The sequence below is a fragment of the Psittacula echo genome, assembly GCF_963264785.1.
Source record: "Psittacula echo genome assembly, chromosome: Z".
Classification (NCBI taxonomy): domain Eukaryota; kingdom Metazoa; phylum Chordata; class Aves; order Psittaciformes; family Psittacidae; genus Psittacula; species Psittacula echo.
In genome coordinates, this window is record NC_137742.1 from 105,648,957 (window position 1) to 105,928,410 (window position 279,454).

Genomic DNA, 279,454 nt, shown 5'->3' on the forward strand with positions numbered 1-279,454 from the left:
CCCTCAGCCTCTTCGGCTGTTGGCCTGTGCTGCTTGTGCAGCTTGTCTGCTCAAGCAGGTGGCTGGGTCTTCAGCCAAGTGCTGTTGGCAGCACAGGTTCCTGGGACAGCTCTGCAGGGATGAGTCCTTGCATGGATTTTAAATATGCTGCTGCTCCTTGCCCTCTCAGAGACAAGAACAAGCAATCCCCAGATGCTTCATCTCTGCATGGCAGGCAGCTCATCTGTGCTCCAGACTCCAGCCACACACAACAGCTTTGCCGTTTTCCTGGCTGCCAGGAGTTTCCCTCGCTATTCCTCCAGGGCAGAGGTGGTCAAGGACTGCTGTGGAAACGCTGTGCCTGAGGCTGTGAAAGGGATGTCGTACCTTGGTGCAGGAGCTGAGGCTCCGGGCTTACGGGCAGTGGTACAGAGTTTGTCAGAGCCACAGCCTGACAGCTTTACACAGCACAGAGGGAGCGGGAAGAAAGTGCTTTGTCTGTGCCAGGCTGAATGAGGTGGCACATGAAAAGTCCTCTATGCCCCAGTGCTCGTTCGGTTCTCTGTCACAGACAGGAAGAAACCACCACACAGGAGTCTTGGGTTCTTCCCAGCTTGGGAAGACTCAGATACTTTGGTACAAGACAAAGCAAAGGCTTTGCAGAATGTCTCTGGTGCTCAGCTCAGCCTGTGCTCACACTGCAGTGGCAGTAGACTGTCACTGCTGGCAAAGGAGTGACCCAAGAGCCGGACTGTCCCTTCTGCCCAACACTGGAGTGTGTCCTTTGCTCCTCAGAGGACACTGTTCACTGCTGTATCCGGCACTCAGCACAGAGAGGGTCCCTGCTATTGCAGGGCAGGTGAGCACATGTGCACACACTCACGTCCACTCAGAATTTAAACATGTTCTGTTTTCAGTCTCAGTGTGCATTTCGCTGGACAACTATAACCTTTCTCACTGTGGGTTTGGATGGGTTACATGCATACAGAATATGGCTTGGAGGAATCCAGGATACTGTGCTAATAACAATGTCTCCAATACGTCTTTAATGTAGACATTAACGTCATTTTATGTTAATAACATGCAAATTGATTATTAATGTATTTATTGAATGTTGACAGCTGGGTGACAGTCTTCACTAAGTATGTTTTACTAATCAGTTAGCATTTAATTAATATTGAAATTCTCTCTAGGTTTAGTAAGACAGTGAACGTTAATGAGTCCCCTCGGTTGCTGTGCTGTAGGACAGCCGCGGTGCTGCTGGCACGGCCCAGCCGTGCTCGCAGCTCTGCAGGGTGCGAGCAGGGGGCCCCAAGCAGCACCAGGACACACAGACGTGTGCCCAGGAGGCAGACAGACGTCTCTGGGAGGTGTTGCTCTTGGAAGCCCCACATACAGTGTGGGGACAGCACAGGGGCAGTGGGACCAACATCCTGGGCAGCCCCTGTTTCCAGGCAGACATACATAGAAAGCTGCTCTCTGTACGTTCTGCTTTGTTCCCACAGCTCTGCACAGCAACACAGGGACTGCTCACATCCAGTGCCAGCAAGATGTTTGCAGTGTCTGCCCCCTGCATGTTACCTTGGTGTGTTACCTGGAAGCTCTGTAGAGCCCTGTTCCCCATCAAACAGCTGCTTCCAGACACTCTGGAGCAGTAACAGCAGCATGCTGTTCTCACCTGCAGTGAACATAACTGAGAGTCCTACTGCAGTTACAGCAAGGCATTGCACAACCCCCTGGCCAGCAGTGCAGAGGATTTCTTAATGCTCAATTTAAAACACCAAGCAGCCCAATTCTTGAGCTCTGTGGCCAGTGTTTTCTCTTGCCCCCCAGTCATGAGCAGAGCAAGAGCCAGGCAGAGCCTTTGCCCCTGCCCCTGCCCAACACACTTGCACCGACTGGCTGCGGCTCCTCTCACCCATCAGAAGGCAGCCAGCAGCATCCCTGAGATGTCCATTGATTGCAAAGGCATTGGGGTCAGTGGCTGGGCAGCTCCACCACGGAACTGCTGCAGAACGGTTAGCTCAAGGATCAATACTTAAGTCTTGTCTTGCTAATTGCTTGTTGGTTGACATTCATGATTCTCTTCTGCTCCCTCCCTGTGTAAACTCTTTCCAGCTGGGAGCCAGGAAGTGAAAACGCTGAGCCTTTGTCCAGGAAGGTTAGACAGAGTCTTGGTGACATGGTTTAGTTTGAGGTATCCCTGCCTATGGCAAGGGGGTTGGAACTGGATGGTCTTAAGGTCCCTCCCAGCCCAAACTATTCTATGATTCTATGGCTCTGTGACCAAGCCGGGGGCACTCAAGCTCCTTCCCTTTTGCTCTGTGGACAGCAGGTGCAGGGAAGATGCCTGAAGGGGTCCTTAGGCAGGGTGAGGAGCACAGAGCCCCAGCATGCAGCTAGATCAGGAGCTGGTTATTTAGTTATTTGTTAGAATAACTTTGGTTTTGCTCAGTTGCTGTTTGCTTCCCTCACCCAGGTTGCCTGATTCCCCTCCAGAGCAGAGGCAGGTACCCGCTGCAGCAGCCTCTGCCTTCCCTGAGTTGAATACGCTGCTACTGCCGCAGGCGTGCATGTCAGATCACACCTACCATATTGGCTTCCTGTCCCCAGAACATCAGGTTTTTGCAGCTAATGTGTGCGGGGGGTGTCTCCTCCTGACAATCCCCACCCCCCGCAGCATCAGGCCTGTGCTGTTCGGGGTTTTGTTAAGCCGTTTAGTATTAATTGATTTTTTTTCCATTTTTTCTTTCTTTCCCTGGGCGGGTCAATAGCTGGATGCTCAAGAGCAGAGGATCTATCAACTACAGACCAAGCAGAGGGAGACGAAGGCAGAGCTGGAGCAGAAATGCAGCCGGATCCAGCAGCTCAGCCAGGACCTGAGGCCAGCCATCAGCTGCAGGAGGAAGCTCAGGAGCAGGTAGGAGAAGATGCCAGTCCACTCTAGCTTGGCAGCCCTGGCTGGGAAGGGAACTTCATTTAATGCATTCACAGCAATAATGATAATCTACTGTTCTGTTTACATGGCAGCATAAGGAAAGACTAAAGATGTGGAAGCAGAGTGTCAACTCCCGGTGAGGAGGGGAAAGCCCAGGGAACAGGGAGACACTTACAGCTCTGCTGACTATAAATGGGTGCTGGCATTGCCCTCGATCTGAGGGTGTGACTGCTGTAGTGCACAGATATCCTGGATGTTGCTCCCACTGCTGACCACCTCGGAGAGAAGGGAACAGGGTGGCCGGCAGAGACAGTGCCGTGCAGGACAGCACTGTCCTCACTCGTGGTAGCAGCGACGTGCAGTGTGCTGGGAGACAAGCCTTGTTCAGCTCTCCTGCTGTGGATGAACTCCTCTGCTCACTGCAGGACCTCCTGACAGTGAGGGTGGGAGCACCCTCATGGCCCCATGGCCCTGGCCAGAGGCCTGTGGGGCAGCACATGTGCCAGCCCTCCCCATGCCAGTCCCTGCCCCTGCCCTGCTACAGCTCCTTTCTTCCCACCCCTGTATTTCAAGCTGCCAGGAGTCAGAGGGGTTGCTCAGTGTGTTCCTTCTGCATGTGAATATCTGGCTTGGGAGAGCGTGCTGCTCCCCCATCTCCTCAGCCACAGGTTTGTCTACCTGATGTCCAGTCGGGCACCTGTAGTCATGAGCATATTTCAACCACAAGCTGTCATTCAGATCCATGTGGCGGAGATGAAGACAGCTGATCCTGGAAATCTGTGCAGCTACTGCTGCTGCACACTGTGGGATTACTTGCTTAACCTGCGTCTCTCCATGGTACCAACTTCGAATCTCTTTCAGCACCCCATAAGCCAGAAACATTATATCTGTTTCAACAACTTGATAGTTAAATATTCTCAGTGTTCTGGGAGACTAAACCAAGTACTCTTCATATTGGAGTATTGAGTACCAGCATGCTGGATAGCAAGAATGAGCTCAGAACAGCTGGTTTGTCTGAGCAGCATTTTAAAACCGGGGACGGATGCCCTTATTATTCTGAGTGGAAGCATTTTATTTCACTTAATTCAGTGATGGTGAATAGGTACATATGAATTCGAACATATATGAACAATATATGACTATGATGCAATGATTATGTTCATTGCATTTGAAGAAACATAATGAGATATTGTTCCATTTACTACCCAGTCCTCCATTGTTCTCTGCGTGTGTGTGTGGCTGAGCTGCTCTCTGCGAGCCTGCTCTGCGGCTGCCACTGGTGAAGCTGGATGTGGGAAGTTTGTGTCCCTTTGTCTGTGTTCATAGATGCCGGAGCACAAATGGATCTGCCAGTGTGTCAGCGGGTGCCTGTGCTTTGTTCTACCTAGGTATATGGGTGACCATGTATTGATTTGTGTAAGGACACCATGGCAGGGCTGGAATCACACTTCTGTTTCATCTTATAGGTAGTCTTTCTCCCTTCGCATCCTTCCATCCATTGATACTGAGCTCAGCTGAGCCTAGCTGCTTGGTATTGGTGTGAAAGTGGCAGACAACCTAGCCCAGGTCTAAACTTCCTTTTACAAAACTCCCAATTAAAGTACTGAACATCAAGCCCTGTTACATCAAAATAAAACACTATTCTGGGTCAGAACGGTGTTCCACCTAGCTTTGTGTCTGGCAGCAGCTATGCCCGTGCCTGGGAAAGACCTCTTTTCCCCTGGGAAAACAGGGGAAGCTTGTGATACTGCCCCAAGGTGCTCACTCACCTTCTGTGGTGAAAGGGCTTCCTGAGCCCAAGCAGGATTCTTTGTGTTTAACAGCCCTGGAATAATTTTCATCCACAACTTGTCAAACTATTCTGTAACTCAGGTATTACCCATTTTCAGCAGTGTCTTGTAGCAGCAAGTTCCACTGCTTAACATGCATGGGATGCAGAGCCACCTCCTCTTGTTTATTTTGAACCTGTTCCCTGACAATTTATGTTGCTTTATTGGAAGAGATCATGAACAGTCATTCCTTGGTTACCTTCCCTGTGACACTCCTGGTTTTACAGACCTCTGTTGTGTTTCCTTTCCAAAGTCCTTCTTTCAGACAGCAAGAAACCTTTTTTCCTTTGTTTTCCTGAGCCAGACACAGTTGCTGATAAATCTCTGGATCTGGGGGCTTCAGACTCCCATGACTGGCAGTCCCAGGATGCCTATAGCAGGCTGCGCACACCAGAAGCCCTCTGCAAGGAGCGTCAGGTGTAATTTAGCACTGGGAGCATGAGTTATGGTCCTGCCCTTTAAGGAAAGGCTAGCAGCACAGCCCTGCCTGTCAGCTGAGTCCCCAACCTGATCATGAGCTCTCCTGGTGAATGAATCAGGATTTGGCATATCGTTGTTTAATACAGCCCCCATGCTAATGTCTTTTTCAAATGAAACTGAGAAAGCTGTTAACCTCAGTTAGCCAGATGTCCTCACCGTGACCTGGATAAATCATCGTAGCAGGAGCTCCCAAGAACACCACTCTCCCTGCTTTGGAACACGGAGCTGGAAGGGAAGTGCTATGCTTCCAGCTTATGCCAGGAAGGCTTCTCTGCACCAGGGCTGTCCAGCAAAGGGACTGCTTTGTCCTCATCCCAGTGACCCTGCTGGTGCTCCAGGCTGGGGTCCAGTCCTGGACACTCACAGAGGCTGGAGAGCCCACTGCAGCCTCCCTACCCAGAGTACATCATGGCATTACACTGACTGTGGGGAAAGGCGACAGTGTGTCTGGGAGAGGAGAGGGTGGATTTCCCCAGTGACCACAGGGACTGGCTCCTTCCACCACTCAGACACCATCCAGCCCGGCTCATGAGCACGTATGTGGTTTTCCACGTTCATTCCCTTCACCTGGAGGCTGGACTTTCTCCAGGGCTGTCTCCTCCTTTTCCCACCATATCTCAAGGTAGCTAGCCTTGAGCTGCCTGCCTCTGTGGTAGGAAAGTGTGTAAAGAGGACAATTTGGTGGCTACCACAAGGAGATCTAGATCTACTGGAGCACAGCTTTCTCTTCACAAAGCTTTTTTAACTCTGGTAGGTGTTATCTTTATCACTTTATCTGTTCTCACAGGGCAGTCTTCACGGCATTCCATCAGACAGGTTTTCTTTTGTTGTTTCTGATCTGGCCATTTTGTTGGGTTTTTTTTCTCCTGCGTGACTAAGGAAAATCACACCGCCAACTGCATGTAAGAAACTCCTAGAAAGGCAAACAAAGCCATCTGTTCTCCATGTCCATGAACTCGCACACAAGAACTAATGGGCATCAAAAAGATTCAGGCCAGGAACATTTTTCTAATGGGGAAGAGAACAAAACACATGAACAGACTGCCACAGGCCTGAGGATTCTGCATCACAACAGATCTTTTAAGGAGAGAGAAACAAAAGACAGAGCACTTGTAGGTTCCCCTGTCTTAGAACTGCAATACTGGCTATCGACTTCTTGAGGTTCATGCCAGCCTTGCTCATTTCCTAAATCTATCCTTATTCATATTTTGAAACTCAGCTCTGCCTTCTTCAGAGCCCCACCACCATCTCCTTTAGTGTTCATGTGATACCAACGTATCATTTCCTAGGCTGATTCCCTATCCTAGCAAAGCGACTGGACTAGAGTCTTGGAAGTCTGCTCGCATCCTGTGGTGGTTCACCTGGTCCCAACTTTGTGCTTCAGCTGATGTCACATCTCCAGCTGTGCTGGCTGTGTTCCCATGCTGGGTAGCAACACTGATTTGTAGAGCATTCTTCCACCTCACTGTTACGCTCCTGCAGGCTTGCTCACAGGAGAGACTGGCTGGGGCGTTCACACTAGCACTTTCCCATGTAAATTCATCCTTAAGTGCCTTCCTTCAGCTCTCTTCTCAAGGAACAGGGCTCTCTGTTGTGAGTGCTGTGGGCTGGAAATCTCTGTATGTGGAGAGACCCTCCCCTTCCAGCTCTCCACAAGTAAGTGGAGCTGCCTAATCCCTCACATTGAAGCCTTAGTGCTCACCTGAACATACTGGGCTGCTGACTTGGTGCTCCTCTGCATGCTCCAGAGGAACCTGCTTTCTAGGATGCTTCTGGGTGAAGACATGCTCCATAGGGTGAGCAGAGGGCACAGTGCAGCTGGTTGAGAACCCGGCCCAGGGCAAACAGGGATCAGCAACAGTGCAGCAGCGAGGGACACAAGTGCAGAGCTGACAGCCCCTGAATTGCTCCCTTCAGCAACTCACCCAGCAGCTTGCTTCCTAAGCTGCACCCAGGAACTGGCATGTGCAAAGAAAGATGGATTTTGCCCCTTTTACCACCTACTTCTCTAGTCAAAAGTTACCCAAAAGCCACAACACATGCTTTGACATATGCTGAAAAGAGCAAGCAGAGCCTGGAGGATGCCAGTGGGTGATGAAGGCTCTGATACTACCATCTGTATGACATGTGCTGCTGTGCCTTAGGCTTTGGCCTGAGCACTGCAGTTCCACTGCTGGTGGTAAACAAAAGATGAGGAAAAGATGGGAGTGTAGATTTGCTATCAGAACTTTTGGATTCAATTTCCATTCTCAGTAGAATAGCTGTGTGCAGTTTCTTACATGTGCTGCTTTGCAAATGAGTTGTGCAGGAATGTCAATCAGGCTGCCTGGAGAGTAAGGTCAGCTTGGTGCCATGTAGTCTTGCTGTGCAGGGGCTGGCCCAGGCCACGTGGAAGTCAGGGTATGACTGATGAAAATGTCTCACCTCTGCTCCTTGATGGCTATAGGAGTCTACTGCCCTTTGTCTACCTCCTACTGCTTGAGTGCAGCCATGGAACTTCAGTAGCTGGTGAGGTAGAACTGCCTGGACATCAGTGGTGGGTTATCTGCTTTCTTTTCAGTAACCAACAGAGGGGCAGATGTGTGCTGCCACCCACAGAGCCTCACAGCTGTCTGACACATAGCAGCCATGTTAATATGAAGCAGCACCCACTTGGGTTATGGGTCCTCAGGGGGAGAGTGGAACATGCACAGACATATACTACATACCACATAGCAGGATGCAGACCAGCTCATACAGACATCCGAGCACCATCAGCAGGTAGACAGGGCCAGAAACACACAGCCATGACAGCCAGAGGGAACTGCAAGCGAAGGTGAACAGTGTTGCTTGTGTGGGAACCCCACCAGGGGCCTGAGTCTGAGAGCCAGGTCTACAACACTGGCGTTACAGAGGGAATAAAGAAAATAATAAAGCGTTGACTAAAATGGTCTGCAAGGCTGATTTCTCTCCATGCAGCCTCTGAAGGAGCAGCCTTTGGGGCCATGGAGAAATAGGCAGCCTCCAGGCTGTGAGGCTAATGCAGAGCCACGGCTGTTTGTATAGCTGCAGAGCCTTTAAGAGAGACTTGGGAAAACTAGCTCGGATTCCAATGAATATTTACAATTACACTGCTCCAAAGCCGAATCCAATCAAAGCACTGTGGTATGCAGGCTTTGTGCATCAAAAGAAAATGATAGGAAAGCAGGAAAGATGGAGTTGCCTTTGGAGAGACTTATAAACACAGATCTCTCTGCTTGTGGCAGAACCAAAATGCTTTATTTCTGATAGGAGCAATTTATTCTTCAGGCATTTTGCCTGATATTAGAAAGTGCCTGGCTGCTTTTGAAGTGAGAGTCTTCAGTAGATGGTCTTTAATTTAGAATAAAAGAAAGGAATGGAAAGTGTTGTAGTCTATAATTCTGATATTGTACTAACAAACTCCAGAAATAGGGGAGCATTTCCAACTAGAGCAGGGTGCCCCTTCACTAACTGCATTGTCGGATACCATGTGGAAACAGGCTAGGCAGAGCTACCCTTCTTAAAACCATGCTTCTAGTATGATATTTGGCTGTTTACCATGCTCTGCCACTAAACAGGATGATGTAACAGAGAAAGAAAAGGGAAATGCTGGATATTCATTGCAGCTCAATATTGGCCTCTCCTTTTTTGCAGAGGAGGGTATACAAAAATGATGGTGATGGAGAATCACTGCATGATGAAAAGATGGCGGATTTGTGACTACTAAACCACTGCAGAGAGCTGTGTGAAGCAGAATAGCACGTGTTGACAAAGCAGAGAAACTGCTTGCAGTGACAACAGGAACAGCGCCAAGCAAGACCTGCTGTCATGGCCTGCCCATGCTTCCCACTGAGCACCTCTTCTACACAGTGCCACTGGAAATTATCTTGGATTCTCTCACTCATATTCCCTGTGTCAGTATTTGGGAGAGCTGTAGGAATGGGCTTGGCTAAAGGCGTGCCCTTCTGGATGCTTTAAAAAGACCTACAATGTGTCCCATTGGTTCCATCTCTTGGGAGCTTTTGTGGAAATCTTGGGAACTTTTTGTGGACTCACTGCTGCAGTAGTGGAAGAAGTCAGGTATGAGAAGGGGCAAAAGCACAGGGCAGGCTGGGGACAACATGGATCACATAACCAACAGTTACTTCTTCCTCCAACACAGCATGCATAGGACATCAGTCAGCAGAGCTGCCAACGCATGGCTGCAGCACCAAATGCTGCCTGCTCCTCCAACATACAGGGGCTGTGAATAATGTGTAGCCTTGGTGTGGTCCTAAAGCACCAAATTCACTGCTCTGAATTAACTACAAATATATAAGGTATATCCTTGCATTACACCATGCAGACATTCCCTAGCACCATGGCAGGATGCGTGCGAATACTTTGAGAGAAGCCAGGTTAGGATTTACACTGCAGGAGCATGCAATAACTTGGACACGGTGTGCACTTACAAGCATACCTGACCTGGGAAAGCAACATCTGAAAGGCCAGCCTCTGCCATCCCCAAGAACACAGCAGGCAACATGTCTCCACCCAGAACAGAGGGCAGCATGTTGCTGTTCTCAGATTGTGCTAATCCCTTTGTGTGTTTTGAAGATGCTGTTTCCTGGTGCATTTCACCTTGTGGCTGCACAGATCCCTTCTCCTGGATGGCAATCTTAAGGGATGCTGATGGGAAATCCCAGGAAGCTGATCTCTGATCTGAGTCGCACCGCTGGTGCAGGGAAGCGCTCTGTCACATGCAGGCATGGCACAGGTTGTTCCCTGCAGCTTCGCACGTACGAAAGTCGATAGCCCTCAGCAGGAACTTGCATTCAGTATTATACTAAGAGGCTTAAAACGGACTATGAAATTTCAGTAGAGCTGCAAAAAACCTGTTTTCAGTTTGTCCACTGGTAGGTTGCTCCAGATGGAGACAGTGCAATCTGGTGATTGATTCTTGGAATCTGACCAGTGCATCTGTGCTGGTGTATTTGGAATCATGTTGTATAATATCAAAAGCAGTTGTTCATTTCATGCATCTGAAGTTGTCTTGCAGGAATGGCAGCTGCCCAGACAAATACCACATGAAGATGAAAACGTGACGAAGAGCCCAGGACTCTACAGCAGAGATAATAGTGCAGTTTTTCACCCACCAGGATGCCACTGTGATCCATCTCCCTCTCCGTAGCTTGTTGCAGACTCTTATACTAGCTCCTGATAGACACCAGTTGCTGTAGCCAAAACCAGCGTTCCAGTTGACCAAAGGAGGAGTAGCATGCTTGCACAAACCTGCTGGAAAACTACGCCAATAGTTGCTAGTGTTAGAAGCAGGTTAAAGCTTAAAGCCACAAATGCTGTTGGAGCAGGCCTTGGCATAACAGTCTACAAAAGCCACCAGCCCAGGAGCTCCAGTGGCTGTGAGGGTCTCCTCTGGCCAGTACTGTGTATCTCTTCTTTGATTTGGCTGGAGCATAATTGAGTTTCCTGAGCTCGGTGGGGCTGAAGGGCAAGCTTGGAGGAACAAGCATGATGATAAAGTCAACTGGAGTCATGGCTGAGTCCAATAGCAGGCAAAGCTCACAGTTACCTCAGAAGTCCCAACTGAGCCACTCAGGAGCATGCAGGGGGCCCACATCAGTGTGTGCCTGTACAGCTCTGCCCATGCTTTCAGCACTCCATCTCCTTCACCACCAGCCTCCCATGCTGTGCATGAGATGGCTGAGTGCTCTTCAAACAGGTCCTGTGTCTTCTCTTTCTAAGCCCAACACAGGGTTCTCCTATTTCCACAGCAGAGCTGTGCAGTGAGACTCACACTGGCTGGGAGAGTTGATCAGGCTGTGCCCACATGGCCCTGAGAAGGCAAGAACCCTTGCTGGTGTGGTGAGGTACAGGAGAGCGGGGAAAGGGCTGAAAGTGGTATCTCAGCTGTAGAGCCCAGAGAGCAAGCAATGCTACTCCAGATGGATAAAGAGCTGCTCCAACAGCCAGAGCCATCTCTATGGGACTGGGGGATCCTGGGCTGTGAACAGTGCAATGTAGAAGGCAGTGCTTGGTGGGTGCCTGTCCTACCCATACCACAGCAAGCACTTGAAGTCTGTGAAAGCAAAAGTTGGGTATGATTAGAGGTGGCTGTAAACTGGTTTATGTACTCCACAAAAACAAAACAAAAGAAATCTCACCAAATATAAATGGTCAAATACTTCCTAGAAAACTGCCCAAATGTTCCCCAAATTAACTGTGCAGGCGTAGGCAGAGCTGTTGTGGCAAACAGCCCTGGGAGCTCCTGCAGTTCTTCTGCTGTCTCTTTACACTCTGTCCCTCCTCACTAATGCTTAAGCATCATACCTTGCCTAGTGACTAGCTCCAGAGGACAGGACTCAGAAGCGTGCTGGCTGAGATAGCCCTTGCTCAGTACAGGCGGGTGCACAGATCCAGCTCCATTGCCTGTGGCAAACCAGGCAACTGCAGGTTTCCCACAGGCAATGCGGGCCTGTGACTTGGGACTTCCCCATTCCCTCTGGAGAGCAGGAGCAGAGCAGCATTGTCTCTCCTGCTCAGTGTCTTCTGGAGACCTATAGCACTTGCCTCAGACAGGACCCCGTGTTCCAGACTCACTGGGCTGAGCAGAAGCCCGTGTATGGCTGATGTGGCAGCAGCTGACTTTAAGCTGGGGCCGTAGTGCCTCGCATCCCTTAGACTCCCCTGGCACATCTGAGTCCCCTCAGGAGCTACCTGGGCAGCCCTGAAGGCCCCAGGGACCTTTGCACTCTACAAGCCACAGCCAGACACCAGTGCCCTGAGCTGGCACCACCACACGGGCGCTCCCTGACTCGCAGGGGTACAAGTGCCCTTGACCCAGTGAGAACAAAGCGCAGGCTGTTGCACTGATGTCAGCTGCTGACACAGCAGCAAACTGTGCTGGACACCCTGGAACCTCATCAGGGGTTCAAGAGGGGACTGGGACACAAGCTTCTGCTGCTGTCACTGCCAGCTAAGAGAGAGTGTTGTTCAGGAGGGGGTGGTCTATGGAGGCTCACCTGCATCCCAGCACTGTGTGCAGAGGGACAGTTGCTGACTCACCACTGCGAATTTTTAAGCAAGGCTTTTTGGACACAGCTCTTTAAAAAAGGAGAAGAGACTTGCACAGACAGGGCAGGATCAGCCCCTGCAAAGGAGCCCTGAGCAGTGAAGGGAAGAAAACTCTGCAATCAGCTGAAGACTTGCCTAGTGCACTGTCTCATCTCTGCCACTTTCATCTCTGCCAGCTGCCAAGAACGGCTCTCTCAGTCAGTGTAAAAAGGAGACATAGATACCACAGGGCTGCCCAAACTCCTCTGCCAGCCTCCAGGGATCCACAGCTCAGGCTTCAGAAGCAAGTGGGGTCTTGGATTTAGTCAAGGTAAGTGGATTTTTTTTCCCCCATTAAAGTGCTTAATTTCTTTCTGAATGTATACAAACTTTGGGAACCCACCATATCCTATGTGAAGCAGCCTGATACAACATACAGCACTAAAAAAAAAGAACTAGGTTTTGGTTTGTAGTTGTTACCTGCTAATTTATGGGCTGCTGCTGCTTCTTATATTGAAGGGACAGTGAGAAATTATACTGCAGACAACCTCTGTATGCCCAACTTGATTTTATAATCCTCTTCAGTCATTTCTTCTGCAGGCTGAAGAGACTATCTACTTTTTGCTCACATGGAAAATATTCTTTGTATTTAATCATCCTTGTTGCTCTTCTCTGAAATGCTTCCAACTCTTTTTCTTGGGAGGCAGAACAGGGCTGCATATGGTAATCACAGGGCAACTTCCACTGTGGATCTGTTCCGTGGCACAACTGTGATATGCTCCCCATTATTTTCCTAATGATTCTTAACAGTCAGTTTGCCTTTTGTGCTGCTTCTGGGCACTGAGCAAATGTTTCCATAGAACCATCTCTGTCTGGTTTTATCTAGTCTAGCCCCAAGCCCTCACTCCTGAGGAGGGAACAGAGCTACAGCAGCTGGGACTGCAAGGGAAATCTTGTAAGAAAGTGCAAACATCCCAGAATTCCAGCAGGATAAAGACCATCTGGCTATGCACTGCACCTTCACCACAGGGACAGCTGCTAAACATCTGAAACCAAGGAACACTGAGTTCAGATGATCCTAACAACACTGCAGCCCTGACCTCTTCCAGGCATGTCTGCCGTCAAGCACTAGCCCTGCCTGAAGCTGCCAACACTGTTGGAATTGCTCAAAAACCTGCGCCTTGCTGAAGCCACACTCAGGGTATGGCACAGCAGAACCACTAGGAACAGCCCATGTCTGCCCTGCACCTGCAGCATCCCTAAGCAAAACACCCATGCCTGTGGAACACAGGCACCCTTTCAACCTTGTGCAAGGATTCCTTCCAAGATCCTCCTTCCCTTCTCACAGCAAGCACAAAGGCTGATGCCATGCATGCTACAGGACTGGCACACAGATAAGGCTATGTTCTCTTAGTCCTTCTTCGCATTTTCTTCCTGTAGATTCAGAGTTAGCAGGCAGGGACCACGCAAGGACCATGCAGGGACCACACAGTCTGACCTTCTGCACCTGCAGTCAACAAAATTTCACCATGTCATTAGCTAACTCAGTAACTTGTTTGACAAAAGCAGCTTCGGCAGGTGCTCAGTGGGGCTTGAAGACATCAAGAGATGGCAAATGCTCTGCTTCCTCCTTTGGCAGTCAGTCCCTTTGCATCACGCCCAGGTTTTTTCCCTCTGGTTACTGCTGTGCCAGTGGAGCTAATGAAGCTTTCTATGCTTTATCTTTTCTGTATCTTAAAATATTGCTTCCTTTTTGGTCAAAGACTGAAGAGTAACCGTAAGGAAAGGAAGGGCATGAGCATGCCCTCTTTCTGCCTCTATTTCTGCATTCCTGTGCCCACCCCCTCTAACGGGTTCTTCCTGTGGTCCCCACTGCAAGAGTCTTTTTCCACTTATCCAGCCCTCTCTGGTTTCTGTCTCCCCGTGTTTTATGCCTCCATGTTTTCCCCTTTTCCCACCTGCTGCTGCATGGCACTGGTTTGGGAGGAGGGCCGCTGAGCTGATGCTGGTGTACCTGTCTGGGTGGACCATCCATCTCCTAGTAGCTTAGTGGCTGTAACTGAAGGAACAGTGCCCAGACCTGAGCAGTGCTGCTTTTCCTTCGCTCGCTCCCTCCTTCTTCCAGCAGGATTTACGCTTCCTGATTTGTGGCTCAAGGTTCCTTACAGAAATGTGGCAGCTCCTGCACAGCTTATGTGTGGTCTTAACCCTCAGACATGAAACCACGAGGCAGCTTGCGGTAGCAGTGATGGTGATGGTTGCCACGATGGAGTAAATACAAGACAGCACTGAGCAAGGCACTGCCAGCACATGGCACTGGGGTGGAGGCAGCTCCAGCAGGCTGGTGCCCTTCATGGTTGCCCCGGTGCCTACCCATGCGTTCCCCTTACCCCAGCCAGAGGTGCTGAACAGCCAGGGCTGGAGGGCAGGGGAGACACAGACTCCATGCTCCCACTGACCACAGCTCCTCTCCCACAAGCAGCATCAGGCACAGATGAGCTAAGGGCTCTGGTACTTCAGCAATGGGGCTGTCAAGAGCTGGCTTCTGCATGACTGGGCTGGGTGGCCCCCACACACCACCAATCAATTCAGCACCCGCTGTGTACAAGGGAAAGTGTGGAGTGCTAGAGGGACGAGAGAGGCACAGAGCACTTCTGCCTGTGCCAGGAATTGGCTGGGGCTCTCAGCCTGGGCTAGAAATGCAGCAGGGCAGGTTCCAACCGAGCTTTGCCACTGTAGCTGTTTTCCCCTCCTCTGTTTTTACACAACCATTTCTTCCTTTCTCCCTTCTCTAGAGGGGACCCTCTCCAAGAGCTGCAATGTTTTTTTAATAGGTATTTTTCAGGTGGCTGGCTGGGACCCTGGAAAAGATAATGAGACCATTTTCACTGCAGAATGCAAAGCTATGTGAGACTTTCCTGTTTGTTATTTCTCCTCTGTAGACTGGACCATGCTTCTGGTTATTTATGCCTGTTGATGTGCCTCCCCAGCCAAACACAGAGTGCCCCACACGGTGCCCGGTGGGATGAGACCAAAGCCACCAGCGTCCTGCCAACACCCGGAACTGGGAATCACCGCTGAGACTGCACAGAAATAACCTTTAAGGCCATTAAAATTCCACGAACGCAAACACTGTTCCCGTCCTCCCTTTCTCGAATCCAGCGGCTCCGGCTCCGCGGGGGGGCACGGACCCAATGTCCCCTCGCCCCCGCCCGGGGCTCGGGGACCCGCACCGAGCACTCCGCACCTTTCAGAGCCGGCCCGGGCCTCCGGTGCCCGGGCCGGCACCGCCGGGGAAACGGCGCGGCCGGGAGAAACCCAGGAAGGGCCCCGGTGCAACGGGCGGGTGGGGCAGTGCCCGCGGCACGCGGAGGCCTCGGGTCCGGCTCGGAGCGCCCCGCACGGCCACGGAGCGGAGCGCGGAACACGCAGCGGCGCGGTCCCGGGCAGCGCGGCAGGACCGCGGCCCCGGCAGAACAAAGATCCGGGACCGGCGCCAGCAGCCGCCGCAGCGCGGAGCGAGAGCGACCCCTGCCGAGCGGCCACGGCACCGCGCGCGGCGGGGCGGGACCCGCGAGCCTCCGCCGCACGGGCCGCGCCTGCGGAACGCAGCGAGCTCGGGGCGCGGGGCGCGGGCTCGTGCGGAACCCGCAGCGCGGGGCCGGTAGAACAGAGAGGCCGAAAGGGGCTGAGGTGCCGAGAAAGAATGAGGGTCCGAACAGGGCTGGGAGGCCAACAAGAACGTGGGGGCTGAGAATGGCTGAGACAGTGGAATGCCAAAAAGGGGTGTGAGGCCAAGAAGGACATAGAGGCTGAAAATGCATAGGAGGCTGAAAGTGGGTGGGAAGCCAACAGGAAAGTAGAGCCTGAAAATGGGTAGGAAGGTTAGAAAGGGATGGGAGGCCAGCAACAAAGAGGCTGAACATGGGTGGGATGCCAAGTACAGTGGAAGGACAAGAAGAATGTGAAGACTGAAAAAGTGTGCGAGGCCCACATGGGCTAGGTGGCCAACAAGAAAAGAAGAGGCTGAATAGGGTTGAGAGGCCAAAAAGTGGTGGGAGGACAACAAGCATGTAGATGCTGGAAAGGAGTGGGAGGCCAACAAGAAAGCAAAGGCTAGAAACAGGTTGGAGGGCTAACACGTAGGAGGCCAAAAGAAAGCATTAAAGGGTGAAATTGGGTGGGAGTCCAACAGAAAAGTAGAGACTGAAAATTTGGGAGGCCGAATAGGTGTGGGAGGCCAACAACTAAGTAGAGGCTGAAAATGGGTACAAGACCAAAGAAGAGTGAGAGACCAACAAGAAAGAGGTTGAAAAGGGTGAAAGACCTGACAAAAGTATGGAAAACCACCCAGAAAGCAGAGACCAAAAAGCAATGGGAGGTCAGCAAGAAAGTAGGGGCTGAAAATGAGTGCAAGTCCAAAAAGGAGGCCAAAAAGAAAGTATTAGCTGAAAACCAGTTCAAACAAAAGTGGGAGGCCAAAAAAAGGTGGGAGACAGAAAAGGTGTGGGAATCTGAATAGAGGTCAGAGGCTCAACAGGGGTATGACGCCAAAATGGGGTTGAAGGCCAAGAAGAAATATCTGCTGGAAACAGGTGTAAGGCTGGAGAAAAGTGGAACGCCGAAAACTGTTGAGAGACCAACAAGAATGGAGAGGATGAAAAGGGGTGGGAGGCAGAAAAATTGTGAGAGGCCAACAAAATGAAGTAGAAGCCGAAAGCATTGGCAGGCTGTAAAGGGGTTCAAGGCCAAAAAGAAGGAAGGTCAACAAGAAGGTAAAGGCTAAAAAGTAATGGAATTCCAGAAATGGTTGGAGGATTAAATGGGATGGAAGGCTGGCAAGAAATCAAAGGCTTTGAAGGGGCGGAAGACTGAACAAGAAACCAAAATGAGATAGGAGGCTGAACCAGGATGGGATGCCAAAAGGTGGTTGGAGGCTGACATGATACTTGAGGTCAAATAGGGGTGGAGCCAGAACCATGGCTGGATGCTAAAAGTGTGTTTGAGACCAGAAATATGTGCAAGGGTGAAAAATAGACCACAAAAAGGGTGAGAGGCTGAGAAGGGATGGGTAGTCAAAAAGAAACTAGAGGCTGAAAAGGAGTGGGAGGCTGAGCAAAGGTGGAAGACTGAAGAGGGGTCCAAGACCAACAAGAAAAAGAGTATAGAAAGGGTGGGATGCCAAAAAGGGGTGGAAGTACAAAAAGAGCCTCTACTTTCTTGTCCTTTTTGTTGTCTTTTCTATGCTCTGCTTTCTTGGCAGCCTCCCACATCATTTTGACCTTAAATCCCTTTTCAGCCTCACAGATTCTTTTCAGCCTCCATCCATTTTTGGCCTCTACTTTCTTTGTTATCCTCTCACCCTTTTTTGGCCTATTCTTTCTTGCTGATTTCCCCACTATTCCACCTCCTACCCTTATTTGGTCTCCCATCCCTTTGCATCCTCTACTTTCTTGTTTACCTTCCATCCCTTTTTGGTCTCTACTTTCTTGGTGGCTTCCAATACTTTCGTAGGGTCTTCCACTCTTTCTCAACCTCTATTTTTTTCCATCTCTACGCCTTTTTGGCCTCTAATTTGTCACCCTCCTTGCCTTTCTCAGCCTCCTTTTGGTTCTCCCACTCTTCCTTAGCCTCTTCTTTCATTTTAATCTCTTACCAACTTTTAGTCTTCCTGCTTTTGGTCATCCCTACCCCAGCTTAGAATAGCCCATCTGAGCATGCGCAAAAGCATTTCTGTTGTATTTGCAAGTGTTTGTTTCTGGGGAAGGAGTAAGGCCGCATGAGGATGAATCGGCCTTAAGTTAAAAAAACCCAAATATAGCTATTTTTTAGGTGGTTGGGATTATTTTTAGCACTACTAATTTTTTACATACAAGTGTTTTTCCACTCATTCTGTAACTTACAAATAGTTGAAAGGAGGTTAACCAAACAGTTAAGTGCATCTTCATGCAGAGGCACAGCATAGAAAATCTTGTATACAAATGAGAAGTTTTTCAGGAGTTCAGCCCGAATATGACATGAACATGTCCATGATCCCCTCAGCACACATAACCACAGCTCAGCTGTGACGCAGGAGCAGGCTCTCTGAGAAGGACCAAAACCTCAATAAAGCTTCCAGCCCAGGCTCTTTCAGCTCGCCCAGAGCCTGGGTCACCCCTAGAGCACAAGCACAGGGATGGGGGGTCTGGCTCAGTGCACCAGTGGACACCCAGCACGTGTCTCCCACCCCACCAGAATTAATGTCTGCTTTGGCATTGGAGACTGGTGAGCAGAGGTGGAAACACATTGTCCAGACTTTTCTTTCAGTGGCCACTGATGGCACATCTGCAGCACTCCCATTTAATCTACCAAGTGGTAACTACTACTTCATGGTTTTTTCCCATTTTGTTTAGCTTGTTTCCTCTTGCAGTCATCAGAGATGCACTTTCCTCCACTAGATCCAAGAGGGTTCTGTTATCAGCTCTGTCCTCCACAAAACCACTCACATGCCCACATGTGATCAAATTATCCATTCCTCTCGCCCACCAAACCCTGCGTTCGGCATCCCTGGAGTCCTGCAGGCTGAGGCAGTGCCTGTGACTGCTCCTATAGCCCTTCCCAGAGCTCCAACAGCCCTGCACCCTGAGCATCCTGCCACCCCAAGAGCCCACAGCTCCTCATTGAGCCAACTCAGCCACACTGTTGCCTCATCAGCCTCAGCTGCCTCTGAGCACCCACAAGCTGTGATCAATCTCCAAGAGCACAGCAGCTTCCACCCTGCCTGTGATCCTGAGCAAGTCTCTGTGCCGCTGGGAGCAGGATTTTACATTTTGCACTGACCTGATGTCATCTGCCTGTTCCTGGCACACTACAGCACTCAGAACTCTGAAGTGGTGGGACACCTCCTTTGTTGTCCCCTCATCCCTGCATGCAGGAATATGTCATTAATTATTTGCTCAGTCTTGTCTTTGTTTTCTTCTATTTGTTAGGTAAAAACACTACCATCTGCTTTGATACAGGTGCCTTGCATTTGCAGGAGTTCACCATTCCCTGTGCTTCCAAGAGGTTGCTTGGTTTAAAGTGATCCCATCTGGGCTTTACTCCAAACTGATTCTTCCTTTCCATTTGCTCAGCTTCAGTATATTGGGCACGGGTACAGGGACCCTGCCGTCCAGAAACCCATGTGGAGACAGTAAGGCAGTGTTTGCGGTGGGGGGAAGCAGGCACGAATGTACAGGGTCTGTCCCACATTTGGTGGGAAGGCAGAAGTTCCTTATGTTAAAAGGTGCTTCCACCTTTTAGCATTGCCCAAAAAATCACCAAAAACAATTCCAGCAGTGGGGTTGACCCACTCTGGTGCCAGTAAATACATCTGATCAAAACCATACAGGATTCCGGGGGTGTGATTGTTTGCATACACATTAAATACTGAAATATAACTGAACTGACTCTCAGTGGCTACACAAAGGTGGCATTCCCTCTGTTCTGCAGAGGGGACAGTGAAGAATGGGCTGTTCGAGAAAGACAGGTTAAAGTGCAGTTTAAAAAGAGAAGGCTCCTAAGCTGTATAGTGGTTTACATACATGGAGAGTTCTCCTTTTAAAATACCACCCAAAACTCTCAGGTGTATTAAGAAGTTGGACATCAGGATATGAGCATTGCACATAATCTAGACAGCATGATACAAGAAAGCAAACAAAGAAAGGATGTAAGGTCTGTCCTGTCCAGGGGATTTTTCTGTTTTCTGTGTGCAAAAGCATGGCCATTGCCTTCTTAAAACTGACCATTTAGGCTGGCTTCTATGAAATAATGTGCAGCCACAGATATGGCCAGCATCAATTGATGGGAGCAGCAGAACTCAGAAGCAGAATGAGGAGCAGCATTCAGAGCCCCTCCGCCAGCAGTGAGCTGCTGTTGGGTCCATGCAGGGGGACAAGGTGATGTTTGCTGCAGGGCCACATTCTTGGGTCACTGCAGGTGGTTTCTGCTGGCACCTATCGCAGCAGGACACTCTGACCTGCACTTTGTTGGCTGTCGGTGAACGCTGGCAAACTGCCCCTTGTGTGCATCGTGGCTGGAGCTGCACCATGGCTGTGCTGTAGCCAGGCTGGACATTCGGCTGCACAACTGCCCCTTCCTGTGTCCAACACACTGCTGGTACGTGCAAATGTGATGGCTGCCGCTGCACAAGCTGCTTATGCATTCACATGGTTACAAGCGAGACCTTAACTTATCTGTGCTTCGGCTTCCCTGCACAAAATGGGGATGATAATAACACTTGCTCATTTTGCAGAAGGGCTCTGCAGTTCAGTTCATGAATATCAAGTAGTTTGAGATCTTCTGATGGAAGGTGCTAGAGATGGACAAAGGGCCACTAATGGCACAAAGCTGACTAAGTCCCGAGCAGTAGTCTCACCCAGTGGCACTGTGTTTGCTAATCCAAGTGTGTAATCAGCGTATAGAGGCGACATGTTGGTTCAGGCTGTGTAATACACAACTTCAAAGCACGCACCCAACATGAGCTCCTGCTTCCCAAGAGGGGCAGTCATTGGCTCTGCACAGTGTCTGTGCACAGTGTCTGCAGCCACAAAGGGCTGCCAGTGCGCGCATGAACATGGAGAGCTGCCTGGCAGCAGGAGCACAGGATGGGTGTTTGTCTAAATACAGACACGATGCTGCTCCCTGGAACAGAAAACATCTACATGTCCCTCCTCCCTCCCCACCTCTGGCTGTCAGCTCTTCCAAATGAAGTCCCAGCTTTGTTTTCCTGATTTCCATTTTGTATCCTAAAATATTCACTCCAAGTTCCGCTTGACAGACATCCCTAATCTAATCTCCATGTCTGCTTTCTAATTTTCGCAGTCAGGATAAAACAAATTGGCTGCCGTTAATTGCCTGTGCAGCGGCCTGGAGCTTTGAGCCGTGATTTACGAGCTCGGAGCAGGCGCTCTGCAACACATTTTTCTTAATTTATTTTTAATGAGTCTCTCAATTAATTTTCTTGGAAACATCTTAATGATGTTAGAGGCGGGTGTTAATGAGGTTTGTACCAGTGCTTCATTTTGCATATTTTCAAGTACTGAATGGCATCCCAAGCAAGCACCTAGTCCTAAACCAGAGAAAAGGCTGGAGAAAGGTCCCGTGCTCAGCTAACACTGCTCTCTCAGGTTAGGCTTTCAGGGTGCATTGGGTGGTTGGTGATTTAGAACATTGGGATGAAGCCGACCGAGCCCACAGGGACAGGGTGACCTCAGGAAGGGCAAAGGGTCGTGCTGGGGCATGGCTCGTGGCCGGATGCTTCCTAACAGATGGGATCAGGGCCTGGGCTCTGTGCCTGTCCTCATCTCCTGGGCTCAGCTCCGTGCCGGCATGCCCCACAACTGGGCACCCTGTTGTGTCTCCCCAGCCAGATCTGGTGAGAGGCAGCACCCTGGGGCATGGGGCCTGATGGGGCATGGGGCCGGGCTGCCTGGGGCTGTGGGTGCTCGGGGTGTCTCTGCGGCTCGCAGGGTCCCCAGTCATTGCTGGTGCATGTGCGGGTGAGAGGTAGCAGCTGATTGCCTTTGTTTTCTCGCAGCGTGTCAGTCTTCATTAAACCGGAGGGCAATGAAAAAGGATTCACTTTTGTCCCAGCCAGAATGTGGCAGCTGTTTAATTTCAATTAACGTGGTACTGAAAAGAATAACATTACTGCAGTAATTAAAGTGAGACAACTCCCACCCCAGCCCTGTGCAATGCTGCTCGGCAGAGTCCGGTTTGATTTCCCATCCTCCCAGCACTAAGCAAACACTGGCAGGCAACTCTGGGTCAGGGCTGTGGGGCTGCCCCACAGGCTCACAAGGAGCTGGAGCAGGGCTGAGTGCTCCCAGCCAGCCCCAGGGCAGCAGGATCGGCATCACATCAGCTGCAGCAAGTGAGAAAGCCACATAAGCAGTGGCTGCAAGTGGACCAAGGTGCTGCTGGCTGCATGTGGGTGTGCTCTGCTGCAGGACGGCAGCGCAATGCCGAGCTGTGCCGAGCTGTGCTGAGCTGTAAGCCACGTGCTGGGCAGAGCTGTGCCAGGCGAGTGGTTGGGGCTGCTCAGAGCTCAGTCCCAGCATGGGTGCGACATGCAGGGTGCTGCCAGGGGAGGGCAACCAGCTTTAATTAAAGCAGCAATAGGGCTGTGACCAAGGCAGAGGGCGGCACAATGGGGGCTCCGTGTCATGGCTGCCCCTGCCTGAACAACACTGAAACCCACAAAGAACACCCTGTTCCCCTGCGCTGGCAGAAATTAGGGCTAAACTCAGGAGCATTGTGCATGGCAGGGTTTAAGTGGCTCTGCTTGCAGGGCTGTTGGTGCTGCATCTGCCCCACTGCTTGTGACTGCAACCCGCTAGTGCAGTGGGTCGTCATGGCAACTGATGGTTCCTATGGCTGTACATCTGTGTTCACCTCCTGGGCCCAGCTTGGCCTTGGAGATTCCCGTTAGGAAGCTTACCTGTGAAACTGGGAGGGAGGGGAGCACCAGGGAGGGGAACAGCGCCGGGAGCTCCGGGGCGCAGACAGAGCCAGCAGCTGGTGTGTGCCCCAGGCACCCCTGTGCAGCCGCACTCAAGGTGGTGCTGGCAGCCCGTGACACCAGTGCTGCCACCCGGGTGTTGTGTGGCCCTCACAGTGCGGGCAGAGCAGCCACTCTGTGCCCAGAGCTGATGAGCCATGAGCGCTGGCCAGGGTGCAAGGCTCCCCCAAACTCAGCACCACATACCCCATTGCACCAGCCAGCAAAACCATCCATTGTGCCTCTATGGACTGGACTTCACACATCTGCACTGCTGTACACATCTACACTGAACTAGCACTGCCTCTCCCTGTCTGGCCACCATCACACACGGTCCTTTGGCAGGTCAGTGAATTGCTCCCCAGCTCCCACTTGCTACAAGGTGCCCCTCAGATAGAGCAGGTCTCCTGTGCCTCAGGAACTGGCTGGAGGTTACTGCCTGCCAAGACAGGCACTGGTACCTCCTGCTAGCATCAGCCCATCCACTGTGCACCGTTCTCCTAGAAGCCCTGGGTGCAGTTTCCTGCAGGGTTGCTTGGCAGGATTTCCCTTTGGTAAAGCCCTCACCCTCCCCCCAGCAGGTCAGTGTCACACGTGTACCTGCAGGTTTGGGTTTCTGTGGACCCCCCAGCCGCAGCCAGGCTGGCAGCCACGCTCACCCCCATCCTCAGAGCTCCTCCTCACCCGTGGGTGCTGTGCTGGCCCCAGGAAGCTTCTGGGGCACACTCGGCCTCCACACAGAAACTGAGAGCAGAGGCCGCACTGCGCAGCAACAGCACCCAGACTGTTGCCAGCACTGGGCCAAATTCGTTCATGTTTACCATAACACACACAGGCAGAGTTTGTTTTGGGTTTGGTTTTTTTCTACTGCTTTAAGAGGGGAAAAAACATCTCTCCCTCTCTGTCTAAACACTATTGATCTCTGCTGGGAAGCCACATGGACAGGGGAGGGAGTGGAGAAAATGAAATTTCATTTCTGACAACTTGTGTCTGTTATTTTTACCTTTTTGGACAGGGAGAAGCACAGCGCAGCAGCCTGGGTTGATGTGGTCAGTAGCTCCCCTGAGAGCCAGGCACATCGTGCCTCGGGGCCGGCCCTGAGCCAGAACACGTACAGGACAGCACAGAGGCACATGGCACAGAGAAGGGTGTGTGAGGGCAGCGTGAGCCTTGTGAGGCCCAGCCATGGCCAAGGATGCTCACCACGCACACCAGCGCGCCACGGGGACACCGTCACCAGGAGGGATTCCCTGGTGCGTGACGTCACCAGGTTCTGGTTCTGGGCATTGTCCCCAGACCACAGCCAGGCTCCAGCTGCAGGCAGGGTGGTGCCTGGGCCGGCAGGGACGGAGCGCGGCAGCATGCCATGGGAGGGCTGCGGTGAGGATGCGGGCAGCGGCGGGGCCGTGCTGCCGTGAAGGGGGGCACTGGGCGCCTGCGCAGCTCTGCTCTGCCACTGCAGGAGCCCCAGGCTTGGTGTCTCCCGCCAACACCGGGTGCTGTGGCAATGGGAAGTTGAAGCCAATGACACAGGGTGGTGGGGCTGCCCCAGGCCAGGCTGGGCAACACATCATAGAATGGGACCAAGGGTTGTCGGGGCAGCAGGAAGGGCCTGAACCATGTTGTGTCCTTCCCGCAGTGAAAGAGTGGACAAAATGTGGCACGTCCAAGGAGGTTCCTGCACCTCTGGGCCAGCCTGAGAGTCCCTGTGGAACACTGCCAACACCAGAGAGGGCAGCAACAGACCTGAGCAGCTCCATCCACCAGCTTCAGCTGGAGGCAGAGACCTGGCATCCCCAGGTGAGCGGCAGTGACCCCACTCCCACCCCAGGCGCTGGTGGTGGATCCCCAGGCTGGTGGCCGGTGGTACAGGAGGCCCTGGCCAGCCCTCACACATACCAGCAGACAGCTCCTCCCCAGGGCTCGGGCATGTCCACTCCTGCTGCAACTGCACTGGTCCCACTGCCACAGTTTCCCACAGCAGCCCCAGCTGCCGCTGCCATCACTGCAGTGCCAGCAGGGTCAGGGGTTGGCTTCATGAGCCCAGGAGGACTTTAGAGCACACACATGGTGGTACTGCCTGGGGGGGGTCTGCACCCACCAGTTACCAACATACCCCACTGCTGCTCTCTGGGCTGCCAGCAGCCTCATCCAGCCCCGGTGCGTGGCAGGAGCTGGAGGAGGGTCTGGCTGCAGCAGTGAGCAAGAGCAGTGCTGCTTGTGCTGTGTCCTAGGGCCAAAGGCAAGCGTTGGTGCCAGAGCCACGGCAAGGGCAGCCCCAGGCATGCCGGGACACACCGGAGATGGAGCCAGTGCAGATGCTCACCTCCATACAGGCACTGCAGCTGGACCTGGACTTCTGCAGGGGCATGAATCACGAGCGGCTGGTGCAGCTGCAGCACCAGGAGAGCACAGTGGAGCAGAAGCACCAGGAGTTGGTCTTTCTGATGCAGCAGTACCAGGCGGTGATGGGCAAGGTACCGCTGACGGGTGCCACAGGGCAGGCTGCAGGAGTCCCCCACCCTTGGCCATGTGCTTACATCTTGGGCAAGGCACCATGCCTGCCTAGCAGCCTGCCTGTGGGAACTGCTGGTGATCAGTGCCCAGGGACGGGCAGGATATGTCCTGCCAGCTGCATGTGGGAGAAGGAGTTAGAACCTCACCCTGTATGGAGCACCCTAGACATGGGGCAGGCACGGCTGGCATAGCCCAGTAAACCCAGCTGAGCAGAGCTGGAAGACTGCAGCTCCTAAGGGCCCCACTGACACTCTGGGCACCATCCCAGGGCTGGGCACCCACAGGTCAGTGATGCACCTCTCCCCAGGAACAAAAGGATGAGGCGGTGCAGACAGAGGTCACCTTTGACGTGGCTGCCCATGGCCCTGCGGACACCAGCTACAACATCCAGGAGAAGCACACACTGCTGCTCGAGCAGGTCAGTGCTGGCATGTGAGGCCAGACAGGGGCCAGCACCCAGCATATAGCAGTGCTGCTCACACAGGTGATGGTAGATGCAGAGATGAGGCACTGCAGGTAGAAGAGAGCAGCTAAGAAGTGCTGGTACCGACACAGAACACAGCTGGGGAGGGCGGCTGAGCCAGGCAGTGCTGAGGAAGGTGGGGTGAGTGAGCAGGGGGCAATCCAAGGCCTCTGGGCTGGAACATGTGAAGGCTGGAGCCTGCAGCCAGCACCCTGGGCTGCCACACTCTCGGTGGCTCCAGCCAGAACTGCAGCCCAGTGCATGCCCCAGTGGCAGAGAGCTGCAGCAAGGAGATATCTGGTGCCCACAAAGGCCGATGTACATGTGGCTGGAGGATGAGGCACAAAAGGACCCCAGGAGGCAGCAGGCAGTGCCTGCCATCAGTTACTGCATGTCCACGCACTGCAACACTCTGTCCATCCTGGTGTAACAATGGGGAATGGCAAGACCCTGCGGTCACCAGAGGCTCCCTGTGCTTTTGGGTCATCACCAGTTGCAGAGTTAAGGGGCAGACAGGATTTGCCTGTGCAGTCCTGGGAAGGAGGATGGGCAGCCCCTGAGCCTGGGGGTAAGCAGCCAGGGGGGCACAGGAGCCACGAGTGCCCCAGAACCATAGTGGCAGCTCGTCCCTGGGGCAGGGGGAGGCAGTGCCAGCCACGCTGTCTGAAGCAGCCGGATTAGGCACTGCCAGCCTGGACTCCCCGCAGCACACAGCGGAGCAGCCGTGCCAGCGACTGGGGGAGGACATACAGCAGGATGAGGGCTGCGAGGTGGCAGCCGTGCTGCGAGCACTGCGGGAGGAAGCGGCCTGCAGCAGAGCAGAACGGGCACAGAGCAGGTGAGCCCCACACAGCCAGAGCCCAGCAGGGCTCTCCCTGTGCCTGCTCCATCATGGGCGGGCAGCCGGGTGCTGCTGCAGCTCAGGCTGTGCCCGTGCCCACAGGGAGCTGGCAGAGCAGCTCAAGGCAGAGCTGAGCCAGTGGCAGTGGAAGCATCAGGTGACCCTCGAGCAGGCGCTGCAACACATGCACGCTGCAGCCCATGCTGCAGAGGAGCTGCAGAGGAGCCAGAAGCAGCTCCAAACCCTGAGGGAGCAGGTAGGTAGCAGACAGGACCTGCTGTGGGGTCCCTCCATCAGCCTGGCTCCAGTCTCCTCTCCCTCTGTGGGTAACCTAGGCCCTGCCCAGTGGCAGCAGCAGGCTGCCACGCCATGAGAGCTGCAAGGGGAGCTGCGCTGTCAGTAGGACAGGAAAGAAAAGCTCTAGCAAGAGCTGCTGCAGGCAAAGGAGTGGACAAGCACCCTCAAGAGAGTGAATAAAGCCCTGCACCAAAGCCTATGCTGCAGGAGTGGACAGTGAGCTGGGATCGGCAGCAGGAGAGAGGGCACAGACCTCACTGGAGCACAGCAATGCTGCGCTCCCTGATGCGTTGCCTTCTCTCAGCTGGGGACACAGGAGGAGCAGAGCCAGGGTCTGCAGCACCACCTGGCTCAGCTGCAGGAAGAGCTGGGAGCCACCCAGGCCCGGGAGCAGCAAAACCTGCAGCAGCTGAGTGAAGCCAAGGAGACCATCCAAGTCCTGCACCAAGAAGTGGCCTCCAACAGAAAGCACATGGCAGAGCTGCTGCAGCAGGTGAGGGCAGGGACAGGGCAGCTCTTGGTGCAGGGCCCACTCTGCCTCTGGGCATCACTGGCCCTGGGTAGCTCACCCTGCCATGGTCTGGCCAGCACCTTCTCTGCCCTGTGACTGCACACAGGTGAGGGACACAACCACCCTACAGGCAGAGCTGGCCCAGGCCCAGCAAGAGAAAGCCAAGCAGGAGGAGAAGATTGCAGCCTATGTGAAGCAAAAGCAGCAGCTCCACTGGGAGCTGAGGAAGCTCCAGGGGTCTCAGGAGCAGTGTAAGCAAGAGGTAAACATGTCCCAGGCCTTCCCACAGGGCACCAGTAATCTATGCTCAGCCTGTGTCCCTCTCACTGCTTCTCTGTGCCACCGACAGGCCCATTCCCTCCAGGAGAGGCTACGTGAGCTGAGGAGCCGAGCCCAATACTGGCAAGAGCTATACAAGGACAGCGCCCAAGCTCTGGCTATGCGGGAAGAGGAACTAGTTGTTTGCAAGGTGGAGCTGGCTTTCCTCAAGGAAGAGCTCAGCAAGGCCATGGAGCAGGTGCAGGTTAGAAAGAGGCAGCACCACAGCCCAAGAGCAGGAGCACAGGATGGGCCCCCTAGTACCAGAGAATGACAAACAGATCCTGGTCCACAGGCACAGGAGAGGTGGAAAGGAAAGGACAGGGACAGCATGCTGCAGCTCCCAGGCTGCCGAGGGAGGAAGCTGAGGGTCTGACAGCAGCAAAGCACACCACCTTCTCCTTAAAGTACGCCTCCTCAGCTGCTAGAAGGAAGCATCTCAGCATGGAGCTACCTTGTTAGAACAGCAGTTCAGGGCAGCAGTGCTGAGGTTAACAGTGGTGCTCCAGAGCAGGTCTCCTAAGGCACCACCCTCTCAACCCTCTGCTCAGCCCAGGCTGCTGGTCCAGCACAGCCTGGGTTCTCCAGCTGCCTTCAGCCCTTAGCTCATGGAGGCTGGGAAGAGCAGTCGCAGGCACTGCGACTACACATGGCACTGCGGTCACTCTTTCCAGGTGAAAACCCTGCGCTCTGCCCGAGCTCTGGCATGCTCAAACAGTGGCAGACTGCACAAGGAAACGGAGCTGCTGCTGGTCAACATCAGCCAGTGCGTGAAGGAGCCAACGTGAGTGAGAAGCCTTACTAGAACACAGGAGCAGGTGGCTGCCGCCTTCTCACACCAAGTCGCTCAGCTCACACCTTGTTTTCAGGCATTCAAATGAGAAACTAGGGCACAAGATCCAGTGGGAAATCAAGCAGACTGCAGAGCTGCTAGGTGAAAAGGAGTAAGTTATGAACACAGGAGTGGAGCTGAGCTATCCCAAACAGCAGTTACTGCTGCTGGCAGGAGTATATGAGACAGATGGAAAACTGCTGGACTAGCCAAGTTCCTAAAACACCAGCAGATCAGGGTTGTCTCTGCCTCACTGCATCCCCTCATTTCCTCTCCCTTTCCTCCAGGCATGTTCAAGACACACTGCTGGAAGAAGACACATACCTCATGGTTGGAACAGATGAGCAGCACCACACGTGTGAGCAGCTGAAGGTGAGAATCCCTGGCACAGCCTGGCTTGAAACAGGGTTGGCCCTTTGGGCTTCTGTGGGCAAGGGCAGCTGAGCACAGACTGTGGGAAATCTGCCTTTGCACTAGTATGGGCCAGGGCGCCTTTGCCCTCTCGTCAGTGTAATGCTGTGCCTTGTCCTGTGTTCTACAGGTCAACTTCGCATTACCAGCCCCACACAATTCTGCAGGGCTGTCTCCACCCCACTCTTGCCCAAGGGACAGGAAACAGTGCAAAACAAAGCAAGGATCAGACAACTTTTAAACAAATAAAAGTCTTTTATGTTCTGTAGCAAAATCAGTGCCAAGCACCATATCCTTCCTGGGCCACAAGCTGTAGAGTGCCTCAGAGAGTACAGTGATCAGAGGGGCTGTGCACACTCCTAAGACTCAGCTTCTCCTGAAAGTCTTTAAGGCTCAAAGCAACGGGCACTGCTGCCTTAGAGGCCAAAGCGTGCTGGGGTGCGTCGTGGTGTCATGGGCTCGCCCTGCTCCTTCCGCCCAGGGGTGTAGATTTTAGTAGATCTGCCAGGAGAGAACAAGGGTGATGAGGTGATTAGCGGAATACGTAACCTTTCCCTGCACCACAGCACCCATGAGAAAGTTGGCATGCTCCATGCAGCTCACTACTCCTGCTCTTCAGCAGGCACCCTACAGCCAGGCAGGGCCAGCACCTACCTGGCACTGCCCAGAGGATTGCGGCGCTCCTGCTCCTCCCGGCGGGCACGAAGCTGCTCCTCGGCCAGTGCCATCTCCTCCTCCATGGCAGACACTTCCTCCTTGGCACGGCGGCGGTTCTCCTGGAGCAGGGCAGGGGAGGTCAGGGAGAGGCACAGCTGGTCAGCAGCAGACTCTCTGCAGGCCCACAGGCCTGCACCCTCCATGTCAAAGCACACACATCCTGCTGTAGAGCAGGTATGCAGTGGGCCTGCTGTCTGCCAGCTCATCCTGCACAGGAAACTCACCTGACGTGACTTGCCAGCATGCTTGATACTGTAGAACATGGGGCCCAGCTCTGCCAGCCACTCTCCATCCACAGCAGTGACACACTGCATGTATTCCTGCAGGGACAGAGGAAAGGCCAGAGTAGCAGGATGGCACTCTTGCAGCCTGGGCACCATTTCCAGAGCCATGGCAGCTCCCCCCCTCCCCCAGTTGCTGATGGCACTTCTTATGCTGGGGATACACCCCTTCCAGATCGTTCCTGCCAGCCTCAGAAGCTGCTATGGGCTGGATTTGGTGAAACTGCAAAGAAGTTCAAACTTTTCCCACATAGGTCAGGAAAAGTACTGGGAAAGGAACAAATAGGACTCTGCAGATGACACAGACATGCATAGTTGGTATAGATGAGAAATGCTGATAACTGCCCCTTCGACAACTCCTAGTATCACAGCAAAGCCCTCCCACCTCCCTCATCATGAGAGCACTCATCAGCCTTCTAGCTAGCCCTCAGCTCAAGCTTACCTTGGTGGTCATGACCAATTCATGATACACGATGTAGTCTGGTGTGTAGCCCATGCCAAACAGAGAGCTTGTGGGGTGCAGATGGCAGGGCATGCCCGTACGGATGTTCACATACTCCCCAATGCCCTGCAAAGAGGAGTATCGTCAGCCTCCCAGCTCCCAGACAGGGCTTTTCAGCCTCAGACCAGCAGAGACACCTCTCACCTTAAGCTTTGCAGCTTGATGGAAATACGCAGCACAGATGCACTTCCTGACAACATCCCAGTCGGTACCACAGGATGCCAGGCTCATCCGCTGCTGCACCATGATGTCCTTGAGCTGGGCACGGACCTCCCGCACCTGCAGGGGCGTGTGGCAGTCAGATCCCTCTCCTGTGTAATGCTCCCACCCACAGCCTCGTTGCCACAGCCTTACCTTCCGCATGGCCTTGGCATGGATGAAGTGCTGGTTGCACCACAATGTGGAATAGCTATTGTTCTTCCACTGCAGGTAAACATTCAGGTAAGTCAAGTGATCACTCTCGGGAACAGCAAATTTCTCCCGCACTTGGTCACTCTCCTCCTCTCGGCCCTGAAGGGTGAGAAAAGAACACAGGTTAGTCAAACATCAGGGGAAAGCCCCAGACTGCTGAAAGAACAAACAGGTACCTTAGGCCGATAGAAGATGGCAGGTACAGACAACATGGAGACAATAAGCAAGATCTCAGAGCTGCAACCCATGTCACAGGAGACAATGAGCATTTTGGAGAGTGCAGGATCCAGTGGGAACTCCACCATGAGACGTCCTGTTGAGGTCAGACCACCTACAGGAACAGCACAGGGATCAGCAGCTGGGCAAGGTCCCAGTCCCACGGGCTGACAGGTTGCCCCAGCAGCCAAAATACCTGTGTTATCCAGGGCTCCCAGGATCCACAGCTGGTACATGGAGTTAAGCATGTTGTCTTCAGGGGGCGGATCCATGAAGTGGAACTGCAGCAGGTCCTGCACACCCAGGGACTTGAGCAAAAGCACCACATTGGCAAGGTTGGTGCGCTGGATCTCAGGCACTGTGGTTGTCAGCAGCTCATTCTTGTAGGCACTCTGGGTGTAGAGCCTGGAGAACAGATGCCAAGAGCATGCTCCTCACATTCAGGCCATGGTGTCCATTACTGACTCACCCACCGCTGCCCACCCCAGCCAGCAGGACATCAGAGAGGAACCTCTACCCTGGCCAACATGTGGCCTCCCCAGCACCTAAGGGTACCTAGGCTGCAGCACAGTGCACACTCCTCACAAGCACAGTAATTCCCTGGGCACAGACCAACCTCAAACCAAAGCATTGAGAAAGCTGCTTGGCTTGGCTGTTATCCTCACAGGATCAAGGGCAGAACACCCACAAGTGAAGACAGGCAAGGGAAGAAACTGAAGGATGGCCTTTCATGTGCAGAGGCACTGAGTCCAAAAGAGAAGGGCTCAAGGCCTGCCTACTGCTCTCATATCCCCGGAAGTTCAAGACAACAAACAGCCCCAGTGAGAAAAAAGTATGTATAACCTGATGCCAAGCTGCAGATAGGACAGGAACACCATTATGTGCCTACCTGAAGCAGTGGCCTGGGCCCGTTCGGCCAGCTCGGCCTGCCCTCTGGTTGGCATTAGCTTGACTGATGGGGTAGATCTGCAGTGCATCCATGCCTATACGGGGGTTGAAAACCTGCAGGACATAAGCAGAACAGACTGAAGAAAGAGGAAGGCTGGGTCACTACCCAGTCACAGAACCCCCTCAAACCAAACCCAGAGATGACTGACATACATAGTACAGGAAATCATGGCTTACCTTCAACTTGCAGTAGCCAGAGTCAATCACAAACATGATGCCGTCCACTGTCAGTGAGGTCTCTGCAATGTTAGTGGCAACAATGCACTTCCTGACCCCATCTGGAGCCTGCAAGCATATTGCACGTCAGTCCCATCCCGAGGCAAGGGCCTCTGCCTTGCAGGGAGCATGCAGGGCAGTAATACAGAGCCCAGAAGGACAGGGGTGATTCTTGGAAAGTTGAGGGGGGTACATCCTTTCTCTCACTCTCCACATGCAATAAAAAAGGCATGCCTGCACCTCTCACTACCTCCATAGTCTTCCCTGTATTAGTTTCCCCTGTCTCCACCCCTACCACAGAGCACCCATCAGCACCTTCTGGAAAATCTTGGCCTGCAAGTCCGACGGTAGCTGCGAATAGATAGGCAGAACAGCAAGCGCAGGCGCCTTCTCCAGCTCTTCAAGGTGCTCTATGATTTGCTCTGAGGTCACCTAGGCATAAGAGGGGTGTAACCATAAGATGGGGTGTAACCATAAGATAGGGTGTAACACAACAGGGGTGTAACCATAAACAATAAGGGGGTAGGATAGTGCCTACCCTTCCAGCTCACCTCTATGTCCTCCTGGCCAGGCATGAAGATGAGGATGTCTCCAGGAGCACCAGACAAATGGACCTGCAGGGCTTGTTTCACTGCAGCCTCCACATAATCCTCTTGTGGGGTCTGAAAGGCACACCCAGATTTCAGACATCAATATCTGACCTGCCCCACCCTTTGTGCAAGACTGTATCATAGCACAGCTTCTCTTCTCTATCCTTTGACCACCACAGAGTGCTGTACACCCAAGAATCAACCCCCTTCTGTAACAACAGAACTTTCCTCCGCAACATTGACCATACCTTGCTGAAAAGAATATCAACAGGGAAGGTGCGTCCAGGAATGTGGAAAATGGGAACATTTCCAAAGAAGGAGGCGAACTTATCTGCATCCATGGTGGCTGAGGTGACAACAAGCTTCAAATCTGAACGTCGGGCCACCACCTAGAAAGCAGATGAAACGAACAGTAAGAAAAGGGCCCTTGGGCATGGCTGCAGGATGCTTCCATTGTTACTGAGACAACAGCATAGGACAGAGCTTCTGCTGTACTCTGGAGTCACTGGCTGTTAATGCCAGGGAACACAGATGCAGTTAAGCTTACTTAACTGCACAGAGCAGTTGAGTAAGACCAACCTTGGACCAGGAAGCCTTAAGCCAGCAAAGATCTCTGTACCTAGTGACAGCTAGCCAGCAAGCTTCTGGCAGCACTTCTGGCACTAAGGGAGATTTAACAGCTAATTAAAACTAGGGGTTAGAACCACAGACTAGGATGGTGGAGCAGCAAATGCAGAGATGTGGCAGAGCTGCTTCCTTCTCCCACACCTGGTAGAGAAGGCCTGTCCCTGTCAATACTTTGCATTAAGACCAGCTCATGTCCTCTGTGCTGCTGTTGTCCTGTCCAGGCTCACACATACCTCCCGAAGCAAGCCAAAGAGCACATCAGTATTGAGAGAGCGCTCATGTGCCTCATCCATGATGATAGCACTGTAGTTGTCCAGGTCAGCCTCTCGCAGGGACTCACGAAGAAGGATCCCATCTGTCATGTATTTGATCAATGTGTTCTCAGATGTGCAGTCCTCAAAGCGGATGGCGTAGCCCACCTGGGAGGGTAGAAATACAAGCAGGTCTCCAAACAGTCCCGTGCACTCACTGTCCTCAGCCCACAGCCCCGCACCCACTGCCAGGCTCACCTCCTCCCCAAGCCGCACGCCCATCTCCTCACTGACCCGCTTGGCAACGGACATGGCCGCCACCCTGCGGGGCTGTGTGCAGCCAATCATGCCATAGTCGGTGTACCCATCCTCATGCAGGTACTGCGTCAGCTGTGTCGTCTTCCCGCTCCCCGTCTCCCCCACCACAATCACAATGCTGTTGTCTCTGAAGAAAGGGAAAAAGTATTTCTTCATACACCATAAAGGGCTTTTGCACTCACAGCCCTGGTTGGTCACCCAAGCATCACCCCACCCAGACTGAAGAACTGCCACCAACCACACAAGGCAGCAGGGTTTGTTTCCTGAGGGTGCAGCTTCCAAACAGGCCACATAGCTGGGAGAATTTTTCACTTGGGTTTCTGAGATACAGGTCAATGCCCTGGGAATGCTCTCTGACCAGCTCCCTAGCAGCCATACCTGAGGATGGAGAGCAGCTCCTGCTGCACAGCAAAGATGGGCAGATATTGTCTCTGCTCCAGGATTGATTTCTTCTTGGCAAACTCGCTGCTGGCTTCATTTTTTTCTTTCATGTGTTCAGCAAACTTCTGCTCAGTCCTGAGGAAACAACAGAAGTCCTGAAACTGTTTCTCCACGCACTTTGCTAAGCAAATGGGCCCCATATAGGCCCCATTACTGGCTGAGCAGGAGTAATTCAAAGCAAGCTCATACTTGTAATCCACTTTGCCATCTTCTGTCACCATCTCATCCTTCTCGTCTTCTTTCTTGATCCCCATAATGTCTCCCAGTTTCGTGCCTGCCAGCTCCCAGTGCTTATGCTGAGCCTGTAAGGACAGAGAGCACCATGACTGCCACAGCAAGCACTAACAAATCATTCTTCTCCAATCCTATTCATAAGACTAGGACAGCACGTTAGCCCCACAGTTCTCCAGTGCTGGAACACAGAACACACCCCCCTGATTCCTATACCAAGTCTCCCTCTTCCAAGTGAGCCAAAGCAGGGCTCTTTAGACACTGGTCTGGATACAGAGAGTATCCAGACAGATATGCTGGATACACAATATCCCAGGTCACAAAAATATAAACTCCTTATTATCACTTGCTGCCAAAGCCTATACTCTGCAAAGTCCAAACAAAGGCTGTAAGGCACTATATAACATGTACAGCACGGTAGTAAGCCAAAAGGTCACAGCATACCCTCTTACGCTCCTTTTGCTCTCTGTGCTTGCGCACCAACTGGCTGCCTTTCCGAGCTATGATGGCCAAATCTGAGGTGGCATCCTTGACAGGGATGACTGGCTCTGGCTAGAGGAAAGAGGTATTGCTTCAGCATGAAGAGCTTACACTTCTGGGGCTCCCTGCCACCAGTCTGCAGCCACAGTTTCTACCTGCTTCGTGAAGACAATCCTTCCGTCTAGGAAAGGGGGCACCAGGTTGTGCACTAACAAATGCACTTTAGCTGAGTTATCCTCCTCAAAATCGTCATCTATTTCAATCCGATGAACCACACCACTGGTCAGCATCCGATTTGTCTCCCAGCGCTCGTTATCCTAAGGGAAACAGCATGTTAGAAAGAATATAAAAGCCCCACAGAAAGCCCAAAAGATCACACCAGAGCTTAGGGGTCTGGGACTCACACTGACAATAGGATGAAACTGATGCTTCCAGCCTAGGAAGCCTGAAACCAAGCACCATCTGACAGCAGAGGCTCAGCTTTGCAGCCAGCAACCAGATCTATGGAGGGACAGCAAACCCCACACATTCAGAACAGCCCTTACCTCATTGATCTGCCGCCGCTGCGCTGAGATGCGCGTCTGCCTCTGCTTGTGCAAGTGCTGCTCCCGCTTCTTCACGTACTCCTCGGAGGAGCAGGCCAAGGGATTGTGAAACTCGTCGTAGCCCTCATCCATCATGTACCAGTCCCGGTCAGCTTGCTGGGAGGAGAGAGGCGCGGCTCTGAGCAACTCCGGCCCCCGCAACCGCCCGGGCCAGGCCGGGCGCTGCCGCTGCTCCCGATGTGACCGCCGGGGGGAGCCCGCCCGCAGCTCCCACTGCCAGCCCGCTCGCTCGTCCGCGGCACTCACCCGCTGGTCGTCCTCCCACTGCTGCCGCTCCTCCTCCGTCTCGAAGGCGATGCCCTCCTCCCCGTCTGTGCGCCGCCCTGGAGGGGAGAGCGGGTCAGTACGGCGCCAGTCCGGGCGCGCAGGGGGAAACCCTACCGCACCCAACCTGGTGCTGCGCAGAAGGGAATTTCCAGGGTGTTCCCAGGCAGCTCAGCCCAGGCTCCTCACCTCTCCCTCTGGACAGTCGTGGTGTGGACCCGAGGTGTCGCCGGTCATCAGCCCACTCGTTATATTTGTACGATGGGGTGGGCAATGGTGTCTTATCCGAGTACCTGCTCCTCACAGACCTGGAAAACACCACAATGGAGGAATTGTCGTCCACAGCCAGGCACAACCCTCACATACACCCTCCCCTTTCTGCAACTGACAGCTGAGCCTCAGGCACTGATACCTGTCCCGGTCTCTCCGGTCCGTGTCCCGCTGTGATGATGGCCGGTGGCTGCGCTCCGAGTCTCGAGAGGAAGGCATGGGCGAGGGAGATTCCCACTGTGAGCGGCGAGCACTGCTGGAGCCACTGTCATCCTCCTCCCAGCCAGAGCGAGACGGTGTGGCTGCGTCTAGCAGAGAAGACGGGGCTTGGCACCTGATGTTCAAACAGTGACCACCCCAATGACCAGGAGCCACTGTACACCTTCTAGCAAGGAGCACGCAGAGAGGGTACTCATCTGCCCCTATCTAAAAGAAGGGGCTGGGCCAGCATTCCAAGGAAAATTGCCAAGTGACCACATTTCTATCACACAGACCCAGAACAGACCCCACTGCACAGAGACCAGCCAGATGTTCATAAACATGGCTGGCAGATTGCTTCTGGGCCCAGGTCAGGCTAGGAATTTTAGTTTTGCCCTAACCACAAATGTTAAAAGATACAAGCTTTTTGACCCACACTTGTCCTGACAAAAACAGCAGAAAACATTAACAACAAAAAGAACAAACCCCTTCCTGTTTGGTCTCACATAAGAACTCTGCTGGGTCCCACTCCTACCTTTGGGCCGGTGCCTGGGACTCTCTGGTTCACTCCTCCTGCTGCTACGCTCCGATGAGCTGTCCCTCTCTGACCTGCTGCTGTGACGACTTCTGTCCCGTTCCTCTGCAAAAGGAAAGTGAGATCAGTGGCCAAGTGCACAAAAAGCTTCCCAGATCTGCTGCAGAAACCACCATGAACATTAGCTAAGGACTACAAACAGGCTGAGGGATGAGCCCAAGCCCTAAGCAAGAAGAGGCACGAAGGTCTCAAAGCAGTTACCATGGTGCCGTTTGTGATCATGGTCCCGGTCCCTACTGCGTTCCTTCTTCTGCTGCTTCTCCTCCTTGGAGGAGGCAAAGACGCCATGTACCCGACGGTCCCTTTCACGCTGCCGGCTGCGTTCCCAAAACTCCTCACTGACACCCCCTGTGTAGGAAGGTGATTCCACACAGGTAGAACGGTAATGCCTGGAAAGGCAGAGCAGAGAGAAGAAAAGCTCAAGAGTGCTGAGGAATAGCTGGCCTTCAACTTGACTCACACAACTCTACATCTAATCTCTGCTATAGCAGAAGCTTATAGCTGAAAGTGCTCTCTCCATCCTTTGCTAACAGCACACCACGTCTCTGATGCTCTCACGTGCACTTCTGAACAGGCCGCTGCCTTCAGGCATCAGGAAGCAGGGAATCTCAAAACTAGGATGGCTGGTGATTGCAGGCCTGACAGCACCTACCCGTAACACCCCAGGCAGGGCAGCAGCGAAGAACTTTGCCCAGAGCTCCTCAAACCTACAGAGGTGCCCCCGGTTCTACCCGAGGAAACTCCCCGCCCCGCCGGTCACCGGCGCAGCCCCGCACACGCTGACGGTGCTCACGCTCATTCCCCCAAGGGGATCCGGCAGCCGCGGAGGACCCGGTGCCACCGAGCACCCGCCCCGCAGACCCACCTGTGAACGCCGTGGCTGCTTCGGGTGCTCTCGTCGCCGTCCTCCTCGGCGCTGCCCGCCTCGCCGCGGCTCTCTTCGCGGTCTCTGTGCGAAGCGACCCGGGACCGCTTCCTGCCCGCGTCCTCCTCCCCGCGCTCCCGCCGCTTCTGGGCCGCCAGCACATCCAGGCCCAGCAAGGAGGCCCGTGGTGCCGGCGCCTTGAAGACGTGCTGCTCGGCGGCGGCGCTGCGCTGCCGCAGCACCAGCCCGCCGGCCTCGCCGTCCGGGCTTGTCCCCGCCAGGCGGTGCAGAGACCCCTCGGCCATCGCCATCGCCGCCGATGGACGGGCGGGGGGGATAAGCACCGGAGCTCTGCCCTGCCCTGCTCTTGCCCCTGCTCTTGCCTCTGCCCCTGCCCCTGCCCCTGCCCCTGGCCCCGGCTCTGCCCCTGGCCCCGGCTCTGCCCCTGGCCCCGGCTCTGCCCCTGGCCCCGGCTCTGCCCCTGCCCCCGCCCCCGCCCCTGCCCCTGCCCCCGCCCCTGCCCCTGCCCCCGCCCCTGCCCCCGCCCCTGCCCCTGCCCCGCTTGCGGTTGCCTCAGCGACGGTAAACCAGCTCCCCGAGCGCCGCAATAGGCCGCCCCAGAGTGCTCCGCGAGAAGAGCCGCTCTAGCCACGTGCACCACAGACACAAGGGCTGGAGCCTATAGGAGCGGTACCCACCATAGAGTGCAGCGCCGCTAGACAAGACGTGCTACCTGTCCCTTGGCGGACTTCCGGTGTGAGGAAATTGTTTGGGGTCATGTGGCCGCCGGGGAACTTCCGGGTGTGGCGGGCGCGGCCGGAAGCGAGCCGCGCAGGGGTTCCGGAGCCGCCGCGCGGGCACCGCTGAGCCGGTGTGAGCGCGCGCTGCACGTGCGTTCTCCGCCGCTGTGCGCGTCCCGAGCCCGTGGTGCCGGTGGTGGCCGAGCCCAGAGCTGAGCGCAGGGTTCGAGGTGCGGCCTGAGACAAGGAATCACAAAAGCACAATGTTATCAGTTCTAAGTAATGTTAACTTTGATGGCTTTGTAATGGAAAATAACTGCGGTGCTTGAAGGTAGTTGACATAGTTTTAGGACCTTAGCCCAAAAAGTGTAAGAAAAGCAGAATAGAAAAACAGGACCTGGGGATGGGGAGTATCTGGGACTAGCAGATGCACAGGGTGGGCACAGTTAAACTAACTGATAAGTAGAAGGACAGGATGATTGCTATGTTTGTGGTGTTAATGAACCCATTAAGCTGCTGTAAACACCTACTGGGGAGCATCCGGGACTAGCAGATGTCCAGGGTGGGAGCAGTTAAACTAACTGATAAGTAGGATAATTGCTATGTCTGTAATGTTAATTAAGCTGGTGCTTCAAAGACTGCCAGAAGTTATGAAGATTGTTGAGAGAAGTAAACGACCCTTAAAGACCACCACCACATTTTTGTATGCATGCGGGAAACTTTCTGGAAAATGATGTAATTCATACATAGCCTCATGAATATGTATGTATGCTCAGGGACTATATAAGGATGGCTTGTGTAGCAATACGGTGATACACGTTAGGAGGAGCTGTCCCTCGTGTCTCCTGGTGCCGCAATAAAGAATACCTGCTTGTCAACTGGAAACTCTGTTGGTGAGTTCGTTCCTGGAGTTTTCTCAGAATCAGGCCTCACCAGTGCCCAGTGCAGGGGCACAATCCCTGCCCTGGCCCTGCTGCCACACTGGTGCTGGTACAGGCCAGGATGCTGGTGGCTTCCTGACTGCCTGGGCACAAGCTGCTCATGTTCAGCTCCATCAGTCAGCACCCCCAGCTCCTTTCCCATGAGCAGTTTCCAGCTGCTCTTCCCCAACCACCCACAGACCCCCACCAGTCTCGTTTGGGGTTCTCACGGACACCCACACAGGATGGGGGGAGAAGGACACCCCACACCCAGGGGGAAGAAGAGAACCCCACAGAGCCCGAGGCAGCCCCTGCAGACAAGGCCCCCCAGGCACCCCCACAGAGGAGCCCTGCACAGACCCCACCGGCATCGCCCCACGAAGGGCATGCACACACTGTGCACAGAGAGAGACACAGACAGAGCCTGCTTGTGGTGGGTGCGGGGCAGCTTTATTTGTGCACGGCCCTTCCTCAGCCGATTGCCACCGTGTCCTTGATCCAGGCCAGGACGCGCTGCACGTCCACATATACACCATACTTGGAGGCGCTACAGGTCTTGTCATAGCTGAGGATGCCAGCTGCATACCACGTGTTGTCGTCAGGGTCCTGCACGGCAAAGGCACCGCCGGCATCCCCATAGCATGTGTCTTCCTGCAGCTCACTCATGCCCACACAGAAGGTGTCATCGGTGAGCAGGGGCTGCACCCAGGAGGACGCGTTCCGTGCCCCGTAGTACTGCCGGCACTTCTCACCCTCTGCCACTGGCAGCATCACATACTTCAGCATGCTGGGAAAGGCAAAGGTGGCACCACGGCCCCAGCCTGAGACGTAACCCACACGCCCTGGCTGCACATAGTCCTTCTGGGGCAGGCAGATGGGCATTATCTCCTCTCCAAGGAACACCTTTTCCTTGAGCTTCAACAGGGCCAGATCCACAGCCTTTGGGTAGCCAGGGTGCAGCACCACGTGCTCAATGGCCAGGGCAGGCTGCTCCCGGCCACCCAGGAAGAGCTGCAGTGTAGGGGCAATCTCCTCCGGCTTGGTGCTGTCGCTGTGGTTTAGGTACACGTTCCTGCCCGTGGTCAGCAGCCACTGGTCACTGATGAGCGTGGCCCCCACAGTGAGGTTGTGGCGTGTCACCAGCCGGCCCTGCCAGGGGAAGCTGCCCTTCCCAGCCAGCAGGCCCCCGATGATGCGCTGCATCTGCCTTGGGGGGTTCTTCGGCTTCCCACACACTGCATGGGGCAGAGCAGGGCCCTGGTGAGCCCCTGAGGCTTGCAGGTGCCAGCAGCAGCCCCAGGGAGCAGCACTGAACGTGTGAGCAGCCCCTGCAGCCCCTTGGCTGCACAGGCAGACACTGCCAGCCTCCCGCCACCCTGCTTGCTGCAGCCCCTGCAGCTCTGCTCTCACCTGGCTCACAGACAGGTGCCTCCTTGCCAGCTCCAAGGCTCACCCATGTGTTATTCTTGTCACACTTGTATGTCCCTTTGGAGGGAAACCAGAGTCAGCACCTCTACTCTGCTCAGGGGAAAGCCCCACAGCCAGGGAGGCATGAAGGTACTTGTACCTCCCCAAGCTTGGGGAGCTACTTGTACCCCCAAGGAAGCCGGGGGGGATGGGACAGGACAGGATTGCATTATCCAGCACTGGAGCAAGGGCAGCTCTGTGCAGCACCTGTAGCAGGGGACAAGCCCCATCCTTGGATGCTGTGCCCAGGCCCTGTGCCTCACCGTCACCAGCGCCACGCAGTTGGTAGTACGGGTCACAGTGGTACTTGACAAGGTGCTCCACGTACCCATGCTCAATCTCCGCAGGCTTTACACAGCTCCACTCTGCAGGAAGTAGAGGCTCAGCTGGCTGGGAGGAACAGTCCAAGACAGAGCCCCCACCTCCAGCGGGTCCCCCTCAGTCCCATCTCCCTCCCCCACACCTGCCCCACTGCCCCTGATGCTGTCCGTGCCCCTGAGCTCCCACCCATGCCCTGTAAGGTACCGGAGGCAGCCGCAGTCTCCAACACAGTCCAGGCCAGGCCAGCAACCAGCAGCACTGCAGGTCTGCAGGGAAGAAGGGACACGTTCAGTAGAGGACTCCTACCCCTGCAGGAGCCTGGGCTCCACCACAACCAGCGCTCTGGCCAGGCTCATGCTCTGTTCCAGGGGCTCTGGGCACCAGACACAGGCTGGAGAAGTTGCCTGAGTCAGACCCAGACCCTGCTGCTGTGGAGGATGAGGCTGCAGTGCTGAGACCTGGAGCATCTCCAACCCTACTCCGGTTCTGCCACAGCCCCCAGCAGGGCTGGGTCCTCAGGACAAGCCAGGCAGACACAGCGCATTGCTCACCCCATGCTCATGGCTCCCTCCGCTCACAGCAGCCTCTTCCTGCAGGTTGGTGCTGTTCCGGGCTCCCTCTTAACGCCTTTTATTGTCACCTCCCTTGCCCAGGGGCAGCCCCTGCTCCAGACCTCTTGACCCCGCTGCCTGCAGCCAGCACCCTTCCCAGCACAAAGCGCACAAACAACCCTGGCTGGCTGGTGGCCAGCCTGGAGCAGGTCCTGGAGCTGGCCAAGCCCCCGGGCAGCCCATGCCAAGATGTTCCGGGATCCTGCAGCTACAAACATGCAGGAAGGGATCTGACTGCAGCCCTGGGTGCCCTGACACCATGACATCGACTGAGGCCTTCAGGAAGCAGAGCCAGCCCTGCAGAACTGCCCTGTGCCATTGCCTTGAGCAGGCCCTGCAGGGCACGTGCTAGCCCCGCAGAGCACTGGCACCCATCCGCGGCTGGCAGGTGATGGGCACAGGGCCCGAGCCCCGTCCACCCTGTGCCTGGTTCTGCCCAAACACCCTGCACCCTCCCTGCCACCCTCACAAAGGGGGCACCCTTCATCCTGCCACCCGTCACACCGGGGTACACCCTGCACCCTCCCTGCCAGCCCTCACACCGGGGTACACCCTGCACCCTGCCGCCCCACAGTGCCCTGTGCAGCCACAGCCCAGCCGGCCGAGGGTGCAGCGTGTCCGTTCCGCTGAAGGGTCCAAGGCACCGCGACCGGGCCAACCTCTTCCCGCAAGCACCCGCCCCTTCCCGCGCACCCGCGGCCAAAGCCCCTCGGGGCACTGGTTTGTCCGTAGGGCCGGGGCCGGCCCAGCCTGACGGGAACTGGTGCAGCGGCCGCTGGACAGAGCCCAGCTGGAAGCGGCTGCAGTGGCGCGGAGCAGCACAGGGCAGCGCGGCGCTGGGCAGCGGGGTCTGCTTCCAGCAGCACAGCCAAGGGCAGCGTGCGGGGGACACGCACCCCCCTGTCACTACTGAAGCTGGGCCTGCAGGCATCTCACCAGCACCCTCCTGTCCTCCAGCCCTCCGGGCTCAGAAGGGGCCTGGCTGCTCCCACAGTTCAGCAAGGGCCTTCCCACCCTGTGCAAGCTTCCTCCCCTCTCATGGGGTGCCTGTGCCACAAACCACGCAGGGCTGGACAGCTCTGGCCCAGCACCAGTCACCCTCATGCAGCCACATTTGAAACACAGAAAGCTGGAGTCCAGCACAATGCATCAGGGCTCTGCTCCATGAACTGCACCAGCGCTCAGAAAGGTGCTGTCACATTTGGTAGCAGGCTTAGAGCAGCAATAAGCAGAACACCTCGGAGATGAAGAAGCAGAGGGCTGCAGAAGCAGGGTGCAGGAGGGAGGCAGCCCCGATGTGAGCCTGCAGCCACAGACAGCAGGGTCAGCACTTCTGCTCCTCCTGTAAACAAGGCTGGTGAAGTGGTGTGTTGCAATCCTGCTCTGCAGGGTCGTCTGTGGGGCTGAAGGAGGAACACTGTGTCCAGGTCAAGCTGTGTTGCTCAAGAAAAGCTGGAGATGACCACAGGGAGTCCAGGGTAAAGCCATAGTCAACACAGGAGGCTCCAAAGGCAAAGCTGACTCCAGAAGCATGAACAAACAGGGCCTTTTCATAACAACCGACAGGGCATAACCATAGCTCTCTCCAAACACCTATGTACTGTCAGCAAAGGGAAGACAGCGCTTGGCACCTGCCGGGGCCCAGCTTCAGGCAGAGCTCTCTGCAAACGAACCCCTGGTGAGTTTTGTGCAGATCCATCCCAGAGCCGGGCTACCCACAGGGCTTCTGCCAAGGGGAAAACATGCTCTGACAAGGAACAGCAGAGAGAGCTAAGCCCTCTGGACTGCTTCCCTCTGACCCTGGGGGGTCCCCAAAGCACACACAGGACCAGGGGAGACAAATATTTATTGATGCTCGGGCAGGACCAAGGTCTGCATCAGTACCGCATGTGGAGAAGGGAGGAGGGTGGATCCTGCTGTGGTGCTGTGCTGCAGGACCAGGCACAGCAGGGGCTGTGGGGCCCAGGCAGGAGGGACACCCCATACACTGGCCCATGGCTCTGGCAGTAACACAAGGGAAGGCAAGCCCTCCATGGGAAGTGCAGCAGCAGGAGCTAGGACAGAGGACACCCCACAGCGCACAGGGCTGACCCTCAGGGGCCTTCCTCACCAGCCAGCAGTCTTACCCAATGCTGCTTTCTGCTGGGGAGCCCAAACACAGGAGAGCCAAAATACAGCCCTGGACAGCAGCACCAGCAGCAGGCCCCTTCTCCTGCTCCCCATCAGCACTGACCCTTCCCAAGGGCTGGGACCAGGGCCTCAGCTTAGTCCCAGCCTGCCCAGCACTGGAAACATCAGACACATCCCTGCTTGTCCAGAGCTCCTCCAGCGTGACCTTGGTTCCGCAGCATGTCAGGACTGGTGATCAGCTCCAACTGCCTCCATGACGTTCCTGAAGCCCTGCTCCCTACGAGGGACAGTGTGTGCCCACGGGCCGGCCTGGCACCGTGCCTCAGCCCAGCAGTACTGTGCCTGAGCACTGGAATACGGCTGCCTGGAGCTGCCCTGGGGACGTGCCTGGCCCTCACTCACCTCAGCAGCTCCTCCAGCTCCTGCTTCACTGCCCGCACCACCAGTGGCCCGTGGTACACCAGCGCTGTGTACATCTGCACAAGCGAGGCTCCAGCACGGATCTTCTCCAGGGCATCCTGCCCACTGCTCACACCACCCACCCCGATGATGGGCACCTGGCCTGTGGCAGATACAGGGTCAGGACAGCACGGGCGACACCGGCCGTGCCCCCAGGCCCCTGCCCCTACCTCGGGTGAGGGTGTACATGTCCCTGATGGTCTGCGTGGAGAGCTCCCGCAGGGGCTTCCCACTGAGGCCACCAGGCTGCGAGCGCTGCCTGCTCTGGAGGCTGCTGGGGCGGCTCACTGTGGTGTTGCTCACAATCAGCCCATCCACACCGAGCTGGGGGGGGGGGGGGGGGCAGCAGCATGAGGTCCATGAGCAACCTCCACTTTCACACACCCCCCCGGCCACCAGGCCAGCACCTCCTAGGGACACGCACAAGCAACGTGCCCTGGGACAAAGCAGCCACCTCTCATCACTGCCTCTGGGTGACACAGAGAGGCCCTCATAGACTCAGAGCTACACAGGGCACTGTCCCTACAGCAGCCAGAGTGCTGCAGGTCCACCTGTCCCTTCGGAGGTGACTCGCCAGGAGCACAGTGGTCCTGCGATCGCGCTGCAGGAGGTGAGGCAGGACACAGCACCCAGCTCCCCGCTCCCCCCTCCTCACCTCACAGACAACGCTGGCAATGTCCTGCTTGTCCTGTGTGCTGAGGTCAGGGGCGATCTTCACCAGCACAGCTGGCTTGTGTGCGCAGGGCAATGCGTCCCGTGCCGCCAGTACCTGCAGGGCAGTGCATGGGGCGCAGAGCAACGTGTGCGGGGGACACGCGTGCACCCACCGCCAGCAGCAGCACGGGATGGGCCCCGCTTTCCTCACGTGCTGCCAGGGCACGCAACCCACACAGGCCCACAGTGAGTCCCAGTGCCATGGGGCAGGGAAGCAAAGCGGAGGGCAGTGCCCCACTGCTTATGTGCCTCTTGATGGAGCACAGTGCCCCAGTGAGCCCTGTGCCAGCAGCTGACCAGGGGACATCTTGGCGGCTCTGCCCAACTCTCCAGGGTGCCACCATGCTCCTCCCTGTGCTGGCAAACCCGGCTGGAGCAAAGCAGGCACTACCAGGGCACAGGATGCACACACTGGTGCAGCTGTGGTCTGGGCTGGCTGGGAGGGTCACCCACCTTGGTCAGCAGGTCCTGCAGCTCAGCCTTGCCCTGCAGGTGCCGCAGCCCTGGTGTGTTTGGGCTGGACACGTTCACAACCAAGTAGTCAGCCAAAGGGCCCAGTGTCCCCACCCCAGCCACGTAGTCAGCTGCAGCATCAGTAGAGCTCCTGTTCTTGCCCAGGTTGATTCCAAGGGGCATCCCCACTGGAACACAGACATGGCTGAAGCATAGCAGCAGGACCACCCACTGCCCAGAGCATCTGACACGGGAGCCCCAGCACCAGCTAAAATCAAGATGGGGATATGCAGACCATGTGTTTCATGGGGGTTTGCCTGGGAACGTCCTGCAAGCACAGAAGCATCACCACAGCTGCCCCAGTTAGCACCTCCAGCACCGCAGCCTCCAGCCTGGCCACACAGCAGACTGCTCTTGGAAACTGCCCAGCTCTGGCTGCTGTCAGCAGACACATCCTGCCCAAAGCAGCAAACGTAGCCTCTGTTGCAGAGCAAATGCCTGGAGAAAGGTGCTGGTCACAGTCCCAAAGAGAAGAGCTACAGCCCCAAGAGGGTTCCTGCTGTTTGAGTGTGCCTTGTTCTGGCCAGGGCCCTCCCATGCTTGGACACTGGTTTTACACACTCTTCCTGGCCTACATGGAACCCTTGGAGACAAAAAACTACATGGGAGACCCCAAACCCACCCTGCAGACTCCAAGAGCAAAGGCTGATAAGCTGCCTCACCACCAGTGAGCCGGAGCTGTGTGTCTTGGCGGGCCCGCAGCCTACGCTCCACTGCAGCATGGCCATGGCTGTTGAACCCATACCTGCACCACAACAGGCAAGGTTCAGGGCTGTGCTGGTTCCACAAGACCCAAGCAGGACACAAGAGAAACAGGAAGAGACAGCTCAGCTCTGCTCAGCTCATCCCACAGAGGAGCCACCACAGCAGAGCCACTACCACCCAAACACCCAGCCCCGCGTGGGCAGCCCATGGGACGCTGCAGAGCTGCACCCTCGGGTCCCACCTGTTAATGACTGCCTCGTCCTCCACCAGCCGGAACACCCTGGGCCTGGGGTTCCCCTCCTGGGGCTGGGGCGTTACAGTCCCGACTTCCACAAAGCCGAAGCCCATCTTGTAGAGCCCATCCACGGCCTCGCCGTGCTTGTCGAAGCCAGCCGCCAGGCCCACCGGGTTGCAGAACCGGTGCCCGAGCACTCGCACCTCCTGCGGGGCAGGAGCAGGGTCACACACGGTCAGCCGGGAACCAGAGCCCCGCCCCAGACCCTGTTCTCCGTTTCTTCTGCCCGGGAGCCTATGCTCCCGCCAGGGCCATCTTCTGAGCCCGGGACCACTCCAGGAGCCCCGGTGGGCACCTCCGCGGGCTGGCAGAGCTCATGGCCCCCCGCGGAGCGGCCCGCCGAGGACCTGCCCGCTCTCCCAGCCATGCCCGCTGCCCCCCGCCCGTCTCCCGCCCCTGAGCCCGCCCACCGCAAAGTCGCACCAGCGCTGGGCCGTCGGGACGGGCGGGAGGCAGCAGCCCCAGGGCAGCGAAGCGCAGAGCCAGCCTGTGCGCGGTCTCGGGGGGTAGAGCGCGGAGCGCAGGCATTGCCGCCGCGTAGAGCCGCTCATCGCCCGCCGCCAGCGTCGAGCCCAGCAGCAGGCCGCAGCCGCCCAGCGCCGCCGCCAGCGCCCGCAGCCGCCCCTACGGGAGATGGTCGGCAGCGACAACGCCAGGAAGGTGCCCGCACCACAGCCCTCCCGTACCGGCCCCGCCTCATCCCCCCCACCCCGCTCCATCCCTATTCCCCTACGTCCCCCTCCCCGCCCGTGGCCCGCCGGCCGCTCACGCGCAGCGGCGCCGCCATCTGCTCAGCCCGACACGTGGAAGGTCACTTCCGCGACCCCGCCCCGGTGATTGGCTGAGGCCGGACCGTGCAGCCAATAGCGGAACGACAGTCCTTGGGGTGAGAGCCGAGGGGGCGGAGCCCGGAGCGAGCCCGCCTTCACCCCACTGCAGCCCGGGGGTCCCCTCCTCTCGTGCCCGGTCCCCGCAGCACTGGACACGGCGGCTCCAGCCCCGGCTTTATTAGGAACCAACTCGCACCGTACAAATCACCCGAGCGCCAAGGTACGGTCCGCTGAAGCGTTATGTACAGACACCAGAGTGTGCCACAGGGGGCACGGGTACAACCAGCACCCTCCACCGTGCCCCGTGTGAGCAGAGCTGCTGCCACGCATCCTGTCAGGGCTCCTCAGCCTTGATCAACCTGCACGCTCAGTTCCCAGCCAGCACCTGCAAGTTCCTCTCCCTGGCCCGCTTGCAGTTCCCGTGGGGTCAGGACAAGGAACAGGGCTGAGGACATGGCCAACACCATGGAGAGGATTCAAGCATCCAGCGGGAGTGAAAGAGAACATCAGGCAAACTGTGACCAGATACTGCTGGAGCCAGGGAGCTGGCAGATGGGCACAGCCTGAAGCGCAATGTCACATCTCCTCACACACAACCATGTTCCCCACGTCAGCCCCAGTTAGGTGGAAATCCTAACAGAGAGACTTAATCACCCTCACCACAGATGCCATAGAGCAGAGAGGGGGAGCCTGTGGGCAATGCTGCCCTTGAGACTGAAGGCCAAGCACAGCTTCTCTGTACAGCTTCCCAGACAGACAGAAGCTGTTTCCTGCTCCAGTCTCACCAGGCTTCCTGCAGCTCACCTCCTGGACCAACAAAGGTCAGGACAGTGGCAGCAGTTGGTTTAAGTACAGTGAGAAAAGAGCTCAAAAAGAAGAGTGCATTCATTTGAGGTTAAGAGACAAAACAAATTTCAAGGGGAGTCAGTTTCAGTGAGAAGAGCCATCACAGCTCCTACCCCGCACCTTGGGGTTACAGCCCAGTCAGTTTTATGTTTTCTTCTTCAGCTCCTCAAATCTCCTAGAAAGATCATCAAAGTCAATGTCTTCAGAGACAGAAGAGTTGGCACCAGCCGATGCTGTTGGCAGCGTGTCTGGTACAGATGGCAGTTCAGGCAGCACAAAGTTATCAATGGTATTAGGAGCTCCAGCCTTTGGTTTAGGAGAAGCCTCTGACTTGGGCCCGGGCCCTATTTAGAGTAAGAAAAATACCATTTTACCTCAGTACCACAGACACAAGAGGCCACACAAAAGAAAGGCTGTTCTACTAAAACCAGCAGTACCAACATGGTTTTCAGAACAGGACCAGTGGTCAGGTAGCTCACATCACACAGACTCACTGGGGAAAACCACATCTCAGCTTTAGGTGGCTGGAAGGAGGACCAGCCAAGGCAGATCCAGACCTGCAGCCCTGTGCTGAGGCTGCAGCAGAAGCCTCTCCGCAGCCTACAGCCCCCTGCGGCCGGGCTGGAGCTCCCCTCGCTGCAGTGGAGGGACTGTACCATCAGTATCCAAAGCCCCGGGTTCCTCACTCCAGCACCTCCTAGAGACACACGCCGGTATCACACTGTCACACAGCTGAGACTGAAGCATACAGCCAGATCCAGTGCACCCAGAGGCCTATCTTCTTCAGCACACATGAACACTCCCCAGAGAAAACCTTGCTGGAGCTGGCAAGGGTGTACTTACTCTAAAAAGCCTCTCAGCCTTTATCAAGTGCTAGAGTTAACAACTGCTTTCAAAACACACAGAACAAAATCACACTGCACAAGACAGGAAAAATTTGTTATGATCTAATTACATTGCAAGAAGCACCTCATAAGACTTTAGGCAGATAGACCAAGGGATAACAGCTTATCACCACTAGCCCTGCTCTGCTGTATGCAACCTCAACACTGACATTAATACAAAACCTATCTACCTTCTTCATACATACTTCTTTCATTCTCTTGCTGCAGAGCAGTATTATTTACACTGTGTAAAAATACATTATCACTTAGAGCTGTTGTTTTCTCATTTTATCCTGCAACACCCCATTTCTGGTCTGATGAGACAGCTTAAACTGGACACCTAGTACTGACTCCTATGTCAGACTCTAGTTCTTGAGTTTCCCAGTGGAAGTCTGGATCTGCCCTGTTTTGAGAGGATACTTTGCACTTCTGTCAGAATCCTCTCCAGACTCAAATCATGCTCTTAAAATGCATCAGGTTGTACAAATTGCTCCCTATGAGGAAAGCTTCCATCCAGGGACATCAGGATTCTGAGCTAAGTATAACCCCTGACCACCCCAGGTTTCCCAAACCTCTGGATGTACTCACCAGGCACCGGCGCAGGAGTGTCATTGTCAGAGTTAGGCTCGGCAATCTGAAAAAGACTCTGTTACTTACTACAGTTCTTTGCTACATGTCAGAGGATCTTGCTGATGTGTAGGCACTGCTCATGGGCAGCAGCAGCCTCACCAGTGCAGAGTGGGCAGGACACCCTGGCTCCCAGCATACTCACAGGAACCTGCCTTTCTACCCCAGAAAAGGAGGCAGTGCTTTGAGTTTCCCTCTCTGTCAATTAAAGCATCTCCACTGGCCATATTCCAGAACTGGATTAACAGAGCATGTCCACTAGCAGGTCTGAAATATTTATTACAGACATAAGTGTGATAAGACTGCTCTCTTCATTCATGGCTGTAATCACAGCCACCACTTCCTTTCTTTCATAAAGGACAGACACGTCCTTGTAATCAGTAGCAAGGTATGAAATGACCCCATCTCAGCTCTTCATCCAGTTGGGACAAAGGCCCATGGTCAGCTGTGCTGGCATAACTCCTCATTCCCTGCAGGCTGCAGCCAGTGACATCTGTCCCCCCCCAGCTAACAACTCTGGTGTTTGTGCCTACACCTCTTGCACCCAAAGGCTGCTGTACAGCTGGTACAAGGTGTCAGCACTCAGGGGTGTTTGGTGATGCTCATCCCTATACCCAGGATACTACAAAAACAAGTAGCATGTCACTGAAAGCAAGATGGGAGGTGTGGTCATGAACTGCAGCAACAAAACCATAGACAAGCAGAGAAAGAAAAGAGTCCATCCTCTCCTTTGCTGTCCCCAAGGACTGAGAAAAGTCTGGGAGAGGAAGTGTTTAAACACACATCATTTAAGTCAGCTAAAACTGTCATCCAGGCTAACTATGTGTTAGTTCAAAAGCCATAATTAAGGAGACCAAAGGCAATATGCCCTCACGTTAAAAAAAATCAGAATTTGTGGACTCTACTTGTTAACTGTTTATCACCATTTTAACAAAGAGTAAAATAAATCCTGGTTTTCTTTTGCAGGCAAACCACACAGCTGAATGAGGTCACAAGTCATCCTCCCATCACATGCACTCAGTGATTCACCACACTGTAAGCAACACCAAGCACCACCCCCAGAGCTACACAGGTCGGCAGCAATGTGCTTCATCAACATTTGCCTTTTCTGTGGCTACCACAGCCCTCTTCTTGCAGTTCCCTGTGCTGCCTACAATGGTGATCCAGCTCAGGCACTTACAGACTCGTATGTTGGTGGGGTTGCTGGAACTGGTGGTGGATGAATGTTGGTGAAAGGCTGGTAGGTCCCCACTGGAACACCACCGAAGTTCTCCTGTACAGAGAGATTACAGTCATGCACCAAACTACTCACCTGGGAGAGTAACCATGACACCTACAGCTGCTGTGGGAGTCAGAGAAAGTAATCTGAGGTAAATGCAGGGAAGTATCCAACCCAGTATAGTTTATACTTGTACGGAAAAAATTCACAAGTATTAAGCCAGATGTAGTCACCTGGAACAACCAAACCCAGGTAACAGGACTGTGGCTTATTTTAAAGAGCCATCATGACTAAACACTTCAGCTTTCAAGGCGTTAGATGTACCAGGACAAAGAGGGCAATAACCTGCATTAAGCACACAAGAGCCATTTTCCAGAGTGCAACATCACAAAGGAGAAAGGAGATCTCTGGCTCACTCAAGGCTTTGTATTACCCTTACTTCTAACAAAGAAGTGCCTCAAAAGACACTTGGCACAAGTCCTCACTGTATTTATGCCTGGGACAACAGCCATCTGATGATGCTTGGCCCAGATTCTCTAGAAAAACCACTGCAGCACTGCTGGAATCATATAAAGACTCCAACCCATCCCACTGTTCTGCCACTTTGCAGTCTATACAGATACCCTGTAAATGGCTGCATTCGGAGAGCAGTGCTCTTTCCAGTTCCCACCTTCCAGCCTCACAATAAGACATCTCCAAGAGCCACTGGCCTGGTCTCCTTCCCTTGCAGGTCTGAAGGCAGAGCACTTCTGCATTCTTATGTGCTGTTCCCACCCTACAAAACTCACCTCATTTCCTTAACTGAATCTTGGCACACTACCAGCCTACCAACGTCAAAATGCAGCTCCAACCCATGGTCAAAAGTCTGGCAGTCAGAAGACTGACTCAGGAGTTAAGTCTGGACTCCCCTGTTCCCTGAAGGCAAAGAGGGCTGGCTGGAGAACAGGGCTAGGAACCTCCACAGTCAAGAAGCAACATGAAGCTTCAGCCGCACCGCCAACAGTTTCCATCCCAAGCAGTCCCACACCAACATGATACCCTTCTGACACATCAAGCTATCAGGTACAGACACTTCCAAGGTAGCAGGCATAAGCTAAGCACCACAACTGGAGTCTTCCACAGAAAAAGGGAACATCAAAGCAAAGGCACTTACCGATCCCTTTGGAGGTGGATAGGAGAAGGGTGGAGCTGGCGTTGGCATGGGCATAGGCATCATCACTGGCATGGGTACTAATCCATCATGACCAATCATTGGGGCTGTAAATCCACCACCTCCTCCCCCTCCTTGGCCACCCTTCTTCACATCATCAGTAAATCCCACATCAATAAGATCTGCCTCTCCGCCTGCAGGGGCTTCAGCCTGGAGAGGGTGGAAGAATTCTGCTCACCAACATATCCCTATTCTGATCCCATCCCTCTGAAGAGCATTAGATGCCACTAGTACAAGATGGGACAACACCATGAGGACAGAATAGACAGCAGCTACCCAGTGATATTAATGGGAATCAGAAAGGTAACCAGACTACAGCATGGCTAACTATGGCCACATGCTATAGGGCTGTGGGAAGGACCAGAGATTGTGTACGCAAAGGCCATCTACAAAATACCAAAGCACAATTATCACTGAGCTTGTTGCAATGTCACAGCCCTGTGCTCTGAAAGCCCACATATTTCAGCCACTGGAACACTAAAAGGAGGTCCAGATTTGCAGATGCCTCACTCACCATCACCACAGAGTCAGGTTCATAGGGCACATTGTAATTCTTAGCAATCTCGATGAGGTATCTCTCCACCAGAATCTTGGGTGGTGCCTCCACACTCAGCTTGTGCATCAGCTAGAACACAAGGTTGAGAGACACTCATGGGACTGGGCAGTGCAGCAAAGCTCCATCCCAGCTGCTACAGGGAGGGATGCCCTTCCTCCCAGAACAGCACTGCTGCAAGGGAGGCTGCTGGCAGCCACAGGCCAGGGCTCCATGTGTGCTGCTCCTTTCCATCTGCAGCCAACACAGCATGGCCCCACCACCAGGGACCTCAGCACTGTGCTCCAGCACAGGCAGGACCCTACCCTGCATGAGACACAGGCATCAGCCACTGGTGACCCAAAAAGGGGGCAGAAAGCCACAGCAGGCAAGTCTGTTCTGCCAGCTCCAGCTGGCTGCTGCTGTTCCACCAGTTCATTACCCTGTCATTGACTGTCCCAATCTGGTTTGTCCGGCACAGCTTCCCATACTCCTTGCTGTACTTGGCACAGAGCTGATCAGCAACCTGCAACAGGAGAAACCACACGCTACGTATCTGCTGGATTGCTCTCATTTCTGCTACCGAGTGCCCCAGCTGAGCAGTCTTAGCCATCCCTGATGCTTCAGGGACACCTATACTGGGGTCTCAATCTGCAGAGCCCATAAAAACATGTTCTCTGCCTTAATAATAGAGGCCCAAAGACATCCACCAGCTTCTTGCAGCGTCACCCCCACCCTGCACACGTAACATCTCTCAAATAACCCTACTCACAATCTTCAACTCAGCCACTTCTGACTGGAGTCGTGGTGCAGCCCAAATCAGTGTAGATACTGCTTCTGCCAGGCCAGAGTCCAGCTCCCTATGGATAATAGAAGACAATCCTATCTCCATACCAAGCACTTAAGTCTTTGCTGCCCTCAATCTGCTTAGCCTGAAGGTCCCATCAACCTTGCTGGGCTCCATTCTTCCCTGCCTGAGAAAAAAAGCTCTCTGAAGTGCCTAGAACACCCAAACACAGGTCCCCTTCTGTACCCCAGGCCTGCCCCTAACAGCATTCCTCCTTGAGCCCAGGGGCCTGGACCCTGTCCCACAGCACACCCTCTAGGCCAGACTTACTTCATGGACTGAATCAAGCCGAAGCGGGCTAGCAGCAGGTCGCAGTACAGCTCCAGGATCTCCATGGCCTCCACAAGGTAATCTTCACGGATGATGTGCTCCACACGAATCCTGGCACGCTCATCTTTTCCGGCTGCCAGATAATCTGCAATCTCCTTCCTTGCCTTCTGGGCCAGCTCAGCTACAGCACATATCCCCAAGACCCGTCACTGTGCTGGCAGAGCTGCTGCCTCCATACCCATCCACAGTCCCCACCACACAGTCACCACAAGCTTCTCTCTCTCCTTCATCGAGCTTCTGCAATGCAAGACACTCAGCCATGGCTTGGTTGAGCCCTTGTGTCTCAGTGCTAGCACACTAACTCACAGAAGAACAGAGAGTGGGCTTTTAGGTGCCAAAAATAACTCCTACCCCTTCAATTTCCCTGCAGAGCCAGTGAGAGCCATGGATCTTACCTGCGTCCAAGCAGGGTAGGTGGGCAGAGCCTCCTCACCATGCTGTGAGTACAGAAGGCCCAGGAAAGCCCCTCCTGGTGCAAACTGGCATGTCCCTCCACACACAGCCCACTGCTACCACCCCATGTGCCCCACAGACTGCACACGAAGGAAGGTGGCCAGCCTGCTCCTCTGAGTACACCAGGGCAGACTGCAAGGCCTAGGTCCAGCAAGGCAAAGCAAAAGACTGCTCCATACTTGGCCCATGAAAGTACCCCGGCTCCAGAATAGTCTCAAGGCTCCTGAGCCCCAAGAGCATCCTGGGTTGCACTTGTCCCCTCAAATACTCACTCTTCTTTTTCTCCAGCAGTTTGAGGCGATTGATGACAAGGCGCAGGTTAACTCGCAAGCGCTCAGCCTTGAACCCAGCGCCCAACATGGTAGATGCTTTCTGTGGGAGAAGAGGGAAAGTCAGTGGAACCAAGAGCTGCCAGTCAGAAGGAGCAGTCACTGCTTTACTCAAGGACAAAAAAACCCCCAAAAAAACGCAAACCAAAAAAACCCTGCCACTGAATTGTCCAAACAAACAGGCCCAGGCTTGCTATTCCTGAATATGACTGGACCTACAGCACACATCATTCCCTTTTCCATTTTATAACCCTGCACCTATCCGTGACAACAGGGAATAGAAACTTCCTGGATAGTCCCACTCTGATAAGACTGAATTTGGACCCCAGAAACAGATTTATGATGATCAAAACCTGGGATTACCCCATAAATATGAACAGGGTTAGAAAACACATCCTAAAACAAGAAGATAAGGGCCTGGGTCTCTTTAACCTAGGTAAATGACACCAGCCACTGATGTCAATAGCACAGCACAGTAAAGCTTTAAGAACGTTAGAGAAACATCTACCAGCAGTGGTCTAGGAAAGTGTGGCTGTGCTCAGTTCTGTACACTGAGCTTACTGAGATGTGTTTTGAGGTTCAGCTCTAGAAATCTAAGAAGCCTGAGTAGAAAAAACTCACAGATTTCACAATAAACAGCATAGCTGCTAGAAGACATGCTTTCGTTCCCATGCTTTGAAAGGTGAGGGAAGTAAACTACTGCCTCAAGATGCCATCTGTGACAACTATCACAGCCAAATCCTCTCTGTTACTTCATTGACAAAACCACATTTTTAAAGTAAATGAAATCAACTGCAAGAACCAAGCCTATTAATATGTAAGCTGTAAACTAGCTGTATAATTAACCCACGGACTGTACAAACTAAGGTTGTTACAATCCTGTCACCAGGAGGAAGAAGTTGCCATTTCATATCCCCCACACTTCCTACTTCCTGCTTCCTACACGCATGCTCTGACATGTCTTCAGTCTCTCATGAGTCCAATTCTTCAGCCCTACAGAAAATTAACTCAGAAGACATTTTGTTACAGCATTTTGTTATGCCAAGAACCATTTATCAAAAATGCTTAAGAACTATCACATTGAAAGACTTTAACTTGTACCCGAACACCACAATGGATCAGACTTTTGGATAGCGATACCATTTTGTGTGTAACAAGTGCTTTGCACTGTAACAAATCTTATCTACAGTATATCCAGTTTATTTAGCTGATCTATTCACACATCAATAGTTTTTTCAGTGATGCACAGAACCAACCAAGCTCAAAAACCGCTGCCACAGAAATATATATGCATGATCAAAGTCTGATGCCATAAAAAAGGTTCTGCCCTTCTGTAACTCGAACTTACTCCTACAACATTAAAAGAACTTTATAGTGCAGCATGAAACAGTCTCAACACGAGATGCAACGTCTCTGTGAAAGTACCTACTAAACATCTATTCTGATTAACAACCTGTTTTAACAGATTAATTTAAACGTAGCCACTAAGCAGCCAGCTCACTGCTTCTTTTCCAACCAGCCTGCTCCTCTAAAGAGTTCTGTCGCCCCCACTGCCCCGCATGAGGCTCCAGCCACGCTGCTGCAGAAAGGCTGACCCAATCCTTTCCTCCCTGTCTTGTCTCCTCGTCCCTTCCTAGAGACGCGCAGCTTCTGTGACCAGATTTAAATCAACCTCTTCTCGCAACGCAACGAGGCTCTCGCCAGGGCGGCTTCCAGCGCAGCGCCACCAGGCCCGACTCGCCGCGCAGCTCCAAGGGGCAAGCGCTAGTTCCCAGCAGCGCGCCGGCAGCGCACAGGCCAGGGTTGGCTTTATCGGCGCGGCTGCACCGTGACGGGTTGAGGGCAGAGACCCCGATCCCTTCCCGCTCCGTCCCCAGCGAGGCGGCGCCGAGAGAAGGTCTCACAGTGCAGGCGGGGCAGGTTCCGGACCTACCTTCGGTCCCGCCAGCGGGCACTCGGGGAAAGGCACCCCTCCCGCTACCGGCACCCCCCGGCCCCCGATCGAGCCCCGTCACCCCGGCCGCCGCAACCCCGGCCCCACTCACCGACCGTCCGCCCCGCAGCTTCCAGTACCCAAAATGGCGCCGGCCACACCACCTCACCCCGCGCGGAAGGATCCGCGGGGCCGTCGCTCCCCACACCGCAACCGGGACACGACCGATCTGGCGCAACAGCTGCACTGCAACACGGTACGTGATGCCGCCGCACCAGAGCTGGTGTCCTGGGGAAGGAGAGACAGCACCACGGCGCCGGAGAGCGGTGAGGAGGCATTAAATGGTCCAGCGGAGCGATCCACCTCTAGCGAGTGCGTGAGTACGACACCCAATAGGTGTCCGCCGTTACCCACCCCTGGTGAGGAGGTTCCGTCGGCAGTTCCCGTAGCCACGGGCCCGGCCTCCACGGAATGGGAGCCGCTCGGCTGAAGGTTCTGTGCAGGTCGCAGGCGGGCGGAGGGTTCTGCGGTTCCCTGAGGGCCAGGCGGCGGTTGTGGCTCCGTGAAGGGGGGTCGGGCCGAGGCTGAGCTGGGTCCTGGTGCCTGCAGTCTCGGTGCGGCGCAGCCCCGAGGGTAAGCTGGCCCGAGGCGGGCTGCTGCGGAGGGAGAAGTCTCGTGCAGAGAGGCGCGACGGCGCGGGGCGGTTCGGTTCCAGGCAGGTGCTTAAGCTCACACTGCGGCGGCTTTTGAATGAATCGTAATCCGCAGCTCTTGCTCTTGCAGGGCACGAGACTCCGCAGCTCTGGCGGAGCAGGGCAGCCACTTCCCGCCCCGGGCGTGAGGAGAGGCAGCGCTCAACTACGGGGCCGGGGCTTGCGAGACCCGTAACCGGCGCGAATGACCCCTCGTGGGCGGCCGGGGACTGCGGGCTGGGACGGATGCATGAACAACAGGTGAGATGCTTCGGGGAATGAAGCACGGCCCCGGGGTGCGGCGTGGCCCCTGCCCGCCCGCACAGAGCTGCCTGCACCGGGCCGGGCTGCCCGTGCCCGCGCCGCGCGCTCTGGCGGCGCCGCCATTTTGCCCGTCTGTCTGTCCGGCGGCCCTTTGTCTGTCTGCGGCTGCCGGCGCCTGCAGCGGGACCCGGTAAGGCGGGCCGGGCCGGGGACGGGGCGGCCCCGCCGTGACCCCCAGGGTCGGTCTCTCTGCCTGCGGGGCCGGGCCTTCCGTCTTGTCATGGGTGGGGGAGTGGTACCTCGGTCGTATGTGGGAACCCTGGGTAGGGTTCCCCTAGCCGTCCCTCTGCCAGGGGAGCGGCGTCTGTGTGTCCGCCTGCGGGCTGGATCCCTCCTGCCGCCTCCTGGGTGCTGTTTTGACAGCTGGTTCCTTCTGTCGGGGAGACTGGTGGGGTCTCTGTGTCCGTCTGTCGGAGGAGGCTTACAGAATCCCTGTGTCGGAGAAGGCTGACGGGAGTCCTGAGTCTGTCTGGTGGCAAATGGGTTCAGCTCCTCCTTTTGTCAGTTTGTCTGAGGGGACTGTTGGGATTTATCCCTTCCTCTGCCCCTCTGAGGGGGGCCACGTTTCCCCCTTAGTATGGCTTGAGGGGGTCGGTGTGTCTCCGCCTGTGAGGAACGGGGGCAGCGCATCCCCGATGTGAGCTGCGGTGTCGGTGGTCCCTCTTCAGGTGAGGACGCCACGGGGTGTGTGCCCAAGTGCCTGCCCTCAGGCCTGCCTACCCAGGGAGGGCGCAGCAGCCCCTGTTCCTGCCTCTGCCCGCGGGACGGTGAGGTCAGTCCGTCTGAGACGGGTCTTGTGCCCAGGCTGGCTGCTGCCGCCGTGCCTGGAGCTGTGACCGCAGAGCTGCCGGCTCCCTTGTCTGCCTTCTGCGAACGGTGAGGCCTTGTGTGCTCTCTGTCTCTATCTGGATGTGAAGTCAGAAGTGGGGCAGGGTCTGCAGGTTTGATAAAGCTCCTGCCCTGTCGGCTGTGGGAATGGACAGGAGGGAGAAGAGTGTTCAGAATGAGATTGCAGTCACTCTTAAGTGGGGCACTCTTAGGTTTTTGTATGCTGGGGACAGGATTGCTTATAACTTTGCTTGAGAACTGAGTGGGACTGCCCATACACAGTGGTTTGTGAAATGCCTGTGAATCATGCTGTATGCTGACACTGAAAATGGTTGTGGTGATGTAGAAGGAGCCCTGTAGGCAGAAGGGTGGGGAATGACCCGAGAAGCCAGCTGTGTTTGGCCAGAGGCTCAGAAGGTTCCAGTGGTGTGCGTGACAGGCTCTTCTCTTCTCAGGTGAGCCCTCTGCTGAGGGAAGGAACAGTCTGTGCTCCCAGGTCAGGGAAACATGTCCCGTCGGAAACAGACCACTCCTAACAAAGTTCACTGTGAGTATTATGTGAAACAGTGTCCTGGGATCCTTGCCCTAGCTGGATTGTTTTGGAGTGAGATGGGGAGGAGGGGAATGATGGTTACGCACTTTCCATCTCGGGGACTGTAAGAAACTGAGCTTTATGCCGCAGGGGAGCTGGCTGTGTCCTGACGTGGCAGGGATAGACTTGAACAAATAGGTAATGCTGTAAAAGTAGGTTGTGTATGTGCAGGGCCTGTTGCTGTGCTTTGCATTCACACTGTCACAAGTGCAAATTAGTATACTAAGAAATGTGACTTGAGGGCTCTGGCCCATCTTGGGTAGCAAAGGAAGTTCTAGGCCAAAATGTGTGGCAGAAAGCCAGGAATTCCTGGGTTCTGATCTTTGCCCTACCACAGACTCAACTGACTGACCTTGGACACGTTCCTTGAGCTCACTCTACCTCAGCTTCCCACCAGATAATGTAAGTAAAGCCATTTGCCCTTTCCTTGCAGGGAATGGGCAGTGGCTAAGTAATTTACTGGACAGATAAATGCTATCTGTTAGCTTATTTTTGAGCTGAGCTGATAGGACAGATCTCTGTTTCTCCAGCACTGCCAGCCCCCTCGCAGTTGAAGAGCCCAAGATGCTGTACATCAGCACTTCTTGTGGACAGGCTACAGAGAGGTGTTAGTGGACCTGGAGACGCATATGGATGTTTGGCTCAAAGGGAAAACTGCACATATATGGCTTTTGTTTGACTGATTGTAGAGGAATGCTGGGGGACTAAAGCTATGCCCTTGTTCATATCCAGCTGTGTTGCTAGAGACATGGTTAGAATTTGGTCTGGAATGAGGAAAACAAATTCCTGCTTCTGTAGATCTGTGAAAGCAAGCAAGGCTGATGAGAGGGCCCTAGGGATTGCTAAGCTTAGTAGCTGCCAGGGGTATGGGACAGAGAGTTGAATGCTGCAGCCCTAACACTGCCTCACTTTGCTGATGCTGCTGGCTTGCATGTCTCTGCCTGTTTCTTTGTGTTGCCTTTCCATATGGGTATGGCAACAGGAATCTCTGCTTGCTATTCTCTGTACTAGGGGAAAATACACTGGGATATAGCCTAACACTTTGTACACTCAGTGAGTGTACTGGGGAAATTTATCTGCTGGGACTTCGAAGTTCCATTGGCTGCTAGAGCCAGGTGTGGGAGAGCTGACAAAGCTTTCCTTGGTGGCCATCTAAGAGTCTGAGGCATAGCTTTTGGCATCTGCACTGACTTGTGCTTTCCTATTCCTACTTCTGGTGCTGGGTTCCATATGGGCAGAGTGTAGCTTTGATTTGCCTGATAGCATTTTAATGACTTTGAAATTGTCTTCCTTAGAGAAATCTGATTTGTCCTGTGCTTTGTCCTGTGGTGCCAGTATCACGTCTTTTGTCCACACACTTTTGCTTCTGAAAGTGCCCAGAGATTACTCCTGGTGTTTAGATCAGACTTAAGTAAGGCATGCATTTACACTGTCTCCCCTGGTGTAGAGTTGTGATCTCTCATGTGTGGAAACCAAAGGCATTAAGCTCTACTGATGCAGGTGGAGTTTCCATGAGTGTTTAGGTGGGCAGTTTTCTGCACTTCACATGAGAAAACTTATGCAGTTTCCTGCATAAGGGTGATGTTCTTCAGAAGCTTGAACTATTATATACAAAGCTATACATATGATGGAGTTCAGTTGTACGCTATTTTCAGAGTGAACAGTAGCTTTTTTTATCTGCAGTACAAGTGGTTGTATCTCCAGTGTTGGTCTTGGGGGAAGCTATCTGACAAACATGCTACCAGCAGGCATGATGTTGAGGTTGGCATCTGGTATGCCATAGAGAGGAGTTCTGGGACCTGTTCACCTCCTTTGCATGGAGTACATTGCTACAGAGCAACTATTCAACAGGAGCCATCAGAAGCAGTAAGTAGGACCACAAGAAAATAAAGGGACTGAAAGATACAAGAAACATGTCAATGGTGATGTCTCCAACTTGGGATGGGAAATCTTGCCTGTCTTACGATGAACGCCACCACATCGTTGGGACTTCTCTGTCTACCTAGCCTGCTGTGTATCTGGAGGGCCCAGAAATGCCATGCAGTGCACTCACGAAGAAAATCGAAAAGAGCATCAGCTCCGAGAACTGAGTGAGCCAGCAGAATGAGGAGTCAGGCTGAGACATAGCAGACTCGTTACTGAGACTTCTTCACAGGGACTGAAGTGGTTGGGAGGAAAGGAGTAAAAGGGACAGCAGGTATGCAGCTTTTTGTGCAGTTGTCTGCAGCTGGGGTCTGATTTGGCAGGCTATGGGGCTGGGGAGGTGCTTTTGGATTTGTGTCAGTACCATTGTGAGTATCTAACTGGACAAATCTGTGGGAGGACGGTGTCTACTTCTTTCTTGCATGGCTACTCCATGTTAGCTTCTTTCTTGGATTCACAAGGGCAAGCGGCAGCTGCAGATTTCCCCTCTTGGCTTGCTTGGTGCCACCTCTTTCCAGGGTTACTTTCCAGGTTTGGCATGGCCCCCATTTAACCTTGTTCTCACAACAGCATGGTTTGCTGTCCTCGCTTAGCACAAAATCATTCTGTTTAGCATGCAGATTGACCAGCTGGGAAGTTGTGTGGTTACAAAACAGTTTTAAATGGAAGTTAAAAATGTGTGAGGAAATTCAAAATAATACAGAAACAATGATGAAAATTATCACAAAAGTCTCCTGGTGCATGATGGCCAGTCCTTCTACAGTGTTAATTGTAGTCATTTCCCCTTTGGCACGGCTGCAGCACACAATTGGTTCTTAATAATTTAATTTTGTTTTGCCACATGGTGCATGAAAAGCACACCTGGCAAATAGTAATACTGGAATAGATGCAGCGCATTGCCCATTCCATATTGAACTGAAAACTACAATTAAGTGAATTGTTCCTGTGAAGATATCTTAATTGATTCATTTTGATCTTTATTTTCTCCCAGACTCTGAAGTATAAAAGTACAGAATCTCTCTAAGCAATTAACCTAATCTTGCGCTCAAGCTCACCCACTGCTGTGCTTTCATCCCATCAATTATGCTGCTCTTCTGCTTGCCAAAAAGTTGCTGCAGGTGTTAGCGTGCACTTTTATTTCTCTCCCTGCTGTCCCATGGGCTGTTCTTCTTTCTATTGCTTGTACCCCTTGCAATTGATGCTTATTTTAGAACTCTTGAGAATAGTTTTTGTTAGTCAAATTAACTCCAACTTTCTAACCCTATTTATCCTGGTACAAATATCCTATTAATCCTCTATTTCATTTCGTCTCCCTCTGACACACACACATTCTGGGCTCTTCAGTGTTCCTTGAATTCTGCTATCTATAATATTCCCAGTTTGAAGAGAAAGTGTCTTACAAGAAATAGCACCCACCATTCAAACACGAGCAGAAGTGTTACTTGCATCAAAATCCTTTGTTCTTAAAGGGCTCTGTGGGCTGCTGTTGTTAACTCTTTCAATTGTGTTGTTTTTCATTTCAGTAACCCCTACAGCAGTGTGGACAACCCAAAATAGCGATGGGGCAGGTGGACTAGATCCACAGTGGTGAAAACACTTGCAAATTTCAGGTCCGGGAAAGGAACACAGAAGACCTACATGAACAGGGACTTTAAATTGATGTATGAGGAGGGAATAAGAGGCTCATCTGAGAGACCTTTCTGTTTAGGAAGGAAGACAGGGGAATGATGCAGTTTCTTTTGATTTTGTTTTATGGATTTTGGGGTGGGGGTTGTTTGTTTGTGTGTTTGTTTTCCAGAACACCTGAGAGTTATCCTGCATTCACACAGTTCAAGAAGGGAAGGGCTCAGGAAACATATCATTTCTGGCTACAAAGTTGATACAGCACCAGATCCTAGCAGTCATAACGCCCGTGTTGCACAGTTCCACAGGGTTGCCCCATACCTGCACAGCTGCTCACCTGGCATCCCACTCATTTACAAGAGTATGGAGAGAACTGGAGTGCAAAGCAGAGGCATTTTTATGATCTTGTATTGTCCTACATTTCTAGCTGTCTGTAAAACAAATACAGTAACTTGTTTTGGTGTTATGGTCAGCCTGCAGCCATTTTTGTATTTAATAAAGAAACTTCTGCAGAAGAGTGTGAGTTCACTATTGAGCATAACATCCTTTAGTGATAGTAGTGATTGTAAAGCTGTTGCCTGTCTTACTCCCTTTCTAAATGAATGGAAGTGGATTCAAAGTGGGGTGGAGGTGGGGATGTAAATGTCTATGTGTGAGCATGTGTGTGCAGAAACAAGTGTAACTCTATACTACCAAATATTAGTCCATCAGTAGATGAACAGAACAGTGTTCCCTAAGGTCTTTTGGAGACTATTAATATAGTACATAAGAAATTCTGTATAAGCTAAAGATAGCATTTTTAAAAGTTTGTCGTTCCCAATCCCATGCTGCCTTTTTAGGTACAGGCTAGTGGAGAATGCAGAATATGTCATCTGCTAACAGCACTGGTTTGGTTAACAATTTGCATTTCTGGCTGTGAGCTGACAGTTCTCTGCACTGCGCTGAATCAATGCTAACTTGATTCTGGGTATGTTGTACAGAAAGGCCACTGGCAGACACGATCACTCTCAGTTGTTGTGGTTGATGCTAGTGTTACTGACAGGAGGAGTTTCCTTCTCTGCTACCTTATATAAAGATCACACCTTTTCAAATCCTGAGGCTGTCTGCATAATCCATGTATCTGAGCAAGAACCTGCTGCCGTAGTACTCCAGGCTGCTGCTCGGTGGAAGTGGAAGCCATCTGGGAGGGGAGAGGGGAAAGAAAACAAACACCTACCTACTTCCACTGAGACTTACAGTGATGGTTTGGAATCCTGTTCTGTAACTCTGCCACAGGTAGCATGTCTCCCACCATTGTTTTACATCTTTCCTGTGCTGGGCAGGTTTCCTGATTCACCATACTTTCCTTTGTCTTGCAATGCTTTTTTAGTCTCTGCTCTTTAGCTTTTGTCCTGGTGGTTGGTGCGTATCTGCTTCTTGAGAGGCACTGTAATTCTGTAGTGTCTGCTGTTCATACAGTCTGTACCTCGGTCCCACCAGTGTGCAGTTGTGGTCCAGAACTAAAAGCAGTGGTCCAGAACTAAAAGCAGCACTCCAGGCTATGAAAACCATTCAGTGTTGGAGTGGCTTCTGATGGGGGTACATGTGTCACAGCAGTCACGACAGGACCTGCTACTTTTGGTGACAGATACACTCTGGGTACTCCTCAGCACCTTTCATCAGCCCACATGAATTGTGTTCTGGAGTCTTCTCCACAGAAATGTCTCTCACATAGAATCATAGAATAGTTAGGGTTGGAAAGAACCTTAAGATCATCTAGTTCCAATCCCCCTGCCATGGGCAGGGACACCCCACACTAAACCGTGTCACCCAAGGCTCTGTCCAACCTGGCCTTGAACACTGCCATTTCTGAAACAGAATTATCAATGCCTTCAAATGCCTTTGGGGGGATGTTAGGAATTAAAACTCCTCTCCCATAGTCTCCGTGAAACTTCTTAAGGTCTTTGAAATCTTCCTTAAATTACTGCTTTTTAAAGCACTGTCAGAAATTGGGAGGTAAGCACCAGAAAGGCAGTGTATGAGCATGGGGCAAAGCTGGCTGAAACAGCTTAGCATGTAGGAATGTATCTGTCCTTGTAACAGGACTGGTGCTGTCTTCATGGCTCAAGAATGCAATGCCCTGGTTATGCTGTTGCCAGTTGTGGCCCTATACTGAAAGGTACAATTTTCTTCTGAAAGCTATGTTTTGGCTTTGGTTTTATGTGAAAAATGCACTGCGTCTTCCTTGGTATTTTTGCATTTATGCTTTGAGTGATTCTTAGACATCAGTTGATAGATTTAACCCCAAGCTGGCCCGCATAACTTCAGCATCTTGCCCCAAGCGCTCCCACCTCATCCACTGAGGGGTAAATCAGGACCAGATTTGGAACAAAGACATTTGATTAAATATGAAAATCAATTGTTGCCTTTTATTGTTATTCTTCAGAAGCTGAAGTTCTCCTTAGAAGAGAACGCTATAGGAAGTTTTCTTTCAGAGAGGGACAAATAATCACTTTCAATTTGTTTGCCATCTCTTACTGAGCTGAAGTAGTAGTGATCAGTGTCTTTAAACAAACAGACTGCAAGCTCTCCTAACCCAGCATCTCATCTCCCTGGGTTCATGCCCTTAGTTTTCTGTTTTGAGCATTGAAGTGCCACTGAGGTTTGTTTTAGCCAGAGCCATTCCTGGGCAACACATGGTGTTGAAGCAAGTTACCCATCACATAAGCAGGACAATACCAGCTCTGGGCACAAACACCTTCCTGAAGGGCAGTGTGTCCTCAGTCCTGACACAGAGGGTGGTGACAGAACATGACAAGGACACGCCTTGATTTTGATAGCACTGTGGAGGGCTGGTGAGGTGTCACAAACACAGGGAGGTACTGGTTTTGTGCAAGTTGCATGGTATAGCAAGGAATAGGACTTCATGATTCCCAAAGCCATATAGCACTGTGCCTGATCTGGTATACTGTCATAATCCCCCAGCGGCTTCCCTTCCACCCAGAGCTGTGCTGTAGGTCTCCTGGCGGAGAGCTTGGTAGCAGAGAAAGCTGCCTGGTTATGTACAGCAGATAGATGGGATCTCACAGGGGTTTTGTGGCTGGAGTGGTATATAAAGAGTATGCAGAGAGCAGCCCAATGCTGGACATTCCTGCTAGCGAGATTGTTCTACACACAGGGGCTGGACGCACCTCAGCGGGTACGAGAGGCTGGTGTTGCAGGGTAGGCAAGCAGAGTTACTTAAATGCTTTCTGAGAGGTGACTTCAGAGGTGCTGCACAGTGCAGGTGAGCAGCCCCATACTTGTTCTGGTTTTGGCAAGCCTTGGTTCTGAAAGCAAGGCAGTGGTATCAGTTTGACTCTCTGTCCTTGTGGCTGCCAGGGGAGCAAGTGTTTGCAGGGCTGGAGGAGCAAGCCCGCCAAGCCATGATGAAAACCAACTTTCCTGGAGCTCTTGGTGACCAAAGGCCAGCCATTTGTCAACTGCGAGACCCCGACTCCAGCAGCAGTGAGTTCTGCCCCTTCCAGTAATGGCAAGGTAGTGGCCTGGGGACATCGTGACAAGGGGCTGGGTGCTGCACAGCTTGTGGGGGTTTTCTGAGGGCCATCTTACCCATCTCCTCTGGGTTAGCCCTTGGCTTCTGTGCAGGATTGTCTGCATACAGCCAAAGCAGGGCTGCTCCCTACAGGAATGTAAGCCCAGAGCCAAGGACCACTGCCCCCCAGGGTGGGCAATGACCTCACCACCAGGATGCGGTCCCAGTTCAGCAGAGCAGGGTGGTAACAGGAGGAGGTTCAGCGGCAGCCCAAGTGGTTGTCAAGCAAGGCAGGTTAACAGGACATGTCATCTGAGCACCTCAGTCCTTGAAGTGCACTAGCCTGAGTTTAAACAGAGCCCCTGGTCTGAGGGGTGGGTAGAGGCCCCACATAATGCTAGTCAGGACAGTTAAGGCTTATGAGTGCTCTCAGGGTCCTGACACTTGGAATTACTGTTCTGCATGTTCTAGGTAGCAGTGATGATGAGGAAACCACGCAGGATGAAGTTTCTTCACATACCTCTGAGGAGGATGGCTCAGTGGTGAAAGTAAAGAAAGAGTTAGAGAATGCCGAACAACCTGTGGCTGAAGCCCCACTGATGAGAGAAAATGAGGCAAGTGTGTACTGATGCTGCACTCACCTGGGCCTCCCAGGGGTGAGACAGGTACCATCTAAACACTTCTCCCCATCATTGTTTGTTATCTTTTTCTCCCTCCCACCTCCTCCAAACAACACCTCCTGACAGGAGGAAAGGGCATGAAGAGTTCTTGGGCTGCCAGGAGCAGCAGATAGCCTGCACAAACTATGGCTCTCCTGGCTGGCCAAGATGATTGTGCAGTGTGCCCTCTTCTTTAAGTCCTCATGCCTTTCTCTGACTGACTTCCCCTCCCTTCTGCTATGGAGCAGGCCTTGCCTACCAGAGCCACTGTGCTGGAAGAGCCTGGGTGCACGTGGTGGCCTCAAGGCCTCTGCCTGCTCTCCTGCAGACACCAGAGTTTTGCTCAGAGGCTGCATAAAGGAATTTTCAGAGTGCAGCAACATGAACCAGCCCCAGTGGGACTGGGCACGCAACCCTTGGTCTGGCCAAAGCCTGCCTGGCGGTACTGACTAGATACTAAGGGAAGGTGGTGTGTCTGCCTTACACCAGGGTGGCTTTTCCTCTCTGTAGGTGCCTGGGAGTTTGAATGCTGACCCTATGCTGGGACTGTCACAATGCCCCCTCTGCCAGCTGGAGTGCGGAGGCAGAGAGCAGCTCATCACTCACGTATACCAGGTAAGGGATATCTCTGGCCTTAAGCCCCAAATTCAGCAACAACCCAAAGCACAGGGTGGCTTTGTTCTGGTCTTCACAGTCTCAGAACTGAGCTTATAGCTAGGATGTGACTGAGGTTTACAGCAGTAGACTGTCCAGAGGGTCTCCTGGGGAAAGAATCATCAGGGCACCAGTCTGTAGATCTGAAAACACAACTCTAGCCCAAGGCAGTCTCTCAAGTAGTTGCAGGCTCGGGCCAGGCAGTCCTTCAGATTAAACATGGAGGCAATTTTTACATTATTCAGTGAGATAAGGAACCTTCCTCCTAATCACTCAGTTCTTTATTTTGTATCTTTATCACAGTTCTTACCCATGAAAACAGCTGTTCTTCCTCTAAAATTATTCCAGTATTGCGGGAAAACCGTGCTGGAATCTCACAGGTTTTGTTGTCAGTGCGCTCTTCACAGCACATCAAAGTCTGTAAAAGGAGTAATGAAGCAGAACTGGCCACTTACCTGCACAAGGTGACTGCCTCCATCTAAGTGCTTCCTCACCAGTGTCGTTCCTATTGTCAGTCCAGTCATGCTTTGTGTAGCAAAGGCAGCTTCTCAGATGCATTTCTGAAAACAAGGGTCTTACAATCCAAATGTTTTGGCCTTAATTGTTTCTCTTGTATCAGAGTGGAGCTGTAGAAAGGTCTCCTGCTTGCTGTTTGACCTGTGACACCCTAGGTGTCTTGAGCTTAGTCTAGGAGCTGTCTGACAGAGGTTTAGTGGTAAAGTGTTCCCATTCCAAGAGGCTGAGCTGAATGGTTTGCTGTATCTGCTGAGCCTGTCTCAGGCTGGGCAGTTGGTAACTAGCTGCCTTGTTGTTGTTTCACAGCACAGTGCGGCAGTGGTGAGCGCCAAAAGCTACATGTGCCCTGTATGCGGCAGAGCCCTCAGCTCACCAGGATCCCTTGGGCGACATCTTCTGATCCACTCAGAGGACCAGCTGTCCAACTGTGCAGTGTGCGGGGCATGCTTCACCAGCCACGCCACGTTCAACAGGTCAGGGTCACCCTGGGTGGGGAGTGGGCTAGAGTACCCACAGTAGAGATTAGGTGCCTTAAATGACACAGAAGTCATGGCTCTGGACCTACTGAACACCCCCAGTGAGTGAGATTCCCTTGATCCATTCCTGCCTGCTGCTCTGCATCACCTGCTAAGACCTCCCTGGGCTGTGCTGCTGAAAGGGTGTTACTTTGCTCTGTGAAGAACTAGAACTGTGCAAAAAGCACTGGGGTCTCCGGTCACTGGAGAACAACCAACTGCTTCCTTTGCCACTTCCATCAGAGTGGGTCTGTACTGCCCAGGTGGGTTGATCATTTCCAGAGCAGGACTACAGGCAGAAACCAAAATGTGCTTTGTGTCCTACGTGGTGGAAGATTAAACCACTGACCAATGGAATAGGACTGGTCAGTCCTATAGAATAGAGAAATCTAGAGATGATGGGGAGGAGGAGCAACTTGCTGCCTAATACCTACTCTTACACTCTGACAATCCAGATAACCTGCTTCTGATCCCTAAGTATGACATTGCTTCATTTTAGATGCTCAGACGTGTCTGTGGGCAGGCATGGTTTAGCAGAGGCCTCTGTCGTGGGCTGTAGGAAGCCGCCCGGGCAGTCTGAGGTGGGGATGCTCCTGTCAGCACCGAGTTTCTGACTCTGCTCTTTCTGCTTTCCAGTGCGAAGCTGCCAGAGATGCTCAGCGCCGACCGGCTGCAGGCTCCACAGAGCCAGGGCCCCTCCAGTGCTGAAGGGAAGGACGCTGCCTTTCACCCCTCCGTGTACCCTGCAGCCATCCTGCTGGTGTGCAACAACTGTGCAGCGTACCGCAGGCTGCTGGAGGCGCAGGCGTCCGGCGTGCGCAAGTGGGCTCTGCGGCGGCAGAATGAGCCCCAGGAGGTTCGGCTGCAGCGGCTGGAGCGTGAGCGCACGGCCAAGAAGAGCCGGCGGGACAACGAGACGCCTGAAGAGCGGGAAGTAAGGCGCATGCGGGATCGGGAAGCCAAGCGCCTGCAGCGCATGCAGGAGACGGATGAGCAGCGGGCGCGGCGGCTGCAGAGGGACCGGGAAGCCATGAGACTGAAACGCGCCAATGAGACCCCAGAGAAACGCCAGGCCCGGCTCATCCGGGAGCGCGAGGCCAAGAGGCTCAAGCGGCGCCTGGAGAAAATGGACATGATGCTCCGGGCACAGTTTGGCCAAGACCCCTCTGCCATGGCCGCTTTGGCAGCTGAAATGAACTTCTTCCAGCTACCAGTGAGCAGTGTGGAGCTGGAGAGCCAGCTGCTGGGCAAAATGACCTTTGAGGAGCAGAGCAACAGTGCGCTGCATTAAGCTACAGCCAAGGACCGTGCCACCTCTGCTGTACGGGTACACATGCATTGGTAGCTTCTCCTCTCAGGAGGCTGCTGTGTGTCCCTGGCTAACGCCCTGACTGACGGTTCTGGCTTTCTGCTGAACACAGGAGAGGAACAGTTGAGGGGTGCCTGCCAAAGTATCCCTGGTGGGAGCAGATTCCTAGGATACACTCTGCTCTGGGGACCGAGTCACTGCCTGTGAACAGAGGGAAAATAAATTAATGCTCATGTTTATTTAGTTCCCTTCTTTACCTTTTGTGCTTTGTTCTGTTCTTGCACCCTTGCCCCACTAAATGGGTTTGGGCTGCTGCAGTTCTTGCAGTTCTGCTGTAGATGAAAGCCTACAGTGTGAACTACGGAGCTGACGACATTGGTAGTCCACAACTCCTCCAGCAGTAAATTCCTTGCAGTTTGTGCCCATAAAGACAAAGCAAAGGAGGATATTGTCTCCCTGGAAATGGCTGTGCACACCCTTTCTCTTAACACTATCATTATGTGCCTTTTTTGCAGTAGCATTCATGGAAAAACTAAGAGGAAACTGAGTTCCTGTTCTAAGATACTCCATGTAAATGCTAAGAGAAAGGTTGACCAAGGTAAGCAGACAAGTTTGCTGGTTTACTCCCAAGTTCATTTTCACTTAAACAGCATTGCAGGTTTGCAAGTGAAAGAGTTGATTGAATGGTAAACAGTAAGGGTAAGTCAGTACTCTAGTACTGTATGGATTTGTTTTCCCCTTTATTCAGCAGTGGTGAGGCCACACCTGAGTGCTGTGTCGAGTACTGGGCTGTACAGTGCAAGAGAGGGACAGATGTACCAGAAAGTCCAGCAAAGGGCCACTAAGAGAGTGAACTGGAACATCTCCTGTGAGGAAAGGCTGAGAGCTGGGCCTGTTCAGCCCAGAGAAGATTAGGCTTGATTTTGTCGATGTGCATAAATACCCAAGGGGAACATGCGAAAAAAATGGAGCCAGGCTGCTTATGGTGATGCCCAGTGACAGGACAAGGGGTGATGGGCACAAACTGAAGCACGGGAAGTTCCCTCTGAACATCAGGAAACACTTCTCACTGCCCAGGGAAGTTGTGGAGTCTCCCAGCTTGGAGATGCTCCAGAGACACTGTCCTGGGCAGCTGGATGTAGGTGGCCCTGCTGGAGCAGGGGTTTGGACTGGATGAACCTCCAGAGGTCCATTCCCACCACAAACCTTCTGTGACTTCATAGTAAGCTGAGCTTGTTCAACCAATTCAGTACAGTCAGGTGTATCGATACACAGCCCATGTAGGACCACGGATCACTCAGGTTATTAATTCTCATAGTGACCAATAGTGACTTTCAGTGGTCACTGCAGGTAACACTGTGGGGTGAGTGAGACCACTGGCAAAAAGAAACACACGAGTTGAAAGTTGCTTTTGCTCCCACACTCAGCAGCAAAACTAGTGTGAGGAATGTGGAAAAGGGGTGAGCTAGGGAGGAGCCATAGAAAGCTCAGTAACCAGGTCTGGAAAAACCTGCCGGATGGTAGGGAATGTAAGCCATTTACATCATGCATCACATACAACTGTCATCTGTGAGCTCTGGGAAAACATCAGATCTGGAAAGGATCTGTTCAGATCGTTTGTTCTCTGAACTGATCTCTCGCTTCTGTTCTGAGGTCTGTCTGTTTTCATGCTCAAACAGACAGAGGTTGCTTCTCACAGTGTTTGTTGGTGCTGTGTCTGCGTTGCTTGGCCAGCACAAATGCAGCTTCATTGCCACCTGCAGCTGGGACCCCCCCTCTGCAGAGTCACTGGCACCTGATCATTATTCCAAGGGGTTCAAGAAAGACCACATAAACCCAGAAGTATCTGAGCACAGAATTAATGGCTGTAATCCGTCTGTCATGCAGCCTGCACCTTGCCCTCATCACAATCTCCAAATCGCTGTGTAAGACCAGAGAAGCCACATCCTCATGATCACAGATGCTACAGATGAGCAAGAAGTCTCAAACACCAAAGGAAAAGCTATTGGTTTATATATATATATATAGATATAGATATATACTGTGTTTACAGAATCAACAAGTTAAATGCAATATTCATAAGAGCATTAACAATAAAAATACAATCTGTGTGTAGCCAAGTACAGACTTAAAATGGTAAAACAGGAAAAAGGATCTCACCAAAAGTACAAATATACAGTACAAATTGATTTATTTAAAACAGTTACAAAAAAAGCACAACAAAATAGAGATTATCCTTATAATTATTAATGCTTTGTTAAAGATCAGGTAGAGGAGAGGGGCAGGAGCAAGGTTGGAGTGGAGCACCTGACTAGTTCTAAGGCTTTAGATACAATGCAGTCGGTTACATGTTAATACAGCCATTACATAACTGGGATTATAGTTGAGGGATCAGCACTTATCTACAAAGACCTCCCTGCCTTGGCAGCCCAGCCCCTTCCCCAGGGCCACATCTCTGCTCTGCTTTGCTGGGGCAGACCCTCCCTGGTGCCTTGGAACAACCAGAGCGCACATGGTGTGCTTGCAAGGGGGCCGCAGCAGCCTAGAAGGATGTTAGGGACAAGTCCTGTCCTCCATGGACAGATGTGAAGATCATGGAAGGGCCTTGACTATCAGCATTTTAAGTCATACATGGAACACACCCTGGGCCAAACTCTGTACAGTGTGCACTCAGAGCCATCTTAGCAGTTCTGCAAGGTTTCAGGCCCTACGACAGCCTGAAAGACAAAGAGCAGTTGTGAGTGGCACTGGGGAAAGGCACGTGTGCTGCTGTGGGCAGGAACTAGCACGTGGGCTACTCAAGCTGCTGTCATTTCTGTTACAGTATTTTCTGAGTAACAAGGGATGTTAGTTCTCTACTGGGCAAAGTGACTTCAAGTGTGGGGTGGGGACTGGGGGACGGGGACACTTAATGTGAAAAGTGCATTATACTTGTGCTCCTGCTGGAAAGGGGAGGCAGAGGGGCCCCTGCAGCTTTCCTTCTTTCCAGGCAGAGCTTCCTCTGCATAGTCTGCTCGTGATAAGCGCTTGTCGCAAGCCTTGTGTTCCTGGAGCCGCAGTGATGCAGAGCCTAGAACCAGGCCCAGCCTCTGCTGGGCAGCGGGCCCCAGGAGTGGCTTGTGAGATGGGACAGATGGATACAGACACCCATTATTGCATCCTACAGACTCTTGCCATGGAATGTGAGCTGGGTAAGGCCAGGAGGCCTCTTCCACAGCTCCTTCCCCTCCACAATAGCAGCAGGAAAACAGTATATTTCTCCGAGAAGCCTATCGCATCTCTGCCAGCAGAAAGGCCCAGATAACCATCTCATTCCACAATGTTTTCCTGGCTTTACCTCCTCCATTCCCTGTAAACCTAAAAAATAAAAAGCCTCCTCCATGGGCTCATTTATAGCATTTCTGCCTGCAGCAGCGCCTGCCTCACAATCCCCTATCTCAGGAGAGCCTTAATGCTCCGCACAACCACCACAGGCTGAGCAGCACAGGCCAGATTCCAGCAATCACGGGCACTGCTAACCTGGGTCGGACGGCAGCCAGGAGCCCCTCCCGCCTACCCCCTCTGGGGCAAGCAGTGATGCCCAGATCCCTCATGTCACTGCCCTGCCACGAGATGTGCCCCAGACCACTGCCTCCACAGGAGAGCTGGCAGCAGTGCACAGCAGTGGGACTGACAGGGAGTCTGGGTAGAAGCACCGAGGTCAAATTCACCCTGGCCCGTTTCACAGAGCTCAGAACCATGCTTAAGAGATGAGCAGTAAGCCGAAGTCCAAGCCAGTGGCCAGGTAAACACCGGGGCAAGCACCTTCACAGCCCTTCAGCTGCCTACAGTACAAAGCTATTTTAGCCACACAGCGTCTTGCCTCATGCACCAGTGTCTGCCCTTTCAGACCACTGTTCAGTGCTGCTGAGATCTAGCAGCAGTTACAGTAGTTACATGAGTAACTCATCTAGGAGTAATCACATGAGATAGCGCAGGCTTTCCAACCCTCCCTCTGAAAGACAGAGACTCCTGTGTTCAAGGAGGCACACAAAGGGCCCTGCACCCCTCAGCTGCTCAGACATCCCCTCCATGCAACCAGCCCGGCTACATTCACACACTGTGCGTGTGCAAGATCCTTTCTTAGCTGCCTGCCACAGCTCTGAACTCCTCTGCACACACCACACAAAGCACAGGCAAGAGAACTCGGGCTCTTCTGCCTTTGGCCACAGACACCCTGGATATCCTGAGCATTAAGTACTAACCAACATTAATCGAGGTCTTTGCGTAGGAGAGTCCAATGAACAGCAACTGTGAAACACACACGAGGATGAGGCTGGGCTGCTGGGCCCAGACAGTACATTTCACTGACACATGAAAACAGCATCTGTTCCTGCAGCTGCTGCATCCAGGGAGGCAGTATCTTCACATGACAGCATCACCATGACAGCATACATTGCACATGCAGCTGATGAGATCGGAAGCAGTGTGTCATTTGGGGGAAGCTACATATGATACAGGCAGCATCCTCATCCTGGAGAAATCCCCATGAGGCACAAACACTGAAGGCATGAGTAGCAAATATCTCACCTAAGGCCTGAAAAGAAACTGTCCTGGTGCAGGCATTTCAAAGGCAACAGAAATGGCTAGCAATGTGCTAGGAAAACAACTGGTGGCCTGGATGGAAGGGACATTCTGAAGACTCTAATTTGCCTATACCCAGGCAGAGCACGCCCTTGTCACACAGTCAGCTGAAGCCAACCAGTTACAGGACACATTCCTGCGGAGCAGCCCCGAGACACCAGCATTGCAACTGTGCCAAGGAGAGGGATTGACACAGAAGCTGCTCAGCGAAAGAAAGGAGCACCCAGGCAGGCCTCACGGAACATGTCAGGAGAGAAGGGGGACAGAAAACAGAATGCTGAACATCAGGAGCAGCACCAGGATGCAGCAGGGACCTGCACACTGAAAGAAACCCTCTCAAAAGCCTGGTCCTAGCACAGAAATGGGCATCGTAATACAAGAACACTTAATCCAAGTCAGTGAAGACTCTTTTCATCAACATGATAGTCACTACTTCCTATTCTAGATAAGTAGTTAGAGCTGGCGTCATAACACACCATCAGAGAGGGCAAATTAGTGTAACTACAGGAGCTTTCATTTGAAAAGAGTGTTATTACCATAACGAGGTATTAATATACATTTGTATTAAATCTCACCATGAAAAAGACTACTCTTGATTTTGCCGTGTTGTTCTACAGAACAACAGAGGAACTCTGAAGTGAAGTATCAGAAAAACTAACACAAAACCACCCCAAAATGCCCCATGGTGCTGTGGTATTTTTAGAGTCCCTACATTAATCAGAGAACTGTACTTAGCAGAAACTTTGTACCTTGCCCGCACATGCACTAACACTCCTCTTTTGTCTAGAGCTTATCCAGGAAACTGCCTGCAGGGAAGAATTAGCCATCTGGAAAGTGTTCTTCTGATTTAATTACAAAATAGTCTTGGTCTCCTCAAAGGATGTTTCCATCCCTCTCTAGAGAATGCTTAATGTATTTTATCCAGCTTTAAAAAAAACCCAACCAAAACACCAAACTCCAAACAAACTCCCATCCATCCACAGGCTAAGTCTCTGCAAAAGCTGTAAGCCCAAGAGATTTTTTTTTTGTGTGTGTGTGTGTGTTATTAAGATGGGAAGATTTCATTTGATGACAAATGATTAAATGTATTTTATAGCAGAAAACTGACATCTCCCATCCTAACTCGTGTCCTATTCCAAGTGCTCAATTTTCCTATTTACCTACACCCAAACCCATCCTTTTGGTCCTTCCCCTTGAATTTCTGTGATTCATTGACATCTGTACATTCCTTGCAAGAAGAAAACAGTTGGATTCAGTGGAAGAGACATTGAACAGAACCACCACAGAAGCATCTCTGTCCTGCCCTCAAGAGCTCCATTGGTGAACGGTCCTTTTAAAGTGCATGTGTGAAAAAAAGGGATACTGGGAGTAGATCCCCCGAAACTCCAGTGGGGACATATCTCTCCCCATCATGAGAAAGGAGGAATAAAATCTTCAGTAATTTTATCTGCTACCTTAAGCCGTGTCTGCCCTCCTCATCTCTCCACCTACCCTGAATGCTTGGACCCTGCTCTGCAGAGAACCAGTTATTCAGGGAGGCGTGAGAAAGCCCCAGCCTCCAGAATGCTCTCGTCTCAAGCTCATGAGCACATCCCTGGTCTCTACCCCATCTAGCCTGCTGCTGCTTCCTGAGGCACTGGAGCCCTCTTGATTCCCCAAGAGGAACTGGTCAGCCACTCAACTGGAATAAATCCAGTCCTGCAGGGCAGAAAGCAGCCTTGCTGGTGAACCTGCCACAAAGTCTGTGCAATTTCTCCATCCGACGGTGAGGCTCACCTACAAAGGATGCCCTAGCTCACAGCCTCCAAGGGATCACTTCCCCGCATTAGAACGCCCTTCAATAGACAGCTTGACCTCCTGGGGAATGAAAGAGGGACGGAGCAGAGAGGGCCGCAGCTCCTCTGACTGCACACTGTATCTTTGGAAGCCTGGGGCTGTCCAGCTGTGCTGACTGCTGGTCTCAGGCTGAGAGGGTTCCGCATGAGAGCTCTGGGCTGCGCTGTTCCTATCTGTGTGGCTCTTCCTTTCAGCAGCTCTGTCAGACGGTTCTCTGGACCCCTGAGCTGTTCTTTCAGCTGTCTCTCTAGTAGATAGCAACTGATCTGTGGGAGTGTAGGTAGCCTGAGAAGTGGAGTTGCCATTCATGCTCTGTAAACTGATTGATATACAGACATCGCCCACTTGCAGCCTGTGACAGGGCAAAGCAAAGAGCTGAGCAGTTCGCCCTGGGCTACAGGAGGACCAGCCCTGGCCATACACAAAGAAGGGATGCTCTGGGGGCACATCAATGCTCACTTTACTTTGCTGCTCCCCAACCACAAAATGCAGTGCAACTAACCCAGGCCACTGGCTTTCCTGAATATCCACCACGGTGCTGGAGTCAATCTTCAGGCCCCCGCTCACCTCTGCACTGCGAACGAAGTCTTGAGTCTGCAGGTCCTCTACCCGCTTCAGCTCTCCTGTAGCCAGCTGGATGATGGCTCCTTTCATGAAATGAGAGGGCAAGCGTGAGGAGCTGGGTGGCTGCAGCTGGGCAGGATCCTTTTCCAGCACGATTCCTCGAGCCTGTGCATCTGAGCTCCGCCCCACCAGGGCTTCTGAAATGGAAGACCTGAGGGGCTCGGATCCAGCGGAAACCAGGACTGGCTTGCCGTTGGCTATCACCATTCCTTTGGTTAACTGTCTTTGTCTAACCGGCTCTTCAGAGAACATTACATACGCACTCCTGGACTGGCTTTTCTCAGCAGCAGTCCTTTCCACTGTGTTCCTCAGCACATCTTTTGACTCCCCCTGCTGATCAGGGATATTATGGCAAAGGTTTAAAGGGCTCGGGTCATCTTTCCTCTGGGCTGCCAGAATATGATAATCCTGAGATGCCAACACCCCCACCACCCTCTGAACCTCCAGATCAGCATCTGGGGTGCTTCTGTGAGCTGGCACAGAGTCCTCTGTTCCCACCATCTGGTAACCTGAAAGTAATTGTCCATCAACCACACATCCTGCTGCAGCCCCTGGCAGGCAGTCTTCAGCTTTACTGCTGGCAGAGTCCACAGCCTCACTGGTCCTCCTCGAAACATTATGCTCCAGATGTCTCTGTCCACCATTGGCAGCAGCTACCTCTGAATTCAGCTGACTGTCCTGCTGAGGAGACTCTGGGCTTCTACCTGCTGCAAGTGTCTCATATGCTGAATACCCTGGTGGGAGGCGGGACATCTGATAATAAACAGGAATTCTACCTGGTGCAGTATCTAATGGCTGGGTCCCAGCATGGTGCTGCATCTGGCCAGAAGGAGAGACTGCAGAAGTGGATTTGCTGAAGGTGTGGGTAGGAGAGGTAGTCTGGGGGGAAGGAGTGGCTTCTTCCGTGAAGAGAGAGGCATATGGCACAAAGTGGGGGACATGAGAGGCGGTGAGGTTGGTGGAAGGAGACAGGAGTGGACTAGGCAGGAAGCCAGAAGGGACAGCATAGGGCACTGTGTAATGCGAGCCGATGAACTGCAGGGACGTTGGGGTGATCTGTGCGTAGTGAACAGGAGGGTAGGGCACCCCCGGGTGCTGGATGATGGGTGAGCTCACATTGAAGGCAGGGGGCAGGGGGCTCACGTTCACCACGGAGTGCAGACCCGGAGGGGAGAAGGTGGCGGGCGGCGCTGCCACTTTATAGAGCATCCCGTACTGGTCCACCGTCAGCCCCGCCACCGCTTCCGCGGCCTCGCCGGGGCCATAGCGCAGGGCTGCCGGCACCGGCCCAGCTGTCCGAGCCCACTCGGTGCCCTCGCCCGAGGCCTGGACATCACCTGCCCGTCCTGCCTCGGTGCCAGCGCTGGCGGCGGGAAGGTCCCGCTTCTTTGGCGGGAGGCACTCCTGGCTCCGCTCGTGGCCCGCTCTCATGGTGCCCCACGCTGTCCCGGCAGCCCCGGCCGCGACGCTCGTTCATGGGGGCACCCGCAGGGGCTGCCACACGCCGGCTCCCGGATCCCCGCCGCCGGCCGCCGCCTCACCTGTGCCAGGAACAGAGGGAACTGTGAGTCCCGGCCCTGCCACCGAAAGCCCCGAGAACGGCGGGAGCCCCGAGCGTCGGCCCTGCTCACAAGCAGGGCGATAGCCCCTAGCCCTAGTTCGGGACCCCGGGGACGGAGGGCGCCCGAGCCCGGTCAGCGGCCTCACAGTCCCGGCAGTGCCCCGCCCCGCCGAGCTCGCAGCGTCGCAGAGGCACCGCGGCCGCTCCCCGCCCGGCCCCGGGGCTCACCCGCCATCACCCGGCTCCTCCTCCGCGGCGCGCATCAGCCCCGGCGCCGCCCGCGGGCGCCTCCGGAGCGACCCCTCCCAGCGCCGCGGCGCACGGCGATGACGCACCACCCCGCGCAAGGGAAGCGTCTCACCCATCGCTCGGGGGCGACATGCCCACAGCGGCCAGGGCTGACGTCACGGGGCGGCCGCCGCTCCGGTTGTCATGGCAACTGTCTGCCGTCCCCACCTTTCCGGGCGAGACCGGCAGCGAAGGCCGCGCGGTGCACGACCCGCCTCCCGCCGGCCGGCCCAGGTCGGGCGCGGGGCTCGCGGCGGCCTCGCCCCAAGTGCGTGTGGGGGCTGCGGGGGCGCGCCGGGCACTCGCTGGTGTTCGAAGTGACGAGGTCCGAGGAGCGCAGGGAGAAAAGCCGCGGGGGGCGGGAGCCTACCCCTTCTTGTCCACCCCCCCCCCGGCTTGGGCACTGCCGCCGGGCCCGCCTCACGGCCGCTTCCCACACCAGCCGCTCTGCTTCGCGCCGGCCGGCCGCGGGGAAGGCGCCGGGCTAAGCCCTCGGTGCCAGCGGAGCGCGGCGCTGTGCCGCATCCGCAGTGCCTGCTCGGCAGCAGCGGTCCCCGTCAGAGGAACGCGGAACCCTGGATGCGGGAGGCGCGTCCCGCCCGGCCCCACCACGGGCACGCGCTTGGGGGAGGGCCGCCCCGCGCGTGACGTCATCACTGACTGCCACGGTGCAGACCTATCACCTATTGCAAGACCGGCACCGTAGGTGCTTCCGCCAAGAAAAGTAGTGCGAGCGGCCACACCCGCCCCGCCGGCGTCTGCTGCGCGCCGTGCCCGCGCTGTCCCCGCTGAGTCCGCCGCCGCGCTCCGGTGCTGCAGCCTCCAGGGGCCGGGAGGCAGAAGCGAGAGCGCCGGAGCGCAGATCCCTCCGCCTGCAGTGGCGGTGCTGCGGCCGCGCCGCCGCCATTTTGAATGCCTGGTTACGGCCGCCGCCGCTTCCTCCTCTGCTGGGACCGGCCCGGTGAGTGGGGTCGCGGCCTCGCCGCCGCAGTTCGCCCCTCGCCAGGAGCTCGCCGCTTCCGTGCTCCTTTCTTCCCCTCCCCCCGCTACCGGCCAGGCCGGGTCTCTGCTGCCACGGCCTGCGAGGTCCCGACCGCCTCGGGCCCCCGTGTGCCGTTGGCTGCCTCTACCCACCACCGGGCCCTGCGACCGCGCCACGGGCTTCGCTGCGGCGGAGCCTGCCCTGTGCCCTACTGCCGCCTCTGCTGGCGAGGCCTGCCGTGGGCCGCCCGCCCGCCCGCGTTCAGTCCCCGGCCGCGGCCTGTGTCCCTCACCCGGTGTCCAGGCCCGCCCGGACTCTGCCCTGGGGTCTGGGCCGGGCGGTGGCCTCCCGGGGCGCGGCGGAGCCTCGGCTGGCAGCCGCTGGAGCGGCGCTGCCGGCGGCTTCTCTCGCCTCTGGTGGGACTCGGGCGGCCTCCCGCAGCTCTTTTGGCAGCGGCAGGTGCGGATCCCGGAGGCCAGCGGTGCGGGGCGCGGCGTGCTGCGTGACTTTGCCCGCGATGCAGGGGGCCCCGGGCAGGAGCTTGGGGTTGTGCGTCCCCCTCTCATTTGCTGTGCGAGGACTTGTGCCGCCGCCACTCGCAGCGGGACAGCCCGTGTCTCTAACGCAGTTGTTTGCGCGTTGTTTTACGGTTGCGTGCATTTTGATGGAAGCAAAAAACCTGTGATCTCTGGTCACAGGCATTTGCAGTAAGCTGCAAATATGAGTTTGTGTTAGTGGCAGGCTGCTGCTTGGGAATCCGTCTGTAAAGACAGGTTCAAGACCGTTTTTCAGGGTTGGTAGAGTTCTCTGTCCTTTTACTAGCTATAGAGAAATAGTAATTTTTTTCGTAGTAAGCATTGTTTTTAAAGTTTGCACGTGTATTTATGGCAGATAGAACAGTTGTGTGGTTTATGACGTTGTAAGTGAGGCTTAACAATGTTAGTGATACACTTTAGGTTTTGATGCTTAAAATGTTGAAGGAACAGTATAGAATACCAGTGGGACATGCCTTTGAAAGGGTGGCATTTCACATGTGACCAGAAAGTGGGTTTGGCCCATACTGGCTTAAATAAAGTAAAATATATGTGGTATTCACGCTGGATAGTACCCCTGGCATCTTAGATTTAACCTGGCAGAGATTTTTATGTTGTCTTCTTTTTCTCCTGTTCTGCTTCTATGTGACAGTGCATAGAGGGGTTTTGTGTGCCTGTTCCATCTGCCCCCTTCTCTAAATTACACCTGTTATTTTTTACTCTATTTGTTTGCATGTCACATACTGTTGCCAAGTTCTTTCTTTTGCCTATTCATGTGCACTCTGGTATTTGGCACAGGATTTGAGACCTTTGCTGGGGACCTGAGAGCCCAGTGGAGCTGAGACATTTTGTGGGTTGTTTTTTTCAAAGGGGTTCAGTGGGAACCCCTTAATTCTTCCACGATGCAAAAAGGAGAGGAAGACTTCTGAATTCCTGAGAGTTGAGAAGTGGAAACTAAGTCTGTGGTAATGTTGGTGACATGGACAGTGGGACTGAGCACACTCTCAGCAAGTTTGCCGATGGCACCAAGCTGTGTGGTTCGGTTGATACGCCGGAGGGAAGGGATGCCATCCAGAGGGACCTCGACATGCTTGTGAGGTGGGCTGATGCCAACCTTATGAAGTTTAACCATGCCCAGTGAAAGGTCCTACACCTGGGTCAGAGCAATCCCAGGCACAGCTGCAGGTTGGGCAGAGAAGAGATTCAGAGCAGCCCTGCCGAGAAGGACTTGGGGGTGTTGGTCGATGAGAAAATGAACATGAGCCGGCTGCAGTGTGCGCTCGCAGCCCAGAAAGCAACCGTATCCTGGGCTGCATCAAGAGGAGCATGACCAGCAGGTTGAAGGAGGTGATCCTGTCCCTCTACTCTGCTCTTGTGAGACCTCACTTGGAGCATTGTGTGCAGTTCTGGTGTCCTCAACATGAGAAGGACATGGAACTGTTGGAACAAGTCCAGAGGAGGCCACGAGGATGATAAGGGGACTGGAGCACCTCCTGTATAGAGACAGGCTGAGAAAGTTGGGGCTGTTCAGCCTGGAGAAGAGAAGGCTGCTTGGAGACCTCAGAGCAGCCTTCCAGTATCTGAAGGGGGCCTACAAGGATGCTGGGGATGGACTCTTCATCAGGGACTGTAGTGATAGGACAAGGGGTAACGGGTTCAAACTTAAACAGGGGAAGTTTAGATTGGATCTAAGGAAGAAATTCTTTACTGAGAGGGTGGTGAGGCACTGGAATGGGTTGTCCAGGGAGGTTGTGAATGCTCCATCCTTGGCGGTGTTCAAGGCCAGGTTGGACAAAGCCTTGGGTGACATGGTTTAGTGTGAGGTGTCCCTGCCCATGGCAGGGGGGTTGGAACTAGATGATCCTAAGGTCCTTTCCAACCCTAACTATTCTGTGATTCTATGAATTGTGAAGGGATCCAGCTTTTCTGTCTCTAGTGCGTAAGATAACTTTCAGATTTCCTTTGTTTTTGACAAAAAAGCTTTTTCTTCCTCAGCATCTTTCCTTTGACTGCTGATCTGATGTTTCCCCTAAAGGTGGTATGATAGGAACAGAGGGGTCCTGCAGTACCTTTATTGCAGTGTCCCAGTGAGAGAGTAAGGGATACAAAAAGGTTCTGATTCTTGATAACTCCTTAATATGCAGAGTTTTGCAGTGGCATCATTGTAGGCTGCGGCAAGATCAGTGAATTTGTCACGCGATAGTGTGAGAAGGTTATGAACAGTAGCAAAGGAACTGAAGTTGCTGTTCTTAGGCATGCAAACAGACTGCACTGGTTAGTATAGTTCAAGTTTGGCTTCTGAAGGTGATGGCACTCTTTCAGTAAAGCTTCTTGTGCCTCTTTGGTGTGTATATTTGTTTTTATTTTTGAGTTGGCAGTGTATATAACTTCAGAAGATGTATTGTTTAGTTTAACTTACTTTTTAATCCCAGACTGGTTTGGGTTAAAGGTACCTTAAAGCTTATGCAGTTCCAACTCCCTGCCATGGGCAGGGACACCTTCCACTAGAGTAGCTTGCTCCAAGCCGTGTCCCACCTGGCCTTGAACACTGCCAGGGATGGAGCAGCCACAGCTTCTCTGGGCACCCTGTGCCAGCGCCTCAGCACCCCCACAGTAAAAGCAAACTTTTCTGACCAAAAGTGCTATTATTTTGTTTCAAATGATACTCCTCTGTTCTCTGAGGAAGAGGGTCTGCTCTGCCTTTGCAGCAATAGTACTTCATTGAGTGAGAGTTTTGGACTTAATAAGGGAATACGTGATGAGACTGTAACACAAGAAACAGTTACAGTAATGTGAGTACAAGTGACTGCTAATATCACGAGTAGTAGTAGCAGCCTTTATTGGGTTTGGCAGAGATGTTATAGATGAAGTCTACAATTGGAACTTTCTAGGGCATAGCTGAAGTTACCTGGTGTATTGTCAAGGTTCTATTAGCGAATGTAAAAATGTGGCATCTAGTCTAGCAACCAGCATTAATCAAGGTAAAGGAAAGTGGGGGGTTTTGGTCACAAAGCAATAGCCCTTTTTTTAACCACAAACTAGTAGCTTGGTTTTATTTATTCGTTTGTTTGGTTTTTTTTATTTTAAGTCTGCAGGAAAGTGAACAGGAAGTAAAATACCCAAATTCCTTTACAGATCAAAACAGTTAGGAAGGTGGAAGCAGGTGAGAAATACAAGGGTAATGTAGGTCAGCAGTGATGGAAGTATAGAAACAAAAGCCAGGAAATCTGTAATTCTGATCATAACTGTCACGCTGATCAGCTGTGTGCATCTTCTTACAGTGCTTCATTCACTAGCTTCTAAAGAAAGGGAAATAACTGTTTTTTTTCTCTGGCAGCTGTTGAGGTTAATATTTGTAATGGTTGCAAGCTCAGTGAAGCACCTTTTGAAGGCATTTCAGGAGGAGTTTGGTTTGGTGTATGCGTACTGCTGGGCAGGAATAGGAACCTCATCATAAGTGCCTACCTTGTCTCACTGACTGCTTTTATGGGGTTGCAGCCTCAGGAAGCCAAAGAGGAGAGATCAGGCTGTGATCACTTTGTCAGGCTTGTAGGATCTGTTCGACCCAAAGATCTTCAAGAACAGCAGCATAATATCCTCTGTCACTGTCCTGGTTCTTGGCCCCCTCTCAGCCTCTGAGCAGCACAGTGGCTTGCCTCTTGAATACTTTTGTGCTGCGTTTCTTGGGGTTTGACTGAAACCAGAAACTGGACCATCACTACTTCTGAGACTGTTTATTAGCTCCTTTTTTGTGGCATTTTTTTTGTCTTGCTTGACATGTCTTTTTTTGTTTCCCATGCTGTCTTTGTATAATGCAAAATGTGACACCGGTGCCTTTTGTTACCATACTGTAATGTGAAGCTCCCTGCTGCCTTAATTTCTCTTTGATTTTCTGATGTTACTTGCTTTCTACTTTCTAGCTGTCTGTTGTATTTAAATAGCTTTTTCTAAGAAAACTATTCGTACGGCTTGAATGTTACGTGCTTCAGTGCTTTTTTTCTCAGCTCTTTTGTGTTGCCTTTGCCCTTCTTTGCCCTTCTTGATGATTGTGGTGCTCCTTGCTTAGATGTTTACTGTTTTCTGTGTAAATATTGATGACACTAGACCATACACCACTACCTCTGCTTTTGTTCACAGCTTTGTCTCTATCTCCAGTGTGCCCTTCTGGGTTTACTGACAATATATCTTTATTTTTATGTATTTATTTTTAATATCTGATGGAAGTGTGAAGCCCACTGATAGTCTAGAGTTGATTCCCTTGGTGTTTTGTGGTTAATCATGTCAGTTATTCCTTTCATGTAGTCTAGACATCATCTGCTGTTTTGTAAAGGAGGCTTGATTCAGATATGCTGAAGAGAGTAGGGGCATTCTGCTACTGATTTCAGTTGGGAGTTGAGTCAGGCTTTAATTGCGTAACTTCCCAAATGCTGTTTTGCCTGAGGAGTGTGATTACCTGTGCATGCACTGGGGTGGAGCAACTGAAGCTGTATAGTTTGGATGTATTTAAATGAACACTTCCTCAGTGTTGGGTTGCTCTCCAGGGTGAACCAGATTCAGAAATACTATTTACAGGAAGAGCTATAACTGAGTGTCTTACTGAACTGAAAATTCAGACAGTTCCGCAAACAGTGAAGCTCTTTTGTGAATAATTCTGTGTGCTTTGAATGGGGTTAATGGTTTAGGCTAAATAATGGAGTTTTAAAACATCTGCTGATTTGATAGCTTGTTCTAAATGAGTTAACTTTTTATTTCATTAAGACAGTGGAAGACTGTTGGAATTTTTAGGTATTTGGTTTGTTGTTGCTTGATAGGGTTTTTCTTAGACATAAGCCAACATTCCTGAATAGTTTCCAGAGGAAAGATCTCAGCTCAGTTACATGTTTAAGGATAGTAAGTCACAGTGCAGTTCCTGGTAGAGGAGTATGTTGAGGCTCATGTGTTTGACTGAAACACATGAGCATTTTACGTGTGGATTTTGATAGTATTAGGTGCTTCTTGTAGATACAAAAAGTTATTTGGTGAACAGTCATATTTGAATATGATTGTGTCCAAAGACTATTAGTAAGGTTCTATACTTAAATGACTTTGGCATGTAATTTTGAATAAAGTATTTTAACTTTAAAACAGAACAAGCTTAACAAGTAAAAGTCTGTAAAAGGGGAGAAAATAGCAGTTTAGGAGCATAATTTAGATGAAAATTAAATGGTTTTAATACATTATGATTTTTGTTCCCTTGCTTACTTTCCTTCCACCACCATCACCACCCCCCCCCCCCCTTTGACAGTTTACTAGGAATGAGCTGCATGAAAAAAGAATGCCTTTTTTTATTGGTTCAGGGGAAGAATTCAGGAATAGGAGAGGGAAGAGAATCACTGAGCCTTTCATGCAATCCAGAGGCTAGTTAAAAAGCTGGAATTTTTTTTTTTTAAGGAACTCTGACAGTAACCGCTTATACTGAATCTGGTAACTAACTCTTTCACAAGCTTTGATCTTGCTAGTAGGTTACTCTAACGAGCAAGACCTTCAAAAAGAAAAGGGGGAAACAGACTTGATGAGACAGAAGAATTCAGTCATACGTGATACTGTAGATAGTAACTGGCATTCAGGGGTCATCCCTGATGTCTAGAGCTTGCAATTAGCAAAGAAATGGCAGAGTGAAACTGCTGCTGGAAACAAAATGACGAAAGAGGCAACTACTTTGAAAAAGTGCCTTGTAATTTATGTTAATTTACAAAGAATGAAAACATTTGCCTGTGCTGGGGAAAAATGTTCACTAGTGCTGAAGAACAAGACCTGCTACTTTGAAGGAAGTTCTAAGCAGCGTTTAGCCAGCTAAAGTTAAACTTCACGTCTGCTATTACTGGATGATATGGTTGTCATTTCTCTGCTCATCATCTTGTGCAGTAAAATGCTGCCTGGGATTCCCCCAGGCCTCTGGTTATTTACTCAGTAGCCCTGTGTCAGTACCATCTTGATGCTTGTCACCTGATATAGTCAGGGAGCTAAGAGCTGCAATTAAAGTTTTTGTGGCTAATCTGTGTGTCTTCAGGTGTATGTGCAGATACCTCTAGTAGGAGTAGTAGAAAGCCATTCTGTGAGGTGACTTGACTTTGTTTCACCAGGCTGCTGCTTGAGATAGCACTGCAGTAACACGAGCGTTTAAGCTGTTATGCCTGCAGAATCCCAGGGAAGTTGGTATTACCTGTGCTATATAGATGGGAACTGAGACCATGAGGCACTCGTAAGAAAACTGATTTCTTGGTGGTTATGTGGAAGCCATGTCTGACTGTCTTTCAAATGTGACAAAGTTCCTGACAGATCCTGTAGAAAGGAAGAATTACTTAATATTTGTTTGGAGTTCTTGGGGAGGGGAGGTTGTGTTATGTTGCTAAGCAAATTTCTTGATCTGTTTTCCTCTCCTTATTCTTCTTTTCAGCTGGTGTTCATAATTCATTTGTCAGTACCTTAGCATGGATGAGATGCATTTTTTTTTGTATTTTTTAATGTTCTGGCGACACCTAAAGACCATGTGCCTGGGTATGACTGTGTTTTGTTGCCTGGTATAGGAATACGATACATAGAGACGTGCTACAAGTCTGACTGATAACCAGTGTGTGAAGAAAACAAATTTATAGGGAAAAAAAAATCCATATTATTTAAATCAGTGCTTTATATGGAAAAGCTCATGTTGAAATCTGATGAGTACTCTCAAACTGAAATGTCATAAGAACAGTTCTTGGAACAAATAGGTAAAATTAGTAATAAATTGCCAATAGGAAGTGAAGTTCACAATATCTGAAGGAACACAGAACTGTTCAACTTTTAAATCTGGTATGTCACTATCATAATGAGTGCTTTATTTACAACAGGAGTAGATGATAGTTTGTGTGATGCAGTGTTTTTAAAAGGACTCCAGGAGGGGCCCAGCAACTGCATGGTTCTTGAAAAGTCCTGAGAACATGGGTGAAGGTTGTCAAGATTATAAACACTTGGGTTTTGAGGGTTTTTTTGTTTCAGAAATCTTGACAGAGCCTCTAACCAAAGGTTTTTATAGCATGGTTTTTTCACGAGAGTTCTTATTGTCGATTAATAAATAGCTAGGGAAGAAAAAAAAGTGTCCAGCCAATGGCATAAAATGTCTGCTTTCATAATAGGAGGTGGTTGTTGAGAGGTACACTGTGAACCTGTACCAGTCAGCGTATTCCTAAAGCACTCTGAAGGAGTGAGTAGTGAGGTGATAGTTTCATTCTAAAGCTGTGGAAGGATTTTGTGATACTAAGGAAATACGCAATAAGATGGCAAAATGCATTTATTGTCAATAAATGCAAAGCAATGCCTATACTGAAAAGACATTACTGTTAAGATAAATGCATGGTGAAATGCTCTCAGTTGTCACTCAAGCCCAAGGTCTTAAAGCTGTCTGTAAGATCTTTATTAGAAATGTCAGTTCCCCAGCAGCCAAATAGGCAGAGTGAGTTTAAACACTTCTAACTTTCTAAGTGCAGAGAAAAGAAAAATCTTTGTGAACTCTTAGTGTCCGCATTACTTGAATATTTTTTTATAGGTCTACTCTTTTTCAGTGGAATTCTGAGAGGTACAAAGCAATCTGAAGGAATTGTGCAATGGCTCCATACAGGAAGAGATTAGAGTAGGACTCTACTGCCTAGAAAGGGAGGTGGCTGAGGGGTAGATAACAATTGAAGGCTGTAAAATCACAGATGACTTAAAATAAATTAATAGGTGATGAATATTTTGTATAGATCGGTGTGAAGCCGTTTATATGGGAAGAATTCAAATGTGTATTTTTTAAAAAGCAGAATGATTAATTAAAAACTAACTAAAAAAGAAGAGAGTGTGGAGTTGCGGCAAAAGGATGTGAGTTCTGAATGCTGGAAAATAAATCATAGCTTTGTCTTTTGCCCTTTGTGTTGTCTCAGAGCAGTTCTGATTTGTTGTATCAGGCAGGAAGTGTGTGTGAGATAGGACTGGTCTTGGGAAGTAGTTCAGATTGGACTATATATGTAGCAACTGCATGTTGGTGTGTTACACAGGTGAAACCAGGAGGTAGCCTCATAACTTGGCTGCCATGCTTATGAGTCTTACTCTTTAATTCTTTGGTTTCCAAAATGCTGGTTTCTGCTTGCTTTCCTGTGGTTGTGGTTACAAGCTGGCTTGCTGATTGTTTATTTATGCAAGGGCATTTGTAAATACAGACTCTTCCTTTTGTTCAGTGGCTGGATGATGTTTGAGTGAAGTCATACTGGATTTTTGGCGTTTGTTTTTATTTTATCTGCACTCTCAGTGTGGTGGGAACTCCTGCCTGAGAACTGTTGAAAGATGCAAAATAAGTGTTCATAAAAAGCTGCATGGTAACTTCATTCAATGTAGTTTTCCCATTGACTAAAACTATTTACTCAGTCTGTCCTTTCCGTTATCCAGTGGCAAACTTAACCTCCTGAAGCCCCCTATGGGCATACATACAATGTGTTTTGATCCCATGGCAAGGAAAACTGTGTGATTGTACAAGTCCTAGGCTGAAGGTATCAGTGTTCAGCAGTTTACAAGCTCTTCAAATACAGAGTGGGAGCAGGACTTGTGATATCAGGGCAAGTTGCTGCCAAACTTCAGTTTGTTTGCAGACTATGTATTGGTGTTTTAGAAAGTTTCCGAAGAATTCTTTCTTTAAAATAAGAAAGTCAGTTATGATTTTAACTTGTAATAACCACTGCCTATCTTCTCAGGAACATTAAAGTTCTAGATCAGTTAAGCTGGGTGCAGAACTATTGCATAAGTGTGGTTTACTGCTGGAGGGAACACTTCCCGTCATTCTCACTCCCCTTTGAGTCTCCCAAAGCTGTGTCCTTGCTGCCGCCTTCGTGTATGCATGAACCAAACTGATGAGTCTCAAGACTACTCTGGGAGGAAAGCCAAAAGCTGATGTTCAGGTGTCCGGGTTGCCTCATGTGGTGCACTGTCCGAGGAGTTCCAGTGTTAGGGCAAGAGGAGGGCTTGAACCACCTCTTTCAGCATGAGCCTGTGTATGGGTGATCTTAGTGATTGTGGAAATATTGCCCATAGACTGCAGAGAAGTATTCCTGCAGTAGTGCTTTTATTTTTTTAACTTCTTCACAATTTTCCACAAGAGTGTGGCTTATTGAAATCAGTTTAGAGGTGTGTGATTTGTGTGTGTACTAGGTGAGTCTAGGGTAAAAGTTAAGGGCTTTAAGCACACTGTTGACAACCAGGAAAGAGATTTTTGGGTTCATGATACTGTTTTGTGAAGAACACAAGCTGAGCACTTTGTAGCAATTTGAACCACAAACTGAGTGTTACCAATTATAAGGAAAATAATAGTGGCCAAAATAGTAGACATTTTATACAAATAAATCAATGGCACATCTACCTCTTAACTGCTGCGTGCAGCATTTTGCTTCTCTTCCCCTTCAGAAAGGACATGGCAAAAGTGTAGAGCACGCAGGCAAGGCTACAAAGGAAATCAGTTATGGAAGGGTTTAGGTGTGAGGCTTTGTTTTTCGGACTGGGAGGATGAGGAGGGAAGGATGACAAATGGAAGTGTGTAGAGTAATCAGTGGAAACAAGCACTTGGCAATGCAGAGCAGAAGTAGCTGCATCTCCATATGTCATGCAGCAGAGCTGTGTGGAACTCAGGTTGTGTCCTGCAGAATATTTTTGATTCCAGCAGTTTACTGGGCTCCAAATAAAACCAGAGTGTTTTTTATTTCTGGCTTTGGAGGGTTTTGGGCCACAAATGGTTGAAGACTGTGGTAAGAGAACTGTGAGGAATTGCTGCTGCATGCTTGCTCTGTTCGTACTCTCTTCCTTGGGCATGTGCTGTTGTCAGGAAGGGGGTACTGCACAGGGTATGCCATTTCTGATCTTCTTTCTGCTGCCTTTGGTTGCCCAATTAGAGCAATGAAGGGTTGGCAGGTCATGCTACAGGTTGGGAATGGGTTCCCCAAAGAAGTCTTAAGTGCTCCATTCCTGGCAGTGTTCAAGGCCAGGTTGGACAAAGCCTTGGGTGTCATGGTTTAGTGTGAGGTGTCCCTGCCCATGGCAGGGGGGCTAAAGGTCCTTTCCAACCCTAACTATTCTATGATTCTGTGTTCTTCATATAGTGAGTTGTCAACTTGAGTTAGTTGAGGATTTCTTTTATAAGAGATGGAGACGGCTGCCAATATGACTATTCAGAACAGAAACATGAATTTAAGCAAATGTTACATGGATTCATAGAATTTGAGAGGGGGTTGTATCCTGCCTTATTGCAGCTTAAAGAGTAAAGACTCCATGTAAGTAAAGGCTTCTCCATGTGTGTGTAGATACGATTCTGTGTAAAGATCTTGTCAGTGTAGGAACATTACAAGCTGCTTGACACGACTGACACAAAGAAAGACCTTATTTATGGCATGTTCAGATTCTTTTCTAGAGATGGATTTCATACTTCTTCGTGGCCATTTCTGTGATGCTTGTTAGTGCAACATCTGAATGCATAATAAGTATTAATTTATTCGTATCACAGTAGTGTGAGGAAGAATTGCAAGTTCATATGGGGAGTGAGGCAAGGCGAAGGATTAATGTGTCCACTAATGTTGATCCTACATGTCAGCATTTTGGGGCAGAGTTTCCTTATGCAGAAAGAGCATCTCTTCTGTTTTCAAAATTGAATGCTTTGTGTTTCTGTAAATTCAAACTTTCTAGGTATGAAGATAGGGACCTGCAATATGAACATGGAAACATGGTTTGACTGAAGAAACTTAGTGTTATGTATGAATTCTGTAGGAGGCCATATTTATAATCCAGACCTACAGAGCTGCATTCAGCTGTCTTACAGCAAGGCTGCCTTTAGTCACTGGATGTGCATCTCTGCTTTTCTGCTGCAGACAAGTCCCCTGCTACCTCTGTATGCTTCCCAGCCTGTCTGTTCTGTGGTGTCATGCAAGCCAGTTAGTGCAGCATCTGAATGTACTTCTTTCTCTGATATGGCAGTGCTTGAAATGTATGACACACTGTCACTGGGAAGATGGTGACCTAGACAAAACCTGTAGCAACTGCCATGGCAACATTTTACAAGTTAATGTGACATTACCTGTTACCAGAATGGCTTAGTTATATTCGCAATGTAGTGTGGGTGGAAGAAGACTGTAGACAGGCTTGCACAGCCTGATCTCCCTGAGAGCAGAAAGTCAGCTTTAGTGAGATTAAACTAAAAGTTCAGCTTTTGAACATGATTCTGAAGTTTGGCTTTTGTTTGAGAAAAATTCTCCTCAGGAGGGACACTCAGAAGGATGAATTGTTCTCTAGGTCAAATGATTCCATCAATATTCTGTCTGGCGAAGTGAAACTGCTTCGAGTTCATTTAGAAGACCCTTTTCTTGCACTCTTTCGTACTAGTGCCACCAGATGGTAATGCAACAGGCTTGTTTTTTTTCAGAAAGGATTGTCCTGTTTGGTGTGTAGTACGGATGGTGTGAACTTGATTGATTGATTTTCAAAAGAAGATTCTCTGAAATACCCACACAGTTAGGACTGTTCTTCCATCTGCTTTTTCTGATTATTTCCTTTAAGAAGGAAATATATGGCACAAGTATGCAGGTTACTTGAAGCACTTCTATGAAATGTTATGCAAGTTCTTAAATGCATTGCTTTTTGTAAAGAATTTCTGCTGTAAGTTGTCATGATTTTAGTATCAACTCTCTTTGAAGCCTGACTTTCTGAAAGGAGGCAGATGATGGGAATATGAGAGCATACCTTGCAGAGTGTTATTTCTGCCAGTTTCAGTCATGTAATGTTCAACCTGACAGCACAAAGCATAGCAATTCCTGTTTCTAATATTCTGGAAAAGCAAATGCGAGGTACAGTGAATTCCTCTGGGTTTCAAGTTTACTTTTAACTGTGTTACTGAAGCAGTCTGCATTTTCTTAAATCTCCTATGTATGTAATTTTAGGGTAAGAAAGAAGAAAAAATATGCCAAAATATGAGACCATTACGAAGCCTTTAGGTGCAGTACAAAGTTTACAGATCTCTTTCTTCTCCTAGAGGATGCCAGCCCCCATCAGACTGCGGGAGTTGATCCGGACCATCCGGACAGCAAGAACCCAGGCCGAAGAGCGTGAGATGATCCAAAAAGAATGTGCTGCTATCCGGTCATCCTTCCGAGAGGAAGATAACACATACCGATGCAGAAATGTGGCAAAGCTGCTGTACATGCACATGCTGGGATATCCTGCACATTTTGGACAGGTAGGTCAGAATTCCATGCTTGCTGTGCTATATGCGTATGCCAGTCTGTTTTGTGTGTTTTGGGCACGTTGACTTGTTTAGAGCATTCCCAGCTGCAGTTTTGCTGTCTGCTCTTTGGGGTGTTCTGAGGTCTATCTTCATATATATATATTCTGATCCTTACATTGATTAATTTTGACTTTTAGCGAGCTCTGATGTTTGGAGATTTACATATTTTGTTATGAAACTTAGGGTTAGTCAGCTTTTGCCATAGTATCTGCTCCTCACCACCCACATTTCTGTGCAGCGATAGTTCTTGAACCACAGTCCAGTACACATGGATGTTTTAAGATGGGTTCAAAACAGCACTTTGTGTGAGAACATCTGTCTCTGATGGAAAATACCAGATGCTTCAAAGAAGGTTCTATACCCTTTTCTTCCTATAGCAGTCTATTCTAGGCAGGTAAGACCTGGTCTGTTCCCAGCGATAGGGAATTGGTGTTCCTTAGCCTATCTCAGTGAGGTAACTTGGAGAATGCTCGTATGAGTTTTCCATCTCTTGGCTTATTTTTGGCACACTTATTTTGACACAGGTAGAATGTGAAAAAGGAAGACCTGAAGATGAGAGTTCTTGATCCGCAAGATGTTCTTCAGGTTGAGCTTTTCTTAGTCTTTGGTGTATAGTCTGTTTTGCTTAGAAGTCAGTAAGTGGCCTGTTAGCAATAATCTAACCTAGGCTTTCCATAAAGCTAAAGTCAGATTGTTGTATTCCTTAAAGTAGCTTCATGTCTTGGGAGTCTTTCCATTCAGGATTGGATTTATCAATCCTGGCATTTTACTAAGACAGTAAACGCAATCCACCGATACCAAATTCCAAATAGTCTTGGTGTTAGGGAGTGAGTCTGGGATGTGCTGTTGCATATAAAGTGCATAATCTTCTACCTCATTGGATTATTCGCTCAGGATAATGACTTACTGAGTAAGAGCAAGTGAATTTGTGTATTATCCTGTTGTTAACACCTCATGTAGCCAGGCTTCCTGGTGGAAGAGAGAAACTTCCTGTCACAGAAATGAAGGCTGAGTATGTAACAGTTGCAAGAAGAATGAACAGTATTTACAGATAAGTGTCATCTAGAATTTCTACATTTAACCTATGTTAGGAACAGTTTAAATTTTATTGGGATTATTTTGGTTGAGTATTTAATCCTGTGTATGGAAGATTAGACCAGTTTCTGCTTTGATCAGTAATGGTAAATTACCTCTTCACTCTCAGTGGAAGAGAATAAACCGGTCTATTCACTATCTGTTATTGCCAGTGTGGCTATATCTCAAACAGAAGCATCAGTGCTAACTATTGTGGGAACAGACTACTTCATTTGATGGCCTTGTTCTCATGTAGTTTATCAGGTGCAATTTCAGGATGGTGTTGGGCCCAAGGCTGAGATGGGATTTTAACAAGTATTCTTAAAGTAAGTTGAACACTTCTGTATGTCCTCAATGCTTATATCTGGAAGGATTCTTTCAAAGTGCTAATTTGTGTAGGTGGAGTGTAATTTGCATGAGTTGAGGATTTGCTGAAGATGCTTGCAGTTGCAGCAGTGGAGTGTTGTAGATAGACAGTTCAACACTGTAGACAGGAGGTTTCTGAGAGGGACAGGATAAATATGCAGCAAATTTGTGTTGGTAAAAAACAGGAGAGGGCCACAGGCTGTGTTAGACAGCCTCTCTTAAAGGTGTAAGCAGAGCTGACTTCAGCTAAGAGTGTGGATGATGCAACCAGTAATAAGAGAGAATTTAGAGAAGATGTTAGCGTTAGTGAATGGTTGATCTACTTCTTTCCATGTCAGGGATCCTCAGCTTTGACCCAGGATATGTTGTACAAAAATATGAGCATGAGCACTGCATTTAACTGGTGCATGCCGAAGTGCACTGGATGGCAGGCTCTCTTGAGCATGTGCAAAGGCCATTTGTGCAAGCTTAGAATTATCAGGCAGTCTGGGCAAATCGTGAAATAACTTTATTAGTGTTGTCATTATTTCTACTTGCAAAAAAAATCCATTTGGAAGAGTCAGTAAAAGTGTCAGTAAAAACTTGGGTAAGCTGTAGTCTGGCTATATCCAGCTCTACTAGTGTATCTGTTGCAGTACTGATGTAGCAGATTTTAATTGTTCCCTTGAATGAAACGGATATAATGGTATCAAGATTTCTTCCACTAATTAGACATACTAAGAACTTCAGCTGATAATGTTTCTCATGTTTCATGCACAGTATCACTGTGCATGAAGGTAGTTTGCATGTATCTGTATACAAATGAAATAAGAACTCACCAGCCTTTCATGTGGTAAATGTCAATTTTATCTTTCAAATTCAAAAGTACTAGAAATACATCTTACAGTATCTGTTGCAGTCATTAGTTTCCTTCTGCTTTTTCCTAGACTTTTGTTTTCTGCCTTTGGCTCTTGCATGGTAGCTTAGGTGTCATCAATTCTACACTGTATTTTTGCAGAGGATTGTATAAGAAAGTGTCTTGTAAATGTGGGTAAGAAAGTTGGTTTAGAGGTGCGTTATTCTCTCACAAAAAGGTAACTTTAAGATAATTTTTCATTGGAAGGATAAAAGGTTGATATCTAGGGTTCTCTACCTTTTCCCTGGTTGATCTTGCCCATTGTTGAAACTCAGTCATGCATGTGCATGACTGATATTATTGTTCACAAATGTTTCTTTATTCTGTTTTTCCAGATACCTCAAACCTAGCAAACTAAACTCTCTTTCAAGTTTTTTTTGTGGTTTTTATTTTTTTATTTTTTAACCTGTTTGTCTCCTTGCACTAGCTGACATACTGACATAGTGAGTAGCTGACATAGTGACAACTTCTTGGATAGTTGAGTTGTATGTTCTGATGCCACGTAGCTGTGAGCTGTCAGTGGGTAGGCCATAGCATTTATGTTCTCTGGCACTTCAGTTTCTTTACCAGTATCATGTATAACTTTACCTTCCCGATCTGTGTGTGCTTCTTGCATCTTCCCTGTGTCTGTTGCCCTATTCAAGCTTCCCTATAGGTAGGGACCATGAAAAGCTTCTCATGACACTCTGTATTTCTGCCTGTGCATGCCCCTGTACTTCCTTTACAATGATGTGCTGCAAGCTTTGTGTGACCCCTCCTTCAGCCCACTGTGTACACTGCCTTGCAGCCCCAGCTAATTTGTAAAACAGACTTGCAGGATATGTTTGTGAGGCATAGGCCTCTTACCAGCTTTGAGAAGCCATTTCTGCTGCTTCCTGTCTAGAAAGTAGATATTGATTATACTCAATTTTCTGTTAGAGAAAAACATTTTAGTGTGTAATAATGTGGTTAATTTCTTTTTGCGTTAAGAAATTGCTAAGTTTAAAAATGGTTACCAATTAAATTTTCAATCAGCTGAGTGCAAGTGGCAACTATGCATGTTATCTCAGGGATCTCCTTCATGCTGTTGAACATAGTTGACATTTCTGCATTGTTAAAGGGAAGGTTGTGGTGGCTACAGTGCATATAGTTTTAGTCAGACTTCAGGGGTTCAAGTAGAGATTATAGAGCAATACAAAAACTTAGCTATCTCTGACTGTATTCTGGTTTACCTGGCTAGCAAGTTAGTTACAGATTATAACAAGCAAAATCTGATTTTAGAATCATATAATCCCAGCCTGGGTTGTGTTGGAAGGGACCTTAAAGCTAATCTAGTTCCAATCCCCTGCCACAGGCAGGGACACCTTCCACTAGAGCAGCTTGGTCCAAGCCCTGTCCAACCTGGCCTTGGACACTGCCAGGGATGGAGCAGCTACAGCTTCTCTGGGTACCCCGTGCCAGCGCCTCACAACCCTCACAGGGAAGAACTTCCTAATATCTACTCTAAATCTACCCTCTTTTTACCTCTTAAAGCCATTAACCCTTGTCTTATCACAACATGCCCGTGTCAGGACAACTTAGAGAGCACTGGTCCTCTCCCTGATAGGTAGATGAACCCATTTAAGCCCAGTTCAGAAATTTCCAGTGCAAGTCAAACGTGATGCATAATAGAGATTTCCAGATCTTTACTTTTTTAATGATGGATTTCTTGTTTCTATAAATATTTTATCTTTTACTTTTGTGATCAGACATAAACCCACATATCTGGTACATCTGAGGTCAGTCATGGAAGGCCAACAGTGTTTGGCTACTTCAGGATGCAGGAGCTGCGCATTACTTTTCCTGCTGGCTTGCTGGGAGCTTTGGGTCATTTAACTTTTCTTTGTTTTCCACGTTACCAAAATGGGAATAAAATATACTTCAAAAAATGCATTCTGACACCTAAATGAGTACACATCAAAATTCAAACTGTTTCTCCTCTACCTAAGTAGTAGTTTAAGCTAATTCTGTCTTTTTGTTTTTTCTTTTTTTTTTCCTTTTGTTTTTTTCCAGTTGGAGTGCCTCAAGCTCATTGCCTCTCAGAAATTCACAGACAAGCGCATTGGGTACTTAGGTGCCATGTTGCTGCTGGATGAGAGACAGGATGTCCATCTTCTTATGACCAATTGCATCAAGAAGTAAGGGTACCACCTCTCTCTCCATCAACACATGCTTTGAGGTTTCAGGATCTGAAAGCACACTTCTAACAATGATATTTTGACTACTTTAGGTATTTTCCCCTGTGTTAAAAAACTGATATCTTCAGTTTGGTATATGCTGTTGACCATACAAGACTGTTCCAGTGTTGTGTTGTATTGGATGATCCTGTCTAGCTTCCTTAGAGGGAAGAGAGTATAAAATTGCATTGGTCCTCAGGAGATGTATGTGGCAAGCAGCACTTAATGGAACTACTGTTGCAGAATGGTGGTGTGTGTTTCTGGAGGTTATGTTAAGATAAATAAAATCAGGAAAAGTAAATGACCACAGTAAGCTGCTGGGCCAGTGCAGAAGACCTCTAAGTGTTGCAAAGAACTCTCTTCCATTTCTGTAGATTAGTTAGTCTCCCAGCGTGCAGTGGGAAGGAGCCGGGGAGCGTAATGCGGCATCAGTAAAGGTCCGTGCACCTTCTAAATACAGTTGCATCAGGATGTTCTTAAAACTTTGTGGTCTGGACTCATCATCGTATGTCACAAAGTCGTATATATTGCTGCAGCCATGTTGGCCTGGTTTGTTTACTTCTGCTGATGAGCTCTGAAGAGTTGTCTGACTTTAAGGATCAAGGCACTGTGTCCTGCTTTCTCTTCAAGGTTGGCCTAATGGTTCTGATGAATAGTTTTCCTTGGAAGCAAGCATGGCAACTTGGAATTTGGTGTCTGCTTGGCATCATGCTAAAATCAGACAAGAGAGGATGGGACATAACTTCTTTTTTTACTCTTTTTTTTCTCTCAGCAGAATGTTGTTTAACTGAGACTGTTTTATATTATAGCTTAGTGGATGATTAGTGCATTTCCCATAACACTCCTTTTCAAGATGGATGGGAGGAAGAGTGGAATAACTGGGTTCTGGTTGATTTATCCAGAGGCTTGGTTGGTTAGTGTGGTGTCTGTTTTTATTATTACTTACTTTTAGAACATTAGCCTCCCAGATATTAGCAAGTGAAGTACTGATCTTCAGTTAGGCTGCAGCCTTAAACTGCTTGGAAAGAAACTTGAGAAAACTGCAGGCCTGAGGATCTGCTAACTTTGGACTTGTTGTCCAGGAGAGAAGAGATATTTGGATTTTTCATTGAAATGAAAAAGATTCAAGGATTTTTCATTGAAATGTCATACCTGTAAGGCTTTTCCATTACAACCAGGCTGTTAGGTTAAGACTTCTCTTGATTATTTATTTTAAAATGAATTTGTGTGGTAAGTGTTTAAACTGGAAATGGGTCAAACTGAAGCTGAGCAAAATGAGTGGGCAGCTTCCCACCACCTTAGTGGGTTGTTTATTGCTTTCTTCTTTGGCTTCTACATCTACCACTCTGTCTTGCTTTTATCTAGACATTAAAGCATTTGATTCATGGCATTATCTTTCATTATTTACAACAAGACCTAGAATTTTGGTAGAAGAAAGTAAGCAAATACTTGATATACACACAGCTTTATGTAGCTGCCAAAAATCTGTTAAAGGAAAGAAACAACCAACCCATTAGTGACATGTGCTGTCTGTACTTTCGTCTGCATGTTGCCATAACTGCTTGGTGTTACAACCAGAATACTGTCTCTGGCTTTTCTGCATGCTGTGAGCATTTGGTTATATAGCACTCACTTCCCCAGCTCTCCCATCATGTAGTCTGCAGCTCCCCTTGCTCCCAAACCAGGAATCATACTTCTTACTTTCTTCAACACTGATCCTGGATACTGTGGCAACAAAGATACCAAACAGTCAGATGGAAAAGTAGCATAGAAATCGGTTTGAAAGGCTGTTGGAATTGCCATGTGAAAGCTGTATTGTCTTGTACTTGGTCTGACATTGGTAGTCGGCCTTAAGAATGGCACCTACTGTTAGGTGGTTTAACTTCCCATTGACTGCTTTGTAACTTTCTTAGGCATAGGAATGTTTAGGATTGCTAAACAGGATTCCTGCATGGATTATTTTCAAGGTGTGCGAGTGGTGGGATTTGTAATTATCCTCAGGACAGAGGATATTTTTACATACATAGATTTTTCTACACTGGTTGGTTGTAAATGCAGAAGCTAAAGCCTGTCCTAGAACATACTTAAACTGAACAACCCACAGAGTCACTGCAGGACTGTACCTCATTGTTAGGTTCTTTTCTGTGTGCAAATTCCAAAATACAGCATTTTCTCTTCAGAAGTTTTAACGGAATTGTGGGGTCTTTCTTCTTCTTGGCTCAATCCCTAGATACCCACCTGGTGGTTTCAACTAAGTATTTTATCTTTGTAACTGGGGTTTCTAAGTAGAAGTAGTAGCAAACCCTGTGGCACATGCACTCAAAGTTGCTATTGCTCCTAAGTCATCCCCTGTATCCCTGCCCATGACAGGGGGTTGGAACTAGATGATCTTAAGGTCCTTTCCAGCCCTAACTGTTCTATGATTCTATGCTCCCAAATGAGAACCTGAAGAGTTCTCCTGCACCAGGTATGCAGCTGGTTAGATGACTGCAGATACAGATGCCTTTTCCTGTGTGTTCAGGTTCTCTGCGCATGCTTATTGGCTTTTTTTATTTCTTTTTCTTTCCCTTTACAGTGACCTTAATCACAGCACGCAGTATGTGCAGGGGCTGGCACTCTGCACTCTTGGCTGCATGGGCTCCTCAGAGATGTGCAGAGACCTTGCAGGAGAGGTGGAAAAACTCCTCAAAACGTCCAACTCCTATCTTAGGAAGAAGGTACTTCAAGGAACTTTTGAATACTTTGTTATGGATTAAAACTCAAGGTTGATCAGATGCTAATATCTGGAATACTAGAAGGCTTGGATCACACTGGCTGAGTATTTTCCCAGTGTGCAAGACAGACGGAGGTCACAACTCTTTGTCTGTCTGTAGCCAGAAGGTGTATAAGTCTCTAAAAGACAAGCCTCCAACAGGTGAGGCAGTTGTTTCTATTTTGACAGTCTCCAGCAGTAGTATATGAGAGAGGTTAAGGGTCTGAAACAGGCAAGCAACTTTGTCTTGTTTCCATAGCAAGTGTACCATAGCATCTGCAAAGTGTAATCACCTTTGTTCTCTTACATTTATTTAATTGTTCAGTTTTAGGGAGGGTGCGGGTCAGTAGGATTTAGGAAGAAATGCGTTGTTACTTCCTTGTCTAGAGCTGGACCTAGAGAGAGATTGAAGAAAAAGCAGGTCTAGGAGATATTGCTGTATTCTGGGAAGAGGCCCTCAGTGCACTTGATTCTCAAGCAGCAGCAAAGAACAGCGTCTCCTGTTTCTTCTGTACCCTAGAAGAAACAGGCAAATTTTTTGCAACATTCTTTGTTTTTCCCAGGACACATCACCTGCGGGAGGAATTATAGTTATTTTGTGGGGAAGGAGGTGATATTCACAGGAAAAAAGAGCCATCATTTGACATAAATTTAATTGTTTGCTTCCAATACATTATGTCCTCCCTAGCAACAGGAAGACATACTGAAATAGTCTTAAAAAGGCAGAACTGCTTTGCAGTTGTTACCACTTCTGAAGTGAATAATGTGAAAATGAGCTACTGCTAGTGGGAGTATTACTTTGTAGCTCAGTGCCTTTTTCTTCTTTTTTTTTTTATTTTTTCTCCCCACCTCCTCGCTCATAGTAGTTTTACTGAACTCTGTGATGCTGTTTCGTATCTCATGTGGTAGAGAGATGGGAAAATGTACCATAAACTTTCCAGGCCTTTGTATATTATGAAATTTGTGATAGTTCCCACTGTGCTGGATGTTCTCAAAGCATGTATCATTGTCATTACGGTATGTACTAACAGAGATTTTTTCCTATACAGGCAGCATTGTGTGCTGTTCATGTCATTAGAAAGGTGCCTGAACTCATGGAGATGTTCCTGCCAGCCACCAAAAACTTGCTGAATGAGAAGAACCATGGTAATACCCGAGACTCTACTTAGCCAGGCTATGCCATTCTTTACAGGATGGTGCACAACTTGTATGTTTTGTTGGGAAGGAACTTTTGAGGTGTATTTGTGTGATTTGTTTCTTCCCATTTCTGTGCAGTGAAAGCGACTGTCATTCAGAAGAAAGGGGTGTGTATGACTCTACTAGTCAGCAGGTGTTTTACATGGCAAAGGTGACAAAAGGAACTCTTTCACTCAAATGTTTTTAGATAAACTTTAGAGTAGGCAGAATGGGAAAGATTGTTATTTGTTTGCTTATTTTTTTTTAATTCAGTACTCTGCCTGAACGGACTCTAAAGCGCATTGTTTAGAGTTGGGTTTTTTTATGTGTGTCCTGTTACCATAGGACCATGGGATTCTTTGACATCATTTTAGTAGGCATTCCCAGGACTGAGATACCTTTATGACTGTCAGGAAAGAGTCTTTCTTCAGTGCTGTTTTCCATCAGAACTACCTCAGAAAACAGGTTCTCACTTCAGTGTTCCTCTGTAAGATTATTCTGTTTTAATGGATTTTCTTGCATAAGTGCTTCTAGAAGATCATTTAAGAGAAATTCTGATACTAACACCTTGACTAATTTGCATCAAGCCTAGTGCTCACTTCCCAAAGTTTTACTCCTGTGGCACATCTGCAATGAGCATGTGCCTTAGAAAAATAGGTGGGTGTACAGTAGATGTTTGCAGTGCTGAAAACCCATTACTGGGAGAAGTTCTGTCTCAAGACAAGGTAGTTGTAAATGCCAGTAGTACTAACGGGCAATGCATGTAGAATATGGTGTGTGTGGTGCAGCTAGTTTACCTTAATTTAAAACGTGATGATCAGAACATTTAGAGTAGGCACTGCTTCATATAGGCAGTGGTCTGTAAGACTCTGTCAGTAAGTAATGCCTATATGATCCATCTTGATAGCATGAGATCGTCTGTCTTTGTCTTAATGCAACTCTGAAAAGCTTAGAGCTGTTCTGTTCCTCCTGTTCCCTCTTTAAAGATGGGAATGCTCTTCTTCAAGCCTTGGGTAAGCAGAAAGTTGAGTCTAGGTTCCTCTGCTTTCAAGAACCAGATCATCCTTTCTGCTTTCCTCATCCTTAAAAATCAGCATCTCCTTTCCATTAGTCTTACCAATGGCTTTGTGTTGAGCTTTCTGTAAAACAGAGCATCTATGAAACCCTTTTAGAAACCTTTTGGGAGATCTTGGTGGTAAGCAAGCAACATCAGTGTTAAGAAAGCTGGATGTAAGTTTTATAGATAGGTGCGTATTTCAAAACAGATTTTGGATAGAACCTGTAGGAGGTCAGAAAGCTGCATAGCTTGTGGAATATAAATGTTGTAATCTCTGTAGAAAATGTTGCTTGTTAAGGAAGCTTCTGCTCTCTTTCTGAGTCAGGAGCTCTCCAGTACAGACTTAACAGCTCCAGAAAATGAGTAACTGAAAAAGGTAGCATCTGGGGGAGATTGCTGTGTTACAGCTCAATGTAGATGTACAATGATGCTCCTTGTTAAGTTTCTTATGCGCTATCCAGCACTGACATCTAGTTAAGAGGGTTCTAAATGCTGTGCCTTTTCTAGCTGTTTTCAGAGCCCCTTAGCCAGGGTTTTGCTATGGCAGGGCACACAGCAGCTGGCTGCCAGTGCCATGCAGCTACGCAGTGCATGTGAGCACGCAGCTACTGGAGTCTTTCTCTAGAGTGAGTTCTGAGACCTTCTGAGGTCACATCAGGTCAGTGCCCAAGTCAGAAGAGAAAAATCAGGAAGTGTGAGGAACTCAACACCTACAATGCAATTAACATGTCCATTGTCCTTGTAGAGTTCTGTGTGTGATAGAATCATAGAAAGGTTTGGGTTGGAAGAACTGTAAAAATCATGTAGTCAAACTGTGTCTGTTACCATCTGACTGTATATTTATGCAAGTTTCTGCAGACAAAGTTCCATTCCTCTCCTCCTTTGACTTTTAATTGCATCTTTAAGACATGAGCACATTGCTGTCTGCTTTCCCTTGGCCACAGCAGCAAGCACAAATATATTGGAGTAGATGCGTTGAATTCAAGAATATTTTTTTCGTGATTTCCTGTTGTTTCCTTATGATCTTTGTAGTATGTCTGGAGCCAATAAAATTATGTCAAATGGAGATACTTTTTTCTTTTTTTCCCTTTACCTTTAGGTGTTCTTCACACATCAGTTGTCCTCCTCACAGAGATGTGTGAGAGAAGCCCAGACATGCTTGCACACTTTAGAAAGGTAAGTGTGAACTGATAATACTGCAAAGTTAATATGAATGGATTTGTTTGTGAATGCCTGAGGATTTTTGGGGGGTTTTAGCTTAGTTTGTTGGGTTTTTGTTTTGTGGGGTTGTGGGTTTTTTCTGGGCTTTTTGGTGTTTTGTTGTGTGTTTTTTTTTACGATGTGTCCTCTTAGTTTCCCTAGCGAAAGCAATGTGCATGTCTTTTAATGAAATATTTGTGGGGAAAAGTCTGCTTGTTATCAGAATTAAAAAGATCATTGCATCTGAGAATTTTATAAGTATCTAGCCCTAATCCCCTTCAATAAGTTGGGTAAGTTACAGAACATCAGTCTTTAAGATTGTGCAGTATGAAACTCATCCTAAAGATAGGTATAAAATGTCCTCTTTGTTCCCTTAGGGTTTTTTCCACTCTTTGTAGCTAATTGCACAGTGACATTGGCATCACAAATGTATTAAACGTAAAGAGGCAAAGATGAAAAACTGAGGCTTGTACTGGCACCTCAGTACCTTAACCACAGCCACATATTTTTATAAACTTGAGTCAAAAATACTACTGGAAGTTCTAGCTGTATAGATAACTCACCTCTGGTGCATGTTTTGTTGCATTATTTATCATTTTAACTTAAGGGTTTGAGAGTCAGTGTCACTTCCTCTGGTTAGGATTGTTTGCTTCTCCTCCCCACCCCTGAGCTTCCTCATGCTTTTTGTTATAGTTTGCTGTGCAGTATTATTGCTGTATGAAACCCTACCAGTAGAAGGACATCTGAAAATTGCATTGATTAGAATTCTGACTTCTTGGTCAAAGAAGGAGAAATTGAGCAAAGCTGGTAGAACAGAACTGGCTGTTTGCTCCTCTAAACCCTAAAGGTGTTTAGGTACTCTTCTTCCTTGGCTTGTCTGTACCATTAGGGATCTCAAACAGTGCATCCTTTGATGCATCTTAGGATTTTGGCATGCATCCTCCCTTGCTCTGGTTGCATACGTCAAAGCAGAAATGGAAGTGGGACTAGGGTCATCTTGAAGGTAGCCATTCCTGCTACTAATTGCTTAGTTGAGATGATAGTGATGGGAAAAGAGAAGAGAGCTGAGTCCACAAAATTTAGGTACGAGATACATTCTTTTCTAGCTGTCCTGTGTAGTTGTTTATGCTGTGAATGGTATAACATGGATTTCTCCCTAATGCCTGCTTCATCTGTTTTGTCCCTTTTGTCTATTTGGAATCCTGCTGTGTGTTAGAATGAAAAGGTAAGAGTTAATTCTTCTAGATGGTGCATGCTTGTGTTAAATCTGTAGATGCTTGTCACTTGTGAAGCAGTACCTCTTAATGCCACATCTGTGATTGGTGCCACATGCTTAGATTGATTCTACTTGTGTAATGCTTTTTTGTGCTGGTCTTGTCTTGTCACTAAACCTCTATGCCCATGGCAGCCCTGAATCTCAGTTGTGGCCTTCTCCAAACATGATTCTGCTTTCCTCGAGCTCACTCTCATTTCAGGAGTACTTTTGGAAATTTTTTTCTGCCTAAGCCAACTGTAGCCCTGTTTTTTTTTCCTTACCAAAACCAGAGCTTTGTGTTCTGCCTGAACTTTGGGTGCTTCCCAAAAGGGAGCAGGAGAGACTTGGCTACCTGTAAGTGGGCTTCCTGTGCTGCAAGGAGCTACTGAGTACAGCTGCATTGCTGATGTCTTTCATGGGTGGAATTTGACAACAGAAGATTGGGGGGGGTGACCCTCAATCGATATCCATGGCTCTAATGATTCTCTTTGTTCTGTCCTCAGTCCTGATAACTCTTGCATATTAGAAGGCAAAGAAAATGTTAATCAGGGTTCCAGGAATGCTCCTGCAGGTCACTCCATTTGTCTTGAGAAAAGATGTTGCTGCACCTTTTGGTTTCCTCTTTAAGGCAGATGATAAGAAATTCATGGTTCCTTTTTGTTTGTTTTGTGAAATGGCTGTTTTTAGAGGGGTATGTATTTCCTGAACAGTGAAGGTAGGAATAAAAAGAGATGATGGGGGAACTCTGCTGGTTTTCTTATTGCACTGTACATCAAATGTACAGGAATTCAGCCCAGAAAACATTGCTTGTTTAGTATGTCCACATGCAGCTGTTGTGCTCTTTAAGTCACACTGTGCTTTTGGCACCTTCTGCTACCATCTTTCCTGAATCTGAGGCACTTTCGTGATTTGATGTTGTCAGAAGTGACACTTTACTACAAGCAATCTTTAATCTGGTAACAATTAGAGTGAGTGCAATTCCTGACTTGTAGGCAAACATGAATGCAGAAGCAGCCCATCTCAAGGGTGGGAAAGTTTGTGAAATCTTAAAGATAAGTCATTGAGAAGGGTTTTGTAGGGGACACTTTGCTAAACTCTAATTGTCATGCATGAGTTGAGAGAATGATGATGTCCTGGTGCTAGCCATGATTTAGGAAGGAAAAATCGACTTTATGCAACCACCATAACACTCTGTCTAGTTTGTCACATCATCTCCAAGACAGTGTCTAGATTATTTTAATGATACTAGCACAGAGAGGGATAGAAGAAACTTCTTATAAAAGGAATAAAGCTTATAAAGATCTACATCTCTACGTCATCCACCAGGAGTGGTTTTTCTCTTACAGCTTAATGAAAATGAGTCCAGTTTGTGACTTTCAGCCTTAAGATTTTCCATTGGATATGTTGAAGATCAGCTTCCCCTTCATGCCTGAAACTGTTTCATTACTCATAGCTGCTATGATGGCTTTTGGAGATAAATAGTAAATTTGTTACAGCTTGTCTGCTTTAATGATTGGCTTATTTGCTGTGTTCTGCCCTAAACTGATTACTTGCTTGGCATGTGTGAGATGCTACGGAGAAATGCTAGATGCATCTAAGATGAAGGGAATTGAACCAAACATTCGGAAATAGGTAGCATTTCTTCAAACCTATGTACAAGTCTTGAAAGATAACGTATTCCCATGGGTAGATGTCTACTGGGAGACCATAGATATCAACATCTGAGTAACCTGAACTGCTTTTGGAAGTATTTTTTAGCCTGCACAGTTGGAAAGAAACCTTTAAATATGAACAGTGTAAGTTGATACGATTTTGTGCTACCAAATCTGGCATAGTAGCAGTGCTGCCATGACTTTCTCTGTTGCTATGCAGAACCCTTCTAACAGCAGTGAAGCAAAGAGCTTCGTCATTTTAGTGTTGCTGCTCTTGCCAAGAAGTTGGTGATGAAGAGAACAGACCCTGGAACAACTTGCATGGTCTGACAGCAGAGCCCTCGGTGAAGGCTGAAGGGAAATCCATTCTCTCTCCTGTTTGGAAGCTCTTAGAGAGGAAGCACATTACAAAGCTTTTCTTTCTAGAAGCTAAGTTGAATGGAGTGTCAAACTTGAAGGAGTTGTTAATAATGTAATCATAGCAGTACAGTATTTGAAAAGATCAAAACACTTGGCTGTGCCTGATGCTTCCATGGAGATGCATGCAAAGAATTAGTCAGGAGCTAATGTAAAGCCCTGAGGCAAAGTCCTGAAATTATACCATTTTTATAGTCCCAGCACATCCCCTTTTTATGCAGAGAGGAATTCAAGTTGGTATTTCCTCTCATGTCTCAACTGCCAAGCTCTGGTAGGTTTAGCTCTTTAAAGATGCAACATGGCGCTCAGGACCCAGCTTAACTGTTTCTCATTGTGCCCTAGCTGAGCTGTAGATATTCGTGTAACATCAGCTTTAGGTGTGCAGTTTGAACTTTGTGGAGAAATCCATAGACTGACTTGATTTCAAATACAAGATTTGTTCTTGGACCAGTGCTTAAAAGCTGGGGTGTGGGAAGGAACTACACCCTAACAGGACAACTCTCTTCTTCACAGCTTGTTCCCCAATTAGTTCGTATTTTGAAGAACCTTATCATGTCTGGATATTCACCAGAGCATGATGTGTCTGGGATCAGTGACCCCTTTTTGCAGGTAAGAACTGATACAAGCTGATTTAATTCTAGCACTGTGTTTTGAGTCTTAGGTGTGATGACGTGAATACCTCAGGGCAGATGTGTTGATTTTAAGATTTTGTGTCTTTGTTAGAGCTGATTGTGCAGATGCTCTTCATTTACCTTAGTGAAAGGCACCTGCTTTAGTTTGAACAGCAGTTGTACTGCCTTATCATATTATGTGAAGTTGTGATAAGGGGGAAGCAGCAACATGTGTTGGTCATGCAAGTGTGTGCCCTAGTGGGTAGCAGGGGTACTCTTAACAGTTCTGGCTACTGGGAAGAAAATGAGCACAGCATAAGCCTGTTCTTGTTGGTAAAGGTCTTGTTAAGCATAAGCGTTTTCCTTAGGAATGGAAATCGGCAGCTTATTTTGCTTCTTTCCCACTCCTCAAGAAACTTGCTGGGCATTTTGTGGCCCTGAGGTAAAACCCTACCATCCAGTGAGCTTTGCTTTGCTTTATTTTGTCAAACAGGTTCGAATCCTGCGGTTACTAAGAATTTTGGGACGAAATGATGATGATTCTAGTGAAGCAATGAACGATATACTTGCACAGGTGAGGTCTGCAAGGTTGATGAGCAGCTTAAACTTTCTCTTTTGGTTTCTTAGTACTTTGGATTCAGCAGCACTGGTGAGGATACAGCAGCTTGCTGTGCTGGGTTGAATTTTGCTGTAAGAGACATATGTCACTAGGTGTGGTGCTTGTCTGCTAGCGATCGGTTAGTTTTACCGCATGCTTTGCCTAACAGCACACAGGGGATCTGCTTTGGATGCATTGGAGTTGCTGATTTTGTTTCTTTTCTCCAGGTTGCCACTAATACAGAAACAAGTAAAAATGTGGGAAATGCCATTCTCTATGAAACTGTGCTGACGATTATGGACATAAAATCTGAGAGTGGGCTGCGGGTAAGTTGCCTTTGCTATGCCCCTGTCCCTCCCCAAATTGTATTAGAGTAATTTGTGTAGAGGACATGAAGCTAAGTTGTTTCACCCAGACATAGCTGTGCAGTTGGCTCTAAATAAGACTGTAGCTGCTTCAGAAAGTGGTATTTGTTTTTTGTTGTTTTTTTTTTAATTTTTTTAATAACAAAAGATAGCAAAACTTCCTGTAGACTCTGCTCCCTTGAGAGCAAGAGAGAGCCTGTGCTGTGTTTGTCTTAGTTTTTCTTCTGCTGAGACAGCCTCTAGAGTTCTTTGTTATGATTTTGGCCAGGAACTGCACTAGTAACTTGGACACATTGCCTTTAAGATCATCTTGAAAGTGGAGATGACCAGAAGCCTTTTTCGATCACTGACTTTCCCTCACTCTCTCTGTAGGTGTTAGCCATTAACATCCTGGGCCGTTTCTTATTAAACAACGACAAAAACATTAGGTAAGTTGCATGAGGTGTGTTTTGGCAACATCCAGTTTAAAATGTATGAGAAGCAATTATGTAAAGATTATGCTGCAGTAGAGCTTTGCAGTACACCTCTTTGGGAAGTACTGTTGTTGGAGTTAGTATGACTGTCTAGCTTTCTTCTCTCTTGGTGCATTATATTACCTGTGCAAATCTTCCCTGTGGACCTGCCTTTAAGTTGATTAGTCTGGGTGTTATGATATGCCATCATCTCTAGGTATTTTGATTGCAAATGCTGTTATAGGTAGAAGACTCCAGCCGTGGGAGTTGCAACTCATGCTAGTTTGAGTGTATGATCTGCAGAGGTCTAATCTTTAATTGCCTTGATTTTTCAAAATCTTAGTGAGGACAGAACAACTGATATAAGCCCAGCAGTTGGGATGGGTGCTTGTCCAGCAGCAGGGTGGTGTTGTGCTCCTCACAGTTTAAGTGGTTACTCACCTTTGTGGGTAGACCGGGCAGTCCCCTGAAAGGTTTTGTTACCGAGTACAAGAACCCTGTTCTGTTGCAAAACAGGACTAAGTTCTGGGGGTGTGAGTGTCTGTGCATAGAAATTCTTCCTGTCAAACTATTCTTTCCTCTATGTCCTTATCTCAGATATGTAGCTTTGACATCATTGTTGAAAACTGTGCAGACAGACCATAATGCAGTACAGCGGCATAGAAGCACGATTGTTGACTGCCTAAAGGATCTGGATGTCTCAATTAAAAGGTAATTGAAATATCAGTGACATCGACTCTCAAGTTGACAGTGTATGGAAAGTGAACAGGACATAGAGGAGAGAAAATTACAATAATCTTGGGGAACTGTGGGCGAGACTGGTATTAATGCACTTGATGGCTCATACTTCAAAGAAGTTAATGAGGATGCACAGGCACCTTCTTTGGGAGGCTGCTTTTACATTTTGGGCATCTAAGATTGGACAAAAAAACCTCCCTTTCTGGAGTCTCAGTGGAGATGAGATTGTGTGCTCAGAAGATGGAAAGCCTCCACGGAATATGACCCTAAGCAAATCTACTCTGACATGCTCCATATTGCTGCTCTTCCCAGGCAAACAGATAGTGCCATGTTGTCTTGAAGCAGTGCTAAGGCGTCCAAATAATGTATTCTAGATGAAATTTTATTAGACAGTGGTAGAATTCAGACTTGATACTTCAAATAATTTGCTTACCAGCCACGTTCTGTTATAGAATCATAGAATCATAGAATAGTCAGGGTTGGAAAGGACCTTGAGATCATCTAGTTCCAACCCACCTGCTATGGGCAGGGACACCCCACACTAAACCATGGCACCCAAGGCTCTGTCCAACCTGGCCTTGAACACCGCCAAGGATGGAGCATTCACAACCTCCCTGGGCAACCCATTCCAGTGCCTCACCACCCTCTCAGTAAAGAATTTCTTCCTTAGATCCAATCTAAACTTCCCCTGTTTAAGTTTGAACCCGTTACCCCTTGTCCTATCACTACAGTCCCTGATGAAGAGTCCATCCCCAGCATCCTTGTAGGCCCCCTTCAGATACTGGAAGGCTGCTCTGAGGTCTCCAAGCAGCCTTCTCTTCTCCAGGCTGAACAGCCCCAACTTTCTCAGCCTGTCTCTATACAGGAGGTGTTCCAGTCCCCTTATCATCCTCGTGGCCTCCTCTGGACTTGTTCCAACAGTTCCATGTCCTTCTCATGTTGAGGACACCAGAACTGCACACAATGCTCCAAGTGAGGTCTCACAAGAGCAGAGTAGAGGGGCAGGATCACCTCCTTGGACCTGCTGGTCATGCTCCTCTTGATGCAGCCCAGGATACGGTTGCTTTCTGGGCTGCGAGCGCACACTGCAGCCGGCTCATGTTCATTTTGTCATCGACCAACACCCCCAAGTCCTTCTCTGCAGGGCTGCTCTGAATCTCTTCTCTGCCCAACCTGTAGCTGTGCCTGGGATTGCTCTGACCCAGGTGTAGGACCTTGCACTTGGCATGGTTAAACTTCATAAGGTTGGCATCAGCCCACCTCACAAGCATGTCGAGGTCCCTCTGGATGGCATCCCTTCCCTCCAGCGTTATCAACCGAACCACACACCTTGGTGTCACTGCCAAACTTGCTGAGGGCGCACTCAATCCCACTGTCCATGTCACCAACAAAGATGTTGATCAAGAGCAGTCCCAACACTGATCCCTGAGGGATGTCACTTGTTACTGGTCTCCAGCCGGCCGTCGAGCCATTGACCACAACTCTTTGCATGCAGCCATCCAGCCAGTTCTTTATCCACCGAGTGGTCCACTCATCAAATTGATGTCTCTCCAATTTAGAGACAAGGATGTCATGTGGGACAGTGTTGAACGCTTTGCACAAGTCCAGGTAGATGGCGTCATCTTCTCTACCGCTGTCCATCAGTTCTGTATCCCCATCATAGAAGGCTATCATCACATCATTAATATACTTTCAAAATTGCTCAACCTGTTTTTTTTTCCATCTTGTGAAACTGATGGGTCATAGATAGTCATTCTGATAGGTATTTCTTAAATACATGCCTATTTTTATTCAGATCTAGATTGTTAACAGCACTGCTTAGTCTGATATGTTCAGAATAGAAAAGAAACTGGATCTGTCTCACTTCTGAAAACTTGGGTTTAACTGCTGTGTAATGGGTATCATGTAATCTATTTTTACGGTTGCAATCAAAACACAAACTTGTATCTTACATGCTGAGCAAGTCAGGATGCTGTTTCTGTTCAGTGCCAGAGCCAGCATGAGGCAAGGCTGTGGAAAGCAAAGCCCCGTCTAGGTTTTTGGTAGAAGGCAACAAAAGCATTTTGTTGGTGCCTGCTAGGAAAGCATCAATGTGCTACAAATGACGGAGCTTCATGTCTAAGTGCTGTTGAAGGATGAAGCCTTTGAGTGATCCATCAGCAGAGCATGATGTTGCCATCCTGACACTCATGCTGCTGACAATGCAGTATCTTCATTTAAGCAATATATTGACTGCATGTCAGAGTCCCCAGATACCAGGTTTCAACTGCTGTGACTTGAGGAAAAGAGGTAATACCTGGTTTGGTTTATCTGAAGCATCGTCTGTTCCTACCATCTTTTAAACCACTGCAGTGCATCTTTGGTCCATGTGGTATAAATCAGAATAGCTTTGCCATTTAGTTCAAGTCTTCTTGTCTGTCTGCTTACTATGGTTGAACTACATTATTAGGAACTTTGTGACAGGAATGAGCCATGTAATATGACTGAAGGTAAGCTACATGTATTGAGATAAATGTGTGGTATTAAGATTGCAGTGTACCTCTGTGCATCTGCAGTATTGATATATCTGCTGTAATGTGACTGAAAAGTTAAGCCATGGAAAAATTGTAACCCAGTAGGGCTAGGTGTAAGGAGTTGGGAACGAATCAGAGGGATGAAAACAATTCTAATAGTGGTATAGGTCTTCAAGCAGGCACAGATCTAGATGATAAAAGGTAGTAATTTAGTTAGTATTTCCACCCTAATTCTGAACACTTCTGTGTTTTCTGGGTCCCTGGATATCAGTTAGGTAAAAAGCAAAATAACGCATTGACAGTGGGGCTTTGAGCAGCCTGGTCTAGTGGCAGTTGACCTTGCCTGTGGGAGGTGGATGGTGGAACTATGAGCTTTAAGGTGCCTTCCAACCCAAACCACTCTATGATTGCAGTAATAACAAGGGAGATATTGAGAAGCAGTGCTGTCCAGTGTTTCTAGGCTTTTGAGAACAAATAGCTTGTGCCCAATACTATTAGATTGGGAAACGTGCCTTGTTTAAGTTGTTGATGTTTCATGAACTTTGGGAAAATACTAAGCCATCAGAAAAGATAACTGTTGATGTGTGGGAAGTTGGCAAGCTTGGCACTGGAGCAAGAAGGAATCAGTGGGACTGATCCTGGGGTTGCTGCCTGTAGATATGTGAAAGGATGACAGCAGAACTCACACATTTTAACATTATGACTTTAATGAGAATTGCTGGAGTCAAACACACATTGATGTCTGAGCTATTTGGAGAAAGTATGTATTACAAAAGAGAATTTAGGCCTTTTGGCATAATTTTGGATGTAACTTGTTGAAAACAAGTAGTACAAACAAAATAGTTCAGCAACTATCCAGGTGATTTCAAAAGATAACTGAAATGGGGGAGGAAGTTTTTGATGTGCTGGGACGATCTTTCTACCCTTCTGGTAGGCTTTCTCAGTGGCAAGCAGAGAATAAAGTTCTTGGTAGTGTGGAGAGGACACACCTTGGAGGTTCGGGTTCTGGGTTATCCCAAATGCCCAATTTTTAAAGAACAATCAGGGGTTTTTAGTGAAGCTATTTTCATGCAATTTAACATAACTCATTGCCAACATTGTACAGAAACCAAATCAGATTTGAAGATAGTAGCCTTAATTCAAAAAAGTCAGAAGAATGGAAGAGTTGTGCTACAATCAGCTGCAGAAGCTTCAAATAGAAGGGCTAAGGACTAGTCTCTGGAGTTGTGATGAGTACAAGGAGTAGCAAAGAGCCAGTACTCTGTCTAGTTGTGGTGTCAAGTTGGGGGTGGGTTCTCAGAAGAGCACCAGGGTAATTTTGGGTTCTAGAAGTCTTATGTAGTCTACCTGACAGAATATAGCAAAGCCTATTCGTTAATAGTCTCTACTGTATTTGAATCTCTACTATATGGAGATTGACTCTTCTGGATCCCTGAAGTTGGAGGAAGTGTGTTGTAACATGGATTGCTTACTGAAGTTGTGTGTCAGAAGTGATCATCATTCGATTACAGATACTTGGGAAGTTAAACCTTAAAGCTGATGGATTCTGGTGGCTGAAAGATATTTCTAGCCCTTAGTATGTATAGCTAGGTATTTCTAGAGCACCACACAACGCCACTTTCTCTTAGTATTTTTTGGGGGGTAGTATTTATTGTCTTCCCATGAACAGGAAGACACTGGTACATTTAATGTGGAAGGCTGTTCTCACAGGATTAATACATAATCTCTCCTAATGAAAAGGTAAGTGCATTTGAGTAGCTGGGCCTGTGGTGTGGTGTTTTTGGTGGTGGTGGTTTTGTTTACTTCACTAGGTGAAGATACTTTATCTGTTTTCTGTATCTTGCCCTAGGCGTGCGATGGAACTCAGTTTTGCTCTTGTTAATGGGAACAATGTCCGTGGAATGATGAAGGAGTTGCTGTATTTCCTAGATTCCTGTGAACCAGAGTTCAAGGCAGATTGTGCATCTGGAATATTTCTTGCAGCTGAAAAGTATGAGATCAATTTGCTTGCTATTATTTTTTTGTACATTCTCAGTATTCTGAGCTTTTTGTGTTGCTCCTTCCCTTCATTATCCTCCAGGAGAGAATATGTTGATCACATCTCCGTTTGCTCATCTGTGTGTGGTGATGCGGTCTGTCAGTTTTAACTCACTCAGAGGAACAGGACCCACTAGTGTGGTGCATATGGATAGCTCTTATATTACTAAACCAGTCTAGTGTATTGACTGCTGCTACACATTGGAATACATGTTGTGCTGTCATCCTGTCCTTGCCCCTATCAACACACACAGCTTCTCTGGTTAGTTGTACAACTGAGATGAGTTGAGCCATTACTGTTGAGCCATTGTAACCAGCAGCCTGACTTTGAAGTACTACGTGTGCAAGGTATGGCTGTGCTATATTATACAGCCTTGTATATTCATGAATCTTTCCAATGTTGGCATTAACACAAAAAAGTAAAAGAATGTGAAATGTGTTTTGTTTTGTGAGAGCTTTTTTTTTGTGTGTGTGTATGTTTTGGATGTTTCCCCCCTCAGGAAAAAATAAGCCAGGAAATAACTGCATGGGGGAGGTTCTGATGATGATGGGTTTCTTGCTGGTGTCGAAAGCTAGCAGTTACTGCTCTAACTTGCTTTCTTAATCTTGTCAGATATGCTCCTTCCAAACGCTGGCACATAGACACAATTATGAGAGTCTTAACAACGGTAAGTGAAGCTGCCTCTCCTGTGTGTGACTATGTACCAAATTTTATTTCTGTAGGAAGTTACTCACCATGAAGTTGGAGATGGCTATAAAGGCTGGCAGATAACAGATGCTGCCACACAGAGGAAGTATGCTTAGATGGTAGTGACTCAGGGCAGCAAGTCAGAAACATGTAAACTTGGTAAATATGACTTTTTATAAAAGAAATGCATGATTTCAAAACCACACAAGAATACAGGGTGTAGCAGTTTTTCTACTGCAGTAGCTTCCAAGTCAGGATAGCTCTTGTGCTGTCTGTCGTTCCAATATACAGTGCTTTCAGGGGAAAGTGAACACAGCTTTAAGTAACTTGCAGAGAGAAAGGGGTGAAGCAATATCTCAGAATTATTCCTGGCCTCTAACCAAACAGTGAGATGCAGGCAAGATTAAAGATCCTGTGCTTGTTTGGCAGAGTCTTGCTTTGAGCAAGTGTTTGAATAAGCTGCATTCTGCCCCCAGGGTGTCTTAGACTTATAGCCTTCCATTTAACAAAGGAGTTTTCTGTGTTGCTTTTTGTTTCTTCTGTAGCACAGGATTTTGATGTCCCTACTCTGCCCTCCTGACAATTTCAGGGTATCTATTGTATGGATTTCTCTGGTTATAGTTGAGTTCACTGGGAAGATGTATTGTTCTGTACATCTATCCATCTGAGCTGAGCCTACTCAAAATTAACCATGAAGTGCTTGGGGATGAGTAGGTTGATTTTTATTTCCATGCACCAGGTGACTTTGTGAAGGTTATCAGGAGATGCTGGGGGTTACTGAGAAGTTGGATAGTGAAACCTAACAGCAGCTGTTCTTGCAGGCGGGAAGTTATGTTCGTGATGATGCTGTTCCCAATCTGATTCAGCTAATAACTAATAGTGTGGAGATGCATGCCTACACCGTGCAGAGACTCTACAAAGCCATCCTTGGTGATTACTCCCAGGTAATACCCAAACTTGAACAGCTTCAGTTTCCTTGTACTGCAATAAGCATGTTTACTAAGCATCGCAAGGTAAGTCAACATCACACTGTGTAGCTCCAAGGGACACACTGCAGGGCAGGCATGTCTTTTCTCTAAGTTCATCCTTGAACATGCTTGGCTGGAAGGTGGGCTAAGCTTGCTCTGGGAAATGCGGATAGCTTAATTTGTCATACAGGGATCCATTTATCTCAGTATCTGTTTTTCTCTTCAAACAGCAACCGCTGGTGCAAGTGGCCTCTTGGTGCATAGGAGAGTATGGAGATCTTCTGGTGTCTGGTCAGTGTGAAGAGGAGGAACCAATACAGGTATGGCTTGTACCTGACTGAAGCTGGAGCTGCTTGCTGCTGGCTATGTGAGGGGAGTGCTTGCAGCAGTTACTTAGCACTGGTGTCCATGATGGTGATGGACCATGGGAGGAATCTCCTTCCCATGCCACAGGAGTGGGCTGCCTAAACACACACAGCATGGAGTGCAGCTACAACTGGCAGAGTGGTGTGCTCTCAGTGCTAGCCTAGCTTGCAGGGGAGCTGTAGGGTCTTATTTTGGTGATAAACCTGCTGTTCAGTGCATGTAACAGGAACTGTATTTTAAAACTTATCTCTTAAGATCTCCATATAGATGCATGTGTCTTGTACACTCTGAACACAATGCTGCAGGCTCACCAAGTTGCAGAGGAGGTACAACATGGCCATTAAGCAAGAGACAGATTTTTACAGTATGCCCTGCAAGGCTTGCTGCAAGGCTTCTCTCTCCCTCAGCCTAACCTTTCTGTACCTTTTCAGGTAACAGAGGATGAAGTTCTTGACATTTTAGAAAGTGTCCTGATATCTAATATGTCTGCATCTGTTACACGAGGCTATGCTCTCACTGCCATCATGAAGCTTTCCACAAGGTTCACCTGCACTGTCAAGTGAGTTCTCATAGACGTACTGCACAGGGCTGTGTTGCAAATATGCTGGCATCAGTTGTCTTCAGTGGAAGTATTCCTTAAACCTGCTTTGCTTCCATGGTTTACAAGAATCATATTATTATTTGTTGGGCCTTATAAGCCTCTTTGCTTGCAGGGTGGAAGACTTCCGCTGATATATACTGTTTTCTCTGTGGATGTCCTCTACTGTGTAGGGACTTAATAATCCCCCTTGCTGTTGCTTGAAAACATGTTCATGGAGAAGAAAAGTCGTTATTTTCAGTGGACTGTCCTTTCGAATTCGTTTTTTGGGTGATGGAGAGGAAAATGGCCTTACTTCCTACTGATGGTTGTTGGTGTGGGTAGTTGAACTTTCTGATGCCATACCTTGTGATGTTATATTAATCACCTGCTGATGCTGTTGTGAAGGGACAGTTCAAAAATGGGTGTTGCATAGATACCCCAGGAAAACAGCAGACACTACTGTTTTAAAGTACTTAGGCAGTACACCTGTTAAGCAGAGGATGTCTTGTGAATGACGCATGTTAATTCCTCGCTTATTTCTGCTAACTCGATGGTGTGGTGTGTTCTTTTGTTTCCCCCTTGCCTCACACAGTCGGATTAAGAAGGTAGTTTCCATTTACGGCAGCAGCATCGATGTGGAGCTACAGCAGAGGGCAGTGGAATATAATGCACTTTTCAAGAAATATGATCACATGAGGTAAGTGCTGATGAGTTTGAAAAGGATCATTATAATCTACGTTGATCTCCTGTGTACCACACTTTGTGGTTTGAGAGCTTTGGCGATTTTAGTAGGTTTATAGAGGAACTAGAATCCCTCTATAGATTGATTAGTGAACAGAGTTAGTGAATGTTTTAAGAACTTAACATATCTTGGGAGATTATAACTTATGACTTCTGGCAGACACCTTCTCTGCTGAAACATTACTCTGCTTTTGAGCTTGAACTTGAGTAATTTTTACTTCCAAGTGTTGAATCTTAAATTTGCTAGCTGAATAAGTGTCTGCAAGTAGCTTTTACCGAGCTAGCATTACCACAGTTGTTAGGTTGTAAAATGTCTTTTGAATAAACATGCAGAGATCCATTGACCTGTCTTCCTAAACTATGCTCTGAACTTGAGGTAATTCTTCCAACTGTTAATACATTTCAGTTTTTGAGAAATCTTTTCAAATCTTAAATTTGTGGTAACTTCTTGTAATATCTACTTAAAATCTCAGATTCTGCATGGAAAGGCATACTATTTCACCACACCACTCGGCATCTCTGGTTTAAAATTTGTGAGCGATTTAATCTCCTTACACCTTATCATTGAGAGGTGCCCCATTCATCACTGCTTTTCTCAAGTGATTCTTTCTTAATAAGAAAGTTAAAACCCTGTTTTATTTCAATAACTAAAGCCATAATTCTCTGCAGAATAGTCATTAATTTGCTATGTGCAGTACTTAATTGTTAGTATGTAGGAGCACCACAGATTCTTCTGTTCAGTAAGGATCATAAGATTGGAGGAGATCTTCTGGGAATTAAGTACATCCAATGTAAAAAACTTTCCATAAGATTCCATTGGATAGAGGAGCATTCATTTTAGAGTCTAGATGAAAGGACAGAGAGAAAATGGGATGCCACTTGACTAAATTACTGCCTGTGTTTGTCAGTGGCTCAAGTCTTGTTTCAAAGACTCTTCACAGTCCCTTTATTTCATAGGTCTAGTCATTGTGTGTAGAACACAGAATTCTTGTAATTTCCACTTTTCTCTCCTCCCATGGAATCCATGCTGCAACTCAAAATTGTTCTTGGAAATGTGATGTTTAAGAGCATGGGTGGGTGAGCTCATGCTTACGGCTTCATATAAAGCCATATGAATCAGCTGAGAAAAATCTAGCATGAACGCTTTTGATCTGAGTTGGCCATTGTAGACAGTAGTGTCTAGTGATCAGTTGGCTTTTGATCACATGCAGTGTATCCTATTCATAGTTTTGGGATATGGTGCACTTCAAAAAACTGTGTAACTTGATTTAATTTAAAAGTGAGCAGCTATATTTTCCCCCAGTGTATTCTGGTGTTCATTACAGTGTAAAGGTCAATGTTTAATTGTTTCTGCTTATTAAGACTTTGTCTATGGTCAAAAATGTGGCCCACTGTTTGGTTTATTGGCACTGGCATTCTTCTTTTCAGCCCACAAGACTGTGGCTTACCCCTATTATATGTAGCGCTTTGCAGCTTGATCTGCAAGGGTAATGGCCTTTCTTGTATTATATAGACTAGTTCTATCAATACAGGTTTCCTTAGTTTTTTATTTGATGTCAGGATTCTGGATCCCATGCCTCCTCTTCAGTCTCTGTATCATTTCAGGAAGGTACTCTCTAGAGCTGAACTTAATCTTGCTGGGAACTTAATTTGGCTAAATGAGAGCATGGTGATTTCCTTGTCCAACTTTGTCACCTGTTCTAAGTGGTTAACCCTTCTACAAAGAGAAGTCAAATAAGCTGACTCTGACTCAGCTGCATACGGAACAGAGCAGTTGTATCTCATGCCTGCAGTTAGTCCACCATTGCTCAATTATTTAATCTTTCTCTTGGGTTTGTTATCCTAACACCACAGTGGAAAGTGTGTCAAGTACAAGGGGAAAACAGGACGCAGGAGATTTGGTTTGTTTTTCAGCTGTCGTCTAATGTATTTGCACTGGCACAGAATGCCATGATTGCTTCTGACCACCTCAAGCTGTCACAGAGTTCTACAGCCCCCCTGCTAGAAGGCAGGTTGCCCTGTGGTTATAATTTCCTGAATGGCTGAGTATTTGGATTGGGATCCAGGAAGATGGCACAGTGTAACTATGTCAGCTTCTTTCAGGCCAGCCCTGCTTGAGAGAATGCCAGTAATGGAGAAAGTCACCACAAATGGCCCTACTGAGATTGTTCAGACCAATGGAGAGACAGAGCCAGCAGTACTGGAAACCAAACCTCCACCCTCTGGATTGCAGCCTGCTAGCCAGGTAATGGAAACTCATCTCAGATAAGTTTCCACTGCCTGTCAGACCACACTATACTAGCCACTGCCAACAGTAAGCTGAGACAGTCTCCCTCCCCCTCTCTGCCACTTTGCTGTGCTGGCCTGGTGATGGCTGCATCATCTCAACTGTGATGGCTCTAGTGTCAAGAACAGGTGTATGAAGAAGATTGCTGTGGGGAGGGCAAGAGCAGGGCGAGGTAAAGACATTAATCTCCCAACCTGTCTCTGTGTGTGCAGACTCAGACCTTCACTATATCCATGGTCCCAAGAGCATGGGAGCTAGATCTCTTATGGGGCATGGGGCTATAGACAAACTAGAACCTCTCTGACTGGCCAGCAGCTCTGTTGGTCTTCAATCTGAGAGCAAGTAGAATCCATCACATTTGCAAGGGAAAGCAACAGGAAGTTGAATATGTAACAATTACATCCACTTTTTCATTAGGCAAATGATTTATTGGACTTGTTGGGGGGAAGCGATATAACACCTGTAATCCCCACTGCACCTACAAGCAAGCCAGCTTCTGCTGGTGGGGAGCTCCTTGACCTCCTGGGAGACCTCAACCTGACAGGTGAGCAGCCTGTGCCTCTTAAAAATCTCTGTTCTCAATCCTGGGGTGGGATGAGCTGGCTTCACACTTACTTTTACCAAGGTCCATAGTAGCATACAGCTGGGAGTCAGGGAATGAAGTCACAGCATGATTAGCTGGTGAGACTTGAGCATTTTCATGCTCTAGCTTGGGAATGCTGTGAGCCTTTCCAGGAAGGATTTGGGAGATGTGAGGAGTGAATTCCATCTGAATGCCTTTTAGCTCAAGAGGAGCCAGTCCTTGTTAGTGAAAGCAGAGAAGGTGAGGATGTCAGCACAGATGATTTGTAGAGCTTCATGTAAAGGAATATGATATGCAGTAGTCAGTCTTCAGAGAAGGAGTAATTACTCTTCATTTCATAACAGCTAAGTAATAATCCTTCAATGTTTCTTGTAGGTTCTCCAGTGTCTGCCCCTGCACCCCAGATAGCACAGCCTCCATTCCTGCTTGATGGGCTTCCATCACAGCCTCTCTTCAATGATATTTCTGCAGGTTAGAGACATGTAAATCCTTAGCCTAAGGTGCCACAGCAGCCAACTAGAAAAATAAACAAGGGGTGGTAAAAAAAGGGGGAGATTTGGAAGTAAAGTGTGGCAGAGACACTGGAGTGGGAGAAGGGGGTTCATTTAATCTTCAGAAGAGTTCATGTCTGGGGTAAAGTAAGTACATTCTATGGTGTTGGGAATTACCTCCAGATTCAGGATATTGATGGATTCCATGCTGTTTTGTTTTCCACAGGAATCCCCTCAATTACTGCATACAACAAGAATGGGCTGAAGATTGACTTCACCTTTGAGAGGTCAAACACCAACCCTAGTGTCACTGTAATCACGATACAGGCCTCCAACAGCACAGAACTGGATATGACAGATTTTGTTTTCCAAGCTGCAGTACCAAAGGTAGAGCCACTTAGAGTGACTACAGGGATAGGTTGAGGCCCAGCTGCAAATACTTCCGGGTCGGTGCTTTCATGTAGAGAGAAATTTGCAAGGTAACAAGAATAGAAGCTGTTAATAGGTTCTTTTAGTGCTCAATTTGGTCATGCCTTTGTAGTCTGAAAGTAAATGTTATATATGCAGTGAAACACAGATTCCTACCAGATTGGACTACTTTTGCTTGGACAAAATCTTGTTTTAAAATCACCTCTTTCCAGGAAAGTTGCTAAACCACATTTAGAGAAATGTTAGGTCAACATAAAAGTGACGGCGCTAATCTCTTTCCCTTTATTCTTAGTTTCTAAGAAATATACCATGATCTTTGAAGCTCAGAATACTTGAAAAAAAATCCTTTGAAGCCCTTAAATGCTTATGAAAGTTTAAATGAGTCTCTGCATGGTTGATCAGTGATGGTCCTTTTAAGCAGCGAATCATTTCCCCTTGCACTTAGCTGCAGCACAATACATGGGACACAGATATTGACTGGTTCATAGTAGAGCAAACCATTTAAGCAGGGTGTGATTAGAATGTTCTTCAAGTTTGGGAAAAGGCATTCACTTCTGGGGGATTCACTTCTAAGAGTTAGTAATGCTCTGATTTGGGTTGGTTTCATACCTAAATGAAACCGGGGCCAAATCAATGGAGGCCATTAAAATACCGATAGAAGGAATTAAGGAAAGAATGGGCCTCCTGGAGTTGCAGGTGTGCTGAGCAGTCTTGACTGTTCCAGTGTGTGAACACTGGAAACAATGCATCATTGCTGATTTTGATATGCTGCAGTGAGCCCTCACCCCCTATTATTTTTGCCACGTGGATCTTAGTTATGTAGAAGGCAGGTGGGCCAATGAAGGTTTTGTTGTTTACAGATAGGGAATTAGAAGAACTGATTATTCAGAGCTGGGAACTGAGCTCTCAATTTTCCTTGCTTTCAGTCTGCAAACAAATCACTTTATGTTCTTGATTAAGCATGAAATTGTTTTCTCTTTACCCTTTCTTCAGACATTCCAGCTGCAGCTCCTGTCTCCCAGCAGCAGTGTCATCCCTGCGTTTAACTCGGGGACCATCACACAGGTCATTAAAGTCCTGAATCCACAAAAGGTGAGTGATACCGAGAACAGTAATTAAAGATACTGTCTTGGAATTGTGCATTTAGTGGCAGTCAGTCAGCAACGCATCTCGGAGAGGTGAAGAGTGGTGATAGTGAATGATATGTTTTAATGGCAGTCATTTTGGCTAGGATTAGGAAAATGTTAATGAAAAAGACAAGAGGTGCTGGGCACAGGTTTTGCCTTCTATTGGGTTATACTGCTAAAACAGATTCACGGCTTTCCTAGCTTCTTGAATTCATGAATGTCTTTTGCATTGGAATGGTTGTTAAACAAGTTTTTAGATGGCCTTTCTAGAGGAGCTCAACCTGGTGTTTTTATGAGTTGTAAAAGTGATGTCTGAAAGGCAAGTATCTTGCATTGAAATAACATTCTTGCGTTGAAATTCATTCTTGCTGTCTGCAGTGGCATAACTTGAAATGTTCGTTCTACAAAAATAGCTTGATACATAATTTTAACAAAATATTCTTTGTCTCCAGTGGTGTTACTTATTTTTAATTTGATTAGTGTATTTTTAAACAGCAGAAGGAAATAATATTTAGGTGTGCTTTAATCATAATTCTGTTTGGTTTACAGACTTCATAGACAAGCTTCAAGACTGGGATATAACAGACTTGAGGGGAGGGGGGGTGTGGACCACATGTCCTCCTTAAGAGGCTTTGCAAGTACTCACATAGCAGCAGAAAGAAAAATAAAATTGGGATCACTTCTTTCTTGGGTTGTGGGAGACCCTAAAGATTTTCCGTATCTTTAAGAAATTAAAACATAAGTTTTTCACAGGTTAACGGTAAGATACTGTTGTAGATGCTAAGTGTTGCTGCTAGGCTGATGTGCAAATCAGAAAAATTCTCAAATCTCAGCCTAAGATTTTACTTAAATGGCTGTTTTCTAGTGCATAGTTTTTGTGGTTTCCATGCATCTCCCCTTATCTCTGTGTAGGGTGCTCCCCTTTGTCTGAAGGCACAAGACTATTCTCTTTGACTTTTATACATCTGTTAGAATTTCTCTGTGGTGCTGTAGAGCGCCTTTCAAAGATCACTTTCAAAGTTATTTTGTGGACTTGGGAGGGTTTAGGAGTTTTCCTGTAGGGTGGCAGAAGTCACAGTATATCCAGTTTGGGTGGGACCCACAAGGTGAAACACCCACAGATATCCAGATATGGGGTACTCTCTTGTTGGAACACCAGAACTGTTAACGCACACTTCAGAATACAGAGGTGCAAAATAGTATTTTTCTATCCTCTTCTCTTCCCCACTCTTCGCTAACTCTTCCACTTCAGGCACACATGATTCTCTTATTGCCCTTTCAATTGCTACTGCCTGAAAGTACAACTTTGCAGGAGCCCTCTCCATGAGATGGTGTATTTACCTGGAATACTCTGAGGCAACTTTGGAATGTTGCCTTGCTGCTTTGGAGGTAGCTGTCAGTATTGTAAAACAAATAAGTCTGTTCACCTGGACATGGACTGTCATTATGCTGGATCAAAACTGGCCTGTTTGACAAAACAATATTAAACATAGCAAAAACTGCCACTGATCATATTGATCTGTCAGTGATAAGGCATAGCTTCTTTATCCTGAGGCTGCTTGGAGCAGTCATTGTCGTCCTTTCCTCCCTCTGCTGTCCCTTTTTCATATTTCCCTGTAGGTATGGGGAAAAAGGCCAGAAATAGTCAAGTTTGTTGCTTAAAGCAGAACCTGGGAAACAGGTTTTTTGAGAGTGAGGAGAATAGGAAGCTTGGCTGGAGTATGCTGTGCTTTAGCTATTATTAAGGGCCACCTAGTATCTGAATGACAGCCAAATGACAATATAAAACAAATTCTGAGCTATTCCATCAGAGGAAGTATTCCTAGAGACTGTTTCCAGTCTTTCTTAGGCTATTTCCTTTACGGTGCTACAGAGCAATTACTTGAAGTTCCCAGACAACTGTTTTGAATGAACAGCTAGTATGAGAATTGACACCTCTCCCTGCATGCCTCAGTGCAGAGCTGTGGCATTTCATGACATGGACTCAAGTTGATGCAGAAGCTCAAATCCTTATTTATTATCACCAAGCCGTTTTCATCCCCCTGTTCCGGACTTTCCCAACCTGCACATACATCAATTTCATTGGCCACTGTGAAACTCTCCAGGTAAATAGACCAATCACAATGCTGCTGACCCTCTCACAACCCCCACATCCTCTGGCCTCCAACGGAGATTCCCGCCACAACTACATCCTAGCCCATCCTCCCAGGCTTGCTTGTTTACCTTCCCTGTCCTTAAACATTCCAACTCATCACCCCAGGGCTTGTCAAGCACCAAGGCCTCAAAGCTCATTCCCAAACTCTTCTTCATGCAAATCTTACCACCTTCACTCCCCACACAGAGCAGCAGAGTTTGGATATGCCCCCTGATTTCTTCCATTGTTAACTGGGATTTTAAGGCATCTATGTTTGTATTTAAGGACTTCAGTGCTTGAGAGAACAGGGCCGGTGCATAAAGAGATGTGGATAAGAGCTGTGCTGTAGCTTTTATGAGAGTTTTTACCTGATCTGACAGCTATAGGGACCAATCAGTGTCGTGTCAGATTAAACTCCTGTCATAGTTTACCCTGCACATTTTTCCAGCAAGCTCTTGTGGTGAAGGAAGAGTCTGTGTTTTGTGTTTATGGGGTGAGGGAGGGGAGCTGGATGTAGGGGATTCACTGACCTCTAGTGAAGATATGATTTTTTTTTGTGTTTGTTTTGGGTTTTTCTTTTTTCTCTTGTAGCAACAACTACGTATGCGGATCAAGTTGACGTATAATCACAAGGGCTCAGCGATGCAGGATCTAGCAGAAGTCAACAACTTCCCCCCTCAGTCTTGGCAGTGAGGCTCTGGCACCATTCTTATTCTCACCCCACCCAATCAAAAGAACTCTGGGAAGAAGGTTGTGATCCTTGGCAATCCCCCCAACTGCACCATGGGCATGGGGAACAGATGAGACCTGCTGATGAGGAGGAATTTTCCTGAAGTGATTGCTGACTTTGAAGCATATCTGTTAAGACTACTCTCTCCTCCGCTGATGAGGCTGGCGGCTTGTGGAGGCTACTGTGCACTCCCTCACACATGCATTCACAGCCAGAAGCAACATTCCCTTCTCTCCTTCCCCATCTCTGCCCCCTGCAAAGAAACACAGCCTGGTTGGAAGAGAAGTCTGGAATTTCTAGCAGGGAAACTTTCTTCTCTCTGCAGCAAGTGAACAGCTGCCCTTTCTTTCTGCTGTCTCTTTCCTCTGGGGTGGGCAAGGCGTACTGTCCTTCATTACTAGCTGGATTCCTTCAGGCACTTTCATCTGGGGCTCAGATTTTGGGCGCTTGGGGAATGGCAGGCTGCCCTGACTCTTTCTTTTTGTATTCCCTATGTCTGAAGGGGCTGGAGACTGCTTATGGCTTATTCAGTGCATTACTGTATACACCCACCTCTTAGTTACATGATACATACCAAGAGCAAGTAGGCCTTGGGAATTCATCCGCAGACCCGGAACAGTGCAGGAAAATAGGTGCTGGTGACAGTTGATAAAATTGCTTTGGTGCTGTACTTGGAAATGAAGACCTTACACCTGAATTTTCTTCTTTACATCAATGGCTACTGCCATGCAGATTCACAGATAAGTGTCCCCAAAAACCGTGATGATGTCTGAGATGTAGAGATCCAAGGAGCAGCTGGTTTTCTACCACAGATGGTTTCAAAGCCTTTTTAACCCATTAGTTGTGGTTTGTGGGTAGAAGAGACATACTCGGTTTTGTAGATCAGTCTACAGCAAGGGCTCTGTTCCTGCTGGGAGACTCATCAAAGACTATGCTGCAAAGTTGCTCTTCCCAGTTATTCCAGACCTTCTCCCCAGTTTAATTTCCAGAGCCTGTTGTAGACCCCTTGGATTCCATTTGAGTTACTTCTGACTGGGATATTTGTGTTGTATCTGTAATATTGGCACTGAAATAAAGACCATGCAGTTTAAAGAGACCTTTTCCCATTTTGTTACTGAATTGATCCCTGTAGTTTGCTCCTTTCTCCTCTTTCAGAGAAATGTGCTAGTTCAGGTTCAGACTGAAAGTCACTAAACTGTTTTTTTGAATGGAATCCAGTTTGAGTATTTGGATCAAAAGATGTGAGGTCCACTGCTTTTCTAAGCTTACAGAAAGCTGAGCTCAGTTATGCTTCCTAGGGTGAACTGTTGTTGAGGTAGTAAAGCTCTGCAAGTTCCCATGGAGGTAATGTATAGGACATAAAAGCACACTGTGACAAAACCATTCAGATGTTGAGCCCTCTTCAGGGAGGAAGAGGGGAGGATGTATCTTACATCTTCATCTGTGAGTGTGCTGGCCAGCTGAAGGAACTTCACCATCCAACCCAGTGCTTTCTGAAAATAAATGGATGGTGCATCTGCTTTATTTCTGTTTCAGGGCTTTTCAGATAGGGATCATTCAGTGCTCTGATGGCATGCTTAGATACAGCTTTTTGTGTCTGCAAAAGTGCTAACGCTAAGCTCCAGACCTTGCCAAAACCACTGCAGGAGTGGTGCACAGTGTACTTGGAAAATTGAAGACCTGTTCTGCCTTTGAATTGGGAGCAGAAGGCCACTAAAGGTTGCTTAATCTGGTTTTAGCTGCATTAAGTAATATCGGTAGGACTGATTGTCACTGACATAAGTGCTGGTCTATGTAGTGGAGTAAGTTTACCTTTTCTTGGAGCACGATTTTTTGCTGCCTTAGTGATTAAACAGGTTTGGGCGTTTGGATTAGCAAAGAGCTTTATTGTTCTACTGGAACTGGCCTCAGCACGGGGTTATAAAATCTAGAAGAATGATGTATGATTTCTGTAAAAGTAATTGTGGGCTGTGGTAGGGTGATGCCTTGTCTATCAGTGGTGAGATAGATACTGTGCTTCAGCTAGAAGTATCATGGAGCAGTCAGTCTTGCAGAAAATTGCTGAAGTGAAGTCTGTTTGTAGGTGCTTAGCATTTTCGGTTGTTGCTTTCACTGCAGTTGTTTATTTTCACCCCACCAGCTCAAACTCCATAGCGTTGGAAGCTGAGCATGTTAAATCTTGACTCCAGTGAGATCTGAGAGTATCCCAGGTACAAAGCTAATGGAAAGTCTTTACCTCAGTGCCTGAACTCCCCATAAGCTCTCCCATTCTCCTCACAGAATTGTACATGGTCCCTTGTACTGAAAGCTTGCACACCACCATCTCCATTGGTTTTGCTGAGGAAGAGTACTGGTGCAGATTGGATGGGGAGAAGGAAGTAAATGTCTCTCACCATTTTTCTGTCAACAAATGGCCTGTTTGTCACAGCATGGTTGGGAACAGGTTACCTTGTCCCTCTTGTTCTTGTTTTCCATGCCCTAGAGCAGCTGGGGCTCGTTGTTGGTCTCTGTCTGGAGCGTAGGATAAATTCCTGCTATGTTCTTGGCTCCTTCGGCCCCCACACACAGTGTTCCTGTTCAGGGAAGTGGGTGCTGTCCCCTGTATTTCTGAGTGGAGCTGGAGGAGGCAGTTCATGAACCTGAAATGCATTTTGCTTGAAGCCATCCCTTGGCTATGAAGTACTCCTTTGTAGCAGCCGAACATTCCTCCAAGCTCTTTCCTTTCCCAGCTCAGGACAGGTGCTAATGTTACACGGGCAAGTGGGTTTCACATGTCCTGTCTGCAGTACCAGATACATTGCTTGCTCCTTGACCCCTAAGTGCAGCTCAAGCTCTGGGCTGCTGCTTTGTTTTCTCACTGGGGAGTACTTGTATGTCCATGTCTGGGGCACTCTGAGGATAGATAGGGTGAGTGTATTTTCCACTAGTTCAGTGCAGCAGTTCTTACAGGTCTGGTGAACATTTTGCTTGCTTCAGCATAAGGTGAACGTAAAGGGAACAAGATAACAGACTTAATGGCTAATCTTATTCATACCTGCTTGGAGATTCTGGAGCTGGGAGAGACTGAATGTCTGGGTAGGGTTTTTTCCAAATGAATGTATTCTGAGTGAAAAAATGAGAGAGAGAACAGTGGCCATAATGGGCTTGAAGGGGGAGGAGAGATGGGAAGGTCCTAAGGTTCAACTTTGTACAGGTTTTGATGGAGCAAAATATGGTCTTGAACAGCCTTTTGAAGCAATAGCAGTGAGGGGACTGCCACCTATTACAGTACCTTGGGTTTGTAATGCAGAAGATGCTGAAGCAGCTGGGAAAGGTGACTTTGTGCCTTCCCTGAGGCTGGGACTAGCTGCAAGACAGAGCAGCAAAGATGGCTTTTTTTTTTATTTAGATCTGCTGGTGCGCTTTCTATGTTCATTTTCTGTTTGGGACTGTGAGGGAAGGGGCTGCTGGGCTGCTTCCCTTGGAACTTTCACTCTTCTGTGTATTCCCTTTTCTTTCCTGATGTTGTAATTTATATCTTACATCGAGCCCCATCCCACCTCTTGGATACTGTAGTGGAAAAAAAAGAAGAGAAAGGCAAACAAAAAACCAACCCCCAGGAAACCCAACCAGATTCCAAGTGAAGCTATGCCCTTTGAGCAGGGAGCCCGGCGGCATTCCAACTTCCACAGACCTATTTTTGAGATGTGAAAAAACTAAATAAATGCTGAGTCTTAGGTGAGTGAGGAGCATAACAGATGTAAACATTTCTATGGGATGCATTAGACTTCTGCTGTGTGTATTGTCTTTTGGTTGAACAAATTATGAAGTGACTAATAAAATGAGTCAATATTCAATGATTTAAAATTGTGCCTTGTTGCTTTTTGCAAGTACAGTGGGATAGGAGTTACTGATTCTTAATGCTTGGCCATGACAGATGATGTGAAATAATAAGGACAGAATCTGAAAAACTTTCCAGGAGGTTTTGGAGAGCAAAATGAGTAAACAACTGCAGAATACTTGAGCAGCTCATGTGAACTACCCCCCAGAAGAAGAGCTGGTCCATCATTAGCAGCAATACTTGTCAGGTGCTAGGAGAGCGTGATGAGATACAAGCGTGAGGAATGGTTTCCCTGGTGTTTGCAGCCTGCCCTTGGATTCCTGTGCTCATTAAAAAGCCCTGTTCTACACTCCACATGGCCCTGGGACAGGCTTGTTGTAACCTCACTGTCAGAGGGGCACATGTGCCTGCTGAACAGTTCTCCTTGTGTGTTCTAGTCACAGTCACATTGTCTTAGGTAACTTTTCATCTGTTTTGTAACACATAACTGCACTTCTCTCTGCCAGCTACTGTCTCCTCTGTATTGCCTACTGAATTTCCTTTATGGAAATGCTCTTGAGTCAAGGTGGTTACAGAACTGCAAAGCTGCAGCCAGACATGCACTGTAGTCAGGCCTTTCCCTAGGGAAAACCCAGTGGAAACTTCATTTATGTTTAAAGCTGTCTCAACTTGTGTGTATCATATGGAAGTGTTAAAACTAGGTGGCCTTTCCTGTGACTGACTTGTTTTAATGGCATGCATGAACAGAGATTGCCAGGGAGCACTTTTAACCTTGCTGCTAAGACAGCTTGTCTGTCACTTCCTTGTTTCTAAACAGAAAACCCCTCCAGATACTGGAGAATTCAGAAATGGCATCAGGAACTGACAGTTGGCTGGCAGTGAAGTCAGTCGTTGTCAGACATGGTTCCGGAGCGGGACAGGCTGTGGGAGCTGCTCCTTGTCCCTCATGTGCAGTGCTGGCAGGAGTGGATCACAACGCTGTGCAGCAGAACGTTCAGACAGACCCGGAGAAAGGCTGGAGACATTTCAAGGAAACATAATAGAACTGAAAGCATTTTGTGCAGTAGTAATTGGAAAGCATGTTTGGACTCTGATGCTGAGGGGAGACCAGGAGTTGGTGCAGCAAGAATGGAATGTATGCCAGGCTGCAACATGTTAGAGCTTGGAACCATTGATGATTATGGGGAAAGCAAGAGGCTTTTGTTACATTGTTTTCGATGTGCTTGATCCTGTTCCGGCTGTCCGGAAGCACTGATTAAGGCCTGCTAAGCTGCACATCGTTACTGACAGCAGCTGGGCAGCCTGAGCCGACGGGAGGGCCCTGCGCAGCGCTGGGAGGACGCCGTGTGACGGTGACTAGCGCTCGGAGGTAAGCGCGGGCGATCACCGGTATGTACGGGTCTGCTGCTTCCCGCTCAGTTCCCGTTCGCGGCGGTGCTGCCTGCGCCCGCTCCCCTCCCGCTGTCCCGCGGGGCTGCGTGCGGACGGCGGGGGCGGGCGGAAGCGCGGGCGCTTCCGGGGCGGGGCCCACGCGGGGCGGGGCGGAGGCGCCGCCGCCGCTGCCCGGGCTCTCGGCGTCCGGCCGGCGATGGGGGAGACTGGGTCGGGACCGGGGGTTGCGCCGGGGCCCAGGGAGGCGCCGGAGCCCGAGGAGGACGAGGCGGCGGCGCAGGGGGGCGCGCGGGGGAGCAGGGCCGGGCCCCGCGGTGGCATCCGGGTGCTGAAGGTGAGGGGAGGGGGGACCGCGGCCTGCGCAGCGCGGGGCCGCCCGCCCGCTCCCGCACCTCGGCCGAGCGGGGACGAGTGGCGCGGTGGGGCTGCTCCGGGGGCTCTGCGCCGCGGTTGAGCACTGCCCGCCTCGACCTTGGCGGAGCGGGCGGGCCGGCCGGGGTCTCCCCTGCCTGAGGCCCGGCCCAGTGCTTCGCCTTGTGCCTGTGGCGCTGCCGCCGGCTCACGGTCCCGCCAGTGCTCCAGACGGCGCGGAGCGACGGGGCTCTGCGGGCTCCCTGCTCTTGCGGAGAGGCCGGGCCCCGTCACTGCGGCCGCCGGGTGCCGGCTCAGAGGCAGCCGCTGACGCTCTGGTTCCGCTGCCTTGCAGAGAAACGTGAAGCGCAACGGGAGCAAGAGCTGCCTGAACAGGAGCCGGTTTGGCTCCCGTGAGAGGGACTGGCTGAAGAAGGATGTCGGACGAGGCTGCGTTTATGTTTATGGAGGAGATTCTGCAGCTGCGGCTTCTTCAGACTTGCGCCTGGTCCTCTGCACGGTGGAGACCCCAGCGTCTGAGATATGCGATGGGGAAGAGGGTAAAAACCTCTTTCTGCAACTTCATGGAGACCTTGTCAGGTGAGGACTGATACGGGATAAACCTGCTGGAGAAACGTCAGGTTTACTCTGACAGGCTCTGTTCACCATGTGCCTCCATAAGGAACAGCTGGATGCAGCGTTGAGTAACGCTGTTCATAACACAGAAGCGGTGGTGTGCCTTCTGCACATGTGGTTGGGCCACAGGTGTGTTAGCTGGGAGGGTCTGGTTGTGCTACTGCTATTGTCCTTCTGCAGGTAGAGGCTTCTGTTCATATACTCCTTTGCTATATTCTGTGTTACGGACATTTTAGTGTCCAGAAAAATTAAGCTATTGAAGAGGCTGTAAACAGTTATTCTGAGTAAGTGAAACATGTAAGGTGCTTTCACAGTTACATAATATTTATGTGTTAGTAATTTTCTTGCTAAGAAGAGTTGCCAGGTAAATAATTAAAGGTATACAGAAAGATAGTGTCATAAGGGTTGTATAAAGAAGGCTTAAGCATGAGGTTATATGTTTTATGCCTGCAGTTGATGTAGGCTGAAAATAACTCAGGGTTTAAGAACTTTATGGTGTGTGGGTGTATTATGGACTCCTGTGGGTTTACAACTTCCCATTAGGTTTGTTAAGATTTAGACTTTGCATTCTTTCTTCTGGACTTAAGACCCAGTTATAAAGTTGCCACTCCTGTCCTCAGGGAAGAAAAATTTGCTGTAGCCTCCATTCTTGGAGGCTGAGCAGCCGCGCCAGCACACGCTGAAGAGGACTGGTAGCTGGTTTTTGAAACAATAGTCCTAAATTGCACATGTCCAGATTTTAAAAATGTGGAATGTGTTGGATGAGGCAGGGAACAGGAGAGCTCATGGTGAGGAGTGTGGAGAATAGGATGGGTCTAAAACTGGCTGCTGGCAAAGCATATTGAGACCCGCCTGCCCTGCCCAGTCTGGTTAGTGTAACCAGGGATAGTTCAGTTAGAAATGCTGCTTCTAGCTCTATCTATAGATACATAAAGTCAATCTAGATGTATAGGTATTTATAGGGATAGATAGACACCTGAACGCAGGCACTGAGGCAGCTGAAAATCTCTGTTTGTTGCCTGAAGAATTTATAAGGGAATTGGCTTGTTTTGGGGCCTAACAGAGAGCAGATTTGTCCAGCATTCAGAAAGAAGAGCAGACCCTTTACTGGAGCTCATGGGAGTAGTCAAAGCTTGTAGGTGCATTCAGAGGGGCATGTTTTGACTTTGTTTAGCTTTTGAAATGGCTTTTGTGTTTGAGTTGTTTTCAGTATCTGTGCTAGGTAGCCATGCCTGTCTGATTTCTGCAGGCTTTGCACTGGATTCGCAAATCAGTCCTACTACCAGTGTTTTGGAAGCAGATACTGAGTTGTAAATGTTGGCTTCCCACTCTTGTTGCCTCTTGGTGTGTCTAGCACTTTGTCAAGCTTTGGCTTTAATTTAATAAAGAGTTCTTGATTGCAAAGTGTCTATTGCGTATAGATCTCAGAATGTATTTGCCACAGAAGAGATCCCTGAATTACTTCCCTCTCAGTAGAGGCATGGGAGTTACCAGTATTGCTTCAGTAGCATCTGTGTTAGTAACAGGAAGCAGGCCTGGATGGGACCTACTTGCATGTCCACAGGAAGATGACAGAACACTCAAGATATTCCCATGCCTTGTTGAGATAATTACTTCCTTGTATAAAGTTTGCTGATTACTGTAATAACCTGTTCACAGATACAAATTACTCCATTAAGCATCTGATTGCGTTTTACTCTAGGTACCTTTATCTCCCAAACAACTTCTGAATTCTTCACACTTCTGATATCAGTAGGTGACTTTCAGAAACTGAGTGTGGCAGAGATTGATTTGGCATCTGGCTTAGAAGACTGAAAACTGGATGATGAATGGAAGAATAACAGAATTCATTCTAAGTATTCAGTGGTGTCTTCATGGTCATTTTGTGTTTCCTTTTAAAGTCTATGCACAGGGGAGTCAGTTTCTGTCAGAACTGTCTTTTCTTCTCCACAGTGCACCTCAAGGATCTTTACAGATCTTCTAGCTAGTATCTTTCCGTGTGTCAGCAACCTTTCATGTTCAGAAATTACACCTTCCAGCAAGGGGAGGATTAAACAAAATAGCATGGATACCTTCTTTGGTATCTGGACACCCTTCACAACAAAAATCTAAACTACAAAGGTTTGAACATTTGACTGTTGGTTATGTTGCAGTTGCAGCAGGAGTTTTGGAACTATTGCTACTTTTTATTGGCTTTTCTGTCTCCTTACCCTGTGCACCTTTGGTTGACAGAACGGCTTATCTGATGAGTGGAAGTGTCCAGTATCTGATATGTGATACTGATGTGGATATAATGGGCTGTCTGTGTCAAATAGCGGGTGCTGTGACAGGCAGGGTGTTCTCTATGTGTGCTAGCATCCAGTGCATATTACACTGGGTACAAGATGAAGCCTTACATCTTGTAAGAAAATTAGGGGGTTTTCAAATCAGCATTCGAATTAATGTCCTGCAGCATTAATTCATAGAATCCCAGACTGGTTTGTGTTGGAAGAGAAGTTAAGGCTCATCCAGTTCCAACCGCCTGCCAGAAGCTAGGACACCTTCCACTAGAGCAGGTTGCTACAAGCCTTGTCCAGCCTGGCCTTGAACACTGCCAGGGATGGGGCAGCCACAGCTTCTCTGGGCACCCTGTGCCAGTGCCTCAGCACCCTCACAGGGAAGAACTTCTTAATATTTGATCTAAATCTACCCTCCTTCAGTTTATAACCATTCCTCTTGTCCTGTCCCTACAGGCCCTTGTCCAAAGCCCCTCTCTAGGTTTCTTGTAGCCTTTTTAGACACTGGGAGTTGCTCTAAGGTCTCCCCGGAGCCTTCTCTTCTCCAGGCTGAACCAGCCCAGCTCTTGCTGAAATGAAAGATGAGAGGAATAAAAATAATGAAACATCAGATCTCATCTCCAGAAGGGCGAAGTATGGTGGGATACAGTATCTAGCTTTTTCAGGAGGGTAACCACAGTACTGTACCTCAGAGAGTGCGGGGCAACCTGTAGAACTGTGATTTAGTTTGTGTGCTATGAATAGTGCTTATCCGTTTACTGTATAAAGGTTCTTCCTGAATTCTGGTGTACAAGCATATCATTCAGCATGTACCCACAAAAGCCTCTGTCCATTCGGCAGCCAAATTGGAGTGTCTGGTTTTTCCTCAGGAGATCTAGATACAAGCTACTTGAAGTGTTCTTTCTGTGAGTGATGTTCAAGCACTTATGGTTCCTGAGCCATGAGTCACATGCTGGAAAAGCTGTTTCCTGTCAAACATAAGGCTTTCATAGCAAAGAAACTGGAATCTAAGTGTAGCCAAGGGAAACTCAGACAGGGCACTTGGAGATCCAGTCAAATATCTCATATTCTTCTTGAATTCTGTGCTGAGGAGTGGAGAACACATCAGAATTTACTGTATTGGAAGTCAATATTGTTCAGTGCAATCTATTATTTATTAGAGTTTCTAGTAGCTTGCCTGTTCCAGGACACAGGTTTGTTGTTTCCAGGATTACCTCTATCTGTTTCTGTGGCAGAAAAAATTAAGTGATAACTTAAATCTCAGTTACGTATTTGTTGAAGTGCTTAGCTCTAAACTGCTAGATCTCGACAGAAGATCTTAAAAAAGATCAAGAGCCTGCATTTTTGCTGAAGAAATCCCTGCAGAGAAAGAACCATTGAGGGCATTGCACTCCTTTGCTCCAATCCCTTGTCTCGTGTCCATCTCACAAAACAGGGAAAGAAAAAGCATTTCAGAAATCAGCTTCTCATGCTTATTGTATAAAGAGCTCTATTGTAGTTGAATTAGGCTCTTTTTCCAAGAGTTCCAAGAAACTGAGCAGTGTCAGAGTGATTGGTGGTGCTGCAGGTGGTGATCAGCACTGTTTGAATTTCCATTCTCAACTGCTGTTTACTTTTTGGAGGAGTTTTATTTGGCTTGGAAACTATTTTCCATTTTATTTTGGAACACACGGCATCTGGTCCTTGCTTATGTGCTTTCCAAATTATATCTACAATGAGATAAGAAGTTTTCTGAAATGAAGTGGATGACATCAAGTGAGGTCATCCCAGTTGCAAGAGGAAGGTTACACTTGTGATACTGAGTCAAACTTGGATTCTGCTTCTAAGACATGTTAAATGGTACCAGCAACTTTCATGTGGTCTTGAGATTTGAAATTTGATGGAATTAGTACTGAATAACTAAACCTGAACAGGTGCTGCCTTAAACCTGCCATGGAGATTAAACTCATTTCCAGTCAGTATAACAGGGATTAGAAATAGCTGTACTGAATTGTTGGCAGGTTAAACAGCAGCAGTGTCTCAGGTCAGTAGAGTCTCAGGTCAATTTGACGTTACAGGCCTTGAACTCCTGTGGATTCTGACCATTTGTTCCATTTGTTCTGGAAAGTTTTGGTGTGTTTGCATTTCACAGGATTTTTCTTCAAAGGCGTCACAGATAATTGGGAACATGGCAGAAAACTGTGTCATTGTCATACATGTGTGCCAGCATCTGAGTGGGTACCAGGAGAGAATAGTTAGGCCTGGTTAAGGAAACGGATGGATTGTGCTTTCTGCTGAAATTTATCTGAATTTATATAACTACACTGGCTCGCTCTTTACTTCCTTTTCTTTACTGGTTTAAAGAAGGGGCAGAAGGAAAAGGCAGTTTCCAAAAACTTTTTCTCTTTGAAAAAAAGCACCACCACAAACCCACACAACAAACCAGCAGTAGCAGCAGCAATGCCATCCATTGCTGACAGTCGCGTGGTTGCATCTTGAACTTAAAATTAATGTGTTAAAATTCATGTATGGGTTTTGGAGTGTACTTACAGTACATAGCAAGTTGTTATCTCTGACATTGCTTTTGGTCACATTGGAAGCTTCATGAAATTAGGATAAACTCTAAAAATTGACCAAAAATTATGACTGGGGATAGACACTGTATGAATAAATGTTTTCTGTGGGTAGGGCAGCTGATGTTTCAGAAACTAAAATTTAAGTCCTAATAATCCATTCAAGGAAGGAGTAAGAAAGATTTCCAAGCTAACCAGCATTACCAGGGAGTGATCCGTTTGTGTGGATTTGAAGATGCAGAAGAAGGTTTTCCTCCTTTGTTAAATTCTATTTATGGGTTGAAATTTGCCAATAACTTTTCCGTTTATATTTAGGCTGACTAAAGACTAGAGCCTGCAATGCCTTGTATCAGTTTATTAGTCAGGAGAAGCTCCAAGAGACAAGTTCGAAGTGAGAGGAAGGGGGTTATCTCATATACAGCCTTCTGGCTAACAAGTTGATATATTTCCATGTAGAACAAAAAAGGGGGGAGCCAAGTTGCCCTAATCAGGCTTAACAAACATCGAACAGTTAGAACTAGTTTTCTGGATCAGCTGCATATGAACTACATTGTCTTTTCAGGATAAAAACGTTGTTTTGGACCATAACTTTGAGAGTAATCCTGTTTCTGATCCAGAGGTCCTGTGTGTGCAGTAAAGAGTTTCAGTGTATGTCTTTGAAATACCTGAGGTCATTTTAGTTTTTGAGGTGTGTCTTGTTGACTACAAAGGAAGTCTGGATGACTAGATAGTTGTAAATGGTGCACATTTTATGAAATCACTTCCGCTTCAGTTATGAGATGCCATTTGTGAAGCTCTCCGTTGTAGTGGAATTACTACAATATAATCATTAAAAAGAATCAGAAATACTTTTGTTCTTCTGTTAAGAAGCAACAGCAAGGTTCAGTGCATACAATAATAAAATACTTTGCGTTAAGACATGCAGTGTAAACGATGTATGCTAGTCAACAAAGTTTAGTATGAAACAGATCTTACTGAACAAACTTGATCTTGAGGCTTTGAAATTTCAAGCTTGGTCGCCAAAGGCATTAGTCATTTGTTGTATGTAATGTTGGATAGGACTGAGCAACTTCATCTAGCTGGAGATGTCCCTGCTCATTTCGGTATTCCTTACACTTTAGCTGCAATGAGACTTTTTTAATTTTCTTTGTGTTCTCAAGCTACTTTCTTATACGTTTTGACAGGCGGCTGGAGCCCACAGAAAAACCACTTCAGATTGTGTATGACTACTTGGCTGGATTGGGTTTTGATGATCCTGTCAGAATGCAGGAAGAGGCAGCAAACTCTGATCTCAGCTGTATGATTCGCTTTTACAGTGGTAAGAAATTGCGGGTGTGCGCATTGTTGCTATTTCTGTAGCTCTAACAGTGAGGTGGAACTCAGCTGAAGCCCACGTCATAGACCTTTTGGGTTTTTAAATGGCTACATCAAACACCCGAAAGTACTAGTAAGCGTTTCTTAAAAATAATGAGTTTTCAAGATTAATAGAAAAAAAAATCCCACAGTTCTGTAGTTCTCTTGAGCCTATCTGTGACTTAAGAAAAGACAGCTCCAGTGGAAGACACAGGATTGCTCTGTTTTTAGTTTCCAGTGTTTACAGCTAATACCTTAGAGATCCTAATGAGACAAGAAACATTGCAGTTTGGTCTAGATATGCCTGAAGATTGCACTTCCAAAAGGTGTATGGATATGGGCAAGGTAGGTCTGTAATAGAAAGTGAAAGTGCCAGCCATTTAAGAATAATGTAGGGTGCCATTAGAAACCCAGTGCATTTAACCACAGAAGCAAGACTTCTGACTGGCCTGTTGAGTCAGTTTGAGCAGGATCCCATATGCTTAAGGAGCAACAGAATGATAGTCATAGGCCCCTTACAGCATTGGTGTATGCTGGTAGCAGTCAGAAAAGGAATTAATTTAAGTGAAGAGGAAATATAAAAGGTTCTATAAGGGGGAGAAAGGCTGATAATGAGATTATTTCATTACTTTTAAATACTTCACCTGCGTATTTCTTTTTTGCATTTCAGAAAAAAATCAAAGTGCTTTTAATAGAAAATTGTTCTTGCATAGTGGAAGTGGGTAGCCCAACTGAGCTGCTAGCCATCCTTTGTTTATTCAGTATCAGAAAAATGTATCATAAGGATTCAGCTTCTCCACCTGAGAAAAACCCCTTCTGTTTGGGAGCTGTGTGTAGAACAGGCAAAACAGCGTAGAAGTATAATGGAGATGGAAAGAAGTGTAAGGTGCTGGATTTATACAGTCTAGGTTTATAGCACAAGAAGCAGGGAGTCAGAAGTTACTTCACCTGGAAGGAGGAGGGGCATCAAGTATAGGGGTGTAGAGAACTTCTGAGTTAAAAATGAGCAATTCAATTTGTGTATGTCAAGCAGGAACTGAACTTCATGGAAACAAGTAGGCAAAAAATGGGATTGAGTAATTTCAGTCAGCATGGGAAGGTAGTCCTGCTTAGAAAGAGGCTGTGGAGGAAGGAGTATAAGTGTTGAAGAGTGTTCAGGAGACCTGTTCTAAGAAAGTAAAAGGAATGGTGACAAAGTCGTTCTTAAAGGTAGCGGTGGAATTAGAGGAAATGCTATGGAGGATTATGCAAAGCCTGCAGCTCAGAACATAAGGGATGCTAGAGAAACATTGATTAGAATTGTAGAGTCACAGAATGGTTTGGATTGGAAGGGACCTTTGAAGACCACCTTGTTCCAGCCCCTGCAGCATTAATTCATAGAATCCCAGGTTGGTTTATGTTGGAAGGGACCTTAAAGCTCATCCAGTTCTTGCCATGGGATGAGGTGGATGATCATCATGTGGCGTGATCATCCCTCTGCCACGAACAGGAATGCCTTCCACTAGAGCAGGTTGCTCCAAGCCATGTCCAGCCTGGCCTTGAACACTGCCAGGGATGGGGCAGCCACAGCTTCTCTGGGCACTCTCTGCCAGGGCCTTGACACCCTTCCAGTGAAAAACTTAATACTGCACCTAAAGCTACTTCCTTCAGTTTATAACTGTTGCCCCTTGTCCTGTCGCTACAGGCCTTGTTAAAAAGTCTCTGTCTCTCTTATAAGCACCTTTTAGATACTGAGAGGGTAAAGAAAGGTCTTCCCGAAGCCTTCTCTTCTCCAGGCTGAACAACCCAACTCTCTCAGCCTTTCTTCATAGGAGACGTGTTCCAGCCATCTAACCATTTCCGTGGTCTCCTCTGGGCCTGCTTGACTATTGAGAGCAACCTTCATGTTTCTCTCACTCCTTAGGGATGTCTCTCGAATTTCTCTGCTCTCTAAACCATGACAGGGTTTTGTTCGTTTTTTACTTTTTTCTTTAAAGTGCAACCTGTTTTGTCTTTACTTGGTCTGTACAATAACTGATTGTTACGGCTGTGCTGCTGTTTGAACTCACAGCTGAGAGTGAAGAACAACGGGAAAAGAAATGCCGATGTCCCATTTTTCTTTAGAAAAGCCATGTCAAGTGGAACAGTTAGATCGTATCTTGCTCACTGGCGTATATAATGTACGCAAAGGAAAAACCCAGTTGCACAAATGGGCAGAGCGCTTGGTAATCCTCTGTGGTACGTGCCTCATTGTGTCCTCTGTGAAAGACAGCCACGCTGGGAAGATGCACATCTTGCCTCTGGTTGGAGGGAAGGTAAGGCTTTTTTGTTTCGTTTCCTGTGGCTTAGAAAGGAAGATATTGTAATGATGGGTATTACCCACAAGAATTTAATCTAGGCTTTTGTTACAAATTACTCCATGAACATGTACAGAGAGTTGTACAACCCCTTTCTACATGCTTTGCTTAGGTGGTAGTCTTAAGGCTAATCAAAGGAATAGACATTAGTTCTGCTTTCATGTTAGTAGCCAGTGTTGTGAATGGGCATTCTAGAAATGGTTACTTCTTGGATCTACTTCAGCAGAAAGATACTAAGATGGATTTACCTCTGTGTTTCTATCCAGTAATTACAGCAGTGTTTTCAGCAAAGTGCAGTCTTACCGGTAGTTGGTAGTACATCCCCCTGCACCTCAGATCCCCTGTAACTGCTGGAGTTCAGGCAGACTGTTGTGGTCTCGATTCTCCCTTTGCAGGTTGAAGAGATGAAGCGCCGGCAGTACACACTGGCTTTCACATCTGCTGGAGCACAGGCTCAAACATACCACGTTTCCTTTGAGACACTGGCAGAGTACCAGCGGTGGCACCGGCAGGCGTCCACGGTGAGGCCCTGCTGAGATCCGGTTGGTGGGTGCAGGGGCAGGAGCTGTTTGAGATGCAGTCAGAGGTGAAGCTGGGATGCCAGTAAGCGTTCCTGACACTTTCCAGATTTCTTCATTTCTTATGTGCTCAGGACTGCAGAGATTTTCCTTTAGTCTTCTCTCTCTGCCTATGCAACAGTGTTGAGTGGTAGTTCTGCATTGTTTTCCCCCCTGCTGCACCTATTGAGAACTGGTAATCACAAGTCACTAGAGCAAACCCCAGGGACTGGTTGCCTTTACCGCCATAGAAAGTTGTAAATTGCACCTGTTGCTGTGCTTGCATCTGCCTGAACTGTGGCCTGACTGGCATGGTGCTACCCTGATATGCTTAAGTTAACAGAGATCGTAGGTTAGCAGGAAAGTGTACTTTGTTCAGAGCTCCGTCCTCACTCCATATTAAAGTATGATTAGATGGTGATAGCTTAATGCTGAGCCACACTTTGACCTCATATACAGATAGATAGATAGATAGATAGATAAAAAACCACATTATGAAATACAGCATGAGTGCAAGATAAAGCAGGTTGTAAAATCTGGAATGAAGCACTGCAGACCTTGAAACAAAGCATACTTAATGAAAGGAGATCTGCTATTTGCAAAGACTTTACGATGTGTTGCAAAATCATCATTTATGAAAGCCTTTTCGTCATAACAGATTATGGTTCCAATATTATAGCCTGAATAAGGTAATGAAAGTAGGAAGAAATCGTTGGGCCAGGCAGAGATTCTGTAAACCTTAAAGGACTGAACTGAAAGTTGACTGCTTCTTGTTGCTATTTGGATCTTTGGAATGCACTTGGAGGTTATGCTTTCTCAGCAGAGTTTCCTCAGACAAAGGTTTTCTCCATCTGTTTGGCTCTCTTGTGGTCTAGCTTTTAGGCAGCTCCTGTTGCATGTGCAGAGCAGGGCTTTCTGTGTGTATGTGTCGTAGTTGGTATCCAGGTAAGTGTCTTTTTCAGAGGGCTTTCAGAAACAAAAGTAGCAAATGGCATAAACTCGTACTCTGTGGACTCAGTGTCCTGCATGGACTCTACCTTGCAGGCACAAGGGGTTCTTTCAGGTTCTTGCAGATTGTTTACTCCCAGCAGTTCTTGGCCTTACATTAGACTTACAGTGAAAACTGTTGCCCAGTTGCAGCTTTTCCTCTTCCTTTTCAGGTTGTGTCTATGCGACTTAGTATGGTTGATCTTTCATGCTACAGCCTTGAGGAAGTACCTGAGCACCTCTTCTACAGTCAAGACATCATCTACCTCAACCTTCGACACAATTTTATGAGATCAAGTGGAGCAGGAAGTCTTGACTCTCTTTGCAGGTCTGCAAAGAATTCTTTTTCTTCTACATTTGAATCATAGAATCATAGAACAGTTAGGGTTAGAAAGGACCTTAAGATCATCTAGTTCCAACACCCCTGCCATGGGCAGGGACACCTCACACTAAACCATGAAGTTCTTGACGTGTGCATCCAGGGATGGAGAAGAGGGGGAGCGTATTGCCCATTTTCATGGGGATGGAAAAAAATTGATCTTCAGGAAGCTGTAACAAATGAGGGGCCCAGGAAGCAGAACTGAGTAGTGCAGGCAGCCGTAAGGTTCCAGCAATTGACAGTATTCACATTCATAGGCTCCCTTCCAGAAACCTTTTGTGCTAAGTTTGATCTGCGATGAGCCTTGTGGAGTGATGTGCCATTTGTATGAACAAGATGCAATAGTAATATAAGGCTGTTGGCTAAACAGAGAACATTTTGGGGTGTAAAATAAAAGGTGAGGGAAAGCATTATGCTGCTGTTGTGGGTGTTTGTAAGAAGTGCAGATCTGGAAAAACCTATTTTGGTAAGTTTTTCATGTACGTTTAGGTTTAGCAGAGGGCCTGTGAGACTTCAGCTTTGTTTTGGGAAATAGTAATGATCTGCTTTTAAGAGAGTAGCAGTTGTGTGATGGCACAGAATCATAATACGGTCGTCTTAGGTAAGTGAAGGAGTCTTACAGAAATATTTTTAAATCAATTCATGAAAACCATAAAAACCTAGAGGAAGATTAGTCTTGATATCTACAGTAGCCATGCCAAAAAGAATGCAAGGAACCACTCTCTGACTTTTGAAAGCTGTTAAGAAACCTGTAGTAATATTGTCAAATGCCTCTGTGTTTGGAACACGTTATGCCTTAAGAAAAATGTATTTTGAGAAACTTTGGAAAACTGCATTTTTTGCTTGTTTTGCTCTGGTTTTATTTATCTCTAGAGATGTATTACCAGGTTATTTAACTTTTCTTCCTAGAGAGTAATGAGATGCCTAAGTATCCATGAGGATATACGGGGGGAAAAAATTGCTTACCTGTGTGAATTCTTTCATTGAGAGTCATTAGTTTTGTTTCAATTCCAAACTTGTTCACATGTTATCTAACTGCTGAATTGTAATGGATTCTGTTATTGGAAAAGCTGCTTAAAATAATTCAAGATTTTGCTTTCTGCTTCACACACATTATATGATTTTGAAAACTGTATCAGAGCTTCATTTTCTAAAATGCGGTGTCCTTGGTTCACAGGATCAGCAAAGGGGCTTGAATTTTCTTTTGACCTTGCATGTAGTCAACAAGAGATCTGACATGTCAGAAACTCGACTCTTTTCCTGGCAGTGACTATGTCTGATGAAGCCGAAATCCTCAAACAAACAAAAGCCATAAAAGAAGCCCTCACTTCACACAATCTTGAATAAACAGGTAGCATTAGGTAGCCCACCTAAGGCTGCTCATTGCCTTTTTGCTTTCTGAAGTTTTTAGGATGTTTATCAAGTCACAGCCCCAAATGAAGAAACTTGCTTCTTTCCAGTAGGTCTTACCAGTGACCAGATAAGTGTCAGAGACTGACAATTCCAAACAGCAGATATCTTTGCAGTGGTCAGGTCTCTTCCCCTGAGGAAATGTTTGACATTCTAGGAGTCTAATTAGCTATAACTGTAATAATGGAACAAAATAATTAACTAAAAGGAAGTTGTTAAGCAAAGAAAATTAAATAACCCCATCCGTTTTGTTACATCTTCTAGCTTATTTTCTATGTAAGGTACTGCCTTTCAGCTATCTCCCTTTACTGGAAAGCATTGTCCAGCTTGATCTTCAGTGATAAATGTGTGTGTGTGCACATATGTATACATAGTGTGTGCCTGTTATCACCATTCTGGCTAATTGATACAGGGTTGCACTGGGATGCTTTGGCAGCAGAGCAGGATGTTGTATTAAACTGGGAATGTTTCAGGCCAGCACCAGTTCAGGCTGATGAACAGAGGGTGAGCATCCCACTGAGGATTTGTGGCTGTGTTTCCACACCTCTTTGCTTAATCTCAGTATGCCCTGTGAGAGTGCAGGCCAAAACTTGAGCCATAACTATTTCAGGATACTTATTCCCTCTTAATATATGGTTCATGTATAGAGCTTGAATGAGAGCTGGGTTTGCATTCCATTTCTACACCCGTACTGCTTGAGAGTGTCAGGGCAAAGGAGAAGGAACAGAACGGGAGCTCAGAAGGCTTTTGAGTATTGTCCTCCCCATTGAATATGACAGTCTGCTCAAGGAGTCTCAGAAGAAGCTGTATCAATGTACCATCTTCCTTCCAGCTTTTGGAAATGTTAATGCTCCGTCTGTATTTGCTTTCATATTGTTCCAGAGGGATGAATTTTAAATATTAGATATGTTTTATTTAATGCCATGCCTCCTGGGGCAGCTTCTCACCACACTCTGCTAATCACGGGGAAAGAGTTGCTTGGTGTTAAGGACATATGCTGTACAAAATACCATTGTAGAGCTCCAGAAAAAGCAGTTTCGTTAACATGCTTTCTGATTTTAAAACCTGAGAACTGTGATCTGTCCTGTCTCTTAAAGTTGAATCAGTTAATGAGAAAGCTCAAATCTGGAGGTGTGTCCTCATTGTTTCCTCCTTTTCCATTACTGAAAGTGAAGTTCTGTGTGCAGGCTTCTGATTTTTTTTGTATCATTGTTAAATCTTTGTTAGATTTTTCTACAATGTGTTCCTTTTAGGAAGGCTGTTACCAACACAGCATCTTTCACTTGTGTTGCAAGAGAGTCTGTCTGTGGCCACAGCAAATATAAAATGCCTGGCCCTTATTTAAATGATTTCTCAAACAACCTGTGTTGAAGTTTCAGATATGCTTGTTCTTTTTAAAAATGCCACCACTGCCAACACCCTCAAACATTATAAAGCAAACCAGAGAAATATAATGCATCGTTCCCACACAAATTGTTCCAAGTATTTTTGAATCCGAAAAAGGAGTCACTATAAAGAATTTCTTCTTTCAAATTTCAGAGATTTCAAAACTTTTCAGTCTTGTGCTTTAAGACATCTCCAGCTCTGGGTAATATTCTCCCTCAAGCTAATTAACCTTATACTTACCACTGCCTAACAGAAAGTGTGGCAGTTAGAACAGATCGCTGAATTACATGTTTCCGAGAAGTACTTCTCTGGTAGATTCACAGTTGTGTCATAAAAGTATTACAATAATTTTCCCACTAATTAATTTCTGATGGTTACTGTTCGGGATGGTGTTCTTACTTGGGGAAGAACACTTTTGTTTCCTGTAGGAAGAGAACTCTATGAGAAGAAACTTTTGCATATTACCCCAGCCCATGCTCAGTTTCTTCTCTGTTTGGACCTAGCACAGTGATAGAAGGAGCTGGAACAGGCAACCATCTGTTAAAGACAAGTGGGACTGTAGTGACTTGAGAGGATTGTGACAGTACTTGTGTGGCACTCATGCAAGTAAATGGCACTTTAGATGTGGAATCTCATCCAAAGACCTATGGGTGCAGGTCTTGGGGCTTCACAGTGTGAAGTCAGCACTTTCCTAGTTTTCTCTTGTAGAACTCCACTAGGCTTTTTGTTGTGCATAGTTTGAAAAAGATATTCCCCTCTTCCGTTCTATTCTCTGAACAGTTCCAGTTAATGTTTTCAGCTGCTGTTTTCCCAAGCTGCACAACTGTAGTTTGTTAAATAATTCTTTGAAGGTACGTTTTCTGAACTGAATGTTTTCAGTCTCCTTAATCTTAGTAACAGTCACTAGGAGGAAGCCTGCCAGGAGTCAGGGTTCAGAAGGTTCTTTGCCTCCCTTACCCTACCCCCACCCCATTATTTTTTTCCCTCACAGTAAGACCATGGTAGCATTATCCCTGAGGTACAAATACCATGACTTAAAATCAGATTTGTGCAGAAACTCCCATAGTGAGTTAGCTGACTGTATCACCAGTGTATGACTTAAAAATTCTTCATTACTTATTTTGTATGGTTTGCTTTCAGACCATGGAGGTTGTGAATTAACTAGTATTCTTGCCAATAGGTTTTCTCAGTTGAAGAGCCTGAACCTGTCTCATAATAGATTGGGAGAGTTTCCTGTGTCACTGTGTGAGATCTCTACTCTGACAGAGCTTAATATTTCCTGTAATGGACTTCATTCCTTGCCAAGCCAGATTGGCAAACTGTTGAAGTAAGTATATTCTGTTTATCTGTGGTCATAAACATCCTTCGTTCTTTGGCTGAGCACAGCTGAGCTGAGGGTACTACTTAGGAAAGTATGAGTGCTGGGGCAGCTTGTTTTGTCCATGAAGACTGAGCGATGGTTTTGACTCCAGCAGAAGGCAAGAACCCAGATGTCCAGTAAGGTTTGGTTTTCCTTGAAAATGAAGATACCGCAGTATTTTTATACAGTTGCCACTTAAAGTCACTGCTATGTAGCAAGTTAGCATTCATCATTTGTGGGTTCCTGCCTATTCTACTACCTACGTAAAATATATTAGTGTAAATCACTTTTCTAACAGATTAATGGATTTTGCGTATTTTGAAGTGGCTAAGGAAGACACTTAACAGTCAGTTACAATGCCTTGAATCACAGGTGCCACCTTGCTGAAGTGGAGTAAATGTAAAGGCTGGGTTGTTTTTTGTGGGGTTTTGTTTGTGTTTGTTTTTTTACTTTGGGGTGACTTGTATGATTTCTTGTGGGTTTACGTCCAATTTTTATGTAAATTTGAAAGCATCTTTTTCTGTTTGCATTTGCTGCTATCTTGCGTTCGCTTGCCTGTTGTCTTCTCATTTTCTTCCTATATTCTCTTGTAATTTTTTTAACTACTATTATGATGGTACCTTATCAGTTAAACATAAATATTACGTTTCCATAAAAACAGTTAGGAGTTTCTAAAGACCATGCTGTCAGGGCATTTCCACAACTACAGATGTGTACAGTGGAACATCTATGGAGACCAGTGGAGCTTGGCAGAGCTAGGGAAGAATACACATAGCTCTCAATTTCAGAGGCCTAGCCTGTGGACCTTATTTATATGAGCAAGAGCATGCTGGTTAAATTGTTGCAGTATTCAAAAGTGTCACCCAAAAACAATTGCAGATTTCCTAACTGTATGCAAGTTTCAAGTATAAGGGTACCTCATAAGACCAAAGACACTCAGGTGCAATTCCTTAATCACTACTATGAAAACATTACAGCTGCTTATGTGGAAAAAATGAAGAAACATGATCCAGGTGAAAAATTGTCTGAAGACAGTTGTATTGCTTCTCAAATAACTTAATGTGCCTTTTTCTGCAGCTGCAGAGGTGTGTAACTTTCTGAATTTCTGTTTCTTATTTGCATCTAAGGTTTTCAGTGCTGATGCAGTTTCTATTAGAGTTTTAATGTATTATGTAAATTTTTTCTGTGGTAACTTCTTGCAGAGGTCTAGTGACTTTTGTCAGCACTAGTACGTTTTGATGGCTTTCTACAGAATTGGTTCAGGTTTGTGTTAGAAAGAAGGTTTTAACATGGAAATACTTGAGCAATTCCCGCTGAAAATTTTGTCTTAAAGTGTTTACTGGAATAAAAACATTCTCCATTTTCCCCAGTAGCTACCCAGAATGCATAAAAGCTTAAGCTTAGGTGAATTTAAATGCAAGACTATTACTGCATTTGTTTAGATAAATACTGATATAGATGAGGCCTTTAGTGACATGGTTTACTGGTGACCTTGGTAGGGCTGGGGGACAGTTTGACTTGATGATCTTAAAGGTCTTTTCCAACCTAGCTAATCCTATGATATTGAGCTATTCAGTCCTTGTGGCCTGCTCTGCCCCAGCTGTATCTTTACAAAAGGAGTGTCTGCAGCTACGCTGGATGTGAAGAAGTATTTTCCAGAGCAATCTTTTAGCCATCTGCAAGCTGTAAGGGAAGAGCTGTGTGCTGGCTGTATGGTTTTCAGAGGTTTACAACTTAGTTATGTGTTCAGTCATCTTTTATGACCTCATGAGCCTTTATTTGTAAGAACTTTTTATGGCCCCAGATTGCATTTCTGCCATCACTAAGTAGTGTTCAGAAAGTTCTTTGTTGGAACATAATCACAATGAGGGAGTTGTATTTTGTGGGTTTGAGTCTCAAAAGCCATGTAAACTCTAAAACAATTCATCTTGCAACAGAGGGCTACACTGTTCATTTCTGGGGGTCCGAAAGGACAACTAGAGCATAAAAGCCTGTTACCAGTGTGTTCATGGGACAGTAATTGTGATTAAGCTGTGCCATTTGTAGAAAATCAAGTGATTAAGTAAATTAGCTTTCATTTACAGTGTAAATACTGATCTGTGTTTTAGTTAGGTGAACTTGGAAGTTTACCTCCAAAATAATTTAGGAACTATTTGGCATTGCATACATGCAGTTCCAGCCTATTACATGCATGATAAAAGTACTCCAGTAAGTTCTTGTGTATAAGAATAAAATTAGCTGTTAGGTACTTCTAAAAATAGCTACACTAACACCAGCAATACAGAAAAAATCACTGAAAATGCTAAATATGATGTTTGCCTCTCTTTGCTGAATTATTTTCTTTCTGTTTTTCACTGCTGCAGTCTCCAGACGTTATGGCTTGATGGGAATTTCCTCACATCCTTACCAGAAGAAATGGGAAGTCTGCAACAGCTCAGCTGTCTTGGGCTTTCCTTCAATAACTTCTGTGAACTTCCAGCAATTTGTGAGAAGCTCAGCCTCGTAGACAAACTGGCCCTGGCAGGGAACGTGTTAGAGACCCTCGACCTGGCAGTGCTGAACCGTATGAGTCACATTAAAAGTGTGGACTTGAGGTAAGGGGTTGAAACCTGTATATGGTTATAAAACAGATTGCTACTTTCTATTTATAGCAGAGGAGCTGTGTAACTTCTAGTACATTTTGTAATAAACTAGGTGTAGGGTTTTCTCTCTTACTGATTCTTTAGCTTTTAGGGAGTTCTGTTTCTAAGGGTGTGCAGAGTTCACTTAGAGGAGCCAGGTTAACCAACACCAACCAATGCCTGGAGCCACTGAATGCGGTTCCTAAGTGCTGGAATTAATTTTGTTTCCTCTTTTGATAATGCTGTTACTATGAGCTGCTGCAGTTCTTTGATCTCTCTGACCCTTTTTTGCCTTCCCCCGGCCCTGAGATGAGATCCAGATTATTTGGGCTGCTAACTGCAGAGCTCTCAGAAAGGGACAAAGAACTTTGTGGTGAGGCAGTCTATTACCTAGTCTCTGCGTTAGCTCCCTGTGTCAGTGCAAAGGAGCTGTCTCTTGGCTTGGCTTCTCATTTCTAGACTGGTCTTCAGAATCTCTTAAGCACTGGGGAATAAGTAAAATGGTTTCACATAGCAGTTCAGACAAAGAAAGTGTTTTTCTTTGTATTCACTGCCTGAAATCTGTCATTGCTCCTCACGCATTTGTCTGTGCTTAACTTTGGCATTAGCCTTCACCATAACTCCTCCTTTCCTCTCCTGTCTTCTCTCTTCTTACTGACATCCAGTGTCCTGTTTTCTGACTTTATAACTCTTATCTCTGAGTGTTTAGGCTGAACAACCTGAAGAGAGCAGCAGCTGACACTCTGGAGGCGAACAAATCTGTGACTTACATGGATTTACGAGACAATCAAATGACAGATCTGGACCTGAGCTCATTGGGCAGCCTGGAGCAGCTGCACTGCGAGCGGAATAAGCTGAAAGAGTTGACACTGAGTGGCTTCTCCCTTCGGGCCCTCTATGCCAACAGCAACTGTATGTCTTTCTGCCTTCTTCACTTACTTTCTTCCTTGCAAGCCCTGAGAACAAAAGAAAACAGCCCTTTGCCCTTGTTGTGGTTTAAGCCCAGCCAATAACTCAAAACTACGCAGCTGCTCGCTCACTCCCTCCGTTCTTCCCCCCTGCTCCTGGAGGGATGGGGAGGAGAATGGAAAGAATGCAACTCCCACAGGTTGAGATAAGAGCAGTCCAGTAACTGAGGTATAACACAAAACCACTGCTGCTACCACCAATAATAATAATGATAAGGGGCATAACAGGGGAAGAGAATAGAAAACATAAAGGGGAGAAGGAAAACAAACACAAGTGATGCACAATACAATTGCACACCACCTGCCGACTGATACCCAGCCCGACCCAAGCAGCAATTTGAGCCCTCAGTTTCTATACTGGGCATGACGTGCTATGGTATGAAATACCCCTTTGGTTAGTCTGAGTCAGGTGTCCTGTCTCTGATTCTTCCCATCTTCTTGTGCCCCTCCTCCCTGGCAGATCATGAGACTGAAAAGTCCTTGACTGAAGTAAACATTACTTGGCAACAACTAAAACATCGGTGTTATCAGCGTTGATCCCAGACTAAAGTCGAAAACACAGCACTAAGCTACTAAGAAGGATTAAAATCTACTAAATCATGCTACTGCTGAACCCAGGACAGCCCTCTACCCACAAACAGAATACTTACACTGATGTTACAGTCGTGAAATCATGTGTGATGGATCTTGTGAGGTCAGCTCCTAGAAATCACATATGTCTGTATGTGTGCAGACTGTGTAACGGAGGAGGTTGTGGTGTTGAGTTACTGTCCAGGGAACTCCTTTTCCCTGTGAAATGTGTTTGTGAATCCACAAATAAAATAAAAAAATACAGTTCTCCCTTGTTCTGGTGCCCCATGTGGCAGATGGAAAAATGGAATGGGGAGCAGCTCTTGTGCCGTATGGCAGATGTATTAAGTGTGAACTCTGTCTTGGGAGGGATGAGTAGAGACCTTGAGTATCCATTAAGTAAGACTGAGTCTCACTTGCTAACTAGTCTGCTGCTTCTCTGTGCTGCTTTCCCTCTGAAGCTCTGCAGTCATAATTATTTGCTTTATTTCATCAGGTCTGACAGCTGTCAATATTTACCGAGTTCCTGGTCAACTGACTTGTCTAGAACTCTCTCAGTAAGTGACTGTACACCACAGAATATAAAGCAAGTATCTGGACACCTTTGCTGTTTTCTGCAGAAACTTTCTGGAGCTTTTAATCTTTTGAAAGAGTTGAGAGCAATTAAGGGAAGGCAGTCCATCTTCACTGGAAAGCCCAGCACTACAGAATGATGACCCAGACCAGAAGCCCTTCTGAACCTAGTCTAGGTGACTGGCTGTCCTTCAGCTGTAGGTTGTAATCAGCACAAAAAGCCAAACAGGGACCACTGAACAGCTTACCGGGCTGAATGGTGGGAGTCTGTGGAGCAGACATTTAGAGTAGCTGCCAATGATCTCTGCTTTTGGCTTCACTGCTGATGGCTGCCCTTGGAGCAGCATTGTAAGACCTGATCACCTTTTGCTTTGGTTTTAAGTTGAAGCAGAGTAGAAGGATGACAGGGTGGCCTGTCCTGCTGATGTCAGTGCTGTAAACCAACAGCCTGATCATCAGGGCCTTGCGTGAGGACTTTCTAGCAATCATGCGCCAGCTCAGTTGGTGTTAACACAACTAGCCATGAGATAAATTCGACATGACTAGCTCAGATACTGTTGTTCATTTTCTGCCTATTGTTTTTGGTTTGGCTGTCACTTATGTCATGCAGTATTCAAACAGGGTATGTTCCATATGGAGTGCTGGTGTCTAGCTTTTCCCCCTTGCTTTTCTCAGCAATCAACTGCAGTGTGTCCCAGACTGGGCCTGTGAAGCAAAGAAACTGGAAGTTTTGGATGTGAGCCACAACCTCCTTGTGGAGCTTCCAATGAGGTCAGCAAACCTTCTTATACAGAGCTGGGCTTTCTTCTGTGGTGAGCTGACTGGGGAGAGAGAACTAGTGCACTTCCATTTGCTCTGTTCCTTGTTGTGCAGAGATATCATTCAGTTACTTTCTCTGTGCAGCATCAAAATAGTCTCTATTCAAATGTTGGAAAGAACTGACTTCCAAATCAGCTTCATGAATAATAGGGGCCAGGTGACTTCATCCTGTGCTTCTGGCTTCTACTGCAGCTGTTTGCACCTGAAGTAGAGCATGCTGCTGTGATTTTTTTTTTTTTTTGTTACCGTAGTGTCTATGAACATAGGTCATAGGTGAGGCCCTAATAAGCCTTGCATTGCCCCACAGAGATTCCATCTGTTAACCTGTCACAGAGAGATAGCAGAGATACGATACATCTGATCTCATATATAAAACACATATAAAACACATCATCAGACAACTCCTTTCTCCTTGTTTCCCTTTCAGTTTCTGCAGAAATGCAGAAATTTTCTGCAGAAATGCAGAAATGCGGCAAAGGGGAGCCAAGAACTGAGGTAGTTTTGCAGATGTTTTGCATGGCTTCTCCAGGGTGCCAGGGATACCACAGGAAGGAGCAAAACACAAATGTTCTAACAAGTATGTTTGGTGGGGTATGATTGTAATAAATGAGGCACAGTTTCTAGGGTAAGCTATCTTGAAATAGAGTGGAAGGATGGATTACAGTGAAGAAATGCAGAGAGCAGGTTGAAGCAGTTAAAGCATGAGGTGTAGAAAATTATCTCAGCAGTAACATTCTAATGGTTGTCAGAGACAAGACTATATACATTAAAAGCAAGAAACGGACGTAACAAGGGTGCAGTAATGACAATTTAGAAAATAATTTTAGCCATGCCAGTGGATGAAGAGGACGAAACTTTAAGTATGTTATGTTAAACCTGCAGAATTCAGAGGCAGAAATACATATTCTGAAAAGATATTTATGCCTCTTTAAAGATTCCTAGAGTGCTGGAATTAACTGCATCCAGTGTGGATCTCTTGCAGTATGTGTTTGTCATTAACACTGTATGTCTTGTGTACAGTTAGAACTTAGCCAGCGTTGACTTTAAGCCAGTTATCTGGTTAATCCATCGGACTAAAGCTTTAAGGAGCCTCACAGAGGGGGATATCGTTCACTGTGAAGTTGTCTGATACAGCTATTTTTTGAGACAACTAAGTGTAAAAAAGCGGTGACAGTTTTGGGTGGAGATGCCCATCCAGCTCTGTGTGAATCAGCTTGAATGAGGAAATTGGTGTGTCTGCATTTGAATGGTTTTTGGTTTGGTTCTTTTTTCCTCGCTAGTGTAATGAGCTTTGAGAAGTTGCAGCGTACAGAAAGAAATAATTGATCTGCATGGAGCAGTGCACTCATGAAGCTTTAACATTCAATGCTGCGAAGCTGTTCTGTTCAGGGCACTCAGAATATAATCCCAAATTACCACTTTATGCAAATGGGCAGGTTCTGGGCAATGGGTGTGTTCAGATATCCTTTCTCAGAATTCCGGCAAGCAAATCTCTGAAGTTCATGGGGACAGAGGCATTTTCCTTTAATAAGAACTGCAGTTCCAGAGAATGTGACAACAGTCCCAGAAGTAACACAGGAATGCTAAGCAGCTGCTTAAAGCTCTGAATTTAAATTGGCACAGGGGAAGCGCTTCTTTCTGCCTACAAGCGAAAATAGGCCTTTAAATCCATGCTTTGACTTCTATTCTTCTGTTTGCCTGAGAGAATGCTCACAGTCTTATCACAAGTTAGTAATCTACAGTAGCATAGAGGAAAATGTACATACACTTTCAGGCATTCAGAGTGAGTTGAGGCACCTTCTGCCATGTGTGTTCTTATGCTTTGTCATTGTTTACATTTTATGAATCAGTCTGTTCTAATTTTTCTCTGCTGTACAGTCAAATTATAACAGATTAAATACTACCTTTTCCCACTCCAGATGTTTAAAATGAGTGAACCGGGCTGACAGAAAAACCCTGTGTCTTTCTAGGATCCTCAGCAGCTTGAGCCTTCGGAAGTTGATGGTGGGACACAACCGTCTGCAGAGCCTTCCACCTCTTGCAGAACACATTCCACTGGAGGTGCTAGACATTCAGCACAACCTGTTGACTAAACTCCCAGAGATGCTCTTTGTCAAGGCTCTCAAGTGAGTGGCTGTAGCAAGTATCTTTTGTCTGCATTGACCTTTGGTACTATAAAGGCTGATAGTGGCATCTGTATGTCTGTCCTTGCAAGGTGCCATTTACGTAGGAGATAATGAGGCATGCACTTTAAGAGGTTGTAATTCAGGTGCCATAAGGGAAGTCATCAAGCTGATTCGAGGGAATCAGTCCATGTTATAGTTTAATTACAGGTTTAATTAGGCTTGCGGAACCCAACGGTCAACTGAAAAATTAACTTCAGTTGCAGCTGTTTCTAAGATACTGGCTGAAGAGCTCTGTCTTTAAAAGTAGTGTGTAAATTCGGGTGCAAAGGAAAAAAGCCATATGGATTTTCAGATGTTTCAGCAGAAAATACATCAGGTCATTGGAGAACAGCAAGAGACACCCTTACAAATGAACAACTTTTCATAACTGTCTGCTCAGTCATGAGTCAACCCTTGTTTTAAAGAGTTCATGTAGTCTGCTTTCACCAGTATTACCCACCCCCTCCACAGATTCTTCAGGATGCACTTTTACTGTAAAATGCTGTATGCATCTACAGTGCTATATAGCTAGTAAGTCGTTAGTAGACTCATAGATCTTAAGTTGAGTAGGGATGTTACACTGTTTTGTCTGGCCTCCTGTCTAATGTTGTTGCTCCATCCACGCAGGCGTTTGTATAACTCCTTTTCCTGCTATTAATGGAGCGGTTTATATGATGTGAAGTCTGAATTTTGTCCTTGCTATGGTTAGCCTCAGGTACCTGAATGCATCTGCAAACAGCCTGGAGTCCTTGCCTTCTGCATGTACAGGGGAGGAGAGTCTGAGCATGCTGCAGCTGCTTTATTTGACCAATAATAACCTCACAGATCAGTGCATCCCTGTCTTGGTGGGACACCCAAGCCTACGAATCCTACATCTGGCAAACAACCACCTACAGACTTTCCCTGCAAGGTAGATGAGGCTGGTGGGTGAGATAGTCCTCACGAGGAGGATGTTGCCTGTGTTCCTGCAATTGTGTGTGAATTGGGGTCAAAGCACGATGCTCTTCCTGTGGCTTGGTGACAGAGGCTGCCATTCCTACACACACCTAAACTGAGGAATAGCATGTTAAGGGGAATTAGCACAGGATTCTGTTGGCTGCAGTGGCTTCTGTCCTGGGAGAGTTGGGGTTGTTCATTCTGGAGAAGCAGCAGCTTCAGAAAGACCTTCCTGGGGCCTTTCAGTATATAAAAGGGGCTCATGAGAAAGGCACAGAGAGACTTTTTAACCAAGGCCTGTAGTGACACGACAAGGGGCAGCGGTTCTAAACTGAAGGAGGGTAGATTTAGATCGAACATAAGAAAGAAATGTTTTACAATGAGGGTGACGAGGCCCTCACACAGGTTGCCCAAGAGAAGCTGTGGCTGCCCCATCCCTGGCAGTGCTCAAGGCCAGGTTGAACACAGGGGTTTGGAGCAACCTGCTCTAGTGGAAGGTGTCCCTGCCTGTGGCAGGGAATTGGAGCTGGATGAGCTTTATGGTCCCATCAGCCCAAACCAGGCTGGGATTTTATGATTTTCCAAGTGTAGTTTAAGAGAACTTCAGCTGCCTATGCATAATGATAAATACATTCATCACTTTCATGTAAACCTATTTAATCCTACAAAGCACAGGCACAGCTGAGGGGCTTTTGCCAGTTTTAAAATTAAGACACTACAATCTGCTGCTTCAGTGCTTTACAAGTCAGGGGTGAAGGGATCTGTCTGTTGTATAAATACAAGCTAGGCTTGAGGACCCTGAGCTCTTAGGACAGCATCTCTTAGAACTTTTGGGCTGCTGTCTATAAATTAGAAATGTAGCTCATAAAGGGCACTGTCTCTGGATACCTTATCTGCAGGGTTAGAAAGTGTCAAGTTCGTGCCTGTAAGATGTAGTATTCTTTTGTTTCCCCTTCAGCAAACTTAGTAAGCTGGAGCACTTGGAAGAGCTGAACCTGAGTGGCAACAAACTGAAAACAATTCCCACAACAGTGGCAAACTGCAAGCTGCTTCACACACTTATTGCACACTCTAATGAAATCAGCATCTTTCCAGAGATCCTGCATTTGCCCCATATTCAGGTATTCTGACGGAGAGGTTAAAGATGTGTCAGGGGAAAGTTTGGGCTGGAGGATGAAGAGTAACTGTTAGTGGAGGAACTGGAGATCCCAGCATTCTGCTTGAACAACCCAAGAAGAAGGCACAGAATATACATTCTAGATCTACTGATTTAGACTTGATTAAAGATGTCTCATCTCTCATTCATCTTTACCCTCTGACTCAATGTATTTCTGGTTTACTACCTGAGACAGGGAGTGCTAAATAGGTAGGCAGGTCTGTATGTATAGGCCTGCTATTACCTTTAGCGTGACCTATTCTTTTAGTATTGGAGTCCTTGCTATTGCAGGTTGTAAGTATTTGCTGCTTATAAATTGCTCTTCTACTGATAGATCAGACCCATTTTCAATGACCTGTTTTGTGGGATACAATCAACAGCAGGGTTGTATGATGTTTGGAAAGAGCACTGGAGTAACTGATCACGTGACACAACAGAGAATATTGTGCTTTCTTTGCTACTGCAGTTTGTGGACTTGAGCTGCAACGAGTTAACTGAAATACTAATCCCTGAGGCACTGCCAGGTGCCTTGCAAGAGTTGGACCTGAGTGGAAACACAAACTTGGTGCTAGAACACAAGACACTGGACGTCTTCAGGTGAGCCATGGAGATGCTAATGCAGCAGTGACCTGCACAGGGAAGAGTAACCCTTCCCAGGAGGTGAAATGCGATAGTAAAGTGTGTATCACAGAACTTAATGTTATAATGTCCCCTGGGGCACCTGAGGTTTTCTGTCTTGTAGGAAGGGAAAAGTCTGGGGACAAGTCATCAGAGCAAGCAGACAATTTCTCAGGTGGTATGAGGTTCTCCCAGCTGTCTCTGACAAAAGTAGACAGACATCTCCAGGAGGTCAAGACCTTAAACTCCTCTCCTTGGTGTAGTTACTTCCACAGGCTGCTGTCTAAAACTCTAGATTAGACAAGGTCCTTTGGGCACAAACTGCTCAAGAGAGTCTAGGAGACAATGACTTCTGTTCTTCTCTCTCTGTAGTCACATTACCACGCTGAAGATTGATGCTAAGCCCTCCCTCACAGCAGACTCAGCACTCAGTTCCACCTTCTGGAGTCATGGAGTAGCTGAGATGGCAGGCCAAAGAAATAAGTGAGTATTGTGGTCTGCTGGACATTGACACTTTGTTTTCTCAGTGTGCTGGGTGGAGCTCATTCTAAGTACCCACGCAGGCCTCTTTTGCTCAAGAGCTCATCCATCCCTCTGTCTCTCCAGATCTCCTGTTAAGTCTTCATTACTCCAGCATTTTCCTTTCCCTGTTTTCACACTTACCCTGGGACTTTGTTCACTACCCTGGCAGAGATGCTTTTTGTTTTTCTTGGTGCTGTGCCCACTGCCATCTGAGTGTAGGCAAGGAAGGATCGGGAGTTCCAATAATAAAATGCAGCTTTACATCCCATAGGGCAGTGAATGAGGGGCAGGAGCTTTGCTGCCCTCTAAGAACAGCACTCACATCAAGGTGCCTGATGGCTGTGGTTTTTGGGACCATATAATCTTTTGGGACATACTAACTTTGCTTGTGTGCTTTTCTAACAGGCTGTGTGTGTCATCCCTGGCCCTGGGGAGCTTTGCAGAGGGGGTGGAGGCTGTGTATGGCATGTTTGATGGAGACAAGAATGAGGAGCTGCCTCGCTTGCTGCAGTGCACCATGGCCGATGTGCTCCTGGAGGAGGTACAGCAGTCAGACACCATGTTCATGTCCAACACCTTCTTGGTCTCCCACAGGTAGGACAGTGAGCAAGCTGGTCCTGGTGGGACCTGCATAGGTATATCACTTAATGTGTTAAGTCGGGTGACGCAGCTCTCCAGAATGCCTGTCACTGGTGTCTGGAGCCTTCCTACACCTTCTCCTCCAACAGGAAGCTGGGTATGGCTGGGCAGAAGCTGGGTTCCTCTGCTGTCCTTTGCTATATTCATCATGATGTGGCTGATCCAGCCAGCAACTTTTCTCTGACGGTGGCCAATGTGGGGACTTGCCAAGCCATTCTGTGCCGAAGTGGAAAACCACTGCCTCTCTCCAAAGTCTTCAGCCTTGAACAATGTTCAGAAGAAGCCAGGAGAGTCAAGGAGCAAAAAGCCATTATAACAGAGGTTGGTTTGGACCCTCTTCAGTTCAGCTTCTACCCTCCTTTAAAAGCTTCATAGAAATATATGAGCTCTGCTGCAGGGGAGAGGATGGCATGAAGGTGTTCAAGTGATTTTTGTGGTTCTTCCTGCTCTGCTTCTCTTGCTGATTAGCTATTCAGAATGGCATTTCTTAAAACATGTATTATGGCCTGAGAACTACAGGTATAGGACACCAAGGATGGCTTGGGGAGAGAAGGAGAAAAGAAAATAGGTGTGGAGCTAAAGGAGGGGAGACATGTAATAGAATAGTTCAGATTGGAAAAGACCTTTAAGTCTGTTAACCCAGCACTGCCCAAGTCCACCACTAAATCATGTCCCCAGGCACCACATCTACATTTCTTTTAAATACCCCCAGGGATGGCAACTCCACCACTGCTCTGGCCAGCCTGTTCCAATGCTTGGCAACCCTTTTAGGGAAGAAATTGTTCCTAGTCTCCAGTCTAATAAACCTCCCATGGTGCGGCTTGAAGCCATTTCCTCTTGTCCTATCACATAGTACTTGGGAGAAAAGACCAACGCCACCTCCCTGCAACCTCCTTTCAGGTAGTTATACAGAGCGGTAAGATTTCCCCTCAGCCTCCTTTTCTCCAGGCCAAACAACCCTAGTTCCCTCGTCTGCTCCTCAAGGCACTTGTGCCCCAGACGTTTTACCTCATGCACTAAGTGTGTTGCTTTGTCATAAAAGCCAGCTGATGCACTCAAGATGATCTGCTCCATACCTTCCCTGGCACCAGGGTCAGGCTGACAGGCCTGTAGTTCCCAGATCCTCCTTCCAGCCCTTCTTGTAGATGGGTGTCATATTTGCTAACTTCCAGTCAACTGGGACTTCCCAGTTCCTTGGGAATAAGAGGGAAGTTCCAAAGAACTGGAAAATATGTCACTGGTGGAACTGTGATAAATCAGTGCCAGTCACAGTAGTTTCATGTGCAGTGGGTGTTTTAAACAGGTTGCTTGATAAAAGTGTTTCTGGCAGGGTGTCGTGGTTTAAGCCCAGCTGGCAATCCAGAACCATGCAGCTGCTCGCTCACTCCCCCCACTTCCTCCCTCTGCTCCTGGAGGGATGGGGAGGAGAAGGGAAAGAATGCAACTCCCACGGGTTGAGATAAGAACAGTCCAGTAACTAAGGTATAACACAAAACCACTACTGCTACCACCAATAATAATAATGATAAGGGAAATAACAAGGGAAGAGAATACAACCACTCACCACCCGCCGACCGATGCCCAGCATGACCCGAGGAGTGATCTAGCCCTTCCTGGTAACTGCCCCCAGTTTCTATCCTGCGCATGACGTGCTGTGGTATGGAATACCTCTTTGGTTAGTTTGGGTCAGATGTCCTGTCTCTGCTTCCTCCCAGCTTCCCCTCCTCCCTGGCAGAGCATGAGGCTCAGAAAGTCCTTGGTCAGAGTAAACATTACTGAGCAGTAACTAAAAACATCAGTGTTACCAGTGTTGTTCCCAGGCTGAAAGTCAAAAAACAGCACTGCACCAGCTACTAAGAAGGAGAAAAATGATTGCTACTGCTGAACCCAGGACACAGGGGTCATGTGTTCATGTGTTACAGCTCTGGAAGGTGCGATATTCCATAGCAGTCTGACTAAACATAACTGGAATCAATGTAGTACATTAAATGGTTTAAAAACTGATGAAAGGGTTATGAAAAATAAAAGTTAAGTCATTGTCTAAGGAGACTTCCCTGCATCTGTCCTCTGCTGGTTTTTAATACTTGATAGCAGCAGTAACATTTAACACCGAGAAGATACAGAAATTAACAACACTAAATAATTAAAAAATAAGTTAAACTCCAACTACCGGGAAGCTGTGCACTTTGTATGCACAGACTTGGAACGGGCTCAGAAGGATATGGGCAGTTCTCTGGCCAGGACACTACTGCCAAGGTGGCCATGAGACTACCTAGCAGGAGGAGGAAGGAGGTAATACCTCTAGGTTATAGCAGTAGTGTAAGATTCCTATTTGTTCTTTTCTTCCTCAGGATGCAGTGTCTGCACTTCAGAATGCAGTTATATGTTAATAAAGAAGGAAATAGTTCAGAAAATAGACAGAAATTAATGTTTGGATAATCTGCCTTGCAACTAGGAAGTAGAAAGTCACTATCTTGCTCATACTGCAAAAATAAGTTTCAGTAAGACTCCTGGGTGAGTTTCTCCGATCAGTGTGCTGCAGGAAGCAGAGCTGTGCGTTTCACAGGAGTTTTCTGTAGTTCTTCAGAACGTGACAAAAAGCCTTTTCAGATAAAAGTGTGGTTTTGCCAGCATGGTTGATGGGCAATTACTGTACCTAGTGATCAGGTACAGTGAATGTCTGTGCTGTGTTCCCTTGACCTAGATCCCTTTCTGCTGTGCTGTGCTGTATACTGGCATTTCTCAAGGCTGCGGAGCTGTATGTGGGCAGGGGAAAGTCTGCTCTGCACATGGTCTAGTAGCAGATCTAACCCATTGCCCTGTTCCTTTTGTCTGCAGGACAATAAGGTCAATGGTGTGACTTGCTGTACTCGGATGCTGGGCTGCACGTACTTGCATCCTTGGATCCTGCCCAAACCACACGTGAATTCCATTCAGCTGACTGTTCAAGACGAGCTGCTACTGATAGGGAACAAAGCTCTCTGGGAACACCTTTCGTACATGGAGGCTGTCTCGGCCGTGCGCCACCTGCATGACCCGCTAGCTGCTGCAAAGAAACTCTGCACTTTAGCCCAAAGCTATGGTTGCCAAGACAATGTAGGTGCAATGGTGGTGTGTCTGAACATCAGTGAGGACAGCTGCACATGTGAGATGCACGGCCTCACACTGCCAGGTCCTGGAGGATTTAATTCCACCACCAAGCCAGCAACACCTTCATCCAGCAGTGGAATTGCTTCAGAGTTCAGCAGTGAACTGTCTGCTTCTGAGGTTAGCAGTGAGGTAGGCTCTACTGCTTCAGATGAACACAATGCTGTTAGTCTTGATAGTGGTTTGCTACCACGGCAAGAGCGACGTTGCAGTCTGCATCCTGTGCCTCCGTCAAGCATCTTCCAGCGCCAGCCTTCCAGTGCCACCTTCTCTAGCAACCAGTCTGACAATGGTCTGGATAGTGATGATGAGCAGCCTGTGGAAGGTGTGATGACAAATGGTAGTAAAGTGGAGGTAGAGGTTGACATTCACTGCTGTAAAGGAAAGGGTCTGGAGTTTGAACCTCTTGCTGCAGAGTACAGCTTCTCTGCTCCAGGGCCAGAGGATGACTCTGGGCTTGTCCTTGTCATTCGGAGACAGAACAGTGTGAACACTGTGCAGAGAGGCGTAAGGGAGAAGTGTGAACTGCAAAAATCTCTTTCCACATGCTGTCTGTATGGAAAGAAGCTTTCCAATGGTTCCATAGTGCCCTTGGAGGAGAGCCTCAACCTCATTGAAGTAGCCACAGAGGCACCCAAGAAGAAGACAGGCTATTTTGCTGCTCCATCCCAGGTGGAGCCAGAAGATCAATTTGTGGTGCCACCTGATCTGGAGGAGGAAGTGAAGGAACAAATGAAGCAACACCAGGAGAATGGAGTAGATCAGGAACAGAAAGAGGAACATGCAGCAACTCTGCCAGAGGAGTTTGACACAGCTTTGTAACCCTACAAGTACTGCTCCCACTCTGTCCCAGGAAGCCCTGTCCCACAGGGGCTGTCTTGACCTCCGAGGGGAGCTGGGATCTGCAAGTACAGGCATCTGCTGCTTCCTTAATGGAAGAACTGGGGTGTGCCAAGGTCTGAGCTGTCCATTTTTCACTGCAGTGTCCCAGTTGTTCCATGAGCACTCAGACCAGTAGCTCTGTGCTAGGGACCACCTGGGAATCATGCAGGCGCTAGAACGAGGGCAGATGTTCCAACACCTGCCTGTAACCCTTTGAACCCTGAGGTTCTGCCAGATCTGCAGCTTAGGGCTGGCGTGGGGGGTGAGGAGGCTGCTGAGGGGCAATGTTCAGTGTTTGGAGTCCCATGAATATTTCTGATGCAGCTCACCACCCCCCCAGCACGTAACTTTGTTATTCCTTGAAAGAATACAGCAGTTGCAATGCAGCTGACCCAAGAATGGTTTCCTGCAGTAATTGAAAGCACTTTTATTGATTGCACTTAAGCTGTTCTGCTCCCCTTCAGCCCAGCACTTTATTATATAGGGTCAGGGGAGAGAGCAGTCCCCAGGAGGTGTGTGTGGGGCTTTTCTCAGTGGATATTGTTAAGGCAGTGAAGGACTCAGGATACCAGTGTTCTGATGAGCACTGGTGCAGGTAGTGTGAAGCTCATTATAGGATCAGGCTGTGCAGGATGAGCTGAGTGCTGAGCTGATGCATGTCACAGGGACCACAGGAAGATCAGCTCTTGGCTGGTTGATTAACAACACAGACCTGGTGCTCCTCACTGTAGGCACCAGCCCAGCCGCAGCTTGGCCACCTCCCTAATGGATGCTTCCCAGTAGAGGCTTCCTTATCCACAAAACATGTGGTGAAAGCAGGAGCTCATGCTTGTTTCAGTGGTACTGTATCTAAGGGGAAATGCAGTTGTAAACAGTGGTGTGCTGCTCTAAGCCAGTGAGCAGTGAGGCTGCCCTTCTTATGCTGGGGAAGCATTCAGTGCTCTGTTCTGCCAACACAAACTTCTGCATTGTCAGCTACAGCATCTTTGCTCGCGTCTGCAATTGGAGTCATACCCCAAATCCACAGCAACCTGCATTTCATGGTACGTGCTCAGTTTAGCCACAGACAAGTTGAAAGCATACTTACTTCTGCTTAGCTTTCAATGCAAAAGGAAAAATAGAACTTTCCATCTTAGTAGCATCTTTATCAGCATTGGAAGAGATGTTTTAAACAGTCTTCTAATGGCGAACAAGCCAGTCTGCATTCGCAGATGCACTGTTGCCATTAGGACTTTTCTTGCAGGCTGTGGGTTGGTGGCCTGTGTTGTCGCCTATGTAAAGGTTATGTGCAGACCCCTGCCCCTGGAGCACGCAGATCTGTCCTCCTCTGGCAGAGCTGGGCAGCAGCTACCCCGTCATGCTGGCGGTACAGTAATTGTGGCTAATGTGGGCTAGTGCCTTGTCTTCTTTACTAATTTTATTTATGAAGAAAACCTGAAAGTTTCTTCTCAAGAGCTCTGAGGGGCTTGAGTTGAGTATTTTTTGATCAAACTCAGGCCTTGCTCAGAAGGAAATACTGTGCAGACTACTTGTGGGGATTAGACTGACACAATCTAATGGAGTTTTACTGAGATTTCAAAGCACTTTGAATTTCTTCTCACTAGGAAAAAAAAAATTGCATTTTTACCATGCATGAGAGAGCAACATTTTAGGATATACCTTGTGCTAGTCACAGTGTAATCATGAAAAAACCCAATCTTTTTGCAAGGTTTAAACTCTCACAGATTTTGGCTGCTTTAAATGCCTGTTTTATTTGGAAATGAGAGAAAAGCTAATTAGAATCTCAGAAACAGCAGCATGTGGATCAGTTAAGCAGAGAAACAACAGCAGAAAACATCAGAAGACTAAACCCCAAGCCTCTTTCATGTTCTTTTCATGTACGTGCACAGAGAAGGCTCAGCCCAGTGTATGTGACTGACTTTTAGTTGTCATTGGTGATAATTTTACCTGTGCCCAGCCCAGCACTTTCTGATATCTGAGAGGCAGATATCTTGCAGCTTCTGTTCAGTACATGACTGATGCAGAAATACACTCTTCTTTCTGAGTAAGACTGGACACACCTCACACTAGGAACGTGGCAGATGTTAATGCAAATCAGGTCTCTCTTTCTTGCACTGATGTGCAAAATGTGGTGTTTCCTTACCAGTGTGAATCAGTAGCACTGCATGGAGAGTTGATATGTCCACAGTGAGTTAGTCATGAATGGCTCTATCTAGCTCAGTGGGAAAGGACTGAGTAACATAAAGCTCTGCAGTGGAGCATACAGATTTATGAGCTGCACGACTTCACAGTAGTAGCAGAATGGAAGGCAAGGAATTCCTGTGTAGCCTTTTTCTCCAGTGCTGTTTCTGGTCTTGAAGCAGAAAGAGAGTTTAATACAGCCAGCTCCTATTTTCTATGGGTGTGTACAGTCATGACAGAACATAGATTGTTTTCTTACACTAGGCGGAGTCCAGAGCCTTCTCTGCTTAAGCTGGTACATGAACTGGTTGTCTTATTCTGGGCAAGACATCCTGACTGCTTTCCTCCACCAACACCTTTTGTTCTCCTGTCTCCCTCGAGGTAGCAAGCGTCTCCTTTTGTTTCTTTCATCTTACTTACTAATGCCACTTTACATTTCAAGCTCCTGGAGAGCACTGCTGTAGGTGGAACAGGTATGAATGGGCAAGTCTAATGAAGGACTCATAGCAGGGGATAGATAGAAAGTGTTTTCCCAGTTCTTTTCCTGTTTTCCAGTCTCTTCCCTGTTTTTTGTTTGTGGTTCTTGCACAGATACATGATGTCCACGGAGACACTTCACTAAGGATGTCCCATTTCTTAGAGAGTTGCTATTGGAGGGGTATTCTTGGCTTGGGGTCATCAGGCTCTCTTGGCCCTGCTGAGCAATGCAGACCTGCTGTGCTTGTGCAGCCACAGTCGGGTTTGTCTGCAAATTCCTTTGTTCATCATGTCAGTAGTCCTGGCTCTGCAGATGACCTCACTTCCTGGGAACAGGTACTCTGAAGGCACTGACCTGTCTGCCCTGCCCTGTCCAGAAAGGCTTCCAAAAACAGAGCCCATAAAGGTTTTATTGTGATGAGCAGCTGGGGCCAATGGATTATGGGTAATGGATAGTCTCCAAGTTGCTCCAGGCACCAGAAATGGGCCTGGTGGAAGCAGCGCCACATCAGGGACCTCATGAGAATCCTCAAGTGGATGGGAGGGTAAAACCCTGTTCCAGGAAGGAGCAAGTATTTTCCTTTCCCCTCCTTGGGGACAGGCTGCTGTGAAGCTGAAATCCTTCTCCTAGTGCACAGGACATGCAGCCACGCTGGCAGCCCTGGGGCATCCGGAGCTCCTGCGCTCCAGCAGGGATGGGTTCTTGTAATTTGCCACGCCTTCGGGTGGTAGGTTCACCTCTTTGGTTTCGGGCAATCATTGTCTGCTGTTCTGTTGCTGTCTGAACACTCAAATGTGGTTATTTTCCTCTTTTTCCACATTTTAAAATGTTACTTTTTTTTTTTAACTTGACTCTCATGACCCAGTGCATATTAAAGAAGTATTGCAGCGCACCACCTGTTTATTTATAATCTTTTTTCTTTTTCTTTTTAAAAAGAGAATATTCTCTGTATCCCACTCTAGCATGCACCTATAATAATACCCATTTTTATTGTGTAAGGGAGTAGGTTGTCCAGTGAATGCACCTTCAGCACTGAAGCCTGTGTTTGTATTTCTCTGGAGAGGCAAGTCATGTAAGATTGCTGGAAAACACTATGCTGTTGATTCAGATGTATAGAGCAGTCCAGGAAGGAAGAATATTTTTGCATCAACTTTTCAGCTGACTTAGCAATAAAAGTTTTTACTTTCATCTAACTCTATATTCTGATTCCATTACTGTGCTGGAGGGAATCTGTGCAGTGCCTCAGTCACACACAGCTGTGGTGAGCAGTAGCTGTGCCGAAGAGTCTCCTTCTCTGAGTTCTGGTGCTACTCTGCTCATCAGCCTGCCATACAAAAGGTACTGGGCAGAACGCTGTGAGGGTGGAATTCATGACACCCATTACCAGGCAGCTTATTGTGTCCTGCCCCAGGAGTCCCGAGCTGTTGCTCTAAACAGGACTGTAGAGCTCCAGCAGGAGCTGCAGCAGCCAGGAAGTACAGATGACAGTGGACTGTCCACATAAATCCCTACACTAGTGCAGGGATGTATGTGCACACCTAGCTACTGAAAGCTAGTACATCCAGCTACTAAAAGGGAGGAGAAAGCTAACAACCCCCAGAGTACTGAATGTTGTGTTCCTATTTAGCATTTGTTCTACTTTAATATTTCTAGTTTCAACAGTGTTCCATGGAATTGGTAATTGTGAGGATTTAGCCACTGGTGCCACTGAAACTGGAGCTCTGTCCAGGACATAGCACATTTCTGGCATGTTTAGTTTGGGTTTTGGGGATTTTTTAATGTGGGCAGAACAGGTCTAAGAGACCAGTGATGGATCCACCTTCGTATGGACAATGCACATCCATAGAAAGTGGGCACTGCTCTGAAGTGACATTTCATTCTGAGGCACGATTTTGTGTCTTTAATGCTACTCTTTTCCCTATTAAATTTCCTATAGAAGTTTTTTAAAAAGTAAAATTTATCCTTTTTTTTTTTTTTATGAAGTGCAAGAGCAGCATCTCATTTCCCTGGCACGTACATTATAAATGTATTTTGAAAACAATGTACTTCTATCTTAAACCATGTCTTTGAGCTCTTAAAGCTTTCGTCTGATTATCCCAACATGGGGCATCTTCTTAAGCAAAACTGTTGGATACAAGTTCTGTAAAAGACAATTTTATACAAAACTGTGCCCTCTGCAGGAATACGAAAGGCATCAAATCACAGGTTGGGCAGAGTGTATTGATCGTGTTGCACGTTTATTGCAGGATTGTCTGATGGCTCCATACACACCATGTTCAAGAGGCCCTTAGTTGTAACAGACGTACAGGAAAGCAGGAACAAGATGCCACAGCCATGGGCCTCTGTTCTCAGTGAAGTGTCACATGCCCTTTGTAAGGAGCCTCAGCCACAGAAAGGATGTAGTAGCAGTACTTGGAGCAAGATCTCACTGGAGAGAGCAAGGCCCCAGTGGAGGGGAGGGAAAGGCTTGCTGTTCAGCTGCGGGATGGTCACACTCTCCTATGGGACAGCCGCCAGACACAGACCATGGGTCTACCCTCGTGTCCACTGATCACTCAGTAATGCAAATCTAGGTTAGGGACTGCTTCACTCCCCCATGTTTAGTGTGTGCTCTGGGGCAGCATTACGAGTGCACTGCTCAGAAGTGAGGAAAAGCAGTAAGGAGTTTTGCCTTCCTGTGTAAGGAGGGTGGCAAAAGTCATGGCCAGTGCTGGAGCGGAGGGATCATTCTAACTGCACTGGCTTCTGCTTCAGCGTCCGAACGGCTGTGTAGGCCCTGGCTGCAAGGCCTGCACTGAGCAGGTATGCCATGGCAGCCACGCAGCCCCACAGGCCAACCGCAACCTCTGCCGCGTGCAGGCTGCACCTAAAGCCCTGGTAGCCTTTGCTTTGATAAAGCTGCTCTCTCTCTTTGCACACTGATGAATTATAAACCTCCAGCAGAAAGTGGAAGTAGTAATACAGAGCAGGCACCATGCCCATCGCGACCACTACATCCAGGGCACATTCAAGCAGCAGCCACGCTGGGAAGCGCCGCGGTAACCGCAGAACCCCAACCGAAAGGAGGACGCAGGAGCCTGCCAGAAGGCAGCCTCCCGCGGCCATCGCTGCCCTCGCAACCGGCAGCTTCAGCAGGTAGAAGCGCTGGTCGAGCTCTCGGGCTTTCTCCCCGTCCGCCCCGCTGAAGCCGCTGTAGGCGCCGCCATACTGGTAGTAGTAGATGCCGCCCAGGTCGGGCAGGCCGGTGTAGCCGCCCGGGGGCCCGCAGGACACGGAGGCGCAGACCAGGATGAGCACGGCGAGCAGCGCCTGCACCATCTGACAGCACGCTGCAGGGACGGCAGCGAGAGCGTGGGCACGAGCGCTGCGGCGGCCGGGGCCGGGCCGGTCCCGGCACGGGGGAGGGGAAGCGGCTCCCGCGGCCCCGCCCCGCTCACCCCTGCCCGTGCGCAGGTACCGGCAGCGGCGGCTCCACAGCGGCCCCGGGGCGGCGGCGCGGCTTCTCGGCGGCCCCTGCGGCCCGGCTCCGGGCACAGCGCTGAGGAGAGACGCGGCGGGGATAGCAACGGCGCGCCTGGACCCCCCGTCCTCAGCCCTCGCTCCGCCTGCCCGCCCCGTCCTGATTCCTGCCCCCCGTCCCCATTCCTCTTTCCTCCTGCCCGTCCCGATCCCTGCCCGGGCCCTTCACAGCCACCTGCCCGCCCCGCTCCCACCGTACCCCCGGCCTCCTCCCGGCCGCCTCCCCGCCCGTCTAATCCCGCCCCGTCCCGATTTCCCCCCTCCCCTCAAGCCTTCACAGGCGCCTGCCCGGCCCGGCCCGATCCCCGCCCCGTCTCGGCCTCCTCCAGCCGCCCCCCCGCCCGCCCCGTCGAGCCCCGGCCCGGCCCGTCGCCCGCCCGTCCCCTCCTCACTGCCCGCCCGCCCAGGTGCTTCCCGCCGGGGGGGCTCGGGGTCTGCTCTGCTCCGCCATGGCCGGGCCCCTCCGTCCGGGCTCTGCCGAGATCCCCGCGCAGCTCCGGCCGGGCCGGAGGAAGGGTGTGCAAAGGGCGGGACGGGGCCGCTCCCCCGGCACCTGCGCACGACCCGATCCCGCCCCGCCCGATGCCGCTCGGGCCCCGGTGCTCCCGCACGGCAACAAGTGTCTGCACCCGCTGGGGGCTGAGCACCGGCGGCTCTGGCACGGGGGCCGCCTTTTCCTGCGCTGTGAGTTCGGTGCGAGCCCTGGGCGTTCAGCTCGTGCGCTCCTGAACCTGGGTCCTGCTGCTCCGCGCTGTCCGCAGACCCGGGCCGCAGCCGTGTCAGACCCCGCGCACCAGACCTCGAGCACCGTCCCCTCGCTGTACGAGCTGCCCTTCCCCAGCTCCCCTGCATCAGCTGCCACACAGCGCTGGGACAGCAGAACGACTGCCCCTGCCTGGTGCTGTGCTTCCCCTGACAACACACTGCATGTTGTTGCCCCTCCAGCTGCCCGGTCACGTGGAGCCTGTGCCTCCTGGGGACAGTGACGAACACCTTCGGGTTTTTCCTGTAGTGCCACTGCCAGCACTCCGCAGGCCACGTGCAAGTGCATTACCTTGTATTTATCCATAGGGAACCAAACAGACCTGTGTGTCTGCCGCAGACCACTTCAGACGATACGACTTTTTTTCAGACCTTTCTGCTGGCTGCACCATTTCCATGCACATTCACATCCTGCTGCATGTTGGGACTAGTGCCATCCTGCCCCAGGAGGCTGCTGCCACAGCCAACACCTTCTAGCACAGGCAATGAATTGCTCCTTTGTTGGTGGTTGCAGGAGTGAAGGCAAGTGCCTAAGAGCTCACCCATGCACAAGTGACCCACAAGTTCCTCCGGGTCCATTCTGGAAAGGCTGTTTGGCCTGGGAGAAAAATAACAGTGAGACAACTTGCAAACACAGGGACAGCTTGGAAAGCCAGAGTGAATGATTTAATCCAGGAGTTTGACCAAACACTGCCTGGAAGAGCTTTAGCGTTGCAAAGAAAGACTTTTCATTGAACTTAGGAAAACAGACACTTTTCTGGAAACAGGGTTACACTGTGAGGCCTCAGACACAGTGTGTGAATGTGTGCCCTGAGAGCTTCAGATTGGTCAGTAAGATGCAGAAATGTGTTTCCTCCATCTGTAAGATTGGTGGCAACAGTGAGGTAGCTTCACCCTTCTGTCCTTGCAGGAGCAACAGCAGCAACCTATAGATTTGGTACTCTATGAACTGCTGTGCTTGTGCACCTCAGCAGTGTTGGAGAGCACTCCTCAGCATTTCGCCTGACTCCAGGAAGGACCAGAGATCTGAAAAGTAACCTTAAAATTCACTTAGTTTGGGGTAAGGGAGAAACAGAACAGAAACAGAAACAGAACAAAACAGAACTTCAACCCCCAGTTCAGATAGAGGCGACAGGAGCCGTATGATCATGATAAGTTAGGAAATGGGAAGACCCAAGGGAGCTTAGGACAAGGGCCCTGGGGATCATGCAGATGCTCAGCAGCGAGGCTGTGGCACACACCTTCTGCTGTGCGTGTGTTGATCGCTCGTGTTCATGTGTCAGGACCCAGGCCTCCTTGCTGCCAAGGACAGGATGAGCTTAAAAGCTTCAGCAATCCTTTGTATACTTTTAGGATCATGGGCAGTGCCATTTTGCTCAGTAGAGCTTTTAACTGTCATGAGAGAGACATGAATAGCAAAGTTGCATAATCATGAGTCACAAGAGGGGATGAAATAAATGCTTCATTCATATTCAGGTCATTGAACAACCTGAGCTGAAGCTTTCTTTGGAATTTCTGATGCGCTGGAATTACTTGTTCGAAGATGGAGCTGGGAAGTGCTGCTCTGTTGATTTGGTGATGCAGTCAGGTTTACTACAGTGTTTCTGCTAGCAAGTGAGGTACAAACTTCAAGGTATTGCAGAACTGAGTCAGTCTTATTCTGTTTCTGCTGCTGTATGGGGAATTGTCTAAAAAATGCCTTGTGTCACTTCCCTCCTGCCCCAGGTACCACAGCTGAGCTTGATCAGTGACAGATGCTGGGTCCCTGTTCTCACTGCAGCAACAGCAGTCAGTGGAAGAGAGAAGGAGCTGAGGACACCATCGTTAACTTTCATCTTTGCTTTGGCTTGTCTTTTCTTTATGTTTGGCTCCGCTGTGTCCAGCTGCTCCTAACACTGCTGCTGCACAAACGGGAGGGAATGGCCTGGCCTGGTTTGCCATGGGCTGAGAGCTCTGACCTGGTTCAGTGCCCTTCCTGGGAACTTGGAGGGTGAAGTGGAAGGAACAAGTCATGAACTGCCTCGTATTTCTCCAATGCAAGGCAACTGGGAGCTGCAGCACAATCACTCCTGGACACCACAGCCAGATTTATTGATTGTCCCACATGAATAAATAATCACAGGAACAATGAGCGCAGCACGATGACGATGCAGCCCTGCTGCTGAAAAGAACTGGAGGTTATTGTGACTGACAAACTGAACTCAAGTCCACAATGTCATCCTGTTGCGAAAAAAGCTAACATTGCTATGGTGTATAAACAGGAATGTCACATGTAGGACACATGAAGAAATTCTTCTGTGTCCCCCTTCAGAGCTGTTTGTTAGGCCTCCAGTCTTGCACACTGTGTTTCCAGAGGCAAGTGGATTAGCTGGAGAGGATCCAGAGGAAAGCAAAAGAAAGCTCTAGAAATACACCCTGTGAGAAGCAGCTTGCCCCAGTCCTCCCGTTTGACAGAACGGGTGTCTCTTTAACACCTTGAAAGCTTGTAAATGGGGAAGTGTCTGAACAACATTCAAACCTGTACAAAGCTGATGTCAAAAGGAGGGGAATCATGTTCTCCCTGTCTGCTGCTGGCGTGGTCAGGAAGCAGCAAGATTAGCTTGAAGCAAAAGGGATGTGATTTAGGTACCCCCAAAACCCTCCAGTACTTCTCCCACACACCCTGCTTTCACTGCTTTGTAAGGAAATGAGCAGTTGTTGGTGCAGAAATTTAGGCAGATGACAGATTTCCATCACTGGGGCTCAAATTCAGTCATGAGAGGGGCTGGTCTGAGAGAAAAAGGTGCCTGGTGCTGTGCACCCTGCTCACTGCAAGCTCATGGTGTTGCCTTGCCCCACAAAGCCACCATGCCCTTTTCCATCCCATCTCCATTAGCTGGTCACTGTCCATGTGGCTTCAAGGCCATCAAGGGGGCAGCTGCCACAACAAGGCATGCAACAGCTCCAGTCTCTGGGGTCATAACAAACATAGGGTATGCACTTACATGCTGTTTACCTGGATGTAAGCAAGCAAAGCGCAAGGCTGGACAAGGTGTTTCTCTTTGCTGTGCCTGTACCCAGGAGCCATTAACACTCAGCCATCTCCTCTCAGCATCTGTAACAGGGCTGCAAGTCTTTCACTGTGGCTTCTGAGCCTGTCACTCCCCAGTGCTTCCAGCCCTCCACAAACCTGGAGGTCGCTCTGTGTCTCTCAGCAAGCGTCAAGGAATGTAGTGCCCAGGCTGAGTGTGCAAGGGCACACTCTAAGTGTGCATAGCCTCCTCACTCCTTCCCTTCCCAGTGCTGCAGTGGTCCATGCTGGGGAGGGCAATCTGGACTGCCAGCACAGCCGGGACCTGCTTGCAGCATTGCATTTGCAGGCACTGGTATTGTGGGAGGCCCACAAGATGTCGCGGTCATGAAAGCGTTTGGGGTTGACGTTCCTAGTTTTCTTGACAGAGGGGCTTGCGCTGGTGCCTGCTCTGAGCCTGGCGCAGGGCCTGTGGACGGGAGCTCTGCAGGAGCCCGGGCACTGCCACTGCCCTGCCCACCGAGCTGCGCCCTGCGCCGTGAGCACCTTGGTCAATGTCAGAAGTGCAGTGATCAGAGCAGATCTGGATGCCAGCACTGCCTGTCCCAAAGCCAGGCTCACACGAGGCAGGAGCGCCACGGCTGCTCTGTGCCATCTGCCTTCTAGTCCCTTTCTGGTTTTTATTTCTGACGTCAAATGAAAGAACACCAGACAGATGAAGTAGAGACTGCATTTTTGAGTCACTCAGTTACTGGCTTTGAGTCACTGTGTGGATCATGGCATCTTTCTGGCTCTTCAGCAATGCTTGCACAGCTTTGCATGGCCTAGCTGGGTTTTTCTTGGAACTGATTTTCTGCTCTGGTTATGCAAGGAGATGACAGGGGTTGTGCTTTGTTTCAGGTGAATGCCAGGCAATTCAGATTGCTGGAGACAGGGCCATCATCATGGCTTAATCAGAGATTCATGCAGATATATGTAGGTTTAGCATAGCAGCCCTGCCCATACCACAGGCAGATTTAACTGTGAATGTGTGCATTTTCAGAGTGGCCTGACCTGTAACAGGCAAGGCTTGTTCCTGCACTTCAGGAAACCTGCTCCAGGGTTATAAATATGCTGTGGGCATTAATAGGCAGTCACAAAATTAATGAGAGCCAAGGAGGCTTTGTGGCTGTTTGATCTTCTAAATGAGAGATTAACAGTAAGTTGATAAAAAAAAGGAAGGAAAAGGAAAAATCACATACTTGGTTATTAAATGCTGATTCAACTGGAAATGCAAAGCCCCGAGGTTAGGCTACACACATATTGTGGATACCAACCCTGGACTGGGTGGGGCTGTGCCAGTGTCAGAACGGAGCAGACAGAAATGCCTGAAACTCAAAGTGTGAGGAGGTGGCTGGTGCCTTGGTTCGTCACTGACCCTGGGGGATCTCTGCAGAGCACAGCAGGCGTCTGTCCGTGGAGCAGGGCACACGGTCAAAACCCCACTGATGGGTGTCCCACCTGCAGCCTGACAGCAACACAGGTCTCTTGGCGCAGAGATGCTTGAGCCTGTGCTCCAAGTGTCAGTCCTTCTTTGTAACTGTGGCTGGTCCTGGGAGAGGGATCCTCTTGCTCTTGCTGGCTTGGCCCCTGTTCACAGGAACGGGGTTTTGGGCAGTGCTGGTACTAGAGCAAGGCAGTACCAAAGCCACGCTGAAGCCATCACCAGTACCTCCTTCCAGTGAGAAAAGATGACAATCCATTTCTCAAGCTACACAGGGAGAGGGAGTGGAAGAGGTGGTGACCTGTGGGGAGGGCTGCTGAGGAAGAGGAACACACTGCAGCAGGGAGGCTGGTCAGGGCTGCTGGGGTATGGCCGTCATGGCAGCCAGGACAGGCAGTGCAGGGCTCGGCCACCTCTGTCAGTGCTCCACAGGAGGGGTGCTCAGTCAGATTTGTACAATATGAATTGCTGAGCTGTGCGCTCCGGCTTCAGCCCTGGGAGGCTCTGTACCATGGTGGGCTGCAAACCCTCTGTGAGAGTACCCAGAGGTCTGGAGTCATGCAGAGACGAGAAAGGTATAGCAATAGCAGGAGAAACACACTGACCCCACTGTACACCCCTGTCCTCCTCCCTGCTTCTGGCCAGGAGCTCAGCCTTATGTAACTGAGTCTATCTCTGCCTCCAGAGCCCTCTTGGCAGCGGGCTCTGCCATGCCCTCCCCTGAACCCCACTACTGCGTGCAGTATTACGGTAGAGCTGGTTGCATCAGCTCAGGGTTGTTGCTAGGCAGAACATTCAGCATCGTCCTTGAGGCCTCCCAATGCCACATTTAACCCTGGCAGGGCTGCAGCATGGCAAGAGATGGGAAGGAAGAAAATAACCCATAGGTCCTTTGACAGGGCCTGCCTGGACTTCTGAAGGTCGCTCCTGTCAGGCTTCTGTAAAAAGAGGAAAGCAAATAGTCTGGACCTACGCAGCTTTGGCACAAGAGCCTGTGTGTGAAGTGTGTTGGAAAGGTGCCGTTCCTTGTCAGTCCCCTGGGCTGGCTGCTGGGGGGCTGCATCCACCACCTCTTGCTGCCCCCAGCCCAAGCCTCCTGCAGCCTCAGCAGTGCCCGCTGCAGCACTGCTTAGTGTGGTCATTGGTGGGTCACAGCTCCCACATCACCCCAGTGCGGAGGGAAGGGGCCACTGCTGCGCCTGAGGAGGTGCAGCCCTGTCACCGGTGTGGTGAACACAGGTTGAGTGCGCGTGGTGCTTCCTCCAGCCACAAGCAGTGGGAGGAAACAGGCAAAGTTACAGTGACCGCTGCCCTGCGCAGAGAAGGCGTCAGTCTGTTTCCAAGGTTCCCTCTTGTCCCTGAGCAGCTCTCTGGTCTCTGCCCATTTGTTGCCAAGTAAGGGAGGACCTGGAGCAGCCCTTGGGAGACAGGAAGGCTCTCATTTATCCCAGGCCTGCAGGAGGAAAGGGACAAGAAGGCATGGATTTCACATCACTTAGCAAAAAAGGGCCTTCTGGGAATGGTGTCATCTGTCCTTTTGCATCAGAAAGGGAAGAGTTGCATCATTTCTGTTAGCTGTCAAAATCAGGAGTTCGCTTGGATCTTCCAGCAAAAAAAAAAAAAAAAAGAAAACCCAACCAAGCCTCACCAAGCCCACAGCAACTTGAGCTTCCTTTAACTGCTCAGGTCCTGCTTCCTCCAAGACACCAGCTAGGGAAGTGCCTGCCTCCCTTCAGCCTATGGAGGAAGATGTCTCCTGTTGTAATGACGCCACCACTCTCCTTTCTCAGCCAGTGCATTAGGAGCACAGAGCCTTTGAGATCAGGACAGACTGATGTCTTCCACAAGCTTTGGGTTCCATCAGTTCACTCTTGGTGCATTACAAGATGCTAGGGCTGGGCTACCTGGGCTCTGTGCAGATTTGCCCCCACAGCCTTTGAGTTCTGAGTGAAATGGTGCTGACGGGGACAGCCAGGGCATCCAGGAAGCCAAGCTGTGTCCCTCTTCAACTGCTCCCAGAAAGAGTTAATGCACAGGCATGTTCTATGTGTTTGAACACAGTGCAATGGGGAGGAGAGGGTGGTTTTGGGTGGGAAGAGCAGCCCTCCCTGGGAGCCAATGGCCAAACGATTCAGTCCCAACGCCCAGTTTTGGGGCTTATTTCATGGGCAAGAATCTGCAGGAATTTCTTCTCAAGGGGATTTGTCCTGGATGAAAAGTAGGGACTGGACCCCCAAGTGTACTGGTGGCTCCCTCTTTGCTGCAGAAGGTAATGTGCTATGCTCTGGTGCTTTTCTTCTTTCAGGGGGAGAAGTGGGGAGATCTTGCCTGTGTTGAAGGCATCCACTGTGCCTGTGTCCACAGCTCCCCTTTGCACAAGAACTTGCACAAGAACCATGTTGCAGGGTGGTGTGAAGGCTCTGCTGGGATGGACTCTGCACCGGGCATGTGGGACTCAGCTGTGCTGCTGAACTGAGATATTTGGCTCTTTTCTTTGCTCAGTTTTTATGCGGCCCTGCCGCATGTTTCTTCAGCTGCCTTTCTTCGGTAGAAATGAGACCCAGAAGGTGTTAGGTATTAGCAGCAGAGAAGCCAAAGTCTTGCTTTGTGACCCTACTAGATCAGCCTAAATGGCTACAAGCAGCCTAACGAGGTATGCTGGCAGAGCAACTGCTGCAGCATGGAGCATCTCTAGGTACAAACTTCACTGAAGCAGTGAGAAATTTGCTCAGAAGGCAAATCCCACCTGAAGGCAGCAATGCTGCAGCCCTCTTAGCTCTGTCTCTGCGGCAAGTGAGGGGTAACAGTGTTGTGAATATCTGAAAGCATGGGGCTAAGTAACTACCATCAGGAAAGGGCCACTGTTCACTGAATTGCCTTTCAGTGGGTAAGAGAAATAGTGTGGTACAGACAGCATAAGCAGTTTGTGGCAGGACTGCAAGATAGCATGCCATATTCAGCAAGGGCCTCGGTGGCTCAGGAGGCCTCTGCCTGCCCTGTGCCTGGTCCCTAACCTCCTGCAGATGGAAAGCTGTGTTTGTAAGCAAGACTTTTGCTGGTGAGGCAGGCTCATGCTCTGGGTAGGCATGCTGTGGTGTGTGAGTCACGTTTGTGTGCATTTTGGGGCCTAAAAGGCAGCTGTTCCTCTGCTGTGCCTTACTTATTACTCAGTCTCAGGCAGGGCTATAAGCCCTTTGCCTGGGTCAGTGCCACCTCCTTTATTTCCCTCTTGGCTGTACTAGTCTTGCACCATTTTCTAAGCACTGTGTTTTGACCCAGGGTCTTGGGGCTGGGCTGTTGCTGTGCTGACAGAGCCTGTAACCTACACCCTGCCACTGCCCTTATTAGCATCCTGATAACATTGGACCAGAACTACCTTTTTGGCACCTGAGATTTGATTCAAACAGTGCTGCATTTCTGTAGCAGACTGGAGGGATGTTCTGGATGCGTTTCTTATGGTTGAAGTGTGCAGGCTGATAGCAGAGGGAGGAGGAGGATGTCCTGGCCCTTCTGTCTGTGGAACATTGAGTCTGCAGCCAAGCGGTAACTACAACACGCTGTTAACACTCGGCCTGTGGCTCTAGTGGGGCCTGCTTCTCCTCAGCACAGCAAGTCTATGCTAGGCAGTGGTGCATTTAGAACAGAGGGGTGCCTCTATCTTTCCCACTGCATACTGCTTTCACATATATGTAGGGTTCACTCCATCCTGGCCCTGAATATTGCCCTACTTTCTGCTGCTGAGTTGTCCATAGGCAGTAGGTAGGGTCTGCAGCTTTGAGAAGTTTTTCTCATGGAGAGCCATGGGCTGTGTCCCCAGATGGGCAGATCCCTTGTTTGGCATGTGTTAACTAAGCCCAGGGAATCCACTTCATACTGACAGCTCTCAGGATGGACTCGTACCTGATCCAAGTGAATGGCCATGATGATCATGGAGAACACGCTATGCTGGATCTTCATCTCAAGACCAATGGGAACAGCATACCTCTGGGAAAGGCGAAGGGCCGGAAGCCGAGATGGGCTGTCAGGGCTTCTGAAATGTCAAAGAAGACCTTCAATCCTGTCCGAGCCATCGTAGACAGCATGAAGGTGGAGCCCAACCCAAAGAAAGCCATGATCTCCTTGTCCTTAGGTGAGCATAGTGCTGTGGCTAAAGCCACCGGGCAGTGGGGTCTGCTGTGTGGCTGGCAGACTGGAGGGCTCTGAAGCACAAAGCTTGTGCAAACAGACAGAGATAGGCCAGACAACCACACAGCTCGGCCTGTCACACATCACTGAGAACTTCACTGTTTTTCAATCTCAAAAAGGAGACCCAACGGTGTTTGGAAACCTCCCCACGAACAATGAGGTCACACGGGCTGTGAAGGAGGTTTTGGACTCAGGACGTTGCAATGGTTATGCTCCATCTGTTGGTAAGTTGACAAAGCTCTTCCTGTGAGAGTGGAATGAAATTGTGTGCCAGCTCCTACCCCACAGCAGGTACCTGGAGCCCACAGACATCTTTCCAGTAGCACCCTGCAGCTGCCCTCTCCAGTAGTGCCATGCACACACAAGCGCGTGTGTCCCTTAGATACACCGGAGGGCCCATCCGTGCGTTGTCTGTTTGAGGCCCAGAGCCTCCTGCAGAGGCTGTGTTTGCCCCCACAGCCATTAGAGGAGGCAGAGTTCCAGGCACACAGAAGGGCTCAGGGTTGCAGCTTCGTTCCTTTCTGATCTGGCACCGCCAGACAACATGAGCCCTGTTTGCACGTACTGCAAAGCGCATGCTCAGAGCATAGCTGACACCAGCCTCACAGGACACTGTGGTGGCAGGGAGGCTGCCCCTGTGCCATCACTAAACAGCGAAGGCCGTGCAACAGCCCTTGGCCTCCTGCTGGGTCAGAGCAGCTCCGCGGCTCCCCTCCACCCTGCTCCTGTTACCTCTGTGTCGGGGATGTGCTGGCGGCAGAGCCTGCCCCTGCCTGGGCTGTGTCCCTGCCTGCCCCAGCCCGGCTGCACTGCACTCGGCCTGGGGCCGGGACAGTCTCTGCCACCGTGGGACAGTGTCACCAACGAAGATGTTTCCCCGGCTGTGAGCCTTGCTCTAGCGATAGAAAGGAGATGGTTTGTTAAAAGCTTGGCTCCTCTCTCCCCAGGATACCAGTCCTGCCGGGAAGCCGTGGCTGCATTCTATACCTGCCCAGAGGCCCCGCTGGAGGCCCAGGTACCAGCCCTGTCCAGCCTCAGCACCGAAGCCTAGCCCATGGCCTTACCCCACAGCACCCTCCTGCTCCCATCCCTGCTCTGAGCCCTTTTCCACGCTCCCCAGGAGGAGCTGAGCTTCCCGTCTGTTGGAGGTTTCCTGCTCCCAGACAGGACTTGTCCTTTTGGCTGAGCAGCTCTCTCCTGGCAGAGCCTGGGCACCATGGCACCCCTGCGTGCCTGGGCACTTCGGATGGCCATGCTTTACGCTGATCCCTGTGCTCTTTGCAGGATGTCATCCTAACAAGCGGCTGCAGCCAGGCCATAGAGCTTGCCTTGGCAGTGCTGGCCAACCCAGGCCAGAACATCCTGGTGCCACGGCCTGGCTTCTCGCTCTACAAGACTTTGGCATTGTCTATGGGGATTGAGGTCAAACTCTACAACCTCTTGGTAAGTAATGGCAAGCCTGGAAAGGGCAGCCCTGACATTTCTGCCTCTCAGAAATACCCTGGTGCTGCCTGGGAATTGAGTGAAGATGCCATGAGCAACCCTGGGCACCCTGTCCCACCTCTCCTCATGTGGCAAGTCCAGTTCCTCAGCTGTTGCTTCCATTTCACTTCATTAGCCAGAGAAGGCCTGGGAAATTGATTTGAAGCACTTGGAGTCTCTGGTGGATGAGAAGACGGCTTGCCTCATTGTGAACAACCCGTCGAATCCCTGTGGCTCTGTTTTCAGCAAGAGACATCTCCAGAAGATCCTGGCAGGTGAGTCTGCCTGTGCATATATGGGTATGACTGCCCATGTCTCAGTCACTGCAGCATCATGGCTAAAGGGCTTTGATTCTCACTTCAGGACTGACTCCAGCTCAGGAAGCAGGCCTTGTTCAGTGTGAAAGTGTTGCTTTATCTGAGCAAGAACATGCAGAGTGTGTGTCTTGCTCTTCCTTAAATGCTCTGTGTGGCTTGGATTGCTCATTTCTCCACTCTGGCTCCACAGTGGGAGCAAGTTCATAGGGAACATTATGCTTCCCAAGCCCTGGCCTGTCAGAGGATGTGCTGCCTGCTCCCACAGGCAAGAGCAGAACTAAGCTCAGCCCTCACAGGGATCTCCAGTGCCTGGGCTCTCAGGATACACTGTCTGAGAGAGGAAGACAGGGACGCTCTGCCCTGGGACAGAGCTTCCTTCAGAGCCCAGTCAGCCCTGCAGCAAAGGGAAAGCGTGCTCCCATGGAGGGTGAAGGGTGGCCAGGCTGAATGCCCTCTCTCCCACAGTGGCATCAAGACAGTGTGTGCCCATCCTTGCTGATGAGATCTATGGAGACATGGTGAGTGTCTGGTGCAATCCTTTGCACCCCCATGCTGCCTGTCCTTTCTGATGTTGCTGGCAGCCAGGTCTCCAGAGGTGAGTGACAACTCCACTCCCCTCTATGGTGCCTGGGTCCATGCCTGGAGCTCCCACTCCTCTGATGCACAATCATGAGGGTATCCCTCATGTCCAGCTCCTTTCCTCTTCCCAAATGGCTCACTTTCATGTGAGTGCACTTAACTACATTCATACCTCAAAGCTGTGAGCTTTTGCCATCATTTTCCCATTGCTTCGCTGCCTACCTCCTTGCTGTGCCTCAAGCACACCCCACTGCTCTCACAGAGAGAGGCAGGGACAGCTCTAATGCAACCTCCCATCACAGGTGTTCGATGACTGCAAATTTGAACCCATTGCAACCCTCAGCACCAATGTGCCAATCTTGTCCTGTGGTGGCTTGGCAAAGCGGTGGCTTGTCCCTGGCTGGCGCATGGGCTGGATCCTAATTCATGACAGGAGAGACATCTTTGGTAATGAGGTGAGAACTGCGGTGTCGCTGTCACTGCACCAGACCTGCAGTGTCTTCAGTGTGTGGATCACCAGGGCTTTAATTGGTGCAGGCATGTACTACTCTTACATGGGTGTCACCCAACTGTTTACATGCTTTTCTGCACCTCTCAGCTTCTCATGTCCCTTCCTTACTCCATCTGTTCCCATACATGGCCTTCTACTCACATCTATGCTGTAACACACTCTTTGTCTCTGCTGCTACTTCACTCTTTTTGTGTCCTTCTAATTCCTTCTTTTCCCAAATAGCTCCAGTCTCCACTGGAAGTACTGCATGTGTATTGCATCCAGCACGTGGAGTCCATGCATGGTCTCTATGTGCTCTTATATGGTTTGTCTTAAAAGCAAGAACAAAGCACCTGGCAGTACTGCCAATGCTTTAGCTGCTTCTTTGTTCAGCTGTGTTAGAATAACAACCATCTGCTGCAGTGACCTAGAGGGCTTTCTGCAGAGGAAGAGGGAGAAGAGAGGACCAACTGAATGGAGCAGAAGAGCTAATGTTGGTTGTCCCTACCTGCCTTTGAAAGTATGGATTGTGGGCCCAAACCTAAGGGTATTTGGAACAGCTCTGGCTTCATTTGTATTAGCTTTATTCCAGCCTGGTTTGAGTCAAATTGGAAAGCTCTGAAGATTGTCTCTGTTGGCATTACAATCTGCAACTGTGGAACAGAGAATGACACTGTAAATCCTCTACAAATACCCAGCATATAGTCAAGCAGACGTTTGGTAGTACTCTGTATGCTCATTGAAGGGAGGGGTGTGAGCAGCTGTAGCAATACAGAAATAGTTGTCCCTTTCCTTCACCGAAGCACTGTCTGAGCTGTGAATATCACCATGGTTTTTTCAGATCAGAGATGGCCTTGTAAGACTGAGTCAAAGGATCCTAGGACCCTGTACACTTGTCCAAGGAGCACTGGAACGTATCTTGCACCAAACACCCCCTGAGTTCTACCACAACACCCTCAGCATCCTCAAGGTAACCATGCTGTAACAGGCCAGCACAGTTTGCTCATGGATTGTTTGAAGGGAGTCATATCCCTCAAACTCATTATCCCTCTCCATGCCACTTCAAGGTGCAGTTCTGCCTGTGACTAGGGGAGCCCGACAAATCAAATTCCAGCAGGAAACATGGTTAATTGGGGCAGAAATACTGCTGCAATAAGTTTCAGGCATCCCAGCCCTGCAGCTGGTGACCCAGGGGGTTGGAAGCCTGGCACTAGCTTGCTGAGCTCAGCGCAGTCACACCTCCTGCACTCAAGGCCATGATCACCCATGCTGTTTGCATTTGTGTTCCTTTTATTTGCAGTGGGCAAACCTGTTTATAGTCCTGGTCCAGAGCTTAGCTTCTATTCGCCAAGCTGCTTCCTGGAATTTCTCCTGTTTTGAAATTTCTCCTTTCTGCTTTTCAGTCCAATGCTGACCTTTGTTACACTGCCTTATCTGCTATCCCTGGCCTCCGTCCTGTCCGGCCCGCTGGAGCCATGTACCTCATGGTAAGCAAGGAGGGTGACATGCCATTTCTAGATCATCAGCACTCACACTAAGTCTTGTTTCCAATCCTTGTCAGTGCTTTTAGACTGGTCCTTAGCATCAGGTCTCCATTACCATGCATTTTCACACTGCCCTGTGCAGTAGATGTGTCCCTTGGTCACTTCAGATGGCTGGACTATGTTCTTCACTTCTCACATAGTAGAGGCTAGTATGCTTCTCTCACTTGCTCCTGCACAAAACTTAATGACTTGTACTTTGCAAGACAATATTGTTTTACTCAGATTTGAAGCCAGCTGGCAATGGGAAGCCCCCACACCACAAATCAGATTATCGTATGTCTGGTTGAAGATGAAGCCTTCTTCCTACCATCATATCCGTCTTCTGCCTATGCTGTTGCCTGTTTTTCAGCCTTATATTCTAGACGGCACACACCATGAGCGAAACTTGAGGGCAGACAGCTGCACTTGACTGAGAAGTTGCTGGGTCATGTGGGTGAGCAGGAACACTGGTTTGGTGCCCTTGGTTGTCATGTTACATCACTCTGCTGCAGGTGGAGATTGAGATGGAGCATTTCCCTGAATTTGAAAATGATGTGGAGTTCACGGAGCGCCTCATCTCAGAGCAGTCTGTGTTCTGCTTGCCAGCCACGGTGAGCCTAACGCTGAGAGCCCAGGGAGCTGTGAGGCCAAAGCATGGGCAGGGAAGCAATGAAGGTTTGCAGCCCTCATCTCTGGGGCCAGGCTGGGAGTTGTGTGTGCAGTGTCCATGGTCTGCAACAGTGTGTTTGTGCTGGCTGTGAACTCCAACTGCTGTGTGTAGGGATGGGCTTAGGTACTGGCAGCCTCTGGCGCACTAGTAGCCCTCAGGCTGCCAGGATCTTCTCAGCTTCAGGCTTACTCTGTATTTCTCAAGCTGGCAGAGAATACCATGTTCCTGAACCCTACGTACCCCTACACCTTCCTGCTCTCTAAGAGGCCTGGGACTGCTCCCACCTATGTTTTTTTCTTTGTTGTTTTCAGTCCTGCACCCCTGCAGCCACAAGGATGGACTGCAGGCTGAGAACATCTGTGCCCAGTGCTCACTTCCTTCCAGCTCCCCTTCCTGCTCTGTATATGGATGGGTCCTTGGGTACTCTCCAGTCCTATCCTTCCCTAGCTCCTTCCAGCCCATTCCCTGGGTCCTGCATAGTCCAAAGGACTCTGTATGGCCTGTCACCCTTGCAGCATCATGTCTACGCAGATAAAGATGGGAAATACGTATGGAACAAAAAAAAAAAAAACCGAAACAACCCCCCCAAAAAACTCAACCAACCAAAACAAACAACCAAAAAAACACCTCCAAAAATACCCCAAACGTAAGGGAGCAATAGCCCAGCCCTGCCGTCCAACACTGACCCTTTTCCCTTGCTGACACAGTATGTGGCCTCAAGTCAGGGCTCTAAAACTACAGCACTGTCCCAGGTGATCTGCCAGCTTCATCCTTTCTCATTTCAGTGCTTTGAGTACCCAAACTTCTTCCGTGTGGTGATCACCGTTCCTGAGGAGATGATCTTGGAGGCCTGCAGTCGCATTCAGGAGTTCTGTGAGATGCACTACCAGGGTGCTGAGGGGGCCCAGGATCTGGAGTGTGACAAATAGCCCCAGGTCCCCTCCTGCCTCTGCCAGGCTCAACTTTGTGTTAGGCAGTAGCCGGGGAGGCAGGGCTGCTTCCAGCCAGCCCCACGTGCCCCTGCCTGCAACAGCCACTGTCCTGTTGCTTCACTTTGTGCTCCTCAGACCCTTCAGCACTCTGGGAAGAAGCAGCCACTTCTCTCTGCTCCTTCACTGCAGCTTGTATGCCCTCTGGCACCCAGTGCCTTTGGTCAGTACATCCGCTGCGTTTGCCTCTGTGCTGGTCTGTGCTTCCTGTGAGCCAACTGCAGGTAGAGGCCCGTGGCTGCTTCTATGCCATGGCCCTGCGTGGCCAGTGTGCTGGTTGCGCTTCCCTGGGGAGGACAAGAGAAGAGCACCCATCTCTAACTTACCCATGTTAACCTTCGGAACCCAGAGCTCTTTATACTGAGCCCTTTGTGTGACAAAGGGAGTAAGTTATTGTGACTTTTTTTATTAATAAACAGTCTGACACGCCAGTCCCTGCACTGTGCTCCTGTTGTGCCAGGTCTGGGGGAACACTCTCGCTTGCCCCTAGTGCTGCAGTGCCCAGGCCCACCTCTGCCCCGCACGAAGGGGCATGGAGGGCATGCTGAGCCCCTCAAAGGCACTCACCAGGCCTGAGAGCAGGATGGCTCTGCAAGCCTGGCACAGGGGCTGGCTGCTCCTGCCCACTGGTGCCAGAGGCTTGCTGCGACAGCTGGGCTCCTCTCCCCACAGCCAGCTATGCTGGGTGCTGGTGCCTGAGTGTTCAAGAAGAGGGCAGCCGGGCATTTCCTCCTGCAGGGGTGAATCATGGGCTGGCACCCCACAAAATGCTCCTACACTACAGCGTGCTTGTGATATGCCAGCATTTAGTCCCTTCAAACCTTGTCTGTACTTGGCCTCCACCCTCCGTTAGCTCTAGTTTTAACAGAGCTGTTTCGTACTGGTTTTTTATAGTACAAAAAGGCTTGTAGTACTCCTTGGAATTGCAAATACATGCACAGAGTCAATGTTTCTCAATTGGATATTTCAACCGATTGCCAAACACATCAGCTTCATAAAGTATTAAGGAACTGGTGGCCTGGTGTCTGTTCATTCCATGAGAACAGAAGGAGTGCCTGTGCAGTCAAGAGATGCCAATGCTCACCAGACAACCTGTTCTGGTAAGCTGCTCAGGGGGTTGGGGAGCCCCCTCTGAAACTGGTTGAGGGGTGACAGGCAGAGTACAGCCTGCCATCTACAGCTCTGTTCACCTGGCCTCCTGCAGAATTGAGATCCATGGGTCAACCCTGCCTTCCCAATGATCAGAAAAGTGAGCTACCTCTAGACTGCTCACTGCCAGACCTCCTGCCAGGTTCTGTAGACATCTCATTGCCTTCTCTTCCCCTGCTCAGGACAAAGTCTTGGTACCAGCTCTCCATTAGAGCAGAGGTATCTATATGAGAAAGATAATGGTGTATGGAAAGGTCATTGACACATCAGCTGAGTGCCCATACTACATCCTTTCCCTTCAAAGGGAGCAATCCCAGAACAAAAAGAGAGAATCTAGGGCTATGGGTGAACGGTAGACAGCTTCAGAGATTTCGTGCCATTAGACCTCCAAACAGAGCCAAATAATCTGAGCTATTTATGACAAAACATTGACACATAATAAGTAGGGTGGTGTGTGAAACATCCGTGGAGGAAAACCTTTACAGCATGATGTTGTTGCATTGTTATGATGTCTTGCATCTACTACAGCTGTCAAGTTTCATCTGTCTCCTTGAACTCTTCTCCATATACCTTGGGTTCTGTGACTTCAATTCCCATTACTAATGAACAGATGTTGTTTTTAGAGAAAACTGCTCCTTTCAGGCTCCTTTCTCTTCATAGGATCATAGAATCACCCAACTTGGAAAAGACTTTTGAGATCATTAGGTCTAATCATTATCCCAGGACAGCCAATTCCACCACTAAACCATGTCATTAACATTATAATGTCCAAGTCATAACATCAGCCATGGAGCCCTTCCAAAGTGCGCTCAGAGATATCTGTTGACATGCAAATATTCTGCAAAGATTAACACCACTCCATTTCTTCTTAGCCCAGCAGCATTTGGCCAGGGACACTGAGAACCAGATAAGCAGGCATATGCATAGCTCATAAATCTCAAAATATTTAGATTTCTCAGGGCCACATCCTCTATTGCCATGATTTGCAAACACAACACTGCCTTTTGACCACACCTAGGTTTTCCCTACTGCAATAGCAAACTATCATTAAACCACAAATGTGCTGGTAAAAGCTTTCAGGCATTACACTCACTGATGCTATATGTCATAGTGTGGGTGTCGCATAGAGCACCCTGCCAGCCACACGAACTATCCTAAGCTGGCATTTAGAGGTGCTTTGTGTTAAAGAAAGCCCCTTCATCACTGAAACCATGGAAGAAGCCAAGACACAGGTCTGGAGCTGCTCTTCCTCAGATGCTCAGACAAGGTCTGAAGGGCTTTGACAGACCTCCCTCAGTGCCTTTTTGGCTGATTGTGGGAATGTAACAGAGTATTGCTGGGGAAGGTTTCATTTAATCTGTGGATGTGTGGTTGTTCCTGTGTCCTGCCAGTGCTGGCTCACACACAGACCCACAGCCATACTCTGTCCAGCTGGGGAGCACCAGCTGTATTCCCTGGAGCAGGCTTGCAGGGTGCACCTTCTCTTCTCTGCATGGGACTGGCCATATTGAGAAGGAGGGTGACGTACTCAGACATGGGGACCTGGGCAATGAGGCAGCCTCATGGCTGGTGCTTGGGAAAGGAAGGAACTTCTCAGCTCACATCCAACCCTCAGTGTTCAAAGTCCCAGCAGCAGGGCCCAGCCTAGCAGCACAAATGGGCACTGCAGGCAGGTTTGGCCAAACCACCCCTGACAGCAAGGGAGGTCATTGGCTCCCAGGTGCCTCAGGAACCTGGGTGCAGCCCAGCACAGCACAGCCCAGGAGAGCACAGCCCTGGCCCTGGCCTTGCCATCTCTGTCTTCCAGCAGCCCTGGCTGCCTGCAGGCCGCAGCCTGGAGCAGTCCCTGAGTATCTTCCTGCAGTGGGGCCATGGCCCTGGGCCACCAGAGCCTGGCTGAACCACCCTGCCCTCTACCAGCACAGCCACGCAGTACATGCAGAGGGAGGACGTGGTCTGCCCTGAACGCACCCAGAACTGTTCAGCCAGGACCTGAGGAAGCAGGGCCCAGCCTCAGGGGCACTCAGGTGAGGCTCACACATGGCTGGGCAGTGGGACAGTGCGAAGGCCTCAGGAGATGATGCCTGAGCAAAGCTTCTTTGTACATGACAGCTGCTGTATAACCTTGTAGTTTCTGCTACTCGCGTGGTGAGGGACGGAAGCACTAGTTCCCTCCGAACTAGGGCTGAGACATAGAGCATTCACGGAATGCGGGTCACCAACGGTTTATTGCGCGGTTACAACTCTTTATATTTGCCGCCCAAGCACCTCCCCAAGGTCAGCTGGTTCCTGTCCCTCCTAGTAGCTTTCCGTTACATCGCGTGATCTTCCGTGCGCCAATCCCTACATAACCTCATCTTCCCAGGGGGTACAAGCCTGTTAGAGGTCAGATGAGCTGCTCTATTCTGGAGGCATTACCCATGAGGCTGGAGGACAGAAATGCCTGGCACATTGCACAGGTTTGTTTCCATAAGGAGAACAAGTGGCTAGGGAGAAACTGTGCAAGAGGAGGCAGCAGCAGTGTTCTGGGAGACAATACCTCCTGGAGGGGACTGGGAGAGATATTGCAAACCAGATTGTGAGAGGGCAGAGGAGCTCTGGAGGAGAAGGAAGGCTCAGAGTGGGCAAAGCCTTGCTACTGACAGGGCAGCCACAAAGGACAGAGCCTCACCAGGCTTCCAGCAGCTGGTAGGCACCTAAAAGCTGGCTGGCTAAGCTTAACAACTGGTCAGAACAAGGTTGGGGTTGTATCTTCTATACTGGCCTTCAGCCTGGGATCCCAGCAGTGGGGAAGGCTTCTGAGGGGCAGAATCCCTGGATCTTTCTTGTGTTTTGGCTGTCTGGCATGGGCTGTCACAGTGCTGAGAGCACAGACCTACATGACCCCTTTGCTTTGTCATGTATTGTGTTCCCTTAGGTTAGTTGACTTGGGTCAGTGATCTGTGAAGCCTTGCCAGAGCAAACAGTTGCTGTCAATAGGTCTGAATGACATTTCCTGGTGCTAGCATAGGGTCTTCTGCACTCTAGTGCATGGTGTGGACTATGCAGGTTTCAGTTCTGCTTACTGTTGTTGTTCCTCTGAACTCTACTCCAAGCTTCAGTGCATGTGCTGATTTCTGGCCTTAGACTGCCTATGTACGTAAAGAAGGAAGAAGCTGACCAGTGAAATTAATTCAAAAGCTGAATAAATAAATTTATTTTCTTACTATTTTCTTCTTTTCTATTATGTGTGGTAAAGTATCATGGGACCTCAATCTTGGAGGCCTATCTGCATGGGGCTCCAAGCTTCTTTGTTTATCTCCTGTTTTCCCATTTTCCCATTCCCCCACCACTTGAGATATTAGAGTACTATAGTATAATGAAGTCAATAAATGAGTGGTGCCACTGCATTATTTTGTTAAGACATGGGAACAAGATCCAGCAAGGCTCTTCCTGGATTATGGATCCCTACTTCTGCTAGTGAACAGACAGCTCTAGGGCAGAGTGCAGCCATGGTCAAATACCTTTTTATGTCATTCTGTAAAAAAATTGAAAAGGCAGATAAACAACAATAAAATCAGTTAGTGCATGGGTTGGTAGTAAGGAGAAAACAGTAATATTAAGAAAACTATCTCTATCCCAGTTGAAACCAGGACAGGGTAACTAAGCTCTTTCGTAAAAGAACTACTTACAGAGATGTTTCAACTGCACGCAGATTAGAGGAGGGAGGGAGCTGCCTGCCATCCTTCTTTTGGCCTACTGCAACTTTGGGTCCTCCAGTGCCAACTCAGACAAGTCTATTTATCTCAAACTGCTTCTAAATCAAAATACAACTTTAAAACTCACCTCAAATACAACGGAAAGGCCATAGCAACATGAGTGCAGGAGCTCACCAGCCTGCCCTTGGAGAGATGTCTCATATAGGACATCATATTTGTCTCATTCTAACTTGTTCTGGAAGCCACATGGGGGTCAGGATCTGCTTTGGCTTGGGAGGAACTTGCTCTGACTGGAATTTAGCACAGATACTGCACCTCTGCTCCAATGCATTCTGGTGCTTGCCTGACTTCTGTGTTTCCTTTCAATCATCTATAAATGATGATTTGTGAAGCAATCAGAGTGACTGTATACAACACCCTTGCCAAACAAGCTCTTTCCGAAAGCCAGAGTTCTGCTTTGTTGCCTTCATCCCTATAAAAGTGACAAGCAATTGACACATGGACTTCCTTTTTTTTGAAGATTTCTGTCAAGTTTCTTTTCTGCAAGGAGCAGGGTTTTCCTTGTGCATTTCAAACAACAAAAATGCAGAAATACTCAAAATCCAGTGACCAGTACAGGAGATCATGCATGGCTCTTGTGTGAGTAGCCACATTGAAGCTTTCTGTCACGCTCAATCTTGCAGAGCCATGAACTTCCATCTTTCCTCTACAGCTTTAGTGGTGCCAGCTAGAAAACACCTGAACTCCCTCTGCTTTGAATGGGAGATCTCTTTCTGTGGCAAGCATTTACCAGTGCATAGTGATCACATTGACTCTTATGGCAGCTCCCCGCTGTCATACCTTTGGGATGCAGCAAATGTGAGCCATCCCACCACACAACTCTTTCAGGTGTACTGTGACACCAGGATCTAACTCATCCCTCTAGATAAATATTAACAAACACAAGAGAGACACTTGCAGTCTCCTAAATCAGCCTTTCTGCCAGGAAGGCAAGAAAAACTGGCAGCACATCAGTCCTTGTGTTTGAGAATCTAAACAGTTTTTATAAAGTCCAAGTTGTGATCTTGGCCAGACAGGATGTTGCAAGACAGCAGAACTTCCCTTCAATGTTTAGAAGAGAATGCCCTTCTTATCCCTGCCTGGAATCCTGTCAGTGAATAAACATTGCTGCCACCAAAGGAAGGTGCTCCCAAGCGCAGTGCCCATGAGACAGATGAGTTGATATATGGAAGAAGAGGAGAAAGATGCAAAATGTACAAAGGCCTTTTGTCAGTCTTGAGTCCCCTTGTATGTTGTACAGTGTTGTAATCTATCTTGCATGATGGCTCCAGGGTTGATATTTCTCTGACTTAGTCATGCAGGCTCCTTTTGCAAATCAGAGACAGAATCTCCTGCAGCATGGCTCCCATGAGCTGCTTTAGATGTCAGCCTGGTACCTGACGAGTTGTGTTCTGCAGGGTATAAAAGAGCAGATGCTAAAATCCTCTATAGTTCAACGATTGTGAATAGGAAGAAATTATTCATTGTCTCTCTTGATTAAAAAATTGTGGTATTACCAAATGCAGTTTTTATATGCCAGGGAAGTAGTTCTCACAACACGCAGCTGGACATACTCTTTTTGCCAGAACAACAGGCATCTGCTGATGCCAGAAGTAAGTTCAAAACATGAATGGACAAGTGAATCGTAAAAATCTAGGTGTTGTAAATGCATACAGTCTTGATCTCAACTGATTTTAAACAGCTTCGGTGCAGGTATCTACTCACAAACATCAAAGACCCCCCCTTGTCACAGCCGACAGAAAGAACCAGGAACTTCTAGGGCATCCCTCCCTAGTTTATTTTGAACACCTACATTCAGAGAGGTCATTCATGTACTCCAGACCCTGCTGCAGACTAGGAGAGCACCTAGTAGGAAATGTGCTGGTTGTTCTCTTCCCATTTGTTCTTGATGACGGCAGAAGACAGGGCATGGGGTTAGTCAAACCTTTCATCTGAGCTGGTTCCACTGATCTAGGTGTGCCTGTTTCTCTCATCAGACTACCAAAGTCATGCCTTCAGGGAGGGAGTCTTCTCCAGTCTCAGCACTGAGGAGTTACTTCTAGTCCATACCTCTGACATTAATCCTGTGACCCTACTGCCATTACTGCTGCAGTGGGTCAGGTGTGCTGTGTGTACATGTGATTGCATACAAATCATGAACCATGATATGGACCATGGAATGGTTTGGTTGGAGGGGACCCTAAAACTCATCCAGTTCCAACTCCCTGCCACAAGCAAGGACACCTTCCACTAGAGCAGGTTGCTCCAAGCCCCTGTGTCCAACCTGGCCTTGAACACTGCCAGGGATGGGGCAGCCACAGCTTCTCTGGGCACCCTGTACCAGTGTCCCACCACCCTCACAGGGAAGAACTTCTAAGATCTCATCTCAGTCTCCCCTCTGGCAGGTTAAAGCCATTCCCCTTGTCCTGTCCCTACAGGCCCTTGTCCCAAGCCCCTCTCCAGGTTTCCTGCAGCCCCTTTAGGCACTGGAGCTGCTCTCAGGTCTCCCCTTCAGGAGCCTTCTCTTCTCCAGGCTGACCCAGCCCAGCTCTCTCAGCCTGGCTCCAGAGCAGAGCTGCTCCAGCCCTCGCAGCATCTCCGTGGCCTCCTCTGCCCTTGCTCCAACAGCTCCACGTCCCTCCTGTGCTGTTGCCCCAGAGCTGGATCAGGACTGCAGGGGGAGGGTCTCCCCAGAGCGCAGCAGAGGGGCAGGATCCCCTCCCTGAGCTGCTGCTCACGCTCTGGGGGTGCAGCCCAGCACATGGCACGGTTCTGGGCTCAAGTACACATTGAAGCTGGGTCATGGGGAGCTTCTCATTGGCCAAATCTTTCTCCTCAGGGCTGCTCTCAATCCATTCTCTGCACAGCTTGTATTTGTGCTTGAGATTGCCCCAAATGCTTCTGCTTTGCTTCGTAAACCTTATGAGTCAGGCATACAGGGAGAATTATGTCCATTATTCAGGAGCCAGAGGATTCCTTCTTCACCTTCCACAATATGCAGGTCTCAGGAAATGCACTGTGTCCTTCCAAGCCTTGACTCCAAAGAAGAGTACATTCTCCTCCTCTGTGCAACTGCTTATGTCACAGATGCTGCCTTCTAGAAAGCTTAGCCAAAGTAGCTAGAACCTGGGATCTGCAACTGAAAAAATTTGCCCAGTGCTGTGACTATAGGATGTACAGCAGTGTTCAGTGGTGTCCTGAAGACCAAATATCCATTGCAAAGGACTAGCATGTTTTGGGCAAGCTACATAGAGGTGAAACAGGAGTTTTGATACATCTCTGTTCATGCAGTTGTTGGTCAGGAAGCAATAAGGCTTCAGGAAGAGCCACTCTAGTGATATAAACCAGCTTTGTAACACTTAATGGCATACAGGTAAATCCTTCATACAGATGGTGTCAGTGCAGGGCACAGGAACATGTAGTCAAAAAACAGCTTGGACAGAAAATGGCATGGTTCTCTCTGCACTCTGCTGCCTGTACCACTGCCAGCTTCTCTCTTTGCTTCCTAGCCCAGAATTACCAGGGCTTGACCATCTGTGTTTGCAATGCAGCAAGTGAAAGGGAACATGACCTATCCCATTCAGGTTGTCCCTCCAGCTGGAAGGAACAGTCTTGCTCAGATTTTTTGCTTCTTTTGTCTCCTGTACTCTGCTTTCCCTCAGAGCAGCTCAGTGAGTTCTTCGGGGACAGGGGCCACCATCAACAGGTCTGCACCTTCTCTTGGGACAGTAATGGTGAGACCTGGAATAGGAATGACCCAAAGTCATTGTTTCTGCATGGCCATAGAATACCAGGCGTTTCTCTGATCCCAGCATTGCGCTGCTTCAATACCCTACCTGGCACAGCCCCACTCAGCACCCCTGAGAACCATGCAGAGGCCAAGCCCTTCACAGCTTCTTTCAGAGAGTTTTCTGTTCCAGCCCCAAAATACTTAACTCGAGCAAGGCACAGATAGAAAAGACTTAAAAAGACATTGTGTAAATCTGCATCTGCTGACAATGTGGCAAGCAGCCAGAGCAATAGCAGGCAAATATGCCCTAACTTCCCACTCCTGGTGGGCAAACTGGTCCTCTTTATAACAGAGGTTCCTGTTTGCCCTTTGCTCTGATACTCCACAGACATTCCTGTTTCTGCTTTTATGGAGAGCAGTCTTTTGGGGGCTTGCAGTGGAACTTGACATAAAAGCACCTCTCAGTCTCCTTCATGAATTTCCTGGCCCTTCTCCTTTAGTAGCAGTGTTCAATCACTTGTGCCTCTGCAGTGTTCTGCACTTGTGCCATTCCCATGCTTTGTGCTTCATGCAGGGTGGAGTTTTCCAGCTCAAGGCTGGTCAAAGTAGGCGGGCACTGTAGAATAGTCAGTCCTAGGGCTGGGACATACACAAATGAGGGGACAGGAGAGAGGAGACAGGTATAGGTAAGAGCTGAGTACATGTGTCTGTGAGCCTAGCACGAAGGCGGGTGCCAGTACATGAGTACAGGGCTGTTTGTATGGCTGCCTGAAGGAGTGTGTACGACAGCAGTGTACATGTGTGAGGGCAGCTTTGCCTGAACCAGGTGTGGTGGTACTTCAAGAGGACGTGTTGAGGTGAGATTTTCAATCATTTCTTGATCTCTGCTGGGAAAGCTTTGGTGCCCAGGACTGCATTCACTGCTCATGCTCAGCAGCCTGAACTGGGAGATAATTTTTGGATAACACTGTAAACATATGGATGCCAATAAATTGCTACATGAATCCTCCTGCAGACACAAGCTGTTACGTTTGCCTTAGAGGGTAGTTCCTGCTTCTATAGGCTGTCTTCTCAGTGCCCTTTCTCAGGATTTCCCACAGTCATGTCATCATTCTCCTCTGAATGGCCAGATGCTACTTCTACAGCACAAGCTGGTCTGGCCAAATTGAAGGATTTGGCAAAGCTATGGGCAACTGTCTGTGCCATCAAAGACCAGTGTCTGGGGCTTCCCTTATCTCTTTGCTACACTGCTGCCACTACAGCAGCGAGGGCTCTGTACTGGTCTAGAGAGCTCCCCAGACCTGCAAAGCACTCAGCCACAGTCTGCGTAACACCAGGTATTAGGGGCTGTATTGTTCGACAGACCTGTACTCTGGGGATATGCTGCCCATGTTCAGAGTGTGTTTGGTGAGTACATCTCCCTGGGGCTGCTTGCTACTTTCAGTAATGCTCGCTCTTTGCCAGGATCAAGCATTTCCAAGGCTCCTCTGTGTTTCTGGAAAAGCTTAAAACTCTGTTCATTGTTTTGGAGACTCATGCTGCTCAGTCAGGCAGATCCCAGTTCTTATGCTGTGGGAAGCTCTGGATTGTTGTATTTTTCAGTAGTTTCTGCTCTTCATCTTTAGTGAGAGGAGATTTTTCCTGTTCTTTTGCTCTCAGCCAAATCCTCGCTCATCTCTCTGCCAGCAGGCAGTAACAGTGTGCCGTTTCTTGTCCTGCAGCTGAGATTGTCTCAGTCATTCTGGAATGATCTTTGTAGCTTTGTGAGGGCTTCATATTTCACTTTTTCAATACAAAATGAACTGAATCATTTGTGACTCTGAATGTTTGCTGTAGGGAAAATGTGGTTAAGCATAAGACATTAATTTGTAAACTTCCCATCTGCCACAGTTGAGAGATACAGTGGTGAAAGTAAGGTTATCTAATTAGTATTTCTTTCATATTAGGAAATGCCTGATAGAACCTCTGCTGCTCTTTGCTGCTCCTCTGTTCCATTTCACCAGGTATACACAACCCATTTCAGTCCTTCTCCCCTCCTTGTGGAACTGACTGCCCTGTGGGTCAGAGCAACAGTTGTCACTACTTGTGTAAAAGTGAAGAAGCTGTTGAGGCTGTGGCCTCATGTGAGGCCATTTCTACCAAGAGGAGACACAGAGATGGTCTGCATGCTCTGTGAAATGTCTAAAACATCACACTGTCCCACCCTGGCTTGGTTCAAGATAAAAGCACACTCTTGCTTCCCAAGAAACATGAATCCATTCTCTTTGGCTCACACTCAGACTATTCACACAGGTTTCAACAGAAATGATTTATGTGGTTTAAAATCTGCCTGGGTATCTTAATGCCACTGTTTGTGTCTGCTAACAGTTTTTCCCAATTAAGAGCTTCCGGCTTTACCCAAGAACTCTGCTGGGAGTTAGAAAAACAGTATTAATGGTAACAGATGGAAGCGATATCATCAAAGACAGGACTTTTGGTAAACACTGCTGTATTCATTTGCAAGGAAGAAGATGATATATGACTTACTTTTACAACAGTCTTTTTTTGCAGCTCTTCCTAGGCTTGACCCAAACAGTGACCTGAATCAGCTTCTTCTCAGACCTGAACACTACAATCTTCTTATATAATCAAAAAACATCAGTAGAGTTCTTGTCCAGGAGACCAGAAGTAAGTGGTTCCTCACTAAATGCACAGCCCCATCCTCGGAAGACATTACTAAAATAAAATTCATATTGCGGTAGGACCTACTGGCAACAACTAGGCTTACTTATTGGGCTGGGTAATGTCCTGGCTCTGAGCAATTAGAATTCCTGCCTTACAAATCCTAAACTCAAAATGAATGCACAAATTAGATAAACAAGCCAATTTATGCATGTATGCTGTAAGGAAAGATGGTGCTATTTCTAGTTGGTTAGCAGCAGTGACTGTACCTGGAAATCTCAACAGCAGTGCTAGAAGAACTAAAATCATGCAGGCTAGTTGGAAAGTTTCACTGAAGAGGGAAATTGAGGCAAGGCATAAGGAGGAAGTTAGGGAAATTTTGACTGGGAACATTCAGGCATTACCATGGACCCAGAAGATAACTTGGTAAGCACACAGCAGGGAAGTGAGGCAAACTTTGTACCTCTGCTGCTTTCAAGGGAGGCAGCTGCTCTGCCCGGCCATGGCTGCCCGAGCTCTGTAGAGTCATGGGCTACACAACAGCTGTGTACAAAGCTCTGAGGACCTGGGCTCCAGTACTGCCCTGTCCAGGACTTCCACCTTGCCCTGCAGCCTCAGGACCTTGCTTTCTCTATCCTCTCTGGCTGTGGAGGGACTGACCATGCCTGAAAGCCAGTAAGGTGTTTTAAGTTTAGTTCAGCTTGGGAAATGTAAAGCAGCTGCAGTGGCCTGAGAGGCCTGTCTCCACTGCAGTACAGCTAACACGTCAGCCTGGCATGTGGTGACAGGGGAGCACACCAAGCTGTGGGATGACAGGGAGCACTACAGCATTTTCCAATAATGAAGTCATCCACAACAGGCAGAATAGAGGTTTAGTAGAAGAAACAAGGAGCTAGGTTTGGGCAGACCTTTGAGTTGGACTACCACGTTCTGTTGTACCTCTCCTCACACAAGACCCACAGCATTAGTGGGGCTGGAAGGAAGAGTAGGAGGAGACAGCTTCTAGAAAGGAGTTAGACTAAGAAAGGTATTAGTTGTAGGTAAGCCTCACCTCAACAAGATGGATGAGAAACTCTCATGACTTTCTAGCAAAACTGTCTGTGATGCTCTGATTGTGGAGGAGATATTGTTGTGTTTGAATTTATTACGGTTCCAAATGACCTCCTTTGCTACGTGAGTTTTTGCTTGTCATGACAAAAAAAGTTCCCTGAAATTCCAAAAAGAACATAAGCAAAAGAAATGGAAACGTACATTGCATTTGTACAGCGTTCTGGCACAAAACCAACTGTAAACAGTGGTCAGAGCAGGAGCTTAAAAGTAACAGCATGGAACTGTTGAATTCCCCCCACAAAAAAAAAAAAAAGTTTTTCCATCTTTCCTCCATAAAAATTGGAGGGATCATATCTGCAGGAATTGTGCATACTAAGTACATATTTGTGTGTATTGACTTATTTCAATACACTCAACTAGCTCTTAAGCTTTGATAAAAGTGCAAACAAGCTTTTCAGTGATCTCCTAAGACAGCATTAGAATGATTTGCTGACAAACAGCGGGTTACTGAAAACTTTCAACCCTGCAGTATTTATGTTCTTTCCAAGGGCACTTTTTGCTGTGGTTGTCATAGCATCACTTGTAGTGTGGCAGCTTTCCAAAACCCTGAGCCTGCAGAGGGACTCATAGGAGTCTGATGTGCCACATCCTGCCTTCTTCATGATCCTGAACTTCCTCTGTCCCTGCAGGTGCCTTGCAACCATGATGAAGTCTAGAAGGGCGCAGGTGCTCCTGATTCTGGCAGTTCTGACCTTCCTTCTTATCCACTGGCACTTCCAACCCTGCAGCAACAATGCCCCTGCGGAAAGAAAACCTTCTTCAGTCCACATCCTCATTCTCTCCTCCTGGCGGTCAGGATCTTCCTTCACTGGACAAATTTTCAGCCAGCACCCCAGCGTTTTCTACCTGATGGAGCCTGCATGGCACGTGTGGGTTAAGATGTACCAGAGCAGTGCCAAGGTCTTGCACATGGCAGTGCGGGACCTTGTCAGGTCGGTCTTTCTGTGTGACATGTCTGTGTTTGATGCTTACATGTCTAGCCAGAAGAAAAAATCTGATTTATTTCAGTGGGAGACAAGCCGAGCCTTGTGCTCCCCCCCGGCCTGTGACTTATTCAGTCGCAGTGATATAATCGCTGCAGGCAACTGCAGAACAATCTGTGCCAAGTCCCCATTCAGCACAGTGGAGGAAGCCTGTAAAACCTACAGCCATGTTGCCATCAAGGAGGTTCGGTTCTTTGACCTGAAAGTTCTCTACCCCCTTCTCACTGATCCATCCCTGAACCTCAAGATCATTCACTTGGTCCGTGACCCTCGGGCTGTATTCAGGTCGCGAGAGAACACAGTGGCAGACCTGAAACGTGATAGTGACATTGTTGTGGGGGCCGAGAGGACAAAGGGAGAAATGGGACCTTACAACACCATGCAAGTAATCTGCAAAAGCCATGTTGAGATTTACAAGGCTGGCAGCCAGGCTGTCCCCAGCTTCCTGAAGGACCGCTACCTGCTGGTTCGCTATGAAGACATCGTCAGAGACCCGCTAGCATTGGCTGCTCAGATGTACAGGTTTGCAGAACTCCATTTTACACCAGAACTTCAGAAGTGGGTGCACAACATCACTCATGGGAAGGGGCAAGTTGCACAGGCCTTTGATATTAGCTCCAGAGATGCGCTGAAGGTATCTCAGGCCTGGAGGAAGACCCTTCCCTTCCAGAAAATAGAAAAAGTGCAAAGGGTGTGCAAGGATGCAATGGACCTGTTGGGCTACCAGCTCATTCAGTCTGAAGAAGAGCAAAAAAATATGTCACTGGATCTTTTGTTTGACCATAACTCCCCTAAGTAACAAATTTTGAAGGCAGAAAAGCTGCTCTCTGCACCTACTCTCTGAAGGCTGCACAGTAGAGGACTGTTAAGTGTTTGCCAAAGCAAAAAAGGACAGAGGTACGTGCATGTGTGTTAAGAGTGCACACATGGATGTGCTATGCAAGGGTAAGTAACAGGAACCCCGGGTGCACTTGTGACAGCTTTCTCAGCAGCACAGGTTGTTCTCTGAAGTCCTGGAGGCCCAGCCACAATCACAGAATCATAGAATCAACGAGGCTGGAAAAGCCCTTTAAGCACATCCAGTCCAACTGTTGCCCAGCACTGCCAAGGCCACCACTAACCCATGTCATTGAGGGCCTCATCTACATGTTGTGTGAACACTTCCAGGGATGGTGACTCCAGCCCTGCCATGGGCAGCCTGTTCCAATGCCTGAGCACCCTTTGGGGAAGGAATTGTTCTCAATCTCCAGTCTAAAGCTCCCCTGGTGCAGCTTGAGGCCGTTTCCTCTTGTCCTGTCTCTTGTTCCTTGGGAGCAGAGACCAGCCCATCCTGGCTCCATCCTCCTGTCAGGCAGTTGTAGGGAGCGATAGGGTCCTCCTGAGCCTTCTCCAGACTAAACCCCCAGGTCCCTTAGCCGTTCCCCATCACATTGGGCTCCAGGCCCTGCACCAGCTCAGTTGCCCTTCTCTGGCCCTGCTCCAGCACCTCAATGTCTCTCTTGTAGTGGGGGCCCAGAGCTGAACACAGGATTCAAGGTGCAGCCTCACCAGTGCTCAGTGGAGGGGCACAATCACTGCCCTGGCCCTGCTGCCACACTGGTGCTGATACATGCCAGGATGCTGATGGCTTCCTGGCTGCCTGGGTACAAGCTGCTCATGTTCAGCTCTGTCAATCAGCACTACCAGGAAAATGGAGGCTGAAGTAATGCAAGTCCTTTTTGCAAGTTAAATCCATGGTTTATGCAAAAAAAGAAGTACATGTGGGTTAGAGCAAACAATGCCAAAGGAGTGGGACCAGACAGCAGAGCTCAAAACCCTCATGGACCACAGCTAAATGTGTGAAACCACGCAGAGCAATTACATTGCATAGGAAGAGATATACATGGAAGCTGAATAAAGAAAGCATCATTTGTCATACTGCCACATGTGATACGTAATGCCAGAAGAGATGCAAGGATGACCAGCCGCTGGTTTCTAGAATGATCCTTTTTTTTGGGGATAGTTGAGTTTTCAAGCCCAGTTTCCTTTTGCTCCATTCCTGTGCCTGGGTATCCAGCCTTGGTGGCAATGTTGGGGAAACGTTTGTGTTCACTTACTGTATAATGGGAAAATGGAATAAACCAGCTATAGATGAAAATAAAAACTTCTGAGTTTGCATATGGTGATCCATACCTGGGACTATGTGAATCCATTTATTTTTTAGCAGAAATAATTCTGTCTTCTAGCTTCCAAAACCAGTAATAGTTGTTCTCCTGGAAGTTTTCAGAGCCCATGTTCTTGAAATCATGAAGAAAGATGGTAAAGTTGATGTTATTAATCAAACCCTGCAATATTAGCATGGGAGAATACATGCTGGTAATAAAAACTGGAATGATCTCAAACAGCCTGAGGTTTTAACTGACGTATCTCTGTAATGTGAGTCTGAGTATTTTAACGTCACAGGGACCTTTTTTGGCCACTCCCAGTACACAGGGCCAGTCTCAGACATCTCAGCACTGACGTAAGAGACCAAGTGCGTCATCTTCTGGCACGAATGTTCTTGATCCCTCTTTTGAACAGTTACATTTTCATTGTTACTATCTCCAAATGACTGCTGCTAATCAAGGTTTATTAACAACAAAAAGTAATGACAACTGGTAGACCAGGTTATTAAATAACCATCCACAGCAGTCTGAAGTAAGACATATGACAGAGAGCAGGATGCTGTTGTGCACTACTAATGCATTACAGGTTAGAGCACTTAAATGTGACTGTCAGACTTTGGTGACATGCCTATTAAAAATCCTTTGCATGCAGAGCAACATACAAGTGGGACTGTCAATCCGCTTACATAGCAGATACACCCTCTTCTTTGAAAAAAGTTGATACTGTACGGAGCCTTTATCTTCACCATTTTCTACTTTAAGATGTTTAGTGTAATCAGTATTACAAATAAAAAATAAAAAATGGGCCTTTTATGAAAAAAAAAAAATTTTAAAGCATTTCTGAAACTTCAGAATCCTGCATCAAATTTTCTGTTGCATCTCTGAAATGACTAGGGTTTTTTAAGTTCCTGCACAGCCCTAGATCAGCCATTCCCCTCTGCTTTGCCATCTAACTCTTCCTAAATGCTACCCGCTTTGCTACGTTTTCAGCTCCAAATTTTGCTATCAGTTTATTTTTGACAGACTCATCATCTTTTTGCAATTCCAGATCATCCTCTCTGCTCCACACAGGGTACCCATCCTGGCGCCGCCCCGTCTGCAGGAAGTGCAAAGTAGCCTCTGCATCCCCACTGTTTTTCAGAAAGGCCTGTGTGACAGTGCGCAGGTCCATGCCAGACTTTTCCATTAAGTACTGCATCGTTTTTACTGCATCTCCCACCATGCTGGAAGAAGAGCAAGTGCCTGTTGGTTGTTCTTCCATCTGTAACCTGGTGTCAGGGCCAGCAGAGTCCTGCAGGACAGTTTTCAAACCAGATGCTGTTTCTCCTGGGGAAATTCTCTCTTTTGTAGGAAGTTCTCCTGAGATTTCTGAGGCGTCACTTCTTGACTACGAGAAGTAGAGTCATCAGTTAGACACGGTATGTTCTGGAAAGCTTCTTCCATCCCCGCTACCCAACCACCTTCCACTGTGCCTCTACGGTACAGAAAAACCTCAGAAATTACTAGACAAAGTAAACTTCATGCCTGAAGCGAAGCCATGTGTTAACAAGGGCACACAAGACCACAGAAAGCATGAAATAAGACAGAATTTAGGAAAGAAGAAGTATAAAACGCAAAAGCGTTAATGCAATTGCAGGCATGCTTTTTGCCTGAAGCGAAAGGATGATGTCCATCTGCCAACGCAGCTCTCGGTGTGACCGCACTACCACATCGATTCCCTCCAGCCAAGCTTGGCCGGGACTCAATCTCAGACAAGACAGCGCAGCGGGGCGCGGCTCGGCTCTTCGCGGGCCACGCAGTTCACGGCTCACGGGAACCAGTCACGGGGCGGTCTGGGTTGCAATGGACCTTGGCGTGCATCCAGTTCCCACCAGGGACACCTGGCGCCAGGCCCGGGTGCCCGCGCAGCCTCGGCGCGGGTCGCTCGGGCCCGGCCTCACCTCCATGGTCTCGAACTCGCGGTTCGCCGCCTCGAAGAGCCCCGCACGCCGCGCGGGCTGCAGGTGCCGCAGGTAGCGGTCGCGCATGGCCTGCCAGCTGTGCCGCGTCAGGCCCGCGCGCTCCAGTTCCTGCCACAGCGAGCGCCCGCGCGCCCGTGCCTCGCCGCGCCAGCGCACCGCGCGCACCAGCGCCGCGTCCTCCGCTGCCGAGAAGGCCAAGCGGCCGCGCGGCGCGGTGCCGGTGGAGAACGAGGACGGCGCGGCGGGCAGCCGGAAGGGGTCCAGCGGAAGCCGCTCGTTGAGCCTCACGCACTCCGTCACGTACTCGGTGGACACGGCCCCGCCGGGCGCCGCCTCGCCGGGCGGCGCCAGGAGCACGGCTCCCGGCTCCTGCACGCGGCACAGCCGCCCGCCGCCCGCCAGCACGAGCGGCGCCAGGCGCAGCTTGGCCAGCCCGGGCCGCACGTAGAACCGCATCGGGCTGCCATTCTCCCACAGGAACAGCGACCGCGAACCCTCCGCCATATCGGCCCCGGGCGCGCAGGCGCGGTACCTACCGGAAAGGCTGGGTGGAGCGTGGAAGATGGCGGCGGTCGTGGAGGGCGCGTGCGAAGCGGCGGGGACCGAGTTGCGCCTCAGCAAAAAGTGAGGGTGGCGGCGGGGCCGCGCCGGCGGAGCCGCGCCGTGCGGGTGAGGCCGCGCCGGGGACGCGAGGCGAGGGCCCGGCTGGCCTGGGCGCGCCGCCGCCAGGTCACACGTCGGAGCACGCCATGCTGAGCCCCGGCGCCGCGGTGCTCCGCGCCTCGGCACGGACCTGGTCCTGGTCCTGGTGGGCCGCGGCCGGGCTTCGGTGGCGCCGGGCGCTCCATGACCAGAGCAGGTCGGTGCTTCGCGGTCTGCCCGGGCCCTCCTCTTGCCTCGTCAAGTCCGTGCCCCCGGGGTCGGGAGCCGCGGGAAGAGCCGCTGTGCGGGTGGGCCGCGAGGCCGCCTTCGGGACCCCGGAGTGGCGCCGGGCGCTTGTTTCGGGGCAAAACGCCCTGTTCCAGTCACACCCGGCCCGTACGTGCACAGAGGTGCGCGAGAGGGCCTGCAACACGTTGGCGTGTGTCTGAGTATTTGTGTCTCAATGCTTAAACACCCTTAAGGATTATCTTGACTTTGAGTCAGAATAAGAGAAATAAAGGGTTATTTGTACAGTAAGCTTTTGGTAGTTGTGCCATGTGTTACCTGCTAGCTGAGTTCCTGCTGTACCTGGTTCCCTTCTGTTCTGCAGTGAGCTGAAGAGGCGTTTAAAAGCTGAGAGAAAAATCGCTGAGAAAGAGGCGAAGCAGAAAGAACAAAGTGAAAAGCAGCCAAATAAACCTGCCTTGGCTTCTGACTCTGAGAATAACACTGGTGCTGATGAGGAGAGCTTGGATCCAAATGTGAGCACCTGGCCTCATGCTTATTGCTATTCTGAGAACAAATGTTACTTATTTACATTGTTGGGGTTTTTTTTAATTGATGGATAACTAAATGGTTTAAGGGGGAGAGACCTACCTATTCCTACGTATAAGTGAAGCTGTGTTTAATTTACACACTGTAAAGTATTTTCATTTTCTAACAGAAATATGTTGGGTTTTGTTTGTTTCTGGTGACAGCAATACTACAAGATCCGTAGCCAGGCGATCCAGCAGCTGAAGAGCACCAGCGAAGATCCCTATCCTCATAAGTTCCATGTAGACTTATCTCTCTCAGATTTTATAGAGAAGTACAGTCACCTGCAGCCAGGAGATCACCTGACGGATGTTACATTGAGAGTGGCAGGTAAAGGCTTCTCTGGGATACAGGAGGATGGTCTGTTGCTTTGATAAGCCAAGTCTTTGCTGCTGTAGTAGTGCTAGACTATTCAGGACATGTGCTTTCAGACTGAGTGGACCCATGCCACATCCCTTACACCTTGTTGTGGTCTAAGTGCAGTCAGTAACTCAGACCCATGCAGCCTGCTTGCTCACTCCTCCCCTTCCTCCCCCCCTGCTCCCGGAGGGATGGGGAGGAGAATCAAAAGAATGTAACTCCCACAGGTTGAGATAAGAACAGTCTTGTAACTAAGGTATAACACAAATCACTGCTGCTACCACCAATAATAATAATGATAAGGGAAATAACAAGGGAAGAGAGTACAACCGCTCACCACCCACCAATACCCAGCCTGACCCTGGCAGTGAACTAGCCCTTCCAGGTAACTCTCAGTTTACATCCTGCGCATGACGTGCTGTGGTATGGAAAACCTCTTTGGCTAGTTTGGGTCAGATGTCCTGTCTCTGCTTCTTCCTGGCTTCCCCTCCTCCCTGGCAGAGCATGAGGCTCAGAAAGTCCTTGGTCAGACTATACATTTGAGCAGTAACTAAAAACATCAGTGTTATCAGTGCTGTTCCCAGGCTGAAAGTCAAAACCAGCACTGCACCAGCTACTAAGAAGGAGAAAAAATGACTGCTACTGCTGAACCCAGGACACACCTACAAGATAAGATTGTGGTATGAGCTGCAGGACCCCGAAGTTTATATAGTCTTTTGTGCACTGGTATTCATTTTGAGACTTGACTTCTGGTCTTCCACAGTTAGTGATCAGTTCAGAGCTGATGAGCCTTTGTCTAAGTGATAATACTGTGCTTTTTGCCCATGTGCCCTTTTTGCTAGGGACTCCTTTCCTGATGTCCTGCATACTTTGATATTTAGGTCGAATTCATGCGAAGCGTGCCTCTGGAGGGAAGCTGATTTTCTATGATCTTCGTGGTGAAGGAGTCAAGTTGCAGGTCATGGCAAATTCCAGGTAAGGAGAGGTATTTGCAGTAGCATTCTAAAATGAACTGTATTCTGAGGCCTAGATATCTGATTTGGTCATTCTGTTTCTTCATCTCCTTAGGCAATTTGTCTCTGTGTTGGCTTAGGCAGCCAGGTAAACTTTTGCTTAGGATGTTGTGGTTAGCCTCCCTGCTAGAAGAGTCTTGGAAGAGACTTACAGGACAGTTTGGAATGGTGAATTTTAAACAAATGTGCTTACATTGGTTTTGTAATTACAGGCTCTACAAATCCGAGGAAGAGTATTTCCGTATTAATAACAAGCTGCGTCGTGGAGACATTATTGGTGTAGAAGGGAATCCTGGGAAAACAAAGAAAGGGGAACTGAGTATTATTCCTTATGAAATAACTCTGTTGTCTCCATGCCTCCACATGTTGCCTCATCTTCACTTTGGTCTCAAAGATAAGGTAATTATCATATCTGTCACTCTTGAAGGGAGTTTGACAGATAGATCAGAATGGATGACCTTTTATATCTGCTCGTGGTATCAGTCACCAAAGGAACGTTAGTTTTGTTTTAGTTTTTCTTTGGCAGCACATTTTGTGTAGCTTCTTCTTAAGGTACTTGTTCTTTCCAGGAAACTAGGTATCGTCAGAGATACTTGGATTTGATTCTTAATGATTATGTGAGGCAGAAATTTATAACCCGTGCAAAGATCATTACATATATTCGGAGCTTTCTAGATGAGTTGGGCTTCCTTGAGGTAAGGCTTCAGTGTTTTATTTGTCTCTGCATACTGAACTTTTTTAGAGCTTCTCAGCTTCAAGGGTGCTTTATATTCAGGCTCATATGCAAGTATTTACAGAAGTGAGAAAAATTACCTTAGCATGGTATGTTTTATTAGTGTAACACAATGGGAACAATTCCTTTCATCTCTCTTTAAGATTACTTCTCAGTTGATGAGGTTATAACTCAGGAAACTTTTATCAGGATATTCTTCAAACTACTGCTGTCCTGTCCTTATGTCAGTAAATTAAGGTGAAAATAACACTTTTGAAATGGTGTTTTGTCTCTGGAGATAAATGCAGGTTCTACTTCTGGTAAGTAAAGTTGGTTTTGGCTTAAGACCTATTGTAGCATATGAAAAAACATTACTAGCTCTGCTCTCTTGCGTCCAGACTCTTGGTTGTTCTTTACAGTTAGCAAAAAAGTTAGAACTTAATGTAGTTTATTTACAAATGTTTATCAACTGAATCTGCAAAAGCTACCAGTGAGGTTTTTTTGAGAGCAATGGGATGCTGAACCTGTGCTGTGTTTTCTCTGTTGCGTGTGTAATGACTGTAGTGCTTCAGATGGGGCCTCACGGGAGTGGAGTAGAGAGGGAGAATCCCCTCCCTCAACCTGCTGGCCATGCTTTTCCTGATGCATCCCAGGGTATGACTAGCTTTCTGGGTGCATGTTGCCAGTGTGTGTCCAATTTCTCAAGCACCAGTATCCTCAAGTCCTTTTCTACTGGGCTGCTCTCAATCCATTCATTCCCAAAGCTGAACTGATAGTGGAGAGTTGCTCTGACCCAGGTGCAGGAACTTGCACTTGGCCTTGTAGAACTTCGTTTTCTGCGATGAAGAGAGATAATCCTCTGACTGCCTCAGCCAAGTTCCTGGCTTTGATAAGACGAACTCGGCAGGTTCACATTTATGGAGAATAAGAATGATTCTTGACAGCAACAAATAGTTTAAATAATTTGTCTTTATGGCTGCATCTTTTAAAAGTAAGTGCTCTTTAGTTCAGAATTATTTTGATTTACTGGAATGTCAAGTAATAAATGAAATACAGAGGTTTTTTATCAGAGCTAGCCATGGTTTCTTTGTTTGCTTGATCTACAAAGTTCTGCTTTGGAAACAGTTTCACAGGTATGAGCCTGGAAATGTTTATGCCACTGTTAAATTATTTTGTTGTTATTTTACAGATTGAAACTCCTATGATGAATATAATTCCAGGTGGAGCTGTGGCAAAACCTTTTATCACATACCACAACGAACTGGATATGAATTTGTATATGAGAATTGCTCCAGAGCTTTATCATAAGGTAGAATATAAACCCTTCTGATGGCTAAGCCCATATTCTCCAGACTGTTGTGATTTTTTTTTCTACAAAACAAAATGGAGCTGAAATGAGGATTATTCTTGAAGAAAGATGGAGTCATATGTCTGGAGGAGAGAAAATGTATCTTGAGTGAAATTTGTACAGTCATGTTGCAGTTGTGTGTGTTTGAGCTCTCTTCAGGTCTTTTGAAAAAGTTGGTTTGTTCACTGGGATTTCCTTTTGTTTAGATGTTGGTGGTTGGAGGCATGGACAGAGTATATGAGATTGGACGTCAGTTCCGAAATGAGGGAATTGATTTGACTCATAACCCTGAGTTCACAACTTGTGAATTCTACATGGCTTATGCAGACTACCATGACCTGATGGAAATTACAGAGAAGTTGCTTTCAGGTGATGTATGCAATATTAAAAAAGAGTAAGAATCTGGTAGGAGTGCGTATTATGTGGCATACTCTTGTTCTAAACTTCAGGTTCCTTTTGCAGGGATGGTGAAACATATTACTGGAAGTTACAAGATCACTTATCATCCAGATGGTCAAGATGGACAGGCCTATGAGATAGATTTTACCCCTCCCTTCCGGCGAATTAATATGGTGTATGATCTGGAAAAGGCCATAGGAGTGAAATTTCCACCAGCTGAGTGTTTTGAAACTGAAGGTTAGATGATGAGTATGAATGTCCTGTCATTCGTCCTTAACAGAAAAAGAGTAAAAACTCTTTGAGTTCCCAGCCTGCAGTCAGTCTGTCAGCTGCATTTTGAAGTGGTACTAACACACAGGATTCCTTTTCTCTGGTTTTGTCTGTTACTGAAGAGTCCAGAAAGAAGCCTTCATGCCTTGCAGTCTTTAGCAGGATCTGACTCTTTTGCTATGTCCTTTGTTGAGTATATGTGAGGTTGTTGTTCTCAAGATCTGGGGAGTTCTTGATTTGCTGAAGAGACCCAGCTTTTTATTTCTTACTTCTTCTGTCTTTTGTGCAGTTGAATCTCCATGCCTGGGATTGTAGGTTAACAGTATGATTAGTCTGGGCTTTCTTCACAATGTGTGTATGGGCTATTTTATTCCTGGAATCCTGAGCCATAGGAAACAAGCTCATATATTTTTCAGTGATTTATTTTTTTACATTTTATTGCTGTCACCCAGTGATAATGGGCAGCAGTTGTGTGGGGTTGTGCTTAACTGTTGTCAAGTTTTTGAAATACAAAATAACTTAGATTTTAGTGCAAATTGATCAAAAATCAAACTCTATTTTTGTAGATTGACTTTTAAGCTCATGGTTTACATGATGTATACCATTAAGATCTCAGAAATCACTCTAAGATACGTTGAAGGATGCAGAAATTAAAAAAAGAAATGTGGCAGCCTAGGGGGCTTTTCTAATTTTTCTCTTCAACAATTTCAGAAACTCGCAAGTTCTTTGATGATCTTTGTGCAGAGAGAAATATTGAGTGTCCACCTCCAAGGACAACAGCCAGGCTTCTTGACAAGGTAAGTAAAGGTGGTTTTTTTTATAATCCTAATGTCCTGAAGGATCTTTCTGTATTAACAGGTTCCAGAAGAGGTCTCTTCAGAGCAGAGTTTTAGCTGCCTTTGGGAAAACATGCTGAAATGCACTTCAGCTTTTCTTCACAGTGAGAAAACTTGCTGCATCAAAATCTTTTTGGTGTTGTCTGCACCAGACTGTAGTTTAGTGATGCCTGCTTAATGTCAGCTCTACAGTTTGATAACTAGTTTTTTATGATTAAAGCAGATGTGCTTTGCCTTATGTCAGTTTTATCTGTGAGATCTGTGCATTTGGGTATACCTTACAAAGCTAGTAGGCTTACCATATCGTTCTTCTGTCAGCTCTACTAAGTCTTTTTCTTTGTACCTAAAATATTGCCTGATAGCTTCTTTCTGCTGCTTTTCCTGTTGGCCATTGTCACAATGTCCAGTTTGAATAATGCTGTTGATTTTTTGTGCAGTTTCTGCTCTGTCATTTTTCTTATCCAAGCAAGACATGTACCCTCTGTTAATGAAGACATTACCATGATTAGTAATGATCACTTGGGGAACTTTTCAGTTTCATGGCACTTTCTTCAGATATGGAAAGACAGAAGTAGGATGTGTGGGGAAGGCAGTGCTATGAATGTGATACTGTGCTCTGCATACTTGTTTTGCCTTTGTTTTCCCAGTTAGTTGGTGAATTCCTGGAAGTCAAATGCATCAACCCTACATTCATCTGTGATCACCCACAGATCATGAGTCCTCTAGCCAAATGGTAAGAGTATGAGACACAGTCAGTGTGTAACTCTTAAACCCTCTACTCCTACTTTATTAACAAGGAAAAAAAATGAAGAAATTAAAAATCCAAGTCACATGTGAAAATAGATTCTGATGTTGTATACTAGTTTGTGAACTCTGATACCAACCAAGGTAGACATTGGTTCCTGAAACCCATCATCCGGGGCAGAGGTGGGCTGATGTTCAGTAATTTGAGGTTTTGACAACTGTTAATTGCTGAGCATGGGCACTCCTCCTGAGCACTTAATTTATGTGGTCTTTCCTTCTGTAAAGATGCTTATTTGAAGGTGTGGTTGTTTTATCTTCACTTAGGCATCGCTCTCAGGTGGGACTAACAGAACGCTTCGAACTCTTTGTCATGAAGAAGGAGGTGTGCAATGCATACACAGAACTTAATGATCCTTTCCGTCAGCGGCAGCTGTTTGAGGATCAGGCCAAGGTATGGTCCTTGCTGATATGGAATCACTGATACAGACACATAAGCAAAGGATATTCCTATGTCTGTTAGCCCCTAATGCTGTGTCGTGACTTAAGCCCTTGCAGTAACTCAGCACCATGCAATTGCTTGCTCACTCCCCTTCTCTTCCCCCCACCGCGCCCTCACTCCCAGAGGGATGGGGAGGAGAATGGAAAGAATGCAACTCCCACGGGTTGAGATAAGAACAGTCCAGTAACTAAGGTATAACAGAAAACCACTGCTGCTACCACCAATAATAATAACGATAAGGGAAATAACAAGAGAAGAGAATACAACAGCTCACCATGGCTTCACCTACTCCCTGGCTGAGCATGAGACTCAGAAAGTCCTTGGTCAGAGTAAACATTACTGAGCAACAACCAAAAACATCGGTGTTATCAACACTGTTCCCAGGCTGAAAGTCAAAAACAGCACTGCACCAGCTACTAAGAGGGAGAAAAATGATTGCTACTGCTGAACCCAGGACAGAAACTTACAGATCAGGAAGGAACTGAGCCTAGAGTTGTTCTGGAAACAGCTGTACAAGAGACCTGTGTGGTTGTCCAGGTGCTGAGGTTCCTTCATCTGTTTCTCATGCAGCTGTACAAGGCTGTGGTGTTACCAGTTACATGGCTGCTAAAAATACCAATATATTCCCCCTTTTCGGTAGGAGTTAGCAGAAGTGGTACTACCGAGCTCTGTGCAACCCATGTTTTACTGCTCATTTTCTTAGGCAAAAGCCGTGGGTGATGATGAAGCCATGTTCATTGATGAGAACTTCTGCATGGCGCTGGAGTATGGCCTTCCTCCCACGGCGGGCTGGGGCATGGGTATCGATCGCTTCACCATGCTCCTGACGGATTCCAACAATATCAAGGTGAGTGGTGGAAATGGCAGCACCTGCCAGGTGGGTGACACTGCAGAACAGCCTGCCTCTGACCAACACCAGACACCATGGCCATTGAGTGGAACGCTCTCTACAACTACCTGAAAGATAGTTTCTCTAGTAACCAGAAATAGGACAAGAGGAAATGGCATCAAACTGTGCCACGGGAGGTTTAGAGTGCTCCATCTTGGCAGTGTTCAAGGCCGGGTTGGACACAGGGGCTTGGAGCAACCTGCTCTAGTGGAAGGTGTCCCTGCCTGTGGCAGGGGTTGGAACTGGATAAGCCTTAAGGTCCCTTCTAGACCAAACCAGTCTGGGGTTCCGTGGTATTAGGAGCAGTTCCTTCTTCAAAGGGTGCTCAGGCATTGGAACAGGCTGCCCAGGGCAGTGCTGGAGTCACCATCCCTCCAAGTGTTCACACACTGTGGAGACAAGGCCTCAGTGCCATGGGTCAGTGGTGGTCGTGACAGTGGGGGGGTGATCTGAAAGGTCTTTTCCAACCCGGCTGGTTCCATGGAAAGCGCTTCCCTAATGGCATATGCCTGACTAGGCCCGCCGTGGGGCCAGGGCCGGTGGCTCCTGGCAGGGAGCGGTGCCTGGGGCGGGCCGGTGTCGCTGACGGTGCCTGTTTCCGCAGGAGGTTTTGCTGTTCCCCGCCATGAAGCCGGAGGAGAAGAGGGAGGCGCCGGGCGCCGAAGGCACCTCCGTGTGACGTGTCAATAAACAGCGCTGCTTCACCCGGCTCGTGTTTGGGTGCGCGTGTGCGCGCGCGTGTGTGTGTGTGTGCGTGCGCGCGTGTGTCTGTGCGCGCCTAGGCGCATGCGCTGGGGCCTCGCTCCCGGCGGGCTCCGCGACACGGGCCAGCGCGTGCGCGGTTGCGGGGTGGCTCTGCATGGGGACGGGGGCGGTGAGGCGGCTGCCGCGCAGCGGGGATTCTGGGAATCAGCAGAGGCCTCTGGTGCCGCGCCGTGAGACCTCCAGCACTTGGCAGCTGCGAAAAGAAGTGCCTTATTTCGTGTGATACTCTTCATTACAAACAGTGCTGGAAAGGCGTGCGGCTGGCCCTCTGTCAGTGGAATCTGCTGCAGGACACTGTCATGCAGCACAAGGTCGAAGAGAAGGGGGCTGCTGATCAGTGCTGCGATGGGATCCAGCTCCTTTCGGAAGCCTCACTTGCCTCGGGAGCCATGTGGTCAGCTGATGAAGTTGCTGAGCTATGTTGCCTGCACTATAGGACCAGACTCCCTAAGCAGGGGAAGCCAGATCCAAGCAGGGAGTGGACTTCACTGGCAGCTGTTGTCAAAGTGGAGTCCGCAACCCAAAGAGAGGTTCTTGCTAGTCCAGGGACTCTGCAGGGTAAGACTGAGCCGTGGGGACTGGGGCAGCTCGTGGCAAGGGGAGAGGAGATGGTAGCTGTCAGTGCTTTTTTATTTAATACCTGTAAGAAAAACCAACCCCTTTTGTGTCTCCACCCAAATGCTTTACTCTTTGCAAAAGCTTTCACCACTTCTGCCTAGAAAGAGGCGGTTATGGTGAAGCGCTGTTCTTCTCAGACTGTACCTGAGGTGAAAGAAGTTTAGGAGGACCTGACTTACTAATGTAAACCCTTGCACAGGTGTGTTCAGCTGCTACTTGAAAGAATCCTGAGAGGTCTCAGCTGGCTCTCTGTTAACAGGCTGCCTTATTACCTTGTGTGTTGGTGATAGTTCCCCATTAATTTTTCCCTTGCTGGCACTTCCAATATTGCTTCACAAATTATATCCCATGCTTGCTTACAAGTTTGAAGAATCATCTGCCAGTGTCGCAGGGTGTAGCCCAGTACGTCAAACATGTGTTAGTGCTCCTGCTATGGGTCATAGACCTTTTCTGGGACTGGTGAGATACTGTTTCCTTTCTGGAATGTGGTATGGCATGCCTCCCTGTATCTTACCTTTGACACAATGTCCTGTGTTTACTCCAATGACTTCATGAGAGCAATGCTTTGGTCACAGTTTGTTCAAGTAATAAAGTTTCTTTTTTCAGTTACAAAGGAAGTTGTTGCTATGGGAACAGGAACAAAATGCATTGGCCAAAACAAAATGAGAAAAACTGGTAAGTATGGTGTTAAGACATCCTGTGCTACCTTTTTTCTTGCTGGTGTCATAGAATCGGTGCAAATGTCCAAGGCTCAGACTTGAAGGCAGAAGTGTCAGGCAGTTTCACCTCATTAAGAAGAGAAGGGTTTAGGCAGCCAGCATGGCTGCCCTGGAGCTTGTTGTTCTTACTGCCTTAAAGGTGAATAAACTTTATATATGTGAAAATGTGTAGTTTAGGCACTTCATCTGCATGCCCAAAGACTTCATAATTAAAAACAGACCAAAACAGAAGCAAAATAATTGTGCTTCTATTGCCTCTGAAGGTCTAGTTTTGTTGTGGCCTGGTGCAAAAAGAGCCACTGCTGAGTTAGGGGAGGGATGGCACCAGGAATGTACTAACAAGCTGCTTCTCCTTTACCATGTGTTCTGCAGCTAGCTAGTTTCAAGTATTTGTACAATAGTGTGTGTGGCACAAACATGACTTCTCACAGCTACCATTTCTTACCGTTTATTGTAGGACTTTCCTCTGCATGTCCACTGCTTTACTCAGGATGTTTGTTCCCTCTCCTAGGAGAGGGCAGAAGCTATAGTAACTAATGCTGAAAAACGACTAAGGAGGAAAAGTGTTTGTAAATATGTAGGTACAGGGCTTTCTACCTTCTTTAGGGAGATCTACAGATCCTATTCCTTTAGATACTGCATTAGGCAGATACTGCTGGAAGTTTGAAGGTAAGATGTCTAAATCTTGTAAATATCATTGTTATTGACAAGAAAAGTAATTTAAATTGTAGTATATAGTGCAACAAGAGATTTCACCCAACAGCTTAACAAACACTTAAAAATTTCTGGATGCTATGCTTCATCTGAGAATATAAAGAGTTACCATTAAGAACAAACACCTTGAGGGTTTTGAAGGAAGCCAGTGCTTATTCAACTCAAAGGATTTCAGATGCCAGAAGAGTGACAATTTGGTATTTCAGTAAGTTTCTGGTTTGCTGCGGAGTGAAGAGTTTTATCCTTCGTTTGCGTAGGCTATGGACCTCCTTTTGTAGCAACAGGAATTGTAAATATCTTGCAGTAACCTAATACCAATGTTAAACCTTCACATGCTAACAAATCTGGAGAACTGACATCTGTCAAATTCTGTTTGCTTTGTTGTCTCCTTTTTAATAATGTTGCATATTGTTCTCATTTGGTTGTTGCTTCAGGAGATGTTCTGAATGACAGTCATGCTGAAATTATGGCCAAGAGGAGCTTCCAGAGGTGAGGCATGAAGTTTACATGCTGTTACTCAGTGCCTCTTGAGGTTGGTTGTTGTGATGAAAATGTTTTGACCTATAGCAAAATAGCCATATTTTGCAGCCTCAGGTATAAGAATGTAATGAAAGAGAATGGTATTACTTCTGTGTAGGCAACACTTCTTTTCCTCTTGCAACAAGGAGTTTAGCCTAATTTTTACACTTTTAGGTGGTGTGAAGGCCATTTCACAAAAGCTTGTTTCTTTGTTCTTGTAGAGCCTCTGAACAAAGTAGGATCTGATTTCATGTGATGTCAGTGCTGGTTTGATGAGTAGCTGTCAAGGGTAGCCTTTTTTCTCTTTCCTACATAACAGCTGTCTTGTTCACATTGGATAAGCTGGTTCAAGGAACCAAGACAGGAGAATAGTAAAGCTACAGAACAGATACATGATTTGGGGAGCCATTTAACTCCACTGAATCTGACCGTGTCAGGTTGCTGTTACTAAGGTTCCAATGATGTGTTTGTGTTTGTGGTTTATGTTGGATCCCATCTATCTTTAGAAGCAAAACTTCCTTGTTCCTCACAGACTTCATCAGGAAAGGACAGGCACTAGTGGGTGTCTCATGTTTGTTACTTTCCCATGCATCAGAAATGAAGGAAGTGTTTCATGAAAACTTTCTGCCTAACAGGTATCTTCTCCATCAGATGTGGCTGGCAGCTTCCCATCAGCAATGCAGTATCTTTATTCCAGGAACTGAAACTGGGAAATGGAAACTCAAACCAAATGTCATATTTGTTTTCTTCTCCAGTCATACCCCATGTGAGTACGCTGGAGTGAACTAATGTCATTGCTCCCACTTTTCTACCCCCTGCAGGTCTGGAGTGAGTGTGAGGCTCATGTTATTAGTATGTGCCCTAAGATGTGCTTGACTGGTCCTTCACAAATACATTTGGCATTTTTTCTCACTGGATGTGATTTGTGAGAATTCAGGAAATCTGTATGTTGATCATTATACAGTGGAATGCTTCACTTTCTCTTTAGATGATAACAGTTACTATTCTATTTTCCAGAAACTAACATACTTGTCAGAGGTCCTGTCATATCTCCTGATTGCTTTGCTTTAAATGTTGTCTCCTTGGATTCAAATTATAATAAAATCATTGACAATTATCACAGTTCCTTAAAAAAAACCCCAACAAGCAAACAAACCCAAAACCCGCAACCCATCAAATACAAAACCTCAGAAAAAAACCCATAACAATCCAAAATAAACCCAACCACACTATCATGGTTTAAGCCCAGCAGGTAACTCAGAACCACGCAGCTGCTTGCTCACGCCCCCGCTTCTTCCCTCCTGCTCCCAGAGAGATCAAGAGAAGAATGGAAAGAATGTAATTTCCACGGGTTGAGATAAGAACAGTCCAGTAACTAAGGTATAACAGAAAACCACTGCTGCTACCACCAATAATAATAATGATAAGGAGAATAACAAGGGAAGAGAATATAAAAGTAAAAAAGGGGAAAATACCAATAAACACAAGTGATGCACAAACAATTGCTCATCACCTTCAACAGATACCCAACCCTAGCAGTGATCTGGGCCTTCTGGGTAATTCCCTCCAGTTTTTATACTGGGCATGATGTGCTGTGGTATGTGATACCACTCTGGTTAGTTTGGGTCAGGTGTCCTGTCTCTGCTCCCACCCGGCTTCCCATGTCCCTCCTCAATGGCAGAGCATGAGAGACTGAAAAGTCCTTGATTGTGGTAAGCGCTGCTGAGCAACAATGAAAACACCCGTATGTTATCAGCAATGTTCTCAGACTGAATCCCAAACACAGCACTGCACCAGATACTAAGATGGAGAAAAGTGACTTGTTACGGCTGAACACAGGACACACAGAAAACCCTAAACCACTAAAAAAAAGACAAAACCCAATCAAACCAAACAGAAAACCACCAAACCCAAGCAACAAACCACCAAAACAAAACGGGAAAAAAGCGACAAAAAACCCTTAACAAACCAAAACCAAACTCCCACAAAACAACCAAAATTTCCGCCTACAAAACAGTCCCCTAACCCAAAACTTATGGGATGGATGCAACTTCTTGTTTTGTCCAGGAAAACACTTTTGTTAAAAAAAAAACGAACCCAGCATTACAAAGATGAGATCTATTAGCAAAATGTAGGAATAAGACTTCTTGGTCTATCATTTTAATGGAGGTCTTGATGTTATCACAATCCTACCAATATATTCTTCAACTGCTAGTCTGTTACCCGAGTGGAGAGGTCACAGTGCTCTCAAAATACACCTCATTAGTACTTCACATAGTGAATTAGTTGCCCATACTTTTTTGTGATTTTGATGGCATTGCTGGAATATAATATGATGGTTTTCTTTAGGAATGCAATATCAGAATAGAATCCACATCTATCTTCAAATTTAATAGCAAGAATAATTTCCTGACTGCCTTTTTCTCACATACCTGTCAGGCCTGGTTTGCTTTGAACTGAGCTTCGGAATTCTGTTTTGATCTTGTTTTAGTGATACAGATTAAAATTTACATCTTTATTTGATGAGTTATTGTTTACTTACTCCTTTGAGAATTGTATTGTTTAGTTAGATCAGACTAGTTTTCCTTGGAGTCTTCAGCACTGCCTGTGGTCTGTCAGATGCCAATGACACCTTTTGCTTTATGATTTTTATTTTAAATTCTGCTTTTTGATTATTTCTTAGGTAGAATGCAAAACATGAAATTAAACATAGGTTGGCTAAAATTTCAATGAAGTCTGATTCTTCACTGTACATCAGTGTTGCTTGAAAAGTGTGTTCTCATAGTTAAAATTTTCCTGAGTACAAATCTATGAAAGCCAATAGCAGTCGTCATAGTACTGCTGTGATGTGTTCCAGTCACAAGAGATGCAGTTTTGGCAAATTTTGACATTATTTCTTCTGTTCTAGGTGGAGATGCTTCTATTATTCCAATGAGTGAATCAGTGAACCAGCTTTGTAAGCCAGCAACTGGAGCTGATGCTGTTGGACAGTTAGCAGAGTGTAGAAGTAACTGTGATCATTTGGGTCCAGAAGATAAAAGGAAATCAGAGAAAATGGCAGGTGAACATAAAATCAAGAGAATGAAAACTGACATTGATGGTTGTTTTTCTGTAATCACTGAAGACCTGGCTGTTCAGCAAGGATCTGTGGAACGAGAAGATGACACAAATCCAGAGAGCTGTGAAGGTTCTGCAGAGACGCAAACAACTAATAAGGAGACTAAATTAGGGAGACCAAAGGTAGCAGATGTTTATAGAACTGGAGCGAAATGCGTGCCTGGAGAGCTGAGTGATGCCCGAATACCTGGTCTAGGTTATCACTGTGTGGGGTTATTACGAGTGAAGCCAGGTCGCGGGGACAGAACATGCTCAATGTCCTGCAGTGATAAACTGGCTCGCTGGAATGTATTAGGGTGTCAAGGAGCTCTTCTGATGCATTTCCTGCAGTATCCGTTGTATTTGTCAGCAATTGTAGTGGGGAAGTGTCCATACAGCCAAGAAGTCATGCGGAGAGCAATTATTGAAAGGTAAGTGTTCTCTGGAAATCAGATAGTGTGTATGGAGACAGTGAGTTATGGAAGACAACATATCACACAAATAACAGAAATTTGTTCCAGGGTCATGTGCAGAAAATGTCAATTTCTGCAAATTCACATTTTCAGAAAGTGGCCCTGTGGAGCATGGACAAAAGGTGATTCCTGCTGGTGGATCAGACTTGAAGATTCACAGAAGAACTTCCATTAGATTCTGGATCCCCTTGATTGTCTCATCACAGAGCAGTGAGAACCTGTTACCCATCAGAGTTTTTCAGAAAGCTTTCCAGCAGAAAAAGCAGCTGGAAGGACATGAAGTCAATGTAGTGAAGTTGAACTTTTCAATTTATTCAGTTATCCATACTCCAGAGAGTCACTCTGAGTAGTAAGTTTCCTTTTATAGAATTGTGTTGATGAGCAAAAGCAGCTTTTATGTCTTGCAGCAGCATTCCTAATATTAAATTAAAAAGCTCTCAAATCCATCCATCATAAATGCAATCTGAAATTACTCCAAGTAAATGCATAGGTAGACTTTTGCACTGTCTTTCTGATTGTCCTTACAGAACTTTTATAACAGCCTTAAATTAACTTAGTTCTGAAGCTTTCACTGATTTTAGACCCTGCTTTCAAGCTAACTTTCCAGCAAGTAAAAGAGCCAGTATATTACACTTCCTTGGAAGGGAATTGTAGTAAAACCAGTTTACTTTTTGCTGTCTTTCTGAGCTTGGATCTGAACTTGAAATTTCCCAGGAGGTTAATATTTGGGTTATTGCATTTGCATATAAGTCCATCCCATGTAAAATTTCAAAATTATATTGTCAGCCGTTCTCAGTAGAAGTTTTTGAAAGCTGCTGTTCTAAAGTTGTGACTCTTCCTTGTGTCTTCAGGTGAGCCGTGCATCCTGTGGAAACAGACTTCTAGACCTAACACAGAAATTGCTGTGCTGTGGTGGAGTACATTTAGGTTTAGAAAGATGAGTCTGTTTGGCAAACAGATTGAAAAGTCATGATCTCATGTCAGCACTTGTTTCTGTTTATATTAATAGAATCATAGAATAGTTAGGGTTGGAAAGGACGTTAAGATCATCTAGTTCCAGCCCCCCTGCCATGTGCAGGGACACCCCACACTAAACCATGTCACCCAAGGCCTCATCCAACCTGGCCTTGAACACCGCCAGCGATGGAGCATTCACAACTTCCCTGGGCAACCCATTCCAGTGCCTCACCACCCTCATAGTAAAGAACTTCTTATATCCTGTCTAAACTTCCCCTGTTTAAGTTTGAACCCATTACCCCTTGTCCTATTACTATGGTCCCTAATGAAGAGTCCCTCCTCAGCATTCTTGTAGCCACCTTCAGATACTGGAAGGCTGCTCTGAGGTCTCCACACAGCCTTCTCTTCTCCAGGCTGAACAGCCCCAACTTTCTCAGCCTATCTTCGTACGGGAGTTGCTCCAGTCCCCTGATCATCCTCGTGGCCTCCTCTGGACTTGTTCCAACAGTTCCATGTCCTTTTTATGTTGAGGACACCAGAACTGCACACAATACTCCAAGTGAGGTCTCACGAGAGCAGAGCAGAGGGGCAGGATCACGTCCTTCGACCTGCTGGTCACGCTCCTCTTGATGCAGCCCAGGATACGGTTGCTTTCTGGGCTGCGAGTGCCCACTGCCGGCTCATGTTCATTTTCTCATCGACCAACACCCCCAAGTCCTTCTCTGCAGGGCTGCTCTGAATCTCTTCTCTGCCCAACCTGTAGCTGTGCCTGGGATTGCTCCGACCCAGGTGTAGGACCTTACACTTGGCATGGTTAAACTTCATAAGGTTGGCATCAGCCCACCTCACAAGCGTGTCAAGGTCCCTCTGGATGGCATCCCTTCCCTCCGGCGTATCAACCAAACCACACAGCTTGGTGTCATCGGCAAACTTGCTGAGGGCGCACTCAATCCCACTGTCCATGTCACCGACAAAGATGTTGAACAAGACCGGTCCCAACACCGATCCCTGAGGGACACCACTCGTTACCGGTCTCCAGCTGGACATTGAGCCATTGACCACAACTCTTTGCGTGCAGCCATCCAGCCAGTTCTTTATCCACCGAGTGGTCCACCCATCAAATTGATGTCTCTCCAATTTAGAGACAAGGATGTCATGTGGGACAGTGTCGAACGCTTTGCACAAGTCGAGGTAGAGGATGTCAACTGCTCTACCCCTGTCCATCAGTTCCGTAGCCCCATCAGAGAAGGCCACCAAACTGATCAGGCAGGATTTCCCCTTAGTGAAGCCCTGCTGGCTGTCACCAAGCACCTTGTCATTTTTCATGTGCCTTAGCATGCCTTCCAGGAGAATCTGCTCCAAGATTTTGCCAGGCACAGAGGTGAGACTGACTGGTCTGTAGTTCCCAGCGTCATCCATTTTCCCCTTCTCAAAAATGGGGGTTATATTTCCCTTTTTCCGGTCTTTGGGAACTTCACCTGGCTGCCGTGATCTTTCGAATACGATGGACAGTGGCTTAGCAAAACTTCATGCTTCTGGGACACTTCACACTTGCATGCAAGCAAGTATCTCTCCCTGGTCTGTCCCACCACTTCCATTCACACTGATTTGAATATGCAGTGCAAGCTCACCTTTTGTAGTTTTCATGCATTCTGAGGGATGCACTTCAGAATTCTGCTGTAAGACTGAGCCTTCAGCTTCTGTAAAGGATGAGATTTGTGGCTTCTTAAGTCTGGCTTTGATATACTTGTTTCTCATCCTCCTGCTCTGCAATATAGAAAGAAGCTTAATTTTTGAACCTGACCCACCGTTAGCAATGTTTGAAATGTCAGAGGAGCCAAAGAGGAGAGGTACTCTGCTGGACTTCATATTTGGCGCAAATGAGGGGATCAGTGGGGATGTGAAAGGCAAAAGAGGCCCAGGTTGCAGTGACCATGAATTGGTGGAGTTCAGGACTCCAAGGGGAGGGAGGGAAGTAAAAGGCAAACTCACAACCATGGACTTCAGGAGAGCAGGCTGCTTGGAAGAGTCATGTGAGCTGTGTCACCTAGCATATGACAGCTTGGAAAACACTGAGTTGTCTTAGACTGGAAATGCCAAGTGTAGGTGCGTATCTGTGATGGTAAAAATCTGTCTGCTGCTTTGATCTGAACTACACCCTGTGTAGTTGTTCATTATATAGTGAAATGCTTCACTTTACTGTGAGCAGTATTCTGGTAACACAATTTGTCACCTCAGGGAAATTTATGTGAGGTGAGGTGCACTGCTGCTAAATGAAGAAACTCATCTGCTGTGCACTGGCTTTCTTGCTCCTCACAACTCTGAGTTGATGAAAACTATTCTAGCAACAAAAGGATTGTAAGTGGATATTTTTCTTGCTTAGAAGGTTGGTTCAGTGCAACAAAGGCATCTGCAAGTTTTAAAGGACAGTAAGTGGAACAGGGCAAAGTGAAGGGAAAGGAGGGCAAGAAGGAAACCCAGGAGCTGAACCTCTCCCATTAAGAGCCAATTACTACACCAGTTCCTCTGAAAGGTTTGACTATTTAATAACTCCTTTTCTCCATAGCCTTGCATCCTTCTAGGATGGTTATAAAAGAGGTCATAGTATATTTATTGTGGAAACTCTAAAGCTATCTCTGCAGTGGACTTTACTGGATAATGCTTTCCTCACTCTGTAATACTTCATGTCTTTTCCTCATACAATCACAATCCCATTCAGTGTGTAGCAATAATTTAAGGTAACACAGGTAAGATTATGCATGGAACTGTAAATGTATCTTGTATCTTTTTAGTCTTTGGTTATGAGCTTCCAGGTTCATAAAACAGTTGTTAGTGTCATATGGTTTACTATGTAAACACTTTGATTATTGCAGTCTTTATCCTCCATATTTTACCTCCATCAATTAGGAGGGTTAACTAGCCCTTGTATCTAGACCCTTTTTAAAAATCAGTTAGTCGCATTTTTTTAGGATGGACAAAGTCTTAACAAACTAGGTCGCTTTGTTTTTTTAGCAAATACTTTTCTGAAAGGAAACATGCCCTCAAGCCTCCTTGTCTTTCTTCCATAACTCATGCTAAATTCAGTTTTAATGTAAAAAGTAACATATTTTAGATTATGCAGGGAAATTACCCCAAATCAGCTTGTTTGGGAAGAGCAGACTTAAAATCACTTGCATTTTTCCGTGCCTACTTTAGGTGTCAGCACATCTCGTGTTTACCGGCTGGTTTTCTCACCCAGGAAGTTAAGCTGCTGCAATCAGATCTTCGGTTTGAGCACAGCCGTCAGGCAATTCAGGAAGCTCAGACTAACAGCAAAACAAAACTTGTGCCTTGCAGTGCAGGTGAGTTCACCTGGGCCAATTGCATAACTGTGTGCAGAAGTCCAAATAGAAATCAGGTGGTTTTGGTGGTTTTCTAAAATGGAACATCATTCATTGCCAGTGCTAGAGGCAACATGTGACTTACAGCAAGAAATTAATTTCAGGTCAGAACTTAATTGTTAATAATTAATAATACTCAGCTCAGCCTCTAGTTCTCTGTAGGGAGTTTTAGACTGAATGAAACTTGGTTGGTGCCATGAAGAATTTCTAAGCTAAACAAAGACAGGAAACAACCAGCTAAAGTAGAAGTTCTGGGGTCAATAAAAACCCCAAAAATATCAAAAGGCTGCTTGTTTCAGGTAGTTTTGCATTCTCCTTGGTAATGAACAGAAGACTTGCCATGCTGAGTTATGCTTGTAACTGCTGCAGAAATCTGTGAACGTAAAAAGAGTACAGAGTAGTATAGTGGGAGGGTTTAATTGATAGAGGGTTTGGACATTGCATTTTTTGTCATGGTGATGAATGAATATGCAAATCACGCTGTGATTTAGCAACATGGTCTCTTTTAGGAAAAAACCCAAACAATGGAGCTGCCACCATGTATGTACAGTTACTAGTACTTGTTAAACAGTTTCTTTAAGGTTGGACATGCCTACCTTCTGCTGTTGTATAATTTTCTGGCTTAACTGGAACTGGAAGTTATTCTCTTACAATAGACCTGATGATAAAATAGACTGCAAACAAAGGGTTCCTGAATGGAATCCAGATTCATTAGATTGGATTTTTTTACAGGTGCGAGGAAGGAAAATATTTTGATTCTGTGAGATAGGAAACAAAATCCATCATTGAAAAATGGTGCCAGTTTACTTTGCAAAAAAGACCTGAAGCCAGCTGCTAAATCCCTGTGTATGACTTTCTTTCTGTACAGTTACTTGTGTTAGTCTATTAAATAAAGATGAATGATGATTTATCACACTTTTTTGCATATATAAATTATGCCATGTTGATTTCTTTAAGAGGTGAAAATCAGAATAAACTAAATTCAGGGCTGTTACACTGAGTGTTGAAATATGCTTGATAGGAACATTGCAGCTGGTATCTTAAAAAAAGAAATGTGTTCCTTTTAATAGTTTGAAGTTTGTGCTATTAAAAAAAAAAAAAATAGAAAACATTTTCATATTTAAGTAGATTTTTATCTCTTTGTCAGAGGATATCAGACTCTGACCAGGTGGTTTTAGATACTCCCCACATGTAAGGTGTAGTGTTCAATAACAGTTTTTTGTATTTAATTTTGTTTGACATTACACAGAATTTTAATTTAGCAAGTGATAGAGCATTGTGCCTAAATCACAGTGCAAGTACCATTTACACTTAGGAGAGCATGGCAATTGCAGCATACAGCTGAATCACGACACAAGTGCGATTAACATAATCAGCTGCCATAATATGCTTTATAATGTGTAGGTTTTGAGAATCTTGAATGGCAAGATGCTATCATGAAGGAGAGAAACTGAAAATTGTCTTTAGAGTTAGTGCATGTGCAGCTGTTTTGCCTGTTAGGAACATAGAAAAATGTGAGAACTTAGAGAACAAAAAATGTCTCCCACCTTTTTTTTCTCCTCCCAGGAGGGATGGGGAGGAGGATTGAAATAATGTAATTCCCACGGGTTGAGATAAAAACAGTCCAGTAACTGAGGTATAACCACTGCTGCTACCACCAATAATACTAATGATGAGGGAAATAACAAGATAAGAGAATACAACCGCTCACTACCTGCCTACCAATACCCAGCCCAACCGGAGCAGTGATCTAACCCTTCCATGTAACTGCCCCCACTTTATGTGCTGTGGTATGGAATACCCCTTTGGCTAGTTTGGGTCAGGTGTCCTGTCTCTGCTTCCGCCCAGCTTCCCCTCCTCCCTGGCAGAGCATGAGATTCAGAAAGTCCTTGGTCAGAGTAAACATTACTGAGCAACAACTAAAAACATTGGTGTTATCAGCGCTGTTTCTAGACTGAAAGTCAAAACCACAGCACTGCACCAGCTACTAAGAAGGAGAAAAATGACTGCTACTGCTGAACCCAGGACAGCAGTAGAAGTTAAAAACTGTTTTCAGGATATAGCAGGACAGATTAGGTATACAGTTTTGTTTCTGTTAACGTGCCACTGATGCTTTGCTACTTATTTATGAATCTGTGAGGCATGATATGCAGAGTTTCAGCATTAAGAAGTTCACAGTCTTAAGACGGTAAGAAGGTAACCAGAATGGTAAAGGATAAGGCTGTTGGCACTTGCTATGTCTTTGAAGAGATTATTTTTATTTGACTACTAGGTAATAATATTTTTCAAGTAAAGTCAACAGATATTTGGTGTATGTAGTTATCAAACTCAGAGAGAACTATTTGGAGTATACAATACATAATAAAATAATAGCACACAGTAAATAAGGAGGATGCAGACTGTCTGGTGCAAGTAGTCTGAATTATTTTGGGAAGCAGCATGATATCACGTGAACACATGGAATGAATGGAACTGTTAAGTTCTGCTTTTGTGATGAGAGCATATCACTTGTTCATAATCCTTTCTTCTACAGCTATCAGTTGGAGTGCAGTCCCTGAGCAGCCTCTGGATGTCACCTCAAATGGCTTCCGGCAGGGAACAACAAAGAAGATGATTGGGAGCCATCAGAGCAGGTATGACAATGTTGTGGTGTCTGAGTGCAGAGATCTTTTTTGTTAGCACGCACACACATCTGTCAGCTCATGTGGTGCATGACGTATTGTCAGAGTAGAGGAAATATAGGGAGTGAGGAAAAAGGGGAAAGGTAGGGAGCTGGGGAAAGGGAAGAGTCGCTGGGTAAGGGAGACAAGGGGAGTTGGAATGACAAAAGTTGATGAGGGTTAACAAGTTTATCCTATTTCTTTGTTTTCACTGTTGATTAAAACTAGCATTGTAGGTAATGGTGGTGGTGGATTACGATAAATTTTTATTAAAATAGAGATTATCATTGAAATTAGCAGAATTTTTGCTTTGTATCTCTTGAGTTGGTAAGTGTGAGGGAAATGTGTTTTCTGCAGGTCCTTTTTGTAGATTTTTTCTGTAAGAGTCAGGCCAGCTGACCTGGATGTATGATTGTTAAAATTGTTGTTTTGCAATGTGGCTTTCTGCATTAAAGTTTTAAAATGTTATGAAATGCCTGTAGCATCTTCCTAACACAAAACACGGCACTTTCTGATAGTCTTATTGACACTGTGCTCTTTAAGAAACATTATAATCCATGTTTAAAGAAAAGGTTACACAGTTTTCTTGTGGTTGAGAGGAATTACTTGTAAACATCTGCAGACAGATCTATCCATCTCTCTACACCTTTCTCAGTTTAGGTGAGGTGACTAAAATTAGCACTGGTCTGTGGAAGTTCAGCTTGAGGATTGCGGTCATGTTTTAATTGTTGGCTGCTTATACTACAGTTTATCAATGATCATGGTGTCCTTTTTTTCCTGGGCTTTCTGGGAGAAAGATGGTAATCCTGACAGTAGTGAATAAGTAGATCTTGGACAATTCTAGTGGATAATTCGTTCACATGCCTGAGAGTTGCATGTTCTGAGCTTCTCATTGACTGAAGTTTATCCTGGTATATCCTAGTATTTCCAGTTTTCCCTGAAAGAAGAGGACTAGTAGCTTTGTGGTCTGTGGTCTGTGACATTGGTTTGTGGGGTATTGTTAGCACAGTGTGTCTTTTGAGACAGGCTTTATGTGCACAGTAGAATATTAGTTTTCATTAGGTGGTATGTAATGTATTCCAGAAGATGTGTGAAAGATCAGACAAACCAACCAACCTCTTCTTCTCAGTAAGCTTAAATTTGTTACGTAGCATTTGTGGATCGTCAACTCTCAAACTCTAGAGCCATCTGCTAGGTGCCAGTGTGCTGTAGGAACTTAGTTATTGTTGAGAGCTCCTCCTCTCTTTTACATGTGCCCAAAATTCACTAAAACATTCAGAAATTATTAGAGAGGGCCTACAAGACTGTTTGACTTCAAAGGCCTTGTTTCCTTAGAAAATCAGGATTAAAAACAATGTCTGTCAAGGAATACGTAAACTGTTTGCACTTGTGTGATAAATGGTCATGAAAGGAACTTCTATGATGAAAATAAGGAATTTATATCCTTATTGGCAGTGTGTGTTTAATAATAAACAGGACTTTATTTCCCTCAAGGAATCTCATGGTGATTCATGGGAGGTGTTGTTTAGAGTTTCCCCCCTTAGTATGCTAGATAACACTAAATATTGAGGAAGGTAAAGCTGACTGACTAAAAGGAATTTGTAGGTAGATGTCTGGTATGCGCTTTTGTTAATACTTATTTAACTAAAACACCAGAAACTACAATATGAATCACTGACAGATTAACATGAAGATGAAATTTTAGAACATCTTTGCATGCCAATTTTGGGGTTCTTAAAGAACAAACTACCAAAATAGAAAGCAGGTTTTGACTGGTGGTTTTTTTTTCAATATTTCTGGAGAATCAGTTTGCACTTGTTGGAGAACTCAGGCATTGTAAAGACAAGTGTATAAAGAGAATTTACTTAAATAGAGAAAATAGCTGGGGCTCTCAAAAATGAACCATGCTTTATAAACAGCTCTTCTAGTTACGTTCTCTTTGGGGAAGGTGAGGGGCTTAAAGCTTACTGAGATGCATATGGTGTCTTCAGACTTTGACTCACTTTATTTTTTGATGAGCCTTTTAATATTTAACTGCTTTGCAGCTGTTGCTGTGTGTGTCCTTGTCACTGTTGTGAGAAGGACAGCATTGTTCCAACTATTTCTGCTGATTCTTTTATTTGTTCTGAATAAGTCTGCCAGTTTGAACAAGCCTTTCAAGTCTTCCTGTGCTTGTTTGATCAGTTCTGGGACTAGTCCTTCTGGCTCAACCTTGCTGTAGTTGTGAGCTGATGACGATGCACTCTCACACAGATAACAATGTGGGGATATTAAAATGTTCTCTGCAAACTGATAAGAATGCTGGCTGGCACCATGGTGGCAACAGAGCTCTTTGTCAATACAATATTTAAAACAAAGTAAAAAGGCAGGTGGGCAGCTTGGATGGAAAAAGTTAAATTGTTGAGAACTTTCTACATTCTTTGAGAAGTGAAAATGTTTTTCATCAAAAACAGTCAGCTGGGATGTAATACTGTGAGCTGTAAGGGGAAGTACATTTCTGAATCCTTTTTCCATCAGAATTCCTGATTTACTTTTTTTTCCATCAGATCCAAGATCTGTAAAGTGGAACTGTTCCATACATTCCAAAAGCTGGTGATGAGTATTCCACATGAGGATCTGCCAGACACTCTCCGGTAAAGACATTTTTGTTAGATTTAGAAAAGTGATTTCAAACTTAATGAAACTCAGTAATTATGTGATAATACCAGAATCTGCTCATGAATCTCACTTTTGATAAGTTCATTGTTAAAATTTGGTCTTTGAAAATTATGGCATGTACTTGATGGGTTAGGAAGACTTTTTGGTCTTTTTAATCACCTCCATGGAGAAATAGGTATCAGATCTCATGTGTTAATGACAGACAGAAGAAATTGGAGGTGGGTTGTTTGGAGTTAAGGTAAGAATTTGGGGCAGCTGATCTGTTCTGCAGGCTTACTTCTTTTGAGAAGGGTAAACTCTGTTCCTGATCAGTGGAGCATTGCACTAGCTCTGATGTCTGTAGCTGATGGACACCTCTGTAAGCCTCTTCAACTTGCTGTCTTTGCAGAAAACTCTGCATTTTTTTGTCTTCTGAGTCAAAGTGGTTTTGTCTGAAACAGAGTTTGAGGAAAAAAAAGTTTGCTGTTTTGTTTTTGGTTTTTTTTTTTAGAAAACTGTAGGCTAAAATCTTTTTTCATCCAAGTGTATGATGGATTGAGAGCTAGTAAGGTGACAAGCTGTAGGGCTCTTTCTGCAATGCATGTATTATGAAGACTTTCTGGAAAGACAGGAAGTTGCCTGAGGAGGCTATACTTGGAGGTTTCTTTTATGTTATTAGAAACAAGTTTGGTTTATAAAACTGGAATTTCTTGTAGTAGTCACCTGGTCTGGCATTGCATTACGTGCGTTACATGTCTGGTGGTATTCTAGCCAGAACAGCTACCATGGAGCAGGGCTTAGTTTTACATATACAAAAAACTTAACTCTCACTTTGGCTTAGAGATTTGGAGAGGTGTAGGAGGTTCCAAATCCATTGCCTTGGAAGGGTTAGTTTATTTTAGAGTTTTTTCCAGGTATGATTTCACCAGGGATGTGATTGCACCAGCTGTTAAGCTAATTTAACTGCTGGTAGCTGCTGAGGATGGTGGTCCCACAGCAGTCTCTGCTGCTGATGGCTGTAGATTTCCTGTTTTTTCCCTTGTATCAGCTGCACTTCTCCAGCCTCATGGTGAGCCAGTTCAACTAGCTTATGCGGCAGAAAACAATTACCTTGTCTTCTATGTTTTCTATTGGACTGATGAGCTGAATTGGCTCATTTAAGGCTAAAACACGTAATAAATCCTGTGCAAAGGAAGTAAGAGGTATTTGTAGCTGGAAGAAAGGGAGATGGGCTGTTTCTGCCTTTCGTGGTACCAGCATATTAGATGAGGTAAACCTAAAATAAGTGTGCCCTGGATTTTTATTATTAGATCTTGTGTGCTATTGAGTTTCTTGCAGTTACCTTTTGTGTCTGTAGAAGTCTCATAACTATTTTAAAGTTCTGATGTCAGCATGAGCCGCGCCGCTGCTGAAACACTTGCAACTGATTCTATAAATAGAATACGTTCTTCTTCAGTTTTAAATATAAAATTGTTAACCTCTTTTGAGTGGGAGTTTTTCTCACTTTGTTCAGCCATCATAACATCCTCCGAGTAGAGTGTGAGCAGAGTGTGAGCTGTGCCTTGTTGGGTAGGCGACTCATTGTGCTGATCATGTGCTGCTTACATAAAGTCACTTCCCCTCAGGGCTTTTCTAGACTCCAGTGGCTTTCTAATTTCCTTTGACTTTTTTGTCCTTTACCATTTTTCTGCTTGGGTTTCTCCTGACAAAGTCCAGCTGATGTGCAGATGTGGCTGCACAAACTCAATTTGTACAGTAGAGGTGCTAGCTCACCAGTCAGCTTGTCCAGTTGCTTTCCTGTTGGAAGTCTTTGTTTTTCCTACTCTTCACTTAGAAAGCGAAATTTAAAAAAAAAAAAAAAAAAAGGTGTTTGTATTGCTGTTTCCTCCTTCTTCTCTTTCCTTTTCTACAAAATATTCTGATGTGTTTTCTTCCTTTTTCTTCCTTTCCCCCTTGTAGTTTGAATTTGAGTGGACCTCAGATAAAAAATCCCACACTCTCAAGTTTTTTCCTCTAAACTCCTGTGTATTTAAGTTAGCCAGCTCCGTATCTTCTTCCCATTCAAATGCGTCTTATCTCCTCCCACAGATGTTTGGCTCTGGTGCTATGCTGTCACCTAGTTTCCTTTTTCCACTTTGCCCCTAAGTTCCTGCTTTGCTTCTTCTAGTCCACTTTTTGGTCTCTTGCCACCCATCTTTTCTGCTCCATCAAGGGAATCTCATTGTGTTGTCCTTTAAAATTTGCTGAACAGTTTGTCTTGTTACATTCAGAAACAAGCCATTCTCTACTTAACACTTCCTTCCTCTAAGGTTGTCCACTGTCGGACCTAGGATACTGGGACAGTTAAAGCTTTACATGCAACTGGTATACTGCTTCTGATGTTCTTTTGTTTTCTTGTTTATGGTGTCTAACGCTGCTTCTCTGGCTTCTTGTGCCTTCCCTTTTCTTTTATTCTTCACTTCTCTCCAGAGGATCGATGCTGGCACTGTTACGTTGGAACAGGGAGAAGGCCTACTGGGGCAGAGCTTTGCTGGCTCTCCGAGATGCTAAACATTATACTGAACAGTTGTTTTTGTCAGGATTTAGTTTATTTGCTTTCAACTGAGACGGTGAAGGAGGTTGTGTTTAGCTGGCATTTGCTACTTCTTCACGAAGAACCACATAGTGCTGTGTTGTGCTGTCACACTTTCTTCCTTTCTGATAATTTCTATGACCTCTGTCTTCTGAACCTTACTTATATTTTCATTCATGTCTCTAGCTAGAATATCTAAACTTACTTGGTTTTTTATAACCTCCACTTGCCATACTCCATTCTCTTCTGTTGTCTCCCTCTCACATGTTGTTTCATGTTAATGTTTTGAAATTACTGGTACATAAATCCATTGTTCCCCACCATGTTTTTCATGCTCACTGTCAAAGATGGTGTGTCATGTGGCAGTGTTGTACCATTGCTAATCTGAATTGTTATGTAGAAACCTCTGCCGTATTACTGTTATTTGCAGACCTCTTAGTGGTTATATGGCAAAGAAGCATTTTTGCATTTTTGGTTGTTTTCCCTGCTGGTAGAAAAACTCCATGCTTTGTGCATCACCTGAGTAAGTGAAAGACTTCTTTTGTCACACAGTGGTATCCACCATACAGAGTCACCAGGCCTTTCAGTTTGCGCAAGGTGTGGCTGGCTCTGCAGCCCTTTGTCTGAATGTAAGGGAGGATTTGTAACATAAACTTGCCCCAAGTTTCTTTTTGGGCTTATTACATGGATTGCTGATTCTCTTTTCTCTTAAATTGTAGCCAAGAGCCCTCACAATTAGGATTGTACTTTATTCTTCGTTCTCATTCTGTCTGCAGTAGGAACAATTCCAGTTCCAGTGACACCTGATTGGAGGGTGTGGGCTGTTGTACAGAGCAGTGCAAGGACTTTCAGATAGCTTTAAGATACATTATAGAACCTTTGTTTGAGGTTCATGTTTAAGGTCTTTTTGCCAGTGTTTATTTGTGAAAAACAAAAGGATGTCACCAGGTGACTGCTAAATATTTCCCTATGGAATGAGGGAGGATGATGGTAAGGAAGTGTCAGCTTAATGAAAGTAACTGTCATGGGAGAGGTGCAGTTTCAGTGTTACTGATGTTGTCCAATTAAAACCAAACCAGAACAACCGCCATATCTGGCAAGAATTCTGTTGCAATTTTCTAGTACCTTTTCCATTTTCTTTTTAAAATTGGTACATGAAATAATTCCTGTGGTGGTCCCACCACTGCATGGAGGCCTGTGGAGCAGTTAGGTTCTTTGCACTTTCTATACTGCACATCACAGATGCTTGTTTGGGTGTTTGCCAGATTGAAGAGTCTTTTAGTAAGTAGTATATTCTGCCCCATAAATATTCTTCATAATGATCTCAAGACTTGGTCTTTGTTTTTTTAATTACTCTGTTGAGCTTCTACATCTTTCTCTGTGGGATTCATTTTTGCCACATCTCAGATGACACTGGAAAAAGCCACAAAGTTATTTTTCCTATTTTTCAATAATGCATTAAAAATCTGGTCTCCCAAGCTTAGGCACAGCAGTACAGTGACAGTCTTCCAGATACTGCAGAACCTTATGTTACTGTTAGAGCTTGTTGTATTTGAGCAGACCCCACTCACAGGAAAAGTCAGTGAGCTAGCTCAGCATCTTGCCTGCAGTGACTGCATTCTGTCTATAGCTCTGAAGAAGACACTAACAGAATCAGGCCCTGTATGTTTTCCTGACCCCTGTCATTATGGATTCACATCATATTTTTACATACTGGAGCTCTGTGAGCTTTTGTCCCCTTAGATGCAGTGCATTAATTTTTGTACAAAAGTAATGTTCTGTTTGATGCCTTGTGCTTACATCAATATTTTTCATGTGCAGAGTGACTGGAATCTCAAAAGTGTGTTTTAGTTCAATGTAAATGTTTGAATATGTGGTTAAAGAGGTAGAGTTTGTTGCTGAGAAGGAAGTACTGCAGAGTGCTTTCTTTGCAGGTTGCCTTGCTGGTGAGCCCGTTTTTGCTCAGCTTTCCAAGTAGCTGAGCTCATGAATGTTTTCAAGCAATAATGGTGATTTGCGTAAGACTTTTCCAAGAGTACAATACCTTTCAGAATGAAACCTGTGGATCACATCTCATGTCCGTGGCACACAGCCATCAACATCACTGTCTCTCTCTTACATAGTAGTGTAGGGGCAAGATTAAAACAGTAAAGAGAAACATAAAAGGAATGTAGTCAGGAAGACCTGGGTAGGCAGTAGATCGTACAATTGTACTGCACTTTGCCTGGGGCAGCAAACTAGTGTTACTTTTGCCAAAAAAATGTCACAGGTTCTGTATTACTGATGCTCAGACCCTCAATGGCCCAACCACAGCTGAGATACAAATCATGTGAGGGATTTAGGCAGATGTAAAGTGCCTTGAATTTGAAAGCATTTTTCCCATATATAGATTGAAAATTTCTTAGAAGCTTAATGGGGAATTTGAGCATGAATTAAATAAATTTGTTTGATTTTGGCAGCTCTTTGAGGAAGCTGTTTAAAATGCAGCTTTCTCTTGCATCCACTGTTAAATCCTATAGTGATGTTGTCTGCTTGGAGAATGAGAGCCCAAGAGGCTGCACTCACATGTGCTCTTGTAACAACTATAGTGGGGTGAAAATACTGGGCTGCTCCTCACTGTCTATCCTGCTTTTGTGCTGTGTTGTCCTCTACTGTCTCCTGTAACAGTTTCCAAATAAAGGTATACTGGAATGATCTAGGTTAGAAGAATCTCTCATGTGTTTTAATTAAATTGTATTACACTGCTAGATATGAGTTGAAGAACCATTGATCTGCAAGCAGATTCAGGAAAAACAGCAACATTTAGCAAGGATGAAATGAAGAACAGCTAGGCATTGGAGTATCTCTCTTGGCTTAGTGGCAGGTGGAATATCTATCTGTCTGGATCTATATCTACATATATGCATCCACAGCAAATGCAAGCAAAACAGCTGTTTCACCTTTAACAAGATTGAGCAGGTCAAAAGATCTGTGTTGTAGAATTCCTTTTTGATCTTTGACCATCTTAAATGTGACATCATAAGTACAAGTAGCTATGTTTTGAAGATATAAGCAGCATCTAATATTAGCTATTCTGTGATAAAGAACAAATATAAGTCATTAGATGATTTTATAGTGAAGAAGGGCAGGGTCAAGATCTTAAACAAATATGTCAGACGTCCTTGAAGTGCAAGAAGCATGCTAGCATAAAAGAGTTTCTTCTCAAAGAAAAATTTGGTCATTATCCATGAGTATAAGCATGTAAGCCTGCATACTGCTTCCCAGGGTATGGTTTTGAGGTGGAGTAGAAGGTACAGGTGGTTTGTACCATGTCTGAGGTACACGTTGGGCATACCTGGGAGAGGAACAGTTTGCTATGTTAAGGATTTGGAGGTGGTGGTGGTGAATTGACCTTGGCCTTTCTTGGACCTGTGTTGTTCTGCTGAGGTTGTAGGGAGTAGGTGCTACATGCAGAAGGGGAGCAGAGCACCAAACCTGCTGAATCTCTTTTGCTTTAGAGAGAAGATAAAAATATGTATTCTCCTTTGTCTCACTCTTCTCCATTGTTTTGTGTTGGAAAAGAAAAGCTATCCTCTTTGCCCTTGTCACCTTCCCTTCCAGCCAGCAGTCATATCTGTTCTTCAAGCAGAACAAGGCTACTTCTACTCAATCCAAAGCACCTATCTCTAGCCACCTTTTCAGCTTTGCTATGACATTTCTTTAAAAACTTTTCAAGTTTTCTATAACCTATGGTTACACAAACAGTGACACTTCTGTTGCTGGAGAGTGTGTGAAGCATGGAGAGAAACTGGCTGGCTTCCTTTTGTAAGACTGCTGACAGTGTCTAGATAGATACACTAGCTTCAGGGTCTGGCCTCTCCAGGTCTTGTCTAGAAGCACAAGGGAATTTCACTTAGTAGCATGAAAGAGCTCAAATGGCATTGTCATGTGCTTGGGTGTTTGGGGTTTGATTTGTTTTTTTTTTCATTTTGTAGCATTACATTCAATAGGATAATAGAAATGTTTTCGGTGTTGTGTATTTCCTGTTCAGGATGAAGACTCTAGAAACCTACTGGGACTACAAGGAAGCTGCAGTAAATTACCAAGAAGCCTGGAAAGTGCTGCGTAGCCAAGCCCTGAGGGGTTGGGTCAAGAATACCAAGGAATACCTGCACTTTACATGAGAATACATGCGGCTGTGTAAATCCAGCAGTGAGCTCTGGTGCACAGATACCGCTGCAGTTCAAGGACTAGGAAAAGATATCCTCTACTTTGTGTCCCTGCCCATGTCGGGGGGGTTGGAACTGGATGATCTTCAGGTCTTTTCCAACCCTAACTGTTCTATGATTCTATGATTCTATGTGCTCTAAGGAGACAGTGAAAAGAAAAGCAATTTAGAGAAGTCTTTATTTTGGTTGAGTTGAAGCCCCTTTTTATTGAAATATAGAAAAGAATCATTGTAGACTTGAAGTTCTGAGCTGCATGAAACAATTATGCCCAAAAGAAAGGAAGAAGTGACGTGCTATCCCCTGTTACCTGAGGATATGATGTATCAACTATAGTCCATTGCAGTGAAAGTAATGTCAACTGAAACTAAAGCAGTGCTATGGCCATCACTACTTTCCCCCCCCGCCCTTTATAATGTTATGGTCGGTTTTGTGTTGCTGGGACAACCCTGATGTGTAGTAAGTAATGTTTTTATAACTCTTGGCTCTCCTTGTCTGTCTCGTGGAAGAATTTTCTGTGTCCCCCAACCCCATTGCTTCTAACTGGAAATACAGGTTCTGGGGTCTTTTTAGAATCATAGAATAGTTAGGGTTGGAAAGGACCTTGAGATCATCCAGTTCCAACCCCCCTGCCATGGGCAGGGACACCCCACACTAAACCATGACACCCAAGGCCTCATCCAACCTGGCCTTGAACACCGCCAAGGATGGAGCATTCACAACCTCCCTGGGCAACCCATTCCAGTGCCTCACCACCCTCTCAGTAAAGAATTTCTTCCTTAGATCCAATCTAAACTTCCCCTGTTTAAGTTTGAACCCGTTACCCCTTGTACCCCTTTTTTCTGGAATTCCTTCATGTAAGCTTCTACTTACTAAATACAGCCAAAGCAGAGTACAAAAGTGCTGGGGAGAAACAGTGTCAAATAATACCACTTGTGATCTATCTCATGTGTCTGTTTTAATTTCAGGACTTCACCAGATACCTGTTGAACTGCTTTGCTTCTGTGGGCAGGAAAGAAACCTCCTGGTTCAAACCTGTCAATCCTGTGTAATTCCTGGCGAACATTTACCTACTTTGCAGTGTTTCAAGCGCTGTCCAACCCCTGTCTCCCTGTGATACGTGGTTAATTAAAAGCAGGGATGCCTTCACCATTTATGTCACTGTTTCCTGGCAACTGTTCATTAATTGCCTGGCCGAGGTGGAGATGCTTTTGGGGGGACTGAAGTGGTCGCTGACAGTCTTAGCCTTTATGCTTTATTACCAAGTAATGTGTACATGGCAGTCAGTAAACACTGGGGGCTGGGGGAAGCAGCAGGTAATCCTCCATAAGCTTTTTGTCCCAATTACTGCATTCTGTGAGCAAGTTCAGGACTATGTAACTGCTACTGAGCACACTCCCCTTTTGTACCTTTTCTGTTGTAAATTGTGCTTCATAAAACATTTGGACAAGGCAACGGCAGGATGAAAGAACTGGATAATTTAGAACCTAAAAATTTTTTAGTGACTTGATTTTTCTGGTTTTTGGTATCTTACTCTAGTTTTGAATTTGAAAAATCAGCACAGCAGTTCTCCAAACAGCCTGTAGAGTCAACCTGCTGAGCTGCATATGGGACTGTTCAGTACATATTGCATTACAGTCTGAGAACTGATTACAGCAAATCCTTTTACTTCACACTTGGGTTGACTTGTCAAATAAGAATAGTTCTCTTACTTGTCAAAGAACTAACAAAACCTGAATTCTGTGTGTATGAGCCTGTCCTCTCAAATCCAGAAAAACAGAAAGCAGAAAGACCTGTTGTATTGGTGAAGGGGGGAGTCATTGCATGTGTCTTTAGAGGACAGGGGATTATGGAGAATGGTAACTTGCGTTAGTCACCAAAGGATGAAAAATGGCCAGATGCCATCACAGATTTGCTACAGTGTGAACTGCATTGTGGGAGCAGAGTCCTGTAGTTTACCCAAGAGATAATTAGTACATTTCCAGGCTCCTGAAATTTACCTTTGTCCTTCCCTGAAATCTTGCAGAAACTGTAACTTACCGTACCTCATTTCCCTTTGTTAATGAAGAAGGTCTGTATGGAACCTGCTGACCAGACTGGAATGTTCCCATTTCCCATCCAGCTGCAATATTAAAATGGGTTACATAAGGCTAGTTCTGTCTTGGCATCCAGCTAGTTTTCAGATGAGCAGTTACATGATGTAAGTGCTTTTAACTCTTTTGTAAAATTCGAGCCTGGCCGTTGGGAAAGGTCGTTCCTGGATTTTCCTGTGCCTTCATAAAATACTTGTGACCTGTAGACTGCTGCTTTCCACTAGTTGTCAGGTTTAAAAGTAGTTTTCTAGGTGCTGAAGAGTAATACTAACCTCACTTTTGGATTTAGTTGAGGAGATATTTTAGCCTAGCGTGAGTCAATGAATATGCAGAGAGGAGCTAAAACAAAGCAGCATTTAAGGATGGAGGACTGAGTCTGCAGGACCCATGGGGAGAACATTAGAATGCAGAGATCCTGTCACAGAGGAGCACAGTTGTGGGTAAGTGTAAGTAGAGGAAACCAAATGCCCACAGTTGATGGTTAGTGAGGACAACCAAATGGTTGCCAAGGGGAGCAGCAGAGCGTACGAGGGCACCGAGATTCCCAGGGCATGTGTAAAATGAGTGTATTTGTATTACTGGATAGGTCCCTGATTTTCCCAAACTAGTATGGGGGCCAGTGGTCCCTATTACTCAGAACAAAGAAACTGTAACCCTTGTTTTGAGTGGGATGTCTTCAACAGCTTCACCGTTGGAGACACCATTATGTTTTCAATTGCAGTAATAAGGCAGGGCCACCTGCTTACCTTTAAGCAAGCCAAAAACAGAGCATGGAAATACGTGGTTTTGTCCAAAAGTAGAAGTAAACAGTCTATTTGAGCTGGAGGCTGCAGTTCATGACATGACATGCTAACATCCAGTACCTTTGCAAAAGCAAGGTTTTAATCTTCGCAGGGTGCTTCCACTGCTCACCTTAGGCAGGCTGGAGCACTTACTGATCTCAGTACATTCAGAGTAAACTGAAGACTATTCAAATTACTCTCTTTCTTTGTAGAAGAACAAGCCATGAACCCAAAACCCAGGGTAGCTTTTCCCTAGGAGTTAAATCAGCTTTGCCATAAGCCCAGAAGCGCTAGGGGAAAGAATGAGCTAAAGCTGTGCTGCTGCTGCTTCCTCTTGCTTGTTACGATCTATTAACTGGTTATGAAACCAAACCTGGAGAAAATGCCTGAGGCATGAGCACGGAAATGAATTGAGAATTAGTTCTGGGAGGCTACTGTTGTTAGGGAGGAAAGAAAGGCGCTGGAGTTAAATTGGGAGCCATAGTTGAGGGGCTACAACCAGCAGTTCTTTCTCTCAAGGCACAACCATCCCAAGCATCTGATAATGTCATTATGAGAAGGCTGCAGCAGGGGTTTACAGGTAGCAGATAATTTTTTGAAGAAAGACCATCTGAATTCATCTAGCAGTGATTTAGTTATATTGGAGATGACATTTTACATTAGCTTGAAGATAGGTGATGTGGAAGTGTGGCTGTAGGAATTGTGAGGTATTTGTTTTCTGTTCAGTGTATAAACTGAGATGCCTTTCCAGGCCTGAAGGGTTAGCAGAAAGTGAGGCTCACATGGGACCGCAAACTTTTCATGATTTTACAGGCGTAGCTATGCTATCTAAGGGCATGCATTTCATCTTTGCATTTCAGGTGAAACCTCTTGATGTTTTATTGCCATTTTAAGTGCATTTGTACATTGAAAGTTAAGTTACTGCTTAGCACAAGTATCCGTGCATTCTCTGGAATTGCTCACGTACCTGGTCTCCTAAATCTAAACTCATCATTACAGAAATGTTACAGTAGTTATGTGGGTTTTTTAGAGGCTTATGAAGGATATTCCAAAAGTCACCTAGATCATAACATTGGGAATAAAACTTCACCTTCCCTTGTTTTGTTTAGATATATGTTAACATGTCATTAGCTTTGTCTAGCAGCTTTAAGTTACATTTCTTACTCCTGTTAACTGCTAGCAAAAAACACTGAAAACCATAGCCAAACTGTGGAGTTCCAGCTTGAAGGAAACAGAACATTTTCCAGTAATAAAACATAATAAAAAAATCACAGATGAAACCACTTTTCATTCTGAATCAAAAATTCTGTGAAGAGTAAACATTAACACTACATGTGTGGAAAGGGTGGTGGTGGAAGGAATTCGGGATGGAAGCAGTGATGGAATGTTTATTAAAGCAGTACTATACAAAGCAGTGCTATTCTGAACAGTGAAAGGCTTACTGAAACCAACAGCATGTTTTCAGATGCAGTAAGCACATGCAGCACTGTTACTGTGACAAGCCTCGTAACAGTGCCAATGTTTCGCAGGCTCCTACCTTCTCATTTTGAAGTCCTTCTGCCTGTACCTGTAACTGTAGAGCCAGACATAATTCTAGGCATGAGGTGACTTCATGAGGGTTTGAGTTAGTATGAATCTGATTTGAGCCTGGAAAGCGATAGATTTCCACTGGGTGCAAACATTTTAAAAGGTAAACTCTTCCACACCATGTAGCATAAAAATGGAGTAAAACCATTATTAGGAATCTACACTTTAATGAGTGTTTCCTTGCTGGCATATGAAGTTCAAAGTGATGCTACTTTTCCAAGACAGTGTTACCCTTTAATTTCAAAGTGTAAACACCAGTACTATGAAAAAAAGGTCAATCAGGTGTCTTTTCCAGACCCCTCACCATTCAGAGCCACAGCTTTGCTTCTTGCTCTGTATGTAGAGGCAGCAGTGTAACTGTGGTAAGCCCCTTTGGAGAGAAATTGAGACCTTCATGAATAACGATGTGTTCTGGGTTTGTGGCAAAGCCTCTTTACCTCTGATGTGCTGTGACCCTGCTGTGGCAGTGGTGCCCATCAACTGGAGGAACTGATCATCAGTTCTTCAGCTTGCATGCAGCATTTTTAATTGTAGTTGTCTGCCTTACCATGGTAGAATCAGAATGGTTTAGGCTGACAGCCTGTGGGCAGGCATAGCTGCTCTTCTGATGAGACCTAGTAGCTCTGAAGCTACTGGTTTTGGAAACTACAGATAGCTGCTTCGTTTTATCTTGTATCATCAAACACATTGAGAAGCTCTACAGTGTCTAGTAAGTAACATAAGCAGCTGTATAGCATCTAGCCCATCATATTTGTATAGCATTTGTCCATCATACTTGAAAAATCATGGCAGTCAGGTGCAGTTCCCGATGACTGGAAAAAGGGAAATATAACCCCCATTTTCGAGAAGGGGAAAATGGATGACGCAGGGAACTACAGAGCAGTCAATCTCACCTCTGTGCCTGGCAAAATCTTGGAGCAGATTCTCCTGGAAGGTATGCTAAGGCACATGAAAAACAAGGAGGTGGTTGGTGACAGCCAGCATGGCTTCACTAAGGGGAAATCCTGCCTGACCAGTTTGGTGGCCTTCTCTGATGGGGCTATGGAACTGATGGACAGGGGCAGAGCAGTTGACATCCTCTACCTCGACTTGTGCAAAGCGTTCGACACTGTCCCACATGACATCCTTGTCTCTAAATTGGAGAGACATCAATTTGATGGGTGGACCACTCGGTGGATAAAGAACTGGCTGGATGGCTGCACGCAAAGAGTTGTGGTCAATGGCTCAGTGTCCGGCTGGAGACCGGTAACAAGCAGTGTCCCTCAGGGATCGGTGTTGGGACTGGTCTTGTTCAACATCTTTTGTCCTGGGCTGCATCAAGAGGAGCGTGACCAGCAGGTCGAAGGAGGTGATCCTGCCCCTCTACTCTGATCTCGTGAGACCTCACTTGGAGTATTGTGTGCAGTTCTGGTGTCCTCAACATCAAAAGGACATGGAACTGTTGGAACAAGTCCAGAGGAGGGCCACGAGGATGATCAGGGGACTGGAGCACCTCCTGTATGAAGACAGGCTGAGAAAGTTGGGGCTGTTCAGCCTGGAGAAGAGAAGGCTGCTTGGAGACCTCATAGCAGCCTTCCAGTATCTGAAGGTGGCTACAAGAATGCTGAGGAGTGACTCTTCATCAGGGACTGTAGTGATAGGACAAGGGGTAACGGGTTCAAACTTAAACAGGGGAAGTTTAGATTGGATCTAAGGAAGAAATTCTTTACTGAGAGGGTGGTGAGGCACTGGAATGGGTTGCCCAGGGAGGCTGTGAATGCTCCATCCTTGGTGGTGTTCAAGGCCAGGTTGGACAGAGCCTTGGGTGACATGGTTTAGTGTGGGGTGTCCCTGCCTGTGGCAGGGGGATCAGAAATTGATGATCTTAAGGTCCTTTCCAACCTTAACTATTCTATGATTCTATGATTCTAGTAAATGTGATATATAACTTTCTGGCCAAAATTAGGGTAAAGAAATGACAGCACTGCTTGTTTGTGACAGAAATTTTTATTTTACTTGTTTGTTAATTGAGAAAGAGGAACATATTAGCTCAATTGATTATGATCACATTGTGCTCTTGCTTAGGATAAGCTAGCAAATCCAGTGTTCCCAATACTAATTTGATATTTTTATCTCTTAAACACCTCAAAACAGAATAAATGCGTAATATTCTTTTCATGTTTTAGTAGCCCAACTACTTTGCTTTATTATTTAATCCATATCATCAGGTGTATCCCCCAAAGGAATGAGGCTCAGGGAATTCATAGCATGAGAGAAAAAAAAAAAAAAAGCACAAACCCAACAAAACTTCTTTATAATTTAACAGTCTAATAAAACAAGATCTATCAATATATTAAGAAATAAATCCAGTTACAAATGCGTGTATATAGAAGGAACTTCTGTGGATGTCAGAACAGAAAATGATCAGCTATTTACAAGATACACAGCAGGAAGGTACGGTAGCCAGGACCCACCATTCAGAAACCAAATGTGTTCTCTCCACTGTAGGCAACATACAAGAATCCATCCTCATCCTTTTCCTTCTCATAAAGTTGTCCCATAGTTAAGCTTGAAGGGGAAAAAAAGAGAAATGGTTTGCTTGCATCATGACAGTTGCAAATAGTAGCTGTTACAACCTCACAAAGACAAGGATTAATAAAAGCTAAAATTTGTGAATCTGTGTAAATTAAAATACAAAAATGGGGATATACAAAAGCAGTTGACTCTTGAGTTACAAAAATGACCCTGGGCTCTCTGCAGTGTCTAGGGTTTTGTTCTTTGCAAATGCATGTGTCAGAAAGCTACCTTATTTCACTGAAAATTAGTCACTGAAGGTATTTCAGGTTCTGACTCACCCATTATTGATGCTGTGACTAATACCAGGCTCAACAGCCTCACTGCACCTTCTTTGAATGCAGCTGCATTAACGTTGTACTTCTTGTGTGAGCCACCTCATTTCTCCCTCCACCTTGTGTAGTCGTGAACATTCGGCTGGTCTCTGGTCTAACAAGCTTGTGCTTTTTGGACTGTTTCCTTGAGCTCTGGGTTATTCTGGGAAGCAAAAGCTTTGTTTTCTGTGTTGTTAAAAAGCAACGACTTCAAGTAATGCCAGTACCAAAATGTGTGGGCAGGAAAAGACAAGTTACCCAGGAACTAGTGCTTTTTCTGGAGGTAAGGTTCTGAACATTTGATCAAATGAAAATGTTTGTCACTGAACAGGCACATGGCCCTTCACAGTGTAAGTAGCCGTGGTCTTTAGGGAAATGTCTGCATTTTGATAACAAAAGGAAACCCAAGCAATTACTTGGCCAGTACAACTGCTACAACCATCTTCCTGCAGATGGAACAGGAAGTTGACGTTGGGCAGTTGCACAGGTGACACCTCCTCAGCTCACCTTTCCCTAACCCAAGACTGAGAAAAGGGTCATGAACCGAAAGATTCAGACTGAGCGATGAGGAAAGGAGCACAGCTTTTACCCGAGAAGGGCTGGGAGGAGCTGCAGCAGTACTTGTAATGAAAGGGAACTGGTGAGCACAAGATAAACTTCTGGATGAGGAGAGGATATCACGAGTTTAGTGACCTATGTAATGAACTCAGCCTACAAGACGAGTAGAGCTGTTAACAGATCAGATTTTGATTTACCTGTTAACAAGTTACCATTTTTGCACTAATATTGAAGGTTCAATGCCCTGTTTTTCCAGCAGATGTGACATCCCATCGTGAACATGTGACATGAGACAATATGTCCTTTCTTTTTCTTTCCTGTTCCTAGCAGTTCTGCAGCACTGTTAAGATGATGACATTCCTAATACTCTTAGAAGCAAGCAAGCAGGAAAAGATGGTTCTCACAGGTCCCTATTGTGTATCACAAAGTAAATAAAGATATTGCTAACAGTCTGGACAGGTTACCTGGAGGAACTGGTCCTGTTACACAGGTAAGGCTTAATAAGACTAGTATTACACCTAAGCCATGTAACACCATGACATACTGTGTTACATGACATGGTGTTACACGACATACTATTAAATGTGTGTCATATAACACCATAACTGTTAGTAAAAATGACTATTAAAGTGTGTCATTTAGAAAGCAGCTGTAGTAGTTGCTTCTGCTGTACATTATTCTGTGTGTGGCAGACCATTAAACTTATTCCTATATAAAAGCAGTGTGAAAAACATTTCTATAGTCATTTTGTACTTACAGAAGAAAATAAGTAACAGCATGCTTTGTGAGCTGACAGGATGTTTTTTCAGTAAAAATGGTGTTTGCTTTTGAGTTTTTAACACACAACTTTTTGTTACAGTGAGAATTTTGGGGTTTTTGCATTGATGATGTAAACGTTCTTGCACTCAAAGATACCATAATAATGCCAGAGCTCACCCTCTTGCCATAGAAGTAAATTATAAACAGATTTTTTCAGTCACCTTTCCTTTCAGCCTAGCTCAAGAAATAAGATGTTTATCAAACTCATGAGAAAAAAACCCAACCCTATCACAGTGAGACTAAGATGTAACCAAACCCCTCCTAAAATCACCAGATAAGCCTCAAAGAGGGGAGCTCCCGTCTGTCAGGTAAGCACAGGCTTGCAGACATGGTTCTGAATACCAAGTGAATAGCTTCTCACCTGGATTGTGGGACAGTCTTGTCTACAAAGAGGAATATTGCTTTCTCAGATGGCAGTTGAATCCTCTTCCTGATGATCCACATGAACTGGGCCACGGTGATGTCAGATGGAACTAAGTACTTCCTCTTGTCAATATCAACAATCTGAGATCCTGAGACCTTCTCCACTATGACCTGTAAAGCGCAGGTGTGAAGGTTAGGTTTTGCAGGCTTGCTATGAACAGACAGCTTGCAGAAACCACTTGCTGGTGCAGGCTTACAACAGTGCGCAGAGGGGAGGAACAATAGTTTCTTGACCAAATGAGGCAGATAAGAGGTGAGACTGGTTCAGCACTGTAAAACCTGATCTTAAAGGGCACTGAAACCTACATTCATATACAGAATGGCTCAAAACTTCCTCTGCCAGTTGACAGTCATGGGGTGAAAAGATGCAAGGTGATTAAAAGAAACCTGTCACATGAAAGCATACGCATCTGTCAACTTTTTGTACACTGACAATACGAAATTACTGTAATGTGGACTTCAAGTTGAGGAAGAGCCCGCAGTGTGCCCTGGCAGCAAACAAGGCTGATGGTATCTTAGGCTGCGAGTATTGCCAGCAGGTCCGGGGATATGATCCTTCCCTGGAACTGGCACTGGTGAAGCCACACCTAAGCGCTGTGTCTATTTCTGGGCTCCTCAGTACAGGAGAGACATGGACATACTGGAGAGAGTACAACAAAGAGCCCCCAAGCTGTTTCAGGGATTGGAGCATCTCTTATATGAGGAAGGGCTGAAAGCTGGGACTGTTCAGCCTGAAGAAGAGAACGCTCAGTGGAATCTTACCAGCATTTATAAATACCCGAGGGGAACATGTGAAGAAAATGGAGCCAGGCTGCTTACGGTGATGCCCAGTGACAGGACAAGAGGTGACAGGCACAAACTGAAGCACGGGAAGTTCCCTCTAAACATCAGGAAACACTTCTCACTGTGCAGGTGATGGAGCACTGACAGAGGCTGCCCAGGATAGTTGTGGAGTCTCCCAGCTTGGAGATGCTCCAGAGACACTGTCCTGGGCAGCTGGATGTAGGTGGCCCTGCTGGAGCAGGGGGTTGGACTGGATGAACCTCCAGAGGTCCATTCCCACCACAACCCCTCTGTGATTCTGTGATATATTCATACCAGGACACTAATGTCCTACTGTGTTTAAATATGGGTAATTTTCAACGTGTTTTAAAAGTTCGTCATGTGCACTAGCCAAAAACAGTGTATTCTGTAACAAAAGGTTGGGGCAGGAGCAGGAGAGGAATTGGCATCTCCTGAGATGTCTGAAGCATGGCAGCTTGAGAACTTGAGATTTAAGAGTGGCTTGTCTGCACTACTTCCCTTTAACTGGTGATTGAGGGAAGGAGTCCAGGACTTCTGTCTTCTCAATTACTCTAGTTGATAGTAACAAACTGAAAAATCATTTAACCATGTTCCTTCTTGCCCCATTCACTTGTAAAGGAGTCATGAAAAATTTAACCAGACTGCAGCGCTGGTACCTGAGCAATGGCAGGTGATCTGGGGAAGTGCATTCCCTTAGTACAGATGCTGCTTACTTTGTTTTGTCACTGTCACAATGTAAAAAGAAAGCAGACTAGAACAGACTAGTGCAACAGCAATCATCTGGTCCAACAGCCTGACCAATTCAGAGCTGACCAAAAATTAAAACATGTTATTCGGAGCATTGTCCAACTGCCTCTTCAACACTGTCAGGCCTGGAGCATCAACCACCTCTAGGAAGTCTGTTCCAGTGTTTGACCACCTTCATGTTAAAGAATTCTTTCTAATGTCAAGTCTGAACCTCCTCTGCTGCAGCTTTGAGCCATTCGCATGTGTCCTGTCCCTGGATCCCAACACCTGCCTCATCTCCATGTCTCCTCCTCAGGAAGCTGCAGAGAACGAGGTGATCCCTCAGCCTCCTTCTCCCCAACTTAGACAAACCTAGAGTCCCAAGCTGCTACTCACTGGACATGACCATCATTGCTTGCAATCTCATTACACACAGTTCTAGTTTGCAAGAAGCATGGCCTCTCCTCGTTTAAATTGTCATGGGGTAAATAAAATACAATACGAAGAAATACAGGTTTAATATACACACCCCTATCACCCTTCCAACCTACCTGTCTTCTTTAAACAATGCCTCAAGCTGACCCTAACATGACAGAACCAACTGTCCATGTGTAGCATACAGCAAAAGGAAAAAAACTCAAACAGGAAGAAATATTAGAAATAAATTTCAGTAACACTGAAGCTACAAAATCAGAATTTAGGTAAATGGGAGGGAGAAGCATCAGCCCAGTCTAGTATCAGGTCCGGCATTTCATCTGTTGTGCACATACCAGAGATGCCAGAATGGCTTTCAGGCTTCCATCTACAGCATTATGGTATTCATCAGTACTTTTACATCAGAAACCTCCTTGCTAAATAGAGGCACAGGCATCCTTCAGGGAGATTGGTGCAGAGCTGAAGAAGCCATGTTGTATCTGAACAGTCAAACTCTGATACTGTGTGAGTTGTGGTATAATGCAAGGTTCTAGTTGGCCACAGACCACATGTTCATTTTTCACAGTGCTTTGCAGTACTGCTTTAGATTTGCCATCCATGTTCTCCGCATTTCTGTAACTAATCCAGCAGTTATTACTGACAGCCCACAGCTACCCACCAAGCACTCTAACAATGCCTTGAGGAGAAGTGAAGCGTGGCTGCAGCACGCTGGAACACCAGCTGGCCTGCAAGGGTGCCAGCTGAGCCCTTCACCAAATCCCCAGAAAGGTGCTGTGATGTGACGCTGTGTGCGTGCCTTTGCTGTACCAGACTTACAGTGCTAATCCAGCAGTGTATGCAGCTCACATTAATTACAGCTTCAGTTGATTGGCTAAAGTTACAGGACAGCAGTGAAGCCACACCAACAAGGTGTAGGTTTTAGCTCTGTATGAATGACAGCGAGATGGGGTATGTAAGCTTTAAGGAAAAAAATGAAGTAAAATAATTAGGAAAAGAAAAAACAACCCACAAGCTTTGCTTGTGCTGCCCAGTCACCTCAGGAACTGGGATATTCTCTGCCTATACTACAGTGTTTGGCAGAAGAAAGCAGGAAGGGACTGAAGCAGAGATGCCTGGGTAAGAAGATGTTTGCAGCACCAACTCTGAAAAAAAGACTGCCTGTGTTAATTACTATTTCAGGATGTCTGTAGACTCAAGTCTGCAGTAACATACTGATTTACCACTGGAAACCAGGTTTTTTTTATTTTCACATGTGTTAGTCTGAATATAACTGCAGTCTAAGGCATACTGTTCATTCCACTGTGTTTCTGTTGTCAAGGTAGGACTCACTGATGCTGTTCTCTACTTTGTATTATGCTGGACTGGCATTAGAGTATTTTACTTCATGTCAGGAAATCAGAAATTGACTACAGGAAGGACACATGGTCACAAACAAACCAAACAAAAAGCAACAGGTGGAGGAAGAATAATTAATTACTTGTGGAAAGGACCTGGTGCTTATTGCTCCATACGGACTAGTTCTTGAAGGAAAAATGCAGCACACGAGGAAATATGGCTTACAAGAGTGTCTCCATTCCTTGGCTCTGCGCTCTGCATTCCCCATTCCCCATTCCCCAGCATCCAGGTAATGCCCAAACAAATATACAAAATACAATATCCTATGATGTGTAGAGGGTTTTCCTTATAATTTCTTCAGATCTGCCTATAGAAACAGGAGCTGCCCCTTGCAATTCAGTAGGAAGGAACTGTAAAGTGGTCCAAAACCAGCCTGACAGACATACCGAAGCCTTAACAACTGATACTTTCGTATTTTTAAGATTACAATAACACACTGGGCATTTCAGCTTCATAACGCAGAAACCGTCATAAAAGTCAAGGCTGTTGGTGAACTGCTTCTAGCAAAACTTACAGACACCTTTAACCCTTAGACCACTTGATTACTCAGGCAAATTTAAGACTGCAGTGCTTAGCAAGCATGAATTTTTTCACCTCACATTTTATTCCTATACAGTCCGCCCTAGGACAGAGTCGGGCAGTTCTTATATTATCTTAATAGGTTTGAATCACTGAAATATCTCTAAATCCAGGTACACAGATACAGCATCTGAGAACTGAAATAATTTTGACATCTGTCACTCTGGAAATAAGCTATAACCTGGAAAGCAGGAAACATACAGTAAGTCTGAAAAACACTTCCGACTATTAAATGCCACAAATATACTTGGTAACTACTTTGTGAAAAGTACATGGCTCAACTGGAATTGTATTGGCCCAGCCAAAGCATCACACTGCAATTTAAGATTTAATTTCTGTATCTACACACACCTTGCTGTCCATTCCTGATACATCATCATGTAATTCTGACTCATACTGTGAGTTTCAATGTCTCTTTATCCCCTAAGGTCATGAGGGATATTCCTGAAATGGACATGATAGGGTAGTTAGGCAAGCATAGAACAGTAAGGATCAGCTCAGCTTGCCAGGCTGCAGCTGGAGAATGTGCTGTGACTAGGTGCAGCTCAGCAGCAGAGAAAGTCGATGGGATTAGAGGTTCTGCTCTGGGCTGCACTGCCTAATGAATGCTGTTTACCAAAAGCTCAGTCAGAGGTGGCACCAACTGGCCCGTGGTCAGATTAGACATGGGAAATTTTACTCCCAAGCAGATGGCCATCTTGCTAACTGTAACAAAGATGTGAAGTGTGGTCATTTCACTGAACCACGATAAAAAGAATTGTGGTGTGAAGAGGAAGGGTCATTCACTATTTAGCAGGTAGGGAGGTATTCATGCAAAAAGGAGGGGTCACCACTTGCACTGGCTCTTCCAGCAACAAGGTACAGGTATGAATACATGAGAAAAAAATCACCTTCTTCACAGAGCCAGGATAGAAGACTGTGAAGGTTTAAAGAATTTACTGTTCTTGGGATCGGGCACAGAATGAATCCTCAGGACACTGAAGGTATTTGCTGGAATATAATTGCCATTAGAAGAAATCAGGACACTGAAAATCATGAACATGCCTGGAAAGTGTTTAGAAAGTCAGGCACTCTTGCACTAGGGCAGAGGAAGGGTTAGGGACAATCAGATGTGTTTGGGGCCTTTTTAGAACACCTGAGGACACACAAGGGAAGATGAATTTCTTTCGTAAGATCTGATCCAATGAGACGGTAGGATGGGACCAGCTTTGCTTCCAGCAGCCCGATGCAGCTGGCTTGGTTACTCACCGGGACACGGTCAGGGTATTTGGCTCGGATTTTTGCCGACTCGACACATCTGTGCTCTGTGGACAAAGCTCGCCGTTAGTCAGCGCACGGTAACGGCACCACCGTGCCCCGAGCCGGGAGACAAGGCCTCAGGGACGGCAGCCCGCGAGCCGCCCAGGGGGCTCCGGCTGCTCCGGAGGCGTCCCGGGCATCGCGGCGGGGGCTGGGCGGCTCTCCGCGCACAGACAGGCCGACCCACAGGGCCAACCGGGGCACGCAGCGACACTGGAAGCGGCGAGCAGCGCCCGGCCCCGGCCCAGCCTTACCCAACGCGTGGTCCTCCTTGAACATCCACTTCATGGTGCGGCGGCGGGACGCGGAGCCGGCGGCGGGGCCCGTGTGCGGCCGGCGGGGCTCGGGCCGGGGCTGGCACTGTCACGACGCCTGTCACAACAACACCACCGCGGCTCGGCGGGCGGGACTTCCGGCTCGCCGGTCTCCTAGCAACAGCCCGAGTGAAGGGCTTCCGGCGGGGCTGTGGCGGCGGGGGGGGCCGTCTGCTGGGTGCGGGGCCTCTCGGCCTTGCCCGGGTCGCTCGAGGCTCCACGGCCAACCCCGGGCTCGCTCCGGCCCAGCGCGGCCGTTGGCTGCGGATTGCAGCAGAGCGCGCTGATTGGCTGGCGCGCCCGTTTCCCCCGGCGCCTGGGCTGCTGTTAGGCGCGGCGTCCCGCCAATCAGTGCCCTCCCGTTGCCACGGTGACGGCTCGGGGCGATGGCGGCCGTGGAGCTGTTCTCGCACCCCGCGTTGCACACGCGGTACCGCGCCGGTCTCTGCTCCGCCGCCGCGCTGGCGCTGCTGCTCGTCACGCTGCTCACCTACGTGCCGCCGCTGCTCGTGGCCTACCGGAGCCACGGTGAGCGCCACCGCATCGCGCGCGGCCCGGAGCGGCCCGGCCCGGGCGGCGCTGAGCCCTCGCGGTTCCTCTCCCCGCAGGTTTCTGGCTGAAGCAGAGCTCGTACCTGGAGCAGCCCACAGTGCGGTTCCGGTACGAGCTGCTCCTCGTGGCCACCACCGGGCCCAGCCCGGGCAGCTTCTTGGCGTGGAGCACGTTCCCAGCGTTCAACCGGCTGCAGGGGGAGCGGCTGCGGGTCCCGCTGCTGTCGGTAGGCCCGCCCGGGGCGGGAGAGGGGCGCCGGGGGCAGCAGAGCCGGGGCTAGTGCTGGTGGTGCTGCGAGCAGGAGGCCTGTCCTGCTTTCCTGCCTTCCAGTAACAGCAACTTCATGTGTCACTTTGTGCCTCACACCAAATTTCACTCGGGACAAGCGGTTATTAACCAGTCCGGTTTTACTTCCTCTCAGTGTTGCAGAACCATTTCGGTTGGAAAAGATCCTTAAGATCAGCAAGTCCAACCATTAACCTAACAGTACCAAGTTCACCACTAAACCATGTTCCTAAGCATTACTGGTGGTTTGCATGAACACATCAGTTTACTCAAATTAATTACTCCCTTCCTCCTCTGTATGGCTTATCATGGTCTAAAGTTTGCAGGGGTTGCTCAGTATTCCCTGGTTTTGAAAGTAGGTATGTGCTTTCTAAGTTGCCTGGCTTCTGCCCTGCAACAATGTTCCTACTGGGAGTCAACAGTGGCAGTTATTTTTCTGCGTTTCCTGTGTTATGGTCCTGTTATGCATCCAGGTAGGTGAAGTGCTGGGCATTTGGGCACAGAAGTGTGGTAAGCCTTGGCTTACAACCAGGAGTTGGCATGCAGAGACTATTAAGAGGCAGGCTGCAGACGCAAGAGGCAAAAGGCTGGCAAACAGTCACACACTTGCACAGTATGTGACAGAAGATCCAGCACTAACATGTGCTTTGTAGCATGGTGAGGAGATGGTTGGAATGGCACAGGGCGGAAGAGACCTTTAAGAGCCTGATATGCTTTCCCTCTCTTGGGGCAAATGAGACATTGTATAACAGACAAAACTGCAGCCTCTAGTCCTCTGTCTAATAAAGTCAAGCAGCTTTTTGTTGCTTTCCTAACAGTGGTTTACCTACTTCCTCAGTATGTGCATGCTGCAGTTGCGGAGATCCCCTGGGGTTTGACCTTTGGTTTTCTTTCTAGGAGAAGTTCCCATTTAAAAAAAACCCTAAAAATCTTATTGGTTCTTCTAGACTAGAGAAGAAGACAAAAACCAAGATGGCAAAATGGATCAGTTGCATTTTAGATTGGAACTTCCGCTGCAACCTACAGAGCATGTAGTTGGTGTTCAGCTTATTCTACTCTTTTCCTACCAGCTTTATGTGAGCATTTCTAGTTTTATTTGTTGTGACATTTAGTCCCAGTGTAATATTCCAGTAGTGGTTATACAAAGCATGAAAGAACCTTTCCATATTTGAAATTACAATCTAAAAGTTTTATTTTACTAACAAATATTTAATTTTCTCCTCCTCTGCTGGGTCATCCCTAGTCTAGCTCTGTTGCATCTTTTGATATGTTTTGTGGGTCTTGGTTTTGATTTGGTTTCATTTTGGATTTTGGGGTGTGGTGTAGAAAACATTCTCAAACCTATGAGGCCTAAAGTAAAGGCTGACACTCTCAGATTTGTGCTGGAGTTTCAGATCAGTGATTAATATCACAGACAGTTCTGATATTCACAGCACCTTTGTTTTACAGTAAGTAAGAAAATTTTCCTTCAGATTGAGTGGTTGATAATGGTGAATGAACTTGTTTGGTCCTTCCTTCCTTCCACCGTGGGTCCTTAGCTGGCTTTGACTGCTTGAGTATTTTGAAGTGTGTCTCCAATGAATGTGTTTACTCATCTTGCTGCTTTTCACATGTTATGGCAAGTTGAATCGTTCTGTCATTAGCCACAGATTGCTGGACTGCACTGCAGTTCCCATGGAACTGTTTGGTTTAGTTAACTTACTTGTTAACTAAACTTGTTAACAAGTTATCTTATTTGTTAACTCACAAGTAAGGTAGTTCACTTTCAAAAAAACCACGAAAAAATAATTAATATCTCTTATTTGGTGTTCCCTTGTTTAGACTAATGTGACAGTCTGAAACTGGGAGTCAGGAAAAAAAAAATCCATGCAGAAAATCTGTAGATACAAAGAATTAGAAAAGTGTGTTGTGTTCCCCATACCCCCCTAAATTATCTTCTCTCATGTTCACCATTTCAGAGGATGTCAACATTTGTGATGCAGAGCATGGCTTTTCTTCAGTATTTTTCTCCTGTGCCAGGGTCTCAGCTGTATATGAATGGAGACCTGAAACTGAAGCAGAGGCAATTACTTAACTATTGTGGACTGGATACCAGATACAATGTGAGGAAACTTTTTTCCTTCTCCATCAATTCTCCCCTCTCTTTATCCTCCTAGTGCCATAGGTGACACCCTATTCATACTCCTGCACAGAGGGGACCGCAGAACTTTGGAACTGGTGTTTTCTTGTTAGGCTGAAAGGTGGATCAGGTTATTCTGTCAAAATGTTCAGTCTGATAGTTATGTGCATTCCTTCAAGGGCATGGTTACTTAGCATAAAAAACTTGGTGGAGTTACTTCCTTGAGGAGTGAACAAGTAATGCAAGTATCTCTTTATTGTAACAGGTGTCTCTGGTCAATGGCACAAGTCCCTTTGCAAGTGACTATGATCTAACAAACATCATTGCAGCATACTGGGAGAGAAATGGTAAGCCTGAATGTACAGCTCTGAACTACAGGGCAGCAGTAGTTTTCATACTGGCAGTTATTCTGTGAGGATTTGAGCTCTGTGTTAAGACTGAAAAGCTCCTTAACCTGGATGTTTCCTTTCCCCATTGTAGTTACAACAGTCTTTTCAGATCCCAACCCTCTCTGGATGGCTGGAAGAGCAACAGATACACCATTTATCATTAACGCCACTATTCGTTACCCAGTGGAAGTCATCTTATATCCTTTGAAAACTGCATAAACTGTGACATAACAGCATTGCATTATTTAGGGCTTTGCATATAGGCCAATAGAAAACTGTTTAGTTCTAGACTTGTTGCTGAACCTTTTATTTGTTAGCTGAGCAAATGCTATAGTTCTGGAGCCAACTGAATACCTATTTGCCCATTCTTCCGGGTGGTTCTGCTTGCATAACCACTTTTTATCTTTCCCTGCTGGGAACCCACGTTGCTTTCCAGTCTTTCTATACTGGCCTTTACAGCAGTTTCTTAGCCATCCAAAGTAAATATCCTTAGGAAGTCTTGCTTTGCTCCTGCAGCACCTGCTGTCCCAATGTGTCATAGATGCCACTAGCAAAGCATGATACTGTATTCTGTGACTTAAAGGAAATCATTAGAAATCTGAATGCAAGGTAAGCTCACCAAATTATAACTCCTGCAGTGGATGTGGCAAACCTGTTGCATGTGCAGGCATACCTGATATTTTTCCCCCTATAAAATAATTATTTGTTCATTACGCTTTTTACTCATTTTGTCTGATAAGAACAAGCCTGTCTTTAAAAGAATTTGTATGAAGCACACTTCTTATGAGGTTTGTTTACCTGCTTGAGTACTACCACCTACTTTCTGGTGAGTCAGGGACAAACTAGGCATTTTGCACAGTATAGATTTAAATGTCTTCTAGGATAGACATTCTCTGTAACTGTTGTTGCATACTATGGTAAAAGGATTTGCATTTGCTATATGAACTGGTGTCTTAACAACTTCTGTTAACAAGAAGTTTTGCCTTTCCACCTTTTTAAGTTCCTTTTTTAGTTATTGCAGTGGTAGTAGCAGAAGTTGCTTATTGAACACTCCTTGACTTCCTTTAAGTATCAGCCAGGATTTTGGGAAGTGATTAAATTTGCCTGGATCCAGTATGTCAGCATTCTCCTTATATTTCTTTGGGTGTTTGGTAGGATTAAAATGTTTATATTCCAGAATCATGTGTTGACTACAACTTCAGTAACACCAGTTTTGCCAGTGTCTCCTGTACTGTCCTACAAACAGCACCAGTCCTGAGGAGATGCTTGAGAATACTTTAAAGAAATGCAGTTCAAAAAATAGATCCCTGACTTTGTATGTTTTTTACTTAGGAAGATCAAACTTTGTAGGTGTGTTCCAGTTTTGTTGGTTTTGCCTCTTTTTTCAAATACATGTTCATTCATCTTTTTCTCTGGGAACACTGCTTTAGGACTGAAAAGTTTTGTATTTTTGACAGAAGAAGAACCTAGTTATTTTTTTTGCAACTGGAACACGCTTCAAAAACCAGTAGAAAGCCATGAGGCTGCTTTTTCATGATCTTGATTTTGCTAAACCTTGAAGACTGAAAATAACATGCCAACAGTAGCAGCATAAGCTGTTTTTACTGTCTTGTAAATTAACTCACCATTGAGGGGGAATTCTGCTAAGAGCTATTGGTACATGCATCTATATGCACTATGAAAGGAAAAAATACAAGGAATGTGAAGAAGTGTATGGAAGAGTTACCATCAGAGCCATACTTCCATAACTGTGGCTATACCTGCTCACTGATTTAGGTATTAAGTTGGATAATGGATAAATTCGAGGTTGATGTGAGAAACTGGGATGTGGGTGACAGTGTCTGCAATGTTTGCACAATCGTCTGCTGTTGGCATTATTACTGTAGCACTACACCATTAATTGTGAATTGGGAATAGTAAAACAGAGAAGCCTGTATTTGTTTGAAGAACACTAACTGCAACAACAAAAAACTTCCACAGAAGCTTCAAAGTTCCGAAGCAAGTGAAAAATTACTTTCAGAACTTAAATGGTAACTTAGAATAAATAAAAATTAAATCCTTATCACCTGGTGAGTGTTGGTATGTCCCTCTTTCTTAGTGCAGGTGGTAATGAAGATTACTTAGTTTTATTTTCTCTTTCTAAGCTTACTTTTTAGTCTAGACAAGCTTAAAATGGAAACCAATGAAATTTCTGCTCTGTTTTCAGTTTTGTAATTCTAGCAAAGCCGTGTTATGGCAGGAAAGAGTAAAACAATTTTAGGTGCTAGTTAAATTTTTTGTGTCTTTGGTTCTCTTTAAGTCTCATGGTGCAGCTATGAAATGAGAAAGAGCAACTTGTATAGCAGTAGCCGACCTTTGGACCATTGTTCTCTGAAATTCAGCATCCTGGCAGTTTAGAGAACTGCCTACTCCAGAAATCTCCAGTTTGCTCTCCGAACTCCGTACCTGGCAGCCGAGGACTGCTGGCAGTTGGCTTTGCATCCCAGTGCACTGTCAACAGCAACTGTCCATTGCTTTTCAGTGTTCTCAGCAGTGCAGAGAATGAACATAGGGTCTGTAAGCTTGTTTCACCAGCATCTCGTGCTGACATACATCTCTCCTGCTGTAGTCCCAGCTCTTCTTACTTGCAGTGGTGATAGTGTGTGAGTGCATGAGCTATCAGTTCATTATGGTTCATAATGAGTCCATTATGGTAAAGGTCATATTTACCAAATATACTCACTTTTTCAGAGAAGTCAGTTCCCTGAATGAACTTGGTATGTGTCCGCACAAGCATTAGGGTGGGCATAAAGCAAGGAATAGAAATCCCTAGAGAGACCATAGGCCCATTTTAAGGGTTTGAGCTGCTGTACGCTGGCAAAAATGGAATTCCAAGCTGAACAGAAGCCTGTTTAAGGTAGCAGCTGGAAGAGGAGAGAGGCTAATGTCAGAAAACAGCAGTAAAACCAGGAGACTCCATCTCCCTGTTTTGCTTTTCTCCCCTCTTGTCTCCTTCCACATGAAGTTACAGCAGCTCAGAGCAACAGCTCAGTGAATGCATGTGAAAGGAAAAATGGTGGATAGGTCTGGTGCAGGAAATAGATGAGTGTCTGCTGGTTAAGAGCCCTGTGCATAAATAAAAGCGGTGATGTGGGCAGGGAAGAGGCATGGTTGCCGAGGTTTTCATGGGGCGATGCTTGAAGGAAGGAGACAGCCCCTGGGGGGGGTTAGGGGGCGAGACGGGACGGGGGAACGACGACTGCACACGGGACGGTCCAGTTCTCCCCGCAGGACGCGGCCTGAGGGGTGGCGGCGGGCTGAGGGGCAGGGAGGCGGCGCAGGCCTGTGGGAGCTACGGCGGCACGGCTCCGGTAAGGCTACTGCAACTCTCAGCGCTGCCCGGCCGCTGTCCCGAGGCTCCCCGCCGAGCCGGTCTCATTGGAGCGGACGGTGCTGCGCGGGGCGGGCCTCCGCTGCCAGGGTTGCGCCTCTGCCCGGGGATGCTCCGGGTGCGGGGCGGATCGGCTCCTCCCGCTGCACCGGCTCCTCGGCCACGTCTGAAAGCGGCTCATTGTCTCCGCAGGCAGCTCGGGTCCGCCGCGGTACCGGGAGGCGGCGGGAAGGTACGGGTAGGCCGGGCCGGGGGGTGGGGGGGTTTGTTCATCGTCCCGCTCGGCGGGCCGGGCGATGACGGACCGGTTGCTTTGGGTGTCTGATGTCGGTGTTTATCATCGATTGCCCTGCGTTCAGGAGATGTTTTTAAGCCGTTGGCTGAGCTGGTGAAGTAGCGGTGATATCGGTGCGGTGATCCCGCACAGCCCGGGCGGGCGTTGCGTGAGGCGCAGTCAGCTCTTGTCTGAGGTAAAGATGTTCGAAATGCTGGAAATCTGCCTTATTTTTTATTTTCTCCGACCCCTGCCTCCCCCCGGCTCCCCCCCCCCCCCCCCCCCCCCGGCTGATTCCGGTTAAACTGGTTTTGGGTTTTGTTGCTGGAGTTAAATGGGGAAATGAGGTGCTTTAGAGAACATTCCCCATCGTTCGGGGGAATCCTTTCCCATTTTCCTGCTGTGTCCCGCCTGTTTCCAGTGGACAGAGAATTTGTCGTTATTTCGTTGTTGCAGCAGTTGCTGTGGTGGGGCACAGGGCACACAGCCCGTTCGCTCTCGGAGAGTGTGGGTTTGTCAGCGAGGTCTTCGATGTGAGCACCATTCAATCACTGCCACCCCCGCTTGGCCATCCTTAAAACCGTAAGTAATAATTCCTAACAATAGCTGCAGCTGAGCAGACCTCGTTTCTTGAGCACAGGTAATTGCAACAGCTGAAAACACTTCATAATCTTCAGCTGCGTTGCATGGAGAAATAGGTGTTGTAGGGAGGGCTGTGCCTAGATATGGCCGTTTGTTCAGGCTGGACAACTTGTCCGAGCCTCAAATTAGATATATATATATGAAAGCCCAGTGCCTTTTTTCTGGTCACATATGAAACCTATGGTATGTTTCATTGGGTTATCAAGTCTTTAGGCCTGATGATAACCTGGAAGCAACTCTTCCAATCTTATTTTCCACTAGATTGTAAAAGGAAGACTATTTTAAAAACTGAGCTAACACTATCAGCTGAAATGCTAATACAATGTTAGAATTCAAAAAGACTGATTACAGTAAATTTATTGTACTTCTTTCTGTTGCCATTTCACTGTTGTATTAAAAAAAATAAGCAGGCTTATTAACATTTTTTCAACTATTTAGCAATGATTAGCTGTTAGGAAGACTTTTAACTCTTTTTGAAGTACCAGTGGTTACAGAAGGCACCCACTGAACTCTTCTTTCCTCATTCAAAGACCAATCTGTATATTGTTGGCTTTTGCCGTGTGCAGATGTGTCATTTCTAGCTGCGCAGGAGCAGTGAAAACTGACATTTTGTCAGCTGGGTGATTTATATCAAGAACTACTAAAAACACTGCTGTGCATTTTTCTTGGACCAGCTTTGTCATGTTCCTGTGTTTCATTTCTTTTCAGCAGCAAGCTATGTTTGTAATGTTAGCTCGTAGCAGAACTCTGGTGGTGGTTGCATTGGTGTGATATCTTAGAGGTGAAATACGTAGTGAGTAAATGTCTCCATGAGATATAGTAGGCTTTAGGTAGTCTTTGATCTGTTTATCACACCATGCACAAACATTTTCCTGTTAATTTTGTAAAATGCATGATGCCATTTACTTTTACAATATTTTCAGAGTCGGTACTGAGGTATTTTGCTGAATTATAAGTACATAAATGATACTTATATCCAGCTCATATGGTTGCTCTGAAAGTCAGCATTTAGTATATGGCAAGCATACAGGACAAAATCATTTTTGGAGAGCAAGAAGTTGAACACAGTACATCATTAGGTTATCATTTTTCAATGGAAGAGAACAATCTGGGAAATGAATGTGTGCATTTTTGCATTTTGTGGGAATTGAAGTATTTTCTGCATAAAGAGTTTGGCTTTAAAGTGTTGCATAAACTGTTTTAAATGAAAGTGTGCTGGAAACTACCTCAGACACAAAATGGCTGGAGAAGACTTTGACAAAGATGGCTAAGATTCAGTTGCTCAAAAGTCACTTTAGGGGACAAGATACTTGTAATTCTTCTCTCAGTTGTTCTGCTTTCTTCCAGCCATATTTTTCAGTCTTCCAGAAACAGACCCAGACCCATTTGTTCCAAGGGAGTCTTTCATCTCAGCCTTTTGTCCCAGGCTCAAAGCAAGCCCATGTTTCTGTATAGCTCGAACGTGGGGCACTCTCTTGCTGTCTTTCTATAGTTTTAGTATCCAGAAAAAAATGAGCAGTGTAACAGGAGGGTCTTTTTTTTAGCTATAAAGTTAATTTACTAGGCTGCTTCAGGTTGAATTTGGTACTGAAATAAAGTTCACTGAGCAACTGTGCTCCTTTCAGTGCTGACCTGCAAAGGTTTGATAACTGAATTCCAACATTACTTATCTTACGTGACAAAAGAGTAAAAATGAAAGCAAGAGCTAAACAATCATCCACTGCAGAATTTAGTTATTTCCTCCTCAATTTGTTTCTACCATTCTGGGTCTGAAAAATGCTCTGTTTAGAAAACAAGCTTGCTGGGATCAATACTGCCACTTACTGTGTGTTTAGCCTGCCTGGTAAAACTGGATAGCTTTCTGTAATGAATCTTAGTCTCACCAAGCAGTGGTAGATGCTAGTGGCCCTGCAGCTCAGGATTCTGTCAAAGCCAGTTTAAGTGATGGAGAAAATCATTTCTCTGTTGGCCAGTTTGTATAATTAATTCCCTTTGCACAATATGTAAGAACAGTTATTCTGGGACAGAGCCAGGATTCATCTAGTTCAGGATCTTGTTTCCACTAGTAGCCATTAGCAGACAAGCCCAGTGACTGGCTTGACTCAGGACTCTCAGCTAAACCATATATACAGATTTCCAGATCACATTTTGAACATTTTCACAGGCTTGTGAAGAGATGATTCTGCCTAAAGATTTTGTTAGAATGAGATTTTTGGTTATTTTGCTGTTTGCCAGAGCTCTCCCTGCAGAAATAGTATCACACACACACACAAAAGTAATACTACTCTCAAAGAAAAAGAATACAACTGTGGCTGTTATTGAAATCGTGTATGCTTAGCAGTATTCAGTAAGTACAAAAGGATGTATTGTGGTACTACCAAATATTGCAATACTTCAGGTGTCTCAGGTGAGAGATGCGGACGGCGTTAGACTGCTCTATGCTGAAACTTGGCATCCCTCACAATCTGTTTTTCTGCCTCTGGTAGCCTCCTTGACACTTCTGGTCAGTGTGATTTCATGAGTCAACAAGGAGGTAGGTGCCTGCCAAAGAGTTCTTTCTCTGAGGTGGCAGTTGACGGCTGAAAATGTACTCAAGCTGGATGTCTGGCTGTCCTGGTGCTTCTCCTTTTCAGTCAGCAGGCCTGCTTGAGTAAGGCAGGGGCAGCACAAGAAAGCTCTGCTGCGAAGCACAGAAGGAAGAAGAGGGATGGGAACGAGCCCCTTTCTATCTCCCCTGGGGTCCCCACCTCTTGCCGCTCAGCTGTCGGAGGAGGAGGAGGAGGAGCATACTAGCAGAGAAAGAGGAGAGGCAATGCAAAGCAAGGCCCAGACTAGTAACTGGTGAAGTTTTGGCATGTTGCCTTTCTGTGTGGAAAGAGCTTGCCACGCAGCACCGTCTGGTGAGCCCTGCGATGGAGTGAATGGAGGATCAGAAGCAGGCTGTGTTTTAAGGTGCTTTCCCCTCACAATTAGAATAATGGAATCGTATAGGTTGGAAAAGACCATCAAGTCATCAAGTCCAACATCGTCTGGCAGTTAACCCAGCACTGCCAAGGCGATGATATAATGTAATCTGTAGATTTATAAATATATATATATATACACATATTCAGCAATTTCATGAGAAGGTGATTTTTCAGGGTGTTCAAGATCTGCTTTCTGCCTGCCAACATTTGCCAAAAATCCTTAAGGAGCTTGGTGGGTTATAAAGCTGCACATTAAAGGAGTGAGGGTTTAATGCGGGCTGAAAACACTTTATCTGCAGAATGCAACTGCAGATGGTAAAAGGGTATTTACTTGCAAATAGAATTATAGTGCCCAGTGTGAGAAATGCAGAAATTAAAGGTACTGTTTACAGAGGAAGAAACAGTGAACTGGATGTGTGTTTGGCCTCATGCACTGGAAACTACCCCAGAGAATACTCTTACAGATGCTGCATTTTCTCAGTAATTACTCATTTCTGTGTGGTGACTACATGCATGCATATTCCTTAGAAACATCACAACTTACCTGAAAGGGTAGAAGATGAATCTTAAATACTGAAAATGAGAATCTACTTAGTGTTTACTTTGATATCACAATATTTCTTGCAGTTTATATCATACTAAAGAGTAGGGAAGTACTTTGGCTGCAGTCATTTTGCATATTATTTGTACTGCTTACAGTGGGCGGACTGGTTCAGACACAAATTATGGACTAATACTTATGCTGGCTGTGTTTTTGTTGGCACAGTACTGTCTGCAACAGTACTTGGGTGGGAATCAGAGTGAGGAGAGGTCGGAGAGGCAGTCAACACAGATTTGAATTTAAAAACCCCGCTTTTCGTTTGACTTCTACATGTTTTTATTCCTTACTCCCTCATCCCTTGCTAATAAGGTATAAAGAGCAGTTAGTGTTTTATTTCTGCTGTGGTCTTCATTAGAGTGGAGCAGCAGTTCTGTGTAGCTAGAGCAGAAATACATTAATTCATTAGAAAGTATCATTGTGTCTCTAAAACCTATGTAATGGGCCAGACTGTCAGGAGCTGCAGGATGCAGTCAGTGCAGAAAATACTTTACTTTTGCAGAGACTTGAGGTAGTTGTGGCTGCCTGTCTTTCAGGTGTAGGAACTGTTTCAGGAGAACTTGAACTAGCAAAAGCAGCTGCTCTTCCATGTTAACTTGGGTTCTTTCCTCGCCTCTGTTGAAGTGTCGTCAGTGCAGACTGCTGGGTTGCTGATAGTCACCACTGCGCTGAGAAACTTACAGATGCTTCTGGTGGCATAATATGCAAAAATTCAGTATTTGAACAAGGCAGATTTTACCTATGAAGAATTAAACTGGATTAATCCAGCCATACTGAATTAAACTGGATGTTTATGTACCTGTTCTTGTGCTCAACAGTAGCAGGTATTGGATTGCTAGGCAAAATGTTAAATAGTACAGGAAATGTGTTTTCTCCGAGTAGACCTCCCAGATGCAGGCAGACACCTCCAGCCGTCTACAGTCAAGGGAATTGCTAAGCCATCAGCTGGAGCCTCGTCTTTGCTTTCACAGCCTTGGGAAGGTTCTCTTCCATTAATTACTTTCAGTCGATATAATAATTTGTTGAACTCTTGTATAGTCTTGCTGCCACAGTATTTTGAGGTAGTTTCATATTTTTATAATGCAACGTACAAAAAGATTTTGTCATGAGTGATCATGTAATTGAATTCTCCCAATTTTCCTGTTTTGAGCAGTCGTGAGAAAGTGCTTTTGCAGATACTCTGTCCAGGCCACTTGTGACCTGTTCAGGAAGCATTGCTTCCAGGCCAAGGAACTTCTGTATTCCTTTTACAGAAGTAATTGACTGTCATTGTGATTAATCTTTGTACTTCACTGAATTCTGCTATATTGTCTTGAAGGATTATCATGGGCAAATTATGATGCTCTAAAACCAGTCATTGGTCCTGTATAGAGTCAGAACTCGTTGGGATCTGAGTCAGGAGATCTTGGCATTAGGCCAAGGAGCCAGTGGTTCCATAATTAACATTTCATGGTTTAGTGCAGCGCCAGGGCATCAGACTACACCTGTCATTCTTCAGTTCCCTTTTGAGTACAGCTGTCATGTTGATTGTGCAGCAAAATACAAAAGCCAACTTTTGTGTGTGGTCCACAGACACCTTGCCCCGCCATCCCATTGCCAAAAATTGGCAGCATATTTGTTTACAGCCCAAACATTAATACCAGAGCAGAGAGACTGGGCTACTCTTTCCATACCTGTCTGCCTGGATATATTAGTGGGCATTTCAGTGAATATAGTGACATTTGGGTCTTGTAAAAGGTCTGTTTTTTTGTGGCTTTAAATTTGCTGATGAACCTGGGCCTGAAAAAATAAGGTTATTTATGAGCACTCTGTTATGTTTTGTCTGATTTTGCTATTTAAAAACCAAGCCTGTTGAAGTGAGAACAATCAGGTTACTGTGCAAAGGAGCTGGCGCGGGGCAGCGGGATGAGCGGACAGTGGGGTGGATTGCAGCCTGGCTGAAGGCCAGGCCCACAGGCCAGCGGTCAGTGTAACGAAGTCTAGTTGAGGGCCAGTAACTAGCAATGTACCCCAGAGGTCAGTGCAGAATCCAGACCTGTCTTCACTAACGATATGGATGATGGGGAAGAGTGTACCTTCAGCAAATTTGCTGAGGGTAGGAAACTGGGAGGAGTGGCTGATACTGGGAGATCTTGCCAATGTTTATAAATACCTGAAGGGAGAGTGTAAAGAAAATGGAGCAAGGCTGCTTTCAGTGGTGCTCAGTGACAGGGCAAGAGGTGATGGGCACAAACTGAAGCACGGGAAGTTCCTTCTGAACATCAGGAAACACTTCTCACTGTGCAGGTGACGGAGCACTGACAGAGGCTGCCCAGGGAAGTTGTGGAGTCTCCCAGCTTGGAGATGCTCCAGAGCCATCTGGACACTGTCCTGGGCTGGATGTAGGTTAATGAGAAGGTAGAGAAAAGGGCCTTGCCTCAGCAGGCAACACCACCACTAAATCCTCAGTGATAAACACAGGTTTAGAAATTACTAAATGCTGTTGCTAAGGTAGAGAAACAGATTGTATGGTGAAGCCAGGAACATAAAACAGTAAAGAGGCATTTTTAGCTGAGTGGCTATAAACTGGAGTGGATGTGAGGAATATACAGATCTTTGAATCCAGAGAAGAGCAGTGAAGCTGGTGAAGGATCTCGAGAACAAGTGCCATGAGGAGCAGCTAAGGGAACTAGGCTTGTTTAGCCTGGAGAAAAGGAGCCTGAGGGTATACCTTATCACTCTCTGCAACTACCTGACAGGAGGTTGCGGCAAGGTGGAGTCAGCCTCTGCTCCCAAGTAACAAGTGATAGGATGAGAGGAAACAGCCTCAAGTTGTGCCAGGGAAGGTTTAGACTGGATGTTACAAACAATTTCTTCACAAAAAGGTTATCAAGCATTGGAACAGGCTGCCCAGGGATGTGGTTGAGTCGCCATCCCTCAGGGTGGTTAAAAGACATGGTGTAGACGTGGTGCATAGGGACATGGTTTAGTTCTGGCTTAACAGCTGAACTTGATCTTAAAGACTTTTCAAACCTAAATGACTGTGTCTTGGGAGAAAAGTGTCCGCAAGCAAACTAATACCTTACTCATTTGCCATACCCTCCTTACGAGATACTACATGATACCAAGGGTGGATGTTTTTATTGACTCCTTTTTCCTACTCAGCTCGTATTTTTGCTGTTTTTCTTGGATTTTAAATGAAAGTTTAGTAGCAACATTGTGTTAATTTAAGGTGGAATGCATTTCTTTATATAGTGAAGAAACATTTACGCAGTGGAAGGAGCCAAATCTGCCCATTTCTACTATCTCTTTCAATTGACCATTTATTTCAACTTTTGGTACTAATTAATAGTCTTTTTCATGTTTCCTTGAGCTAGCACTAAGAACTTAATGTGTGTGTTATGTCGAATCAGCATGTATCTATATTTACTAGTCTGCATTATTTGCTTTCAAGAATTCAGAGTGTGTTGATACATGTTGACATCTTCAATGTAACAACAAAAAATTGTCTAAATGCAGCTAGATAGCAAATGCTTATATGTAAAACTCTTGAGATGATCTGCATGCATGAGGACTCTTATCTTCCTAATACCGTGCCTGCTAACATACACTGACTGCTTGCAAGTGGAATCTGCAAAAGTGAGAGCACAAAGGGGTAGGTGCCAAAAACCTCCAGTACGAGATCATGAGGAGTGCATGTGGCTTGAACTTTGACTTCCAAGTAAAACAGAAGTCCACCTGTGGGCAACATGCCTAAAATTTTCCATGAGTTACATGCAGATTGATTGTAACTCACAAATGGATAATTTCCTAAATGCAAACTCAGAGTATTCAGTCATGGGGTATCTGCATTCCAGTTCAAAGACATGCCAGCTGCTTTTTCATTATTTCCGTAGTCACAGTTACTGCCTTTCCTGTCTACTTCTTTGAAGGGATAGAAGACCTCGCAGACAAAAACGGAAATACGGTGGAATGATTCAGAAAGATTTTTTTCCCCTCAGCAGTGTTTACCAGAATTCAAGTTGAGAGCTTTGTGTATTCTGTAAATTTTTACTTCTCCAGTAGTTGAGCTGCATCAACTCAAGGTTTTCTTCAGCATCAAGCACATGCTCCAAAGGAATTTCTGCTGTGATTTTGCTGTCACACATTGTTTTCTTGCAGCTTCTGATACCTGTCATCTGCAAATGATCATCTCCCAGTGCCACTGGTTGAGGAAGCAAAGACTGCCAAATACATAAGTGCATATTTGAAGGAAAGTTTTGCTAATGCAAGTCTCGTATTGTGTAAATTGTGACATTATTATGTGCCATAGGGGCAACGGTTCACATGCATTTTCCTTTTCTTTTTCAGCTTTTGTAATTGCGTTTCCTTGGTGAGAATGGCAAGGATTCGGATTCCTAGCACAATTGTTATAATTTTTGTTACGGTTCAGACTGGATTCTTACTCTTCATGTATGCCCGGTATAGTAGCTTCATGGCTCAGCCTGAGGAGAAACCATCTCAAGTCCATATCCTCATTCTCTCTTCTTGGCGGTCAGGATCATCTTTTGTTGGTCAACTTTTCAGCCAGCACCCCAGTGTCTTCTACCTGATGGAGCCTGCATGGCATGTGTGGGTTACAATGTACCAGAACAGTGCCAAGGTCTTGCACATGGCAGTGCGGGACCTTGTCAGGTCGGTCTTTCTGTGTGACATGTCTGTGTTTGATGCTTACATGCCTTGGAAAAGAAACTTATCTGATCTTTTCCAGTGGGCAGTGAGTCGGGCTCTGTGTTCAGCTCCTGCCTGTGACTCCTTTCAGCGTACTGACATAACCAGTGAAATGGCATGCAAGACTCTTTGTGGACGGTACCCATTCAGCAAGGTGGAGGAAGCCTGTAAAACCTACAGTCATGTTGTCATCAAGGAGGTTCGATTCTTTGACTTGAAGGTCCTCTACCCTCTTCTCACTGATCCGTCCCTGAATCTCAAAATCATTCACTTGGTCCGTGACCCCAGGGCAGTCGTCAAGTCACGGGAACAATCGGTCAAAGCATTAGTCCGTGACAATGGGATCGTTCTGAGCACCAATGGCACCAAAGTGGAAGACAGCAAATACAAAGTAATGCAAGAGATCTGTAGAAGTCATGTTCAGATTTATGAAACGGCTACTCTAAAACCACCCCATTTCCTTAAAGATCGCTATTTAATGATCCGTTTTGAAGACCTGGTAAGGGATCCGTTATCAGAAATCTCAGAAATGTATAAATTTGCTGATCTTAGTTTGACCCCCATGCTCAAAAGCTGGATCCATAATATCACACATGGACAGGGACCAGGAAAGAAAAAAGAAGCCTTCAAAATCACATCTCGAGATGCAGTTAGTGTTTCACAGGCCTGGAGAAATGCTCTTTCCTTCCAGAAAATTAAGAAAATACAGGAAGTTTGCAGAGGTGCTATAAACATGCTTGGCTATCAGCTGGTGGATTCAGAAAAAGAGCAGAAAGATCTGTCATTGGATTTAGTGCTGCCAAGAAGACAGAATCAATTCAGTTGGTCGTCATTTAATCCAGAGCACTGAGACATGATTTCTGAGATTGGGGTTGGGGAGTGATGTGTAGATGGTTGCATGTTTGTCTACTATGCAGCATAGAGGTTATTTGAAAATCCTTGTCTGATGAGTTTAACTATCTTCCCATCTGCTGTTTTTCCATAATGGAAGGAAGTTTTATCCCTGAGTTTCTTACACTGAAAAAAAACCCCCAAAACCAAAAAAAGGCATGAGAAATACTGCGGATACTTGTCAGATTGCACATTTACAGCTGAGCTGTGCTGTTCTCAGCATTGTTTTTAAAATATAATTTAAGTTCATTCTATTAAAAGATGAATTATCAAAGATGCCTTTGTTCATTGATAATAATTTTCTGTTTTCATGCTTTAAATACCTAAGAATTTCAGTTCTTAATGTGTATAAATGGAACAAAGTAGGAACTAAATTCCTTTTGTGTCTTTTAGAATCATTTGACTCTTTTCCTTTGCTTTAAAGTTGTTGTGCAGAACTTTTCAGACTTCTCTTGATGTTTCAAATTTTAACAGAATTTTAATATTTTAATTATGGAGAGCTTTTATTAAAGTTCTCCAATAGCTAGGACAACTGCAGCGGTTCTGTTGTAAAAGGCTTATGCAGGAGCTGCATTTATTGATAGATTTCTTTTCCCTGGAAAAGCAAAGTTTGCACTGAGATAGTTGATGGTGGTCTTGGCATGGAATGCAGAAAGCAAAAGAGATGGAGAAGCTTCGAGTGGAATCTCTGTGGAAATAGCTTGTTAATGCTGCCCCAGTCATGCATTCTAATGCTGTGACATGAAGTAGGCACACACTTGATCATGCAGCATAATTCATACCATTACCCTCTCTTTTTAGAAATACAGCTTGTTGTTAATGAAGATCACTGAAAATTTTGAGGTGTCCTGGGAATATTTGTATTGATTATATTGCTGTATGGAAGCTATCAGTTCAAACGTTGTAGAGAGACAGATGCTTGTGTAAGAGGGCTTTGTGTGGTTTTAACTTTTTTTAATCCAGCATATCTCAGGATGGACAGTGCATGTTTGATTGATACCAAATAATCCTTTTAGGGCTACTTGATGAATGCTGTGCTGTAGCTCATATACAGTATGCACTAACACTCTTCAGCGTCACCACTGTAATCTGCTGTAGGAGGTGGAGGCTCTTAGTGCTGCGAAGTAGGCCCATCAGTGCTGCGTCTTCTTGGGGGCATTCCTGTTGCTTATGGGGATTTTTCCTAAGCGTTCCCAGAGCTACCATGGGTCTTGTGGATCCATATTTTTGTCTTGCTGGCTTTTCCAGGGACTACGAGGTTGTGCTGGTATCTCTCGTGCATTCTTCAGTTCTTTGGGGGCCATTTGCTTACTCAGGTTACCTGGGGCTTCTTCCCTGTGTCAGGGAATATGGAATTTTGTGGTGATAAGGGTACTCCGCTGCTGTCTGTAGCACAGGAGTCTCTTGGGCTCCCCTGTGCAAGAGAGGCAGGAACAGACTGGAGAGAATGGAGTGAAGGGCTGCTGAAATGACGAAGGGATGAAGCAGCTCTTGAATGACAAGAGCCTGAGGGCGCTGGGGCTGTTGAGCTGGAGAGTAGGCAGCTTGGGCTGAGGTGGAGAGAACATCCTGCCCATGTGTGTGAGCACCTGAAGAGCCAGGCCCTGGTGCGGTGCTGTGGTGCCAGTGGATTGTGACCTGGAAGTCTTTGAGGCCTTCGCTTTCATTCTCTTGCCTGTGCTGATGAGCAAGTGGGGAGGTGAGAGGCCTGCTTGTGCCCCCTTTCTGTGATAGGTGTTCTTCATGCCAAGTAAGACAAGCAAACACTTCTAACACTGTCTGTGCTACAGTTTTCTTGAGAAGGATCATCTGCCAAAGGTTGAAGACAGCCGGGTGCCTGAGTGCTTAGGCATTAGAAATGGCCACAGTGGACTAGAAGTGTCCACAATGTGGTTAATTTGATAAAATTATGTCTAGTTTGCATCTCATTTCCCCATAGTAGTGTTTTACCTTCACTATGGACACTCTGCCCCACCTTCTGGATAGCCCGGGTAACTCCCACAGTCGCGGGTCCTGCACTGGAGCTGCTGCTCACACGGGAATAGGCAGGTCTGGTGCAAGAGCAGTGTAGCAGGGTTCCATGTACTGCTTCTTGCATATGGCCACATTTGAACAGTGGCTAAAACCAGGCTTATAAACAGCAACTGTAAAGTGTTTGTGATGTGTCTCACAGTTCTGCTGCACTGACAAATGAAGTGTTTTAAGCTGTGGGCAGAAATTCCTTGGTTTCTCTTCACTGTTTTCCTGCTCCCCCATGTTCTCTTTTATCTTGTGTAAAACTGAGGGTTTGGAGATTTTCTTGTGCAGTTTTTTGTTTAGAATTTCTTGGTGAGATTTTCTCACTCAGGTGTTGTGGTTTTCTTGTTAGTTTTGTGGGATTTGGTATTTATCAGTCAGGATTTACTATTTACTGCTCAGGGAATAGGTTTTAAATCTAACCTCAGCCAGAGCCTTGAGTAACATGCTTTAGCATGAGGTGTCCTTGCCCGTGGCAGGGGGTTTGGAAGTGTATGATCATAAAGTCCTTTGAACCCAAACCACTCTATGATTCTATCATAAGTTGTAAAGCCCCAGCAAGCATTTGGGTTCTGATACTTGCAGTTTTTCAGTTAGAGTTTAGGGTTTATAGCTTATTGTTAAATAGACAGGTCTAAGTCCTAGATAATAAGCTTTGGGCTATTTATAGAATCATAGAGTCATAGAATAGTTAGGGTTGGAAAGGACCTTAAGATCATCCAGCTCCAACCCACCTGCCACGGGCAGGGACACCTCACACTAAACCATGCCACCAAAGGCTCTGTCCAACCTGCCCTTGAACACCGCCAGGGATGGAGCATTCACAACTTCCCTGGGCAGCCCATTCCAGTGCCTCACCACCCTCTCAGTAAAGAATTTCCTCCTTATATCCAATCTAAACTTCCCCTGTTTAAGTTTGAACCCGTTACCCCTTGTCCTGTCACTACAGTCCCTAATGAATAGTCCATCCCCAGCATCCTTGTAGGCCCCCTTCAGATACTGGAAGGCTGAGGTCTCCACGCAGCTTCTCTTCTCCAGGCTGAACAGCCCCAACTTTCTCAGCCTGTCTCCATACGGGAGGTGCTCCAGTCCCCTGGTCATCCTCGTGGCCTCCTCTGGACTTGTTCCAACAGTTCCATGTCCTTCTCACGTTGAGGACACCAGAACTGCACACAATGCTCCAAGTGAGGTCTCACGAGAGCAGAGCAGAGGGGCAGGATCACCTCCTTCGACCTGCTGGTCACGCTGCTCTTGATGCAGCCCAGGATACGGTTGCTTTCTGGGCTGCGAGCGCACACTGCAGCCGGCTCATGTTCATTTTCTCATCGACCAACACCCCCAAGTCCTTCTCTGCAGGGCTGCTCTGAATCTCTTCTCTGCCCAACCTGTAGCTGTGCCTGGGATTGCTCCGACCCAGGTGTAGGACCTTGCACTTGGCATGGTTAAACTTCATAAGGTTGGCATCAGCCCACCTCACAAGCGTGTCGAGGTCCCTCTGGATGGCATCCCTTCCCTCCGGCGTATCAATCGAACCACACAGCTTGGTGTCATCAGCAAATTTGCTGAGGGCACATCAGTCCCACTGTCCATGTCGCTGACAAAGATGTTGAACAAGATCAATCCCAACACTGACCCCTCAGGGATGCCACTCATCACTGGTCTCGAGCTGGACATTGAGCTGTTGACTGCAACTCTCTGCATGCTGCTATCCCTGAAAGGCACCCAAACTCCACAAGGTATTGATTATAATTTCATTTGTTGAACTCAACACCAGACGGAAAAAGAGGTTAGGATGGATAGTTCTGTGTCCTTCAAATGCTGGGAACTCTGGTTTGCACAGAACCAGATTGACATCAAGCCAAGTCATAGCATATCATGCAGATCCCCTCTGTAGGGAGGTTCCACCAGTGTCTCAGTCTTTAGAGCTCTTACAGGATTTTCTTAGAAGAAAATAATTCTATTTTTCATTTCTGTTGTCAGAGAAAAGGATGTTCACTTGGGAACCTGCTGCTTCACTTTACAATCAAGACGTGTAGGTGCTCTGTCTAGTCACCAGTGCCAAGTGGGAGCTGCCTACAGACTCCTTTTTTACAGTTAGCCAATCAAGTTTATTTTGTTAGCAAGGGATATGCACAACACAGGCTGGGAGGCGAAGTTATACATGCGGCATAGCACAGCTCAGGCCTGCACCTTCTCAGGTTAAGTGGATCACTAGCTCCTTGATGGTACTTCTGGTTAGGATTACTAGAGTAACCTTCCCACCACCCCTCAGGCAGCTCTGTGCTCTGATGCAGTTCTTAGTTTAATACGATGCAGGCACAACGCGCTGAGCCTGCCTGCTGTGGTGGTGGGCAGGTGGCCTGAGAGCTATGCTAGTCAAGAGGTAAGGCAAAGGAACAAGGGGTGAGGTCAGGGGCCCTCCTCTCAAACCCAGAGCTGAATCTTATCCCTAAAGGAAGGAGCAGGGATGGAGGCTTGTAGCTGCTCATGGACTTGCCTCACCATGGCCTGTGGCAGGAGCCAACCCTTCCACACTACACTGATGAACGCTGCTCCAGTGATGACTGTCAGGGATCAGAGAAGAAGGGGTGAGGGTAGTGGAGCATGGAGCTCCGAGGCAGATTCACTGCCAGGTGTTGGGTTCATTAATAAATAATTGTTTCATTCTTCACATTCATGGCTGTGGGTCATGCAATCCCTTTACATGCAGTAAGAGGTGCCTGAGGACGGTTTCCTACGGGAAGGAAGTCTCCTGTTGTGTCTGAGGGAGTGGGAGGTGGTCCTAAGGTCTTTCAGACCATTTTTGGGTCACTAGACAGTCCCAAAGAACTCAGCACTGCTCACAGGGCTGCTGGTGATATATGGACACTCTGGGCTGTTGTGACATTTCCCATAATCCCTGGGCCAGACAGGACCTTCAAGGGCTACATGAGGTCTCCAGGCTGTGCCTAACTTTGCCTACAGCACCCTGAGACATCACCAGTGTGTCTATGGCGGAGGGCTGGGATCTGTGTGGATGGTGCTGGGAGATAGGGGTGCTGTGTGCCACTGAGCCTTCTGCTTTTGACTGGCTGTGCCTTGCGGGGGCCATCAGGACAGTTTGCCCTGTCATCACCTGGTGGTTTTCTTCTTTCCATTGCATCCATAACTCTTGATTTATTCTTTCCTACTTTTCCCTTTTTGTGCACCCCAGGGCTTCTCCCTTTTCCTTCAGGAAGCTGCACTCAGGAGCCAGGGCCCACCTTGCTGCCCTGGTAGCCCCTGCTGGAGCTGATGGATCCTGTCCTGTGCTGTGGGTTGGGAGTCTGGGGATGGAAAGCCCCAGGTAAAGCCAGTGGGGCTGATGGCCCCTCTACATCCAATGTAGTACAGCTGAGCAAAGGGTGTGCAGCTTTGGGGGGCTGTGCAAGCGTCTATCTGGGACAACGGAGCTGCTGCCAAACACTGCCTGCTGGGACCAGAACTGACCACAACTGCAGAGCAGGTGAGCTGGGATCGGGGGTCCCTGCAATGGGAATGTCCTGCAACAGGGGTGTGACACCAGTGGTGGAGGCCATGGACGGCAGAGCAGTGTCAGGTGAGAGCTGGTCTGGAGCTGTGAAAGGGGAAGATGTGTACTGGAGAGGTGTTCTGTGGCTCACCTGGAGCAGCCTCCGTTCAGCCCCTGCTCTACCCCAGGCACCCCTTCCCTGCTGCTGTTTGTCACTGCCCTATGCCTCCAGCATGGCTCCTGAGCTGCCCCAGGGCTCTGCCCCATGTCCGTCTCCTAGCAGGAGCACTCAGTAGTAACAATGGACATCTAGTAGGTAAAAGATAAATGTATCCCATCGGGAGTAATGGGAGCTCGTTAGGGATCTAGCAACTCTAAGACCTGTAGCAGATCAAAAATGGTACAGCCTTAGTTAAACCAATCAAGTGCAAAATGGTTTAAAATTCTTGTGCATCTGTAAGAATAATATTTTTTATAATTGTATTTTCTTTGTATTTAATTACTTCCCCTTTAAAGTAATGATAATTTTCAAATAATAACAAGAGATGCCAAATAATAAGAAAGTACTTCAAATGAAAATGATTAGATGTACAGCAGGTTTCAATTGAAAGCTTTTAGTACTTTACAAAGTAAATTTTCAGAAACACAAAGTAGATTAATAAGGAGTTAGCATATATTACATTACCTGACAAGTCTTCCCAATCCTCATGTCATAATGTTTGAGGCTCTTCACAACATCCAACAGTGCTGAAGGTTTCAAAGGCATATCAAAGTCATTGATGTGAAAAGACTGAGAATGAAAAAATGAATCAATAAATGTGTTGAGCAAATGTTTAACCTTTAAGTTTGGTTTGTGTTCACATTCTGAACTAACATCATTAGAGATACTTAAACATTTGTCAGTGTTAAACATGTGTTTACTGAGTAATTACATTTAACATCAGGAAGTTTGTAAAACTCTGTGTACCTTCTGTGTTATGGTATGTGCCCTTCTGTGTGAAAGCTTTGTGAATGTCATGTTGAGTAACTTATTAATTTCCAGCTTCTTTCTAATGTGCCTGAGGTGGCTGCTTTAGAAGATATTTTTCTTTATTTTTCAAATATCTTTATAATATTAATATATCTTAACGTAATTATATATTAAGATATAATAACATATCTTTTAAATATCTTTAGAAGCTATTTCTAATAACTTCTTCCATTTAAATATATTGTTGGTATTTCCATACATCCCACTACCTTGCAGTTTCCAGTAGGCCAGCCAATTAAGGTGTTAATAAACTGCATGACCAAGTGAGTTTTTCAATGTAGCTATAATTGTACATTTCAAATTGTCAGTTTGTTTGCTCTGAGATTTTCCCTCTGTACAGGATTACCTTTGTTCAAAACATACCGTGCAAGTCACTGGTTAACAGAGGTTAGCTGATAGCTCATTGCATTATGGAATTTTGATGTTGCACCTGTCCTCATCAGTGAGTGAAGAAAAGGGGAAGTTTCTAAAAGCTGCTCTTTCATCCTTCTCCAGGGCAGGCTTTAGCAGGACTGGGAGAAGGGCTGTTCTTGGCAACAAGGAGCTGGTCTCCTGGCTCAGCTGAAGGTGGTGCAGGGCCATGGGACTCCCTCCCTGTCCCACAGGCAGCACCATGGGGCTTTGCTCCTTACTGCTCACCAGCCTCTGGGCAAGGCTCAGGTTTTTGCCCCTGCCCCACAGAACAGGTGTCCTAAAATCACAGACATTAGCGGTTTTGATTATATAATGTGGCTTTGTGTATTTTTTTGATGTTTCTCTCCATGCATTAAATGCAGAAAACGGGTCAGCTGCTTTCAGTTCAAAACAGGAATCATAGAATCATAGAATAGTCAGGGTTGGAAAGGACCTTAAGATCACCCGGCTCCAACCCGCCTGCCATGGGCAGGGACACCTCACACTAAACCATGGCACCCAAGGCTCTGTCCAACCTGGCCTTGAACACCACCAGGGATGGAGCATTCACAACTTCCTTGGGCAACCCATTCCAGTGTCTCACCACACTCACAGTAAAGAACTTCCTCCTTATACCCAATCTAAACTTCCCCTGTTTAAGTTTGAACCCATCACCCCTTCTCCTATCACTACAGTCCCTAATGAAGAGTCCAAGTACAGAGAAGGTTTTGTGGTTATCTTCCTTGTGGAATAATAGTTGAGAAAAGAGCTCATGCCACAGAAGGTCTGTAATTCAGTAACATTTATTGTTAAACCAGTGAAAAGGTACCTGTAAAAACCCACTAGAGTTGTGCAGCACGTCACCAGGAGCTATGTATACTAGAAAACCAGCTGCGAAGTGTAACCTTGTTGGCTTTCCCAGTGTAAACTGGAAACGCGTTTGAATGTGAACCCTTAGAGCAGTGCTGCTGTTACCAATAAAAACATGACTCACTCTCTTCATACTCTTCTAAAGACTGTAGACAAAAACAGTTGTTCTCAACGTCAGTGGTTTTCAAAGCACAGAGATAGGAACAGATGACGATGTTAATGCCACCAATGACACTTTCTGAATAGTTGCACAAGGTCACAGCTGTTTTTCGCAAGGACAGAGGTGACTGCTCAAGTGCTTTACCCACGTACCTCTGCTTTGTGCTTGAGTAACAAATTCCTCTAGCAGGTGAAGCTGTTTGAGGTTTGTTTTTCTCTAGTGCCACAAGGCCTGTGTGGTGAACTCCTGCCCCGTGGCTGTCCTGGTTTGCAATCACACCTCTTCTCACTCAGATGCACCTGAACAAGTCTTCTGCACGGGCCTAAGGCACAAGTAAACGATCCAAACATCTAGAACCTGAAAAGCAGCGGCAAAGAGGAGGGGGAGCTCCACACAGAGGTGAGAGGGGAAAAAAAAGGCTTCACAGTGAGACAAGGGGGGCACAAAATCAAAAAATGGAATATATAAACCTTTAGAATCAGTTTTAAGTAATGTTAAGTTTGATGGCTTTGTAACAGTAGCAATGGAAAATTACTGAGGTGCACGATTCACAGAGAAAAAAAAATAGAGTACAGCTAGAGAACATACTGAGAATTCTTGTATAAGATAAACTGTTGTAGTTGACGTAGTTTTAGGCCCTATGATCTTAGTACAAACTGAGTGTAAGAAAAACAGGCTAGAAGAACAGGACATAAGACTAAAGGAGTATCTGGGAATAGCAGGTGTCCAGGATGGGCTGCAGTTAAACTAACTGGTAAGTAGAAGGCCAGGAGGATTGTTATGTCTCTAGTGTTAACGAACCAATTAAGCTGGTATGAGCATCTACTGCGTGTGCTTCGGAGGCTGGCAGAAGTGATGAAGATGGTTGGAAGAAGTAAACGACCCTCAGAGACCACCACCACATTTTTGTATGCATGCGGGGAACTTTCTGGAAAATGATGTAATCCATATGTAGCCTCGTGAATATGTATGTATGCCCAGGGAGTATATAAGGACGGCTTGTGTAGCAATACAGTGATACACATTAGGAGGAGCTGTCCCTCGTGTCTCCCGGCGCCACAATAAAGAATACCTGCTTGTCAACTGGAAACTCTGTTGGCAAGTTTGTTCCTGGAGTTTTCTCCGAATCAACAGTGATCTCACCAACACCGCATTAAATACACTCAAAAAATGGCACAATTACGGCTTTCCTTTTTACAAACAGAAGCCCACACACACGTGACAAAGATCTTACAGTGCCCTTATAAAACAAAGAATCCACACTGAGGAGATCTTAAACGCAGCGAGCTTCTCGGGGAGCAGTTCCCAGTCACGCTTGTTTATTCATGTAACACCAGGTAACAACAAACGTAAACCAGCAAACCTCAGCCTGCGATACCAACGACGGGCGAATGCCAGCGGCAGCTGCCGGTGCTGGCAGAGCAGCTCCGGGTTCGTACCCGGAGTGTTGGGAGCGCACCCGGTTCACGAGCGCCGGCTGCGGCACGGGTGGGCACCGGCACGGCTCAGCGCGCCAGTGTGGGGCAGGACCCGGGGGGGGGGCGGGGCGCCGGCAGGGGGCGCCCGAGCACCTCCTCCCCGATTCTGTTGAGCGGAGGGAGCGGGCGCTGCTTGTCGCGCCGGCAGCCGTTGGCCGTTAACCGTTGGCCATTCCACGAGGAGCGTTTGCTAGCGGGCCGGGCGGGCCTGAGGCCTTTCCGGCCACCCCTCCTCGGCCGGCACCCGGGACGCTGCAGGGCACCCCCTCGGTGGGTCCCAGCCGCGTGTCGCTGCCGCAAAGGCGTGGGCCAGGACCGATCTAAGGTGACAATGCGCAGCCGCCGGGGCCTGGCTGGGCTGTGGGTCGGTTCTGTGATAGCAGATGTTCCTGCATTTGATGGAGGGACCACTCGGTGGATAAAGAACTGGCTGGATGTTTTGCCGCACACAGAGTTGTGGTCAATGGCTCGATGTCCGGCTGGAGACCAGTAACGAGTGGTGTCCCTCAGGAATCGGTGTTGGGACCGGTCTTGTTCAACATCTTTGTCGGTGACATGGACAGTGGGATTGAGTGCGCCCTCAGCAAGTTTGACGATGACACCAAGCTGTGTGGTTCGGTTGATACGCCGGAGGGAAGGGATGCCATCCAGAGGGACCTCGACACGCTTGTGAGGTGGGCTGATGCCAACCTTATGAAGTTTAACCATGCCAAGTGCAAGGTCTTACACCTGGGTCGGAGCAATCCCAGGCACAGCTACAGGTTGGGCAGAGAAGAGATTCAGAGCAGCCCTGCAGAGAAGGACTTGGGGGTGTTGGTCAATGAGAAAATGAACATGAGCCGGCTTCAGTGTGCGCTCGCAGCCCAGAAAGCAACCGTATCCTGGGCTGCATCAAGAGGACCGTGACCAGCAGGTCGAAGGAGGTGATCCTGCCCCTCTGCTCTGCTCTCGTGAGACCTCACTTGGAGCATTGTGTGCAGTTCTGGTGTCCTCAACATAAAAAGGACATGGAACTGTTGGAACAAGTCCAGAGGAGGCCACGAGGATGATCAGGGGACTGGAGCACCTCCTGTATGAAGACAGGCTGAGAAAGTTGGGGCTGTTCAGCCTGGAGAAGAGAAGGCTGCTTGGAAACCTCATAGCAGCCTTCCAGTATCTGAAGGGGGCCTACAAGGATGCTGGGGAGGGACTCTTCATTAGGGACTGTAGTGACAGGACAAGGGGTAACGGGTTCAAACTTAAACAGGGGAAGTTTAGATTGGATCTAAGGAAGCAGTTCTTTACTGAGAGGGTGGTGAGGCACTGGAATGGGTTGCCCAGGGAAGTTGTGAATGCTCCATTCCTGGTGGTGTTCAAGGGCAGGTTGGACAGAGCCTTTGGTGGCATGGTTTAGTGTGAGGTGTCCCTGCCCATGGCAGGGGGTTGGAACTAGATGATCTTAAGGTCCTTTCCAACCCTAACTATTTTATGACTCTATGTGTGGGGCTGTGCATGCCCTCAGGTGGGGCTGAACAACCAGCAGTGGCCAAGCAGGTAAACAGCAGAGGCTAAGTTGAAATGCTGTGTGGAAATATGCAATAAATATTTGCTCTAGGTTGGGCTCTAGGCGAAGGAAAGAGTAGGGTGTGTGCTCCCCAGTAAAAGGCGTGTGGTTGTCAGCACTATGGGAAAGCTGCATGCTGGTGTTAGTGCTCAGTAGTTGTTTGTGGGTCTCAGTGCTGTGAAGGCATAATGTGTTTTGCTGCTCCTTCTTAATTTTCCATGATAAACAGCAGTGGTGAAACGTGCAGTGGGAGAGAGGAACCCCCCTTCCTAACCGTAAAATAGGGCATTTTATCACTGAAATGTTCTTCATACGATGTCCTCAGTGTGTATGATAAGAGTATCCTGTGAGCAGGGGACATGGTGAGACCTGGAACTTAAAACCATTGGCAAACCAGCTACACCAATTGATGCTTGTGGGGTCAAGCAGAGAGTGTGCAGAGTGTGGTGGGTGTCAGGACACATGGGGCTGTGCACAGTGTGGTGGGTATCAGGAGGACTGGCTGAACTTCTGGTGTTGAGCCTAGGAAGCTGCTGCTGCCAGGAGTGCAGAACCACCCCAGTCCCACACTGGTGGCCCTTCCCCTGCCTCTTGAAGCAGTACTGCCATGTGCCACGTTGCCTGCTGTCGGTTTTTTCAGGCTGTGCCATTAACATGTGCTTGCTTTCATCCTTAACAGCATGAACTTCACATTCATTTTCTGCATGGATTGACCAAGTAGGTTGGTCACTGTGAGTCTCCAGGTTGCACCCAAGAAAAGTCCAGTACAGGGACATACAATGGAGGAAGTTCAGAAGTTTGTTCTCCTCTGAGGAGCAGGATGGGTAAGTACATACTGACAAAGCAGCAGTAGGATTGGCATGCTGCCATACCACTATTTCTGTGTTCCTAAGTAGTGGGAGCAGATTCTAGTCACAACATGAAAGGGGAAGGTGAGAAAGATGTGGGGTAAGAGTATGAAATGCCAGAACTGTGGGAACGTGCAGGTATTCTATGCAGAGAGTGGTGTAGTATTAAAAGAAACATGCATGAAATTAATGTGGAAAAAAAGAGGTGTGTCTAAGAAAAGCTGCTGAAAGCATTTTGCAGCATGCTGTGAAGAAAGGACTGCATCTTGTGAGCTTAGTTTTTCTTCCAGAATAACATCACTCTGTGCATGTTCCTCATCTGAACTCTTTCCTTGCTATTACTGTTCTGTTTAAACAGCAACACTGAAGGTTTGCAAAGTACAAGCTTAGCCTATTCTCTCATCTGTGCTCATATTTTTAAGCTTTAGGACACACTAAACATGATATATCTGCATTTATCTGGCCCTTTAACAATATGAGAATTAAGAGTCTAAAGTTGATGGTTCTGGGGCATATATGACTTCCTTTAAGAGTATATCCTGATGCACAAAATCAGACTCTACAACTCAGAGAGTTATAAAGCAGGTATGTTTATTACTGCGTCAGGTGCAAGGAGGATCTCTCCTCCTAACTTGCACACCGAGGGGTTAAGCAAGCAAATATTTATTACACACAGACATGCACATTCATTAGGTTCCTGAGAGAGAGGGCGGTGGGGTGATATAAGGAAAGCAAGTGCCTGGAAAACATAGGGTTAAAATACTTTTAACTTAACTTAGGTCTAAGATAGAGAACAACGTTTGTGTTGTAAGTCTGATACTTAGAAGGATGGTATGAAATGATTCACTCATTAGAAGGATAGTAACTCATGTTAGTAAGACTACTAAATTCTGTTATCATACCACAGACAGCAAAACACTGTTTCCTATCTTAGACCTAAGTTAAGTTAAAAATATTTTAACCGTACGTTTTCCAGGCACTTGCTTTCCTTATATCAATCCTTTCATGAAGGATATGTAAAGTGTGATATTTTAGCAGTTGGAAGTGCATGGCTTAGTTTGGTTCTGTTTCTTGATTTCATTTTAACACAGTAGGCAATTCAGAAAATCTGCTGCAGTAAGGAAAATTCAGTCGGTATGGAAACATCTGAGAAAGGCAGCTGACATAGGGTAAGGCATGCACCAGATCAGCAGTACACACAGACACAGTAAAAAGGCAAATTTGTGTAAGGTAAGGGAACAGTTTCTAGGCACTGTCTGCTTCACGGGTGGTTCTTCTGTAAGAACGGGCCGGGGACGGGGGAATCACTTTAACACTGTGAATATGTGGCTCCATCTTCTGGTACCAAGCAAAATGCGTTGCTCTGGGCATAGAAGGAGGTCAGGTGATTTCTGTTAGAGATTTATGTTAGCTGCAACAAAACCAGCAGCAGCAGCAGTAACAATAATAAATTAAAATACCTGACCCTCAGATACAAGCCACAAGTTACTAATGTAGTCTTCCTGAAGCTACACACCATTCTGCTGCATGGGAAGAAAACTGTCCTTTGAAACATTCTCTGACATGTATAGTCCCCGAAGTGGCTTGGCTTCCTATGCAAAACTAATGTTTGATCAGAGCGTGGACTGTAGCAGCAAAATTTGATGTCCATGTCGGTGCTAATACTGTCTCCTGATAATAGCTGTAGGATTTTGTTTTTCCCTTCCCAACAATGTAGCTTAAATTCATGCTACATCTTCATGGAAGTGCTACCTGGCTAGAAGTAGGAATGAATGGTTCTCTGAGGTAGACTGCCAGAAGTCTAAAGAAAATAAACCTGCTTTATTACTTCACCACACAGTGAATGTTGTTATAGTACATACTGGACATGATTAATTAAACTTGATTACCCAATCTGTTCACATTAATAACTCATTTTGTTTTTTTAAAAAAGTCATTGCCAAGTGCAAGGTCCTACACCTGGGTCAGAGCAATCCCAGGCACAGCTACAGGTTGGGCAGAGAAGAGATTCAGAGCAGCCCTGCCGAGAAGGACTTGGGGGTGTTGGTCAATGAGAAAATGAACATGAGCCGGCTTCAGTGTGCGCTCGCAGCCCAAAAAAGAAACCGTATCCTGGGCTGCATCAAAAGAAGCGTGACCAGCAGCAGGTCGAAGGAGATGATCCTGCCCCTCTACTCTGCTCTCGTGAGACCTCACTTGGAGTATCACAGTATCACAGTATCACAGTATGCTAGAGATTGGAAGGGACCTCAAAAGATCATCTAGTCCAATCCCCCTGCCAGAGCAGGAACACCTAGATAAGGTTACACAGGAATGTGTCCAGGCGGGTTTTGAATGTCTCCAGAGAAGGAGACTCCACAACCTCCCTGGGCAGCCTGTTCCAGTGTTCCGTCACCCTCACTGAGAAGAAGTTTCTTCTCAAGTTTAAGTGGAACCTCTTGTGTTCCAGTTTGTACCCATTACCCCTTGTCCTATCATTGTTTGCCACTGAGAAGAGCCTGGCTCCATCCTCGTGACACTCCCCCTTTATATATTTATATACACTAATAAGGTCACCCCGCAGTCTCCTCTTCTCCAAACTATAGAGACCCAGCTCCCTCAGTCTTTCCTCATTAGGGAGATGCTCCACTGTATTGTATGCAGTTCTGGTGTCCTCAACATAAAAGGACATGGAACTGTTGGAACAAGTCCAGAGGAGGCCATGAGGATGATCAGGGGACTGGAGCACCTCCCATACAAAGAGAGGCTGAGAAAGTTGGGGCTGTTCAGCCTGGAGAAGAGAAGGCTGCGTGGAGACCTCATAGCAGCCTTCCAGTGTCTGAAGGGGGCCTACAAGGATGCTGGGGATGGACTATTCATTAGGGACTGTAGTGATAGGACAAGGAGTAACGGGCTAAAACTTAAACAAGGGAAGTTTAGATTGGATATAAGGAAGAAATTCTTTACTGTGAGGGTGGTGAGGCACTGGAATGGGTTGCCCAGGGAGGTTGTGAATGCTCCATCGCTGGCGGTGTTCAAGGCCAGGTTGGACAGAGCCTTTGGTGGCATGGTTTAGTGTGGGGTGTCCCTGCCCATGGCAGGGGGGTTGGAACTGGATGATCTTAAGGTCCTTTCCAACCCTGACTATTCTATGATTCTATGATTCTATTGTTCAAAACCAGAAGATGTTATTGTTCTATGGGTAAACCTTAGGTTTTCTAAATGATCTTAAAAGATTTAAAAACCCTTCTTGGGAGTTTATTTTTTGGAGAAACAAATGTCAAATAAATTATCCTAGCTCTGAACTGCCATTCTGAAAATGCAGCTGAGAAAAGAGGTTATTTGATACTGTGATGTGGAGTGTGTAAGGATCTAGATTGAGAATTATGTAACAATAGAGACCTAAAATAACCAGAGGAACAATTAAACTTTCAGCTTTTTCTGCAAAGATTTGCTTAAAGAATGTTAATGTGAAGTTTTAAATCTCATTC

At 47.3% G+C, this 279,454-nt stretch overlaps 17 protein-coding genes across 28 annotated transcripts; 9 read left to right on the plus strand and 8 right to left on the minus strand.

Moving 5' to 3' along the window:
• Positions 1–29,226: 29,226 nt before the first annotated feature.
• DHX38 (DEAH-box helicase 38) lies at positions 29,227–38,398 on the minus strand. Its single transcript, XM_080637796.1, has 26 exons — positions 38,012–38,398; positions 37,348–37,535; positions 37,087–37,191; positions 36,496–36,661; positions 36,273–36,391; positions 36,066–36,142; positions 35,760–35,915; positions 35,370–35,531; positions 35,179–35,286; positions 34,693–34,805; positions 34,441–34,578; positions 34,003–34,189; positions 33,727–33,912; positions 33,115–33,255; positions 32,828–32,938; positions 32,592–32,708; positions 32,238–32,345; positions 32,002–32,114; positions 31,309–31,517; positions 31,073–31,227; positions 30,840–30,995; positions 30,630–30,764; positions 30,426–30,551; positions 29,927–30,022; positions 29,640–29,761; positions 29,227–29,486 (listed from the first exon to the last, which is right to left on the minus strand). The coding sequence occupies exons 1-26, from the start codon at positions 38,320–38,322 to the stop codon at positions 29,402–29,404; spliced, it is 3,690 nt and encodes a 1,229-aa protein (XP_080493922.1). The 5' UTR covers positions 38,323–38,398; the 3' UTR covers positions 29,227–29,401.
• A 1,744-nt stretch (positions 38,399–40,142) lies between these two features.
• LOC308232330 (haptoglobin-like) lies at positions 40,143–43,001 on the minus strand (the record flags this gene model as incomplete). The annotated part of the gene is made up of 5 exons (XM_080638405.1): positions 40,143–40,906; positions 41,082–41,156; positions 41,402–41,503; positions 41,664–41,725; positions 42,613–43,001. The coding sequence occupies 5 exons, from the start codon at positions 42,999–43,001 to the stop codon at positions 40,143–40,145; spliced, it is 1,392 nt and encodes a 463-aa protein (XP_080494531.1).
• On the minus strand, positions 41,692–57,410 carry IST1 (IST1 factor associated with ESCRT-III). 3 transcript variants are annotated; one of them, XM_080638820.1, is made up of 11 exons: positions 57,039–57,410; positions 54,937–55,036; positions 54,152–54,332; positions 53,807–53,894; positions 53,477–53,560; positions 53,017–53,127; positions 52,446–52,652; positions 51,254–51,346; positions 50,035–50,080; positions 48,683–48,906; positions 41,692–41,725 (listed from the first exon to the last, which is right to left on the minus strand). In XM_080638820.1, the coding sequence occupies exons 2-10, from the start codon at positions 55,022–55,024 to the stop codon at positions 48,707–48,709; spliced, it is 1,098 nt and encodes a 365-aa protein (XP_080494946.1). In that variant the 5' UTR covers positions 55,025–55,036; positions 57,039–57,410; the 3' UTR covers positions 41,692–41,725; positions 48,683–48,706. The 3 variants fall into 3 exon arrangements, with proteins under 3 accessions (XP_080494946.1, XP_080494947.1, XP_080494945.1); XM_080638821.1 differs by lacking the exons at positions 41,692–41,725; positions 57,039–57,410 and adding an exon at positions 56,927–56,958 and having other exon boundaries at positions 47,935–48,906; XM_080638819.1 differs by lacking the exon at positions 41,692–41,725 and having other exon boundaries at positions 47,938–48,906; positions 57,039–57,167.
• Positions 43,931–47,758, minus strand: DHODH (dihydroorotate dehydrogenase (quinone)). The gene is made up of 9 exons (XM_080638822.1): positions 47,656–47,758; positions 47,310–47,510; positions 46,833–47,032; positions 46,549–46,631; positions 45,827–46,014; positions 45,315–45,428; positions 44,830–44,983; positions 44,603–44,762; positions 43,931–44,477 (listed from the first exon to the last, which is right to left on the minus strand). The coding sequence occupies exons 1-9, from the start codon at positions 47,671–47,673 to the stop codon at positions 44,423–44,425; spliced, it is 1,173 nt and encodes a 390-aa protein (XP_080494948.1). The 5' UTR covers positions 47,674–47,758; the 3' UTR covers positions 43,931–44,422.
• Positions 57,411–65,015: 7,605 nt separating the features above from the next.
• On the plus strand, positions 65,016–70,294 carry ZNF821 (zinc finger protein 821). Of its 5 annotated transcripts, XM_080638814.1 has the most exons (7): positions 65,016–65,066; positions 66,066–66,173; positions 66,269–66,394; positions 66,894–67,036; positions 67,592–67,696; positions 68,558–68,724; positions 69,403–70,294. In XM_080638814.1, exons 3-7 carry the CDS (start codon positions 66,313–66,315, stop codon positions 70,055–70,057), a joined length of 1,152 nt encoding a protein of 383 aa, XP_080494940.1. In that variant the 5' UTR covers positions 65,016–65,066; positions 66,066–66,173; positions 66,269–66,312; the 3' UTR covers positions 70,058–70,294. The 5 variants fall into 5 exon arrangements, with proteins under 5 accessions (XP_080494940.1, XP_080494941.1, XP_080494942.1 ...); XM_080638815.1 differs by lacking the exons at positions 65,016–65,066; positions 66,066–66,173 and having other exon boundaries at positions 66,302–66,424; XM_080638816.1 differs by lacking the exons at positions 65,016–65,066; positions 66,066–66,173 and having other exon boundaries at positions 66,302–66,424; positions 68,563–68,724.
• Positions 70,295–72,071: 1,777 nt separating this feature from the next.
• ATXN1L (ataxin 1 like) lies at positions 72,072–79,072 on the minus strand. Its single transcript, XM_080637742.1, has 2 exons — positions 78,948–79,072; positions 72,072–78,699 (listed from the first exon to the last, which is right to left on the minus strand). Exon 2 carries the CDS (start codon positions 78,587–78,589, stop codon positions 76,511–76,513), a length of 2,079 nt encoding a protein of 692 aa, XP_080493868.1. The 5' UTR covers positions 78,590–78,699; positions 78,948–79,072; the 3' UTR covers positions 72,072–76,510.
• Positions 79,073–79,715: 643 nt separating this feature from the next.
• On the plus strand, positions 79,716–126,402 carry AP1G1 (adaptor related protein complex 1 subunit gamma 1). 2 transcript variants are annotated; one of them, XM_080636572.1, is made up of 23 exons: positions 79,716–79,968; positions 92,578–92,781; positions 97,196–97,320; positions 99,935–100,076; positions 101,161–101,257; positions 103,444–103,520; positions 107,382–107,477; positions 107,973–108,053; positions 108,305–108,403; positions 108,815–108,870; positions 109,492–109,605; positions 113,995–114,135; positions 114,796–114,850; positions 115,692–115,814; positions 116,069–116,158; positions 116,636–116,763; positions 117,377–117,481; positions 119,629–119,770; positions 120,230–120,356; positions 120,771–120,866; positions 121,113–121,273; positions 122,309–122,407; positions 125,168–126,402. In XM_080636572.1, the coding sequence occupies exons 2-23, from the start codon at positions 92,581–92,583 to the stop codon at positions 125,267–125,269; spliced, it is 2,457 nt and encodes an 818-aa protein (XP_080492698.1). In that variant the 5' UTR covers positions 79,716–79,968; positions 92,578–92,580; the 3' UTR covers positions 125,270–126,402. The 2 variants fall into 2 exon arrangements, with proteins under 2 accessions (XP_080492698.1, XP_080492699.1); XM_080636573.1 differs by lacking the exon at positions 107,382–107,477.
• Positions 126,403–130,714: 4,312 nt separating this feature from the next.
• PHLPP2 (PH domain and leucine rich repeat protein phosphatase 2) lies at positions 130,715–165,268 on the plus strand (the record flags this gene model as incomplete). 2 transcript variants are annotated; one of them, XM_080636837.1, is made up of 19 exons in its annotated part: positions 130,715–130,852; positions 131,225–131,469; positions 137,518–137,651; positions 139,790–139,980; positions 140,418–140,543; positions 141,740–141,894; positions 145,922–146,068; positions 148,465–148,695; positions 149,432–149,634; positions 150,757–150,817; positions 151,509–151,604; positions 153,623–153,778; positions 154,527–154,727; positions 155,712–155,874; positions 156,376–156,506; positions 156,900–157,010; positions 157,455–157,643; positions 157,778–158,009; positions 160,527–165,268. In XM_080636837.1, 19 exons carry the CDS (start codon positions 130,715–130,717, stop codon positions 161,655–161,657), a joined length of 4,041 nt encoding a protein of 1,346 aa, XP_080492963.1. In that variant the 3' UTR covers positions 161,658–165,268. The 2 variants fall into 2 exon arrangements, with proteins under 2 accessions (XP_080492963.1, XP_080492964.1); XM_080636838.1 differs by lacking the exons at positions 130,715–130,852; positions 131,225–131,469 and having other exon boundaries at positions 137,524–137,651; positions 139,737–139,980.
• Positions 165,269–167,100: 1,832 nt separating this feature from the next.
• On the minus strand, positions 167,101–168,346 carry MARVELD3 (MARVEL domain containing 3; the record flags this gene model as incomplete). The annotated part of the gene is made up of 3 exons (XM_080638406.1): positions 167,101–167,705; positions 167,814–167,914; positions 168,288–168,346. 3 exons carry the CDS (start codon positions 168,344–168,346, stop codon positions 167,101–167,103), a joined length of 765 nt encoding a protein of 254 aa, XP_080494532.1.
• Positions 168,347–177,038: 8,692 nt separating this feature from the next.
• On the plus strand, positions 177,039–183,472 carry TAT (tyrosine aminotransferase; the record flags this gene model as incomplete). The annotated part of the gene is made up of 11 exons (XM_080636493.1): positions 177,039–177,279; positions 177,455–177,559; positions 178,283–178,350; positions 178,620–178,778; positions 178,954–179,092; positions 179,600–179,652; positions 180,016–180,168; positions 181,045–181,173; positions 181,607–181,690; positions 182,239–182,337; positions 183,182–183,472. The coding sequence occupies 11 exons, from the start codon at positions 177,039–177,041 to the stop codon at positions 183,323–183,325; spliced, it is 1,374 nt and encodes a 457-aa protein (XP_080492619.1). The 3' UTR covers positions 183,326–183,472.
• A 9,300-nt stretch (positions 183,473–192,772) lies between these two features.
• CHST4 (carbohydrate sulfotransferase 4) lies at positions 192,773–197,554 on the plus strand (the record flags this gene model as incomplete). The annotated part of the gene is made up of 2 exons (XM_080637229.1): positions 192,773–192,858; positions 196,402–197,554. Exon 2 carries the CDS (start codon positions 196,415–196,417, stop codon positions 197,552–197,554), a length of 1,140 nt encoding a protein of 379 aa, XP_080493355.1. The 5' UTR covers positions 192,773–192,858; positions 196,402–196,414.
• Positions 197,555–198,480: 926 nt separating this feature from the next.
• TERF2IP (TERF2 interacting protein) lies at positions 198,481–201,364 on the minus strand (the record flags this gene model as incomplete). Its single annotated transcript, XM_080638749.1, has 2 exons — positions 198,481–200,286; positions 200,840–201,364. The coding sequence occupies 2 exons, from the start codon at positions 201,362–201,364 to the stop codon at positions 199,849–199,851; spliced, it is 963 nt and encodes a 320-aa protein (XP_080494875.1). The 3' UTR covers positions 198,481–199,848.
• Positions 201,290–211,399, plus strand: KARS1 (lysyl-tRNA synthetase 1). Of its 3 annotated transcripts, none has more exons than XM_080638746.1 (15): positions 201,290–201,484; positions 202,113–202,263; positions 202,480–202,645; positions 203,557–203,650; positions 203,901–204,087; positions 204,258–204,383; positions 205,590–205,709; positions 205,955–206,117; positions 206,211–206,384; positions 207,129–207,214; positions 207,901–207,986; positions 208,322–208,448; positions 209,200–209,343; positions 209,990–210,105; positions 211,375–211,399. In XM_080638746.1, the coding sequence occupies exons 1-14, from the start codon at positions 201,423–201,425 to the stop codon at positions 210,062–210,064; spliced, it is 1,761 nt and encodes a 586-aa protein (XP_080494872.1). In that variant the 5' UTR covers positions 201,290–201,422; the 3' UTR covers positions 210,065–210,105; positions 211,375–211,399. The 3 variants fall into 3 exon arrangements, with proteins under 3 accessions (XP_080494872.1, XP_080494873.1, XP_080494871.1); XM_080638745.1 differs by having other exon boundaries at positions 201,415–201,719; XM_080638747.1 differs by lacking the exon at positions 204,258–204,383 and having other exon boundaries at positions 201,379–201,719.
• Positions 210,889–233,995, plus strand: ADAT1 (adenosine deaminase tRNA specific 1). The gene is made up of 8 exons (XM_080638748.1): positions 210,889–211,443; positions 212,636–212,690; positions 213,356–213,486; positions 215,629–216,247; positions 220,442–220,587; positions 223,160–223,259; positions 225,833–225,919; positions 232,526–233,995. The coding sequence occupies exons 1-8, from the start codon at positions 211,293–211,295 to the stop codon at positions 232,656–232,658; spliced, it is 1,422 nt and encodes a 473-aa protein (XP_080494874.1). The 5' UTR covers positions 210,889–211,292; the 3' UTR covers positions 232,659–233,995.
• Positions 233,996–239,307: 5,312 nt separating this feature from the next.
• GABARAPL2 (GABA type A receptor associated protein like 2) lies at positions 239,308–247,582 on the minus strand. Its single transcript, XM_080638662.1, has 4 exons — positions 247,322–247,582; positions 247,017–247,072; positions 241,768–241,940; positions 239,308–239,709 (listed from the first exon to the last, which is right to left on the minus strand). Exons 1-4 carry the CDS (start codon positions 247,353–247,355, stop codon positions 239,619–239,621), a joined length of 354 nt encoding a protein of 117 aa, XP_080494788.1. The 5' UTR covers positions 247,356–247,582; the 3' UTR covers positions 239,308–239,618.
• Positions 247,583–247,767: 185 nt separating this feature from the next.
• Positions 247,768–252,700, plus strand: TMEM231 (transmembrane protein 231; the record flags this gene model as incomplete). The annotated part of the gene is made up of 7 exons (XM_080637227.1): positions 247,768–247,909; positions 247,990–248,159; positions 249,166–249,294; positions 250,102–250,320; positions 250,603–250,684; positions 250,818–250,915; positions 251,760–252,700. The coding sequence occupies 7 exons, from the start codon at positions 247,768–247,770 to the stop codon at positions 251,982–251,984; spliced, it is 1,065 nt and encodes a 354-aa protein (XP_080493353.1). The 3' UTR covers positions 251,985–252,700.
• A 1,600-nt stretch (positions 252,701–254,300) lies between these two features.
• On the plus strand, positions 254,301–264,450 carry LOC308231903 (carbohydrate sulfotransferase 5-like). Of its 2 annotated transcripts, XM_080637743.1 has the most exons (4): positions 254,301–254,328; positions 254,456–254,566; positions 254,827–254,952; positions 262,906–264,450. In XM_080637743.1, the coding sequence occupies exon 4, from the start codon at positions 262,934–262,936 to the stop codon at positions 264,113–264,115; it is 1,182 nt and encodes a 393-aa protein (XP_080493869.1). In that variant the 5' UTR covers positions 254,301–254,328; positions 254,456–254,566; positions 254,827–254,952; positions 262,906–262,933; the 3' UTR covers positions 264,116–264,450. The 2 variants fall into 2 exon arrangements, with proteins under 2 accessions (XP_080493869.1, XP_080493870.1); XM_080637744.1 differs by lacking the exon at positions 254,456–254,566 and having other exon boundaries at positions 254,304–254,328.
• Positions 264,451–279,454: the final 15,004 nt, after the last annotated feature.

What these genes read in the sequence shown, in the direction of transcription:
- DHODH (XM_080638822.1), bottom strand. An exon ending in GTCCCGACGGCCCAGCGCTG is followed by an intron (nt 47,033 to 47,309) that starts GTGCGACTTTGC and finishes CCTGCCCCGCAG; the next exon opens with GAGGTGCGAGTGCTCGGGCA. An exon ending in TGCAGGACCTGCTGACCAAG is followed by an intron (nt 45,429 to 45,826) that starts GTGGGTGACCCT and finishes ACTGCCCTGCAG; the next exon opens with GTACTGGCGGCACGGGACGC.
- AP1G1 (XM_080636572.1), top strand. Translation starts at nt 92,581, where the DNA reads ATGCCAGCCCCCATCAGACTGCGGGAGTTGATCCGGACCATCCGGACA. An exon ending in TGAACGATATACTTGCACAG is followed by an intron (nt 108,054 to 108,304) that starts GTGAGGTCTGCA and finishes TCTTTTCTCCAG; the next exon opens with GTTGCCACTAATACAGAAAC. An exon ending in AATCTGAGAGTGGGCTGCGG is followed by an intron (nt 108,404 to 108,814) that starts GTAAGTTGCCTT and finishes CTCTCTCTGTAG; the next exon opens with GTGTTAGCCATTAACATCCT.
- ATXN1L (XM_080637742.1), bottom strand. Translation starts at nt 78,589, where the DNA reads ATGAGAGCGGGCCACGAGCGGAGCCAGGAGTGCCTCCCGCCAAAGAAG.
- KARS1 (XM_080638745.1), top strand. Translation starts at nt 201,610, where the DNA reads ATGCTGAGCCCCGGCGCCGCGGTGCTCCGCGCCTCGGCACGGACCTGG. An exon ending in ATGAGTCCTCTAGCCAAATG is followed by an intron (nt 207,987 to 208,321) that starts GTAAGAGTATGA and finishes ATCTTCACTTAG; the next exon opens with GCATCGCTCTCAGGTGGGAC. An exon ending in CGGATTCCAACAATATCAAG is followed by an intron (nt 209,344 to 209,989) that starts GTGAGTGGTGGA and finishes CTGTTTCCGCAG; the next exon opens with GAGGTTTTGCTGTTCCCCGC.
- IST1 (XM_080638820.1), bottom strand. Translation starts at nt 55,024, where the DNA reads ATGTTGGGCGCTGGGTTCAAGGCTGAGCGCTTGCGAGTTAACCTGCGC. An exon ending in TTGGGACAGTCAATGACAGG is followed by an intron (nt 53,128 to 53,476) that starts GTAATGAACTGG and finishes CTTGTGTTCTAG; the next exon opens with CTGATGCACAAGCTGAGTGT. An exon ending in CCCCACCAACATACGAGTCT is followed by an intron (nt 50,081 to 51,253) that starts GTAAGTGCCTGA and finishes AGTCTTTTTCAG; the next exon opens with ATTGCCGAGCCTAACTCTGA.
- GABARAPL2 (XM_080638662.1), bottom strand. Translation starts at nt 247,355, where the DNA reads ATGAAGTGGATGTTCAAGGAGGACCACGCGTTGG. An exon ending in CAAGGAGGACCACGCGTTGG is followed by an intron (nt 247,073 to 247,321) that starts GTAAGGCTGGGC and finishes CTTTGTCCACAG; the next exon opens with AGCACAGATGTGTCGAGTCG. An exon ending in AATACCCTGACCGTGTCCCG is followed by an intron (nt 241,941 to 247,016) that starts GTGAGTAACCAA and finishes TGCGCTTTACAG; the next exon opens with GTCATAGTGGAGAAGGTCTC.
- ZNF821 (XM_080638814.1), top strand. Translation starts at nt 66,313, where the DNA reads ATGATGAAAACCAACTTTCCTGGAGCTCTTGGTGACCAAAGGCCAGCC. An exon ending in AGACCCCGACTCCAGCAGCA is followed by an intron (nt 66,395 to 66,893) that starts GTGAGTTCTGCC and finishes TGCATGTTCTAG; the next exon opens with GTAGCAGTGATGATGAGGAA. An exon ending in CACTGATGAGAGAAAATGAG is followed by an intron (nt 67,037 to 67,591) that starts GCAAGTGTGTAC and finishes TCCTCTCTGTAG; the next exon opens with GTGCCTGGGAGTTTGAATGC.
- DHX38 (XM_080637796.1), bottom strand. Translation starts at nt 38,322, where the DNA reads ATGGCGATGGCCGAGGGGTCTCTGCACCGCCTGGCGGGGACAAGCCCG. An exon ending in GGATTGTCTTCACGAAGCAG is followed by an intron (nt 35,287 to 35,369) that starts GTAGAAACTGTG and finishes TCTTTCCTCTAG; the next exon opens with CCAGAGCCAGTCATCCCTGT. An exon ending in AGGCCAAGATTTTCCAGAAG is followed by an intron (nt 32,346 to 32,591) that starts GTGCTGATGGGT and finishes ATATGCTTGCAG; the next exon opens with GCTCCAGATGGGGTCAGGAA.
- ADAT1 (XM_080638748.1), top strand. Translation starts at nt 211,293, where the DNA reads ATGTCCTGTGTTTACTCCAATGACTTCATGAGAGCAATGCTTTGGTCA. An exon ending in AAACAAAATGAGAAAAACTG is followed by an intron (nt 211,444 to 212,635) that starts GTAAGTATGGTG and finishes TTGTTGCTTCAG; the next exon opens with GAGATGTTCTGAATGACAGT. An exon ending in GCCAAGAGGAGCTTCCAGAG is followed by an intron (nt 212,691 to 213,355) that starts GTGAGGCATGAA and finishes TCTGCCTAACAG; the next exon opens with GTATCTTCTCCATCAGATGT.
- LOC308231903 (XM_080637743.1), top strand. Translation starts at nt 262,934, where the DNA reads ATGGCAAGGATTCGGATTCCTAGCACAATTGTTATAATTTTTGTTACG.